Source organism: Dama dama, chromosome 11, assembly GCF_033118175.1.
Source record: "Dama dama isolate Ldn47 chromosome 11, ASM3311817v1, whole genome shotgun sequence".
NCBI classification, from domain to species: Eukaryota; Metazoa; Chordata; class Mammalia; order Artiodactyla; family Cervidae; genus Dama; species Dama dama.
In genome coordinates, this window is record NC_083691.1 from 56,140,047 (window position 1) to 56,417,370 (window position 277,324).

The following is a 277,324-nucleotide window of genomic DNA, read 5'->3' on the forward strand; positions in this document are numbered from 1 at the left end:
GGGAAGGGAAAAGGGTGAAACCAAGGAAGACTCTATGGGGCTCCTGGACACAGAAACATTCTTATGTTTCTTGTAGGCAAGTCTTCCCAAGTGGTGCAGTGGTAAAGAATCTGCCTGCCAATGCAGGAGTTGCCAGAGATGGGGGTTCGATCCCTGGGTTGGGAAGACCTCCTGGAGAAAGAAATGGCAACCTACTTCAGTATTCTTGCCTGAGAAATCCCACGGATAGAGGAGCCTGGTGAATTACAGTCCTTGGGCTTGCAAGAGAGTCGACTGTGCGACTAAACAACAATAAACGTAAGACTCCAGCCTCTGTGACATTCCCTGAGTTCCAAAGGGCAGATTGGAACAGTTGCTAATCAAGGGAGGAGCAGCCAAGAAACCACCTGAGACAGGATTAAAAGGACCAGAGAAGCTCATCCAGATAGGGGACCAATCACCTGAGATCCTGCACACACCCTAATCTTGTCAGCAACCCCACCCTTGAACTATTGCTATAAAACTCCTCACAAAATCCTCCTGGGTGGGCACAATACTTTTCGAGAACAGGAGCCTGCCATGTTCCACTCTAACTGGTGAAACAATAAAGCTATCCTTTCCTTGGTCAGTTCAGTCGCTTAGTTGTGTCCGACTCTTTGCAACCCCATGGACTGCAGCATGCCAGGCCTCCCTGTCCATCACCAACTCCCAGAATTCACCCGAACCCATGTCCATTGAGTCAGTGATGCCATCCAACCATCTCATTCTCTGTCGTCCCCTTCTCCTCCCACCTTCAATCTTTCCCAGCATCAGGGTCTTTTCAAATGAGTCATCTCTCTGCATCAGGTGGCCAAAGTACTGGAGTTTCAGCTTCAGCATCAGTCCTTCCAATGAATATTCAGGACTGATTTCCTTTAGGATGGACTGGTTGAATCTCCTTGCAGTCCAAGGGACTCTCAAGAGTCTTCTCCAACACCACAGTTCAAAAGCATTGATAATTTGGTGCTCAGCTTTCTTTGTAGTCCAACTCTCACATCCATACATGACTACTGGGAAAAAAAAAAAACTTTGACTAGATGGACCTTTGTTGGCAAAGTAATGTCTCTGCTTTTTAATATGCTGTCTAGGTTGGTCATAACTTTTCTTCCAAGGAGCAAGCATATTTTAATTTCATGGCTGAAGTCACCATCTGCAGTGATTTTGGAGCCCCCCAAAATAAAGTCTGTCACTGTTTCCACTGTTTCCCCATCTATTTGCCATGAAGTGATGGGACCAGATGCCATGATCTTAGTTTTCTGAATGTTCAGTTTTAAGCCAACTTCTTCACTCTCCTCTTTCACTTTCTTCAAGAAGCTCTTTAGTTCTTCTTCGCTTTGTGCCAAAAGGGTGGTGTCATATGCATATCTGAGGTTATTGATATTTCTCCCGGCAATCTTGATTCCAGCTTGTGCTTCCTCCAGCCCAGCATTTCTCATGATGTACTCTGCATATAAGTTAAATAAGCAGGGTGACAATATACAGGCTTGACATACTCCTTTCCCAATTTGGAACCAGTCTGTTGTTCCAAGTCGGGTTCTACTGCTGCTTCCTGACCTGCATGCAGATTTCTCAAGAGGCAGGTCAGGTGGTCTGGTGTTCCCACCTCTTTTAGAATTTTCCATAGTTTGTTGTGATCCACACAGTCAAAGGCTTTGGCATAGTCAATAAAGCAGAAATAGGTGTTTTCTGGAACTCTCTTGCTTATTTGATGATCCAACAGATGTTGGCAATTTGATCTCTGGTTCCTCTGCCTTTTCTAAATCCAGCTTGAACACCTGGAAGTTCACGGTTCACATACAGTTGAAGCCTGGCTTGGAGAATTTTGAATATTACTTTACTAGCGTGTGAGATGAGTGCAATTGTGCAGTAGTTTGAGCATTCTTTGGCATTGCCTTTCTTTGGGATTGGAATGAAAATGGACCTTTTCCAGTCCTGTTGCCGCTGCTGGGTTTTCCAAATATGCTGGCATATTGAATGCAGCACTTTCACAGCATCATCTTTTAGGATTTGAAATAAGCTCAACTGGACTTCCATCACCTCCACTAGCTTTGTTCATAGTGATGCTTCCCAAGGGCTGCTTGACTTCACATTCCAGGATATCTAGCTCTAGATACCATTATGATTATCTGGGTCATAAAGATCTTTTTTGTATAGTTCTGTGTATTCTTGCCACTTCTTCTTAATATCTTCTGCTTCTGTTAGGTCCATACCATTTCTGTCCTTTATTGCCCCCATCTTTGCATGAAATATTCCTTTGGTATCTCTGATTTTCTTGAAGAGATTGCTAGTCTTTCCCATTCTATTTTTTTCCTCTATGTCTTTGCATTGATCACTGAGGAAGGCTTTCTCATCTCTCCTTGCTATTCTTTGCACAGCTGCATGGTGCTAGAGTGACTGTGAGGAGATACCCCATGTCCAAGGGCAGAGAAGCCCTAGGCAGATGGTAGAACGGGTGAAATCATGTTTAGAATCAAACCCCATCCTGCCAGAGATATTCAAAGGGCTCAAACAAACCTTGTGCACACCAGGACACAAAGACCCCACAGAGACTGAGGCAGAGCTGTGTTTGAGTGGCTCCTGTGGAGATACGGGTCAGCAGTAGACTGCCACAGGGGCAGGGACTCTGGGTGCAGCAGACTCGGGTATGGCTGGGTGCAATAGACCTGGGTATGGCATAAGCTGTCTTGGAGGAGGTCGCCATTAACCCCGCCATAGAGCTATCAGAACTTACACAGGTCTGGGGAAATAGACTCTTGGTGGGTACAAACAGAAATTCGTGCGTACAAGGACCCAGGAGAAAGGAGCAGTAACCCCACAAGAGACTGACCCAGACTTGCCCGTGAGTGTCCAGGAGTCTCCAGCAGAGACGTGGGTTGGCGGTGGCCTGCTGCAGGGTTGAGGGCATGGAGTGTAGCAGTCCATGCATGGGAACTTCTGAAGGAGGTTGCCATTATCTTCATGACCTCCACCATACTTTGGCCCCAGATAAATAACAGGGAGGGAACACAGCCCCACTCATCAACAGAAAATTGGATTAAAGATTTATTGAGCATGGCCTCACCCATCAGAACAAGATCCAGTTTCCCCCTCAATCAGTCTCTCCCACCAGGAAGCTTCCATAAGCCTCTTATCCTTCTCCATCAGAGGGTAGACAGATTGAAAACCACAATCACAGAAAATTAACCAATCTGATCACATGGACCACAGCCTTGTCTAACTCAATGAAACCATGAGCAATGCTGTGTAAGGCCACCCAAGATGGACAGGTCATGGTGGAGAGTTCTGACAAAACGTGGTCCACTGGAGAAAGGAATGGCAAACCACTTCAGTATTCTTGCCTTGAGAACCCTATGAACAGTATGAAAAGGCAAAAAGACAGGACACTGAAATATGAACTCCCTGGGTTGGTAGGTGCCCAATATGCTACTGGAGATCAGTGGAGAAATAACTCCAGAAAGAATGATGAGACGGAGCCAAAGCAAAATCAACACCCAGTTGTGGATGTGACTGGTGATAGAGGTGAAGTCTGATGCTGTAAAGAGCAATATTACATAGGAACCTGGAATGTTAGATCCGTGAAGCAAGGCAAATTGGAAGTGGTCAAACAGGAGATGGCAAGAGTGAATGTCAACATTTTAGGAATCAGTGAGCTAAAATGGACTGGAATGGGTGAATTTAACTCAGATGACCATTATATCTACTACTGTGGGTAAGAATCCCTTAGAAGAAATAGAGTAGCCATCTTAGTCAACAAAAGAATCCTTTTCTACTTCATCCTAAACTCTGTCTCAGAGATTCAATTTGGCACCAGAACACAAAGAAGCTGAGCTTTCTGCATCAGGGGGAGGGGCCCCAGAGTGTCCAAGATGGATTTTGTAGGAAGGATGAAGTCTTAGAGTCAGAATTAAGGTGATTTAAGGAAAATAAATTTAGCAAACTAAGATTCGTACTCATTATATTTGCTTGATTCTGTAGCTCCCTCTTTCCTACTTCACCCCTCTTAAAAGTAGATTACCATCTGTAAAAGCTGTATTATATACATGTGTTTTCCCCATATACCCCTTCTCCTCACACATTCATAGCCTTCCCTACTCTCTACATCCCACACCAAAATGGTGTATTTGTTACAATCGATGAACCTATATTGACTCATCATTATCACCCAAAGTCTGTGGTTTACCTTTTTTTAAAAATATTTTTTAAAATTTATTTATTCATTAGGCTGTGCCAGGTCTTAGTTGCAGCAAGCAGGATCTTCATTGCAGAGTGTGGGATCTAGTTCTCCAACCAGGGATCGAAACAGGGTCCCCTGCATTGGCAGTGCAGAACCTTAGCCATTGCACCACCAGGAAAGTCCCTGTAGTTCACTCTTGATGAACATTCTATGGGTTTTGACAAGTGTGTAATGACATGTATCTACCATTGCAGTATCAATGGTAGTTTCACTGCCTTAAATCTTCTCTGTGCACTGCCTGTTCATCCTTCCCTTCCCCACCTCCCCATAATAATTAATCTTTTTACTACCTTTTCCAGAATGTTATATAGTTGGAATTTTACTATATGTAGCCCTTTCAGATTAACTTCTTTCACTTAGTAATATGCATGACTTTTCACAATTTGATAGCTCATTTCTTTTTAGTGCTAAATAAACATCTCGGTTTAAATGTACCAGTGTTTATTTATCCATTTGCCTACTGAAGATCATCTTGGTTGTTTTAAGTTTTGGCAACTATGAACGAAGATGTTATAAACCTCCATGTGCAGGTTTTCGCATGAACATAAACTTTAAATTCCTTTGAGTAAATACCAAGGAGGGGCTATTACTGGATCACATGGTTAGAGTATATTTAGTTTTTAAAACTAAACCAAAACTAAACTTTTGTAAACTAAACTAAAACTAAACTATAAACATTTGACAAACTGTCTTTCAAAGTGGCTGTACAATTCTGTATTCCCATCAGCAGTAAATGAGAGTTACTATTGCTCCACCTCCTTGCCAGCATTTGGTGTTTATCAGTGTTTTGGATTTTGGACATTCTAATAGGTGTGTCATGGTATCTCTCTGTTGTTTTAATTTGCAACTTCCTAATGACATATGATGTTGAACATCCTTTCATATGCTTACTTGCCATCTGTATGTTTTCTTTGGTGAGGTATCTGTTCAGGTTTTTTATCTATTTTTTTTATTGTTGAACATTGTGTTCTTTGCATATTTTGGATAATAGTCCTTTATCAGATGTGTCTTTTGCAAACATTTTCTGTGGCTCCACTTTTCATTCTCTTAACATTTTCTTTCATAGAGTAGAACTTGTTAATGAAATACAGTTTATATTTTCATTTAGTTCAAAATATTTAAAAACTTATATTAAGATTCTTTTTTGGACTTACTTGTTATTTAGAAGCATGTTGTTTAGTCTCCAAATATTTGGAGATTTTCCCAGATATTTTGTTGTTATTGATTTCTAGTTAAATTCCATTGTTATCTGAGCAGGTATTACATGATTTCTATACTTTTCACCTTGTTAAGGTGTGTTTTGTGATCCTGAATGTGATCTATCTTGGTGAATATAATACATTTTTTTATTATGTGAAAAGAATAGCATAATGAGTTATATTTTCATTACTCATCTTCAGCTGTTATCCACACATGACCAATCTTATTTCCTTACTGATTTCTCCTGGCCATTGTAAAGCAAATTTTATTTATTTATTTTTAAACATCTATTCATTTGTTTGGCTGCATCTGGTCTTAGTTGCAGCACACAGGATCTTCATCACATCATGTGGGATCTTTCATTGCGGTACACAAACTTTCTAGTCGTGGCCCATGAGCTCAGTAGTTGCAGCTCTGGGTCTCAGTCACTCTGAGGCATGTGGGATCTTAGTTTCCTACTAGGGATCAAACCTGCATCGCCTGTATTGCAAAGTGGATTCTTAACCTCTGGACTACCAGGGAAGTCCTTGTAAAGCAAATTTTAGACAATATTATTTTATCCATAAATACTTCAATATATATCACAGTGTAGTCATCACCGAAAATGTGATCCTTCTAAGCTCAACAAAATCAGCCTATGCCCACCGATACTCGTTGATTTTCATTGATATCCTACCCTTACCCACCCCACCCTGTGCCTTCTCTCTTGACCAAAGCTGGATCAATCTAATTTGACTCTTTGCATTGAGAAGACTCTGGAAGCTGATGACGTGTACTTGATCTTAGGTAGCTACTTTGGATGGGCAAAGCAATAATGTTGCAGTTGGCAGTTTGAATCCAGATTCCATCACTTTTATTAATTTTTTAAAATGTATTTATCTTTTGCCTATACCATGCAGCATGTGGGGTGTTATTCCTCCTTCCACAGATTGAGCCTTTGCCCCCTGCATTGAACCCTTGAAGTCTTAACCACTGAACTATCAGGAAAGCCCCAGGTATCACCACTTTTGAGCCACTTGAACTTGAGCAGGGCCTTTAACTTCTAGAGCCATGTCTTAGTTTTCCTCTCTGATTAAATAGAGATTATAAAACCACTTCACCAAATTGCTATGAAGCTTAACTAAGGCAATAGAAATGAAAACCATGCTAGTCATTATTATCCTGATTTATGCAGCAACAAAACCATGTTAAGGATGGAGGCTTTCAGTTAGCCTTTTTGTATAAGGTCCTCTTTTGCATAGGAAACCCTGTGATCCTAGAGAAGCCTAGAAACTCCATGAACCCACAAGTCCCCAGGCACCAATTATCAGAACAAGGCTGAGTTTGGGCCCGATAGAGATTGAATCTTGAACATGTGACACTAGGCAACCCAAACTCTCCCTCATGAACTGGATGTTATTTGATCCACTGAGACATAAAGTTGGAACAGCATTCAGTGTATAATGGAAATAGTAATCAGAAGACAGGGCTCCAGCAGGTCTAAAAGCTAAAGAAAATTGCATGAGCAGGTCAGCTGTACTCCCATGGTTCTTGCTCCCACTGTTCTACCATTTCTCTCTCAGCACATATCCACAGCCTCATGGGGAATTATTGCTAATTGATAGTGGAAGGAAAAGGGCAGGCTTAATTTACAGATGGATGTGTATGATATGGCCTCAAGTGAACAGATGCTGTTTACCTCTTCCTTCAGAAACAAGTCTGATAGACAGGAAAGGAGGGAAATCCTCCCAATAGACAGTGTTGGGTTTTTTTGTTATTGTTGTTGTTTTATTTTACGTATCTATTTATTTCTGGCTGTGTTGGATCTTTGTTGCTGCACCAGCTTCTCTCTAGCTGCAGTGAGCAGGGGCCACTCTCTTGTTGCGAGTACATGGGCTTCTCATTGCAGTGGCATCTCTTGTTGTGGAGCTTGGGCACTAGGGTGAGCAGGCTTCAGTATTTGTGGCATGTGGGCTCAGTAGTTGTGGCTCCTGGGCTCTAGAGGATAGGCTCAATTGTTGTGGTGCATGGACTAAGCTACTCGTTGGCATGTGGGCCCTTCCCGGATCAGGGATTGAACCTGGATCTCCTGCATTAGCAGGCAGATTATTTACCACTGAGCTACCAGTGAAGCCCTGAGAGTGTTATAAGTGTGCACCTGTCATCCTATTAATGGAGAGATGGCCCAGGGTATACGTATCAATTTACAGTCAATAGTTCATGGGTTGGAAGATAGTCATTGGCTTTTGAAGAACAAAACTAGAAGACTCGGGACAAGGAAGTCTGGGTCTCTGTCTCTCCCTCTCTGCCTTCACCTCTTTCCCCTTTACAACCCTGGTCTTCCCACCGCCCCCAACACTGTCTTCTTCTTTCTGCTCCTCACAGCGCAGCTTCCACAGACTCACCGAGCAAACCAGCCCCAATGCCACAGATACTACTCTACACCCATAAACAGGGTGCCCACCTCTTTCCACGAGGATGAGTCCCCAGAAGTTGGGTTAGCCTGAGACCTTACCTACATTCCTCTCGTGATTCTGGAAAATATGAGGTGTGTTTTCAGAAATGAGCTGTTATGTTCTGTTCCAACTCCAAGCAGTTCATAATCCACAAAGTATGATCCAAGAGCTTGGAACCAAGCTGTTTTGTTTTCATTTTTTTTTTTTTTTTTTACTGTGCCACAAAGCATGTGGGATCTTAATTCCCCAACTAGGGATCAAACTCATGCCCCCTGCATTAGAATTATGGAATCTTGGACTGCCAGGGAAGTCCGGACCCAGTCTTGGTTCTGAATTCCAATCTACCTATTAGCTGTGTGGCTTTGAGCTTCATGCCTCTGAGCCTCCATTTCACTGATCTGTGAAATGGGGATAATATCTACCTGACAGGATTCCATGAGCAGCAAATGAAAGGGAGCAGAAAGCAACACAAAACCCAGTCCTGGGAAAATAAGACTTTAAAAATACCAATTTTTACTCCATGAATATAATGCTAGATATATTCCCTAAAAAATTTTACTTTGGCAATTTGGCCTTTGACTGTTTCTGTATGTCCAGAAAATAACATTTATGTGTGTGTTTGTGTATGCCTGTGTACACATGCAAATATCCTCCAGTTCTGCTAAAAGGGAGAAGGTCAAAGTCAGTCTGCTGTGTATGTGAGTATGTTTGTGTGTATTTGCATGCTTATCTTGGAGATGCCAAGAAAATGAATCCATTAAACCTGACTCAGATCATTGTCTGTTAGTTTTTAAAGTGGGTCATCATTAAGACCTTACTCGCTGCTTGCTCTAGATTCCATGAAGCACAAATCAATACAAGATAATGCTTTCTGCCTACAAGGATTTACTAGTCAAGACTCTTCAAACTAGCTTCAAGATGCAGAAATATACTGGCTCAAGTAGAAAGACTACAGAAAGAGTAGAAGTCTATCTGCTTTCTGATTCAGCTGGATCCAGAGCTTTAACTCTGTCAGGACTTTCTTCTTGTGTTTGAATCTGTTTTCCCTTCTTCATTCTAACCTTTGCTCTTAGACTGGCTCCTCCATGTGGTAGGATATATGGCCATAGGGCAGCCTCAATCTTGCATCTTCAGAACATACAGCCAGAGAGAAAACAAGGCTCTTTCCCACAAGTTCTAATGAGAGAAGTCCTACAGAAAGGCTCTGATTGTCCAGGCTTAAGTTATGTATTCATTGCTGGCCCAGTCACTATGCCTTAGGAATCAATAATGGGTTTTTGTTGTTGTTGTTGTTTTGTTGTTTATTTTGGCCATACCGCACAGCATGTGGGATCTTAGTTCCCTGATCAGAGACAGAACCCTCTGGTATAAGCATGAAGTCCCAACCATTGGACCACCAGGGAAGTCCCAGGAATCGATGTTTTTTGGTTTATTTTTTAATTTTTAAAATCTTAATTAATTAATTTGTTTTTCTTTGGCTGTGTTGGATTTCGTTGTAGCACACAGGCATTCACACAGCACACAGGCATTTGCTCCATCATAGGACATCTTGCATTGTGGCGTATGGATCCTCTAGTTGTGGTGCTCTGGCTCAGTAGTTGCTGTGTACAGGCTTAGTTGCTCAGCAGCATGTGGGATCTTAGGTCCTTAACTAGGGGTCAAACCCTCGTCCCCTAAATTGCAAGACATTCTTAACCACTGAACTCACCAGGGAGATTCCAGGGATCACTAGCATTTGGCTTACACTACCCACTGTGATATTGTAATTTATAAGAAATATGTATTTCGTCATTCAGATACCAAAAATATATTTCTCATATATATTAGGTCTTTATCCACAGTTCCTGGTTCACAGCTTCCCCAAATCTTGGAATTTCCTAAGTGATAAAGCTGTCTCTTTTTTTTTAATAAGAGAGATGATTTTTAGAAGCAGCTATGGATGGGGGTTGAATGCAAGAGGAATCAGTCATGTGATTAGAGGGTAGAACTTTCAGTCCTTCCCTATTCTCAGACTTCAGGGAGGGAAGAGGGGCTGGAAGTTGAATCAATTCTCATTTGCCAACGATTTAATCAATCATAACTATGGAATGAAGCCTCCATAAAACCCCAAAGGATAACTTTTTGGCCCTTTTTGGAGAGCTTCCACATTGGAGAACAAGAACAGTTACAAGTGCCACCATGCCAGGTTTCAGGCTCCATGAGGAGAGAAGCTCCTTTGTTTGGGATGTCACTCTGAGTATCTCTTCATCTGGCAGTTGACTTGCGATCTTTGATATCCTTTTATTGGGGCTTCCCAAGTGGCGCTAATTGTAAAGAACCCACCTGTTAATGCAGGAGACATAAGAGACACAGGTTCCAAAGATCCCATGGAGGAAGGTATGGCAACCCACTCCAGTATTCTTGCCCAGAGAATCCCATGAACAGAGGAACCTGGCAGGCTGCAGTTCCATGGGGTTGCAAAGTGTTGCACATGAGTGAGCATGCAGAATAATCCTTGTATAATAACTTGGTAATCTAGTGAGTAAATGGGTTTTCCTGAGTTCTATGAGCCATTCTAGCAAATTAACTGAACCCCAAGAGGAGATCATGGGAACCTCTGATTTATAGCCAATCAGTGAGAAGTACAGGTAGCAACCTGGGCTTGTGATTGGTCTGAAGTGGAGGGTGGTCTTGTGGGACAGAGCCCTGTACCTGTGGAATCTGATTCTATCTCTAGGTAGATAGTGTCAGAACTGAGCTGAAATCTCTGACATCTTGCTGGTATCCAAGAATTACTTATTGGTATGGGGAAGTTCGTGTGTGCACACATGAACACATACACATGTGTGTATACACACACGCATACACACAGGCACACAAAGACACTCACAGACACAGACACACACACACTGGAATTGGGTCCAGGAATCCTTAGGATCTATCCTCACTGGTAGCTGGAAGTGCAATGTATCAAGAATGACAGACTTGTGTGTCTGGAGGGCAGGGGCAATTTCCCAGAAAGAAGTTACAGTTATGGGCAGATAATATAAATAATAATCTGTCACATAGATGCATGTTAAATGTTGTTATGGACGAAATACATGTCAGTGACATAATTAGTGAAAAAGTCAATATTCTTAAATTCTATTTTGATAGTGTCAGTAATTGTCTTCTACACAATTAGAACAAGGTGTTTGTCTTTTGATAATAGAAACTGACAATGTACTTAAAAGTTTTAGAAAGGGCTTCCCTGGTGGCTGGTGTTAAAGAATCTGCCAGCCAATGCAGGAGACACAGGTTCAATCCCTGGTCCAGGAAGATCCCGCATGCCATGGAGCAACTAAGCCTGTGTGCCACAACTACTGAAACCCACACACCCTAGGGCCCATGCTCCACAAGAGAAGCCACTGCAATGAGAAGTTTGTGAACTGCAGCTGGAGAGTAGCCCCTACTCTCTGCAACTTGAGAAAAGTCCGAGAAGCAATGAAGACCCAGCACAGCCAAAAATAAATATATAAAACTAATTTTAAAACACTTAAAATTTTTAGAAAAAAATTTATCCAGTTATTTTTAGCAAATTACCATAGCTTCACAATTCAATGCATGTCCGTGAGATAAACGTCTCTCATTTAATCTTTATAGTAACCTTTTATAAAGGGCTTTAGTATGTCATGATTTGGGGTAAACTGAATTATGTTACCTTTCCAGTCTACCCCGTAGTGCAAAGGGATTCTTTCTGTGACCCTAAATGCCTATCAATCCTGATATTAACATTTTCTGACATCAATATCATAATGTGAATCTACTAGATATAAGCAGATACAATAGTCTTTGAATTAATTAATGATGCTTTCAGAGAGAAGTTTGGGATCCTGGGATCTATTCCAACTTTTGTGATGTCTTGGTATAGAACCAGAAGTACCCAAGGCCACAGAGAATGTGAGGGGCTCAGACCTGGGTATGAACTTGATTCACTGACGTGGTGTATGATGGGAAAGGTGGGTTAAGAGTCAAGAATTGTGGAGGCAAGACCAATAGTCCTTGGCAAGTGCTTGGAAAAAGGGGACAAAGTAGAGTGAGGAGCCTGGAATGATACTGAAGTAGGGTGGAGGTACTGGTCCCAGAACTAGGAGACAGGGAGGCAAAGTCTGTTGAAGGAGAGTCCCATTTTATTTATTTATTTTGACTGAGCAGCTTGAAGAATTTAATCTTGGTGTACTGAGTAATGATCAAACCAGTGTCACCTGCAGCTGAAGCACAGAGTCCTAACCACAGGACCCCCAGGGAAATACCAAGAGTCCCACTTTAGACAGTGAGAATGAGCTGCCAGTATCTGGTAGTACCATGAGACTGAAACTCAAGAAAGAAGATGGATTTTGGCAGGCTTCCCTGGTGGCTCAGGTAGTAAAGAATCTGCCTGCAAGGCAGGAAACCCGAGTTTGATCCCTGGGTCGGGAAGATTCCTTGGGGAAGAAAAAGCAACTCACTCCAGTATTCTTGCCCGAGAAGTCCTGTGGACAGAGGAACCAGGCGGGCTACTGTCCATGGTGTCACAAAGAGTTAGACAGGATTGAATAACTAACACACACAGTGTGAAGGTAACAGCTGAAGTCTGACAGTACGTGAGTTTGTCAAGCGAGGAAATGTAGAGAGAAAAGACAAAAAGCAAAACTTCTGGGGAACACTGCATTCATGTGTGGAGCAAGGGATCTCAGCCAGAGAGGGAAGCGGAGGAGGCGGCATTAGAGAAGAAATGGAAGGAAGGAGTCAGGACACAGGTTTTAGAGAAGATCTGTGCCTAGGAGAGTGACCAGGGTGTCAACTTTTGAGTAGGGCCTAAGGAGGAGTTCCTGAGGGCACACAGAAAAATCTCTGTTAGGTTGGGGTGTCCCCACTTTGGAGAGATTCCCCAGAAGCAGACCCAGAGAGGAGAATTCCTGTGCAAGAGACTTCCCAAGAAAGAAGTCATCACAGAGCAGGACCAGCAGGACAGGGAAAGGAAGGGGAAGCAAGAGTGTAGTAGCTTCCACCATGTCTCAGGGAGGGGCATTGCAGCCTGATTCTGCCTTGGACGCTTTGGGGGTGATCCTGCAGTGGATTTGCTGGGGAGTCTGTTGTGCTCAGGTCAGAGATGGGCTGAGGACAGCAGGGGGCAGGCGACAGATGCCCAGGAACTTCTGGTCTCCCTAGTGTCCCAGGACCAGCCCACCCTCCTACCCCTAGGCACACATACTCAGGGAGGGTTGACTGCCATTTGTGATGATTCTAGGCTAGTTTGCAGGATGTCCCTCAATGTATTTGTCTGGCTGTTTTCTCATGATCACATTTAAGCTCAATTGTGGCATGTGGGATTTTCCTTATGGTACACTGACTCCCTTGTCTTGCTCATGGGCTCAGAAGTTCTGGCACACAGGTTTAGCTGCCCCGCTGCATGTGAGGTCTTAGTTCCCCGACCAGGGATTGAACCTGTGTCCCCTGTATTGTAAGGCAGACTCTCAACCACTGGACCACCAGGGAAGTCTCGGGTTCAATATTTTTAGGAGGAATGTTTCACAGATGATGTCATGTTGCTCTTAGGACAGCATATAAAGAGTTATGACAAAATCCTACAGACTTGGTGGATTACATTAATAATAGCATTAGTTATTAATATTTCTCATAGTTCTGGAGGCTGGGACATCAAAGGTCAAGCTGTGGACACACTTGGTGTCTGGTGAGAGCTCTCTTACTAGTTCATCAACGTCTGTCTTCTCCCTACAAACTCACATGGCAAAATGGAGCAGGGAGCTCTCCAGAGCCTCTTGTTGTTTAGTTGTTAGGTCATGTCTGACTGTTTTGTGACCCCATGGATTCCAGCCTGCCAGGCTCCTCTGTCCATGGGATTTCCCAGACAAAAATACTGGAGTGGGTTGCTATGCCCTTCTCCAGGGAATCTTCCCAACCCAGGGATCGAACTTGCATCTCCTGTATCTCCTGCATTGCAGGTGGATTCTTTACCATTGAGCCACCAAACAAGCCTGGAGCCTTTTCTTAAAAGTGCACTAATCCTATTCATGAGAAGCATGAAGTGAAAGTTGCTCAGTCGTGTTTGACTCTTTGTGACCTCATGGACTATGCAGTCCATGGAATTCTCCAGGCCAGAATACTGGAGTGGGTAGCCTTTCCCTTCCCCAGGGGATCTTCTCAACCCAGGGATTGAACCCAGGTCTCCCGCATTGCAGGTGGATTCTTTATCAGCTGAGTCACAAGGGAAGCCCAAGAATACTGGAGTGGGTAGCCTATTCCTTCTCCAGCAGATCTTCCCAACCCAGGAATTGAACCAGGGTCTCCAGCATTGCAGGCAGATTCTTTACCAATTGAGCTATCAGGGAAGCCCCTATTCATGAGGACTCCACCCAAATTACCCTAATTACCTCCCAAAGGCCCCACTTCCAAGCACCATCACATTGGGATTAGGCTTCAGTGGAGGGATGCACATTCAATTTATAGCACACATTATGGCAATGAGCCCCATTGTTAGTGCCATTAAGTTGAATCATTCAGGCAACTGTGGAAACATACTGTGCAACTTGCCTTAAGACCAGACACGAGGATGAGGGTCCATAGACTCAAGGCCTGGAGAGACTTTGCTAACAACCAGGTGGCTGATAGGCCTGTTTGAGATCCCCTAACTTAGAACAGCATTTCCCTTCTGAGGCTTTAAAGGCTGGGTTGGTTTTAGACTCCTTTTTCAGAGTCCTGCAGCCACTGTAACTGCAGCCCAGAGCCTGGGGTGGTGGGAATAGGAGGCAATGACAGCCCACTGTAGTTTGCTACTGAAAAAGCGTGGGACATACCTTGTGGTCCAGAGGTTAAGACTGCACTCCTACTGCAAGGGTCTTGGGTTTGATCCCTGGTCAGGGAACTAAGATCCCACATGCAGCTTGGCCAAAACAAACAAACAAAAGATGTTAGACTGGACAGGGGCAGCCAACATGGGTGAGAGGGGCTGAGCCTGGCTCTTCCTTCCCCACTTCTAAGGATCAGATTATCCTGGCACAGAATTTTCTGGACTCTGGAACAACTGCGATTTGGAATCACTATCTAAGAAAACTCTGCTGTGAGCTAGGTCCAGGCTCACAATGGGGTATGGAGGTAAATGCTGTGTGTCGAGTGCCAAGGCCACATCCCAGGCCCTCCGGCCAGGTGAGAACACAATCTCCATCCACCCCACCCCACCTGTCCCTGGAGTCCAAGGAGTTCCTTTGGAAGGCAGTAACAAACAGAGAAGAAAACATCATCTTGGGGAAGCATTCCTGACTGAGGAAGCAGTGCCATCTTGACTTGCTAGTGAGCGGAGACAGGGAGAGCAGGTGGGATATTTTGCTCTCTTCTGGGCTCCCCTGGTGGCTCAGAAGATAAAGAATCTGCCTGCCGTGTGGGAGACCCAGGTTCGATCCCTGGGTTAGGAAGATCCCCTGGTGAAGGAAATGGCAACCCACTCCAGCATTCTTGCCTGGAGAATCCCATGGACCAAGGAGCCTGGTAGGTTATAGTCCATGGGGTCACCAAGAGTCAGACATGACTAAGTGACTAACACTTTCATTTACTCCCCATCCAAGGGCATCGCACAACCAAAGATTTACTAATTGGGCCAATATGAAAAGAAAGATCTTGGAAAAAGGACTTCTGGAGCTCTGTGGATGCACTCTCTAGTGAAACTGGTAAAATTTTTTAAAAAATCATTTAAAGTCTCTAGAAATGGCCCCAAAGACATACAGCAAATGAACACATATTTTAAATTTTTTATTTCTTTATTTTTGACTGCACTGGGTCTTCATTGCTGCAAGCAGACTTTCTCTAGTTGCAGTGAGCAGAGGCTACTCTTTAGTTGCAGTGGATGGGCTTCTCATTGCAGTGGCTTCTCTAGGGTGTGTAGGCTTCACTATTTGCGGCTCTTGGGCTCTAGAGCACAGGCTCAGTAGTTGCGACACAAGAATTTAGTAACCCCAAGGCCTGTGGGATCTTCCAGGACCAGGGATAGAACCGATGTCCCCTGCATTGCATTGGCAGGCAGATTCTTAACCACTGGACCACTAGGGAAGTCCTTGAGCAAATATTTATTCATGAAAATATTAAAATTCAATATTTTTTAAAAATCAATATGAATAAGTCTAAGGTATTTGAACCCAGATGTGCTCCCTGCCTTCAGCTTTCCAACTTGGCAGGATGGAGACTCTACTCCAGACTGCTTCAGCCAAGAACTCAGGGCTCCCACCTCTTCCTCAGCTCCCAGTTGGAGAACTGTCTTCCTGAAAGGGGCAGTGTGTGGTCAGGCCACTAAAGTGTCTGTTCTCCTGCTCTCTGTACATTCCTGCTTGACCAGTGTTTACTTCACATATATCCTACTCACAGGACTGAACTTACACATACTTACCCCAGGCACCAGATAATGATTATTCTTATCAAAGTAGCGTTGAGGGGTGTGTTCCTCTGCTGGTTTCCCTGGTAACACATGAACCAACCTGATGGCCATTTCCCTGATAAATGGCAATCTCCACTTCCCCCTGGGAGCAAAGACTGCTGCCATGTCCTGCCTGCTGTCCACCGTACACAGTGGTGTGTCATTCCAGGACCTTGCTTCAGATGTGTAAACTCCTCCATCCATTTAACCATTGATGTCTCTGTCACTGATCTGAGCTCTTTAGGTTTGAAGCTGGCAAGGACAGGCCTTGCAGGCCTGCATGGTGCAGCACAACAGGCAGGACATCAGCATTCCTCATCTGGCCCCCACTTACCTGGCCAGGTAAGTGGCTGGCTGGTGGAGGCTGCCATTTTTCACCCAGCTGCCACTCATGAGGAGGACGCTCTACCTTGAGCATGGTGCCACTGAGAATACTGGGACCCCAGCTGCCCTTGTCCCAGCTCATAAGGCAGTGATTTCACACCAAGAGAAAGAAGACAAGATCTGAGACTACTGCCCCGATTTCCCACCCACCCTCACCCCACCCATCTACCACATGTCAGACTCCTAAATGGGAGTATCACCCAGAGAGAAGAGGGTCTCTTCTGTCTTTACTCCCAGATCCAGAACTGTGACTCAGAGATTTTTGCCTGAGAAGAGAAATAAGCCATAAAACAAATAGTTCCTAATCTCTTCTCAAGGAACCGATTTTATTAAGAACAGAGTACAGAGAACTTGAGGCCTAAGAGCACCATCAGAAATAATGGAGGTTGTGGTGAAAGGCAGTTAGGAAGATTAGTGGCCTCACTAGGCATATAGGTTAAATTGGAGGCCAGCTGGTTTTTCCAAAAGTCTGAGGGAGAGAAGCAGCTGAAAGGAGCTTCTTGTTGTTTTTTCACTAAGTCATGTCCTACTCTTTTCAACCCCATGGACTGCAGCACACCAGGCTTCCCTGTCCTTCGCCATCTCCCATAGTTTGCTCAAACTCATGTCCATTGAGTCTGTGATGCCATCCAACCAGCCTGAGATCAAATCTTAAAAACTGACTTTGCTAACTATCCCTTCTTAGAAGCCAATTTTATTGGTTTAGTCTAAGAAGCAGTTTATGCCCTCAGGACATTGTTGAAAACAATGGAGAAATCAGATGATAGTGGAGCTTAACTGCTGAGTGTGGTCAGGAAAAGAGATAGTCAAAAAGAGCCCTACCAAAACTACCTTCATCCCTGGGGGACTGCAAGAACACCCCAAGGCTGCATCCCCAAGGAATGGCATCAGAAGCTAAACAGTGGGGATGGGTGGGATGTTCTTGTTTAGTTGCTCAGACTCTTTGAGACCCCAGGGACTGTAACCCACCAGGCTCTTCTGTCCATAGGATTTCCTAGGCAAGAATCCTAGAGTGGGTTGCCATTTCCTTCTCTGTGATCAAACCTGAGTCTCCTGCATTGCAGAGAGATTCTTTACCACTGAGCCACCTGGGAAGCTCATGGGCAGGATGCTGCTAAGTCGCTTCAGTTGTGTCCAACTCTGTGCGACCCCATAGACGGCAGCCCACCAGGCTCCCCCGTCCCTGGGATTCTCCAGGCAAGAACACTGGAGTGGGTTGCCATTTCCTTCTCCAATGCATGAAACTGAAAAGTGAAAGTGATGTTGCTCAGTTGTGTCCGACTCTTCGTGACCCCATGGACCGCAGCCTACCAGGCTCCTCCGACCATGAGATTTTCCAGGCAAGAGTACTGGAGTGAGTTGCCATTGCCTTCTTGGATGGGCAGGATACACTACATCAAATAATCCAGCTAGTCACTAAACACAAAGTTGCAAATAAATAACAATCCTTAGAGTGGGGAGGTTGCTACAATATATATCTAAAATATCCAGTTTCTTAAAAACATTCTCAGGTATTGCAAATGACAAAGAATCTGCTTGCCAATGCAAGAGACACAAGTTTGATTTCTCTGTTGGGAAGATCTCCTGGAGGAGGAAATGGCAACCCACTTCAGGATTGTTGCCTGGAAAATTCAATGGACAGAGGAGCCTGACGGGCTACAGTCCATGGGGTCGCAAAGAGTTAGACATGACTGAGCTTGCAGCAAAACAACAACAACAACAAGAACAACAACAACAACAACAAAAGGAAAGTATGACTCATACTCTGGGAAAAAAAGCAGGCAAGAAAAACTACCTGTGAATGAATGTCACATTTTACAAAGATTTCAAAGTAGCTATTATAAATATGTTCAATGAACTAAAATAAAGTATGATTAAAGAAGTAAGGGAAAATGTTATTACAGTGTCACATCAAATTGACAGAATCCATAAAGAGATGTAAATTGTGAAAAGAAGCAAATGGAAATTCTGGAGTTTTAAAGTACAATAAACAAAATAAATGACAGCTTAGTTAGAGGGACTCAACAGAAGATTTGAACTAACAGAAGAAAGAATTAAAGAACTTAAAGCTGTATCAAGTAAAAAAAAAAAAACTATATCAATAGAGATAATGCAGTCAGAAGAACAGCAAGGAAAAAAAGGATGAGGAAAATGAACAGAGCCTTTGAGAAATATGGGACATTATTAAGTACCAATGTACATGTAATGGAAGTAACAGAAGTAGAGGAGAGAAAGGAATAGAAAACATATTTGAGGAAATAATGGCTAAAAAAACTCTCATATTTATTGAAAAACAATAATTTACACATCCAGGAAGCTAAATGAATCCCAAGTATGATAAACATAAAAGGCTGTACAAGCACATCATAATAAAAATGCTGAAAGCCAAAGACAAGGCAAAAATCTTGAAAGCAGCAAGAGAAAAATGATGCATCACCTAAAAGGGAACTAAATAAATAGCTTACTTCTCAGCAGAAACAACAGGGACTAGAAGGCAGGGGGGCATACAAAGATCACATATACAAAGATCAAAAAATAAGCTGTCAACTAAGGACCCTGTATCCAGCAAAGCCATCTTTTTATTCCCAGATAAACAAAACATTTAGAGAATTTGTCACTAGTAGACCTGCTTTACTAAATACTAAAGGAAGTTCTTCAGGCTGAAAGCAAGTGACCATAGAATTTGAATCCATAAGGTGGGCGTTAAGAGTGGGAGGAAAGAACACCAGTGAAGGTAAGTGATTTATAAAGATGATATAAATGCATGTAGTTTCTTCTTTTCAACTGATTTAAAAAACAATACATATATATATAAATAATATGAATATAATGTATTGTTTGGTCTATAGCATAGAAATACATTTGCCAGTAAAAGCACAAAGGAGGTAGGTGGGAGCAAAACCAGTTACTCAGATGGTAACTGGAATCCATAAGAACAAATAAAAAGAACCAGAAATGACAAGCAAAAGATTAATATAATGGAAAGTATTAATACATACTTGTTCTTTCTTCTCTGTATAAAACATCAAAGTATATAAAGTAAACATTATAATAGTGTATTATAACACTTATAGATGCAATATGTATAACAATACCACAAAAAGGGGGAAAAGGGAAGAGCTATATAGGAGTAATTATTCTACATCTGATTGGAATTAAGTTAATATAAATTTGAAGCTGTCTCTAATAAGTTAAGATGTATATGATAAGCCAAATTAGGAAACACCTAGAAAACTGTAGTGAAAAATCATTATAGTAATCAAAATGCCACATTAGTAAATATTTGCTTAATACAAAAGAAAGCAGGAAATGAGGGATAGAGGAACAGAAAACAGGAAAGTAAATGGTAAATGTAAATCCAACTATATCAGTAAAAATATTAAATGTGAATGGATGAAACAATCCATTGGAAAGACAGAGATTATCAGACTTGAATTAAAAAAGCCAAATAAGATCTTAACTATATGTTCTCTAGAAAAAAAAAGGGTTAAATTCAAAGATACAATAGATTGAAAGTAGAAGAATGAAAAAATAGCATGCAAGCAACAACCATAAGAAAGCTAGAGTAGCTACACTATTACTAGACAAATGGATTTTAAGTTAAAAAAAAAAAATGTTACTAGAGATTTAAAAAGTCACTTAATAATGCTGAAAGAGTTCATCAGGAAGACAAAACAGTTGTAAACATATAGGCACCAAAATATAAGAGGCAAAAACTGACCGAACTGAAGGGAGAAACGGACAATTAAACAATAGAGCTGGAGACTTCAATACTTCCTTACAATTATGCATAGAACAATTAAACAGAAAATCGAGAAGAAAAAGAAAACAGAAGACCTGAAGAACACTGAAAACCTAAGAGGCATTAATGTAACACTCCACCCAACAACACAAGAATATACATATTTCTCAAGAGCAGATGAAACATTCTCCAGCACAGACATTATACTAGGCCATAAAATAAATTAAAAATGATAGATATAATACAAACACAAATTATATTCTCCCACCACAGTGGAATGACATTAGAAATCAAAAACAGAAATTTGGGAAACTCATAAATATGTTGAAATTAAAGAACATATTCCTAAATAACCAATGGGTCAAAGAAGTCAAGAGGGAAATTAGATGATACTTTGAGAAGAATAAAAATGAAGTTGCAACATTTCAGGATTTATAAAATACAGCCAAAGTAGTACTTGGAGGAAAATTTATAGTTGTAAATATCTATATAAAGAAAGAAAAAATACCTCAAATCATAACCTCATCTTCCATCTTAACACACTGGAGAGACTTCCCTGGCAGTCTAATAGTTAGGATGTAGTGCTTTCAGTGCTGTGGGCCTGGGTTTGAACCCTGGTCAGGGAAAGATCCCACAAGCTGTGGAGTGCAGCAAAAAAAAAAAAAAAAGCACATTGGAAAAGGAAGATCAAACTAAACCTAAAGAAAGCAGAAGGAAGGCAATATTGAAGATCAGAGCAGAATTTAATGAAATAGAAAATAGACAAACAACATAGAAAATTAAGTTAAAAGTTGTTTCTCTGAAAGTTCAACAAAGTTGACAAATATTTAGTAAATCTTAGATTTACAGAGGGAAAAAAAGAGAAAAGACTTAAGTTGCTAGAAACAAAAGTTAAAGAGGGGACGTTGTTACTTACCATACAGAAATAAAAAGGATTATAAAAGAATATTATGAATAATTGAGGGTTTCCCTGGTGACTCCTGCCTGCAATGCAGGAGACCTAGATTCAATTCCTGAGTCAGAAAGATCCCCTGGAGAAGGAAATGGCAACCCACTCCAGTATTATTGCCTGGAGAATCCATGGACAGAGGAGCCTGGTGGGCTAGTCCATGGGGTCACAAAGAGTTGAACACGACTGAGTGACTATCATGAAAAATTGTATGCCAATAAAATAGATGACTTAGATAAAATGGACAAATTCCTAGAAAGATAAAAACTACCAAAACTGACTTAAGAAAACATCCTGAATAGGCCTATAACAAGTGAAGAGATTGAATTCATAATAAAAAAAACTGCACACAAAGAAAAGTCATCTCTGCTGATTCATCTCTGCTGAATTCTTTTTTTTTTTTTTTTAGTTGGAGGCTAATTACTTCACAACATTTCAGTGGGTTTTATCATACATTGATATGAATCAGCCATAGATTTACACGTATTCCCCATCCCGATCCCCCCTCCCACCTCCCTCTCCACCCGATTCCTCTGGGTCTTCCCAGTGCACCAGGCCCGAGCACTTGTCTCATGCATCCCACCTGTGCTGGTGATCTGTTTCACCATAGATATTATACATGCTGTTCTTTTGAAACATCCCACCCTCACCTTCTCCCACAGAGTTCAAAAGTCTGTTCTGTATTTCTGTGTCTCTTTTTCTGTTTTGCATATAGGGTTATCGTTACCATCTTTCTAGATTCCATATATATGTGTTAGTATGCTGTAATGTTCTTTATCTTTCTGGCTTACTTCACTCTGTATAATGGGCTCCAGTTTCATCCATCTCATTAGGACTGATTCAAATGAATTCTTTTTAACGGCTGAGTAATATTCCATGGTGTATATGTACCACAGCTTCCTTATCCATTCATCTGCTGATGGGCATCTAGGTTGCTTCCATGTCCTGGCTATTATAAACAGTGCTGCAATGAACATTGGGGTGCACGTGTCTCTTTCAGATCTGGTTTCCTCAGTGTGTATGCCCAGAAGTGGGATTGCTGGGTCATATGGCAGTTCTATTTCCAGTTTTTTAAGAAATCTCCACACTGTTTTCCATAGTGGCTGTACTAGTTTGCATTCCCACCAACAGTGTAAGAGGGTTCCCTTTTCTCCACACCCTCTCTGCTGAATTCTAACAAGCATTTTAAAAAGAAGTGGTACCAGTTTCTCACAAGCTCTTCTAATAAACAGAAGGCAAGATTACACTTCCCAAATCATTCTATGAAGCCAGTAATAACCAGACACCAAAACCAGACGAAGACATCACAAGAAAAAAAAAACAAAACTATAGACCAATATCTCTAATGAACATGGACACAACAGAATGTTACCAAACAGAACCATCAACACATAAAAATAATTATACACCATGACCATGTGGGATTTATTCCAGGAATGAAATTGATTAACATCTAAAATCAATTATGTAATATACCATATTAATAGAAAAAAACAAAAACCATGTGATTATCTCAATATACACAGAAAAAATTATTTGACAAAAATCCAACAGCCTTTAGTGGTAAAATACTAAATAAACTAGGAATGAAAGTGAAAGTGTTAGTCACTCAGTCATGTCCACTCTTTGCAACCCCAAGGACTGTAGCCCGCCAGGCTCCTCTATCCATGGAATTCTCCAGGCAAGAATACTGGAGTGGGTTGCCATTTCATTCTCCAGGGGATCTTCCCAACCCATGGATCAAACCCAGATCTTCTGCATCGCAGGGAGATTTTTTACCATCTGAGCCATTAGGGAAGAAGAAAGTCAATTTTATAAAGGGTATCTACCCAAAAAACCCACTGATAACATCGTACTTAATAGTGAAAGACCAAACACTTTCCCCCTATGACAAGGAGTAAGATAAGGATGCCCACTTTCACCATTTCTGGTGAACATTCTATTGAAGCTTCTAATCAGGGCAATTAGGCAAGAAAAAGAAATAAAAGTCATCCAGATTGTAAAGGAAGAAGCAAAGTCATCTCTATGTACAAATGACACATAGAAAATTGTATGTAGAAAAAATGTATGTAGAAAATTCTAAGGAATCCACTTAAGAAACTATTAGCACTAAAACAAACTAAGCATGGTTGCAGGACATAAGATCAATATTAAAAAATCAGTTATATTTCTATATTCTTACAATGAACAATTTAAAAATGAAATTAAGAAAATAATTCCACTTAAAAAAGAATAAACCAGGTGTAAGTTTAGCAAAAGAAGTGTAAAATTTTGGAGGAATGGATATCCTGTCTTTTTTTCAGTCTTGAAAAGATGCCTCTGTCTTTAGAAGGCATGGAATAGGTGAGCAGAGACTTGGCTCAGATGACTAACGACTGGACAGGATCCAAGCATACTTGTTTCTTAGACCAGAGTAAGGCTATCAAACCACTATATAACTTTGTGGATGTGGGAGCTTGGCCAGGACTCAAGTTAGATTCTTCTGCTAGGCTGGATATAGAATTTAAGGTGAGTTATAGAAAGTACAGAAGCTCTGGGACTTACCTGGTAGTCCAGGTAAAAGTAACAGATCCTGGCTTCCACTGCAGAGAGCTAAATTCAATCCCTAGCTGGAGAACAAAGATCCCACATACTCTGGGGCATGACACTTCCCCTCCCCCCAAGGCAAAGAAGCTTCAATTTCTTACAGACCTGAGATTCACACCTACTTGCTTGCAGAAAGCATTTTTTCCAGGAGCATAAGGACCAAGTGACTTCCCAGGTGGCTCAGTGGTAAAGAATCTGCCTACCAATGCAGGAGACATGGGTTTGATCCTGGGTCAGGAAGATCCCCTGGAATAAGAAATGGCAACCTACTCCAGTATTTTTCCCATGGACAGATGAGCCTGGCAGACTACAGTCTATTCGGTCACAAAAGAGTCAGATAGAACTTAGCGATTAAACAACAAAGACCAAGAACAGTGAACATCAGCACAAAACAATCCCAGGTGAAATCTCACCATTTGACTACATGTGTAGTTCTGGCATTTTTTCAGTGGCTGCATTCTGACAAGCTGCTCCCAAGCCCAGTGATGGTGTCTGATAAATCCATGCCCTCCACTGATGCACAGCAAACTCTCCATGGTCAAGAAGGCATTCATTTCAGGAGGGGTAATTTGTTTCCCTTATTGTTATTTTTTTAATCTTTTGAATAGTGCAGGCACATGTGAAATCTATTAAGAGAAGCCTGAGGGACAGCTGTAGCCAGAGCTGAAATCTTGCCAGCTTGTGATGAGAGTTTTTGTGGAAGCTTTCAACCTCCCAGCAACTTCTTGATAACTATTATGAAAACCATCAGGAAAATGTAGAAGTTAAGAAAAGAAGAAACAGATGAAACTATTAGGATAAAGTTATCTTTTTTTAAGGAGATAGAGAAATAAAATGAAAAGGAAAGGGAAAGAATTGTGATTTAAATTCATGAAATAAATTCAAAACAAAGGCAGAAATTTAATAATTGATCTGGTAAAAACAATGGTACAGTTAAGTACAAAATTATTTTTAAAGAAATTTAAAATAATGTAAAATATGAAAATAAATACCAATAAAAAAGTACCAAGTAATCTTTAAATAAATCCTAAAGCTAAAATATAGTGTTCAGGTACAAAGGAGAAATGAGCTTGAGAATAAAAATTTTAAAATAAATCAAAACAAGGAATTTAAAATGTAAAGAACTAAAAAAAAAAAGAAAAACAGATTGAAACAAGTAAAACCTGAAGATCAAAAACGTTGAAGATAATATAGTGACTGTTAAATTATAGTAGTGAAATTGAAAGTGTCAGTCACTCAGTCATGTCAGACTCCTTGCGAACCCATGGACTATAGCCCACGAGGCTCCTCTGTCCATGGAATTCTCCAGGTAAGAATACTGGAGTAGGTAGCCATTTGCTTCTCCAGGGGATCTTCCCAACCCAAGGATCAAACCCAGGTCTGCATTGCAGGCAGATTCTTTACTGTCTGAGCCACCAGAAAGTTTGAAGACAAAAGGAGAAGGGGGCGGCAGAGGATGAGATGGTTAGATAGCATTACTGACTCAATGAACATGAACTTGATCCAATTCTGGGAGATAGTGTGCAGGGAAGTCTGTCATGTAGCAGTCCATGTGGTCACAAGGAGCTGGACACGACTTAGTGACTGAACAACAACAAAATATTATGACAAAGTATAGCAGGGCAAAATAATAATAATAACAATAAAAGATTAAAGAGAGAAAAACAGCAACAAAAAGATTAAAAATCAAAGACAAAGTTATAGAAGTTATAATTTTTTTAATTGCATAAAAATAAAAGTTTTAAAAGGAAACATCTTAAAGCAACACAAATATGAAAAGATTAAAAAGATAAAATTAGAAAACTGCTAAAGACTTGAGAGGTGAAGAAATAAAATAATACCATTTAAAATATGTCAGTGTTGGAGAAGACTCTTGCAAGTCCCCTGGACTGCAAGGAGATCCAACCAGTCCATCCTAAAGGAGATCAGTACTGGGTATTCATTGGAAGGACTGATGCTGAAGCTGAAACTCCAATACTTTGGTCACCTGATTCGAAGAGTTGACACATTGGAAAAGACCCTGATGCTGGGAGGGATTGGGGCAGGAGGAGAAGGGGATGACAGAGGATGAGATGGCTGGATGGCATCACCAATTCGATGGACAGAAGTCTGAGCAAGCTCCGGGAGTTGATGATGGACAGGGAAGCCTGGCGTGCTGCAGTCCACAGGGTCGCAAAGAGTCAGACACAACTGAGGGACTAAACTGATGATGAAAATAAGTCAGAGCCGTATATACACTACTAATTTATAAAGTACCTAACTAGTAAGAACCTACTGTATTGCACAGGGAACTCTACTGAATACTCTATAATGAAATATATGGGGAAAGAACTTTAAAAAGTTCTTTTTAAACTTTACAAAGTGGTTATATGTATATTTATAACAGATTCACTTTGCTGTACATCTGAAACTAACCCAACAACTCTATTGGAGTAAATCAACTCTATGCCAATAAAATTTTTAAAATAAGTCAGAGCAACATAAATCAGGATTAAAAAGAACAATGTACAGAGTTAAAAATATTTCAGACTAATCTCTTAAAAAAGAAAGATACACTTATGAAAAATAATCAGAGGTGAGTATTTAAGAAGGGATTTAGGACTGAAGTGGGACTCCCTGGGGGCTCAGACAGTACAGAGTCTGCCTGTAATGAGGGAGACCCAGGTTCAACCCCTGGGTCAGTAAGATCCCCTGGAGAAGGGAATGGCTACCAATTCCAGTATTCTTGCCTGGAGAATTCCATGGATGGAGGAGCCTGGCAGGCTGCAGTCCATGGGGTCGCAAAGAGTCAGACATGACTGAGAAACTTCAGTTTCTTTCTTAGGCCTAAAAGCAGCCCGCAGAGAGGTATCTGAAGTGGGAGGGGCATAGAGCAAGAGATCAGGACCCCTGTGTTCTGGCTATGGTCCCCAGTGTGAGCCCCTTGCAGGGTGCTCTCCGGGAGAAAGCACACTGCGGTTGTAGGCAGCTGGCAGCCAAATCCGTCAAGCCAACTGTGCTGCCAGGAGGCCCCTCTCAGCCCCCTGCATGCTCTGTCACAGCTGCAGCAGTCAATAATGGTCCACAGCAGAGTCAGGCACCTTTTCACACTCAGGGTCACAAATTGTATAAGACAGATCAGGAATATCCCCTGGAATAGGAAATGGAAACCTGCTCCATTATTCTCGCCTGGGGAATTCCATGGATAGAAGAGCCTGGTGAACTACAGTCCATGGGATTGCAAAGAACTGGACACATTGAGCAACTGAGCATGCATTCACAAAGACACACCAAGACACACCAACTCACCCTTCTTAGCTACATGCTCTTAGGCAAGTTTTCTAATCTTTCAGAACCTCCAGTTGCCTGTAAGAAAAGTGATAATAATATACCTACCTTATAGGTCTATCTTGAAGATTCTATGAGATAAAGCTTACATATTATGTAATCAGCAATCAACAAAGGCTACCCTTTGTTAGGGGCTTCCCTGGTAGCTCAGATGGTAAAGCATCTGCCTACAATGCGGGAGACCCGGGTTCGATCCCTGGGTCAGGAAGATCCCCTGGAGAAGGAAATGGCAACCCACTCCAATATTCTTGTCTGGAAAATCCCATGGACTGAGGATCCTGGTAGGCTACAGTTCATGGGGTCACAATAACCCTTTGTTATTAACTCATTAGAAGAAAAAAGGTCATTTTCATCACAGTTATATGAGGGGGGGGAAGCATTTTTTAAATATTAGGATTTTCTTTTTTTTTAATTTATTTTAATTGGAGGCTAATTACTTTACAATATTGTGGTGGTTTTTTTGCCATACATTCACATGAATCAGCCTTGGGTGTACATATGTTCCCCATCATGACCCTCCCTCCTGTCTCCCTCCCCATCCCATCCCTCAGGGTTATCCCAGTGCACCATCCCTGAGCACCCTGTCTCATGCGTCGAACCTGGACTGGCAATCTATTTCACATATGATAATATACATGTTTCAATGCTATTCTCTCAAATCATCCCACCCTTGCCTTCTCCCAGAGTCCAATAGTCTGTTCTTTACATTTGTGTCTCTTTTGCTGTCTCACATATAGGGTTATCGTTACCATCTTTCTAAATTCCATATATATGCATTAATATACTGTATTGGTGTTTTTGTTTCTGACTTACTTCGCTCTGTGTAATAGGCTCCAGTTTCTTCCACCTCATTAGAACTGATTCAAATGCATTCTTTTTAATAGCTGAGTAATATTCCTTTGTGTATATGTACCACGGCTTTCTTATCCATTCATCTGCCGATGGACATCTAAGTTGTTTCCATGTCCTGGCTATTGTAAACAGTGCTGCGGTGAACATTGGGGTACATGTGTCTCTTTCAATTCTGGTTTCCTCAGTGTGTATGCCCAGCAGTGGGATTGCTGGGTCATATGGCTGTTCTATTTCCAGTTTTTTAAGGAATCACCACAATGTTCTCCATAGTGGCTGTACCAGTTTGCATTCCCACAAACAGTGTAAGAGGGTTCCTTTTTCTCTGCACCCTTTCCAGCGTTTATTGTTTGTAGACTTTTTGATAGCAACCATTCTGACCAGCATGAGATGGTACCTCACTGTGGTTTTGATTTGCATTTTTCTAATAATGAGTGATTTTGAGCATCTTTTCATGTGTTTGTTAGCCATCTTTATGCCTTCTGTGGGGAAATGTCTGTTTAGTTCTTTTACCCATTTTTTGATTGGGTTGCTTACTTTTCTGGGATTGAGCTGCAGAAGTTGCTTGTATATTTTTGAGGTTAATTCTTTGTCAGTTGCTTCATTTGCTATTATTTTCTCCCATCTGAAGGCTGTCTTTTCACGTTGCTTATAGTTGCCTTCATTGTGCAAAAGCTTTTAAGTTTATTTAGGTCCCATTTATTTATTTTTGTTTTTATTTCATTACTCTGGGAGGGGGGTAATAGAGGATCATGCTATGATTTACATCAGAGAGTGTAATGCCTATGTTTTCCTGTAGGTGTTTTATAGTTTCTAGTCTTACATTTGGACCTTTAATCTATTTTGAGTTTATTTTTGTGTATGGTGTTAGAAAGTGTTCTAGTTTCATTCTTTTACATGTGGTTGACCAGTTTCCCCAGCACCACTTGTTAAAGAGATTGTATTTTCTCCATTGTATATTCTTGCCTCCTTTGTCCAAGATAAGGTGTTCATAGGTGCGTGGATTTATCTCTGGGCTTTCTATTTTGTTCCATTGATCTATTTTTCTGTCTTTGTGCCAGTACCATACTGTCTTGATGACTGTGGCTTTGTAGTAGAGCCTGAAGTCAGGCAGGTTGATTCCTCCAGTTCCATTCTTCTTTCTCAAGATTGCTTTGGCTATTTGAGGTTTTTTTGTGTTTCCATACAAATTGTGAAATTATTTGTTTTAGTTCTCTGAAAAATACCATTGGTAGCTTGATAGGGATTGCATTGAATCTATAGATTGCTTTGGGTAGTATACTCATTTTCACTACCTTGATTCTTCCAAAACATGAACACGGTATATTTCTCCATCTATTTGTGTTATCTTTTATTTCTTTCATCAGTGTTTTATAGTTTTCTGTATATAGGTCTTTTGTTCCTTTAAGTAGATTTATTCCTAAGTGTTTTATTCTTTTCATTGCAATGGTGACTGGAATTGTTTCCTTAATTTCTCTTTCTGTTTTCTCATTTTTAGTGTATAGGAAAGTAAAGGATTCCTGTGTGTTAATTTTGTATACTGCAACTTTACTATATTCATTGATTAGCTCTAGTAATTTTCTGGTGGAGTCTTTAGGATTTTCTATGTAGAGGATCATGTCATCTGCAAACAGTGAGAGTTTTACTTCTTCTTTTCCAATCCAGATTCCTTTTATTTTTTTTCTTCTCTGGTTGTAGGATTTTCTTGAGGGAGAAAAAGTATAGGTTCAACCATGGACTTTTTGTTTGTTTATTTAAAACACAAATTTATTGTCTTACAGTTCTGAAGATCAGAAGTTCTCAAATCAAAGTGTCAGCAGAACTAAATTCTTTCTGGAGGCTACAGGGAAGTATCCATTTTCTTACCTTTTCCAGCTCTCCTGAATTCCTGGATTTATGGTCCCTTCCTCCTCCATTTTCAAAGTTATCAGAATATCTTCAAACCTCTTTCTGTCTCTCATTTCCATCATCATACCTCCTTCTCTGATCCTCCTTTTACATGAAGACTATTATGGATTATATCAAGCTTACTTGGATAATCCAGGATAATCTCCTCATCTCAAAATCCTTAATTTACTCATATCTACAAAGTCCCTTTGCCATATGTATGTGTGTGCTAAGTCACTTCAGTTGTTTCCATCTCTTTGCAAACCCATGGACTGTAGCCCACCAGGCTCCTCTATCCATGGGATTCTCCAGGCAAGAATACTGGAGTGGGTAGCTATGCCCTTCTCCAGGGGATCTTCCCAAGCCAGAGACTGAATTTGCATCTCTTATAAGAAGTCAAAATAACAATAGTTTGAAAAGAGTTTGTTTTTCACTTATGTAAGAGTCGTGGGGTTAGGAACCCAATTTCTTCTCTCTCTTTAACAGATTCCAAAATGGCTGCTCCACTCTCTACCATCACATCCACACTTAGAGTGACCAGCTTGTTCCAGTTTGCCTGAGGCTTCCCCAGTTTTAGCTCAGAATGCCCTGCAACTCAGGAATCTATACAAACTGGGGCCATTGGTCACCCTTTATTACTCCATCCAGCAGGAAGGGGAGGGGAGGCTTGGAGGTCGTACTTTCCCTTTAAAGGCACGGCCTGGAAGTCCACCTTACTGTTTCTGTTCATATCACATTCACCAGCACTTAGTCATATGGTCACATCTAGTTATAGAGCAGGCTCAGAAATGTAATCTTGACCTGGATGACTATGAGTCAGCTAAAACTTGGGTATTTTCCCCTAAAATAGACAGTAATGGATATGCAGAGATGACTAGCTATCTCTGCCCAAATACGTGGTAAAGAGTGATGTATTACATTATAGGGATACAATGTAAGTATGGTGCTTCTCTGGTAGCCCAGATGGTAAAGAATCAGTCATGTCCAACTCTTTGTGACCCTATGGACTGTAGCTCGCCAGACTCCTCTGTCATGGGGTTCTCCAGACAAGAATACTGGAGTGAGTTGCCATTTCTTTCTCGAGGGGATCTTCCCAACCCCCTGATTAAACCTGGGTTTTCTGCATTGCAGGTAGATTCTTTACTGTCTGAGCCAACAGGAAAGCCTATTTTTACCTTTTAAATTAGCCTTAGTATTACTAAAGGAAATCAGTCCTGAATATTCCTTGGAAGGACTGATACTGAAGCTGAAACTCCAATACTGTGGCCAGCTGATGTGAAGAACTGACTCGTTGGAAAAGATACCGATGCTGGGAAAGACTGAAGGCTGGAGGAGAAGGGGACAACAGAGGATGAGATGTTTGGATGGCATCACCAATTCAATGGATATGAATTTGAGTAAGATCTGGGAGTTGGTGATGGACAGGGAAGCCTGGTGTGCTACAGTTCATGGGGTTACAGAGTCGGACACAACTGAGTGACTGAGCTGAACCAGTATTACTATTTATTATTTGTTTATTATTGGCTATGTCAGGTCTCAGTTGTGACACACAGGCTCCACTCCAGAGCATGCAGGCCCAGTAGTTGTGATGCATGGGCTTAGTTGTTTCACAGCATGTGGGATCTTAGTTCCCAGACCAGGGGTCGAACTCTCATCTCCTGCATTGGAAGGCAGATTCTTTTTTTTTTTTTTTTTGTTATGCTGGGTCTCCATTGCTGCATGTGGGCTTTATCTAGTTGCACAAGCGGGGGCTTCTTTTCATTGCCATGAGCAGGCTTCTCATTTTGGTGACTTCTCTTGTCATGGAGCACGGGCTCTAGAGTGCAAGGGCTTCAGTAGTCATGGTGTGAGTGCTCAGTAATTGCTGTTTTCAGGCTTAGTTGCCCCTTGGCATGTGGGATCTTCCCAGAGCAGGAATAAAACCCATGTCCCCTGCATTGCAGATGGATTCTCAATCACTGGACCACCAGGGAAGTCCCTACCCTTAATATTATTAACTGTAGCTTTATCTAATCTTTGTCTCAAATGGAGACATTGATTTTGCAATTCTGTTTGGAATTCACCTTGAGTCTTATTTTGAAGCCTGGGACTCGGACTTCCACTTACCTACCAGACTCACTTTTCCTGTCTGCTTTCAGTAGGATTTCTTCTTCTTCTTTTTTTACACTATTGTGAAAAGTATTTTGTTTATGCCTGCAGTCATCCCCTTGACATAGTTATTAGCTAAGTAGGCACTCTCCCCTCCAATAAAGACAAACAAAACAAAACAAACCGTGTGAGCATGGTTTATCCTGGGCTTGTAGTGAGATATTTTAAAATAGATTTCAAGCTCCCAGTAAGTTACTGATCTTTGAAATTCTACCTGTCTTTGTAAAGAAGACATGTAGATCAGTAGCACAAGCACTAACTCTCTAACTTATCAATGGACGAATAGTATAAATAAATGATTTTTAGAAAAAAGAAATGTCCAGCCTTACTAATAATCAAATAAAAGTAGATTTGGGAAACCAGATTTAAATTTGGTTACTAGAATATTAGCAAAAACAGAACTTGTAAATCTCCAATTCTATCAAGGATGCAGGAAAGATGTAAGTTGTCCAGTTTTTTTGGAAGGTATTTTGACAATATGTATCAAGACTGTTTATAATGTTAGTAATATTTCCACAATTGGGCATTTCCATGTGCTAAACCCTTTTCCGGGCTTCCCAGTGGTAAAGAATGCCTGCTAAAGCAGGACACATAAGAGACGTGGGTTTGATCCCTGGTTCGGGAAGATCCCCTGGAGAAGGAAATGACAGCTTACTCCAGGACTCTTGCTTGGACAATACCATGGACAGAGGAACGTGGTGGGCTATAGTCCATGGGGTTGCAAAGAGTCAGACACGAATTAGCAACTGAGCACACAAGCCCCTTTCCTGCAGTTTTTGGCCAGAATTTCAAGTTTTGGCCAGAATTAACAAGATACACAATAGTTCTTCTCTTTCCAGTGTGTGAAAGAGGGTAACAATGGATAATTAACAAGTAAATAAACCAACAGGATAATTTCAGGTATTCTGAGTTTCAGAAGTAGAATAATTGTGTTAGTGGTGGATGAGGGTGGGGAGAGGGAAGGCAGTGCAGAGAGGGGCTTGCCAGGGAAGGCCTTTTAAAAGGAATAAATGCTGAGTTGAAACTTGCATGAATCTTAATCTTAATCTTCTCTGGGAGAAGAGAGTTCCAGATTTGAGTGCAAGTGGCATGGTCCTAGGTGGGGACCTGCCTAGTGAGTCTAGGAAGTGGCTGGAGCCTCATGCAGATGTGTCAGGAGATCAAAGGGGAGACCAAAGGGGGTCAGGGACACAGAAGGAGGATGTCCATGCCATGGTAAGGGTTTGGATTTTATTCTGGATGTGAAGGAAGTCATTAGATAAGTCTAAACAGGGGAGTGATGGGAATTAAGATCATTCTGTAACTCTGTATCTACTAAGTTAAAAGTATATCCATGATACAGTATTATAGACCTAACCCTGCACTGAAGCTTCTAGCATCTTGATGGAAAAGAGGCTTGAAATAAAAATGAGGTGGCATTATTGAAAAAGTTAATACCTGTTGCTTCCCTAAGCTGCTGTGGGCTGCAACTTTTGGGTTTGTATAAAGAGACAGTGTTATTATACATTTGGTGACTTGTCAATAACTGCAGCCAGACTGTCTAGGTTTGAGCCCCAGAAAAATCCCAGCAACCCTGCTTATCGTGACATGGCCTTAGGTGAGTTTATCAGTCGGGATAGGCTAAATGATGCTGTGGGAACAAATGATCCCCAAATTTCTCTTTACAGCTGCTAAGGTTTGTTTTTTATATGCCTCCCTTGGGCTACGTATTTATTGAGGAGTATGCTGTGTCTCTATTCCATGTTGTTTTCACTTCAGGACCCGTGTTGATGGAGCAGCGTCTATATGAAATATTGTCAGTCATTGTGGCTGAGGGGGAGGAAATGCGGAGAAGCATGATCTAATTCTATTTATTCATTTTTGGCTATGCTGGGTCATCATTACTATGAGGGATTTCTCTAGTTGTGGTGAGTGGGGGCTACTCTTCATTGTGAAGCCCGGGCTCTAGAGCACGGACTCAGTAGTTGTGGCACACGTGCTTAGTTGCTCTAAGACTTGTGGGATCTTTCCGGACCAGCGATCAAACCCATGTCTCATGCACTAGCAGACGGATTCTTAACCACTGAACCACCAGGGAAGTGTATGGTCTAGTTCTTAAAGCTTCAGCTTCAAAGTGATCCACTTCACTTTTGCCAGCAAATATCACTCCTGAGTTCAACAGTATGGGAGTGAGTGCTTTCGAAGAGGAAAGAGAAAGGGGAACATTCAGGGAGAATCAAAGAATTAAATATGTCCAAACATTATGCAGCACATAACAACAGAAAACACATGCTTCTTGAGGACCATGCTCAGAGGATACAGGACATGGATCAATCATTCTGTGGTGAGGATAAAGACACCACAATTGACACCATCAAGCTCAAATTTTCATGGAAATAGACTTTGTGGTGAACCACAGGAGTCAGTGCAGTCACTGAGGGAATGCCACTCAGGAAGTGTATCTGTGAGCGAGGCCACTGTGTGAACACGGAACGAGATCCTGACTCTTCCCTTCTCTCACCCCTCACATTCAATCAGTCAGCAGGGCCTTCAGAATACACCTATCATCTGACTGCCTCTTGCCACCTCCACTGCTAACCCATCTCCCACCTGGATCACAGCAACAGCCTCATACCTGGACCCCTAACTTCCATTCTTGATCCAAGGAGCATCCTGGGAAAACATATATCAGGTCATTTCTTAGTCTGAAAACCTTCCAGTGGCTTCCCATTTCATTAAGATGAAAATCCATGGTGCTTAAAGTAATCATCAGTTTTTATTTTTATTTTTTTTTTAATATTTGCTTATTTGACCATGCAGGTCTTAGTTGCAGCATGCAGGATCTTTAGTTGAGGCATTTGAGATCTTTTAATTGAGGCATGTAAACCCTTAGTTGCAGCAAGTGGGGTCTAGTTCCCTAACCAGGTATGGAACCTGGGCCCCCTGCATTGGGATCGTGGAGTCTTAGCCACGGGACCACCAGGGAAGTCCCAGAATATCCTCAATTTTTATATTTATTTTAAATGGCAATGTGGTCTAAATATTTTGAAAATACACCTCATGATTTGTTCCTCTACATCCTCAGGTCTCTGCCCAGAGGTCTCACTTAGGACCCTATCCTACTTTTTTTTTTTTTTCCTTCCTAGAACTTATTGTCTTCTCTTATTCTGTACACTAAACTAATATTCCTTCCATCTCCCCATTAGCACAAAAGCCCCAGAGGGGTAAGAATTTTTTTCTGTTTTATTTATTACTCTATCCTCAATGCCTAGAACAGGGTCTGGCACATAGCAGATGCTCAGTAAATGTTAAATGTTGAATGACTCCATTGTAGCTGATACCTAAAATATTGAGTGGAATATATATATATATATATATATATATATATATATATATACAATGGAATATTAATCAGCCATAAAAAAGAATGAAATAACGCTATTTTCAGCAACAGGAATGGACCTAGAGATTGTCACAAGTCAGACAGAGAATGATATTCAATATCATATAATATCATTTATATGTGGAATCTAAAACACAATGGTACAAATTAACCTATTTACAAAACAGAAATAGACTCACAGATCTGGAAATCAAGCTTACGGTTACTACAGGGGAAACTGGAGAGTGATGAATTAAGAGATTAGGATTAACGTATGACAAGTGAAAGTGAAAGTGTTAGTCACTGAGTTGTGTCTGACTCTTTGCAACCCCATGGACTGCAGTCCGCCAGGTTCCTCTGTCCATGGAATTCTCCAGGTAGCAATAGTGGAGTGGATATTCCCTTCTCCAGAGGATCTTCCTGATCTAGAGATCAAAGCCGGGTCTCCTGATTTGCAGGCATTCTTTACTGTCTGAGCCAACAGGAAAGCTCACTAATACATACATACTACTATATATAAAATAAACAACTAATAAAAACATATTATATAGTACAGGGAACTCTACTCAATACTCTGTAATGAGTTATATGGGAATAGGATCTTAAAAAGAGTGGATATACGTATATATGTAACTGATTCACTTTGCTATACAGGAGAAACTAATACAACATAGTAAATCAACTATGCCTGCCTGCCTGCTAAGTCGCTTCAGCTGTGTTCAACTCTTTGCGACCCTACAAACTGTAGCCTGCCAGGCTTCTCTGTCCATGGAATTTTCCAGGAAAGAATACTGGATTGGATTTCCATTTCCTTCTCCAGGTGGTCTTCCTGACCCAGTGATCAAACCTGTGTCTCTTGTGTCTCCTACTTGGCAGGTGAATTCTTTACCACTAGTGCTACCTGGGGAGCCCTGAATGGGACTCAGTAGTCATGGCACATGGGCTTATTGCCCCATTGCATGTTGGATCCTAGTTCCCAGACCAGGGACTGAACCCGTGTCTCCTGCATTGGCAGGCAGATTGCTAACCACTGGACCACCAGGTAAGGCCCCCTCCAAATCTTTTCAGGGCTTGATGGCTCATTTGTTTTTTAGCCCTGAATATTATTCCACCGTCTGGATAGAGCCATTTCTCCATTCACCTGCTGAAAGATATCTTGGTTGCTGTCAAGTTTTGGCAATTATGAATAAGTCTTGTGCAAACATCTATTTGCAGGTTTTTACGTAGACATAGTTTTCAACTCCTTTGGGAAATACCAAAGAGCATAACTGTTAGATCCCATGGCAAGAGTGTGTTTAGTTTTGTAAGAAATTGCCAAACTGTCTTCCAGAGTAACTGTACCATTTTGCATTCCCATCAACAGTAGTTCTGCGTTTTTGTATCAGCATTTGGTGGTGGTGTTGATTTCGATTTTGGTCATTCTGATTTGGTCATTCTGATAGGTGTGCAGTAGTATGAAATGTGATTTCAAGGATGCCACATGGCAAGTAAGTGGACCAGAGGGGATTTCACTTTTCTAGAGCCAGATCATAGCAACAATATCCTCAAACCAGTCTTATTATTGGTTCTATCTACCAAACAAGGTCTTTGTTGAGTCAAATAATCAAGCCAACAATATGCTTATGTTTTGGAGGTGATATGTTCATAATAATTTCTCCATTGGAAAATACAGTTAAGGTTTATTTTGAAATGAACCTGTTTATTCATTTTTCATGATACATTCTCAAATTTCCAAGGTTAGGTATTGGATTGGTGTGAAAGTAACTGCTGTTTTTGCATTGTTGAAATTTTCTGTTTGATATGGGAATACATTTTTAAATAAATGTGGTTACATTATATATCATTTTTATGCACATTTCTGGCTTTATTTTTTATTTTTATTTTTTTTGCTAATGACATTACTTCTTGCTTATTTTATATTTATTTTAGACTAGGGAAATGATGCTAGACAAAAATCAAATTCAAGCAATTTTCTCATTTGAGTTCAAAGTGAGTCCTAAAGCAGTGGAGAAAACTTTAAACATCCACAACACATTTGGCCCAGGAGCTGCCAATGAACACACAGTCAGTGATGGTTCAAGGAGTTTTGCAAAGGAGACAAGAGCCTTGACGATGAGGAGCATAGTGACCAGTCATTGGAAGGTGACAACGACCAGTTGAGAGCCATCATCGAAGCAAATCCTCTTACAACTACACAAGAAGTTGCTGAAGAACTCAACATCATTCTATGATTGTGCAGCATTTGAAGCAAATTGGAAAGGTGAAAAAGTTCATTAAGTGGGTGTCTCGTGAGCTGACTGAAAATCAAAAAAATCATTGTTTTGAAGTGTTGTCTTCTCTTATTCTGTGCAAAAACAATGAATCATTTCTTGATCAGATTGTGACATACAATGAAAAGTGAACTCTACAGGACAAATGGCAACGACCAGGTCAGTGGTTCAGCTGAGTAGACGCTCCAAAGCACTTCCCATAGCCAAACTTATACCAAAAATGGTCATGGTCATTGTTTGGTGATCTGCTGCTGGTCAGATCCACTACAGCTTTCTGAATCCCAGCGAAACCATTACATCTGAGAAGTATGCTCAACAAATCGATGAGATGCACTGAAAATTGCAATGACTGCAGCCACCATTGTTCAACAGAAAGGGCCCAATTCTTCTCCATAACAACATCTGACTGCATGTCACACAACCAACAAAAGTTGTTCAACAAAAGTTGAACAAGTTGAGTTACAAAGTTTTGCCTCATTTGCTGTGTTCTCAATAATTTTTTGCAGGCAAAACACTTCCACAACCAGCAGGATGCAGAAAATGCTTTCCAAGAGTTTGTTGAATCCCAAAGCATAGACTTTTATGCTATGGGAATAAACAAACATTTCTTGTGAAAATGTGTTGATTGTAATGGTTCCTATTGTAATTAATAAAGATATGCTTAAGCCTAGTTATAATTATTTAAAATTCAGACTGAAAGAACAATTACTTTTGTACCAACCTAATATTACTTCCCTGCAGCTCTTGTTAAACCAGGAACTTCAAGGATGAAACTCGTGTTTCTCCAAATATAGAATGGGTAAAGCCAGTTTTAATTTAGCAGAGCCTTGTAATAAGAAATAAAGGGGATACTTCTCTTATTGTAGGCAAAGGAGGCAGAATTCTGAAAGATTATCAGAGTCTAAAATTAGTGAAATTTTGTGAAAATTAGTGAAACAGTGAAAACCTCTCACTCCATCTCAATTTTTTTTAACCCCTGATCTTACTAGTTCAAACATGAGCCCCTGGATCTTTAAAAATGTATGACTTGTATATGTGTTTCATAGTCCACAATGCAAACCATGTCTTCTTTGATATATTAGAAGGAAAATTTTCCTCATTCTTCAAAGGACAGTGCTATTTTAAAATTGATTTTATATTGTAGTTGAATATGTATGCATAAAAGTTTGCATAACTGGGAACTTTCCTGGTGGTCCAGTGGCTAAGACTCCATGACCCCAATGCAGAGTGCCCAGGTTTGATCCCTGGTCAGGGAACTAGATCCCACATGCTGCAACTAAGACCCAGCACAACCAAATAAATAAATAAATAATTTTAAAAAATATGCATAACTAATCATCTCACCTTTCATAAAGATAAGATTGCATATATGTTATTTTTATCTTGTCCTCATGAATAACCGAGTGTGGTAGGTATTACTGGGGCATTTTTATCTGGGAGGAAACTGAGCTCCCCAGAGATTAGATATCATGCTCAATAATCCAATAAGTGATGGAGTCAGGGCACAAACCTGGGCTCATGAGTCAAAGCCCTTGCTCTTTCCACTGTACCAGTGCCTCTACTGTGTCTGTTTTTCTATAGTGCAATTAAGAACCTCCAGCAACACTGTTAATAACACCTGAAGAAATGGCCCTCACCTCCAGCTCTCTTTTTTTTTTTTGCCGCAGCACACAGCTTGCAGGACCTTAGTTCCTGAACCAGGGATTAAATTTGGGACCTTTGACAGTAAAAGTGCAGAATCTTAAAGCTAAAGGGACTCTGTTGGATATGTAACTGATGACAAAAATAGACACTCTAGAGGGTGAGACTCAGCACAGTTAATTGGTTGTAGATATTTTGTCAATAAAACTGTGTAGACTCTGAAACACCCCCCCAGACCCTACTAGTACAGCCTATGCCTAAGGCAGAGCCATTGAGTTGGACTTCTGTTTATTTCACAGGTCATCAGCATTTCATTGGTATGTTTTAGTGTTTCTGTTATTTTTGCTTTTTTAAATGAAGTATAGTTGATTTACATTGTTGTCTTAATTATACTGTAATTACAGCAGTGATTCAGTTATACACATATATAATTCTTTTTTAAAATATTCTTTCCATTATGGTTTATCATAAGATATTGAATATATTTCACTGTGCTATACAGTAGGACACTGTTTTTAATCCAGTCTATGTGTAAAAACTTACATCTGCTAACCCCACCCTGCCATTCCATCTTTCCCCAAACTCCTCCCCCCTTGGCAACCACAGTCTGTTCTCTATGTCTGTGATTCTCCTTCTGCATTATAGATAGGTTCATTTGGGTCATAGTTTGGATTCCACATATAAGTGATATCATATGGTATTTTTCTTTTTCTTTCTAACTTACTTCACTTAATCTGATAATCTCTAGTTGTATTCATGTTGCTGCAAATGACATTATTTCATTCTTTTCAAATTAAATCAATTGTCAGGAGAGAAAACTGTCAGTAGAATCAGACACAGAGCTGTCCCACATGTTGGCAAAATAAAAATTCATATTAAAAATAAGCGTGAGATATAAATAAAAGATTTAGTGAGAAAAGTGGACAACATTGTTAACTGATAGGGACTTTTTATGAAGAGAGGAAAACCATAATAAAGGGCCAAGTGGACATGCTAGGTATAAAAACAATAATATAAGAAATAAGGAATTTTTTAAAAGAGGAGGTTAGATACAGACATTAGTTAACTTCAGGACAAGTCATTAGGAATACCCAAACCAAAATACAAAGAAGAAAAGAGTGAAAACAAAATACCTGAGTGCATAAAACAATATTGAACAGTTTAATATATGTGTGAATGAATTCTCTCCTAAGGAGAGAGATGGAATAAAAACATTTAAGGAGATATTGGCTAAGAATTTTACTAAAATTAAAGATATTAACATGGATCTAAGAAGCTCAGTAAATCTACAGTAGTTTAAATACAAAGAAAACCACACCTAGGCGCATCAGAGTCAAAATGCTAAAAACCAAAGGTAAAGAGAATATTTTGACAGCAAAGACTATAAGATACATTACATACAAGGGAACAATGATAAGAAAAATATCATTCCTACTTCTTATCAGGAATAATAGAGACCAAAAGATAATGTATTTGGCATCTTTAAAGGTAAAAGGGGGAAATTTTTTTGTCAATCTAGAAGTCTGTATCTAGGAAAAATATCCTTTGAAATGACAGTAAAATTACGACCTTTTTTTTCTTTGCCACAAAACTTTCAGGATCTTAGTTCCCTGATCAGGGACCCCAGGCCCCAGCAGTGAGAATGCTGAGTCCTAACCACTGTACCACCAAGAAATTTCCTAAAATTATGGCTTTTTAAACAGACCTGAAAGTATTTATCTCCAGCGCATCTGTGCACTGTAAGATCTACTAAAATTAGTTCATCAGTGTGAAAGTGCTGAGCTCTACCTGAACTGCAAAAATTAATGGTTTAGGTAAATTTATAATAAATTTGTTGTTGTTCAGTGCCTAAGTCATGTCTGACTCTTTGCTACCCCATGGACTGCAACATGCCAGGCTTCCTGTCCTTCTCCATCTCCCAGAGTTTGCTCAAACTCTTATCGATTGAGTCAATGACGCCATACAACCATCTCATTCTCTGTCATCCCCTTGTCCTCCTGCTTTCAGTCTTTACCAGTATCAGGGTCTTTTCCAGCAAGTCAGTTTTTTGATAAATTTAATTAAACTTTTTCTACATAGAGAAAAATTAAGATCACTTATTTGAAAATAAAGATGAAGTATTACCTTCCAATTATCCTTCTTATAAATTCTTTCCAGAGTAAAATACTAAATATCATTTTGTACTTTACTTCTTATGTATGTGTTGTACCATACTAACACTCCCCAAATCATTGAGCTACTCTTAAAACTGAAAAAGAAAAGCAGTTTTATATCAAGTACATAATTTTTGTTGTTGTTGATCAAATCACACAATTGGAAACTTGTAATACAACTGGGTGGAATATATAACAGATCCTTGGCTTAGTATTATCAATAGAATTACACAGTGAACAATTATCAGATAATTCCTTTTATTGGTACTCTGGAGTGCTGCAGTCCATGAGGTTGCAGAGTCAGACATGAACTGGTGACTGAACAACATGCCATCTAAATGATTGAATACATTGTTAATCCATATTTTAAAAGTTCATTAGAAAAAAAAATAAAAGTTCATTAGGCTGGAAGAAAATTGTATGAAATAAAAACTGATTTTACAGGAATGAATGAACAATAGCAGAGTTAAAATATTAGAAAGTATAAAGGCAGGACAGATGAGACAAACAGAAGTCAAACACTAAAATAGTAGACTTAAACCCAAACATATTCATAATTATATTATTCATAATAACTAAGAACTGAAAATAGTTCAGATATTCAACAGAGCATGGACATACAAAATATGGCATATTTAGACAATGGAATATTACCTAGCAATCAAAGGAAAAAAGCATCTTACAGATGTAATCATATGGATGAATCTCAAAGACATGCTGAGTAAAGAAAGCTAGAAACAAAGGAATACATACATATTATGCTATTTAAATTAAATTCAAAAACAGACAAAATCAATTTCTAGTAATAGAAATTGGAACAAAGGCTACTCTGGGCAGGGGTATTGACTAGAATATAACACTTAGGAACATTCAAGAGTCATGAAATGTCCTCTATCAGAGTTTGGCAAACTTTCTGTAAGGGGATAAAGAGCAAATATTTTAGGTTTTGTGGGGTCATACAGTCTGCGTTGTAACATAAAATTAGTCATAGCTAAAACAAACAAATGGGTGTGGCTGTGTTCTAAATTTTTGCTAGGCAACTCATATCATTTAATTATGAAAAGCCAGGACTTATCATCATCAGGATATAAAATGAGTTAATCACTTGTTGGGGAGAGGAGTAAATATTAAGAATCCAAATATGTATAATCTTTTATTTGGAAAACTTCTCAGGAATGATTATTACCCTTTGTTTTCTTAGGGGGAAGACAGAAAGATTTGCAAAAATGAGCTGGTTGTTCAACTTTTATGGAAGGTGAATCTCTTTAGTCCCTACTTTATTTTAGAGACAAGGAAAAGACTCAGCCTTTTTTTTGGGTGGGGAGCTGCACCACATGGCTTGTGGGATCTTAGTTCCTCAAACAAGGATTCATCTTGGGCCACTGGCAGTGAAAGTGTAGAGTCCAGACCACTGGTGTGATAAATTGCTCAGTCATGTCTGACTCTTTGCAAGTCTATGGACTATAGCCCGCCAGGCTCCTCTATCCATGGGATTCGCCAGGCAAGAATGCTGGAGTGGGTTGCCATGTCCTGCTCCAGGGGATCTTCCTGGCCCAGGGATCGAACCTGCATCTCTTGTGTCTCCTGCATTGGCAGGTGAGTTCTTTACAACTACCACCACCAGGGAAGCCCCCGGACCTCCAAGGAATTCTCCAAACTTCTTAATTATGAATTATTCATCACCTCTTTCTTTCAGGGAATATTTGAGATCCAAGAATGTTATTCTTCAAACTAAACTCAAAATAATTGGAGAAAGTTGAAAATGGACAGGATTTTAAATTACACTAGATAACAATATTATAGTTTTGTGAGGAAAGATTATTTTTTATTGTATGTTAATGCATATATATGGAATCTAGAAAAATGGCACTGATGAACCCATTTGCAGGGCAGAAACAGAGATGCAGACATAGAGAACAAACTTGTGGATACAGTAGGGAAGGAGATCGTGGGATGAATTGAAAGAGTAGCAATTATACATTACCATGTGTAAAATATCTAGCTAGTGGGAAGCTGCTATATAGCACAGGGAGCTTAACTTTGTGCTCTGTGATGACCTAGAGGGTTGGGGTGGGGGTGGTGATGGAGAGAAACGCTCCAGAGGGAGGGAGCGTGTGTATATCTACAGCTGATTCACGTTGTTGTGCAGCAGAAACCAACACATTGTAAAGCAATTATACTCAAAATAAAAATTAAAGAAAAAACTATTTTTAGAAGATGCACACGTGTATTTAGTGGTGAATTTCAATGATGTTTACAAATTTGCATGGTTCAGAAAAAATATTATTATATCTACATATATGTGTGCTAAGTTGCTTCAGTCTTCTCCAACTCTTTGCTAGTCAATGGACCATAGCCTGCCAGGCTCCTCTGTCCATGGGATTTCCCAGGCAAGAACACTGGAGCAGGTTACTACACCTTCCTCTGGAGGATCTCCCTGATGCAGGGTTCGAAACCATCTCTGTTATGTTTCCTGCATTGGTAGGCAAGTTCTTTACCACTAGTGTCACCTGGGAAGCCCATCTATATACATATAAATGAAATTACATAAATAAAACAATCATGGCAAAATGTTAATTGTTGAACTTAGATGGTTATCATATAGATAATATTTAAAATCGTTCATAATAAAGCATTGGGAAGAAAAACAAACAAGAGATTGCATTTAAGAACTGTCTCATGTGAAATTTTCCATTTTTCCCTTTTCCATTCACTGTACAGATGGTAGATGTGGGGGTGGCAGAACAGAAAACAGCTGGAGAAATAGCAATATATTCGGTCATAAGTCAACTAACTAAAAGACAAGTTCAACAAAACTTTGAAACAATGTTACGTCATTTTCAGAGTCATTCAGCCAGATGCTGAGAAGTCAGAAACTGAAATATATGATTTTAAGAAAGAGATTCTTTCATGTGGGGGCTGGAGGGAGTATGAGCCTTTTGGGGAAGTTTAGGGATATTTAGGGATCACATTTTGAAGACATTAAGGCAATTACAGGAGAAAATAAATTATAAGGTCCTTCTGTTTAGAGGCTGTGTTCTAATTTTATTATAGACACTGAAATTTAAATTCTGTATGATTTTCTTGGTCATAAAATGTTTTTACACTTCTGGTTTTATTATTATTGTTTTGGGCTGCACTGTATGACTTGCAGGATCTTAGTTTCCTTAGCAGGGACCAACCCCAAGTCTCAACAGTGAAAGCACTGAGTCTTAACCGCTGGACTATCAGGAAAGTCTCTAGGCTGTAGAAAACTAGGCTGTTTACCAGATTTGACCTGTAGCCTGTAGTTGGCTGACCCTTGTTCTGTTAATACATCTTGATGGGGATGTGAGTTATACAGATGTTCTCATTTGTATAACTGAAGAAACTGGTCATTTAAGATCTGTCCATTTCTCTGGAAATAAACTATTCCTCAATAGAAAAACTTCTCAAAAAAAGAAAGAGACAAGGAACTCAGTACTGATGTTTTGCTTTATTAACAAAATATTAACAGAAATAACATAAGACATTTAAATTTTCACACAAAACACTATTGTGCTATTTAAACAAAGCAGATTCAGACAGAAAATTGTATCTTAATTGTTCTGCAGGTGAGGAATCAGGGTCCAAATAAACTCCAAATTTCTAGTTGCTAACTTTCTTTTATTTATTTAATTTTGGCTGCACTGGATCTTCATTGCCGGTCATGAACTTTTCTCTAGCTGTGGCAAGCAGGGGCTACTCTCCTGTTGCAGTGCATAGGCTTCTCATTGGGATGGCTTCTCTTGTTCTGGAACACAGGCTTTAGGTGCAAGAGCTCAGTAGTTGCAGCTCGAGGGCTCAGTAGTTGGGGTACAAAGGTCTAGTTGCTCCTTGGCATGTAGGATATTCCTGGACCAGGGACCAAACCCATGTCCCTTGCATTAGCAGGTAGATTCTCAAGCACTGTGCCACCAGGGAAGTCCCAATTGCTAAATTTCCTAAGAGATTTTGGAAACTTCTGATGTCCCTTGGGGTAAGTCAGTTCAGTGGCAGGATTTTTACTGTAATTATATGTTGGAATTTGGATGATAGTTTTTATGAACCAACAGAAATGATTTATGGCAATACATCCAGGCTAAAATATATTTGGTGGAAGTGTCAACATCCTGTTTCTCACTTTTCCATTTGCCTTGACTTCAGCTTATCCTTTGACTTCTCTGAATAGTTTCCCATATTGAAATTCCCTTCTGCCTTGTTTCTAGGATATACCTCTGTCCTGGTTCTCCTACTACTTCTAAGATCTTAGTCTTTTCAGTGTCTTTTGCTGATCCCTGAGTGAATGCTCTCATTACTTTCCTCAGGCTCTAATACCAAGTGGCAGGTTCTCCCCCAATGAGGACAGTCTCTTCACCTTGTTTGGACTCTAACTCACCACAACCAGGTGATCCCCATTCATGCATGTCCACCTCACCTCACTTGGGCTCTAGGTATCTCACTCTGGGTTAACCTTCTTGATGTCTACTATTGTCATCCCACTTGGGCTCTGACTCCCCCCACCAGGACTAACTTCTAATTAGCTCAAATTTCCATGCCGGGCAGCCTCTTCTTATGAAAACCTACCATACTCTGCACTCTAATATCTTTAGGACTGAAATATTCAGGAAGAGGAAGAGAAAGGGACAGAGGAAGGCAATGGGTGGAGAATCTTTAAATATTTTACTCTTTTTTTTTATATTGAGCTCTTTGATCCACCTGTAACTTATTTTTCTGACATTGATGTAGGGATCTGACTTTAAGGAGGCCCAGAGCAGAACTCACAGACCTGGCCTTGAACCCCACCTGTGCCCCAAACCAGTTGTGGCGCCTCCGGCAAGTTGTGGACCCTGTCTCCTTCCTGGAAAAAGGAGGGCGGTTTGATGCTGCTGTCCTGCCTACCTCCCAGGCTTGTTGTTGCTGTAGCTCACCAGGCTCCTCTGTCCATGGGGATTCTCCAGGCAAGAATACTGGAGTGAGTTGCTACGCCCTCCTCTTCCTAATAAATAACAAACCCCAAGCATATATTGAATAGTTTATTATTTACATTCATTTGAAATGCTGTGTTAATCATAAGCTCATTGTTTATATATCCATAGGTCTGTTTCTGTATTCTCTTAATTACTTACATACTGTATTTTGATTCTTTCACTGAAATTTAATTTGAAATTAGTTTAATATGAGACATGACATCTTTATCAAGTAATATAAGGAAATGGAATTTTTCAAATCTTCTTTTATGTATTCGTTTTATGGATATCTTTCCATTGGTAAAGTCCTACAGTTTTCTTCTTATAGGTTTTGTTCATTTCACATTATGTTTTTTTTCTGTAGTTTTTCCTGTATTCTATGGTTTTCATGATCATAAATGGTTTCTTTTTCTTCTGTTTTCTGTTCTAATTAATGCTTGTTCAGGAATAGGAATTCCTTTGATCTTTTTGTTGTTTCTGATCTTTTATTGTACCACCTTCTTGATTCTGGTATTAGTTCTAACAATTTGTCATGAATACTTTTGAGTGTCAATGTAGAAGATCACATTTATAGGATTTTAAATAGAGCTTTAAATTTCAAAAGTAACATGAATACTTTTGTCTTATAAAAGTGGGAAAATTACAATGCTAAATCATCTTTGACTGACACCCCCAATACTAGAGTGCACCTTGCAATATTAGTAGCCATCATTATGAATTTTAATATATATATTTCATAGAACATATATACTGTAATTTCTGTGTGTGCATTTTCAAATATTGCCAAATGCAACTTTCTTTTTCATTCAAAATACGCTTTGCTAATCTATTCTCATTGGTACATCTAAATATCAATATATTTCATTCCCTTTCAAATGCTCTACTCACTTTTCATTATATGTATCATATTTTATTTACTTATGATCCAATTGAAGAACATTTAGATTATTTCTAATTTTTCACAGCCACAAATAATATTGAAATGAACAACCTTGTTGATGTCTCCTAGTTCACATTTGTGGGTGTTTTTCTAGCATGGGTGTCTTTCCAGGGTAGGTGTCATAGTCCTAGGCTTGTAGGATGTTTAAAAATTTTTAATCATGAATAAACATTAAATATGTGTGTGCTCTTAATATTCCCAGTTTTCTAGGTAGTTTGGACTTCGTTGTGAGTGAGTATTCTTTTCAGTCTCTACTAAAGTAAACCTGATTTTTCTCTTTTCACCTATTGTGGTGAATTATAGAAAATTTCTAAACTTGAAATACCTCATATTCAAATAATAATCCTAACTAATCATGTGATTACTTTAAAAATAAGGTAATTAATTAGCAAAAATAAAAGTAAAAATAATTAGCAAGCTGGACTTGCTAATATTTTATTTAAGAATTTTTGTTCTTCGTGTACAAGTGTGGTTGAACTATATAGCTTTCCTTTCTTGTACTCAACTGATTCATATTTGATAATAGGGGTTCACAAGTTTTATAAAATTGGATAAAACACTGAATATCTTTCCATCTTTCCTAAGTTCTGGAACCATAATGTAACCTAGGAATTATATATTATTTGAATTTTATGTAATTCTTCCTAGCTATTGCTTTTCAAATTAATAGTTAATTATGTAATCTAAATCCTCTATACCTAATTTAAAAACCTGAGATCCCTATTTCTGGGATAGATCTATTTATATCTTCAGTACACTCTACTACAAATTATCAAAAAATTTTTCATGTTTAATCTTAGCAAAGGTTAGAATGTTCCCACAGTCACAAAAGTTCTAGTGTATGTTATGCTGTCTTTGTAGATTTCATCCTTCATTATTATAAAATCATTTTTGATGCCTTTGCTTTCAACTTTATTAACATTGCTCTATTGCTGTCCACTGATTACCATTAGATTAGAAACTCTTTAAGGGCCATTTTCTCATGTTTTGTGCTGCTGTTGAAGTTTGTTCAAGGTCAATTTATAGGTTGTTTTTAATCCAGTGAGTCTTTTTAAAGTCTGATTAAAATTAACCCACTTACATTTATTGTAAATACTGATATTTATACTTACTCCTTTAATTTTAAAAATCAATTTAGCATATTTCTGTCTAGTAGTTGTTTATTTTTCCCCTCCCTTGTTCCCATTCTGACTTATGTTGGACTGGATATGTTTTGTTCCATTTCCCCCCTCTTTAATGGTCTAAAAATTGTAAATCAATCAAACTAATTCTTGTGTTTATTCTTAAAATTTTTATTTAATGTCAAGCATTCAGAACATACATGTTTAAAATCAACACCCGGATTTAACTTGCATCTATAATTCCTTGAATATGTTTCTGAACTTTTTCTGATTCTCAGTTTTCACACTTATAAAATGTGAGCTTGAGTTCTCCACTTAATCTTATTTAAAGATTAAACATGATACCACATCAAGCTCCAGCCTTTATAACAGATCTTCAATTCCTTCATTGCATTTTTTTCTTCATTCAACCAAAAATCTTCAGGTGGAACAGACACAATCACCTTTCAACTCCTTTGTCCTTCAAAGTGACTTCCTCTTCATATCTCTTACATCATTATGACCTTGATCTTGTCTTTCATTTTCTTTGTAAGACTCAGAATATCTTCTCATTCTCCCTTTACATTAAAAAACATAAAGAAAATAGGCGATTCTTGCATTGTACCAATGGCCTCTTTTGCTTTAGATATAATTAATATCATTTCCCAGTGACTCCATGCCTTTCTTCATTTTTCCTTCAAAATGGCGGACTTCAGACGTTCCATGATCATCACCACGTGCGCCTGCGCCTCCCGCGGCCATTTCGCCCAGCAGCCCAAGCTCCAGCCTCTACTCCGCGAAGCGCCTGCGCACGAACCTCTCGAGCACTGTCGCTCCTCCCTCTAGCTGAGTACGCTTCAAACCGCACGTTCCAGTCCCTTCCCTCCCCCGCTGACTCTGCACCGCCCTCACCCCTTTCCTGTGAGATTCTTCCGCCAAGTGGAAAGCCTATCTTCGGTCGACAGCCTACGCACTTGACAAGCAATCCAATAGGCACTTACAGCCCTAGGGTTCGCCATCTAGTCTTATCTGTGCACCACCGTAATTTTCCTCTGGGTCCTAAAGTTGATAACCGATTTCGCGGGACTCTTTTGCATCCGTGAGGCAACAAATGGAAAGAATGGCCCTGGCGGAGGAATCCCTCGCTTACGCTCGGTGTACTTTAACCTAATGGGGGTCGTCCGGGAGTCGGAAGGGGGAGGGGAGAGGGAGGAGGCAGCCAAGGAATTGTTTTTTTCTCTCGCCCCGCCCTCGCTCGGACGGCCAATGGTGATGGGCTCTTTCCCTACTAGTCTCGCCCAGCTCCTCGGACTCAGCCAATGACCGGTGGAAGCGGCTCCGAGGGGGCGGACCCGGGAGGCTGTGCGTGTCTTGTGAGAGCTCTTGAACCAAGTCAGAGCTAGAGTCGGCTGGGCGGCTGGAAACGGCGACCGCCGCCGGTGACTCAGGGAGGCGGGAGGCGGGGTAAGAGCGCCGCGGCCTCGGCTGAAGGGAGCGGAGGAAGAAAGGTGAAGGCGCCAAGCCCCGCGGCCCCGCCATCCCCGGGCCGGGGCGCCGGCCGGGGCTTCTGCGGCCGGGAAGAAGGGTGTCGGGGCGGGGCGGCGGGGCAAGTGCGGAACCGCGGGCTCGCCCCTCCCGCGGGGCCGCCCGGGGCGGGGACCCGGCCGCCTGGGACAGGCTCTCTGCTTCGGGGCCTTTTCTTTTCCGGGGTGAGGGGCGAACACTTTCAAATCCACTTAAGCCGCAAATAATTCTCCTCACTCAGTCTGCGGTGAGGTTTAAGGTTTTGGAAAAGCGAAACTTGGGAGAGCGAGGGTCACGCGGCGCTTGGGGCCAGTGTTTGGGGTGGGGGAGAGATGGGGGGGCGGGGAAGGCGCGGGTGGAGAGATCGGGTGCTGAGTCTTAACGTCCTCGCACCCGCCGCCCCCGCCGCCGGGGGTCCGGTCCTCAGAGCGGGGTTAGAACCCTCCCTCCTCCCTGGCCTCCTCTCTCCCCCCACCCGCCCCCCACCGCCCTCTTTTCCCGGCCCCCTCCTGCTGGCCGCCTCAGTTGCATTTTGTTTTTGTGTTTTTGCAGGGAGGAGCCCTTCCTGCAGCGTGGAAACCATGGTGCTCACGCTCGGAGAAAGTTGGCCAGTACTGGTGGGGAAGCGATTCCTCAGTCTGTCTGCAGCCGACGGCGGCGACGGCGGCCACGACAGCTGGGACGTGGAGCGCGTCGCCGAGTGGCCCTGGCTCTCCGGGACCATTCGCGCCGTCTCCCACACCGACGTTACCAAGAAGGATCTGAAGGTATAACCGGCTCCCGGGGCTCGGCAGTCGGACGTTTCCTAGTTACCTTGGTAACGAGACAGCCAGCACACCCCATTCCCCCCCTCCCCTTTTCTGAAAAGGTGGCCAGAAAGTTGGCATCTGATCTGAAGGTGCAGAAAACTAGACCTTCAAAGACCAAGTCTTTGAAATGGTGTGTAGAGCGAGGTGTGTTTGGCCTGGAGTTGCCTGTTTTTAATAAGGGGCTTAGGGGTTGCTCAGACATGCTTAGTTGTTGCCCGCGCTGTGCCTCCTTGCTAAGTTGCTATGTCTTATCCGACTCTTTCAACCCCATGGGCTGTAGCCTGCCAGGCTCCTCTGTCCGTGGGGATTCTCCAGGCAGGAATATGGGAGTGGGCTGCCATTTCCTTCTCCAGTGCTTCCTCAGGATAGTACGGTTCCTTCTAGGAAGGGGGGAAGTGTTGTTAATGCTATCTTGGGCAGGTGGGTGACATTTGGAATGTTTGAGAATCGAGCGTTGAGAATAGTGGGTGCAAGTGCTTTTAGTTGGGTTTTTTGGTGCGTTCCTCCGAATTTCTTCCCCCCAACTTAAACTTTCGACTTGTGAGAAGAAAAGTGTGTGTAGAGGGAGGAGCGTAGTCCTCTTTTCAGCGTGTTAGGGTGGGTGTTTGCCCGTATATGGTGGGTCAGGGCAGGAGTGAGTTTCCTGGTTGTCTTTGAGGAGTCTGTAAGTGGGTGTGGGATGTGACCATATATGGAGGGCTGGGGTGGAGCTGCCCCTTATACGGTGTGCCGGAGGAATGACTTCAAACACTCCATTGGAGTGTTGGAAGGGAGAGAAATGGGAACAATTGCGGCAGGTGATTTTGAATCGGAATGACACGCAGAACCTTTTTTCAGTTAGATCTTTTCAGAAAGAGATGAATTCTGCTCTTACTCCGTAATAGAAGTATGGGTGTGAAAGGGTGTTGGAAACTAGCAGTGAGGAAGCCATTGTACCAATAAACTCTCCTTTGTGCAAAAAAATAACTGGAGAGGGGTCCCCAACAGAGACTCTGAAGTGGTGATAACTTGAAGGAAGCTTGTCAGAACAGAAGAGCTTTCCATCTTGGGTAATGGATTCATTTGATCATTATCTTGGCTTTTTCTTGCAAACTGCGCAGATAAGGGAAGCAAGCTTTCGCACTGGCAGTTGAATACATGTTGAATTCTGAGACACTGTTCAAGGAGAACACTTTCAAGGTGACAGTGCATGCCCCAACTAGTAATTAGTCTGCAAAAGGTTATAGGAAAGGCTATGTGGTCAAATATTTTCAAAGCTTCAGTAGTCTACTTTATCTTCATGTGGAAAAAGGAGTGACCATTGTGTACTTAACCATGTGCTAGGCATCATGCTGAACAGTTGATAGCTGTGTTCATATTTAATCCTTACAGAAGTTCTTTGAGGGTAGGTACTAATATTCCCCACTTTACAGACAAAAATACTGGACCTGGGGGAGATTGTCTTGTCTAAGGTCAAAATTGGAATCGTTCTCAGAAAGTTTTGACCCTTGAGCCCACTTTGTTAATCATCGTGCTCCCTAATCAAAGGCTGTGCCACTGAAGGACTCCTGTCATACAGGAGTGTGTATGACCATACACCACACTGTCATACAGTGTGAAATTGGTTTCACTCCTTGCAAACTGGGTTTTGAGGTTTACAGAAAGAATTAGTGTGGTGTAGGGATGGCCAGCCTGTTTGTTTTAGGCTAATAAACTTTCTCCATAAAAATGGGCTTTGGGAAGTAGATGTTAATTATAATTGTTACGGTTTATTTCACAACAAGTAAAATTTTCTCTATTGCCTTTGTTTTTATTTGATTTGAATGGAAACGAGATTAAGCTTCACAGTTTTTAGTTCTTTAGCAGCTGATGAGACACTAGGTGTTCCCTTCCCCATCAAAAATCAAGGACCTGTTGGGTTAGGAAGGCAGTCTAGGAGGTCCTTTGTGTGTCCTCTTCTCTGCATCTTCCTCACCCCCAGCCTTTGAAGTGGTGGTGATAGCTTCATTTTCAGAAAGAAATGGATTTTAAAAAGGAAGTCTTGTCCAGACTTGCATAGTTAGCCACTAAGGGACAGAGAGAGCACTTGAATCTAGGTTTGGTTGTTTGTCTTCCAGTGGGCTAAGGTGCCTAACCTGGAAGCAAGGGGGGTTTAATTCAAGAACAGTTTCAATTATAGTAGATTTTTTAGCTTTACCTACATTCTTCACAACTCAGCCCTCATGTAAGAAATCTACTCAACTTCTCTTTTCTTCATGCTTTATTGCTGCATTCCTTAATGGAGTAGCAGATAAAGTAACTGGCATAAGTGTAGGGACATGTATTACCAAAAGCAGGGTTGGAAACTTTGAAACCAATTGTGTTTGGCAAGATACAGGCAGAAACTGAGTAGGAATTTGAGGAATGAGTTGAGACAGGGGGCAATAATGAATAAGAAGGAATAAAATTCAAGTTGTGTGCACCTGTTTTAGCACTGGTAGAGATCCAAGTCTGTCTAGACTGATTTGCTTCCTTGGTTGAGGAGTTAATAAGGCCAGGGGTTGTTAACTTTGTTTCACTTAGAGGAAGACTTTGTAACAAAGCCACTTACTCAGTTACATTATGTTTAGTGGTTGATTACAAAGAAGTTAGGTGAAGACAGAATTAACAAATACCTCTTCCCAGATGGATCAAGCAGTAAAGAATCTGCTTGCAGTGCAGGAGACTCAAGAGACAGGAGTTTGATCCTTGGGTCAGGAAGATCCCCTGGAATAGAAAATGGCAACCCACCCAAGGATTCTTGCCTGGAGAACCCCATGGACAGAGGAGTTTGTGGGCTACAGTCCATGGGGTCACAAAGAGTTAGACATGACTGAACAACTGAAGCAGTAAATGGTTTTATTTTATTCTCACAAAAATTTTAGATAGTAAACCACACTTTTTAGTATTAGAAACTGAGGCTTAAACAAGTTAAATAACTTGCCCAGTTTTGTCTCCAAATCTTAAACACTAAGCTTTAATGTTCAGATAGAAGGAAATTAGCACAGCTCTTATTTTGCTGGCTTCAGTATCCTCAGAACTAAGAACATTGCTTGGCATGTAGTTTTTGCTAAAATATTTGAATAGATAAGTGAAGGAATCAAATAGTTATTGCTTATATATAGAAAAGCAGTTTAGAAATAATCTTACAATGGAACAGTGATATTCTCTTTATCTGGAATAACAACAGATCTTAATTAGGTGTGATTGGAACAACTTCTTTAACTTTATTTTTATCCCACTCTTCTTTGAGTGTGAGGCAGGTTGCTTTCTAACTGGCTTTGTTCATTATGCATGCTGAGAGTGTCCTCCTTCTCTGCCTTGTTTGTCTAGGTCTTTCCCTTCTTTGCTTTTGTTGTTCAGTCACTAAGATGTGTCAGACTCTTTGTGACCCCATGAACAGCATGCAGCATGCTGGGCTTCCCTATGCTTCACTATCTCCCTGAGTTTTCTCAAACTCAAGTCCATTAAGTTGGTTATGCCATCCAGCCAGCTCATCCCCTGTCCCTCCCTTGTCCTCTTACCCTCAATCTTTCCCAGCATCAGGATCTTTTCCAATGAGTTGTCTCTTCACATCAGGTGGCCCAAGTATTGGAGCTTCAGCATCAGTCCTTCTAATGAATATTCAGGATTGATTTCCTTTAAGATTGACTGGTTTGATCTTGCAGTCCAAGGGACTCTCAAGAATATTCTCCAACACCACAGTTCAAAAGATCAGTTCTTCATCGCTCAGTCTTCTTTATGCTCCAACGCTCACATCCATACACAACTATTGGAAAAGCCATAGTTTTGACTAGATGGACCTTGGTTGGCAAAGTAGTGTCTCTGTTTTTTAATACGCTGTCTAGATTTGTCATAGCTTTTCCCACTCATTAGGAGCTGAATGCTTTGACTACTGTCGTCTACCTGGTCTTTTCATCCTTGCATATAGTTAAAACTTGAATGTAGGTGGATTCTGTTGCCTGTCAAGCCATGTAAAATGAGAAACTTTTAGCACAGTGTAATAACTGTTTACCCCTATAATTGAATGCTTGACTCTAGGATTTTAGATAAAAGTCTGGGTGGAAGAAGACATAAATAGAAGCATAATGAGATAATTTCTGATTTGTGAAGTAGTGAAATAAGTGGCCTTCTGCATCATCGTGCTGGACATAGAGTAGATAATGTCATCAAAAACTTTGGGATTAAAAAACATGCCATTGTGTAAGTGCTTATTTTTAAACCTGGAAACATTTTACTTGGCCATTCTGATAATTTTCATAATCATATATACTCAGGTAAGATTAGTGTATACTAAGTGGGAGGTTTTGAGATTAGTTTGATTAGATGATATTAATTCATGTGTCTTAAAGAGATTTTCTTTTGGGGAAAACTAGCTTGAAATAATTAACTTGAAATATCCAACATCTGGTCAATGAATTTGATAGGCTAATAGGCACACATTTATTAGATGCCCTATTAAAAATCTGGAACTTTGGGAATTACAGGTAGTAATCATAATTAAATAGGCCTCTTTCTGGCCTTTGGAGTTATACAACATAAATAACATCTCCTTTCTGGACCAAGAGATTGTGAAGGGAAGAACACTTTTTACAACGAGAACTAGCTGCATCTGTCAGCTTGCAGGCACTTGGTCAAATCATGTTAGTTCCCCCTGAATTTGAATTCTTACTGGTACATTTTTATAGAAATTTCTGCAGAAGAGACTTTTTTGGGGACGGTGGCAGGGGGATGTCCTTATATATAGCACATTAGACCTCAGAGCACAAAAGAAAGATGTGTGGTTATGATAGATAGGAAACTTTTGAAAGCATGTTTAAGAAAGCTCACAACTTGTTGGTTTCATTATATGTATTTAAAAAGCCATCTTGTTAAAATATGAATTTTTGATTAATGTGATCTAATACTTCAAAGTCATAAACTTATTTTTAAAGAACTAAACTTAGTTTTCAAATCACCCTAAAACTGAGATATAAAGAGGAACCTTGTCTAAATTTTGGTTTAGGGTTGATTATAGGCTTTGTAGATAGTGATATGATAAGAATTGTGATAGTGCTTAAGTTTTGAGAAGCCACTTAAGATCTTAGATTACTTCTTTTTTTCTGAATTAATGTTAGATGATCATATTGAAGTCTTTCTCTCCCCCATTCCTAACTGAAGTGATACTCTGATAAATTAAGATTTGAATTTCCATGAAGGTCTTAAAGCTGCCTAGTCTGCTTGCCAGACACTTAATGTACATTGCCTTTAAAATCTACCTAACAGTTCTGTGAAGGGTAGGTGTTAGTACTTGCATTCGGAAGCCACCAGAACACTGAATTCAGAGAGCTTAGATTTTGGCAAGCATTCTTGACTTGGGTACAGTTAATTGGTTGCTTTTGTAATTCTACACATTTTATTTTATGCATGTAAAACCATTCTAAGAAAACTTCAGCAAGGCTGGCATTCAAACCCAGATCTCTGTGGTTCTGAAGTTTGTGGATGTACATTCCTGGTATACTACATTGATGGGAAAGCTCTGTTGTCCAGAGCTAGGTTGGGTTTGAAGTTGACATGATGTGGGGCTGAAGGACTGGGGAAGATAGCAGAAGACACGGATTCTGTGGCTAGAAACAGAAAGGAATATGCTCAGTCTCTGAACACCTCTGTCTTGAAGGACCATTGGTTGGTTATGGTGATGGATGGAATACATAGAACCAGTGGAAACATAGAACATGGGGCCTTGTCACATAATAGGTGCTTACACATTTGCACTTACTCTGTAATAACTGCAAGGATAAAAGTCTGTCATACAAAGAAGATACGCGCTTCTCAGGGGAAGTTGCCTGAGAAATTAGGCGTGTACATTTTGTGATTGGGAGAGGAGGATAGGACTGGTCTTAAATGATTTTAAAGATTGATATTATATAGCCATAAATCTGGAAAAGTTTGGGATTGAGGCTAGTGGTATATCCCTTGGGAACTTCCTGCCTTCCAAATGGATGAGAGAAACAGAAGGTAAGAGCCCAGTTCAGGGAGAAATTTATTCACTGAACAAGTATGGAGACCCATGAAATACAATGGTAAGTAAAAGCCAACACAGACTTTGACCTATCTGAGTTTTTAATGTCAGTCAATTAACCACAAATAAATAATTCAAAATGTGGGTAAATGCTGGGAAGGAAAAGGACAGTTTTGAGTACAGTTAGCAAGGGACTTCTCTTGGGGTAGAGAGGGGCTCTTTGGTAAGGGACAACATCTTTGAGGAAAGGATTTTTGAATTGGATTCTGATGAGTGAATGGAAATTAAGTAAACTTTTTTTCTTTTTCTAAAGGCTGAAAAGGAAGATAGAATTGTCTATGAAATTATGAAGTATTGATGGATTTACTAACTCTGAAGCCAAAAATGAGGGCTTTTAAATCAAATAAAAATGGTGATTTTTACACTGACTATCGAGGGAATATATCGTATCTCAGTTAAAACATAAAAAAATTTTAAAAGACTTAGAATAAATTAAAGGAAATCCTAAAGGCAATCGCCCAATGAGTATTTCTTGGAAGGACTCATGCTGAAGCTCCAGTACTTTGGCCACCTGATGCCAAGAGCCGACTCTTTGGAAAAGACTCTGATGCTGGGAAAGATTGAAGACAAAAGGAGAAGGGGGTGACAGAGGATGAGATGGTTAGTTAGCATCACTGGCTCAATGGATATAAATTTGAGCAAACTCCGAGAGATAGGGAAAGACAGGAGAGCCTGATGTGCTTTGGGGTTACAAAGAGTCAGACGTGACTTAGCAACTGAACAATAATAAAAAGGGTAACATATTCTTAATGGGTTAAAGAAGCTAAGGTGTTTTGGTACATTTATATGAATTTTAAGGTTTTGTGACTGATTACTACTGCATTACTGTCAGAGACCCACTTTTGGACTGAATTCTACCTTTATATCTTAAAATATCTGTACAGATTATAAGGGGGGTAATGTTGGAAACTTTTAGGTCGGGGTTATAACTAAGGCTAAAAGATATTTTACAAATCAGAAGCAGGAAATTTCATAGTTACTTGGAAAATAGTATTTTAAAAGTAGTTTAATTTTCATATAAGAAGTTACACAGGTAGTTTAGGAAAATTCTGGTGTCATTTATCAATTACTTCTGTATTTAGCAAAGTTGTCTTGGAGTTCGAACTCTGAGGTAAATTTCCCAGTTTATTCAACTCAAAGCATTGAAAGTGCCTCTTGCTGAATCCTGCTGCTATCAGAGGAATGGAAAAGTCAGTGGTGGATTGTGTTGTTGGGGGTCATCATCAGCTTACTGACAGTGTCAACACAGAATTGCAATGCCCTGTGACAAGTACATCTTAGGGTTTCAGATTTCTGTCTTTCAGTTCTGCAAGCTCTGATGTCTAGTTAACATATGTAAAATGTTAATTACATGTAAAAACCCCTTCTACATGGGGTTTCTTTTCTCTTAGGTTTTCCCAGAGATTACTTGAGAACAGATTGGCCCCCATATCCTTTGACTTCTCTTCCCAAAGTGGCCTGGGAGCCAAAGCTTGATAGTTAGACTAGTCTAACGAATCTGGTTATTCTTATTTTTTTAATACTTACTTTTGACTGTGCTGGGTCTTCATGTCTGTGCGCAGCTTTCTCTAGTTATGGAGAGTGGGGCTTGCTCTCTAGTTGCGGTGCACAGGTTTCTCCGTGTGCTGACTTCTCTTGTTGTGGAGCACATGCTCTAGGCATGTGGCCTCAGTAGTTGCAGCACGTGGGCTCAGTAGTTGTGGCTTGCAGGCTCCAGAGCATAGGTTTGGTAGTTGTGGCACACGGGCTTAGCTGCTCTGCGGCATGTGGAATCTTCCCAGACTGAGGTCGAATGCCTGTCACGTGCATCACCAGGCGGATTCTTAACCTCTGGAGGGTCTAATTTTATCTTAGGCATTTTTCATGTTCTTGTTAATCAAGTCTGCTTTCCTTCAATTCTGTTTGTCTAGGTGTGTGTGGAGTTTGATGGAGAATCTTGGAGGAAGAGAAGATGGATAGATGTCTACAGCCTCCTAAGGAGAGCCTTCTTAGTGGAACATAACTTGGTTTTGGCTGAACGAAAGTCTCCTGAAATTTCTGAGCGAATTGTTCAGTGGCCTGCAATAGTAAGTAAAACTCAGGCTTACTGAACCCCTGAGAAGTTCTTTAATCCATTATGAACGAAACAGGGAAAATCTATGTAATATCTGTAGTTGGCCTTCTGGAAAATAATAGTACAGATATATGACATTGCAGAAGATTCAGAAAAAGCTCCAGGATCTCCTGTCAGCCCTGCTAGGAGGCCTGCAATTCTGGACCCTTGACTTCTGTGTGTCTCAGTTTCCTCACTTGAAGAGTAGGGAGTGAGGGTAATTTGGGGAACTTCTAGGTCAAGGGTTAGAAACCAGCAGATATATACAAACATACAGATCTTTTTGATTTGCTCCTTACAGTGTTTTTAAAAAAATCTAAATTAACTGTCTACTTTAAAAAAAATGTAGAGAATGTTCTTAAAAATCTAGATTCCCATTTCTTATTAACAACAGTAAGATATGGCCACACTAAAGCCTGTTCCTTTGGCAACAGTAGGCTGAACCTGAATAGTAGGTGTTGCCTGACCCCTGTCAGGGTTTCCACTTCTGGTCTCATGATCTTTAAGGTTCCCCCAGCTCATATTTCTTTGACTCTAAAGACACCAGCAGTCAGTATATGATTGTGCCATTTCTGCACCGGAAGTCTGGTGCAGTTAAAGGCAAAGAGTGAGCCCTGTATCTGGAAAGGACAGTTAATGCTGTTTGATAGGTGAGCTGGGACAGATTTGGGTAGTTGAAAGGCCAAGAGGATGATTAAAAGGCTGACCAGCTTGTGAAGGGCCTGCATGCTGTGTGAGCCAAATTGAGATTTTGCCCATGGATGAAACGAGCCCCTGAAGGGTTTTGAGAGATGTAGGGTTTTGTTTAAAGTTGTATTTTGCTTTTTGTATTTTTTCCCCCATCTATTAATAATTTGCTAAAAATATGGCCCATTTCCCCAGAAAAATAAACTTAAAACAGTATTCTGCATAAATTTGGGGCAAGCCATACATCTGTAAACCCAGACCTATATGACTCTCAAATGTGTATCTGGTTTAAATGATTGATTCTGGATAAAAACTGTGTACTCTTGTTTTGGTTGCATAAATAGTTATTATTGAGATATTGGTAGTAAATAAACAAATGAATGGTTTAATCTCTGTGTGGAACATTGCCAGTCCCCATTTTCACAATAATACTGATAGCAGTTATGATGCCAAAACATTTTCTTTTGTTTCAGATGTACAAATCTCTGCTGGACAAAGCTGGTTTGGGATCCATAACATCTATTCGCTTTTTAGGAGATCAACAAAGAGTATTTCTTTCTAAAGACCTTTTAAAGCCTATACAGGTAAACCATTAGAACCAATATTAGACCCTAAAAACAGAAGTATAAACTCCTTTAATGTGAGAACTGACATATTGACGTTGATTGTTCCAGATCAGATATCTAGCAGAAAAAAGGACCCATCTTATGAGCAGATGTTAGACATTAATGCTCAATGTTAGCCATTGGGTTGGTACTGTTTATTGGGTTTGGAAGGACAAAGGTACTACTGTTGATGGCTTTTGTGTGTAATATGAAATAATTTTTAAAATAGATAATATAAGAAAATAATTTTTAGATTAACTGTTACTCATATATACATATATCTGTATGCATATATATCAGTCCTCATTATTTAAGAATTCTATATTTGAGAACTTGCTTACTTGATGAAATATATTTGTAACCCCCCAATCAGTATTTTGGTGCTTTTATGGTTATTCACAGACATGTGTAGAGTGGTGAAAATTTTGAGTTGTCTGACACCTGTTCCCAGCTGAGGTTTGAATAAGGTTCCATTCTGCCTTCTTGTTTCATCTCTTCTAATGTAAACAAGTGTCCTTTTCAAAGTCTATTTAGTACTGCATTGTTGGTTACTTCAATGTTTAAAATGGCCCCCTGGAATAGTGCTGAAGTGGTCTGTATTGTTCCTAAGTGAGTCTTAGAACATGTGTTAGCTAAGCTTCATTCAGCCATGAGGTATGGTAGCTGTGAGTTCAAGGTTAGTAATGCAGTAATACAGCTTCCCCGCTGGCTCAGAGGTAAAGATTCCATCTGCAGTGTAGGACCCTCAGGAGTCTTGGGTTTGATCTCTGAGTTAGGAAGATCCCCTGGAGGAGGGCATGGCAACCCATTCCAGTATTCTTGCCTGGAGAATGGGGGTCAGAGGAGCCTGATGGGCTGCAGACTATAGGGTCGCACAGAGTTGGACATGACTAAAGCGACTTTGCATGCAAATAAATGCAGTTATATATGTTAGAAACTTGTGGAGTTTTTTCCCAACAGAAACACATAAAACAAGGTTATGTATTGATTGGTTGATGTCACTTGTGACCACAGGCTTCAAGAAACCTAACCCCATCTTTCCACTAGGAATGGTTCAGTATTCACTAATTCAGTGTTTATGGTGACCTATCGCAAACAGTATGAATCAAGTGTGTGTGTGTTCCTGTTCTTTCCAGTTAGCTTGCAGAACTACCTTTTTCTTCACACCATTTAGGCTCTTGGGTATTGCTCATATGTTTGTTTTTTTTCTTTATTATAAAAATGTTGGGAGGGAGGGGAAGAACATGCACATTAACTCCACAGATCACTATCTTGGGAGTAATGTTGGTCTTACAATTAACATTTGTTTTTTTAGATGTCATTTGTGAAGGTCAGTTATCCTCTTCACTCTCTTTGGTTTTGTGACCTGCCTTGTTTCTGTGGCCTGTAGAACCATTAAACCAGTTTATGAGCTATAAGACAGTTTAGGACCAAGTGTCATTGCCATTGCTGGGTCTGTATTGGAAAACCCAAAGCACTGGCTTTTCTGTGCTCAAGTCTCACTTTTATTTCCATATCCTGGAAGTGAGTGAAAACAAGATTCATACTCTGAACCTTATTTTATAATGTTTAGGTGAATGGAATAGAGGAAGATGCTTTTACTTAGTTGTGGGCACAAGTTATCTTCATATATCAGGTAGATGGGGCTTCCCTGGTGCCTCAGAGGTAAGGAATCTACCTGCAGTGCAGGAGCCACAGGAGACACGGGTTTGATCCCTGGGTCAGGAAGATCCCCTAGAGGAGGGCATGGCAACCTACTCCAGTATTCTTGCCTGGAGAATTCCATGGATGAAGGAGCCTGGCAGGCTACAGTTCATGGGATCTCAAAGAGTCAGACGATGACTGAAGAGACTGGGTGCACGTGCATGCATGCTAGGAAGGTTATCTTGATATATTTCCTACATTGAAATGTGGAATCCTTGCTTTTAAGGACCAGGGAACGAACATACAGGAGGGGCTGTGGAAGACTACTACTGAGCAGAGAGTAGTTTTTACTTCTTAGCATTGTTTTCGGGACAGTTCTATTTTTCATCTTTAATGTGTCTCATCTTTTCAGTTAAAGTAGAGCTCAGTTTTGTTTCTTGAGATTGAAAAGATCAGTAAGTTTTTATTCTCAAGGAGGTGCACTCTGCTGTCAGTGTGAGTGTTATTAATATACTGATTGAGGGAGACTCTGCATGTGTTCTTGACTTTTACTGATGATAATTTCCAAAGTTAAGTGCTTCAGGGCATTCTCTTGTAGAGGCAGATGATAATGTAAGGCTTCTACTGTATGAGACTCTATGTTGGCTGATATGGTTACCACAGTAGGAGGCTTGTTCTAAATAATGAATAGAGAATCTGAAAATTATTTGGGGTATGCAGAAGTTGGAATTGAAACCTAATGTCTGTCTTTTGGACTGAATTCATCTCAGTTATAGGTGGATAAGAAAAATGACTTAAGTGTCCAGCTCAGTTACCTGGCACCTTTGATGAGCCCTTGAAACTCTTCTAGGCAGAATCCAATTATTCTACCTTATTTAAGAGCTGTTTAATGTTAATGGCTCTCCCCATTAATGCTCTTTTACCTTGTAGTAGGAATTGGTGAACACATTTAAATTTTTTGAAATTGCAGTAGCATGAGGGGGAAAAAAAACAAAAACATGGCTCATTCTGGTGATTAATATTGCACTCTTTTGAAGCCCCTAGTTTAATGTTACCTAAGAAATTTTTTCAGCATGGTCTATCTACAAGGCTATTCTTACCAATGGGAGAAATGGATGAACTATTTTTAGCCACTGTGTACCCATTTCACATGCAGAAGAGCATGAAGGCCTAGTATTGGAAGGGCTTCTGTACTATATGGTTTCTCGGGTCTGACAGGTTATTCCTATTGACAATCTGTATACATTTATCATAACTGAGTATACACACAAAGCCAGAACACTGGAATAATGCCAGAAATAGAGCTGCCAAGAATCGAATGTTTCAAAACTGGCTACTGAAGACCTAGGCTGTTCGTTCATTCAGCTTTTGTCCCTCCTCACCCCCACCTTTACCATTTGTAAAGAAGAATGCATTTGGAATTCTGGTTAGGGTAAATGAATCTATGTGAAATGATGTTTGTTAAAAACAGCAATTTCAATGAAATGATGCTACAGATCTAAGTATTTTCTTATGTGTGTCTTCCGCCCCTTGCATTTGGATCTGTGACTTCCCTAATCCCTAGAGCTCGGGATACAGAGTATTTTTGGCATGACTAGCTACTTTGCTTATTATAGGTCCCATAGCCTAAGTTTTGTCATGTTTAAAATTATGCTTTGAGCCACTCTTAATATCTGTCTCACTCTTAGCTTCGAGTAGCTTCACTTCTATCTGCCTTATATTTGTGATCATTTGATGGTTTCCTACTGTTTGACTTGTCTAGTTCATTGGAGTTGCAATGGTTTGCTGCCATCAAATGGCTAATTGACACTATATTAATCCCTGTGATTAAATGAATTGAAATAATCCACTGGAATTTAAACAACTGTTCTTATTTATTACCTTAAAATATAATGATTTTCAATTTTTCAGGATGTAAACAATCTCCGTCTTTCACTGATGGATAATCAGAGTGTCAGTAAAGAATTTCAAGCTTTGATTGTGAAACATTTAGATGAAAGCCATCTTTTACAAGGTATGTGGGTTGTCTGTTGGTGATAGCTCATGACTTGACCAGTGATTAGTTTGTAAGCTGTGTTTCAGCCCTTCTCACTCATTTGCTCATTAAAATGTCTCATTTTTTAGTAATTCTTTAGATGCATTTCCCATGCAGCTTGATGAGAGGAGGACTGTATTCTATAATGTATTCTAAAGCCTCTGAAATGTGGAAAGCCCAAGGATCATGTGAACAACATAAAAGTGAAGTAGATACTGAACAAGCTCAGCTATATTTTGACATGAAATTCGATATGTTTGGAAGTTCAGTCTTAGAAAATGAGTAAAACATTAATTTGGTGATCTTGATCTTGCCAGTTACTGTTATTGATTTTCTTGGTCAGTTTCATAATTGTGAATGTTTTAGGAAACTGAGAAGTTCTGACGAGGTTCCTGAATATGGATCCTCTAATTAAACTGCATAGCAGAGTAAGTTAGGTCTCAATGAGTTATCTGATACTACCTGGTCTGATACAGATGCTAGGATAAATATACTGCCAAGTCTAGATAAATCAATAGGAAATCAAAGCTTTAAAATGGAAAGTTTACATTTTCTCGTACCTTTGCTGAAATGTCTGTCTTAAGTTTATAGCGATATCTTTTAATGTTTCCTTTTTGTCTATTGCATGTTTTTTTAAAGACTTGGGAAAAAATTATGCTGGATAAATGGTGCTATTCAGAGATAATGCAAATTGCTCTAAGGATTTTTTTTTAAATTATTTTTTAAGGTGACAAAAATTTAGTTGGTTCGGAAGTAAAAATTTACAGCTTGGACCCATCAACTCAGTGGTTTTCTGCAACTATTGTAAATGGAAACCCAACGTCAAAAACTCTTCAAGTCAACTGTGAGGAGGTAAAGATGATGATAATTGCATGTAAGATAAGTTGACAGGGGAAGATAATTATAAAAAGGAATTACAGTATCTTATAAGAGCTAAATGGGGCTTCTCTGGTGGCTCAGACAGTAAAGAATCTCCTGCTTGCAGTGTAGGAGACCTGGGTTCGATCCCTGGATCGGGAAGATCCCCTGGAGAAGGGATTGGCAACCCACTCCAGTATTCTTGCCTGGAGAAATTCCATCGACAGAAGAGCCTGGTGGCCTACGGTCCATGGGGTCACAAAGAGTCAGACACGACTGAGTGACTAACACTTTTACCTTCACATACCTTTGTTATTTTATATTAAAATATCAGACAGAGTAGAAGAAAAATCAGTTATTTTTTAAAAGGAAATTATATGTAAGAAACCCCTATTGTTAACTAGTTTCTCTAGTGGCTCAGACGTTTAAGAACCTGCCTGCAATTCAGGAGACCCAAGTTTGATGATAATTGGGTCAGGAAGATCCTCTGGAGAAGGGATTGGCAACCCACTCCAGTATTCTTGCTTGGAGAATCCCATGGACAGAGGAGCCTGGTGGGCTATGGTCTGTGGGGTCGCAAAGAGTCAGGACATGACTGAGTGATAGAGGTAATTTCTGGTATATTCCTGAGCATTTTTAAAATTTCCTGGTATCTTTGTTTTGTTTGTTCTTAAGATTCCAGCACTGAAAATCGTGGATCCATCACTGATTCATGTTGAAGTTGTACATGATAACTTTGTGACATGTGGTAAGATACTGATTGATTAAAACTTTTGTTCTCCTTTCCCCTTCATCCTTCTCACCTTAATAGAAACAGGGAGGCTGACTTACCTGTTTTTAATTATTTCAGGTAATTCTACAAGAATGGGAGCTGTGAAACGCAAGTCTTCGGAAAATAATGGAAACCTGGTTTCCAAACAGGCAAAATCATGCTCTGAGGTAGCCTTGCTTTTTTTCTGTCACTTGTGTGAAGCTCTCTTTAATTCTTGCACTGCATGGCCAGTATGTTTAGTGGTAATAAGGCTGTTTTCTCTGCTCATCCGTGCTGTTGTGTCTGTGCTCTGCTAGTCCCAGATCTTGGCCATAATTTCTATGCTCAAGCAGATGGAGATAATATAAGTTTCTGGTTCACTATTTTTGATGTTGGTTGAAAATCCTCAGTAGATTTGACAATTCCACCACATGGAGGTATTTTTAAAGATAAATTGAGTTGTGTGTATCAAATCAAAAGAATGCCATCCATGAGAAGAGGGGAGGAACCTTAGAATTCTGAGTAGATTGGTGTTGAAATAGGACTCCCACCTGGACAATAGGTCTGGATTGGTCATTCATGATTGGGTGAACCAACATACTTGCTTTTTGAAGGAGGCAGTTGGTTTGCCATTACTAATTTCTGCCGAGAAAAGTACTGGCTTCTATGAGTGGCACTGTTGAGTTCAAGTACTGGATTTACTTCTATCCTCTTGAAGTAGTTAGGGTTTGGATCAAGAAACTTAAGGCTGTCAGCTTTTCCATCTCTTCCATGCTGTGGAGAAGCTGGTCTTCTTTAGCTCTTCAGGTACCTCATGTTCTCTCCAACCTCAGGATTTGCTGTTCCCCTTTCTCTTCTAATGCTGTCTTCATTCTAATTAACTCCCATGTATCTTTCTAATGTGATATTGCTTCCTTGGGGAAGCCTCACTTAACATCTCTACCATTGTTTTAACCCATATCCCAGAGTAGGTCAAATTCTCTGTTTTATTATGCTTTGTAATTACTAGTACATGTCTTTAGAACATCACAGTGTACACACTGGGGACAGTTTTAGTCAGAATTCCCAAAAGATTGGGCTAGACACACTAGCCTAATAAGGGGATGGAGGACTGGGATAAACTTCTCAAGGGAGTATAAATACCAGGGTCAAAATTTGAAATCTGGGTAAAAAAAACTTCAGGCTCTTTCTTTAAATGAGTTGAATCCTTAGGTCTTATTACAATACAGATAACTTTCTCACAACTTAGGTATCCAAATGTATTTAAGTTACATGGATATGTTACTGTGTTATAATTGTCAAAAATGCCTTTATGATGCTCTGCTCCAGGCTGGAGTTTCGAATTTTAAAATTGACCAAGTTGAGATTGTTGGCAGCATTTTGGAGGGAAATTTAGGTGTCTGGAGGAAGAGGGCAAGGAGAGATGGCATGAGAGTGGTCAGAGTCATTGAATGAATCTGAGATTCTGAATCAGGGCAGACTGGCCTACAACATCAACTAAAACCAAAGCAAGCACATACCACACAAATACTAAAGAAATCTGGGTAGCTAGGATGATCGACTTTCCTGAACTTTAAGCCTATGTACAGGCCACAGGAGCTTTCATACTTGAGCAGAAACTTTGTAAACCGAGGTATCTAGTACCTCTGTTTTTCTTCCATATGTGAAGGCTTGACCTCGGGTGGTCCAGGAAAGAATGGAGAGGTCATTTTGGAAATTAATATTACTCCCTTTTCATTTTGCCTTAATGTTTACCAGATTGAAGTAGTGTAGTAAGGATTGTAAATTGAGGATGTCAGGCAAGTGATTACTGCCCCTTAGAGGCAAGCTTATGGGATATTGTCAAGTGATCCAGGGTATTAGAAGCTAAAAGAGAAGCAGTAGAATAGTAATCTGTCAGGTTTTGGCATTGGATAAATTGTTAGCAGTCATGGATAGAGATAATAAAAGATGATTTGGAGAAGTTATTTGAGTGTTGTCTGTCATAGAGAAGGCATCAGTGTAAACGGTCAGTGAAATGAAAAGGAGAGCCACATGATGTTCTGTTGAGGTGGGGACCATGACTCAGGAAATGGCATCCTAATGGATCATGGAGGAATCAACCTGGGGTACAGGTAGGACTGGGGTCATTGGGGATGTCCTGTTGGGAAAGGTGCCAGTTCTTTAGAGTGTAAAGTTTATCAGTGAAGTGATAGGCAACTGAGCAAGTAAATTTATGACCTTGAAGGCAAAGGTAGTGCCTGTAAAATATAGTAACATACATATGTAAGTGATCCTCTCTTCCTGACTCACACTTTTTTCTTTTTTTTAATGGAGACAATCATGAAACTGTTGAACAAAGCACAAATTAATGAAAATATATATCATATTCATAGATTAGAAGCTGATCTATGGATCAATAAAATATTAGTCTTTTATGCTTTAATATTATTTATTGAAAATTCATCTTAAAAAAAAAACTTTTTATTTTGTATTGGGGTGTACCCAATTAACAATGTTGTAATAGTTTCAGGTGAACGGTAGAGGGACTCAGCCATACATATACATGTCTCCATTCTCCCCCAAACTCTCTTCCCATCCAGACTGCCACATTACATTGAGCAGAGTTCCATGTGCTATAGAGTAGGTCTTTGTTGGTTATCCATTTTAAATAGAGCAGTGTGTACAGGCAACCATAAATTCATTCTCTAAGTCTATGAGTGTCTGTTTTGTAAGTTCACTGGTATCATTCCTTTTTAGATTCCACGTATAAGGGGTGTCTATACAGTATTTTTCCTTCTTTCTCTGACTTATTTCACTCAGTATGACAATCTTTACTGACTCCCACTCTTGAAAGGCAGGGAGCATGTCTCTCTGCTGTCTGTCAGCATCCTATCCAGCTCAGTAGGTTTGTGTGAACTTATTACTGGGAACAGTAGAATCTATTTTCAAAAAGGCCTGAACTTTGGCCGGGAGATAAGTCCCTCAACCTATTTGAGCCTTAACTTTTACATCTAAAATGTGAAAATAAATTTGGTGTATAAAAGCATGTCTGTTTCAGCTCGTAAGACCTATCCTAGAAGATGGGTATTTTGAGACATTAGTCTGCCATCTTCTCAGTCAGCTGGCTTTCCAAATAAAGCCACACTCCTTGCCTCAACAAACAAAAAAAAAGACCTATCCTAGTTATCTTTTCATTCTAAAGGAAGTTGGAGATGGTGAATTTTTACTTAGGTATTGATGTTTTAGAAATTATTACTCTATTTGTAATTATGAAAAGTTATTCTCCTTTCTATTGCACTTATTTTCAAAATAAAGATTCTTACATTTTTTTAAAAAAGTTACTGTCATTGAAAAATATATAGGTAACCTAGAAAAGCATAGTAAAGAAAAGATCACTCATAATCATACTTTTCAGATACTCACTATTCACATTTTGGAATACCTATCCTCCTCCTGTTTTTGTTTGTTTTTCTTTTTCATGTATATTCATAGAGACTTCTTTTAAAAAAAAAAACTAAAAGCCATACTCTTGTGTAGCTTCCATGATTCTACAGTATATTGTGAATGTTTTTCCATATCAGTAAATATTCTTCTTTGTCATGGGTCATCCTTGTAATCAGACAAGTTTTTGGAAACACTGGCCTAGCCTAAATTTCAGGAGAGATGGAGGGGTAAAGAAAGATGTGGGGAGAGAAAGAGAGTTCATTTAAATGTGTGAGTGAAAGGTGAGTACAGTAACACACTTGGTGCATGTCTCACTGTGTTTCCACTTTGCAGATATGTTGGATGTGTGCAGAGTTGGTAGTCTTTGGGTGACAGGAGTTTAGGATTAGGTAGACGAGAGTCTTTATTGCCTTGATGAATACTTCTGGATAAGGTGAACCTGTTTGCCAGTAGCATCTGGCTCCTTGAAGGTCTTCTCTGCCTAGCAGACTATTCCTCAGAGTTAGGATGTTGCCTGGTTAATTGAGAAAGTCTGCTGAATAGTATGAGCCAGCAGTATCCTTTTTGGAATATCATTATACACTCAATTATATTATCTCCGTCTGCTGGCAGGGAGGAACTATTGCCATGACTGGTATAGAAGACCTTCAGGGAAAACTCTTCAGGTAAGAAGAAACTTTGACCCTTGTCAAGTCAGAGGCCAGTGCAGCGGTGTGCACATGGAGATGGGTTTGGAATCAGAGTCCTATGCCTATTAAGCTAAACCTTAGGAAAGTTATAGAGTGATGTACTTCAGTTTCTTAAAGGAAATGATCCAGGTTATGATCATTCTAACACATGGTGGCTGAACCGAGGAATTTTGCATGATGTATTTCTGCTTTGAGATAGCTAATCAATGTGCTAGGCACTGTGGTAAAGCACTGCCGTATACAGTATGCTTCATTACTCGCCTTTTTTCTCATTACTCTCCTTTATTGCTCCTCACTATGACTGAGGAAACCAAAGCTCAGAGAGCTTAAGTAATGTGCTAGCAAGTGTCAGGAGACTGGATTCCAACCAGGGTCTAACACCAAAACCCAGCATTCTTGGCCACTGTGCTGTTGTTGCCATTGCTCTCCAGAACTTTTGCCTGGTATGGTGAGGCACCATTGTAAAAACAAGAGTCCTCCTTCCTTCCATCTGGTTCTCCATCCCTATTTCCAGTTAATACTTACTGAGCATATGATATGTGCTAGACATTTTTGAGCATTACTGCTTGGCTCTTGAGTTAACTCAGAATACAGTTGTAGCTATTAATATTTTCAAAGAAGTGCTAAGAGCATTTATCCATTCATGCACTCCAGCAGTCTCATTTATTGAGCATTTGCTCTGTGCCTGGCTTTAAAAGATGTAACAGTGATGTAAGAGCAGGGTCTCTGCCCATAGAAGCTTATATTTCATTGTGAAGAGACTGACAGTAAAAAAAAAAAAGTAACTTAAGGTATTTGCACGGTGTGTTAGTACAGTGGAAGATAGAAACATGATAATATAAAGTATAAGGCAGTTATGCTTTGGGACACTCCTTTGGAAAGAGTGATCAGAGAGTCTGAGGTGACAGTTGAGCAGATTTGAGGCTGAAGGGATGGGACCAGCCACATGAAAATGTCCAGACCCAGAGGGGAATAGCAAGTACAAAGGTGCAGGCAAGAAAGAACTTAGAACATTTGGAGACCAGAAAGGAAGCCAGTTTAGTTGGAGCACCTTTAACAAATGCAGTGATATGAGGCGAGGGGGTTGGCGGAGACCAGACCATGTAGAATTCTAGTTGGCAGTGGAGTGACTGATTTATGTTTTATAAAGATTGCTCTGTGGTAGAATTTTAACTTCAGAGAAGAGGCAAAAGGTTCAGGCAAAAATGGAGGGAGGTCAGGCCAGTTAGTATACACGTGATAGTCTAGGGGAAAGATGGTGGTAGGGGTGGCCTGGAAAGAAGTTGATATATTCCACAAACATTTTGGAAATAGAGGTAGCATTTTCTGGTTGACTGATATGGGAAATGAGATGGAGGGTTTTTGGCTCGAGCAGTTCAGTGGATATCATAACAAAATAAAAATATCTTATTTCCTTAATTCATTTTAAAAATGAGGAAACTGAGGCCCAAAGAGGTAAAGTTTGGCTATCCGAGGGATGTCCTTAGACTAGTCAAAGCCTCCCCCCCAAAGATCCTTCTGGGAAACACTAAGCTAATATTTAACCAAAACTGAGCTCTCATAGTGTAATTCACGATCAGATAACTTAGCACCTTGACATAGCGGAAAGCTGTGCCAGAACTTTAATATTGATTAAGTAAATTCTTATTTTTCAGATGTCTTTATTTAGCATATACTAGACAGTATTTTCAAGGCCATCAAAGTAAATGTCTGCAAAGAAGATTCACATGTAGGCTACATGGTTTACATTCAGAATCGTGAGGTTTTAAAACCTGTGGTTTTAAAAACTCTTACTAAGAGAAGTTCTACATCATATTTTAGGAGTTAGTAACTAGAAGATGAAGACACTTGAAAGATTCTACAAGTTTAGATCTGGTGGTAAAGTGAATGTAAAGGTCATTGAAAGAGATAATGATTGAAAAGGACAAGTGACTTTAAATTTACACACATGCGAAAAGGATGGTGAAAATGGTCTGTGGATTTCACCTGGTTTAGCCATAGAATGTTCAGTTGTCTGGAGTTGAGTTTAATCGCTCCCTTCTCTTCCCATGGTGGGAAGATTTGTTTTTTTGGATAGTATAAACTGGGAAGAAGTTGGTCTGTTAGTCATATTTTTGTAAAGGTAAAAGTACACAAAAAGGGAAGGGGACAAGTGTCTTAACTTTGTCCCACAGGCCTGTCATGACTTGATATTTTTTGCAGCTTGGGATGACCTTTGTGACTTGATGAGCCACTTACAAGCAAGAACCATGTCCTCAACCTTTATTGCATTGTAAAGGCTTATGTTGGTACCCAGTAGGCTCCACTGCCTGCAAGAGCCCTATGTGGTCTGGTCTCCTGCCAGTCCTCGCAGTAAGTGCGTGGTGGGCACTCAGTAACGCTGAACTGAATGCATGTGAAGCTGCCACCATTTGAAGACAGTCGATAAAAAGCTCACTTCTGTGCATTGCACTAGTCAAGTAATTGCCACATGGCTGCATTTTCCTGGTATTCAGAGGTCTGTAAGAGATCAACTTGTGGTCTTTTCTAGGAAGACACAAGTTTTGTGAAAAGCTGGAGTGACTTGTTTGATAGTCCTCAGGTATAAGTCCTTAATTTGTGATTTATTCATTGTTCTTCTGTTCTTTTCTTTTTATTTGGTGGTGGTATTGTGCTTATTGACTACTAAACCAAGCAAATAAACTTGAACCTTGCAAACATTTTGTAATTCTGCCACTAGGGGCTTCCCTGTTAACATCTGCTTGCTTTGGTATCTTTTAGGCCTCTCCCAGTGTGTGTCCTGTACAGTCTGTTCCCACAACAGTTTTTAAGGAGATACTGCTTGGCTGTACTGCAGCTACTCCACCAAGTAAAGACCCAAGACAGCAGAGCACTCCCCAAGCTGCCAACTCTCCACCAAACCTCGGAGCAAAAATCCCTCAGGGGTGAGTCAGAAGTTAAAGATGTTTAATCTTGCAACCCACTGGAATGGGTTGCCATTTCCTCCTCCAGGGAGTCTTCTCAACCCAGGGATCAAACCTGCATCTCTTACGTCTCCTGCATTGGCGGGTAGATTCTTTTACCGCAAGTACCACCAGGGAAGCCCATACTGATGTTTAATCATAATACAGAAGGGTTATTTTAGCCATGGTTCTTTCTGTCTGAGCTGATATTGCTTGGGTGGCAAGATTGACCCTACATTCAGTGTTTATAGAGAGTGTTAGTGCAGTGAAAATTTGATGTAATGACCTGCCATTCAGTGTATCTCAGGTTGTCAGGGGAGGTTAGAGTTTCCAGTTGGTCATATGCCTTCAGAGGTGATAACGTGTAGTTGGCATACAGACCTACATACAACAGGTCACAGAAAAGAAAGGGGTGTGAGGAAAGAGGAGCTTTCTTGACTTTGTATAGAAAGAATGGTCCACTGAAATATTACAAACAGCTGGAGAATAGATGTCCACTTTCAAGGAAAGGGGAGCCATTTGGTTGTGTGTGGAAGACTGAGATCCATGGAGTGTGGGGTAGAGGGAGACAGGGTTCCAGTGAAGGACCTTCAGCCTGGATCTCAACTATAGCTGAGAGATGGAGCAGTAGAGAAAACAGTAAGACATAAAATCAAGGAAGCAGTAATTATTACTTACAGTTACTATTTACAGAAGATAGTGGAATAAGAAATGTAAAATCTAATCAGAAATTTAAAGTAGCCACAAGATTAATGGAGAGATGAGTTTTAAGGGAAGGATCTTTTTTAGAAGGGGTGATGACCTGTGTAAGCAGTTGTAAAGACCTAAGATAGGGCTCAGAAACTGGTGTAGAAAGGTGGGCTTAGAAGACCACTGTAGTAAATGGGACAGTGCATGAGCAGCACAGCAGTTCACGGGGAGGACAGCAGGCTGCAGGGGAGGGAGCTTAGAGGATGACCACAGAAGAGTCAGAGAGAGGGCAGGGTGGGGAGAGGTGGTTTATTCAGAGTAGAAAGAGGGGAACAGTAAGAAGTTTGGTGGTACCCAAGCAAAGATGTCTAATATGAGTGCTTCCCAAGTGGCTCAGTGGTAAAGAATCTGCCTGCCAATACAGGAGACTTGGATTTGATCTCTGGGTTGGGAAGAATCCCTGAAGAAGGGAATGGCAACCCACTCCAGTATTCCTGCCTGGAGAATCCCATGGACAGAGGAGCCTCGTGGGCTATAGTCCCATGGGGTCACAAAGAATCGGACACAACTGAGCAACTCAACAACAACATGAGTGCATCAGTGAGAACTTCTCCAGGATGAGATCCTTTGGTAGAGGCAGGAAAACTAGTGTAAGAGGGAAAAAGGACTTTGCATTCTGCTGAGGAAAGAACTTTTGGACAAATTTCAGAGAAACAAAAATTCTTTAAGGAAAAACCCCATTAGGGGTGGAGAGGGTATCAGATTGTTCTGTGAACAAGCACATCATCAGCTGGCTTTTCTGTTTGCTTTGGGTCCTGACCGCTGACCAGACAAGCATGCGATTGTCCAGTGCCTAGGCTGGTAACATGTTCATAGACGGAGTTTTATGCTTCTAGTGATTTTGGTTTCATGTGATATTCTGTTTTGAGGGAAAGCTAAGTTTCATTTTGCTATAAGAAATACATGAAATAGTTAACTATGAGAACACACATAGAATTTAGCGTTGTGTGTTTTTCTTAGTGTCTTAAGATATTTTTGCATAGCCATTGACTGATTACTTTTAACTCCAGCCCACAGAAACCTATCCTGAATTCTCTGATATAAGCAGTTTTATTTTCTCTTTCATACTGGTAACTTTAGGGAAGCAAGCAATTATTTTTGGAAGGTAGGGAAGAGATGAAAGAGGCCTACATGCTAGTTTTCCATATTAATCTTTTTCAGATGTCATAAACAGATTTTACCAGAACTTTCTTCCTGTCTAAATACAAAGCCTGAAATACTGAGAACAAAACCAGATGTTGCCTGCAAAGTAGAGCTGCTCTCTTCAAAGTCCTCTCAGATTGGAACTGGAGACTTAAAAACCCTGAGTGAACCAAAGGGAAACTGTTCCCAACTGAAGACCAGCACTGATGAGGAAAGCAGTGTGGAATCTCTTCCTCCATCAACTGACTCTCCTAAGGAGTGTGTACCAACAAAGGCGTCTTCTATGGCAGAATTGGAAATTACCAACACTCCTGAACTGCAGAAGCATTTCGAACATGCACCTTCCACATCTGATGTCCTTTCAAAGAAGCCGGAAGAGAAAGCAGCTGTCAGTAGTAACAGTCCTAATGGTTGCATAGAAAAAAGGGGAGAACCTTCAACTTTAGGCTGCCAGTCACAGAATATAAAGGCGTCTTCAGCAAAAGTAGATCCTGAAAGCTGCTGTACAAGAAGCAACAATAAATTCCAGAATGGTAAGTGTTTCTGCATATGTTTATTGGTAGAAGGTAAGAAATGGTTGTCAGTACATACATTATCTTCTTCTTACCTTATGAGAAAATAATAGGAAAATGACTGTAGAAAAAGTTCAAAGAAGAAAGTAAAACCCCTAAATCTTCTGAGAAATGATTACTGTTCATATTTTGGTGGAATTGGTTCTATGTATATGGAAACACAGATGAGCTGTGAGACACATGGGTTCATACCAACAGTTTTACCCAGTGCACTAGTTGTAGATGTCTGTCAGCATTTTAAAGGCTGCAAGGATGCCCTTATATGCATTTTACCATACGACTTAGGTGGGTTCCAGTTTTTGGTTGTAAGAAAGTTTTGAAATAAAATCTAAAGTGATCTGATTGCTTTATTGTCATCCTATAACTGATTTTTCTGTAACATCTGTGTTGGAGAGAAGGAAGTGATTAAAGTTTTATGCTCACACAGGTATGGTTCAGATTTGAAGTTTTTTAAAAAAGGGAGTTGCATCACTGCCTCTGGCAAAGAGATTTTTAGTTAAAGAATTTAGGGGACAGTGCTATCTTAGGATTCCCCTCTTTGCTTAAGGGAAGGTCCTGCTGCACCCGTAATTTTTGTTGGTTTGTCTTTAAGTTTTTTGGCCGCGCCACACAGCATGTGGGGTCTTAGTTCCCCAGCGGGGGATTGAAGCCGTGTCCCTTGCAGCGGAAGCAGAGTTCCAGCCACTGGGTTGCCAACGAGGTCCCTTTGCACGCACAGTTTAGAGTTCAGTGCTCTTCTTACAGAGAAAATGGTACATTGTGTTTCACAATACTTTTAAGTTTGAGGATGCATTTCAGTGATGGGAGTTGTTAGAAGCTCTCTTACTAGAATTAACAGAGCTAAATGGCTCCAGTATGTCAGAAGGTTCAGTTTAAAAATAGATTTGATAGATGTCAACTGGGTGTAAAAAAACTTGAAAAACACTTAATAAAAACGCTGTTCATTTGGATAAGTAACAAATGGATAATCCACACTAGCTCTTCCTGCAGGGCTCTGAAACTGGAGGGCAGGATGGGTGGATTTGACTCGGGGTCTTCCTGAAGTAGAGTTGGAGGAATTGGAAAAGAACTTTCTTTGCTGAGTAATTCTTCTAACCCAGCTTCTTCATTCTTGAGGTTTAAGTTGATATAGCTGGTAATTTGCATGAAATTAATTGCATAAGATTATACTGTTCCTCAGGAGTTATGTAACTCCCCAAGAAAGTGAATATTCATGATCATGTCCCTGTTCTATTTCTTTATTCTTTTTGAGTCACCAACCTTCACATTCCACTAGTTTTTAAGGCAAATTATTTTAATATTATGTGAAGAAGCAGTAAAAGTTCTAGACCAGTAAACACATTATAGATGCAGAAGTGAGTTTCAGAGTCCAACTTTGTCTTGCTTAATATGTTGTGCAACTCTGTTCCAACTAAAATGATTTTGAGGGAAATGAGAGGCCATGTCACATCCTGGTGTGTGCTATCTCCTGGGACCTCTGGCTGAGGAGTAAGGCAGTGTGATTAGAAGCCTACTGAGATCTCTGTACTGTTTCCACCGTTATTGCTTGTGGATATGGAAAGACTCCACTGGACACTGCTTCTCCACTGTGTGACCTTACTTAGGGGTTAGGAAACAAAAACAAGCTGGAGTTGAACAGCCACCCTTTTTTCTGTTTGGTAGATCCATGGCTTCTCAGAAATCAGTACTGCTTTTTTTTCCTTGGTTCGGTTCTAAGTTAAGAGAAGCATTGATGAGGGAGCAACCGCTGATCTCCTCAATACAGAGCTAGCTTTAAATAATTCAACTTGCTTATTTCTAGATATTTCCTCTTTTCAGCCCAGGCAAAACAGTTGTAAGATAATCTTTGGACTCGGCTTGGGAAAACCTGGTCCCGTTCAAAGGGTGATGTGTTTTCAGTATCAGGATGGAATTTTATAAATTATATAAAATTTATAATTATAAAATTCCATCCTGAACTGATTATTTTCTCTCCTTTCTTACTTTACCTTCTCTTTCACTGAATAAGAATGTTTAAGGAGTCGAGGCCTGGCGGCATCTATTTAGTAGCATTTTACGGTGTGCTCTAGTCCTGCTTTAAAAGAGAGATAACATCAGGACACATCAAAGGTGATTTATTAAAGATGCTTATTTTATTTAAAGCCTTCTTTGGTTTGAGGTCTTTCTTCTAGTTTCCTTCAAGACTGCTTACCAGAGTCTCCCACCCATCTCTTGACTGGTTCCCCCAAAGTTGTGTTTTTGTTTTTTGTTTAAGAATCTACTTTCCTCTTCTGGCCCCCTTGGACCTCAAGGTAAGGTCTTTTTTGCCGGTTTTATATGAAATACAGTTGTCTTTCAGCATCCAAGAGGGATCGGTTCCAGGACTCCTGCAGATACCAAAAATCTGCAAATACACAATGCTACGGTCAGCCTTCCCCATCTGACACTGGGGTTCTGCATTTGCAGATGCAACCAGCCACAGATTGTGTAGTGTTTTCTTTTAATTAAAAAAAAAAAAAAATTGGGTTGTAGATTGGACCCATGCTCTCTGCATTGAAAATGTGGATTTTAACCACTGGACCACCAGGGAAGTCCCTGTGTAGTATTTTCAAACCGTGGTTGGTTGAACCTACAGATGCAGAGGGCTCACTGCATGCCCGAGGGCTCTTGACTTAGAAATAGATTTCCCTTCTGTGTTATTTCTGCTAACAGAGTGATTGCTCTTTAAAATTAGGTTTCTACTTTTTTCTCCCTTTAGAAACTATGTTACCATTTCCATTGAAGTTCTCCTGCTCCTAAGTTAAAAGTTAAATGTGAGTTTACTTAGAATGGAAATTCTGTCTTTAGCCAAGGCTCTTAGTCTTGAATGGAAAGTATGTGTGAAGAAAATTTAAGATTGTTTGAGGGCCAAGGGTCAATGCTCTTGGAATCACTTAGAAAATAACTTACAGACTGAGGGGCCTATGTTATTTGGGTTTTGTTATATTTGGAATGGTTAGCTTTGCAGAATGCCTTAGAAAACACATCTTAAGCCAATCTTTTTTGAGTGTAAAAACTGACAGAATTGATTTCCACGTGGTCCTCTATTGAGATAAACCTATCCCTGTGTATTGTTAAGTTTGCAGTGAGTTTAAGTTAAGTGTCTGCTTTGGAAAAGTCTGCCTGCAATGTTTATCTGTTTGGAGGGTTTTTTTTGTTTTTTTTAAATTATTTACGTATTTTTTTTTTATTTTTGGCTGCCTTGGGTCTTAGTTGTCACACATGGGCTCCAGAGCGTGTGGGCTCTGTAGTTTGCAGTGCACCAGCATAGTTGCCCTGGGGCATGTGGGATTTTAGTTCCCCAACCTGGGATCAAACCTGCATCCCTTGCATTGGAAGGTGGATTCCTAACCACTGAACTACCAGAGAAATCCCCAAGATGTTTATCTTATCTAGGGTTGTGAATACAAGTATGCATTACCTTGGAATTGTGAGTCTGGGGTTTTACGTTGCCAAATGGATTCACCAAATGGGAAGCATTTTAAAGAGAGTAGAACTTCCAGTTGTTCTGATAGTTGTCTTCAGCCATTTTCAGAAACTACAGTTGAACCAGTAATTGAGAAGAGCAGTTCTTTTGGGAAATCTAACCTTTTGAGTAGAATTCAGTCAAAGATTGATGTGATTTTTAAAAAAATCTGAAATGCCATTTCCTTCATTTTTTTTTTTTACTAGCCCCATCTCGGAAGTCGGTCTTGACAGACCCAGCTAAACTCAAGAAGCTGCAGCAGAGTGGCGAGGCCTTTGTCCAGGACGACTCCTGCGTGAACATTGTGGCACAGCTGCCCAAGTGCCGTGAGTGCCGCCTGGACAGCCTGCGCAAGGACAAGGAGCCACAGAAAGACTCGCCTGTGTTTTGCCGCTTCTTTCACTTCAGGAGGTGAGGCCTGTGGGGGAAAACGGAGGTGCTCTGAGCCCTTTAATGTACTTTCTCCCTCCTCTTCTATCAATAGTAAGTCTAAAACTGGGAAAAGTTAGAGATGATACTTCTAATCTGTGGATTTAGGAGTCTAGATCTTGTTACATGGTATTTCCTACTCATACTCATTTTCAGTTGTTTTTTTTCTTTTTTTTTTAAGCAAGAAGCTTGAAAATACAAACTTCTGATTTTAGAAATAACAAATACAGAAAAATTCTGAAGGTTCTAAAAACCACCACGCAAATGACTACTGTTAACTTTTCAGTGCATCTTAGTGTTTATGTGGTCATAGAATATATTCAAGCATACCTACTTGTTGTATTGTATAAATACTGTTTTGAATCTTACTTTCCCCAATAGTACTTTCCCAGTATGTAATAGGAACCACTTGATCATGTTGACTTTTTTAAAAAATTATTTATTTTTATTTTTGGTTCTACTGGGTCTTCATTGCTGCATGCGGGCTTTCTCTAGTCACAGCGAGTGGGAGCTACTCTTTGTTGTGGTGCACAGGCTTCTCTTTGCCGTGGCCTCTCTTGTTGCAGAGCACAGGCTCCAAGGCATGAGACTCAGTGGTTGCAGCATGTGGGCTCAGCAGTTGTGACTCATGGGCTTTAGTTGTTCCGAGGCACCTGGAATCTTCCCACATCAGAGATCACACCTGCGTCCCTTGCAGGCAGGTTCTTATCTGCTGTGCCACCAGGGAAGTCTGATCATACTAACTTTTTTCAGCAAATACTTTTGAATAACTATGAAAGAACCCAGAGATGTTTGAAAATTCCCTTAACCTATCCCCTTGTTTGTATTCAGATTATTGTGTATTTTTTGCCACTAAATACAGAGATGATCATTTGTTGTCCGTATCTCTGATTATTTACTTTGGATGAGACACTGGAAGTGCCCTTACTGGGTCAGAAGGTGTGTGTTTTAAGGCTTTGATACATGAATTCTGCCAAATTGCCCTGGAGGAATGTTGCACCTGCCTCCATGCCCCCTGGCAGCTTTTGAGCATTCCCATCTCTATGCCAACAGGAAGGAGGTGTATCTTTTAAAAAAATTCTTTCTACTTTTATAGGCAAATCATTTTTGCATTGCTTTTTTAATTTTAAAGTCAAATTTAATTTTCTTCAAATTCTTCCATCCTGAGTGAAGAGAAAGGTAGCCTTCTGGTCTTTTTGATATATAAATGAGCAGTGTTGTTCTGGGTATAGATGATCTGTTAGATATGATACATTTTCTCAGAAATCTAGGTAGAATTTCAGGCTCAACTAACTCTAATCAGTGATGATCGATACTGTCATAAGTACCATCAGGTTTGTTTCCCATTATGTTCTGCAAATGAAATAGGAGAGGGTAGGGTCTCGGTGAAGTTCAGTTGCCATATCCTGTACACCGTCTCCTCCCCATTTGAAATGTCTTCCAAATTTATTTTTTAGAATTAGGACTAGCTCTCATGTGGACTGTCAATTAAAAACTATGGGCTCCTAGAAACTCGTTTGCATCTGTTAATGCAGCTCCCCATGTGCTTCCAGTTCTGGACAAATAATTTTCCTAAGGCACAACTTTGTGCATCTCACAGGCTCAAAAAATTTTGGCAACTGCCTAATGACTAACAAAGAAATTGCAGTCCCTGCATTTTTCTTGCCTTTATATGTAATAGTGTTTCCTTCACATGCCCTCTGTTACATAATATCTACCTTTTCTTGCAAGGCCAAGCTTAATTACTGTCTCTTAACATGAAGTCTTCTTAATATTAGTCCCACCAAACTTATAGTCAGCACTTCTTCCTCTGACTCGTATAAGACTCTGTGATTGCTGTGATACCTGTCATATCCTGCTTTTATGTCTCCAGCTAGATTGACATATATTGTTGTGTTTAAATAAATCCCAGACTACTACACAGCCTAGAAAAAAGCATGATAGATGTCAAAGATGTATTAGAAAGAGAATGTTGAGAAAATACTCAGCTTTCGGCTCCACCTTCCTAGGTACCAAGGCCCATCTTAACACTGCCTGTTATTCCAGAAACTTGCATGGTAATTTATAGCTAGAATTCCTAAGGATTCTGAATACCTCATGAATTCATGTGGTTATGGCTTTAGTGATATCTAGGGTTAGCCTTCCTCTGCTGAGCATTAATCTTTTAGAAGTAGTTATATTCAGATCTGATCAGGTTATTTATCACCTTCTGTTTGTTGTCAGTTTACTTCTGTGATGTCTTGTGATGGTCCTTGCTGTTAACTTCCACATCAGGCAGGTTCAGTAGCTGTCCCTGGAGGTGATAGGATTAGATAACTGGTTGGAGTGTAAAGCACACCTCCTCTCCCCTCCAGTCTTTCATGTCTTTTGGGGGAAAACCTGAACGTTTTAATCTTTATACTGTTGCTGCCACATAGCAAATTGGCTATAACTAGCCATGGAGATTTATAGAAAGCTGGGAAGGAAATGGGGTTGATTTTAAATATTTAAACAGTAACAACAAGGTGTAAATCAATATTTTATATATGTAACACGCTTTTTTTTTTTCCTTTCTTCCTTTCACTAGGTTACAGTTCAACAAACATGGTGTGTTGCGGGTAGAAGGCTTCTTAACACCAAACAAGTATGACAGTGAAGCAATTGGCTTGTGGTTGCCTTTAACCAGAAATGTTGTGGGGACTGATTTGGACACAGCAAAGTATATCCTGGCCAACATTGGAGACCACTTCTGTCAAATGGTGATTTCTGAAAAGGAAGCTATGTCAACTATTGAGCCACACAGTAAGAGCATCTCTTAGGGGGTAGGATTTTTGAGTCCAACTTGACTTTCATTCCTAAATGACACCTAAGTCCTAGTTGTGTGGGTTTCATTTTCACCTAGAAGTTTAGATGACTTTGGTATACTGAGGTTGCATTTTTTTCCTTGTGACAGGTTCTGCCTATTGATTTAATCAGAGTCAGTTACCTCTCTTTGGAGGTTGTTTAGGTTGTTTACTAAAGGAGCGGAACTCCTTTTTTGTTAAGAAAGCTAAAGGGAGATGGTGGTGGAATTTGCACAGCATTACCAACAGTATAGGCTCACCTAGAGGGGTGAGACAGTCTCAGACTTCTTCCATCATTGTATCTTTCACAAATGGTTGAAAGTAAAAAGTGAAGCCTTTTCATGTTTCTAGTAGGTATCTTTTCAGACTTTGTATAACCAAATATGTTTCAATATAAGCATCTGTACATACCAATGTTAAGAATTTTGATTGTAGGAACCAAAATTGGTTCCAGAAATTAACTGAAGCTAGTTTAAGCACCGAAATAATATATTAGATAAGTTTGATTATTCTTGTATCTCAAGAGTTCAGGGAGTGGAAACTGGGGCATTCCCAGGAATGAAAGTTCAGCGCTAGGTGGGGAGTGGCATTGTGAACTCCACGGCGGCTGAAGTCCTACTGAATTGAAAAACAGCTTTAGAATCACTCTGTTCTGTTGGTCAATAGAGACCCTGATAAGTCAAGAATCATATTAAAGTTTTTTTCCTGTGATCTTATATTTAGGACAAATGACTCTGGTGTTTCATTTTCAGTAAAGTTACGGAAGTTTTCTTCTTATATACTTTTAAGTTAAAGACTTAAAGAATTCTCAAGTAACTGATCTAGAGGTGGTATATGAGTGATTGGAATGTAAATACACTTCTTTGAAATATGTTAGTAGCTTCCTGAATCAGCAGGGCTGTTTTAAACTATGGATGTTTTTTTCTGTGCTTAAGGTGAGTTGTCTGAAAAATGTGGGTTTTTATTTTTTCATTCCCAAAAAAACACAGTTGTCTTTTTAAGAGCATAATTAAGAAACTCAGTCATTTAAGATGATTATGTTATTAGCCTTTCCTCCTTGATTGTCATATTCCTCTTCATTTCCTCTGTGACACTCTGGTCAGTTGGAGAGAGGAACTCGCTGTGAGTGATCCTAAAGGATGCTACCACAAGGTGTTCCTAGAGAAGGGGGTGAGACAGTGCCCTCTGCTCCTGAGGTTAGGAAGCAGGTCCCAGCCTTCATACATTTATTCTGTCTTTTCAATGACAGTCATTGAATAATAGATGGCTAAGAGGTCTAAGACTACTCTCTAAGAAAACAGTCTAATCCAGTGACCAAGGTGAAGTTCGTAAAATCTCGTCTATAAAATGCCTGAAGCTCTATGTATTATGCTCTCAGCTTTCACATTGTAATGAAATGGCAGAGGTCAGCAGTTGGATTAATTTGAAGCAAACTGAAGTTAGTCATGTGTTTTATGGTCAGTCTGAAGAAAGAAGTCACCACTGACTGGATTAGGAAAAGATGTATGTTCTCCTTAGAACACGAATGTGACAGTGTTGATCCTTTCTTGTTCAGGAGAGAGAGAGAATGATCTTCTGATCGAGACATTGGGCTTTTCTGTGACCCAGGAAAATGTCCTCCCTTTGCTCCTACTCCTTGAAGATTTCTGATGCTGTATTTGGCACTCTTCTGTCGCAGGGAAGGCCCCTCCCTCCAGTTCTCAGAGCTTGGCCTCTGTAAAAGAAGATGCTACTTTGTAGAAGTCTAGCTTATGCCTCCATCTGTTGAATATTTGGTTAGTGTGAGTCGGTCCTGGGGGCCTGCATCACTCCTGGCTTTAGCAAAATTGACTTTCTGTCTCTGGTCTGTGAAGGAGTCAACTTTGGACCGTTGTGCCTTTGCTAGTTAATGTGCTGCTCCCTCCAGGTTCCCTAAGCACCCGGAGGGTTTTTAATGGGCAGTCTGAGAGGTTTCGGGGCATCTGTGAATAACCAGACACTCTGTACTGAAGGTTGGATTTGTGGATTTGAGTGAAATGTTTTTTCTTAGGAGAAAGGGTGGTCCATGCTGCCTTTATAGTTTCAGAGGATCTCATGACCCAAAAGGTGAAGAACCACTGCTCTCTGATACCTGTGTCTAAACCTCAACTTGCATAACCAGTGCTGCTTTCTTCATTGACTTACTCAGCAGGGCTTCCTACGCACCAGCAGTGTGCAGAACTCCTTGGAGGGTGGGGTGGAGGTGGGGATCTGAGCAGGAATTCTGCTTGCATGAAGTTTAGTCTCCTTGTGGTTGTTCTGTTGCTGAGTCGTGTCTTACTCTTTGTAACCCCGTGGACTGCAGCACACCAGCTTTCCCTGTCCTTCACTATCTCCTGGAGTTTGCTCAGATTCATGTCCATTGAGTTGGTGATGCTATCTAACCATCTTGTCTTCTGCCATCCTCTTCTCATTTTGCCTTCACTCTTTCCCAGCCTCAGGGTCTTTTCCAATGAGTTGGCTCTTCGTATTAGGTGGCCACAGTAGTAGAGCTTCAGCTTCAGCATCAGTACTTCCAATGAATATTCAGAGTTAATTTCCTTTAGGATTGATTAGTTTGATCTCCTTGCTGTCCAAGGGATCTCAAGAGTCTTCTCCATCACCACAGTTCAAAAGCATCAGTTCTTCGGCGCTCAGCCTTCTTTATGTCGAACTGTCACATCCATGCATGACTACTGGAAAAAACCATAGCTTTGACTAGATGGGCCTTTTTTGGCAAAATGATGTCTCTTTTTTTAATACACTATCTAGGTTTGTCATAGCTTTTCTTCTAAGGAACGGTGTCTTTTAATTTCGTCACTCCTCAAGAGAAGCGAAACTGCTCTTGACTGTGTGCCATGTACAGAGGCCCGAGCCTGGAGTGCAGATACGAGCTGATGGGAATGCTGGAGGAGTCCAGGAGAGCTTCATGCCTGGGGTGGGGGCTTGGGATGGGCTCTGGAGGCTAAACAGTTACTGGGAGCTCCAGTGAGAGGGGGGAATGGCACCAACTCCCTCCCCCTTCATGTTTTATTTTGGGGGCCCTCTCCTCCCCAAGACTAAGTGTCTTATTGATTTTCGTAGGACAGGTTGCTTGGAAGCGAGCCGTCAAAGGTGTGCGGGAAATGTGTGACGTGTGTGACACCACTATCTTCAACCTGCACTGGGTGTGTCCCAGGTGTGGATTCGGGGTGTGTGTGGACTGCTATCGGATGAAGAGGAAAAACTGCCAGCAAGGTGAGAACTGACTTCATTCTTCTCTCAGCCCCTTCTACGCTTAAATTAAGCCTTTCACTGATGTGCAGGTGATGGATTGCTGAAACTTGTGGGGCCAGAGTCCATAAAGAGCAGTGACTACAAATCAGTTCTTTGCAGGTGCTGCCTATAAGACTTTCAATTGGCTGAGATGTGTGAAGAGTCAGATACATGAACCAGAGAACCTCATGCCTACACAGATCATTCCTGGAAAAGGTATTTCATGGGGTGCAATGATTTTCTTTTGCCTGTGTTTTGATTAGCTCATAGAGGCTGGTAGAGTGGTTTTACTTTGTCGAATATAATTACTTGCTGTCTTTATTTTAGTGTGTACCATAAATTGTCCAGAAATGTGTTAAATAATGCCCCCAAAGTTTTTGATTAAGGCTTCGTAAATAGTTCTTTAAAAGGAAAATAAATGGTGCATTTAGGGGAAAGCATACTTAGGATGAAAAGGAGGGAGTGTAAGCACCCTAAAATGCATGCTAAGTCACTTCAGTCCTATCTGACTCTTTGCAACCCCATGGACTGTAGCCTGTCAGGCTCCTGTGTCCATGGGATTCTCTAGGCAAGAATACTGGAGTGGGTTGCCATGCCCTCCTCCAGGGGATCTTCCCAACCCAGGGATCGAATCCGCGTATCTTCTGTCTCCTGCATTGGCACGTGGGTTCTTTAGCTCTAGCGCCACCTGGGAAGCCCACCCTAAAATAAGTGCTGCTAAAACAAGTTATCTTGTTAGAAATACCAGCTTCTGCTTTGTAATGTTGAGGTTGAAAGTACCTAATATTCTTGTTCAGATGTTTGCCTGTGCCCTTTTTTTAGCCCTCTATGATGTTGGAGACATTGTTCATTCTGTAAGAGCAAAATGGGGAATAAAAGCAAATTGTCCCTGTTCAAACAGGCAGTTCAAACTCTTTTCAAAACCAGCCTCAAAGGAAGACATAAAACAGGTATTACTGTTTATGCTGGATTCAACCATCCTTGTTAATTGTTGTCTGTCTGTTTTCAATAACCTGAGGATTTCTATAGTATATTAGAAAGGAACATGGGGAGAGCTGTCAGTGGAAAGAAATGGTTCAGTTTCATGTGGCACTTTATAGACCCATTCTCAAGTTTTACATTATTTTTGTGGACTTTATTTGTAGTCTCTTTTAAGTAGGATTTTAATTTTCATTCCTTGAAAAAGAAAAACCTTTTCTGTTACAGTCTACTTAATAAATTGCTTTCAAATTTGTATAGGTTTTTAAACTTACCATTGTTCTACACAGTTAAAATTTTTCAGATAAACTTAACATTTTTAAATTACTAAATATATTTTACCTGTAATAAATATATAAAGAGTTGAAGGAAATAATAACTGAAATGATCCTTTCTGTATCTCTCACTCAATGTAAAAAATGTGTACATTTCCTTGGTGCTCACAGGCCTCTTTATGGTGACATTTCCTTCACGTCTGTCATCACATCTACCCCCCTTACTCTTCCTCACCCCAGTAATCATTAGCCCACTTTATTTTTAGTAATCAGAAATTACTTTACATTTTCATGAAGCTGTGGTGTGGAAGGCAGCATTGGTAGAAGAGTTTTGATCTTTGGAGTCAGAACTGAATTTGAATTCTTTTTCTGCCACTTTCTAGTTGCATAACTCTGGCTCAGATGAACTGATGTATGTGTGCTTTAGCTTCCTCATCAGTAATAAAGGAATAATAATGCCAGTAAAATAAGTGGTGTACTCTGTCTGTGCAGTTTGTTTGTCGTTTTTGTTGTTATTCGTGTTCAGTTCATGTTTTGAGTTCTTGTTAGGGCTCTTCATCACTTTTTAAAGCTTCCTACACTACACTAAATCAAAAGAGCATGTCCTTTTTCTGCATTTTCCCACTTCCTTCTGAATTCACAGCTGTATTTCCTACCCTGCCTCATTTACTTGTTCAGTCACTGGTTTCTGAGTGCCTACTCATGACACTGGGTGATGGGAACAAACTGGGCATTTCAAAGAAACACAGTGGATGGAGTGATAGGAATATGAATGAATATGAGATGCTGCTACAATGGTGGAGGCGTATCTTGCTGTATTTACATCCTTCACGTCTTACACTTTCTCTAGTAATACTTACAAGTTAAAAAATTAAAATCTCTTCTACGCAGTTTGCTCTATTATTGCAAGGTTACTGCAGCTGTGATGATTTCCAGGGCTATTGGGTGGTTTTGTTGCAGATATTTCTCTCTTACTGGTGAGCAGTTAGGGGAGAAGATAAGAAGAAGATGCAGTTTTCCAGCCTGTGTCAAGTTCTCCTTTTATACTCAACACAGACTTCCTTAACTGGAGAAAAAGCGACTCTCGGTACCATGCTCCAGCAGAATCCCTCAGGGTTGGAGCCAGTGACTGTGGGTGGGGAGGCCGCTTCCAAACCGGCCAGCAGTGTGAAGCCCACCTGTCCAGCCAGCACGTCTCCTTTGAACTGGCTAGCAGACCTGACCAGTGGCAATGTCAACAAGGAGAACAAGGGTGAGTGTTTCCTGCCTTCCAGAACTTTGGCCTGTTCCGAGAGGGACTTGGCAACCTCAGTTACTGGGAGAACAGAGTGGTGAGAAGTAGTGTGGAGGGTTAGGGGTTCCCTGTAGTCACCTGAGACCTGACACAGTTGCAGGCCCAGAAAGAGCTTTCGCTGCTGATAGAAGTCATTGTTGAGCTTCTGTTTGGCAGGAGTAGGGTGGGCTGAGACTTGTTAGTTTCAATAGTAATTTTTGCCTTTCTATCTCTACCCTGTATATATTTCCTATTCTGTCTAAATGGGAACACTCTGTCTTCAACTTTATTTTTCTCATCCGTGCTGTTGTCTCAGGATGCTTGATTATAGTATAAAGAGCATGGGCTTGGAAATCAGGTATTTAGAATTTAGGTGATTCTGCTGTTTTACAAGAAAGAAAAATTGCAGATCCATTTCTTCCACGCAGAGATATTAAACATCTCAGTGAATAGAATTCAGCATAATAAATAAAGGACTTATATGGGGTGACCCAGCAGGGCTTGAGAAATGCAACTGCAGTTTTAACATTAAAAAAGTGGGAAAAAGTCATGTGAGGAGATATAGAAAAAGAGTAAAATTCAAAACCTGCTTATAATTAAAAACACTTAGGAACAGAAGGGAATATCCTTAATCTAATGAGTTTCTATGATAAAGTTGACAGCAAACATGTTAAATTATTACTGAATTTTTTATTCAGTTGAATAATTTTTAAACCATTCCCTCTGTGTTCAGGCATGAGACGAGGATTCCTGTCTTCAGTCTTTCATTAAACATGGTACTGGAAGTCCTGGCTATTGCAGTGAAGTGAACAAAAAGATGTTAGGATTGGAAAGAAAGAGATAAAACTGTTGATATTTGTGAATAATCTAATTATGCATGTGAAATTCTAAGAGAATCTGTATTTATAAATACTATCAAGGTTGATAGTTGCAATGTTATTTACAAAAATCAGTTGTATTTTACATACAGGAACAAATAAAAACTACAGTTTACCATAGTATCACTTTGGGTATTGAATGTTTTTATATATATATACTATATGTGTGTGTGTATATATATGTAATAGCAGTTGGAAATCCTTATCAAAATCAATAATATCATTAGTATTTATCCTCTTAAGTTTCCTGGTTCCATAGTAATTCTGTTAATAGAAGACTAGTAAGGGCTCTGCCTTTCAGAACACTTTTCCATCTAGATGTTTTTGGTTTCCTTTTTAGAAAAGCAACCAGCAATGCCAGTTTTAAAGAATGAAATCAAATGCCTTCCGCCGCTCCCCCCCTTGAGCAAGTCCAGCACAGTCCTCCACACCTTTAACAGCACAATTTTGACACCTGTAAGCAACAACAATTCGGGTTTCCTCCGAAATCTCTTGAATTCCTCTACAGGAAAGGTATGTATTTATCTTATTGTTTATACTCTTCACCACCCTGCCCCCTCCCCCCCCCCCCCCCCCCCCCAATAAAGATGAACAGAGTCAGAGTAGAAGAGAGTAGAGAAACTAAAGTAGAAAGTAGAAAGAAGGATGTGAGTCCATTGCTTTCTTCCTTCATGGGTACAGAGGCTGTATCATTGGCAGATAGGCTTCACAGCTTCTAATTCTTGGCTGATAGGCTTTTGAGTATACTGATGGGCTGGTTCTAATTCTTGGCTGATGGGTACACTTTTTTATGTACCACTTCTGAGAGTTGTGATGTCAGGTAGAGGAAGAAGACTTAACCTCTGTGAGAGTCCTGGCCTGGGTTCTTCCCTGAATGTGTAACATGTACTCATCCTACTGTTATAGGAATATAGGGTTTATTGATGGTAGGGAATGACATGTTTAAGACTTATGTTCTTTTTCAAATTCAGACAGAAAATGGACTCAAGAATACACCAAAAATCCTTGATGACATCTTTGCCTCTTTGGTACAAAATAAGACCTGCTCTGATTTATCAAAGAGGCCCCAAGGACTGACCATCAAGCCCAGCATTCTGGGCTTTGACACTCCCCACTACTGGCTGTGTGATAACCGTCTGCTTTGCCTGCAAGATCCCAACAACAAGAGCAACTGGAATGTGTTCAGGGAGTGCTGGAAACAAGGGCAGGTAAGGGGCCTCTTGCCCGGCCCCAGCACAGCCCCTTCCCAGTGCCTTTGGTAGACTTCTGACACCCTCACCCCACAGCCCCTCCCCTCCCCCCTTCCTGGATTTTAAGTGCTGTATACTTTCTCTCTTTTTTTGTGTACTATACTGTTTAGGGTGAATACAATCAGAATGTGGCTGAGTCTTACTTTTTACTACAAACTTTCCTGGGCTGTATTCTCTGATGAGGTTTTTGTTTTGATTGCTTCTAACCAATCATCTTTGGATCTTTTATTTTTTTATTTTATTGTTTTTGACTGTGATGGGTCTTCATTGCTGCACATAGGTTTTCTCTCATTGCAGAGGTGGGGGCTACTCTTTGATGTTGTGTGCAGGCTTCTCATTGCGGTGGCTTCTCTTGTTGCAGAGCACAGGCTTCAGTATTGTAGTGCTCAGGCTCAGTAGTCGTGGCACACAGGCTTTACTGCTCCACAGCATGTGGGATCTTCTCAGACCAGGGATTGAACCCATGTCCTCTGCATTGCATGGCGGATTCTTAAGCACTGGACCACAGGGAAGCCCTGTCTTTGGATTTTTGATGAGTGCTTTCTGGGCTCAGTGATTCTTATGTGGTAAACGTCAATTGGAGAATTGGGTGTATGACTGAGGCTGGTGAAGTTTGGGGGATTAGACAAAAATAGGATAAAAATCAGGCATCCCTCTTCCATGAATTATAACCTTGTACTGAAGACAATTTTAGGTGGCCCTGAGCCATATAGTGTCAGCCTGGAACTGGTGTGTAGTCTCCCAGGCCGGAGCTTGCTTTAAAGGGCAGTGATGTTCCATCTTAAGTTTTGGTTGATAGTTTAGGTGATGCTTGGCTTTGTGGACCTGCTTCTTCGCTTTCTTCTTTTGGTTTATGTTTTCTGGCTTTCTGTCTTCTCTTCCGGGCCAAACAGAATCCTCGCTAAAGGGATAGTTTGCTCTTGGACAAGGCCAGGACTTGGGAATTGCCAAATAGAAAAATGTATCTATTTAACAACAAAAAAAATTTTTTTTCAGTCCTGTTTACTAACAAGATTTTCTCATGACAGACTGGATACAGTCCACTGAAATGTTTTGTTTGGATTATGTAATGACTTGCTTGATTTTTTGTTTGTTTTAGGTAACTTTTATTGGAGTACAGTTGCTTTCCATTGTTGTGTTAGTTTTTACTGTACTAACACAGAGTGAATCAGCTATAATGCTCCTGTTTTAGTCTCTTAGTCATGTTCAGCTCTTTTCGACCCCATGGACTGTAGCCCGCCAGGCTCCTCTGTCCATAGGATTTGTCAGTCAAGGACACTGGAGTGGGTTGCTGTTTCCTTTTCCAGGGGATCTTCCCTACCCAGGGATCAAACCCAGATCTCCTGCATGGCAGACAGATCCTTTGCCGCTGAGTCATGGGGATAGCCATATAAATATATCCCCCATTTTTTTGATTTCCTTCCCATTTAGGTCATCACAGAGCACTGAAAAGGGTTCTTTGAGCTGTACAGTAGGTCTTGTTTGGTTTTTTTAGGATTACATAATGGTTTTTAAAAGTTGAACTTGTTGCTAATATTTTAGTCAGGCTATTTCACATGAAATTGAGGACTTCTGGCCTATCTTGGGTAACCAAAGACTGGGCGATCTCAGGGTCATGTTCCTGGCTGGTTAACAAGAGGCTGCAGGCCAGTGGCAACACCCCCCTCCAACAGGGCACTCTTGCTGCCTTTGTCTCTCCTGCATGTCCCTTGCCCTGAGCCGTGGCGTTGGTGTTCTGTGAATCATGGGATCTGAGTCAGAAGGTGTGATCCTTCCTTTTCAAAGCTTGCTAGTTAATTTGAGAGCAAGGGTTGTGTGTAGCAGGTAAGCGAAGACATGAAATGCTGTGGGAACACAGAGGACTATGATGTCATTTTGGGAGCTGAGCCTAAGGACCAGCCGCAGAGAAAAAGTCAGCAGCTGTTTGAGGAGGGGTGGCCTCAGGAGAGGGGACGGGGCTGGGGGAATTCAAACCGAAGTCTTCATTCTCCTCTCCTAGCCAGTGATGGTGTCAGGAGTGCACCATAAGCTGAACACTGAACTCTGGAAACCGGAGTCCTTCAGGAGGGAGTTTGGAAACCAAGAAGTTGACCTTGTTAACTGCAGAACCAATGAAATCATCACAGGAGCCACAGTAGGAGACTTCTGGGATGGCTTTGAAGATGTTCCGAGTATGTATTACAGACCCTTTAAGGGGCTGAGGGTGTGAAAAGGGCGGGGGTGGGTGGGCTCAGGAGCAGCAGGAGCCAACTGTCCTTCAGTGGGAGCAGCATTATTTTCTATGAGTCTGGAGTTTAAAATTCCTGTCTTACCTCCTCCTCCCTTTCTTTTTTACAGATTCTGTGCATTTGAACAGAGGCAGATTCTCTTGGTATTTCCTTTGAGAGTGAGATTTTAGTCACCTCTTCTTCAGGTGACGCCCTGTCTGTCCTGTGACAGACGTGTGCCCAGTGGCGAGGGGCGGGAAAAACAGAACCAGGGCTTGTGCCTCCAGGGTGATGGTTTTATGTAGCTTTGCTATTTAACAAGAAGATTGTCAGTATGTTTAACACGACAAGCTGAGCTGAAAGTGCCAAAGAATGAATCCTTTTCACACAGCTGAGCCTGGTTACTGCCTCCTCACTTGGGCAAGGGGGACAGTGGTGGTCAGGGGGCCGTGTTTCTGGTGCTGAGGCTGGCGCTTTATGTGACTGGCCAGTCAGTAACGTGTTTGTTTACAAGTGCTCTGTGAGCCCCAGCACGTGTCATCAGGCTCCCGCCCTCTTGAGAGGGTTTGGCCAGTTCATTCTGTAGACTCTCAATTCAAATTTGCTCTTTTTTGGTTCTCATTCTTTTAAGGCATACCTTTACCTTGTAATCTCTTGCTTCCTTTTCGCCTGTTACTCACATTTACAGGTTATGGCCCACACTTTGAACAGACTTTATTGCCAGGTATAGCTGACTTTTAAGTAGAGTGGGATGGGGGTTTCCACACATGAAGGTTAAGGTGGAGTTTCAGACATTAGATGTTTAGCTGGGAATCAAAGTCTATGAAATGAAAGAGGAGGCAGGTGCAGTGAAGAGTTAGTGAAGCCTTGGCACACCTGCCAGGGAGCTCTGGAGCAAGTGTTGCCCCTCATGGTCTCAGACTGGGCTAAAGTGAGGAAGATTTAGGGCCTGTATCCCCTCACCTCCCTCAGGCCCTGGGAAGGGCAAGACCTGGCAGGGCAGCTCTCTGCAGCTGAGGCTGACCACAAATCTGTGAGGGCAGCAGGTCCTTTGAATGGGGATCTTGTTGTCATTCAGTTGCTCAGTCATGTCCGACTTTTGTGACCCCATGGACTGCAGCATGCCAGGCCCCTCTGTCTTCTTTTGTCTTCCCTGAGTTTTCTCAAACTCATGTCCTTGAGTCAGTGATGCTGTCCAACCGTCTCATCCTCTGTTGCCCCCTTCTCCTCCTGCCCTCCGTCTTTCCCAGTATTAGGGTTTTTTCCAGTGAGTTGACTCTTCACATCAGGTGGCCAAAGTATTAGAGCTTCAGTATCAGTCTTTCCAGTGAATATTCAGGGTTGGTCTCCTTTAGGATTGACTGGTTTGATCTTGCAGTCCAAGGGACTCTCAAGAGTCTTCTCCCAACACCATAGTTCAAAAGCATCAATTCTTTGGTGCTCGACTTTCTTTATGGTCCAACTCTTACATTCCTGTATGACTACTTGAGAAACCATAGCTTTGCCTAGAGGGACCTTTGTCGGCAAAAGGGGATATAGAGCCACACATACCACAGTGTGCATTCCATTTAGGCCTGGGTTCAGATCCTGACTCTTGATATGTACTTGCTGTGTATGTGAACTTGCTAATTTCATTTTTCTAGGGCTCACACTTCCTCATGCCTGCAGATGGTTAAGGTGCCCCAAAGTCCATGGCAGCCTGCCTTTTCCATATTCTTCTGCCCAGACCCCAGCACACCACCCACACTGAAATGTCACTGATGTTCGGAGCAAACACTGTACCCTGTATTTTCCTGTGTTTGTTGTGCACTATTTAAGTTAGATTATGAGAAAGTACTTGGTTGACCATCAAACACTTGTATACAGACATTAGTCCTCAAGAATATAGGGTTTGAAGTCAAGCCTGGGTTCCAGTTTCAGTTCTTACTGCTTAATAATGGATGACCTCAGTCATCTTTCAGTCAATTGATCTCAGTCAATTTCCTCGTCCAAAAGTAGGAATATTATGTAGTGCCAGGAGTCACTGGGATACTGGATTGAGTTGTAAGAACTAAATGGTTTTAAAACACTTAGCAGACTAGAACACAGTAAGAGGTGTGAAATAATAGTTATCATTGCTGTTAATCATAATGAGTCATGGCTATAAATCATAATTTCAGCCTATCTTTTTCATTTAAAGGTTCTTGGTTACTTGACATGACCTGCAATGGTTAATTGTCTATTACAGGAAAATAGTCTGACTAAACCCTCTGTGTATCATCCAGAAGATGGGGTGGGGGCGGGGATGGAGGGTGGTTGAGTGGGCCCACTGTCTCCGGACAGAACATCAGGTTGCTTCAGTCTCTCTGAGCAAAAGAAGTCATTTCTAGTTTGTGCTGGCCTCAGAAAACGGGGGTTTCTAGACATCTGTGACCTTTGATTGTTAAAGTGCTGTGCTGTTTGTTATTTGGGAAGCTGCTTGCTTCTTCTGGAATGCTGTATAGGAGGAGACCGGATCTATCAAAACACTACCTATGTAACATGGACAAAAGGGAGCAGCTGAAATCTCAAAGAAGCAGTTTGAGACAGGGCTCTCAAAGAGAATTCAGAGAAGACAGGGCTCTAATACAAATTAGTCAGTGATCTTTATTTTACTTCCTTGCTGGGTGTAATGGGTTTCTTGACACTGAATAAATAAAATGGATGGTAATTTGCAGGATATGAATGTTAAAAGTTAATATTTGTATATCAAAAGAAGAGAGGTGAAAGGTAAAGGAGACATAAGAAAGCCTTCCTAAGTGATCACTGCAAAGAAATAGAGGAAAATAATAGAATGGGAAAGACTGGAGATCTCCAAGAAAATTAGCGATACCAAGAAAACATTTCGTGCAAAGATGGGCATAATAAAGGACAGAAAGGAGCAGAAGCAGAAGATACTAAGAAGAGGTGGCAAGGATACACAGAAGTACTCTACAAAAAAGATCTTAATGACCCAGAAAACCACGATGGAGTGATCACTCACCAAGAGCCAGACATCCTGGAGTGCGAAGTCAAGTAGGCCTTAGGAAGTATCACTATGAACAAAGCTAGTGGAGTTGATGAAATTCCAGCTGAGCCATTTCAAATCCTAAAAGATGATGCTGTGAAAGTGCTACACTCAATATGCCAGCAAATTTGGAAAACTCAGCAGTGGCCACAGGACTGGAAAAGGTCAGTTTTCATCCCAATCCCAAAGAAAGGCAATCCCAAAGAATGTTCAAACAACCGCACAATTGCACTCCTCTCATACACAAAGTAATGCTCAAAATTCTCCAAGCCAGTCTTCAACAGTACGTGAACCAAGAACTTCCAGATATTCAAGCCAGTTTTATAAAAGGCAGAGGAACCAGAGATCAAATTGCCAACATCTGTTGGATCATAGAAAAAGCAAGAAAATTACAGAAAAACATCTACTTCATTGACTACGCTAAAGCCTTTGTGTGGATCACAACAAACTGTGGAAAATTCTTAAAGAGATGGGAATACCAGACCATCTTATCTGCCTCGTGAGAAATCTGTATACAGGTCAAGACCAACAGTTAAAACCAGACATGGAACAACAGACTGGTTCCAAATTGGCAAAGAAGTACGTCAAGGCTGTATATTGTCATCCTGCTTATTTAACTTATATGCAGAGTACATCATGAGAAATGCTGGACTGGATGAAACACAAGCTGGAGTCAAGGTTGCTGGGAGAAATATCAATAACCTCAGATATGCAGATGACACCACCCTTATGGTAGAAAGCAAAGAGGAACTAAAGAACCTCTTGATGAAAGGGGAGGGGAAAAAAAAAGGGAAAAAAAAAAAAAAAAAGACCTCTTGGTGAAAGAGGAGAGTGAAAAACCTGGCTTAAATCTCAACATTCAAAAAACTAAGATCATGGCATCTGGTCCCATCACTTCATGGCAAATAGATGGGGAAACAATGGAAAGAGTGACAGACTTTATTTTCTTGGGATCCAAAATCACTGTAGATGGTGACTGTGGCCTTGAAATTATGACACTTGCTCCTTGGAAGAAAAGCTATGTCCAACCTAGACATCGTATTAAAAAGCAGAGATAATACTTCGCTGACAAAGGTTCATATAATCAAAGCTATGGTTTCTCCAGTAATCATGTATAGATGTGAAAACCGGACCATAAAGAAGGCTAAGTGCCTCGGAATTGATGGTTTTGAACTGTTCAGATGGCGTTGGAAAAGACTTTTGAGAGTCCCTTGGACTACAAGAGATCAAACCAGTCAATCTTAAAAGAAGTCAGTCCTGAATATTCATTAGAAAGACTGATGCTGAAACTCCAATATTTCGGCCACCTGATGCGAAAAGCCGACTCATTAGAAAAGACCCTGATGCTGGGAAAGATTGAAGGCAGGAGGACAAGGGGACAACAGAGGATGAGATGGTGAATGGCATCACCAACTCAATGGACATAAGTTTGAGCAAGCTCTGGGAGTTGGTGATGGACAGGGAAGCCTGACATGCTGCAGTCCATGATGTCGCAAAGAGTCAGACACGACTGAGCAACTGAACTGAACAAAATGTGTCAGGTTAAAGATTTTGCAGAGACAAATACACTTTATTTGTATTGTTAGGGCATAAAGTGCTAATTTGCCATTGATTTTGATCTATTTCCGAGTTATGAATAGTAACAATTCAGTAATTCTGGTTACCTTTCAGACCGCTTGAAAAATGAAAAAGAGCCAATGGTGTTGAAACTTAAGGACTGGCCACCAGGAGAAGATTTTAGAGATATGATGCCCTCCAGGTACGATTATGGGGAGGGGAAAGAGATAGTCCTTTTCTTGAGAGATGATGACCCTGGTGAGATGAAGAAGTTACTGACTTTTAAATCTGGCTCACTAATGAAAATCATATATGTTTCCCTGTGGTGCTCTGCCAGAGAAGAGGCTGACTCAGGCATGCATGCACTCATTTGTAGGCAGGAGTGAGATCAGGCATGTTAGGGTTGGGTAGAATATAGTGACATTGCTTAGACAAGAGAGCGGAATGGCTCGATCCGTTTTCCTGATTTGTGCTTGAACCTTGAATCCTCAGAACTTAGTGTTACTTCCTATCAGGAAGTTTTTGCTCAAATCTTTTGTCTGCAGTGTTCTAGATTATTTTGATATATCTGTGTGCTGTAGGAGAGAAAGAATACTTTGCTTATAAGCACTGCAATTCTAACCTTAAATGTTTTTTTCATTTATATTGAAGTACAGTTGAATTACAATGTTGTGTTATTCTACTATACAGAAAAGTGATTCAATTATATGTATGTATATATATACACCCATTCTTTTTCATAATCTTTTTCATTGTGGTTTATCATAGGATATTAAATATAGTTCCCTGTGCTATACAGAAGGACCTTGTTATTTATCTGTTCTATATTTACCAGTTTGTATCTGCTAATCCCAAACTCCCAATTCAACTCTCTCCCACCCACCTCTGCCTTGGCAACAACCAGTCTGTCTGTGTCTCTGATTCTGTTTCATAGATAGGTTCATTTGTGTCATATATAGATTCCACATATACGTGATTAGAAATGCAAGCTTATTTTGCAAATTCATTGTCTTCTTGTTCTAGATTTGATGATCTGATGGCCAACATTCCACTGCCTGAGTACACAAGGAGGGACGGCAAACTCAACTTGGCCTCACGGCTGCCAAACTACTTTGTTAGGCCAGATCTGGGTCCCAAGATGTATAATGCTTATGGTAAGAAAGAAATGGCCCAACTTGAAAAGATTATTAACAGAAGTAAAACACGTTAAAATATTTGTAACATTGGTTTTGGGGGAGGGAGAGAAGATGTCTGTAATCCTACCCCTTAACATAGCAGTGGTCTTCATTATTGCTTATTTCCTTTCATTCCTTGGCCACGTGTATGTATATTTCCCTTTCTTAATTGCAGTTGTAAGGCATATGCCATTTTTTAATAAAAATTTTCCCTTACACTTCATATTATATGGGAATATTTTTACATATTGCTCAGTGGTTTTTAGTGTGATCAGTTTTGATGGTTGCATTTGATGGTACGTCATTTAATGAATGTCAGTTTATTCATTGTTTTAATGTTGCTGGACATTTAGGTCAGTCTGCTGGAATTTCAGCTGTTTTAACATCAGCTGCACTTAAATACAGTGTTCTGTGCTGGTAGGTAGTATTCAGTTATTTAAGTTAGTATTAAACATACTCTTTGAATTTGTATTTCATTGTTATCCCTTCCTCACGTAATCTCAACTCCAGTGTCTCAGACTCAAGGGTGGCAGACCAGAGTCTTTGGCATCTTTGCCATGTTTTCCAGACACCGTTGGGGGAGTGGGAGTGAGGGCTTGGACCTCAGCCCCCAATTCTTTTCTTATGGTGGAGTCTGCCTGGGAACCACCCGGAGTGAGGTCAGGGAACAGTCCCAGAGAGGCCTTTATTTTGGGGAGTTCCCACAGTCCAGGTGCCCAAGATAGTTCTGCCAGGGTGGGCTGAGAGGTGGTCTGGGGAGAGGACACCGCTGGCAGTAGCCCATTTCCGCTTACTCTTCAGGTCTCAGTTTAGAGAGCTCTGCCTGTGTTGGGGGGCAGCAGCTTTTTCTGCAGCTGTGCTACCTTCCCCTGAGCCTTCCAAAGCAGCTGGATGGCTGGATTGCAGGGTGTGTTCTGTTTACAGTGAGAATTTACAACAAATTTACATGAATGGAAGCATTTTTCTACTAAAGCAAATGGTGTACAAATCATGTTACATCATGATTATCCAGGTCTAATAGAAATTAGAAAGCTGTATAAGGTAGAAGTGGTTACCTGAGATGTTTTTAATATAATGAGTCTATTTATTTGGTTTAAATAGCTTGATAGAGGTCTTTTCCTCCTAGATACCAATTGATAGATGGCATTGTCGCTCTATAATAGCTTTTCCTATCAAAATTGTTCCATTCAGAGTAACCAGTTAGGGGTGGAAAAATGTGTTCATTTTCAAACACCTTCAACCTTATGATAAACCTCATTAATGAGCAGTCATTTTTCAAAAGTTGGGTGACTGAGCAGTGACTTCTCCATGAGACAAAGTAGAGTGAAAGGCTCTTTGCAAAGATCATAAGTCAACCTCTCTCCAGCTCCACCACCACCAGCAGTTTTACAAATAGGAACCAGGACTTGAGGATGATAGAGGGGACATTGACCTAACTAGGAGACCCAAGGGGCGTCTAGTAACAGGTCTGGGACTAGGTCTTAAGTCTCCTAATTTCCAGGCTTGAACCAGTCTCTAGCCCCAGTGGTCTGTCACGTAGCAGCCCCTACTGTGTCTGCTTATGTTCTTTGCGTGAAAGTCCATGGTGTGTTTTGTTTCAGGATTTTCTATTTTATGGGAATCCTTTCCCTGGGACCATTGTTTTTGGTTCCTCTGTCTAAACCAGCAAGCAGCTTCGGATATCGCTCTGAGACGTGTTCACCTTTCCTCACTCCTCCAGCTCCATCTGCTTCCTTCTGCTCCCAGTGTTAGGCCACATCCTGACATTTGTGCTTATCATTTCCTTACATTTATAATTTTACCATAGATTTGTATTACTGCAGAATGTTCTTTCAGTATTTAACCTGCTTTTGAGCTTTATATGAATGGAATCAGACTTAGGGATATTCCTCCATGTCGTCATTAATTGTCATTAATTAAATGACAATTGTCATTAATAACTTCATTTAATTCAGTTGCCACCTATCACATTGCTTTTTTTTTTTTCTCAAATTATACTTGTTTACTTTTTACTATAGAAAATTAAATGCACTGAAAACCTGAATCTAGGACAGTGACTTCCCATGTACTCGTCTCCCAAGTTACAACCACTCTCAGATTTTCTTCCCATAGTTGTTTCCTTATTTCCTGTCTTCATACTTTTTCCTTTACTCTTTGAAAGAAAATCTCATACATCCTATGATTTTGTCCAATATTTAATGCTTTACTCACTCCTAGGGCTGGCATTTCAGCAAACTGGAAAGAAGGGAAACTAGCTGAGTGAGCCCCAGGGCCATGATCCCAGGTTGAAATGATAAGGTGTTGGCTGCTCCTAAACCACAGGCCCCTGTGAGCCAGAGAGAAATTCCTTGGCCTCCAAACAAGACAGGGCTTAAGTTGCAGGGCCTGGCAGGTTAGAAAACAGCCTTATCCCGAGCCATGCTTGGCTCTGTGCCCAGTCAAGAAGCAGTGTCCTCATGTCAGGATGGGGATCCAAGGTAACCGCCGGGCTTGACAAGCCTCAAGGTGAATGCTGAGCAAATGAGCCTTCTCCTGAGGGAAGAGATTAGTCTCCGTTATGAGCACCAGCATGGACCTCATGCTTTGGCTTGTGTGTGCGTGCTAAGTCGCTTCACTCACTTCTGACTCTATGTGACACCATGGACTGTAGCCCGCCAGGCTCCTCTGATCATGGGATTCTCCAGGCAAGAATACTGAAGTGACTTGCCATGTCCTCCTCCAGGGGATCTTCCCAACCCAGGGATCGAACCTATGACTCTTTATGTCTCCAGCATCGGCAGGCGGGTTCTTTCCCACTAGTGCCACCTGGGAATCCCCTGCTCTGGTTTAACCTTTTCCATAGTTGAGGGATCCAAGTGTGACTGAGTACATAGTCATTTGAGGTCCTAGCTTTCTGTGTTTGGGGCAGGGGTAGAGAGGTGTTCTGTTAGACTCCCCATCTTATGTCTTACCCCAGAGTCCTCGGCTGTGACAACCAAAGCTTGAAAGCTTGAGCTCGCCTGGTTGAGCAGACATCCTTTTGGCAAATCCCAGCCTCAGTAGTCCACTTTACCGTCCCGAGTCCTACTTTCTAGTGTTGACTTTCTTTTGCCAGCATATTGGCTCATTTTTAAAAAGCCCTTTTGTCCTTTTTTTTTTTTTAATTTCATCCATATTTTATTTAAATTTCATCCAGATTTTCAGGTATTTTGCCTATCACCAGAAACTAATATTAGGACTTGGTTTTTTATTCTTACAAAAGTAAATGTTTAATATTTATTCAAAGTTGAAAGGATAAAATAACTTAATATTGAATATTGTTCTATTACTCTTCCTTGCTTAGAAGGGTAGATTTTAAAGTTTGTGGCCAAGTATTCCAGGGAGTGGGAAAGACAATGGCAGCCTGTGCTGTTTCAGTAAATTTCAGGCTTTTCTGCCTGCAGGATTAATTACTCCAGAAGATCGGAAATATGGAACAACAAATCTTCACCTAGATGTATCTGATGCAGCTAATGTCATGGTCTATGTGGGAATTCCCAAAGGACAGTGTGACCAAGAAGAAGGTAGGGTCCTAAGCATAAAAAAAGTGGGGCTTACTCTCTGAGCTGGAACATACATAGTCTGACATTTGCCTTCTCTTGCTCCAGAAGTCCTTAAAACCATCCAAGATGGAGATTCTGATGAACTCACAATAAAGCGATTTATTGAAGGAAAAGAGAAGCCAGGAGCTCTCTGGCACATATATGCTGCTAAGGACACAGAGAAGATACGAGAATTTCTTAAAAAGGTGTGCTCCTTACCCTATGGCATGTGAAGAGAGAAGCATGCAGAACGGCAGTATTATTAATTACTACATGTCGAGACCTCACTGGGTCACTGACGAATAATCACAACCTCAAACTTTAAACCTGTGCATCTCAGATTGGGTAGGCTAAAGCTGGTTTCTAAGGATCATTGGTTTCTAGATGATTAGGCTCACATCTTTGAAAAGTGGGGAACTTGTTTTGTTTGTCATGTCTGTGTTTTATGTTCCAGTGAATTTGAAGGGTTGTGCTCTGCCTTTACCTTCATGGTAGTTCCTCTGATCATCACATAGTATCTGTTTTTACAGCCCTAAAAACCTAAGCCCTTCAGAAACCCATGTATCATTTCTTCACCCGTGATAGCTGTCTTCCAAGTTACTCAGGTCTCTGTTGTCTTTGTCCACCCTACTGGTGGCCATCAACTTACGAAGGGTCATGGGAGAGGTATACTGGGACTTTGACGATCCCAAGATTCCAGTAGTTAGGTTATTTGGCAAGGGTTCTGTGTGGAACCCTTTGTTCTAGACACAGATGGACATGTTCAGTTTTTAACCTGTTCGCCACTGAGGCTGCTAGTTTTAGCGTAGATATTTATGGCCAGTACTCTTCATTTGTTCATGAGGAATGGATATTCATGGTAGCCTGATGCCAAGTAAGATCCTTAACCAGTGTTTCCTTCAGTCAAGATGTCTTTTGCTAAGGATAACTTGGTTCTTCAGAGGACCTGCTGGTCACCATGTTGTTCCTTTGATAGGGTCACCCTGAGTCTGTGCTGCCCAATACTGGTCTAGAATAAACAGGTTTCATCTGTAGCCATCTTTGGGACTATTTCATAACTCAAATTGTTAAGTGAATTAGAGGTTTTTAAGAACTGCAGGGCAATAAATCTACTTATAAGGAGCTTGAGTCTATTTACATTCAAAAGTCTAGGCCAGAATATTGTCCAGACACAGTATTTACAAAAATAATGCAGACTGCCAGTCGTGGTTTATAGGAAATGACAAAGGAACCCACATTTTCTTTCAGTCTCCTCTTGGTTCGTTCAGTTATTGTCTTTGAGTACTATTTTCTTTTTCTGCCAGCCAGGGCTTATGTTGAAGAAGGCCTGACGTTTACTGACCATCCACATTGTTCAGGGGGCCAAATGCCCTCCTGGAGCCCTAGCACGTAACTCAGTTTCATAACCTTTGGAATGTATTCTAGGTGTCAGAGGAGCAAGGTCAAGAAAACCCCGCCGACCACGATCCCATTCATGATCAGAGCTGGTATTTAGACCGATCATTGAGGAAGCGTTTGCAACAAGAGTATGGAGTTCAAGGCTGGGCTATTGTGCAGTTTCTTGGAGATGTGGTATTTATCCCAGCAGGAGCGCCACATCAGGCAAGAACCATGACTGGACTCTTTATTCTCCATCCACTGCTGATGGGGCTTGTGTTACCGATGTGTCTTCTTGTTTTCCAGGTTCATAACTTATATAGCTGTATCAAGGTGGCTGAAGATTTTGTTTCTCCAGAACATGTTAAGCACTGCTTCTGGCTTACTCAGGAATTCCGCTATCTGTCACAGACTCATACAAACCACGAAGATAAATTACAGGTAAAAATAGCTGTGATCCCGGGCATTCTCTGACTCTGGCTTCATGGCCCTTTATCAGTGAATGTCCATCCATACCAAGCTGTAGAACAAGGAGCATATGATTGAAGCCCTCCACAGGGCCCAGTTCAAATTCCCTGGCCACGAGAAGATCGATCCACATCTCCAAAAAGTGGGCATTTACTAAGTTTAATGCGGATGAATTTGAAAACATGGTTGCAGAAAAGCAGCTCATCCCAGATCACTGTGGAGTCAAATACATCCTTAATCATGGGCCCCTGGACAAATGGCGGGCCCTGCACTCAGGAGAACCTTGGTGCTGTCCCCTCCTTATTCATGCCCACCAATAAATCCTCATTTCCTGTCAACAAAAAACATAGTCCATGAACTTGGCCATATCACACTAGGTAACAGTGAGTTGAAGAACTGGCTGGTTCTACTACCTACTTAGGCAAAGGAGGAATAAACCAGAAGGGAATCTCACTTTGGTTTAGAGGCTTGCAGTAGTGAATTATCTAAAACATGTGATTTCATTTAGAAAACTAGGGACGTATATAAACCCTGAAAAAGAGAGCTGTACCCTGGGACTTGCTTTTCTCTGCACTCAGTGAGGGCAGGGCCACATAGGATCAAAGCCTCTGGAAGGAGGAGAATGAGCTTTTCAGTTCTTCAAAGGAGGCATGGGTTTAAAATGTGTATAAAAGCCTCAAGGATCTTAGGGACCTTTCAAGTATTATTAATGTTTCATATTGAATTTTGAGTCTTAAGTTCCGAGAGCATGGTAATAAACTTGGTAGGGGGAAAGTTTATTCTCAGTTGACAGATTTTAAAGTTAATGGTAAACTGACCATATTTTCTCTCATTTCAATCAGGTGAAGAATGTTATCTACCATGCAGTAAAAGATGCGGTGGCTATGCTGAAAGCCAGTGAATCCAGTTTTGGCAAACCCTGAGGGTCCCAGAGGAGCCTTACCCCTGCACATTGGAAGTGAATTACTGGCAGCTGTTCAAACTCTTCAGGCAGGATTCCTGTGGACTTTGAGACTCATGTTACCTCATCTTCTTTTTTAAACTGTACCCACCTGGTAAGGGGGTACTCTGTCTAATGTATATTTCTAGTGTTTACAGACACTAAATGTGTATATGTAGTAACTATTTACAGAACATGCATCCTTTAAAACTGTGACTTCTCACCTAGTGCAGAGCTTCTACCCAACTGTAAAAACAGAACCCCTTCTCAGTTCTGGAACAACATCTGCAGTTACTCCCCAGCTGTGTGGTTGGACAGTTTAGTCAAATGGATTATAACTCTTAGGAACCACCACACAGTTGACTTGGGTTGTGTTTTGTTGTGTCTGTCTGAGTACCCTCTCCCCCAGCCCTTAGGGTTCAGAAGAACAGTGGAGGAAGCGACCACCAACAGTGCAGTTCTTATACTGTATTGCATTAGGAATGGCATTATATAGCAGAAGTCAACTACTGTACAATTCTTGGGGTTAACCATCTTTAGTTAAATGGAGTTTTAATTTAAATTGAAGCTTTGCTAATTTTAAGTGTTAAGCATTTTGCATTAAAGTATTCATATAATGTTTTGACTCAGTTTATTGGCATTATTCTCTGGTGGCAGAGTCAACACACATTTCATCAATGTTAATAAGTGTAAGAGTTTACGCCAGGAAGTCGTCTTAAAAGCCCAGAAATTCAATGCTATAGTGATTTCTGAGTGGGTATTACAGTGCTCACATGGAAACAAGTTCCTCCCCAGCCAACTGGAAACTCCTGTCACATTTTTGTAAAGAAACACTGCTGATTAATTAACTTTAGAAATGAGAATTAACCGAAAAACCAAATGGTGACTAGCTAAATGATTCTAAAAAGTTAAGAGGTCAAAATACTTTGTCTCTCTTCTGACCCTTTATAATTCAACAGTTTACAAAAGAAAGTGAAATTATTAGAAGTTTTAAAACTGTAGTATCAAAAATAATCATCTGTATGAAGAAAGGAAATTCATAAAGAAGCCAGTTTTCTCTACCTTGTTGATTCTCCTAGACAGCTCTAGCTATACTGAAATGAATTAAATTGAAATCAAATAACATAGACAAGGCCTGGAGCCTGGGTTTTTACCTATGAGCTCAGAGTGGTAAATCAAAGATGCATTCCTAATGCCAACCCACCTCAAGCCAAAATCTTTAATGGATGAACTTTCAAAAACAAAGTTTTCTGAAAAGAGTAAATGGAAACATCTATTAGTGGGAAACATCTTCCCTGGGAATGTCTTACGAGAAGCTCCTTTATACAGTTTTGGATCTAGAATTGGCACTGTTGATTAGAAATCTCCAATAGCCAAAAGAAGATGAAAAGTTTAATTTTCTACTGAAGAAATCACCATCAAGCCAGACCTCAAAGGAATCCCAGAGATAGTTCCAAGGACTTATTACTTATAATTAGATGCATTGTGCCCACAAATATAAAAATTGAAAGCTCCCATGAGCAAGAGTGAATGCAAACCTGCAAACTGCTATATTAAACCTGCAATGTTTGTAGATTCTGGAATGATCCAGTACTTTATATTCTGAAACGTTTAGTATGCATGAAGAAATGGGTGTATGGGATATGATAAAAGAATGAGATTGCCAGAAATGACCAGATTGGGAAAGAAGCTGAATAGAATTTACAGAAATGAGACACGATGATTAAAATTAGAAATTCAGCACATGAGTTAAGGAGCAGAAAAAAGTTCTTTTACAAACCAAAAGATTGGTAAAAAGATACATCTTTGAGTAACAAGGAACTATAGAGAAATGTTTACTTACAAGCCAGACAGAGGGAAGTACAGGTTTGACAGTAAGTCAGAGAATCAAGAGATTGGTGAGGGACGGGATAAGTCTAGACACCTAAAAATTATTTCCCTTGTTCATTACTGACATTTTCGGATAAAAACCAGGATTTCTTAGGAAAGAAAATTAACCCACATCATGATGCAAGAAAAAATGGTACACAAGGGAAATTGTAAAATCCCTGGATAACCTTAAGCAATTTTAACAGTATTTTTGTCCTCTAAAAGTTAAACAGAATTAACGTATGATCCAACAACTCTACTCCTAGGTTTAAACTCAAAAGAATCAAAAGCAAGGATTCAAGCAGATACTTATACACTCATGTTCACAGCAGCATAATTCATAAGAGCCAAAAGTGGAAACAACCCAACAGGTGAACAGATAAGCAACGTGGCATTTATATACGGTGGGATATTTCCTGCTGCAACATGGACAAGTCTTGAAAATATGCTCAGTGAAATATGGCAGACACATAGAACGAGATACTGTATGATTCCACTCATATGAGGAACAGTCTTATTCCTAGAATAGAGCAGGAAGTAGAGTGATGGGTACTGGGGCTGAGAGGAAGGGGAAGTGGCAGTTACTGTGTAATGGGCACAGTTTCTGTTTGGGATGATGAAAAAATCCTGGGGATGGATAGTGGTGATGGTTGTCCAACATTGTGAATGTCCTTACTACCACTGAATTGTACACTTAAAAATGATTAAAATCATCAATTTTGTGTTATGTATGTTTAAACCAAAATAAAAATTAACTCCCAAGTAGGAAAAACCTTTGGAGTCGAATGAGAAAATGACATTCTTATTTTCAGTTGATGAAAAAGGTAGAAGGAACAAGTGGGCCTTTTCTAAGTACAGCTTTCCCCCACTATTTGAAAGGAGAGGTTTCCTGTGAAACCTTTCACAAGCGTAGAAGCAAGTACCTTAGGACACATCTTGCTAACGGACACACAAAATAAGTCGACATCAAGCACAGGTGCTCACAGACACAGCTCGTAGCTATGGTGCCCTGATGCTGAGTGTAGTTTTCTGTAAAGGAGCATGGCAATGGCACTTAAACGGCTCCGCATGTATGCTGCCTCTGTACAGCTTGTTGCAAAACAAACGCTGAATGCTGTTTTCACATTTTGCCTTTTTTTTTTTTTTTTTTGTAAAAGCAAAAAATCCTCTTCAGATTTCTTTGCATTAGCAAAACCAGGTACTAACGTAGGTATTTCATAAATGTGAAGTAGTGTAAAGCAAACTTTCAAAAAGTGGGGGATAGGGACTTCCTGGTGGTCCAGTGGTTAAGACTCTGCACTCCCAAGGCAGGGGGCTTGGATTTGATCCCTGGTCAGGTACCTGGATCCCCCAGGCCACAATAAGAGTTTGCAAGCTGCAACTGAAGATCCTGCATGTTGCAATTAAAACCTGGCACGGCCAACTAAATATTAAAAAATAATAATATGTTCTATGATGACTGTGGAAATAACTACAAAATCCTCAAATGTTGAAAAATTAAGCAACATACTTCCAAGTAAATCAATGACCAAGAAGAAATCATAATGAAATTAGATAGTTGAAACAATAGTAAAAACACAACCTTCAAAAATGAATTCAGTTTACATCAGTGCTTAGATGGGAATTTACAGATTTAAATGTATTTATAGTAATATTTCTAAAATGTGTAGTAGAAGCATTTCATCAGTGAAAACATGCAGTTGATTTTAACTATAGATTCAATTTTTTCAACAGATCTAAAACTTCAGATTTTATATATTTTTTGTATGTTTTATGTTAGCTATGGCCTTGTATGACACTATATAATATATCCAGGTACATTCCCTCTACATTCACTTTTTTGAGAGCTTTAATTAGAAATGGATGTTGACAGCTACTTGTCAGCCATATGATCTCAAGGGTAAACAACCAATACTCTTCAGTGTACTGTGTTGCTGGCATTTTTTTTTAATGTATCGTGGTTTGTGTTTTTGCATCCTGTGATGTCTAAAATATGCCCATCTGCATCTGCTGCTTCTAGTGGGAAAAAGAAGAGGAAGGCAATTACTCTTTGAGATAAAATTCAGGATAATTGCCCAGCACAAAGGCGGCAAGCAAGTCAGTAATGGTCACTGCACATGAGTTAGGAATTTCCATTGATGATTTCAACCGTCTTAAAGGTTAAGAAGTGAATCAGTGATGCAGTGAATAGCATCAATTAAACACACTGTCATCACAAAAGAGCTGATCTAATGATGATACTTAAAAGTTGTCACGTGCTATACCACTTAGCCAACTGATGCCCTCAGCAAAGGCAAGAAGGCTTTTTGATTCACTCTTTATACCCAAGTGTTTATAGCAACCTGTGGTAGGTTTCAGAGCTTCAAAGGGCATCATGATTTTCACAGTGTGAAATTCAGCAGTGAGGCAGCAAGTCCTGATGCTAAAAGGTGCTGATGATTTGAAGGAAAAGCTATATAGGATAATTGTGGGTGAGAAATATTCGCCAGAGAGACTTCCCTAGTGGTCCAGTAGTTCGGAATCCACATTGCAATGCAGGGGACGCAGGTTCAATCCCTGGTTGGGGAACTTACCCCACATCCCACGGAGCAACTAAGTCCACATGCCACAACTAGAGAGTCCCTGTGCTGCAACGAAAGATCTGTATGATGTAATGAAAATCCCATGTGCTGCAACTAAGACCCCATGCAGCCAAATAAGTAAATGTTTTTTTTTTTTAAATTGCCATAAGAAAAAGTTAATATTGATGAAACAAGCTTATTCTAGAACTGTATGTCAGGACATATATATATTCAAGAGTCAATACAATGCCAGTATTCAAGGCATTCAGAGACCATTTAACACTGCTTTTGGGTGGAAATGTTACAGAGTTCAAATTAAAGTCTTTCCTAATGTACCACTTAAGGAACCCTGAAGCATTAAAAAAAATGTGAACAAGAATACACTTCCCATTATCACAGTAAGAAAACTTGCAGTACCATTGTTTGAAGACTTTAAAAAAAAAAAAAAACTATTTGTCACAGGCAAGAGAATATTGTAGGCAAAACAATATTCCATTCAGGCTGATCTTAGACAAACCTCCAGGGCATCCACAGCATATTTGTGACATGTATCCTGATGTAAATGTTGTGTATTTGCCTCTAAACATGGCCACACTCCAAATGTTAATCATCATTGCAACATGGGAAGAAGTCACACACCAATGGCATTTGGAAGAAAGTTTTGAATACATACATGAATGCATTCAAAGGCTTTTGACCAAGGTTCTGTTGCTAATACAGTAACAAGATAGAAGTGCTTGGGAAGCAGCAAGAATTGGACTTTGATAAAGAGGGTATTCATGAACTTCTCGGCATTGAGGCTGAAGAGCCTTCCAATGAAGAGCTGATTGAACCGGAGAAAGAAAGGAGTTGAGGTGAGGAAGAAGTAGTTCTATCCGAGACACCAAGAGTTCACAGCAAAGAAACTTAGCAGAGGTGTTTGCTACTGTCACCAGTGGTGTACAGATGTTAGAAATATTTGTTAATTATAAGAGACTGGCAAGACCTGGCAGGTAGGTACAGGAAGCTCTTGCTTGCCATAGAGAAGAAAAACTGCAAAGCTAGTTATCTTCCTGAAGATACTTCCTGTATTTACTAAACCAAGGGTCTGTGCCCCAGTTCGTCCTTCCAGCTATGCTCAAGCCTCATCAGAAGAGAAAGATTGATGACACTGTAGCTATAGCATCATCATCCAGCAATTAACTTTAATTTAGTGCTTTGAACATTCCTCAGAACAGTGTGCTTTCAGCTGTGAGCGCTAGCTGCATGAGTAGCCATGCACACTCTGGTTTTCACTTTCAGTACAGTCTTCAGTAAGTTACATAAGATAGCCGATGATTGTTCAGTTGCTCAGTTGTTTCCTACTCCTTGCAACCCCATGGACTGCAGCATGCCGGGCTTCCCTGTCCTTCACTCTCTCTCAGAGCTTGCTCAAACTCATGTCCATTGAGTCAATGATGCCATCCAACCATCTCATCCTCTGTTGTCCCTTCTCCTACTGCCCTCAATCTTTCCCAGCATCAGGGTCTTTCCAGTGAGTTGGCTGTCACATCAGGTGAACAAAGTATTGGAGCTTCAGCTTCAACATCACTCCTTCCAATGAATATTCAGGACTGATTTCCTTTAGGATTGACTGGTTTGCTCTCTTTGCTGTCCAGTGGACTCTCAAGAGTCTTCTCTAGCACCACAGTTCAAAAGCATCAACTCTTCAGTCTGAGCCTTCAATACTTATAAAATACTTATAAAATAGGCTTAGGTTAGATGATTTTGCTCAACTCTGGTTTAATGTGTTCTGAGCACATTCAAGGTAGGTAAGGCTAAACTATGATTTGCCAGATTTGTATCTAACAGTGCGTGTGTGTCATCTTCAGAGTTTTCTACATATAAGATCGTGTCATCTATGAATAGGGACATTTCACATCTTCCTTTTCAATCTGGGTGCCTTTAAATTCTTTTTCTTGCCTAACTGCCCTGGCTAGAACTTCTAGTTCCATGTTGAATAAAAATAGCAAAAGGAAGCATCCTTGTCTTTTTTGTGACCTCTTTTTCTTTTTCGGTTGTTTCTGTATCTTGATTATTATAATGCTGCAATGAACTTAGGTGTGCATGTATTTTTGCATTAGTGTTTCCCTTTTCTTCAGATAAATACCCAGAAATACAAATGCTGGATCAAGTAGTAGTTCTACTTTTAATTTTTTGATTTCCATTTTCACTTACTGGTGAGTTTTCTAGTTTCCCTCTGTTACTGATTTCTAGTTTCATCTTTTGTCAGAAAAGGTCTTTAGTATAATTTCAGTCTTTTAAAATTTCTTGAGATTTGTTTTGTGGCCTTCCATATGGTTTTTCCTGGAGAATATTCCATCTGAGAACAATGTGTATTCTGCTGTTTTGGGGTATAGTATTCTGTATATATCAAATTGGTACATAGTGTTTTCAATTCTTCTATTTCCTTATTGATTTTATGCTTGGCTGTTCTGTTCATTATTGAAATTTCTACTATTAAGAATTGTCTGTTGCTCTCATTTCTAGCAATCTTTGCTTCATATATCTTGGGGCTCTATTATTAGGTGCACATGTAATTGTTATATCCTCTTGACAGATTGACCCTTTTGTCAATATATAAGGTTCTCCTTTGTATCTTGTAATCTTTTTAAACTTAAAATCTATTTTATCTGATAAACATGAAAGTGAAAGTTGCTCAGTCATGTCCAACTCTGCAACTCCATGTACTATACAGTCTATGGAATTCTCCAGGCCAGAATACTGGAGTGGGTAGCCTTTCCTTTCTCCAGAGGATCTTCCCAACCCAGGGATTCAACCCAGGTCTCCCATATTGCAAGCAGATTCTTTACCAGCTGAGCCACAAGGGAAGCCCATTTGATAAACTTATAGACATCTACTTCTTTTTCAATTACTATTCCTATGCAATATCTTCTCCCATCTTTTTACTTTCAGTATTTTGTATCTTTGTACAGTACCTAAAATGAATCAGCATATAGATGGATTATGTTATTTGTTCTTCCAATCTCTGCCTTTTAATTGGGGTTTAGTCCATTTATATTACTAATAAGGAAGGACTTAGCTGTTTAGCTGTTTGGTTTTTGTATATATTTTTTGTTTAGTTTTTCCATTATTGCCTTTTTCCACATTTAGTTGAAAATTTGTACTATACCATTTGATTTCCATTTTCTTTCCTTTTCTGTTAATCTCAGTAGTTACCTTAGTGATTATAAGTAACATCTTAAAGTTACAATGACCAAGTTTGAATAATAGCAATTTTGTTTCAATAGTGTACAAAATCTCTACTCTTACACATCTTAGTCACTCCTTCTTTATATTGTTTTGTCACAGCTTATTAACTCTATACATCGTGTGTCCATTAGTATGGATTTATAGTTATATTTGTATGCATCTGCTTTTAACCTTTATTAAGAAAAAAGAGGAGTTACAAATGCAAAAGTACAACACTGGCTTTTATTTTACCAATATAGTTACCTTCACTGGTGTTATTTTTTTTTTCACATGGCTTTAAGTTACTATCTAGTGTCTTTTCACTACAGCTGGAGAGACTTTCTTTAGCATTTCATGTAGGGCAGTTCTCCTTTTTTGTTTTAAAGCAAGGCATATCTTATTTTCTCCTTCAAGTTTGCTGGTTATGATATTCTTCATTGACAATTTTTGCTTTCAGTGCCTTAAATATGTCACTCCAGTTTCTGGCTTCCATGGTATCCAGTGAGAAAGTAACTGTTAATCTTATTGAAGATCCCTAGTATGTGAGGAGATGCTTCTCTTCTGCTGCTTTCAATGTTCTGTCTCTGTTGTTCAACAACTGGACTATAATGTTTTAGTGTGGATCCCTTTGATTTTTATCTTACTTGGAATTTGTTCAGCTGTTTGCATGTGCAGATTAGTATCTTTCAGATATGGGAGGTTTTAGGTCATCATTTCTTCAAATATTCTTTTTGCTCCTCTCTCTCTTATCCTTCTGGTTCTCCCATAATGCACATGTTGGTGAGCTTGATGGTCTCCCACAAATCCCCTGGGCTGTGTGCACTTCATTTTTCTTTCTGCTTCTGAGACTAGATTATTTCAGTTGTTTTATATTCAAGTTTACTTATTTTTTCTTCTGCTTCCTCAAATATGCTGAACCCCTTTAATGTATTTTTTCATGTTATTGTGCTTTTCCAGCTCCAGAATTTCTATATGGTTCCTTTTTATAATTTCTCTATTGATATTCTCATTTTGTTCATATATTATTTTCCTGGTTTTCTTTACTGCTTGAGCATACCTGAGACAGTTGTTTTATAGTCTTTGTCTAGTAAGTGTGATGTCTGGGCTTCCTCAGGGATGGTTTCTGTAATTTTTTTTTTCCTTTGAATGAGCCATACTTCCCAATTTCTTTGTATGCATTGTGATTTTATTGTTCCAAACTGGACATTTAAATTATTCCTGAATAATTCTGAAAATCAGAATCTTTCACTTCCCCAGGATTTTCTGAGTTTTTGAACTGTGTTCAGCCAGTATTTTAACAGAGATCTCCGTGAATGCTAGAAACTTAAAAAACAAACAAGAATACCTGTTCCTGTCTTCTATGGGTTGGCTCTGTGCTTGGACACTCTTTACCACTTAGCCAGACCATTTATGATTCTAACTCAACCTTCACTTTCTGAATGCACCAAGCCTAGACCTACGGGTCTTTTCAGGTCTTTTCTGAGCATAATTACTATCCTGGCTTTCTAAATTGCCAGTATACCCAGTTGTTGTTGAATGCACTAATATAAAAAAACAACAACAAAAACAACAACAAAAATGTCTCCCTGACTTTTCCTCCCAGGTTTTGAGTATGTTTCAGCTGAAAAATTTTGCACCAGGTGGCCACATGTTAAAAAAAAGAAAATTCCATAACATGTTTTCAAGCAATAGTTGATGCTTTTCCACCCTGGATAAATTCCAAGATAGGCAAACCAGAGATCAGCACCTTGTTATTCCTTCAGGATGGCCCTTAGATTGGGGTAAACACGGTAACTTGTGAATAAGGTCCTCTCTCTTTCCCTGGAACTAGGGACCAGGGTCTCACATTTGAAAATGTGGGCTGCTGTCTTCAAGATGCTGCCAAGCTGTGACAGGGGTCTGGCAAGCGCAAATAAAAATGCCACAAAGCTTTCTGTTTTTTCTTTTTTCTTAATATTTTCTTGGTTGTTGTAAACCTTTGTTTTCCAGAGTTCTGAAACTTCTGGGACTTTTTCAATGTTTCTTTGGAAGGATGGAGGTTTGAAACTGTCTACTCCTCCATTTTGCTGACATAATTCTGTACATATATTACATAAATATAATTATTTGTAAATGAGAACTCCCCTGGCTTAAGAAAAGGTATTTCCCTACTGTGGTTTAGACTTGAATTTCTGAAATGGCTCACTGGCTAAGCAATTCTCATTCTGGCATCTCAAAAGAAAAGTGCTTGGTTAAATAAACTTGGTAAAAGCATATGAAAGGCTATGAAAAGTTAAAGAAGCCTGCTTTATGTTTATTTCAACCAAGCACTTCCCAAGTTTATTTTCACTTAAGAATCTTTCTCACTGGTAATACAGAATAGCTTTTGAAGGGCATTTGTCACCAGGGTAGGACAAGAAAAATGGTCCAGTTTTTTAAAGCTTTTGATTTTTCACAGTTGCTTCCATAAATACAGTTATGGGGCTGGATTTTGGGGAGAGGTGCAGAGGCAGACAAGACTAGTACTCTTTTGGAACAAATAAAGGTCATGACCCCTTCTCTCCAGGAGTTCTAAGACATACCTGTAAATGTATCAGACAAGAAAGAAGGCTGAGGCCATGTGGGCTGTACACGGGCAAGGGCCCAGGACGTCGTCTCCAGCAGACAGTGTGGGGGGATGGGGAGGGACAGAGAGAGCAGTTATGATCTGCCTCGAGTGCACTGCTGGGTGAGCACCACAAACTGGACCGTCATTTTTAAAGAGTAAGCTGTGTTTGAGAAGAAAACAAAACAAATGAGTTGGTGGTGTGGAATGCTATTCTGAGTACCCTTGAAATTTTTTGGGGAGGGGCACCAAGTGGAATCATCTGTGGTTAGGGTGGGGCGAGTGGGAGCTGGTGCTGAAACGAAGTCAAGGGTTTAGAGGAAAACTTGTATTGCAGATGTTGACACCACAGTTTCCCCTTCCAGATTGTGGACCTTTGAAGGGCCAGAAGAGTATCTGACTTACCTTGTTTCCAATGATACCCAACAGAGTACTGGGGGAAAATGGGATGTGTGGCCTAATAATGAGCCAACAGTGCTCTCTCCTTAGCCTGAAAATAGGAATGGAGTAAAACCCTCAAACAATTAAAACAAACCAACCCTATATTTAGATCATTTTATTTGAATGGCTGAAAGAGTGGTTGTCATTATTCTGTCCATCCATGCACCTGGATAAACTCTGATTATCCACAATAAGAACAAAAGTGCTCAGAGATTATGAGCATTCCTTAATTCCAAAATCACTCCGTGAATAAATCAGCCAGATAAATGCAGTCATAAAACTATCCTGCCAATGTGTTGGCTCCTCTCGACTTGACTTGTAGATTCAAAGCAATCCTAATCAAAATCCCAGCAAGTTATTTTGTGCATATTGACACATGAATTCTAAAGTTTGTTTAGAAAGGCAAGAGACCCAGAGCAGACAATACAACACTGAAGAACAAAGTTGGACGACTGATGCTACCTGACCTCAAGACTTACTTATAAAGCTACAGTAATCAAGACAGTGTGGTATTGGCAAAAGAACAGGCAAATATATCAGTGGAACAGAATAGAAAGCCCTGAAATAGGCCCCCATAAATGCAGTCAATGGATCTTTAATGAAGCAGTGAGGGTAGTACACCGCAGCAAAGATCATCTTTTCAATAAATGGTGCTGGAATAACTGGACATCCACATGCACAGAAATAAATCTAGACACAGACCTTATATGCTTTACAAAAATTAATCACAGATCACAATGCATGCATGCTCAGTCACTTAGTCATGTCCGATTCTTTGCAAACCCATGTACTATAGCCCGCCAGGCTCTTTTGTCCATGGGATTATCCCAGCAAGCATACTGCAGTGGGTTGCCATTTCCTCCTTAGGGAGATCTGCCCAACCTAGGGATCAAACCTGTGTCTCCTGCATTGGCAGGCAGATTCTTCATCACTGAGCCACCTGGGAACCGCAAATGTAAAATACAAAACTATAAGACTACTAATAAAGTAACACAGAAAATCTAAGTGACCTTGGGTATGGCAGTGACTTTTAAGATCCAACATCAAAAGGCACTATCATGAAATAACTGGTAAGATGGACTTCATTAATATTAAGAACTGCTCTGTGAGAAAAGCATGTACAGAATTAGAAAACAAGCCAAAGATTGGGAGAAAACATTTGCAAAAGATATTTCTGACAAAGGACTATTATCCATAGTGTACAAAGAACTCTTAAAACTCAGCAATAAGAAAATGAACAAACTAAAAATGGACAAAAGTTCTAAACAAACATCTCACCAAAGAATATATACATATGGCAAAAAAGTGTATAAAAAGATGTTCAACATCATGTATCTTCAGGAAAATGCAAATTAAACAAGATACTGTTTCACACTAGGACAGTCAAAATGCGAAACACAACATCAAATGCTGGTGAGGACGTGGAGCAATAGGGACTCTCATCATTGCTGGTGGGAATGCAAAACAATACCACCACTTTGGAACTGTCAGCTTTTTACAGAACCAGACATACTCTTACCATATGATCCAGCAATTGTGCTCCTTGTTATTCACCTAAATGAGCTGAAATGTATGTCTACACAAAGACCTGCACACAGACATGTATGACTTTATTCATAGCTGCTAAAACTTTGGAGCGACCAAAATGTCCTTCCACAGATGAATGTATAGTGTAGTGCCTGTGAGCAATGAAATATAATTCAGCACTAAAAAGGACCTATCAAGCATGAAAAAGACATGGAGGAAACTTACATGCATATTATTAAATGTAAGAAGGCAATCCTACACACTGTAGGATTCCAGGAATAAACATACTTCTGGGATATGATGTGTCAATACATAGAAGTGGGAGACTGCATGTGTTAGGGCAAGAGGTATTTATGGGAACTCTTTTCTGCTCAATTTTGCTCTGAACCTAAACATCTTTCAAAAGAAGTTTACTTAAAAACTGAACTGTGGAGAACAGTGTGGAGATTTCTTAAAAAACTGGAAATAGAACTGCCATATGACCCAGCAATCTCACTTCTGGGCATACACACCGAGGAAACCAGATCTAAAAGACACGTGCACCCCAATGTTCATCGCAGCACTGTTTATAATAGCCAGGACATGGAAGCAACCTAGATGCCCATCAGCAGATGAATGGATAAGGAAGCTGTGGTACATATACACCATGGAATATTACTCAGCCATTAAAAAGAATTCATTTGAATCCATTCTAATGAGATGGATGAAACTGGAGCCCATTATACAGAGTGAAGTAAGCCAGAAAGATAAAGACCAATACAGTATACTAACGCACATATATGGAATTTAGAAAGATGGTAACAATAATCCTATATGCAAAACAGAAAAAGAGACACAGATGTACAGAACAGACTTTTGGACTCTGTGAGAGAAGGCGAGGGTGGGATGTTTTGAGAGAACAGCATGGAAACATGTATATTATCAAGGGTGAAACAGATCACCAGCCCAGGTTGGATGCATGAGACAAGTGCTCGGGGCTGGTGCACTGGGAAGACCCAGAGGGATGGGGTGGGGAGGGAGGTGGGAGGGGGGTATCGGGATGGGGAATACATGTAAATCCATGGCTGATTCATGTCAATGTATGACAAAAACCACTGCAATATTGTAATTAGCCTCCAACTAATAAAAATAAATGGGAAAAAAAAAAAAAAAACACAAAAAACTGAACTGTATCCTGAAGGTGAAATCAAAAGTAAGAGGACAGTGCCCTGGATTGGAGAGTCCCATTTTGCAGGATGAGAGGAAAAGGTCCTTACTGCAGCACATCCAATACATCCACATTTCTCCACATAACCTACAGAAACCAACCAGGGGGACAGTGGCCAGGTTTTTTTCCTACCTGTGTAGGGCACATAAGACATGGAACAGAGGGATTTGGGTTGAACCCCAGTTCTGCCACTTTATGATTTAGAGCATGTCACTTCAGCAAGCTGAGGTGTTTTCCTAATTTGTGAAGACTGAATGATCACATATGTTGAACAGCTTTGTAAACTGTCAGGCCCACACAAATATAAGTCGCTACTGCTGAATGATTTAAAAACGTCACTTAGAAATGTGTGAATCGTTTAAACTGCATGACTGCACCATGCCCCTCTCATTGGTCAGCTCCTGGCTTTGAGAAAGCACTGATATGTATGCCCGTATCCCATACATCCAAGACAACCAGCTTAACACAGAAGAAGGCAATCAAAGGGTGAAAGAGGCCTAACCCCACCACTGTTCACAATCTGCAGTGGGAAGGAAAAAGCTGCAGACACACACACCTGCCTCAGGCCAATATAATATAGCCACCCAGCCCACAAGACAAGGGGTCAACAATTCCCAAGCATCCTTTTGCTTACACAAAGCTGGCAAACATGGGAAGAGCAGCTGGCACAGCACCTTGTGGAGGCTGAGGAGCAGCGTCCACTGCGAAGTGCCTTCCGCTGAGCTGCTGAGTCACACAGGCCCTGCTGTAACACCTCCTCTTTTCATGCCAACACAGGACATAATTTGGGACAGGAGACACCTTGCAAGTTCACTGCAGCTGACAATCTATGATAAGACCAAGTGTTAAAGCAGAAATTTATTAAAATCCATTTATATAGTGTTTTACAGACCAAAAAAAAAGAAAATACAGAGTCCTCAACATTCAGGCAATCAACTCTATTCTCTGAAGTGCCTTGTGAGAAGACAAGACTTCTTTGCCCTCATCCCCTAAAAAGGTAACTTCTATTCATACTCCTGAAAATGATGCATTTATTACACCACCTCTCAAGAACAATCTCACTGAATCCCAAAGCCTCTGAAGAGAGAGAAGAGAGATTAGCAGAGAACCTTCTCCAGAATGCAGTGTCTCACCCAGAGGTGTAGTGCAAGAGACACAGAAATGGCAGAGGCTTCAAGGAGTGTGCGCCCAGTGACGGGGCCAGAAGGAGAGCCTGCAGCCAGCTGGGGTGCCCTAGCTGCGAAGTGTGGCCAGACGGGACTGCATGGCCTCCAGGGCCTCTTCCTCCTCCTCCTCGTCTTCTGATGCAGCCATCGCTCCTATAGGTTCAGGCTCCGGGAGGGCATCCGTCACCTTACTAGGTGCTTTGCCTAAGGCCCCTGTAAAGAAACAGTACACAGGTCAACAAAACATCAGCTTAAGCAGTGCTCCCTCATTTTCTCTGTCCTTCATACCTGGTTCAATTTGACAAGAAACAGAAAAGGGGCAGCGAAACACCTGTTTTGGGGGGGTTACTGTGACAGATGTGCACAAACACCAACTTCTAACAAAGTCACAGCAGCTAAAGATTTTGATTTTAAGAATTTTGATTCTGAGGCTCTTGATCTAAATCCCTAAACACTAGTGAATACTTAATTTTCAAGATTCATGAAGATGTTAAATATTCTCTCTCAGTAAAACTAAACTGTTTCTAAATCATTACAAAACATTTTTTGGAGCCTTCTTTCCCCCAATAGTTGAAAACAAATAAAAATTAAATCTAGTCAGTTTTGTTATTAAACATAAAACTCAGAAAATCCAGAAGTGAAAATGCAGTTTAAAAGCTCATGAACCATCACTTAGAGATAACTATTATTTTTATTTATCCCCCTCCTAGACTTTTTTAATAGATGTATTTTTTTAAACAATAGTGTATTTCAGTAACAGTGCTTTCTTCACATATTATGAACATCTTTCCATGTCAATAAATACATCTGTGTAACAACTATGACATGTTCCATTACCATAGATGTAACACAATGGATTTAATCAGTATTCTATTACTAGGCATGTAGCTTATTTCAAACTTTTCAATATTATCAGTACTACAGACATCCTTGAGCTAAATCTTAAATTACTAGAATAAGTTCCCAGAAGCCAATCTGTGAGCTCAAGAGCTTTGCTACTGCCAAACAGCTTTCAAGAAAGCCTAAGCTCCTGACAGCAGAATATAGGACCAAAAAATTCTTTATCTTTGTATTTTATAAAATATGGTTATAGATATTATGCTTGTTTTTCAAGTAATAACTTGCATAATCTAAAGTAAGAAATATGGAGGCTTCCCAGGTGGCTTAGTGGTAAAAAATCTGACTGCCAATCAAGGAGAAGCAGGTCTAGGAGGACCCCACATGCTGAGGAGCAACTAAGCCTGTGTGCCACAACTACTGAGCCTGTGCTCTAAGCCCAGAAGCCACAACTACTAAAGCTTGTGTGCCCCAGAGCCCATGCTCCACAACAAGAGAAGCCACTGCAATGAGAAGCCCACGCACAACTAGAGTCCCCAAGCTTGCCACAACTAGAGAAAGCCTGTGGGCATCAACAAAGACCAAGCACAGTTAAATATAAAATAAATGAAAATTTAAAAAATAAAGTAAGAAATGTGGAAGGGAGTTAGAATCTGAAGAAAAAGCTACTAGCTAATCTTTCAAATGCAGGAAGGATGGCCACAAAAGGACAGGAGAAAGAGGAAGGATCTTGGGTCATACCTGCGGTGATTTCAAACAGAATTCTGTCAATTTCCATTTCTGCTGCTTCTTCCATTTCTTCTTGATCATCCATGCTTTCAAAAGTGTCCTCTAACATCTCTTCTATGATCCCAGCCTAAATATAGAATAAACCATGTCACTTCCCACAACTGTTAAATCCACTCCCAGCAGATGTCCCTGTGGGCCCAGCGCACCAACTGAGCTCTGGTGTCTATGAGTCCAGTCCACCCTTCCCAGGTCTAAGCCACAGGAAACACCACATGCTATCTGCCCTCTCTGGAGCAAGCAAAAAGCCAAAGGGAAACTGCTCTCCAAATTTAGTACTAAGGTTGGAGGAGGGCCTCTATCAGCAGAGTTTCACAGAGTAACTCAGACAATAGTGCAGCATGTGGGGAACAACCTGCTGAGACCAGAGGGTGCTGTCTCAGGAAGCATTTGCCCTGATGTAGCAAATCTACGAGTGCAGGAGTTGAGACACAGTATCAAAATAGGCTGGAGTCACAGCAGACACTATGATAACAAATACCAAGAGCAGGGTGGGGCTCCATGGAACCCAGAAAAGGCCTGTACTTCAGCAGGTCCAAGTGATAGCTGTTGGCCTGGCGTCAGTCTGATGGGTCTGGCAAGGATCAGTCAATTCACCAAAACCTGAGAGAACTGATAAGTCTGGACCCAACAAGGCAGTGCCCACACTCCCTACAGTGAGCCCCATGCCCAGCAGCCTGATGCCAGCCAATCAGCCTACTTCATTCTCAAGAGCACAGCCCCACTACAGATGCAAGAAAACTGCTAACACCGGCCAATGGTCGCCCTCGCTGAGTAATGTCATGTGAGCACAAGATTACGTGTGGCAGCTCCAGCCCTTGCTCCACCGCACTCAGGCAGGGCATGACCCTCACCAACCGTGCTAACGGCATCAGATTTAAAGCAAGCTCTCTCTCCTGCTGTCAGACCACTCAGGTGACTCTTAATGTATGAATCTAGCTAGTTCTATATTCTGCCCACGCTCAGACCCTTTTCCTCCCAACCAAAATGAACCAACAAATTCACATTCAAGGTTACAAGTGGAGCCCTCTGGCCTGGGAGAATGGATCTTACTGCTGGATCAATAATACATACTAACTCGCTTAAAAGAGCCCAGGGGAACCTGACTCTAAGAGCCTTCCACATCCTGGAGGAATAAGTGGCCATTCCTTTATTCACTCATCCAGCTAGCAACAATTCATTCACCAAATGTCTGCTTTGTGCCACAGATAGCCCTGGATCTGGGAACACATGGAATGAGTAAGAGTGTGTCTTTGCCCTTGATGTACTGGGACCCCAGGAGAGGCTTCTGTTTGCACCTGGAGAGGCATCCTTGTATGAATTCAGGAAATATTATCTACTACATACATGCCTTCCTCCAAAGCTATATTATTTTCAGTGCTCAGAAACTTCTGTGGAAGAGATTCCAGATTCTAAAATCAAGACTCCACCCTCAGATCTCAGTGGCTTATGGGTCAGTGATCAGACGTGAAGTCACTCCAAGAATGACCATGTCACCCAGCTCTAGATGGACAGATATCACAACGTGGGGTGAGACACCCACGTATCACTCTCAGAGGATACATCCCACTAAGCTGGTTCTGTCCTGATTACTGCTCAGGGATTCCTCCTTCCAAAGACCTGGGTTCTGGGCTTTTGATGCTGCCTTTCTTTTCTATCAACTTTCTTCTCCTGTTCCCCTCTCCTGGGACCCGGAGCCCTGTTTACAACTCAAGTTCATACATCAAATTCCCTAGGAGGAAGAGAGGCAGCTTCTCTGCACAGCCACATATGAGAATTCTCTGGCCACAAGTTCAGAGTTGTGAAGCAGCACTGATGGGGCCCTTCTAGCACCATGTCCCCTGACGTAGCTTAGGCCTTTGTGCTTCAACCCCAGACCGATCCTCTCCTACCAAGGTCACTCAGGTAAGTCACCTGGCAACTTGAAGACTCAGTTTCCTACTCCTGTGTAAAATAGGGAAAAAAATACCAACATCTCAAGGTGGCTGGGAGAATTCTCCGGGAGAGCGTGTGTGCTGCACCACAGGCCGCTGGGGGCTCAGTAACAGCACCCTCCTGAGCCTGTCCCCCATCCAAAGGCCACTGGTGCAGGGCCCTGCCAGGCCCTGGTCCTGGGGCAGCAGGTGTTTACTCCTTTCTATTTGGTTCTCAGTTCCTTTATCTGGGCTTCCCTGGTGGCTCAGATGGTAAAGAATCCACCTGCAATGCAGGAGACCTAGGTTTGATCCCTGGGTTGGGCAGATCCCCTGGAGAAAGGAATGGCAACCCACTCCAGTATTCTTGCCTGGAGAATCCCCATGGACAGAGGAGCCTGGCGGACTAAGTCCATGGGGTCACAAAGAGTCTAATGCAACTGAGAGACTTTCACTTTCTGGTCTGAGACAGGGGTCAGCCAGCTATAGGCCAAACCCAATCCATTGCTGACTTTTACAAATAATGTTTTATGAGAACACAGTCATGCTCATTTGTTTACATATTATCTACAGCTACTTTTAAACTATAAAGTAGAGTTGAGTAGTTACAACAGAGACCTATGGCCCAGGAAATAAAAAATACATTTACTATCCAGCCCTTTATAAAAAAACTTTGCCAACCCCTAGTCTTGAACCACCTGCCTTGCCTGCTTCACCAACACTCCTCTGGTACAAACAGAGGAACCTGGGTTTTCTTCTGTTTCCTTGTTCACCTCAGAACCCATAATCCTGAGTTCCCCAAACTCTATAGACAGTTGCTTCCTGGGTCATCCACCTCCCCTGGAAATCTAGATATACCACTGCTTCTTCTAAGGAAAAATGGCAATCTGACACAGCCTCTGCCATGCTCGGCTCAGACGATTTCGGTGTTAACGGCCTCTGTCCTCCAGAAGAATGGATAAAGACAATGTGGTATATAAATACAATGGAATATTATGCAGCCATTAAAAAGAATGAAATAAGGCCATTTACAGCAACATGGATGGACCTAGAGAGTGTCATATTGAGTGAAGTCAGTCAGAGAAGGAGAAATATCACATGACATCCCTTATACGTGGAATCTAAAAAATGACACAAATGAACTTACTTATAAAACAGAAAGAGACTAACACACTGAGAAAACGAACTCATGGGGGGAAGGTCATGTACACACTGCTATATTTAAAATGGATAACAAACAAAAACCTATTGTATAGCACATAGAACTCTGCTCAATGTTATGTGCTAGCATGGATGGGAGGAACTTTGGGTGTAGAATGGATACATGTATATGAATGGTTGAGTCCCTTCACTTCACCTGAAACTATCACAACACTGTTAATTGGCTATACACCAATACAAGTTATGTTTTGTTTTGTATTTTGTCCTGGTGTTAAAAAAAATAGTAAAAAAATAAATTAAAAAAAAAAACAACCCACAGCTTCTATCCTCAAAATCATTTGTGCCGGGCCACAATGACCTGTCTGCCCCTGTCCACACTGGCCCAGACTCTGCCGCTGGCTGACTCCAAGTGCTCTGGAAGAGGACACAGGGTCAGCCCCAGGTCACCTTCATCATCTCTTTGGACAGCTCCCGCATGGTGGCCTGGATTTCCGGGATCTTCACAAGGCTCTGCATGGCCTTCATCACTTCTGTGCTCTTCTGCAGGGAACCAGCCACTCGCAAAACCGCTGAAAGGCAAAGATAACACGATCGCTTGACACAACGTGGCACAGGATGGAATAAAGACAGGCAAATCACAAGCTGCTCTAATAAAAGTCAGCGGGGGTGGGCGGACTCCCAGAGCTATTTATGTACCTGTAGACTGCATGACTGTGCTGGCTGACCGAGACTGACTTTGCTAAACTGGGTGTTACTTTGGCTACAATAGGTACAAATTCTTCAGGCACACCAAGACTCACATCTGAAGGCCTGAGTCTGACCCTGAGGGAATGAAGCTAGCTAGGAACGACTGTGACATCAGGACAAGTCACACACAGAAGAATGTCTCTAGGCCTTGCCAGGGCCAGACTGGAAAAGAAGCTTTAGGCAATGCAAGTAACGCTTCCCATACACCAGTTGATGGATCGCAGCTGCTCTGGGAGGGACCTGCCACTGGTCAACAGGAAAATGAGAGAAAATGTCAGTGAAAGGTGGTTACAGTTAGAAAATATTCTCTATAGTCCAAGATCATACACATACTATATATTCTTCTTTTCAATATTTATTTATTTATTTGACTGTGTGGAGTCTTAGTTGAGGCACACAAGATCTTTCGTGCAGCATGCAGGCTTAGTTGCCTTGAGGCGTGTGGGATCTTAGTTCCCCAACCAGGAATCAAACCTACATCCTCTGCATTGGAAGGTGGATTCTTAACCCCTGGACCATCAGGGAAATCCCTATATTCTTTAAAAGAAATCATGGTAGTAAAAAATTATGATTTCTCCCCTCTAAAGTTTTTAACAGGTCAAAATAGAGTTTGTTCAGTTCAGTTGCTCAGTCATGTCTGACTCTTTGAGACCCCATGAACTGCAGCACACCAGGCCTCCCTGTCCATCACAAACTCCCGGAGTTTACCTAAACTCATATCCACTGAGTCAGTGATGCCATCCAACCATCTCATCCTCTGTCATCCCCTTCTCCTCCTGCCCTCAATCTTTCCCAGCATCAGGGTCTTTTCACATGAGTCAGCTCTTCACATCAGGCAGCCAAAGTATTGGGAGTTTCAGCTTCAACATTAGTCCTTCCAATGAACACCCAGGACTGATCTCCTTTAGGATGGACTGGCTGGATTTCCTTGCAGTCCAAGGGATACTCAAAAGTTTTCTCCAACACCACAGTTCAAAAGCATCAATTCTTCGGTGCTCAGCTTTCTTTATAGTCCAACTCTCACATCCATACATGACTACTGGAAAAACCATAGCCTTGACTAGATGGACCTTTGTTGGCCACCCTTCAAATCTGTTTTGAAATTTCATGGGACTAGATGTTCTGAGAAATGCCTCACGTTCATCTGTTCGCCAAAACAGGGCCCCCAGCTACACTGGGAACCACCACCCATCTACTTCTATCTGAATCCAGACTCAAGGAAGCTGTTGCAGCTAAGGAAAACAAGGTGCAAGTAAGTGGATGACCAGAGAAGTGCCCATCTGACACATGCAGCATTTTGTGATTTTTCAACAGGAATAAGAAGTTCACTAGTTGCAGAGAATACTTCACTTCCCTTGCACTCTTTAATTTCCTGTGAAAAGGGAAGAGGCAGTATCAAGTGTCTGTATGGCTAAAATAGGAATGAATTATGCTATTATAATGACATAAATAAGACAAATTCTAAAGTGTTGAAGTTACTACTGATTGTTGTAAAAAGGTAAATGATGGGAGGAAGAGAAGAAAGCAAATTCCACATATGCAGCAATGGAGACCTGCTGCTGCTGCCAAGTCGCTTCAGTCGTGTCCGACTCTGTGCGACCCCATAGACGGCAGCCCACCAGGCTCCCCCGTCCCTGGGATTCTCCAGGCAAGAACACTGGAGTGGGTTGCCATTTCCTTCTCCAATGCACGAAAGTGAAAAGTGAAAGTGAAGTCGCTCAGTTGTGTCTGACTCTTAGTGACCCCACGGACTGCAGCCTAAGAGGCTCCTCCATCCATGGGGTTTTCTGAGCAAGAGTACTGGAGTGGGTTTCCATTGCCTTCTCCAAAAGGAGACCTAGCACAGCCAAAAATTAAATAAGCAATTAATAAATATTTTTTAAAAAAGAAAATCTAAAAGGCTACATACAGTATCATTCCAAGTATATATGACATTCTCAAAAAAGGGAAAATTATGGAGACAATAAAAAAGATCAGTGACTGCCAGAGTTAAGGGTGGGAGGGATGAACAGGCAGAACACAGAAAATTTTCAGCTGTATACATTTCACAGTAAAATAAGAATCTCCAAAAATAAAAAGGTTAATATTCTACAGCAAGCATAAAGTTAGCATTATAAAAGCTAGCTGACATTTAAACTGAGAAAGGTCACAGGCACACAGAGGGGGTTCATGCTTACAGCTCTTTGTGCTTTCGATGATGGTTATTCTGACCGGTGTGAGGTGATACCTCACTGTAGTTCTGATGTGCATTTCTCTAATAATGAGCAGTGCTGAGCATCTTTTCATGTGTTTATCAGCTATCTGTATGTCTTCTTTGGAGAAATGTCTGTTTAGATCTTCTGCCCACTTTTTGATTTGGGTTGTTTGTCTTTCTGGTACTGAGCTGCATGAGCTGCTTGTATATTTTGGAGATTAATATTTTTCATTTGCTATTACTTTCTCCTATTCTGAGGGCTGTCTTTTCACCTTGTTTATAGTTTCCTTTGCTGTGCAAAAGTTTTTAAGTTTCATTAGGTCCTACCTGTTTATTTTTGTTTTTATTTCCATTACTCTAGGAGGTGGGTCATAGAGGATCTTGCTGTGATTTATGTCAAGAAGTGCACTGCCTATGTTTTCCTCTAAGAGCTTTATAGTTTCTGGCCTTACATTTAAGTCTTTAACCCATTTTGAGTTTATTTTTGTGTATGGTGTTAGGAGGTGTTCTAGTTTCATTCCTTTATGTGCAGCTGTCCGGTTTTCCCAGCACTAACTTACTAAAGCAGAGAAGGAAACGGCAACCCACTCCAATATTCTTGCCTGGAGAATCCCAGGGATGGGGGAGCCTGGTGGGCTGCCGTCTATAGGGTCGCACAGAGTCAGACACGACTGAAGCGACTTAGCAGCAACAGCAACTTACTAAAGAGGCTGTCTTTTCTCTGCTGTATATTCTTGCCTCAAAGACAAGCTGCCCATAAAGCTTCTAGTAATTTAATATAAAATTAGTATTTAATATAAAATAAGTCATAGGGATGTAATGTACAGCACAGGGAATTATAGCTAGTAATAATGCAATAACTTTGTAGGGTAACAGTTATTAGATTTACTGAGGTGATCAAGTTGTAAAGTATATAAATGTCAAGTCACTATTCTGCACAGCTGAAACTAGTATAATATTGTATGTCAATTACACTTCAATAAAAAAGAAAAAAAGCCAGTCCCAAGAGGTTACTTACATATGGGCTGATTTAATTTATATAACATTTTTGAAATAATAAAATTATAAAATTAACGTGGCAGCCAGGACGGGAGAGGAGTCTGGGGGAGAATGGATACATGCATATGTATGGCTGAGCCCCTTAGCTGTTCACCAGAAACTATCACATTCTTTGTTAACCTGCTATACTGCAATACAAAATAAGAAGTTAAAAAAAAAACAAACAGATTAATAATTGCCAGATATAAAGAGGGGGTGCACAAAGCTTTCGCACAACAAAGAAAACTATAAGCAAGGTGGAAAGACAGCCCTCAGAATGGGAGAAAATAATAGCAAATGAAGCAACAGACAAAGGATTAATCTCAAAAATATACAAGCAACTCCTGCAGCTCAATTCCAGAAAAATAAATGACCCAATCAAAAAATGGGCCAAAGATCTAAACAGACATTTCTCCAAAGAAGACATACAGATGGCTAACAAACACATGAAAAGATGCTCAACATCACTCATTATCAGAGAAATGCAAATCAAAACCACAATGAGGTACCATCACACACCAGTCAGGATGGCTGCTATCCAAAAGTCTACAAGCAATAAATGCTGGAGAGGGTGTGGAGAAAAGGGAACCCTCTTACACTGTTGGTGGGAATGCAAACTAGCACAGCCACTATGGAGAACAGTGTGGAGATTTCTTAAAAAATGGGAAATAGAACTGCCATATGACCCAGCAATCCCACTTCTGGGCATACACACCGAGGAAACCAGATCTGAAAGAGACACGTGCACCCCAATGTTCATCGCAGCACTGTTTATAATAGCCAGGATGTCGAGGCAACCCAGATGCCCATCAGCAGACAAATGGATAAGGAAGCTGTGGTACATATACACCATGGAATATTACTCAGCCATTAAAAAGAATTCATCTGAATCAGTTCTAATGAGATGGATGAAACTGGAGCCCATTATACAGAGTGAAGTAAGCCAGAAAGATAAAGACCAATACAGTATACTAACGCATATATATGGAATTTAGAAAGATGGTAACGATAACCCTATATGCAAAACAGAAAAAGAGACACAGATGTACAGAACAGACTTTTGGACTCTGTGGGAGAAGGTGAGGATGTGATGTTTTGAGAGAACAGCATGGAAACATGTATATTATCAAGGGTGAAACAGATCACCAGCCCAGGTTGGATGCATGAGACAAGTGCTTGGGGATGATGCACTGGAAAGACGCAGAGGTGTAGGGTGGGGAGGGAGGTGGGAGGGCGTATCGGGATAGGGAATACATGTAAATCCATGGCTGATTCACGTCAGTGTATGGCAAAAACCACTACAATATTGTAAAGTAATTAGCCTCCAACTAATAAAAATAAATGGAAAAAAAAAACAGATTAATGACTGCCAGATATAAAGAGGGGGTGGGCGTGGGAAGGAAGTGGGTGTGGTTACAGATGTGCAGTATGAGATAGCCCTGTAGAGATGGAAACTGGAAGAATTCTAAAACTTGACTGTATCAATGCCGACCTCCTGGTTGTAATACTTACTTTAACTCTGTAAAATGTTACCATTGGGGGAAAATGGGTAAAGGGTATACACAGAATCTCTCTGTATTATTTCTTACAACTCCATGTATGTGAATCTACAATTCTCTCAAAAAGCTTAATTTGAAAAAACCCTCAGAAAAGAGTATATAAAAGCAAAGCAACATTATGTTACCATGTCTGCTAGAGATACAAATGAAACACACACACATACACAAATACAAGTTCTGCTATAAATTATAACAATAACCAAATATGGAAACAAAGCAGGTAATATAGATTTAGCTTCATAATCATAGATACAAAGACCAATGGAAATATTCTCAGTCTGATCTCAATAATTAAAGTAACAAAATTACAAAGCTGTTTCCATTTATCACAGGTTCTTGTGGCAATTATAGCTAAATTTAAATAAATCAGAAAAAGTTAAATATTAAAGATGGCATCAATAGCAAAATGCAATTCCCTGAGAGCAAGGGCCCAGGGGAGCAACACACTCACAAAAGCCATCTTAAACATGGCAATTATAAGCAGAATGAACAGTCATAAGAAAATATGGAGTCTTACAATGACATTTCACAAAGTTAAGTTAAAGTCACAAAGTGTCCAACTCTTTCTGAACCCATGGACCATATAGTCCACGGAATTCTCCAGGCCAGAATACTGGAGTGGATAGCCTTTCCCTTCTCCAGGGGATCTTCCCAAACCAGGGATCAAACCCAGGTCTCCCACACTGCAGGATTCTTAGCAGCTGAGTCACCAGGGAAGCCCACTATAGGGATAGGTAGCGCGTAAGATTCCAGAGGGCTGACTACCTCCAGTCACTCTCACCCAGTGCCAACCATGGGCACTCACACTACACTTACAGCTGAGTAAAATGATTATTTCTATGAAGAATGACTAAAATTAAATATAAAACAAATGGAGACAATCAATTCACGAGGGAGATTTTTTCACATTTTAAAATTTTTCTGTCTATATTGTATTTTGTTTGTGCAAAGGAAAGATATTTCATATGAAAAAGATGAAGCTCTACAGAATTTGAATTTATAAAGTTTCGTCCCCATTAAACTCTTAACTCTCCATTCCCCTCTCCCTCCACCTCTTGGCAACCACCATTCCACTTCTCTCTGATTCTGACTATTCTACATACGTCACAGAAGTGGAATCATATAGCATCTGGCCTTTGGTGACAGGCATACTGCACTTAGCATAATGCCTTCAAGGTACCCCAAGTTGTAATGTATCAGAACTTCCTCCTTCTTTTTTATATTTTAAATATTTGGCTGCACCCTGCAGCATGTGAGATATTAGTTTCCTGAACAGGGATTCAACCACTGCCCCCTGCATTGGAAGGCAGAGTATTAACTACTGGACCACTAGTGAAAGTGAAAGTCGTTGTTGTGTCTGACTTTTTGTGACCCACCATGAGCTATGTCCATGGAATTCTCCAGGCTAGAATACTGCAGTGGATAGCCTTTCCCTTCTCCAGGGGGTCTTCTGAACCCAGGGAAGTCCCCAAAACCTCCTTCCTTTTTAAGGCTGAATAGTAGTCCACTGAACTATATATACTATGTTTTGTTTATCCATTCATCCTTCAGTGGACAACTGAAATGTCTTTACCTTTTACCTGTTATGAATAATGCTGCTATAAACATGGACGTAAAAATATCTGTTTGGAGTCTCTGCTTTCAATTCTTACTTATCCAGAAGTGGAATTTCTGGACCATATGATAATTTTGTTTCCGGCCCCACCTTCTTAGCTTCTCTTAACTTTCTATCCCAACCAAAACATACTTATCATCTGTCTTGTTCTGCAAGAAGCTGCTGTCAGAAAGTAACACTTGGAAAACATCTAATCATGACAATGTATTAATAGCTGACAGGGCTTAATACACCACCCCTCCCAGGGTCATCTGCATTTGAAAAGAGAAACATCTTAAGGAGAAGAAATGACTTCATCAAATGGTGGCTTTTCAAACAGTAACAGGCTCAGGGTGGGATGGGGACATGGGAACTTATGTCACAGTATTTCTAGTTTTCTCTTTTCTCACTCCCAAAATGTAGACGTCCCCCTCCCTCTCTGTTCTGGGTTCTAGTATCAGTTACCTTCTCTGTTGTATTTAATTTGCCAACAGACAACATCCAACTATAAACCCCCCTCAACAACCCTCCCTGGGGACTCCTCCAGCCAGGCACCGTGCTGAGGGGCTGGGGGAGCAGGGCGACCTGCAGGAGCCAGTCTGGACAGCCCCAAGGAGAGTCTTCTGTGTCTCTTAGGCCTGCTTCTCCCCTCTTCCAGGCTTCCAGAGTCTTTTAATGCCCTGTGGTCTTTCTGGGTTCAGGGTATGAAGCACTTTAGGCTTATTTCTACCTTCACCACGTTCACTTACTTGGCATCCAGAGCAGTTCTCCAATGTCCTCTCTCCCCCTCATCCCACCAGACTAACCCGGCTGGGCCCTGACCATCCCCTCTCAGGTGCCCCTGCCTCCTGCCTGTCTGCACCTGCAGCTGTGCTCACAGTACTCCATGAGGCTCTCTCCTGTCTAGGAGATGAAGTCACCACCCTCAGCAGAGCTCTCCAAACTCTGACTGCAGATTACCTTTCCAGCCTCACCTCCCACTACCCTGTCAAGCACTCGTGTCACACTGAATCAAGGGCTGTTTGCTAAGCACAGTCTGAACTACTTCACCTGCGCCTCCGGGCCCCCACTGCTCTACCGGGACGCCTCTCTGGTTCTCCCTCAGAGCTCTGCTTCTGCACCCCCCACTGCAGCTGATCTGCAAGGCCTCCACATTTGAATCTGAAAAGCCCTGCTCTCCTTACAGCTGTCCCAACTGTCTTCTTCACCATCCTGCTCATCTATTCCAGCCATCCTTCCCCCTTGCTCCCAGGTACCCCAACCTCCCAGAACTACTTCCTTCAGGGTTCAAATACATAGTTCTTTTGGCCCTAGGGTCTTCACACAAGTGACTGACACTCTGGTTGGAATAAGCACCCCCCCCTTAATTACTCATCCTTCAGATATCATCAGAGACTGAGACCCTTGAGTGCATTTCCCTTTTATAGTCTCCTAGTGCTCATTACAGTGTACATTTATAAATACCCATTTACTTATTAAGTTTATTATTTTATTAGGTATGCTTCTTTTTATTAAATTTATTTATTTTTGCTTTTTACTCCAAAACTAGAGGCCAATGACTGTGTCTGTACAGTTCACTATGTCTGGTGCCCTGAAATATATCTGGCATGTAATAGTGGCTAAAAGAAATGGATTTATTACATTAATTATCATTTTTCTCTTTGTAGCTTAAGCTACCTGCCTGAGAAGACTGCAGAAGCTTCTTATGAAACTCATACTTAATCCAACCTCTCCATTCTCTTCCCTCCCTCTCTCGTAAAAAGAGGAGAGAGATAAGGAAGAAAAGGGTGGTGGGGAGAAGGCGCTCTGAGAAACAATGCAAGGAACATTAAAAAAAATTCTAAAAGCTATTAAGGAGGTAGGGAATGAACTAGGAGTTAGGGTTAGTAGATACAAACTATGACATACAGAATGGATGGAAAACAAGGTCCTACTACCATATAGCACAGGGAGCAATATTCATTCAATGTCCTGGGTAAACCATAATAAAAAAGAATGTATATTAAAAAATACTATCAATAATAAATAACAAATTATATTCATGAAATAAGAATAAAATGATATTTTAAAAATAAAGATCAGAGAACTCTTTTCCAAAAATTAAAATTAAGACAGCTAAAATAAAGAATTCATGAAAAGAAACAAAAAATAGAGACAATTTAGAAAGTGTCAGAAGGCAGAACACAAAGACAAAATTGATGATGGTAACAAAAATTATATTTAGAACCCACACGTATAGCAGTTACCAAGGGCCAGGCACTGAATTAAGCCTCACAACTACCCTATGAGAAAGGTACTATTATTATTTCCAAAGTAATAATAATATTATTTCCAAATAATAATAATATTTCCAAAGAAAACAGGAAAGATTAAAAAAAAATTATAAAGGATCAGCCCAGGAAATCTAGCATTTGACTAAAATCTTTTCCTATCAGAAACAGAAAATACAGTGGAAATGAAATGATCACATTAACATGCCCGAGAATTGAAAGACCAAGGAACAGACCCACGTGAAAACATCTGCAGAAGAAACTACATGAAGTCTTGGGTTCTCAGGGGAAAACATAGGGAGAAGTCAGGGATATAGATGAAGTGAGGCTAGCCAAGATGCTTGGATGGGCATATTAATTTTGACATACCCATTAAGAATGAGTGGAGATGCCAGCTATACCCTGCAAGTCAGGCCTGAAGATAAAAATCTGGAAATCAATGGCATTTAAACGCATGAGGTTAGATGAGCTCACCTACAGGGAGAAAGGAAAGATGGAAAAGAGGAGAGGAGCTAGAAAAGAATATTTTAATGTAAGTATCAAATAGCAGATATTTTACTTTGCAGGTGTGGTAAAGCCACAAAGACTATATTTTTGAAACAACAAAATATGTTGTTATGGGTATATATTTAAAGAATAACAGGCTCTTGACTATGCTGTTTGTGTGTTATGTTCACTATTGGAAGTACATGCAACAGGAGAAGAGATTTTTTTCACATAGATAAGTGAATATTTGTGAGCTATAATTCCTTGAAAAGATATTTTGGGATCAGTACATAGGAAGAAAAGGTGAAGAGAAGAGTGTGATCAAGCCCACTAGTTCCCAGAGAGATGTTATAACATTTCTCAAAAATTAAAAAGTCTGACAATGACTGATGAAAATGTTCAGAAAAAAGAACCTTCATCCGCTGCTGGTGGGAATACAAATTAGCCTCTTTGGAGAGCAATTTTGCTGTTCTAGTAAAATTTAAACCCAGCTATTTTTAATGCAGCAATTCTACTTCTGAGGATATAACTGTCCTAAAGAAACACGTGCAAAAGTGAAAAGACATTCATAGTAGCACTGTTAGTAAAAATTGAAAGCTTAAGTGTTCATCAATAGGGAAAAGAAAAATAAAATGTGATACATTCACAGAATACAATACCACCTAGGAGTTAAAAATATATATTTATCATCTCAAAACATATTCATCATTAAGTTGGTATGGTAAATATCGTGCCAAAATATAGTCTTATATGGGTATATTTCAACCTCACAATGATAAATGGGAAACAATGCAGAACGAGACACAAAGTATAATACCATTTATACACATTTTAATAGTCATGATAATGGTTACTTCTGGGGAGGCTGAAAGAGAAGGGAATGGGATTGGAAAGATATATCAGACAAGCTTCAAGTTTAATAATACTGCTTTCTAAAATAAAAACTGAGGCAAAATGTCAAATTTTATTGATTCTGGGTGTTAGATACATGTGAAAGTTGATTGGTCTATCCGACCTTTGTGACCCCATGGATATACACTCCATGGAATTCTCCAGGCCAGAATACTGGAGTGGGTAGCTGTTCCCTTCTCCAGGGGATCTTCCTGACCCAGGAATCAAAGCAGGGTCTCCTGCATTGCAAGTGGATTGAGCTTGCAATGAACTACATTGCAGCTGAGCTACAAGGGAAGCTCTTGTTAGGTACATAAGCTATCCAATATATTATCTTCGCAACTGGGGAGAAGAGTCTGTGTATATAGTGCCTGATTCATAGGAAGAGAAAACGCAAAATAAGCTAAATGTTTTCTGATGTTGATCCAGTAAAGGAAACGCTGAAAAAATTTAGAATAATTTTATCATGGTCAACTGAGCACGTACCTTTTCAGCTGGCTGCAGAAAAAAACAGAAGTAAATACGAAGCTTTCACTGATGGCTGTAAAGGGTAAGTGTATTTAGTTTTCAAAATAACAGTAAAGTTACACTATTTCTCTCTGGTACTGAATACTTGGCTTGTCCAAAAGGCGTATATGTAGGTTATTTATCCAATATTTAAACAGCCTAAACACATCACTTTAGGACTGAAATAAGTTTTTAAAAGTTAAGAAGATACAGTATAAATAGTTTGTCTTATTTTTTTTAACTCTTTCTCAATTCATGGATTATTTTCTTCAGTATCTGGAGAAAGAAACTGATATATTCACTATTGCTGCTGCTGCTGCTGCGTCATTTCAGTCATGTCCGACTCTGTGTGACCCCACAGACGGCAGCCCACCAGGCTCCCCTGTCCCTGGGATTCTCCAGGCAAGAACACTGGAGTGGGTTGCAATTTCCTTCTCCAATGCATGAAAGTGAAAAGGGAAAGTAAAGCACAGTAAAAATAAAAACCCACATCCAAATGTTAAAATTGAACATAAAGAAATACTTTCAGAGCCAAATACAACCAAATAATGAATCAGGCATTCATCTGGCACCAGCCTCTAAACTGAAACATTCAAGTCTTCTAATTCTTGAATGTGATGTACTCATCAGAATAGTAACTGACAGAGTTGAAGATGCTGTTTGTTTTTTTTCTGGCCACGCCATATGGCTTGTGGGATCTTAGTTCTCTGACCAAGGCTTGAACTTGGGCCCTGGTAGTGAAAGCATGAGGTCCTAATCATTGGACCACCAGGGAATTCCCTGAAGATATTCTTTAATGGAAAAATTTCCCTGTAATTTCAGAGTCTGTACTCTGTCGAATTATCTGACAGTCATCTGCTGCTATTCTCAAAGAACTCTAGTTCTGGGTTTAGGATTTCTTCATTTAGCCAAAATTAAGTAAGAAAAGAAACCAACTAGATGTAAAATGTAACCTGTGCCTCAAGCTGTCAGTGACCTGGAGAAAGATGCCTGTGAAAGATGGCAAACCATATTATACTGGATCCTGAAAGCTAAGTAGATTAGTAGGTTTCTTCTTAAATATTATAATGATTAAAAAAAAAATTAAGTCCACATATACACCGAATACCTAATACACGGCTGGCAGGTTGCTAAGATGTAAGAAAGCCTCAGGCTGAGAGCCAGAGATGAGGCCGAGAAGGAGGGGAGTAACAGCCAAAGCCAAGCTTAGACTACTTAAAATCCTACTTGAGGCAGCTCTGGGTCCAGGACAGAGGAAGCTCTTTCTTCGTCCTCCCTCTAAGGCCTGGGCCCACTTCTTATTGCTAGGACTCAACCTTCAGATCACTTTTCAACACTGTTCACATGAGGAAATGTCTAAATTCTAAACGAAGTAGGTTGAGGTGTAGATGTTCCCATTACTTCAACAATACTGGCAAAAGAAAATCAATAACAGTAAAATAAAAATTAAAGTAATAAGTATTATTTTGCTTTTGTGTAACTCCCCAACTAAGACAATATAGAGAATAAATGCCAGAGCTCAGACGGTTCTTCCTATTCAAGGAAACTAGTGTTATGATAATGGCAAGAGCCTCAGTTAATGAGGTGGTTGTAAGAACCGCTGTCTTACCCAGCTGGTTCTTCATCCCCATGAGCACTGAGTTCATGTGTGCTTTGGATGCGTAGAGCTTGCTCACAGCCTTCCTTGACCTGATCATCTCCTTGGCCAGAACCACACAGACATCCCTCTGACCCTTCTTGGCAGCATCTTTCACAGATCGTTTCACTTTTTCTTCTTCTCTTTGGATATCTAAATTTAGGACAGAACACAAAACACCAAAACATTAAGGGTAAACCAGGAGATGGCATCACTGACTCAATGGACATGAGTTTGAGCAAACTCGGGGAGATACTGAAGGACAGGGAAGCCAGCATTCCATGGGGTCGCAAGGAGTTGGACATGATTTAGCGACTGAAGAACAAAAAGGAGATTTACTAGCACTGAAATCTGTTCTCATTGTGATCTAAATGTGTCTATTAAGTAAGAAACAGGAGGATATAAACCAAATAAAAATAATAAATCATTTCTAATATTATTTCCAATATCACATTAAAGTATTATAAGTGTAAACAGAAAAAAAATAAATCCTATTACACCAGACAAAATTTCAAAACTGCTTTTCCAAGCCCATTCTAACATCTGTTGGTACTGGTATTAAGGAACCTGCAACTTAAGGAAAGTCTGAACATGCTAAAAGTATTACAACACAGCGTGATGACTTACTGACATACATCATGAAATGATGATCATGGTAAGTTTAGTTAACATCCATCATCTCATACGAATATAAAACACAGAAAAACATTTCTTCCTTGTGATGAGAACTCAGGATTTACTCTCTTAACAGCTTTCATATATAATATACAGCAGTATTAATTATATTTATCCTGTCATACATGACATCCCTAGTGCTTATTTATCTTATACTGGAAGTGAGTACCTTTTGACTACCTTCATCCAATTCTCACTCCCTGCAAACTCAATCTCTGGTGACCACAAATCTTATCTCTTTCTATGAATTTGCTTGTTTGTGGTTTTTTGAACTATAAGTGACCTACAGCACTATGATAGGTCCTGGTGCACAGTGTACATTACAAAATGATCACCACAATAAGTCTAGTTACCATTCATCATCCTATAAAGATATATTATTATTACTGATTATATTTCTCACTCTGTATGTTTCATCCCTGTGATTCACTTATTTTGTAACTGGAAGTCTGTACCTCTTGATCTCCCTTATCTATTTCATTCATTTCCCTGCACCCCTCCCCTCTGACCACCCATTTGTCTCTGCTTCAGTAACTGTTTCTGTTTTGCTATGTTTGTTCATTTGTTTTGTTTTTTAGATTCCACATATATGTGAAATCATATGGTATTTTCTTTCTCTGTCTTATTTCACTTAGCATAATTCCCTTGAGGTCCATCATGCTGTCACAAACAACAAGATTTCATTCCTTTTTATGGCTGAGTAATATTCTAGCATATATATGTATACACATACAACATCTTTAGCTATTCATCTATCATGGGTACCGAGGTTGCTTCCATATCTTGGCTACTGTGAGTAATGCTGCAGTAAACATAGGGATGAATATATCATTCCAAATTAGTGTCTTTGTTTCCTGTGGGAAAATATCCAGACACATAACTGCTGGATTATATGGTAGTTCTAGCTTTTTGAAGAACCTCCATGCTGTTTTCCATAGTTGTTGCACCAATTTACATTTCCATCAATATTGCACAAGGGTTCCCCATTCTCCCCATCCTAATCCAACAATTTATTTGTTGTCTTTTTAATAATAGCCATTTTTCACAGGTGTGAGATAGTGTCTCACTCTGGTTTTGATTTGCATTTTCCTGATGATTAGTGATGCTGAGCATGTTTTCATTTGTTTGTTGGCCATCTGTATGTCTTCTTTGGAAAAATGCCTATTGAGGTTCTCTGCCCATTTTTAAAAAAACAGTTTTATTGCCTATTTGAGGTCTTTTATGTTTCCATATAAATTTGAGATTATTTGTTCAGTGAAAAATGCCACTGGAAGTCTAATAGGTACTGAAATGAATCTATAGATGACTTTGAGTAGTATGGTTATCTTAATAATTCTTCAAAGTCGTTCACATGGTATAACTGTTTGTGTCATTTTCAGTTTATTTCATCAACATCTTACAGTTTTCTGAATACAAGTTTTTTACCTCCTTTGTTTGATTTACTCCTAGGCACTTTATTCTTTTTGATGCAATTGTAAATTGAATTGTTTTCTTAACTTCTCTTTCTGATCTCTATATTAATTTTGTATCCTACAACTTTACTGAATCCATTTATTATTTCTAATAGTTATTTGGTAGTATCTTTAGGGTTTTCTATACATAGTATCATGTCATCTTCAAAGAGTAACAGTTCTTCTTCTTCCTTGCCAGTTTGGATCATTTTATATCTTTTTCTTGTCTGATTGTGTGGCTAGGACTTCCAAGGCTATGTTACATAAAGAGCACAAAAGTGGGCCACCCTGTCTTATTCCTGATCTCAGAGGTAATGCTTTCTTTCAGCTTTTCACTCTTGAATATGACGTTGGCTGTAGGTTTGTCATAGATAGCCTTTATTATGTTGAGTGATGTACCTTCTCTAATCCCTTTGTTGAGTTTTATATCATAAATGGATGTTGAATTACGTCAAAAGTTTTTTCTCTATTAAGATGACTGTATGATTTTTATTCTTCAGTTTATTAACATGGTATATCACAATATATATTTGCATAAAGTGAACCATCCTTGGGATAAAATGCCACTTGATCATGGAGTATAATCCTTTTCAATGTACTGCTGAATTTGGCTGCTAATATTTTTTTTTTTTTTTACATGCCCCCATGGGTACAATATTTTTAAAAATTTCTTGAGGAAGCACAAAAGCACATATTATACAAAATGAAAACAACCCAAAGTCCAAACCATTCCCAAAGGGTCAATACCCCAAAGTCAATTTCTGGTCAAATGACAACTCGCTGATGTCACAGGGTCACTCCTTGAGCCGAAGTCCTCTGCATGAAGTTGACCACTTCTGTAGAACAGCTATAACTCTATTAAATTCAAAACCCTATGGACTAAAGGTTAACCTTATACACCACTAATGGAAATACTATGTATACATAGAGAAACCAGGGCAAAACCATAATACAGAAGCTGTAAATGGCATTACCAATTTCCCCAAGGAGAAACATTTTTCCCTCTCAGTTCTAAAATCTAGTAACATGTTGGGGGGCGGCAGTCATTTGTGATCATGGAAGGGTCTTTTCTATTATTTTTGAATCCCTTTATTGAGGTATAAGCAATAACTGACATACAAAAAGATGTACACATTTAATGTATAGAATTGAATGAGTCTGGAGATAAGTATACATCCATAAAGCATCTCTATAATCTATACCATAAACACACCGATCCACTCTGAAGTTTCATTCCACCTTCATAATTTATTATTATTAGTATTTGGTAATGAAAACATAACAGTAAAGATCTACCCTCTTAGCCTTTTCAGGACACATCAGTTCCGGGGTCTGGAGGAGATGCACAGGTGCTTGGTTCCTGGCTTTAACTACATCTATATCCTGTAGCTCAGTACTCTGACAAACTACTAGAGGAAAATCTACAACAGGCCTTTGAGCACTCTGGAAGGTGCTTTGTCTGACTGATAGGGGAGGATGGGTAAACCAGTGAATCTCCTTAGGATTCACTGAAGTGGGTCCACTGCTGCTCTTTTCCAAAGGTGATAAGAAGTAATATAATAGGCTTGCACATGAATAAGGAGAAGCAAAGGAAGCTCAGAAAGCCAACCCAAATCGAAACTGTGAGGTGGCCTGGCTGGTGACATTCAGTAACCCATTTTGGGTGCATACTGAAGTCAGCATAGTGGACTGGAAGGGCAAATTCAAATCCAGAGGGATGAAGAGAATATTCAAATTGTACAGGAATGCACAGATTTGGCTCATTCTGTCCACTCTATTTGACAGAGCTGCACACTAAAATTCCATAAGTAAAACTCTGCCGGATCTGAGTCCTTGCCTCCTCCCAAGTATTCTAGCAGATCCTGTGCACCACAAGACACAGAAATCGGACCTCTGCCAATTGGAGACCAAATCTCTGCTCCTTCAGAGTACATGAGTAAGTGACGGGGAGAGATGAAGTTCAGCTCCGCTTGCCAACAGACTGCTGATGTCAGCAGAGCAACTTAAACCATCTCTAAACAAGGTTAGCAGTTTTAAACTTCATCCCCAGTGATCCTATTGATCACAGAGAAGTCGCCCTCAGGGCATATGTATGGGTAAAAAGCTCCTAGAGGATAAGCAGTCACTCATACTTTTTACTTGTCCTTCAGGTGCTGTTTCCACAAGTTCCTCTTGAGAAAGTTGTCTGCACAGGTCTGGCTATGGCCAGGAATTTAGAATCAGCAATTGGAGGGACGGTGAAGATACCCAGGGAACCTGGGATCTCACGGGGAGCACATTGTAAGGGACACTCAAATAAGGAAAATTAAATTGCTCATGCTGAAAAGGGACGAACGCCTCTATCCCACATTTCCTCAAAAACTGGAGTGTGGTCATTTCTTTGTCTGACTCTGGGAAATCACTTCATTCATGTCTGACTCTGTGTGACCCCACAGATGGCAGCCCACCAGGCTCCCCTGTCCCTGGGATTCTCCAGGCAATAGGCTGCCATTTCTGACTCTCTGCAATGTATGCAAATCTTTTCTGTAAGTTAAATAAGCCTCTTGGGAATTTGAAAAACCAAGAGTGTTCCTCAGGGACCTGGCGGCAAAAGAGTCATCAAGAGCCCATAAAGCTACAGGAAAAAGGCAGAAAATATCTCAAACGAAGCCAGCCAAGATGACTTTGATGGGCAGTGGGAACAAGAGTGTGCGGAAGGGGAAGAAGGCCTCATGGTTGTTCTTCAGTTTCACAATTGTCTTGACTAGGAAATAAGCCAGTTTTGATCATCGTCATGTCACCTCTTGGCATCATAGCAGGATTAAAGAGGCTGGTTTCCAAACAGAAGCCCCGTAATATCTCAGGAAATTGCTGGCCTCATCTGGCAGGTCTGGACAGCTAATTCCGGGTCCACTCTCTTCTCCTTACAGGCCCATTGGTTGGCCAGTACTAGATTTTGCCATCACAGGTCACTTCTGCAATCTCGGAAAGGGAGCCGCCATGTTAAATCCTAACGGAGGAAAACGGTCTACGGAAGCCCCCACAGCACAATCCAGCTGGCTGCTAATATTTTGTTGGGGATTTTTGCATCTATGTTCATCAGTGATACTGGCCTGTATTTTTCTATTTTGTGTGTGATATCTTTGTCTGGTTTTGACATCAGGGTGATGCTGGCCTCAAAGAATGAGTTTGGAAGTTTTCTTTCCTATTCAAATTTTTGGAGTAGTTTGAAAAGGACAGATCTAAACTCTTCTTTAAGTATTTGGTAGAATTCACCCATGAAACCATTTGGTCCTCAACTTTTGTTTCTTGAGAGTTGTTTTCTTGCTGATGTAATTTCATTACTGGTTAATAGGTCTATTCATTTTCTATTTCTTCTTGAGTCAATCTTGGAAGACTCCATTTCTAAGAATTCATCCATTTCTTCTAGTAATCTGTCCATAAGTAATCGTCTATAATTCTTTGTATTTCTCTAGTGTCAATTTTAAGTTCTACTTTTTCCTTTCTGATTTTATCTCCTAGGCCCTCTCTTTTTCTTGATGAGTCTAGCTATAAATTTTAAAATTTTGTTTATCTTCTCAAAGAACCACCTTTTACTTTCACTGATCCTTTCTACTGTTCTTTAAAATTTTCTATTTCATCTATTTTTGCTCTGATCTTCTTTATTCATTCCTCCTACTAACTTTGGGTTTGCATGTTGTTTATCCTAGTTCCTATAGGTGTAAGGTTAGGTTGTTTGAAATTTTTTTCTTGTTTCCTGTGGTAGGCTTATATTGCTATAAACTTCCCTCATAACTGCTTTTGCTGTATGCCATAGATTTTGGATTGCTGTGTTTCCATTTTCACTTGACTCCACATAATTATTTTTTCTTTTTTTTTTTGCTGCACTGCATGGCTTGTGGGATCTTACTTCCTCAACCAGGGATCAAACCTGGGCCCTAGGCGGGAAGAGAACAGAGTCCTAACCACTTGACTGCCAGGGAATTCCCTGACTAAGTATATTTTGGTTTCTTCTTTTTAAGTCTTCAGCAACCCACTGGTTTTTGAGTAGCATACTGTTTAGTCTCTATGAGTTTGTGTTTGCAGTTTTTTCCCCCTTGTAGTTGATTTCTCATAGTATTGCAGTCTCATAGAACTGTAGTCAGAAAAGATGGCTGATACTCTTTTGATCTTGTTTTGTGGCCTACCGTGTGATTTATCCTGGAGGATGTTCCATGTGTACCTGAAAAGAATAGGTATTCTGCTGCTTTTGGATGGAATGTTCTGTATATATCCAATAGGGTTTGAAATAAAGAAGTGTGAATTTCCAATTTTGTTCTTTTTCAATATTTTTTTGCTCTCTGGAATCTCTTGAGATCCCATATCAAGTTTAGGATAGATCTTTTTCCATTTCTTCAAAAAACATTACTGGGATTTTGATAAGGATTGCAATGACTCTACAGATCACACTGGGTGCTATGACATCTTAACAATATTAATGATTCTAATCCATGAATCTAGGATGTCCTTCCATGTATTTATGCCTTTAATTTCTTTCAGCAATATCTTATAGCTTTCATCATAAACCTTTCACCTGCTGCTGCTGCTGCTAAGTCACTTCAATCGTGTCTGACTCTGTGTGACCCCATAGATGTCAGCCCACCAGACTCCCTCATCCCTGGGATTCTTCAGGCAAGAACACTGGAGTGGGTTGCCATTTCCTGCTCCAATGCGTGAAAGTGAAAAGCGAAAGTGAAGTCGCTCAGTCGTGTCCGACTCTTAGCAACTCCATGGACGGCAGCCTACCAGGTTCCTCCATCCACGGGATTCTCCAGGCAAAAGTACTGGAGTGGGGTGCCATCTGGGTTAAGGTAATTCCTAAGTATTCTATTTTTGGTAGTATTATAAATGGCACTGTTTTCTTAACCTCCTTTTCCAGCTGTTAGCATACAGAATAACGCAACTGATTTTTCTATGTTTTGTATCTTGCTACTTTGCTGAATTACTTTGCTAGTTCTAATAGTTGGGTTGTGAAATCTTTAGGGTTTTATACATGTAAGATCACATTACCTGCAAACAGACAATTTAACTTCTTCATCCACAATTTGAAAATCTATCCTGGAGAATGTAACTTGTACACTTAAGAATGTGTATTCTGTTGTTGCATTGAGTATTCTATGTATGTCTGTTGGGTCTAGTTGATTGATGTGTTGTTCAAGTCATCTTTGATCCTTACTGATTTGTCTGGTTGTTATATCCACTTTTGGGCATGAGTTATATTAAAGTCTTCAACTACTGTTGTAGAATTTACTTTCCTTCATATATTTTAACCATGTGTCATTAGGTGCATAGATGTATGTAACTGTTACATCTTATTGTATTAAAATATAATGTCCTTCTTTGACTCTTGTAATCTTTTTTGATTTAAAGTTTATCTTATATTAGTACAGCAACCTCCATCCTTTAAGTTACTATTCCCGTGGCATATCTTTTTCCTTCCTTTTTTTTACTTTCAAAACCTATTTGTATCTTTGGATCTAAAGTGAGTCTCTTATATACAGTATACACTAGGGTCATTTTACCCCATTCTGCCAAGGTCTATTTTTGATTGGAGAATTTAATTCATTTACATTTAAAGTAATTACTATGGGAAGGAAATCTTTAAAAAGAAGAGACATATGTACACATTAACTTTGCTGTGCAGCAGAAACTAACCCAACACTGTAAAGCAACTACACACCAACAAAAATTAATCTTAAAAAAGCAATTACTGATGAGCAGGGGCTTAATTCTTCCATTTTGCCTTTTTTGTCTGTAGGTCTTACAGTTTTTTACCCTTCATTTCCTACATTATCTTCTTCTGTGCTTATGTGTCTTTTCTTATGGTCAAACTTTTCAAGTCCCTTTTCATTTGCTTTTGGGTATAATTTATAGCTACTTTCTTTGTGATTATCACAGTGAACGCACCTAATATACTAATGTTATAATGCTAATTTGAATTTATATGAGCTTAACTTTAATGTTATACAAAAACTTCACTCCTTTACAGTTTTGTCTGCACCCCCATTCAGTTACTAATGTCACAAAAGTACATCTTTCTGCACTATATGTTAAAAAATAAAGTCCAATATATTTTTAAATGCACAAGTCTCCTAAATCATATGAAAACAAAAAACGAAGTTACAAACCAAAGTTACAAAAATATTAGCTTTTATAATTGCCCATGTATTTGTCTTTAATGGAGATACTTATTTTTTTCATTATAGCTTCCAGTTACATTGTAACTATCTCTAGTAACAGGTTGTTACTATCTATCAACCTGAAGGACATGCTTTAGCATTTCTTGCCAGGCAGGTCTAGTGATAACAAACCCAATCAGCTTTCATTTAAGTAGGACTGTCACTCCTTTGTTTTGCTGGATATAGGATTCTTGATATACAGGTATCTTCTTCCAGCACTTAAATATATAAACTCACTTCCTTCTGGCATTCCTCTAAAATTAAGTACAGAATTAATTACCATTTAACCAATCCTTTCCTCTCCTAAATCCTCCTCACCACCCAGCAACCATAAGTCTGTTCTCTATCTCTGTGAGTCTGTTTCTGTTTCGTAGATATGTTCATTTGTATCATAGTTTACTTTCCACATATAACTAATATCATATGTACATAAACTGATGAATGCAAACCATTTAAAAATATACAGTTCATTGATATTAAGTATACTTACACTGTTGTACAGCCATCACCACTATCTCCTGAACTTTCCCTTCATCTCATGTTGAAACTCTGTTCCTGTTAACAGTGACTCTCCATTTTTCCTTCTTCACATTCCCTGGTAATCACCATTCTGCTTTCTGTCTCTATAATCAGACTCAGTGTAACTATCTGTCCTGTTGTGTCTGGCTTCTTTCATTTCATAATGTTTCCATGACTCATTTATGTGACAGCATGTATCAGAATTTCCTTCTTTTTAAAGACTGAATAAATATCCCATTGTATGTATATATTTCATTTTGTTTATGTATTCATCTATCAGTAGAAATTTGGGTTATTTATACCTTCTGCTGTTGAGAATTATGCTGTTATAAACATGAGTGTACAATTTATTTAATCTGACTTCCATAAAACCATTTCTTTATAAGGAGTAAGAAGTTTATTTAGGTTTTTTTTTTTAAATCACTTAAAACAACAAAAATGTATTCTTTAATTCTGGAGATCTGAAGTCTAAAATCAAAGTGTTGTTGGACTTCCCTGATGGTCCAGTGAATAAGAATACACCCGCCAGTGCAGGGGACATGAGTTTGATCCCTGGTCCAGGAAGATTTCACATGCCACAGAGCAACTAAAGCCTGCTCACAACTACTGAGCTCCTGCCCTAGGGCCCATGAGCCACAACTACTGAGTCAATGAGCCACAAATAATGAAGCCTGCACGATCTAGAGCCCACACTCTGCAACTACTGAGCCCGCATGCTACAATTACTGAAGTCCATGCGCCCAGAGCCAGTGCTGCACAAGAGAAACCACTGCAGAGACGCCTGCTCGCCACAACTAGAGAAAGCCCACGCACAGCAACAAAGACCCAGAGCAACCAAAAATAAATATATAATAAAATCAAGGTGTTGGAAGACCTTCATTTCTTCTGGAAGCTTCAAGAAAGAATCCATTTCCTTGCCTTTTCTAGTTTCTAGAGGTAAAATGCATTCCTTAGCTTATGTCTTCTTCCTTCATCTTCAAAGCAAACCACTCCACCATATGGTTCTGTGGTCACACCTCCTTTTTTCAACATACCGGCGCCCTTTTATAAGGACTCTTGTGATTACAAAGGGCCCACCCAGGTAACCCTGGATAATCTCCCTATCTCAAGATCTCTAATCAAATGTGCAAGTTCCCTTTTGTCATGTAAGGTAACATATTCACAGGTTCTGGGTATTAGGACAAGGACATCTTTGGGAGCCCATTATTCTATCATAGAATGTGAGCACCTGCTTTGTTTCCAACACGAACCTAGACTCTAGGAAATCAGAGATGAATGAACATGGCCCCTTCCCCTTGAACAGCTGAATTTCAGGCTTGAGGAAAGATTTACTTCTTTTAAAATGTAAACTTTCTTTGAGTTGATTATATCTTATTTTTCTTATAATAATTAGAAAGCAAATAATTAGACCTATAAATAATGTAAACGATGTTTTCTGTATTCAGCTTATTTTTATGAACTAATGCAAAATACAGCAACAGGATAAGAGACATAAAATAGTAATTTACCTCTTATTTGCCTGTCAACAACTCTCATTTCCTTTCTTATCTTCAATGACCATTCATTGACCTGGGGAAAATTTTAGAAAAGAAATTATAAGAGAACCAATACCTCTAATTCACCAAATTTTGAAAAATTTTCTATTAATTTTACATTTAATCCTGACACAATCTAGAAACAAAATAAGCTTATTTTGAAAGAAACTGCCTTAGGGCCAAATTCTATTTTTTTTTTTCTTTTAGTCTTTTTATTCAGAGTACATAGAAGTCTCAAACTATTCAAAGATTCCTATTCTGAAGGCAGTATGAAGCACTTTATACAAGATCTCTGAGAGAGTTCAACACCCTGCAGGTATATACAATTTTTCAAGAGGTGCATGGGGATAGAAAGGTTTTATGGGCAACAGATTTTTTTATTTCTATACATAATTATTTAAAAAACTGCTATACCTGTGTCATAAAAGTCCACCTTTTCCTTCTCCCCTTTAACAATTACCATTTCATTTTACAAAAGAAATATTTCTCCAGCCTACATGTCTTTTACTATGATAGATTTCCCCGAGAGGCAAAAACCTCTGAAGCACACAACATAAAGCCAGCTAGAAATACTGGTGTAGGTGTTGAGAAAGTAGTGAATGACTCTAATGACTGCCACATTCTTATGCATTTTCCCCTAGTCCTTCAGTTTCAAAAATGAAGGAAAATCATTTATCAGTTGATAAATCATTAAAACTAAATTTTACATTAAATCAATATGTGCTTTTTGGCATATGATCCAGAAGTTCAAAGAACTAAGTGATGCTGATATACAAAATCCTTTCCACTACCATCTACTTATTAATATTAACGATGTTTCCCAACATTTGAGTCTAATAAAACATAAAATAGGACTTTCTTCTAGTTGAGGCACCTCACGATGAGGATCTCTTGTCTACACCACTGTCATGCCATCCAAGGGCCCTTGGCTGTTGGCACAGATCTTCAGACATAAGAAGATGGTCACAGTCATGGCAACTGTCTCTGTAGGTGAATGGGTTACCCCAGAGTTGACCCACCTGCACAAAGCTACAACACAAGCTCCCAGCAACAGTTCTACTTCTCAGGAAGGAGCAATTAGTTGGCATGGACCTCAGTGTCCATGTGAAGGGTGGTGGTCACATAGCCCAGACTTTTGCAATCTACCAGTCTACCTTCAAAGCCCTGGTGATCTTACTATCAGAAATATGTAGACAGGTGTCCAAAAAAAAAAAAAAAAGATCAAAGACATCCTCAACCAAGGTGAGGACACTGAACACTGTTAGTAGCTGCAAATTCAAATGTCTGGAGACCCTGGTGCCCATGATTACTACCAGAAACTCTACCAATCATGAGGATCAGGGTTAACCTTTGTAATAAACAATGGTTGTAGGATTTAAGGTAAAAAATAATAATAAGATAAAACAGGAATGGAATTGATGCTGAACTCTTTAGCACTCATCCATAGATACATGAACTAAATGGCACTAAAAAATTCATACCCTTAGGATGAATTTCCAATAAATTTTATTTATAATGACTTTAAAACCACTATTTAACAAAGTCTATAAAATATTTATTATACAACAACTCTAACTCCCAGATGAAATATTAAAGAACTTAAAACTGCATAGTTATACAATTTAAAAAGTTAATCTTAGGTTTATATATACATTTTAAGTGAAATTCACATAATGCACACTTAGCCATTTTAAAATGTATAATTCAGTGGCATTTAGTGCTTTCACTATGTTCAAAAACCAACTCTCTCTAGTCTCAGAACTTTTTTAGTATGTCAGACGAACACACTATACCCTATAATCTTCCCCTATGACCACCCTCCTCCCCACTCTGTAGTGACTACTAATTTGCTATTCTATATCTTTTGATATGCTTATTTGGGATATTTAATATAAAATAAATCATAGAATATGTGGTCTTTCATGTCTGGCTTCTTTCATTTAGTATAGTGGTTTGGAAGTTCCTCCATGTTGTAGCATGTATCAATACTTCAGTCCTTTCTATGGCTGAAGAATATGGCATGGTATGTACATACAATACAACTTATTTAGCTATTCATCTACTGATGAACATTTGGGTTGGTTTCATTTTCTGGTTACTGTGAATGTGCTGCTATGAACAAACACAAGTATTTGATTGAGTACCTATTTTCAGTTCTTTTGGGTATATACATAGGAGTGGAATTGTTGGGTCATATGATAATTTTGGTCACCTGAGGCAAACAGCCAGCTCACTGGAAAAGTCCCTGATGCTGGGAAAGATTGAGGACAGAAGGAGAAGAGGGCATCAGAGGATGAGATGGTTGGATGGCATCACCCATGCAATGGACATGAACTTGGAGACGGTGAGGGACAGGGAGGCCTGGCGTGCTGCAGTCCATGGGGCCGCAAAAGAGTCGGACATGACTGGGTGACTGAACAAACTAATTAAAATGTTAATTCTATTTTATATTTTTGAGGAACTCCAAAACTCTTTTTCAAAGGGGCTTCACCATTTTACATTCCCACAAGCAATGTACAAAGGTTCCTACTTCTCCATGTCCTTGTCAACACTTGTTATCTTTCAACTGTTTAATTACAGCAAATCTGTTGAAACTATTGAAAGAGTATCTCATTGTGAATTTGATTTGCATTTCCTTAATAACCAATGAAGCTAAATATCTTTTCACATACTTGTTGGCCATTTCTATCAATATATCTCCCTTGGAGAAATGTCTGTTAATGTCTTCTATCCATTTTTAAGATCAGTTCCCTTTTTATTGTTAAGTGTATGAATTTTTTATATATTCTGATAGTAGATCCTTATTGGACATATAATTTGCAAATATTTTCTCCCATTCCGTAGGTTATCTTTTCACTTTCTTGTTAATGTCCTTTGGTGCACAAAGGCACTAATTCTGAGAAATTCCAATTTGTCTTTCTTCTGTTGCTTATGCTTCTGGTGTTATAGCAAAAGAATCCATTGTCAGATACGCAGTCATGAAGACTTACCCTTAAGTTTTTTCTAAGAGTTTTATAGCTTTAGGTCAAAGACTTTAATTTAGGTCTTTGATCCATTTTGAGTTAATCTCTGTGTATGGAGTGAGGTAAGAGCCCAGCTTCATTTCTTTACATGTGGATACCCACTTGTCACAGACCGTATATTGAAGAGACTATCTTTCACTGAATAATCCTGGCACTCTTATAGAAAATCAACTGGCCACAGGTGTATGGGTTTATTTCTGGAGTCTCAATCCTATTCCACTGATTGATCTATATATCTAACCTTATGCTAATTGCACACTATTTTAATTACAGTAACTTTATAGTAATTTCTGGAGTTATGAACTATGAGTCCTTCAAATTTGTTTTTCTTTTTCAGTATGGCTTTGGCTATTTGGAATCTGCTGTATTCCATATGAATTTGAAGCTCAACCTCTCCATTTCTGCAAGGAAGACATTTGGAATTGTGATAGACACTGCACTGAACCTGCAGATAACTTCTGGAAGTACTGCCACTTTAACAACATTAAGTCTTGCAATCCATAAACCTGGAATTTCTTCTTGCAACTTTTTTGCAATTTTCAGTGTATACATGTTTTGCTTCCTTGGTTAAATTTATTCCTCAGTATTTTATCCTTTTGGATACTACTGTAAATGAAAATTTACAAAATTCAAACTTTCCTTTTATAGATTTTTCATTGTGAGTGTAAAAAACACAACTGATTTTTAAAAATACCTTGGAACCTGCAATTCTGTTGAATTCACTTACAACTAATTTTCTGGTGCATTAGGAATCTTTAGAGTGCTCTATTTGTGGAATCATGTTATCAACAAATTAATAGGTTTACTTCTTATCAGTGTGGATGCCTTTTATTTCTTTCTCTTGCCCAACTGCACTGGCTAGGACTTCTAATGCAGTGTTTAGTAGTAGCAAAAGCTGGTATCTCTGTCTTGTTCCTGATCTTACAGGAAAAGTTTTCAATCTTTCACAATTTATAATGTATAACTAAGTATCATGTTGGCTGCAGATTTTTATAAATGGCCTTTATCATGTTAGGAAAGTTTCCTTATCATGTTAGGAAAGTTTCCTTCTATTCCTAGTTTGCTGAGTATTTTTATCATAAAAAGTATGTACATACTTTTGTTCTAAGTATAATAAATTATTTTAAGCATAAAAGTATTACTTTAGAAGAAATCTATGGGAGAAAGTGCAACGTAAAAAAAAAATAAAAAAAAAAAAAAGAAAGAAATTCCCCTTTCAAGGAGAAAAAATAAAAATGTCTGAAATAAAAATGTCTGATTATAAATCAACATTGACAGGTATCAAATCACTGTGATATATTTTTAAAAGAGTAATTATACACTTCCATTTAAACATATTTACAATATACCAAAACCTCTCTTGAGATAATTTGACAGATGGAACAGAGAGCAAATAAGTAAGGATATAGCTGACCTGATCAGAACTATCAACTTGATCTAGTCAACATTTACAGAATACTCTAACAACAGAATGCATACACTTCTCAAGCTTTCAGGGAAACACTTCTCAAGACAGACCTCTTTCTGGGCCATAATACACATACTCTAACAATTTAAAAAAACAGAAATCATACAAACTGTGTTCTGAGATCATGATGGAATGAAGCTAGAAATCAATACCAGAAAAATCCCCAAATATCTGGAGATTAAACAACACACATCTAAATAACATGGGTCAAAGCAAAAGTCTCAATAGAAATCTAAAATTATTTTGAATTAAATGAAAGTGAAAATAAATACAACTTATGAAAATGTGCAGGATGCAGCAAAAACATTAGGAAATTAATTTATGGCATTAAATGCATATATTAGAAAAGAAGAGCTCTAATCATCAATAATCTAAGATTCCACCTTAGGAAACTAAAGAAAGAATAGAAATTTAAGCATCAAGCAAGCAGAAGAAAAGAAATAAAAAAATTAAGAGAATCTCAGGGAAACTGAAGAGAGGAAAGTAACAGAAAATCAATGAAGCCAAAATCTGGCTCTTTAAAAAGATCAATAAAATAAATAAGCTTTTAGCCAAACTAACAAAGAAAAAAAAGAGAAGACAAGTTTACCAATATCAGAAGTACAAAAGGGGTCATCAACTATTGAGTCCATGGAGAATGAAAAGACAATGAAAGAATATTATGAACAATTCTATGCTCACAAGTTTGGTAAATTAGATGAAAGGGACCAACTACTTAAAAGCCTACTAAAATCCATGCGAGAAGTAGATTATCTAAATAAGACTATCATTATTAAAACAATTGAATCAGTAGTTAATAACTTGCTAACAAAGAAAGTAACAGGCCCAGACAGTTTCACTACTGAATTCTACCAGACTTATGGAAGAAATGATACCAATTCTCTACAAAATCTTCAAGAAAATATGAGGGAATACTTCTTAACTTATTCTACAAGGCTAGCATTATCCTAATATCAAAACAAGATAAAGACATTACAAGAAGGGAAAACTACAGACCAGTCTATCTCATGAATGCAAAAATTCTCAACAAAATGTTAGCAAATTGAATGCAAAATTATATAAAAAGAATTATAAACCATAACCAAGTGTGATTTATTCTAGGTATGCAAGACTGGTTCAACATTCAAAACTTGGTCACCATAATCCACTACACATCAATAGATTAGATAAGAAAAATCATATGCATTGACATGAAAAAACCATTTGACAATATCCTATATACACAATAAAAACTCTCCATGAATGATCTCTGTTTGTTTCCAAGGCAAACCATTCAATACCACAGCAATCCAAGTCTATGCCCTGACCAGTAATGCTGAAGAAGTTGAAGTTCAATGGTTCTATGAGGTCTTACAAGACCTTCTAGAACTAACACCCAAAAAAGAAGTCCTTTTCATTATAGGGGACTGGAATGCAAAAGTAAGAAGTCAAGAGCTACCTGGAGTAACAGGCAAATTTGGCCTTGGAGTACAGAATGAAGCAGGGCAAAGGCTAATAGAGTTTTGCCAAGAGAACACACTGGTCATAGCAAACACCCTCTTCCTACAACACAAGAGAAGACTCTACACATGGACATCACCAGATGGATGACTCTACATGGACATCACCAGATGATGGAAGACTCTACACATGGACATACCGAAATCAGATTGATTACATTCTTTGCAGCCAGAGATGGAGAAGTTCTATACAGTCAGCAAAAACAAGACCAGGAATTGACTGTGGCTCAGATCATGAACTCCTTATTGCCAAATTCAGACTTAAATTGAAGAAAGTAGGGAAATTCACTAGACCATTCCGATATGACCTAAATCAAATCCCTTATGATTATACAGTGGAAGTGAAAAGTAGATTCAAGGTGTTAGATCTGATAGAGTGCCTGAAGAATTATGGATGGATGTTCGTGACATTGTACAGGAGGCAAAACCATCCCCAAGAAAAAGAAATGCAAAAAGGCAAAATGGTTGTCTGAGGAGGCCTCACAGATAGCTGTGAATAGAAGAGAAGTGAGAGGCAAAGGAGAAAAGAAAAGATATACCCATTTGAATGCACAGTTCCAAAGAATAGCAAAGAGTGATAAGAAAACCTTCCTTAGTGATCAATGCAAAGAAACAGAATGAAAACAATAGACTGGGAAAGACCAGAGATCTCTTCAAGAAAATTAGAGATACCAAGAGACTATTTCATGTGAGGATGGGCACAATAAAGAACAGAAATGGTATGGACTTAACAGAAGCAGAAGATATTAAGAAGACGTGGCAAGAATACACAGAACTACACAAAAAAGATCTACATGACCCAAATAATCATGATGGTGTGATCATTCACCTAAAGCCAGACATCCTAGAATGCGAAGTCAATGGGCCTTAGGAAGAAATCACTACAAACAAAGCTAGTGGAGGTGATGGAATTCCAGTTGAGCTCTTTCAAATCCTAAAAGATGATGCTGTGAAAGTGCTGCACTCAATATGCCAGCAAATGTGGAAAACTCAGCAGCGGCCACAGGACTGGAAAAGGTCAGTTTTCATTCCAATCCCAAAGAAAGGCAGTGCCAAAGAATGCTCAAACTACTGCACAACTGTACTCATCTCACATGCTAGCAAAATAATGCTCAGAATTCTCCAAGCCAGGCTTCAATAGTACATGAACCGTGAACTTCCAGATGTTAAAGCTGGATTTAGAAAAGGCAGAGGAACCAGAGATCAAATTGTCAACATCCATTGGATCACTGAAAAAGCGAGAGAGTTCCAGAACAACATATATTTCTGCTTTATTGACTATGCCAAAGCCTTTGACTGTGTGGATCACAACAAACTGTGGAAAATTCTTAAAGAGATGGAATACCAGACCACCTTACCTACCTCCTGAGAAATCTGTATGCAGGTCAAGAAACAACAGTTAGAACTGGACATGGAACAATAGACTGGTTCCAAATCAGGAAAGGAGTACATCAAGGCTGTATATTGTCACCCTGCTTATTTAACACATATGCAGAGTACATCATGAGAAATGCTGGGCTGGATGAAGCACAGCTGGAATCAAGACTGCTGGGAGAAATATCAATAACCTCAGATCTGCAGATGACACCACCCTTATGGCACAAAGTGAAGAAGAACTAGAGCCTCTTGATGAAAGTGAGAGTGAAAAGTTGGCTTAAAAGTAAACATTCAGAAAACTAAGATCATGGCATCTGGTCCCACCACTTCATGGCAAATAGATGGGGAAATAAGGGAAACAGTGACAGACTCTATTTTGGGGGGCTCCAAAATCACTGCAGATGATGACTGCAGCCATGAAATTAAAAGACACTTGCTCCTTGAAAGAAAAGTTATGACCAACCTAGACAGCACCTTAAAAAGCAGAGACATTACTTTGCTGACAAAGGTCCATCTAGTCAAAGTTTTGGTTTTTCCAGTAATCATGTATGGATGTGAGAGTTGGACTATAAAGAAAGCTGAGCACCGAAGAATTGATGCTTTTGAACTGTGGTGTTGGAGAAGACTCTTAAGAATCCCTTGGACAGCAAGGAGATTCAACCAGTCCATCCTAAAGGAGATCAGTCCAGAATATTCATTGGAAGGACTGATGCTGAAGCTGAAACTCCATTACTTTGGCCACCTGATGCGAAGAACTGACTCATCTGAAAAGACCCTGATGATGGAAAAGATTGAAGGCCGGAGGAGAAGGGGATGACAGAGGATGAGATGGTTGGATGGCATCACCAACTCAATGGACATGAGTTTGAGTGAACTCCAGGAGTTGGTGATGGATAGGGAAGCCTGGCGTACTGCAGTCCATGGGGTCGCAAAGAGTCAGACACAACTGAGTGACTAAACTGAATTATAAACCTGAATAAAAGGAAAATCCCTCAAGTTAATTTTTAAAAAACTGCAGCTTCCTCCACCCCAAGCTATAGGTAACAATATAACCAAGGGCAAGAAATTAGAAGCCTTCCCCTCTAATATCAGGAACAAGGCAAGGATATAATTTCTGTCTACTCCTATTCAATGTGTAATGAAGTCCTAGCGAGTACAATAAGAAAAGGAAATAAAAGATATACAAATTTGGGATGAAACAAAGTGATATTTTCTGTTGATTCTTTGGGATGTATATCCAAAAAAATCACCAAGAACTCCAAGAACTAACAAGCAAATACAGAGGGGTCATAGGACATAAGGTTGATACACAAAAGTTAACTGCTTTCAAATACACCAGTAATAAGTGGTCAGAAATTTTATTTTATTTATTTATTTATTTTTTGATCAGAAAGTTTAAAAACATTTAGTAGAGCACCATAGAAAACAATAAAACACTTGGGTATAAATCTAACAATATGTATAGGATCTACCTGTAGAAACCTACAAAACATTAATGAAAGAAAAAAATAAATAAATAAATGGAGAGATAGTCCATGTTCATGTATCAGAAGACTAAACATTAAGATATCAGTTCTTTCCAACTTCATTTGTAGATTCAATGCAATCTCAATCAAATCACCAGTCTATTTTGTAGATATCAACAAACTGATTTAAAAGTTTATATGGAAAGGCAAATGCCCTGGAATAGCCAAGATAAAAGTGAAGAGAAACAAAGCTGGAAGATGCCCTATTACCCAATTTCAAGATTTAATATAAAGCTACAGTGTTCGAGCTTCCCTGATGGCTCAACAGCTAAAGAATCTACCTGCAATGCAGGAGACACAGGAGATGGAGGTTCAATCCCTGGGTTAGGAAGATCCCCTGGAGAAGGAAATGGGAACCGACTCCAGTATTCTTGCATGAAAAATCCCAAGGACCGAGGAACCTGGTGGGCTATACTACATTGGGCTGCAAAGAGTAAGACACGACTGAGCAACCTGGCACAGTATTCAAGACAGAGCAGTTGTCTAAAGAATAGACACACAGATCAATGGAACAGAATACAGAGTCTAGAATTAGACCCACACAAATATACTCAACTGATCATATAACAAATAGATTTTTTTTTTATTACAATGGACAGTAACTAGTTTTGGAATGCCCTAAATTCACATCTTCCCAATAATGCTGATTAAGCACAATCTCCATTTTATTAACACCCTAAAATGATAAATCCTACTTTGTTTATACTTGAAGTATATCTATAATTAGAAGCATTGAAGTATGAAGTGGAACAATTCAATAACTATGTAAAAGGTGGCAGCTAACTGAACAACAAGTTCACACAAGTACCAGAAAATCTTGCTTTCCCCAAATGTTAACAATAGTCAGAAAAGTAGTTAAAGAATATATTCTCTGAATTTGGTCTTCGAGTCTCAGCTTAATTGTTACTTTGGGAGGCCTTCTGTGACCCCTAGGGTAAGTTAAACCCATCTGCAGTATAACTAGACAGAACCCTAACAGTTCAGTTCAGTCACTCAGTCGTGTCCGACTCCATGGACTGCAGCACGCCAGGCTTCCCTGTCCATCACCAATGCCTGGAGTTTACGCAAACTCATGTCCATTGAGTCTCTTTTATAATTATTATGTTAATTATATTAAACTAATATAATTATATATAACTAATATAGTGATATTAATGTGCATACATATTATAGACTGTACATTCCAGAAGGTCAAAGACCTTTTCTTATTCACTAACTCCTTGCACAAAGTCTGACACAGAGGAAATGCTCAATAAATACCTGTTGAATTTAACTGGATAAAACATGTGTTGTCAAGAAGGGCCATAAAAATCTCAGTCATCAGAAACACCAAAAAACTACACAAACTTTATACATGTGTCTTTAAATGTCTGAGAAAAAGATTCATTAAATCCATCAAAATTTTTTCATTAACTTACAAAATGGAAAGGGATTTTGTGAAAGAAAAACTTCTGTAAGAGAAATGGGAATAATCAAGATCATCCAGCCACAACTCTGATCAGTAGTTATCAATCTGACTGCACAGCTTGCACTAGTTTAAATAGTAATGAGAGTATTTTCCCAGAACCTTCTTATTTTATGAACGGCAAAACTAAGGCCAAACATTGAAGATAATAATCTTTACTAACATCAAAAATTCAGTTCTACAACAACAAGCATCTTAGAATACATACAAGCCACAAAATGTTCATTATATTATGCTATTCAGTTTGCAAAGTAATGTCATACTCTTACCTCACTTAAGCACCCCAATTTTTATTTTACCAGGGAGTAAAGCTGAGTAAGTTGCCCGAGGGAACTAATATTTACTGTTCTAGTATCTACTCCAGTCTAGTATCTGCTCCAGTATTTTGGTCAGTTCAGTTCAGTTGTTCAGTCGTGTCCGACTCTTTGCGACCCGGTGGACTACAGCACGCCAGGTCTCCCTGTGCATCACCAATTCCCAGAGTTTACCCAAACTCAAGTCCATTGAGTCGGTGATGCCATCCAACCATCTCATCCTCTGTCGTTCCCTAATCCTCCTGCCTTCAGTCTTTCCCAGCATCAGGGTCTTTCACCTGATGTGAACAGCCGAGTCACTGGGAAAGTCCCTGATGCTGGGAAAGACTGAGGGCAGAAGAAGAGGGCATCAGAGGATGAGATGGCTGGATGGCATCACCGATGCAATGGACATGAACTCGGGCAAACTTCGGGAGATGGTGAGGGACAGGGAGGTCTGTGTAGTCCTTGGGGTTGCAAAGAGTGGGACACAACTCAGCAACTGAACAACAACACTGTTCTAGTATCTATGATTATTGAATACAATCAACAACAACACACACAGTATGTGCCAGCAACCTCCTGATGCATAACAATGGTTTAAAATATGCCTGCTAGGGCTGAAGAGGATTCCCTGGTGGCACAAACTGTAAAGAATCTGCCTGCAATGCAGGAGACCTGGGAAGGGAAGACCTCCTGGAGAGGGGAAAAACAACCCACTCCAGTATTGTTGCCTGGAAAATCCCATGGACAAAGGAGTCTGGCTGGCTACAGTCCATGGGGTTACAAAGAGTCAGACACGACTGAGCAACTTTAACACACACACACACACACACACACACACACACACACACACACACACACACGGCTGAACAGGTGAGATCACCTATTAAATGAAAGATTTTGGGTTTTTTTCCTCCTTATGTATAAGTATGTACTGGGTGCTGTAATGCTTCTCAAACTTTAATATGCACACTTATCACAGGTGATCTTGTCAGAATTCAAATTATGGTTCAACAGGTGAGGCTTGAGATTTCTAACAAAGTGCCAGGTGATGCTGTTGGTCTGCACTTTGAAAGTAAGGTAGAAAAACGGTCTCCAATCTTTCTGGCACCAGAGACTGTTTTTGTGGGAGACAAATTTTCCACTGAAGGAGGATGGGGATGGTTTCAGAACAACTGAAGCGCAATATAAGTATTGTGCATTTAATTTCTATTATTATTACATCAGCTCCACCTCAGATCAAGCATTAAATTCCAGAGGTTGGGGACCCTTGATGTAAAATGTACAAAGAATTTACTCTGGGAGTTCCTGGTGGTGCAGTGATTAGGGTTGCGTATTTCACTGCCACGGACTTGGTTTGATCCCTGGTCAGGGAACTGAGATCCCGCAAGCTGCACGGGGCGGCCAAAAACAAACATATTTACCAAAACTAGCACTACTAGCTGGGAGAAGGAAATGGCAATCCACTCCACTGTTCTTGCCTAGAGAATCCCGTGGACAGAGGAGCCTGGTGGGCTGCCGTCCATGGGGTCGCACAGAGTCGGACACGACTGAAGCGACTTAGCATGCATCCATGCATTGGAGAAGGAATGGCAACCCACTCCAGTATTCTTGCCTGGAAAATCCCAAGGACAGAGGAGCCTGGTGGGCTGCCGTCTACGGGGTCGCACAGAGTCGTACACGACTGAAGCGACTTAGCAGCGGCAGCATTACTAGCTAATCAAACTTAACGTCCTTCGGTCTTCTATGACTCTGAAGTGATACTATTGTCATTCCTACTCAACACACAAGACTAAGGCACACACAAATGAACTTTCCCTAGATCACAAAGCCGATTATGTGCGGAACCAGGATACGAACTTAGGCTCCGGACTCGGCAGCGCACTCTTAACCGCTCCACTGTATCGGGAGATGACGGAAGTTGACAGGGAGATTCAGAATTCTACACCAGATGTAGTTACTAGCAGGGGTCCCTGCTATCACTGTGCGTCTGGTTGTCAATGCTGAAGGGCAGAGGAAAGAGACCCTGAGTCTCCCTCTCAATAAGGCGCGGCTGTGGGGAAGGGACGACAGGTGCCTGAACCTTCCCGACTTCGGGATGGGCTCCTGATGAAGATGCTAGGGACCCTGCCGGTCCGCCCGCCGTCCGCAGGCGGCCTGGAGGGGGCGGGGCCTGCGCCAAAGAAAGGTTCCGCGCGGGACGTACCAACGCGCGCCGGGGCAGGGGTTCCAGAGGCCGCGCCGGCGCTGCTGCCTCCGCGCCCCTAGCCGAGACCGCGGAACCCCTTCACCCGGCCCTCGGCCCCCTTGTGGAAATGGGACTCCGGGGTTCTCTTTCCCCACAGCCGCTTCCTTAAAGACTTCCTCCGGCCCCTCGATTGAGTGGGAGGCCCCGGAAATGGGGGCCGAGCGGCACCTGGCCAACCGCGGGGGAAGAGCGTCCAGTCGTTTACCAACTCCACCGCACCCCCACGCAAACGCAGCCACTCCGGTGCCGCCGCCGCTGCCCTTACCAGCTCTTTGGGCGGCTTCTCCTGGGTTTTTCCAAACAGCCCCATGGCGAACTGAACTCGTCTCGCCCCTGCCGGCTTTCCGTTCCCCGCGCCGAGGCAGGTCACGGGCAGCCGCCTGGGCGGGGCCGCTGAGAGGCGAGGAGTCTGGGCGCCAGGAGCAGGGAGCGGCCGCGGGGAGCCTGGTGCGCATGCGCCGAACTCTTGCGCAGACTCGGGGCGGAGGTTTTGTCAGAAAGGTTGACGCAATCGCGCACTTTCGGGGAGGGGACTTGTGGATCCAGGTGAGGAGCTAGGTGTGTTTTTCTGAGGCGTGGAGGCGATTCCTCCGAACGATGCGAACTTTCTGACTGCACCCGGTGATTACAGCTGCGCCTGCTCACCTAAATTTGTATGTTGTTGCCCCGGAAGTCTGTTGTTTTTCAGTCGCTCAGTCGTGTCTGACTCTGCGAGCCCAGGGACTGCAGCACGCCAGGCTTCCCTGTCCTTCATCATCTCCCGGTCTTTGCTCAAACTCATGTCTATTGAGTGGAGTGATGCCGTCCAACCATCTCATCCACTGTCATCTGTTTCTCCTGCCCGCAGTCTTTCCCAGCATCAGGGTCTTTTCCAAAGAGTCGGGCCTTTACATCAGATGGCGAAAGGATTGGAGCTTCACCTTCAGTCCTTCCGGTGAATATTCAGGGTTGATTTCCTTTAGGATTGACTGGTTTCATCTCCTTATGTGAGGCGAGCAGAAGTAACGCCATGGCAGGCAGCTTAGATTAGGAGTATGCCTTCCTACTTCTGGGTGGTAAGATTATCAGGCCACCTGGATACAACCAATCAGCTTAACACTGACCGCTGTTTGCCAATTAGGAACAGGGCGGAAACCCCCTGGAAAGTCCTGCGCGCGTGAAAGTTTTGAGTGTGTTTGACCAATGAAATTGCTTTGCAAACTTGTAACCAATCCACTTAAACCAACTACCAACGGCGTGTGCTCACCCTATAAATTTGTGTAACCGCTTGGGCTCGGGGCTCTCTGACCCCACACCACTGCGTTGGATGTGGCAGGAGCCCTGACTCAAGTCAGCAATAAACTTCCCTTTTTGCGAGTTGCATTGTCTTGGAGGCCTTCTCTCTTCCCGCTCGGGGATTCGGACATCGGGCATAACATTTGGGGGCTCATCCGGGATCCCTTGACAGGGGGAAGAGAACACTTCCAGGACAGAGGGGAAGGATAGATAATAGCACTGGTGCTCAGGCAGGACAGGAAAGTCTAGTGTAAATCCCAGGCCCTGCTGTGAAGCAGGAAGGTATCTGGCATAGGAGAAAGCTTTCTATAGAGGGTTGGGAACGGACTGGACGCTCCAGCTGGCGCAAGACCGAGGCCAGCCAGCGCGCTGGAAGGCAGCCGGCTCTGCGGGAAGGAGAGTTCCTCTCCTGATCCCGAGTCTGGTGAGCAGTGGACGCCATTCGGTAAGGTGAACCTAGTACCGGGAGGCAAGAAAACTCAGGGGGCCCGAAAACCCAGTGCTGTGTTGTCGGCTGATGTTTGTCCATGTGTTTGTCTTCGGCTCTCCATGTTTGTGTGTGTGCCGGCATTGTCTCTGGTGTCGTTCTCTTCTGGTGCATCGTTCTCTTCTCTCTCTTCTGACTTATTCTCCTTCTCCCCTTCTTCTCTGATCTGCCCTCAACTCCTACTACCATTTTTCGGATGTCAGGGCCAGGGCCCATAACTTGTCTTTGCTGGTCAAGAAAAGTAAATTAATAACCTTTTGCTCTGCAGAGTGGCCCGCCTTCCAGGTTGGATGGCCTCCGGAAGGCACCTTTCAACCGTCCATCATACAGGCTGTGAAGGAGAAGATTATGGCTCTGGATCCCTGGGGCCATCCGGATCAGGTCCCCTATGTCATGGTTTGGCAGGATCTAGTGGAAGATCCGCCTAAGTGGTTAAAACCTTTCGTTCACAAACCTCCTAGCTCTTCTAATTCACAGGTCCTGGTGATGAAAACCTCCCCGGAGAAAACCAAAAAGAAAGAGGACCCAAAACTAGTCTTTCAGGAATCATCTTATCCAAACCTGATAGATCTAGAAACGGAGATGAGGCCTCCGCCATATGTGCCCCCCTTGCAATTCCCTCCGAGGAGAGAAGCTCCCACGGGTGAACCGAGAGGACTAGGAGGGCCAACGGGAACCGACCATGAGGGGGGACCAGCATTGGGGACCCGGGGGAGAACTAGGGGAGATAGGGGTGGGCAAGACCCTGGGGACCCAGAGTTACCTTCATCCACTGTTCAGGCGCTCCCCGTCCGAGTGGGACCACCTAACCTGGACGGAGAGCGAACCTATCAGTACTGGCCCTTTTCCACGAGTGACCTGTACAATTGGAAGACCCAAAACCCTCCTTTCTCAGAGAAACCCCAAGGCCTCATTGACCTCTTAGATTCCATTTTGTTCACTCACAACCCCACCTGGGACGACTGTCAGCAGCTGTTGCAGGTGCTCTTCACCACAGAAGAACGGGAGCGAATTCTGGCAGAGGCGCGGAAACGGGTCCCAGGGGCCAACGGGAGGCCAACCGCCCAGCCTCATCTCGTGGACAAGGGGTTTCCTCTGTTGCGGACCACCTGGGATTTTGAGCGAGTGGAAGGTAGGGAGCGTCTTCGAGAGTACCACCAGACTCTGATGGCAGGCCTGCGGACTGCAGCAAGAAAGCCGACAAATTTGGCAAAGGTAAATTTAGTAAGGCAAGAGCCCACTGAGAGCCCGGCAGCCTTCCTAGAGAGGCTGATGGAAGCTTTCAGGCAATATACACCTATGGACCCCCAGGCTGAGGAGTCACAGCGTTTGTGAATCAGGCAGCCCCAGCTATTAGGAAGAAATTACAAAAGATAGAGGGATTGGGAGAACAGACAATACAGGATCTACTGAAAGCAGCTGAAAAGGTATTTAATAATAGGGAGACCCCAGAAGAAAGGGAAGAACAAATTTGACGGGAGGAAAGGGAATTAGCTGAGAAGATGAGGAAGGAAGATAGAGAACATAGAGCGAGGGAAAACCAGAAGAACCAGAGGGAGCTAGCCCAGATTCTTTTTGCGGGGATAAAGGCCGGAACAGAATTGAGGGAACCTCGAGACCCCCGGACGAGAGAAAAAGAGAAACCAAAAAGGCAGGCCCTAAAGAAAGATCAGTGCGCCTACTGCAAAGAACAGGGGCACTGGAAAAACGAGTGCCCTAAGAGGGACCCGAGGAGAGGAATGACCCAGAGAGAGAGAATTTCCCCTAGAACTCGAGTTCTATATGTGGGGGAAGACAGTGACTAGGGGAGTCAAGACTCGGCACCCCTCCCCGAGTCCTGGGTAACTATACATGTGGAGGGGAAACCCGTTGGCTTCATGGTAGATACTGGTGCCCAACACTCTGTTTTAAATCAAAAACTGGGACCAATGTCTAAGAAAACCAGCTTGGTGCAAGGAGCCACGGGGACAAAAAGATATTGTTGGACCACAGAACGAAAAGTAGATCTGGGGATCCACCAGGTGTCCCATTCGTTTTTGGTGATGCCAGAATGCCCAGCCCCTCTACTTGGAAGAGACTTGTTGACTAAAGTTAATGCTCAGATTCATTTTGACCCTGGGAGAATGACAGTCACGGATGGACTTGGACAGCCGATACATGTCTTATCCCTAGCCTTAAGAGATGAATACAGACTTTTTGCACCTAAGCCCTCAGAGACCATAGCACCAGATGTACAACCATGGGTCCATAAATACCGTTGGCCTGGGCTGAAACGGCAGGGATGGGACTGGCCAAACAGAGAATCCGGTCGTCATCAAGCTAAAGGCCGGGGCAACTCCTGTGAGAGTGAGACAGTACCCCTTGAGCCAGGAAGCTCTGCAGGGGATCACTCCCCACATTATCAACGAGGATACCACCCTCCAGAAGGATGACAAAGATGGATGGTACTGAGATCAAAACAACAACCTGATATTGCCTGCCACCCTGGGTCATCACCTGTGTGAACACCTGCACACAACTACACATTTGGGAGAAAGAAAGACCCTAACACTTCTCCAGACGGCCTGCCTGAGTTTCCCTCGACAAAATGCAACTGTTGAGCAGAATGGAAGGCGAGTCCTCACCCATCAAATCCTTTGAAGCTGAAACTCGTCCGCCGGGAGGCCTCCTAATTCTCCTGTTGATGGCTGCCCTTATCGACCCAGGAGCGACTAGTCACAACCCCCATCAACCTGCCAAGATCACCTGGAAACTCAGCGACGGGCAGACCCATGAGCTGCTCAACGAAACCTCAGGAGTCCACCCTCCGAACACCTGGTGGCCAGACCTTTACTTTGATCTGAGGGGAGTCTTCCCTGGGGAAGGACCCCGGGGGAAATACCCACAATTCGGGCCATGGGGGGCCATAGGGACCGGGAGAAAACTCGGCCAAGAGGGGTTCTTCGCGTGCCTGGGCAACATAAGAAATAACTGGAAAACCTGTGGTGGCATGGAAAGCTATTATTGCAGGAGCTGGAGTTGTGTAACCTCTTGTGATGGGCCCTGGGAATGGGACGTAGGAAACAGAGATTTGGTAGCCCCGAGTGTGGCGCAATCCCCAGGGCCAAGTACCTCAGATACGGGTGCAATTTAACCAAGCTTCACTATCTCTGCAAGGCCAAGGGCTTTCCTCCCTACGAGCTGCTGTAAATGAAGATATAACTCACATAAAAGAATCAATCAGTCACTTAGAGAAGTCTTTGACTTCCTTGTCTGAGGTGGTCTTGCAGAATAAGAGAGGATTAGACTTGATTTTTCTCCAACAGGGTGGGGTCTGTGCGGCTCTGGGAGAAGAATGTTGTTTCCATGCAGACCATACAGGAGTGGTAAGAGAATCTATGGCAAAAGTGAGAGAGGGACTGGCGCAACGAAAGAGAGAATGGGAAGCCCAGCAGAGATGGTTTGAATCTTAGTTTCAACGCTCCCCCTGGCTGACTCCTTAATTTCCACCCTCCTGGGTCCACTTATAGTGCTATTATTGATATCATTTATTAAAAAACGCCTCAACACCATTCAGATTATGGTGTTGAGACGACAATATCAGCCAGTGGCCCAAGAGGGAAAAGAGGGAGATTCCTCTACTTGAACAACAGACAGGGGGGAATGTGAGGTGAGCAGAAGTAACGCTATGGCAGGCAGCTTAGATTAGGAGTAGGCCTTCCTACTTCTGGGTGGTAAGATTATCAGGCCACCTGGATACAACCAATCAGCTTAACACTGACCGCTGTTTGCCAATTAGGAACAGGGCGGAAACCCCCTGGAAAGTCCTGCACGCGCGAAAGTTTTGAGTGTGTTTGACCAATGAAATTGCTTTGCAAACTTGTAACCAATCCACTTAAACCACCAACGGCGTGTGCTCACCCTATAAATTTGTGTAACAGCTTGGGCTTGGGGCTCTCTGACCCCGCACCACTGCGTTGGATGCGTCAGGAACCCTGATTCGAGTCAGCAATAAACTTCCCTTTTTGCGAGTTGCATTGTCTTGGCCTTCTCTCTTCCCGCTCGGGGATTTGGACATCGGGCATAACACTTACTGTCCAGAAGTCTGTATCTCCGCCCAAACAAGATACTTTAATAACCACTTTCCTAAGATCGTAAGTGCCTCACATGCAGTGAGCCAGAAATGACCTCTTCCTCCCGCCAGAGCTGTTCCTCCCCTCTGTTGTGTCCACCATGGCCTAGTCACTAAAACCGGGGCATCATTCTTTCTCCCCTCTCCTTCCAAGTCCTAGCAGTTGTAACTTTTAAATTTTTTAAGGAACTCCAGCCCTCCCCAGTGTGGTCCTGCAGTCTGCATAGACCATGGGGGTGCTAAGTCACTTCATTAATGACCCTTTGCGACCCTATGGACCATAGCCTGCCAGGCTCCTCTGTCTGTGGGATTCTCCAGGCAAGAATACTGGAGTTGGTTGCCATGCCCTCCTCCAGGGGATCTTCCTGACTAAGGGATCAAATTCGGGTCTCTTATGTCTCCTGTGTTGGCAGGCAGATTCTTTAACACTAGCACTACCTGGGAAGCCCACATAGACCATAACCTTAATCAAATTCTCAAAGGACTCTGTGACTAGAAAGAAGTAGTTGCATTTTAGCTGGGCAATCTCTGAATCTACACTGGTGAGCTGCTGGTTGTTCTCATTACCTTGTCTCATGATGGTGAAGAATCCACTTACTTAGGACCTCAACCCTATACTCCCATCTCTGGTGGGACTGTAAAATGGTACAACCATTCTGAAAATATTATGGCAGGTTCTTTAACTGATAAACATGTATCTACTTCATGCCATTCCAGTGCTAGTTATTTACCCAAGAGGAGGAAAAGCACATGTGATTACAAAGACTTGTACTGGCATCCTTATTTGTATTTGCTGAGAAATGGAAATAATCTAAAGGTCCATCAACAAGTAAATGGATAAACCAGTTGTGGTAGATAATAAAAACAGAACAAACTTGATACCTGTGTCAACATGGATGAATCTCAAAATAGTTATGCTGAGTGAAAGAAGCCAGGAAATAAAGTACATTCTGTATGATTTCATTTCTACAACATTCTAGAAAATGCAAACTCTAGTGATAGTAGATCAGTGGTTGCTAGGGGACGGGTTGTTTTTGAAAGAGGCAAGAAGGAGATATTGCAAAGGGACATAAAGAATATTTGGGGAGATGATGGACATTATCTTGCTTGTGGCAATGGTATCACAGATATATGCTGTGTCAAAAATTGGACACTTCAACATGGAAGCAGCCTAAATGTCCATTAACAGATGAATGGATAAAGAAGATGTTGTAGATATGGATAATGCAATGGAGTATTACTGAGCCATAAAAAATAATGAAATAATGCCATTTGTAGCAACATGGATGGACCTAGAGATTATTATACTAAGTGAAGTAAGTCAGACAGAGGAGGCCAAATATCATACAATATCACTTATGTGCTGAATCTAAAAATCAATCAAATGAACTTGTTTGTAAAATAGACTCACAGACATAGAAAACAAACTTATGGTTCCCAAAATGGAAAGGAGGAGGGGCAAGAGATACACACTGCTATATATAAAACAACAAGGACCTACTGTATAGCACATGGGACTATATTCAATATATTTTAATAACCAAAAATGGAAAAGAATCTGAAAAAGATATATAACTGAATCACTTTCTGTACACCTGAAACTCACACACTGTGAATCAACTATACTTCAATAAAAATAGACACTTTAATTTGTACACTTTACATCAGCATACTTCAATAATGTTCTAAAAAATAGCAGTACATGTTCATTGTAAAATTTCCACACTCATTTTCTCAGGGAAAAAGTTCTCAAATTATTTATAGTTATTTAAATAATTGGTGTGAATTCTTTGTGGCTTTTACTTTAGAGAATATATTTTTAATATAGTTTTACTTATTTGGGATCGTATTCTACATATTGTTTTGCAATCTTCTTTTTAAAAAATTTTGCATAGATTTTCATTGATGTTAATATCTAGAGCTAAGGGATTCCAAAGCAGGAATGTACCATTATTTATTTAACCATTTCCCTATCATATAACACAATGTGGTTTCCAATTTTCCCCTTTAACAATAGACACAGTTTAAAGTACAAGTTTTAAAGTACTAACTATATACTCTGTATAGGTTGCACAGTTTGAACTACCAACAGTGTACGAGAGCTCTTTTCCCTAAATGCTTGCTGACAATATTATGAATATTATTAATCACTTACATGTTTGCCAATTCAAGGGTATATTGTTTTAAATTTTCATTTCTCTGATTACTAGTCTAGATGAGCATCTTTTTGTGTATTTCTTTGCTATTTGAATCTTTTTTGTGAATTTCCTCTTTGTATCCTTTGCCCATTTTCCTTTGAATTGTCTCCCTTTTTTTTGTTGTTGTTGGTTTTTTTTTGTTTTTTTTTTTTAGTATGATGGAGCTCTCTGAAGATAGGAGATCTGTGGAAATGTTTTGAAGTCTCCTTCACCATACCCCTCTTCTGTTTCTTTTTGGAGCATGAACTACAAAGCAGCAATTTTTCAGGCGGGGGGACACTGGACTTCGAGTTAGTCAATGATATTTATCAAATACCTACTATATATTAAGCAAATACCTACTATATATTAAGCACTCTATAGGCTCTAAGAAAACAACAATGAATGAAAAGAACCTCATACAATCTGATGAGAAGGACAAGTACTAAACAATGTTGATAAATAAAATCAAGTGAATTACCACAAATGTGTAAAATTCTGACTATAGGAAGCACATGATGAATAGTGACTCTTCTCTGAGCCTATTTTGCTTTATTGTGCCTCACAGATACTGCTTTTTTTTTTTTTTCCAACAAGTTAGTTTGTGGCAACCTTGCATCACCAAGTCTGTTGACACCATTTTTCCAATGACATTTGCTCACGTTATGTTTCTGTGTCACATTTTGGTAATTCTAGAAACATTTCAAACTTCTTCGCTATTACTATATTTGTTATTGTGATCTGTGATCAGTGACCTTTGATGTTGCTATTGCAAAAGTAATACAACTTATTGAAGCCTCAGATGATGGTTAGCCTTTTTTTAGCAATAAAGTATTTTTTATATGTACATTTTTTAGACATAATACCATTGCACACTTAATGGACTACAGTGTAGTGTAAACATAACTTTTATATGCACTGGGAAACCAAAAAATTCACGTGACAAGCTTTCTTGCATTATTCGCTTTATCAAGGTGGTCTGGAATCAACTCAGTAACTCCAAGGTATGCCTGTATAAGCTGAGCCCTGAAGGATGAGCAAGCAGAGAGATGAAGAGTTTCCAGTGCAAAAGAAACAGCATGTGCCTAGAGCCTTCCCAGTTACTGGATGGGGGTTTGGGGTCACAAGCATTTCATTTACTAAATGCACTTGTCTAAAGTTAGTCATCCCAATGCAAGGGGCCTGGGTTTGATCCCTGCTCAGGAAACTAGATCCTATATGCCGCATCTAGGAGTTCATGTGCTGCAACTAAAGACTCCATGTGCCACAACCAAGACCCAACAGAGTCAAACAAATAAAAGTAAATAAAAACAAAGTTGGTCATCAAGGCCAGAGAGGTCAGAGTGTGCAGGATGTTTGATTTGGTGTGTGGCATCCTATGGAAATTCGCCACCCACAGCTACTGACAGAGCCTTAAAAATTCATCAATGCGGTTGCTCCTCAGTGACTGGAAGGGCACTGTGCACCCTCCACACATTTTCCAGGCTCCCCTCTTACAGCAATATATACTCTCTATTTGTCTCCTGAGACTGCCGTGGCACTGGATAACCCTATTAGCTCAGATGGTAAAGAATCTGCCTGCAATGCAGAAAACCTGGGTTCGATCCCTAGGTCAGGAAGATTTCCTGGAGAAGGGAATGGCTACCCCCTCAAGTATTCTTGCTGGAGAATTCTATGGACAGACCGTGGAGTTGCAAAGAGTCGGACATGACTGAATGACTAACACTTCAAACAACGCTGTGGCTGTAATTTATCCTTCCTACACGGGCCTCAGGAAGCTTGCACCGGATCCTCCCACCTGCTGAGACTCACATCTGAGGGGGTGGGAAGAACTAAGTGAGCAGGCATTCTGGCTCTTTGCTCCTGCCAAGCACCACAAGTGTTTAACTGGATTGCACTCCCTTCCATATGTTCACACAGACATTTATTCACACACATTTTTAAGGTTTTATATGCACTCTCCTCCTGATCCCTGAAAAATATTATGAACAGATGCACATCCTTGTTCTGAAATATGTCTCAATGCCCAGTGCTTTAAAATTTCCCTAAATTTGAAATGACAAATAGAAAGTACTGTTTTTCCTCCTTCCCCCAGTTTGTCCTTGCTTATTTCAGTAAGATTTCCTACCTTAGAGAGCTTTCTGGCTTACAACTGTTCCTCATACACCAGGTAGACAGTTTAATGAAATGCTTTGGGCAAGAAAGTCACAATCCAATTCCTAGGAGGAATGCTGACCTCATAAAAACAAGATATACCTTGTTTTATACAACAGATGGACTCTGAAAATTTTAGCTATAAACTGACCTTTGGGAAATTGAATTCCCTCCCATACATTATATAATAATTTTGGAGTGGATTTCTTAATTTCTGACTAACCTCCAGTGTGAGGGACTCCTGATCATAGTTTATGACTTGATATAAGGCAAAGAGAAACGAATCATCTCCTGCCCGTTTCCAACCTTCCTCCACCAACCTTACAATGACTCTAGTATTAAGACATCTATTTTAGGGCTTCCCTCAAGCTCAGACAGTAAATAATCTGCCCGCAATACAGGAGACCTGGGTTCGATCCCTGGGTTCAGAAGATCCCCTGAAGTAGGAAATAGCAACCCATTCTAGTATCTGCCTGGAGAATCCCATGGACAGAAGAGCCTGGCGGGCTACAGTCCATGAGGTCACATAGAGTTGGGCACAACAACTTTCATTAGATTCTACAAGGCTACTTTAACAAAGTATGACAAATCAGGTGGTTTAAAACAACAGAAATTTATTCTTTCACAGTTCTGGAGCCAGAAATCCAAAAGCAAGGTGTTAGTAGGGCCATTCAATAGTGCCATGCTCCATCTGAGACTCTGGGGAGGATCATTCCTTGCCCTTTTCCAGGTTCTGGTGATGGCCATCAATCACTGGCTTTCCTTGGCTTGCCACTGCATCACTCCAATCTCTGCCTCCGTTGCTATGTAGTGTTTGTATTAGTAAGCTTGGGGTGCCAAAACAAAATACCAAAGACTGGGTGGCTCAAACAACAGAAATTTATTTTCTAGTAGTTCTGGAGGCTGAAAGTCTCAAGATAAGTGCCAGCCTGGGGAGAGCTCTCTTCCTGGCTTGACCTTCTCATTAGGACCTCACATGGTAGAGACATAGCCTTCTCTTATAAGAGTACTAATAACTATAGCCTTCTCTTATAAGAGTACTAATCTGTCATGAGGTCCCCACCTCAAGGCCTCATCTAAACCTAATCATCTCCCAAAGGACCCATCTCCAAATACCATCACACAGGGGGTTAGGGCTCCAATGTATAATGGATTTGGGGAGGACACAATCCAGTCCACAGGGATTTTCTCCTCTCTGTAAGCACACCAGTCCTACTGTATGAAGGGTTCACCCTAATCCATCATGACCTCATCTTAACTATATCTGCAATGACCCTATTTCTAAATAAGGTCACATTCTGAGGTACTGGGGGTTTAGAACATCAACATATCTTTTGAAGGGGCACAATTCAACCTCCAACAATCCTCATGTATACACATGGGTCCTACACTTTAAAGAAGAAAGAAGGTGATAGAGGGTGGAGGCAAACCAGTTAGCTGAATTCTTTAAACAACAACAATAAACTTCTATCCTCTGTCATGCCCCAAAGTAGGGGTAGTTCCCACTTGGGAGGGGTAAGTACATATCTGATGACTGGCTCTGGCTTGAAGCAAGTACCACCCCTGGGAAATCACAGTAATCACTGCAGCCACCCTGTATTGCCCTCTAGAGCACCATTTCTACCACCAAAGGTCCTCTCATGGGAGACTACATGCCTTTTCTTATTTCTCCACAGCATAGCAGGGACAAAGCCTGAACTTAAAAAAAAAAAAAAAATCGAATGACAGGAAAATGTACTTATACTCTGTAATAACCTGTATGGGAAAAGAATCTTAAAAAGAGTGGATATATGTATACTTTGGCCACCTGATGCAAAGAACTGACTCATTGGAAAAGACCCTGATGCTGGGAAAGATTGAGGACAGGATGAGAAGGGGACGACAGAGGATGAGATGGTTGGATGGCATCACCGACTCTACAGACATGAATTTGAGCAAGTCCCAGGAGTTGCTGATGAACAGGGAAGCCTGGCTTACTGCAGTCCATGGGGTCGCAAAGAGTTGGACAAGACTGAATGACTGAACTGATATGTACATGTATAACTGACTCACTTTTATAGCAGGAAACAGCATTGTAAATCAACTATATTTCAATAAAAAACTAAAAACAAAGCAGATCAAAAATATAACTGGACAAGTTCTATTTTAAACCATAAGAAAAGTCAAACTGAATTTTTAAGCAATACTTTACTAAAGTCTCCAAGAAACAGTATCAGAACTGAGAAGTGTGAGCATGTAGCTCACACATTCAACGTTTTGGGGACTGGAAATTCTGAAAAACTCACTGCAAACCACATAGTTTTAATAACATACAGCCGCACTATTTTATGTGCATGGTTGGTCTCTCAGAAAAGTAAAGGAAATCAGTAATATCTGCCAATAACAGAAACCAAGAACCCTGTTTGTGTACTACAAAAGGAATATGACACAGACAATAAAATGTTGAAATAAGTGTATGTCCTGGTGTATTTGTACATATGTGTATATACGTGTAAACCTACAGAATCACTATATAGATCAATATTTAAAACGTTTCCAAATCTTAGAAGGCTCCATCATCCCTGTTTCTAGTCAACATCCCCAAAAGAGAACCATTAGTCTGATTTCTATCTCTATAGATTTAGTTTCAGCTCTTCTTGAACTTTATGTAAATGGAATCAAATAGTATGCTTGATTTTAATGATTGGTTAGAGGAACAGAAGGCAAGGCCTTTGGCAGGATAAAATAGTGAAGCAAAATTGAGGACCCCCCCCCCCCGAAGCTAGAAGCCATGATGACCTCATCCTCAGTGAAAGAATAGGCTAGGAAAAAAGTCTATTTGCTTGCAAAGGCAGCCAAGAAGGAAATGTTTTAGGCCATAACTCTGAAGGAAAAATAAAAATAGAAGACTTACTTAAGAAAGCATCATTATAAATATGCCTTTATATGGATTTAAAGCCATACTATATTCTCACAGTGTTGGAAATCCCAAGCCTAGATATTAATTTAAACTGTTCTTTAGTGGACAGCATCATTAGTACCTGTCAGAACATTCTGAGCTCATTTTGAAGGAACATACCCCAAATTCAGGCACTGCAGTATCCCTACAGATTGTATGCTTAGTCACTCAGTCATGTCCAACTCTTTGTGATCCCATGGACTGTTGCCCACCATGCTCCTCTGTCCCTGTAATTTTCCAGGCAAGAATACTGGAGTGGGTTGCCATTTCCTATTCCAAGGGATCTTCCTGACCCAGGGATCGAACCTGTGTCTCATACATATTAAGATAAACAAAATTTTCCAAATGCAAATATGTGAGGCCAAGAGTAAATTTAAAAGAAATCATAATTATAGTCTAAAGCACATCAGATATTATAATTCTCAAATGTAAAATAAAAACACTAAAAATGTTCAAAGAAATGAAAGAGGGACTTAAAGAAACAAGAGACCATAAAAATGAAAAAGAACCAAAGAATTTCTAGACATAAGAAAATATAACAACAGAAATAAAAACCTTAGTCACTGAATAAACCTCAGTGAATGAATTAAACAGCAGATTACACATGGGCTACCACTCAACCATAAAAAGAATAAAATTTTGCCATTTGTAAAAACATGGATGGACTTAAAAGGTATTATGCTAAGTGAAATAAGCCAGACAGAGAAAGACAAATATTGTATGATTTCACTTATATGTGGAATCTAAAACACAAACAAATTAGTGAATATAACAAAAAAGAAGCCAGACTCACAGATATAGAGAACAAACTAGTGGTTATTAGGGTGGAGAGGGAGGGGAAAGGGGCATTAAAAGAGCAGGGATTAAGAAATACAGACTGTTATATATAATAAGGTACAAAGGTATATTGCACAACACAAGGAATATAGCTAATGTTTTATAGTAATATTAATGTAGTATAAAATTGTGAATCACTGTATTGTACACCTGTAACTTGTATGATATTGTGTATCAACTATACTTCAACTTTTTAAAACAGGCAAAAAAAAAATCGAATCACCATGTTGTACACCCTGAATTATCATAGTGTTGTAGATCAATTATACTTCAAAAACAAGCAAAGAAACTCATAGAAAAAGAAATCATATTTGTGGTTATCAGAGGCAGGATATGGAGGAAGGAAGAACTGTATGCAGGTACTCAAAAGGTACCAACTTCCAGGCAAAAATAATAGTAGGGATGTAATATACAACATGATAAATATAACTGACACTGCTACATGTTATATATGAAAGTTGAGAGTACATGTTAAGAATTCTTATCACAAGAGAAGACATTTTTCTTTATTTCTTTAATTTTGTATCTATGCAATGAGGGATGTTCACTAAATTTATTGTGTTAATCATTTAATGATGTATAAATGTCAGATCATTATGCTGTACACCTTAAACTTACATAGTGTTGTACATCACTTATATCTCAACTAAAGTGGGAAAAAAAGAATGATTAATATTAAAAACACTGACAGTATCAAGTGCAGGAAAACAATATGCAGCAATCAAGAATTTTTCTAATTTTTGGCTGCTCAGCACAGCATGTGGGATCTTAGTCTGCTAACCAGGGATCAAACCCATGCCCCCGCAGTGGAAGTGTGGTGTCTTAACCACTGGATCGCCAGGGAAGTCCCAAAATGAGAATTCATATATACTGCTGACTAGAGTGTACATTGGTACAACTAGTTTGGAAAATTCTTTAGCAGTATCAACTAAAGCTAAAGATATAAAAACTTTATGTTAGAGCAACTCCATCCCTTGTTATATACTCAACATACATGTTTATGTCCATCAAATGACTGTATAGCAATATTCAAAGCAGATTTATTCATAATAGCAAAAACTGGGAACAGATATCCATCAGCAAATAAATATGTAAATTGCGGTATATTTATACAGTAGCATACTAATCAGCAATACAAAAAATGAACTACAGACACATGCAGCATCATGGCTGAATCTTGGTGTGACAATTGTGTTCTGCTGAGATCAGCTCTCTGTATTACAATCAGGAAATTGTTCTGTGCAGTGAGCTAGGTAATTGTGGAGCTTACCTCTAGTTGCCCTTCTCTTAGGGATCTTCAGTCTTGTGCTGCCTATTGTCCACTGCCTGAAAGCAATTGCTCATATAGTTTGGTCTGGTTTTACAGTTACACCAAGACCAGTCAATTACCAATTCCTCCATCATGGCTAGAAGTCCTGTGTCATTATTAAGAAATAATATGTGTTGCACTTAGGAAAACTCAATGAAGGGACAGAGAGAGGAAAATAATATGTAATTGCAAGAGCCTTTACTCATATTGGAAACGAAGACACAGAATATTTAGGTGGAAGGAAGATTAGTAAATTTTTGATATGATATGACTGAGATGCTGTAATTGATATGACATGACTGAGATACTGTAATAGTTAAAGGCTAGTCTGCTATAACAGAGAGACCTGAAAATGCAATGATCTAAATATTAAGTGTACTTGTTTGTGGAATGGTCTAGTAATCTCCATAGTCAGGGAGCTCTGCTCTGTGTGGTCATGCAGGGACCCAGGCTGGTGAGGTAGCTCTGTGCACTGGTCACACCTGACTTTCAAGCCATCGCCATATCTGGCAAGCTGATGTAGGGGAGAAAGTTAATTATACTACACACACCCAATATTTTAAGTCAAGATCCAGAAGTGGCATGCATCACTTTTCCTTACATTGCATTGATAGGAATTACTCACGTTGGTCACACCTACCTACAATGGGAGCTGAGAAATACTGATAGCTGGATATCTGTTCAGCTAGAATTCTAGTATAATGGAGAATGGGAGAACAGATTGGTGACAGGCTGTGAAGAGGTCAACAGTCAACAAATGTGCCATGGATGCTTGTGGGTTCCCCAAGTGAACTGCTCATAAGATAGCTCTGTATGGAGATCTGGTATTGAATAGTGTTCTGGACTAGAGACATAAACTCAGAAGCCAGCAGTATATAAGTGGGAGTCAAGGACATGAGTACTGCTGCAATCACCCAAATGAATTGAGAACTGGAACAGAGCCCTGGGAGAATAACTCTGAAGGAGGTAGGGAGGAAGGAGGTCCCAGGAAGGAAATTACAAAGGATCAGAGAAGTGGAAGGAAAACCAGGTAGAGGAGGACCAGAGAAGGCTAAGCAAAAGGAATTTCAAAAAGGGAGTGATCAACAGAGTCACTGTATGCACAGAACTCAGGTAATATAAGTACAGAAATGCATTCACTGGGTTTTATTATTAGTTCAACTTCAATAAATATATGAAGGATAAACAAATGAACACTGAAGGAGGTAATAAAAGGCTAAAGCATTAATAATGAAAATAAAGGACAGGTTAAGGCAGTAGAAAATATGACTTTTAGTAGGCATATAACTGAAAAATGATTGGCTGTAAGTTGATGATGATTGAATTTGGGTACATGGGATTTTATTATATTAATCTCTTTACTTTTGTGTATAGCTAAAACTTTCTAAGGGAAAAAATGTTTTAAAAAAATCCATCCTGCCCCCTAAATAGACAGCTACAGACAGGGAGAAAATATGTAATATGTATATTTGACAGAGGACTTACATACAGAATATATAAAGAACTATAATTCAGTAAGACAGTAACTCAATAGAAAAATGGGGAAAAGATTTGAAGAAGGACTTCACAAAAGAGGTAATTCAAATGACCAATAAACATGTGACAAGGTGTCAAATGTCAGCTGTCATTGGAGAAATGCAAACAAAACCCACAAATTATAAGCATAATTATAAGAATGAAAAAAATTATAACATCAAATTTTAACAAGAGTGTGGAACAACTGTAAGTCTCATACACTGCTGGGGAGGGTGTAAATTGGTAGAACCACTTTAGAAAACTGTCAGTGTTTATCAAAACTTAACTGAAGCATACTCAATAACCCAGAAATTTCACCCTCAACAGAAATGTGACCCAAGTCACATAAAATGATGTTCATAGCAGCACTATTTGTACTTGTAAAAGATGAAATAAGCTAAATGTCCACCATAATAGAATGGATAAATTGTTGCATGTTCATTAATACTGTGCAGTAATGATGATGAAAAAAATGTCTGCTCCATACAATAGAGATGAACCTCATGAGCATATAAATGAGAGATCTAACCCTAACCACACAAAATACCACACACTATATGGTTCTATTTACATAACATTCAAAAAGAAGCAAAACTAATCTATGGTTTTGGAAGTTATCACAGAGATTAATTTTGGGGAGGATGGTGGAAGTAATGACTAAGAAGGAAGCAGGGGAGGTTTCTGGGATGTGGCAATTGCTCAGTTTCTTAATCTGGGTGATGGGTTACATGAGTGTGTTGAGTTTGTAATAAATTAATAACCTTCACATTTAATATTTACATACTCTAATGGAGATATATTCGGGCTTACCCAGGTGTCTCAGTGTTAAAAGAATCTGTCTGCCAATGCAAGAGACACGGGTTCGATCCCTGGGTAGGGAAGATCTCCCGAAGAAGGAAATGGCAATGCACTCCAGTATTCTTACCTAGGAAATCCATGGATAGAGGAGCCTGGGGGGCTACAGTTCATGGGGTTGCAAAGAGTCGGACACAACTGAGCATGCATGCATGCATGGAGATACATTGCCCTTCAGTAAAAACTTTAACTAAAGGGGAAAAAAAAAGAACATATTTTCCCTGTTAAAGTCGCTCAGTCATGTCTGACTCTGCGACCCCATGGACTACACAGTCCATGTAATTCTCCAGGCAATACTGGAGTGGGTAGCCTTTCCTTCTGAAAATGATTAAAGAAAGTACTGTTCATTTGTTCCATCCTTTTCTTGTCCTGTATGAGTGTGATCAGTTGCTCAGTCATGTCCGACTCTTTGTGACCCCATGGACTATAGCCCACCAGGCTCCTCTGTCTATGAAATTTTCCAAGCAAGAATACTGGAGTGCGTTGCCAGTTCCTACTCCAGGGGTTCTTCCTGACCCAGACATTGAACCTGCATCTCTTGCATCTCCTGCATTTGCAGGCAAATTCCTTACCACTGAGCCAACTGGGAAGCCCCACCTCTCCTGTCCTACTCCTCTTTTTTTTTTAAAGCTGATTAATACATGTTCAGTTCAGTTCAGTTCAGTTCAGTCGCTCAGTCATGTCCGACTCTTTGTGGCCCCGTGAATCGCAGCACGCCAGGCCTCCCTGTCCATCACCAACTCCCGGAGTTTACTCAAACTCATGTCCATCAAGTCAGTGATGCCATCCAGCCATCTCATCCTCTGTTGTCCCCTTCTCCTCCTGCCCCCAATCTCTCCCAGCATCAGGGTCTTTTCCAATGAGTCAACTCTTTTCATGAGGTGACCAAAGTATTGGAGTTTCAGCTTCAGTATCAGTCCTTCCAATGAACACCCAGGACTGATCTCCTTTAGGAGGGACTGGTTGGATCTCCTTGCAGTCCAATGGACTCTCAAGAGTCTTCTCCAACACCACAGTTCAAAAGCATCAATTCTTTGGCGCTCAGCTTTCTTCACAGCCTAACTCTCACATCTATACATGACCACTGGAAAAACCATTACATTGACTAGATGGACCTCTGTTGGCAAAGTAATGTCTCTGCTTTTTAATATGCTGTCTAGGTTGGTCATAAATTTCCTGCCAAGGAGTAAGCGTCTTTTAATTTCATGACTGCAATCATCATCTGCAGTAACTTTGGAGCCCAAAAAAATCAAGTCTGACACTGTTTCCACTGTTTCCCCATCTATTTGGCATGAAGTGATGGGACCAGATGCCATGATCTTAGTTTTCTGAATGTTGAGCTTTAAGCCAACTTTTTCACTCTCCTCTTTCACTTTCATCAAGAGGCTTTTTAGTTCCTCTTCACTTTCTGCCATAAGGGTGGTGTCATCTGCCTATCTGATGTTATTGATATTTCTCCCGGCAATCTTGATTCCAGCTTGTGCTTCCTCCAGCCCAGTGTTTCTCATGATGTACTCTGCACATAAGTTAAATAAGTAGGGTGACAATATACATGTTACAAGGCATCAAAAACCTTTTCCATTTCTCACCTGTGGTTCACCCTATAAGATTATTTCAGGAAACACTAGTACTACACTCAGGCTATGGTATAATTCTCAGATAAATAAGCAGCTTACAATTAACACCACATTCTCCTGCACTAAAAATTCTAAGGTGTTTGAACAAACTTAAGGTCTCTGATTACCAGATTCTAAATAAAACACATATGTTGTTCCACAATGGGTTAGATACATTCCTCCTTAAAGGAATGCAACTGAATGAATTATTATAGCCTTATTTAAGCCCTTGGAAAATTTGAAATTGTAAAAGATCCCTTCTCTGATTTCTGTATAGCCCAGTCTGGTGCCTATTATACCATAAACTGTCTTCTGCTGTGGTGATATTACCTCTCATCCTTTCCACAGCCCTGAAAATACAGCAGGGTCTGTAAGTCTGTCCTCCATCACTCCATACAGTAGAAATTATGTTTGGCGGAAGCAGGAGAAAAATGCTCTCATGTCTCCTGATTGCTGTTTTGGAGATACTGGGGGATGATGGAATGAGTTTGGTGCTAAATTCTTGAGGATGGTCTTTAATAGTTCACAGGTTTCTCTCTGAATAAAAATTCTGGTTAAATAGATGCCATTTTGACAAATAAATGTGAGTAGCATAACATATTTCAGAGCAAGTTGGTTATATCAGAACTAGTTCTTGTCAACAGATGAACTCCTGACTCATCTTCCTTCCCAAAGATGGTGACATGGGAAGCGTCCAGCCACCTGTCCAGATCTGGGGCTCCAGCACCTGCTGTCGCTCTACTGCCAGTTAACTGCATGTTCTTCTGTGGATCCTGGCAGGAGAACTGTTTGAAGATTCTTGCAAATGTAGCAAATCTTTTGTTAAATGATGAGTGTGTCAGTTCATTTATAACAGAGACATCAACAATCTAAGTCAAGGCATAAGATTGGACAAAGGGGCCTTCTCATTTGTTTCTGCCACTCAGATTCTATTATTTTCAACAATAAAACTGTAAGAATGCTCTTTTTTTCCTCATAAAACACCCCACCAAGTGCTATTTAAGCAAAACATTATATATTAAGATTGGTTACAGTCCACCATGCTCAATACTAATAAATAATTTGAATAATACTTTTTAAAAAGCCCAAGATATTCCTGTGCTTGGCATTTTAAGGGATGCTTCCTATCCGAGCCTCTGGTAACAAAGCTGGGAGTCAGCTCAAGGCATTTTGTTCCAGAAACCTATTGTTTTAGCCACTTGGCTCAGGAAATTAGTAAAACTAAATGGGGAGCATTTAAACAATATAACAAAAGTGGCCCTGAAAATATCAAGAGTTCTAACTTCCCTTTTGCGGTGTCTGAAATGCTACTACTCTTGTCTTTGTGAAAGGACCTCCTCAAACTCCAGATTGTTACCCAGGCGGAAACATGTTACCAAATCCTTTATTAACAAATAGATGATGTTCTCCAAGTCAATTCCCAAATGAAGAAAAGTTTGTAGAATTTTACTAAGAGTAACAACACTGACTAAACATACTAGACAGATGGTGAGAAGTTTGGTAAAGGGCAAAATTAGAGAAGATTTATAAAATTCAAGCGAATATTCTTTATTGAATATCTACTCTGGGTCTAACATGTTAAGGATATAACAGTAGATTATAGCATTACTTCTGCCTTCAGGGAGAGTATCATTTTTAAAGAAAGAAAAGATTTACACAAGAAATAATTAGAGAAGATAAGAAAAAACTCTTGAGGACACAATTGTGCATCCCACTATTACAGTTAACCAGAGTTCGGTAATTATAAAGCCTACATACTTGGAATTGTTAATTAAATTCACTAGGTCGCTCTAAGAATTCAAACTTAAAAAGAAAAGCAAAAATCAGTTAAAGTTCAGAGTCTGTCAATCTTGAATATCTCCTTCAATTCTCTACCTCCAGGAAAACCTGACAGAGGCATTGTTTGCTATGCTTCACAATTAAAGGATGAGTCAAGCTTCCGTAGACTAGGTTTCCTTGGTGGCTCAGAGGTAAAGAATCCACCTGCTAATGCAGGAGACACAGGAGACCTGGGTTCGATCCCTGGGTTGGGAAGATCCCCTGGAGAAGGAAATGGCAATCCACCCCAGTATTCTTGCTGGGAAATCCCATAGACAGAGGAGCCTGGTGGGCTACAGTCGACAGGATAGCAGAGTAGGACATCACTGAAGTGACTTAGCACGTACATATGCAACCTTCCCTGAAGACCTGAACCTCTATCGACTATTTACAACTTGACCTTACTGTAATACTTTTATAGCATGTCTAGCATTCAAAGGTATTACCTCCATTTTATGCCAAGCATGTTGATATACTTAATGAATGTAATAAATAGAGCACAGTTCCTACCTTAAAGGAGTTCACCTGAAAAAGACATGTGCATAGTTTTAATACAATGCAACTAACTAGGACAGGCATATACCAGCTATCTCTGGTATAAGAAGGACAGGACTTCCCTGGTGGTCCAGTGGTTAAGACTTTGCACTCCCAATGCAGGAGGTGCGAGTTCAATCCCTGGTCGGGGAACAAACATCCCACATGCCAAATGGTGAGGCCTTAAAAAAAAAAAAAAGGGCACATATGAGGAAAGGGCAAGGAGAAATGGGGTTGCTCCATTATTTGAAACGGTTTAAGTGTGGTCACTTGAGTAGCGTGACTGCCACCAGAGCTTTCACTGTAAAGATATCTGTGTCTCCTCATAATCCTGGAAGGGAAAGAAAAGATGGGTAGGACATGTAGCATTTCTGGAGAAAGTGGGATCTAGCCAGATAAAGCCTAGAAGAGGGGTGAGAACATGAGGCAGAGGGGACAGACGAGCACCAAGCTGAGAACAAGTAGAACATGACCCTCAAGAGGCGGGCGGTACAATCACGATGTGTGCAAGTTAGGCCAGGGCCTTGTAAGCCAGTGGTAAGGAGACTGGTTTATCTTCTAGGCTAATACTACTCAGTATATTGCAAAGATTACAACTTGTTGGAGGTTTAGGTGATAGCATTTTTTAAGCAATAAAGTACTTTTTAAAACAAGGTATGTACATTGTTTCTTAGACGTGCTATTGCATATTTAATAGACTTCAATAGTGTAAACGTAACTTTTTTAAAAACATAACTTTTATATGCACTGGGAAACCAAGTAATTCCTATGACTGGCTTTATTGCCACACTTGCTTTACTGCAGTGAACTGGTACCAAACTTGCAATATTTCCAAGGTATGCCTGTAGTCTCCAAAAGTGTGGTGTGCCCTGGGATGCTGGAGGAGAAATTTCAATTATCTTTTAAACTATCTATGGTAGTGGTGGTGATTTAGTTGCCAAGTCGTATCTGACTTGTGACCCCATGGACTGTAGCCCACCAGGTTCCCTTATCCATGAGGTTTTCCAGGCAAGAATACTGGAGTGGGTTGCCATTTCCTTTTCCATAAAATACATTTCATAACAGACAATATTATATGTAAGAATTGAAATCAGGACCATAAAAGGAAGACTAGGGGATATGGAGAGAGAAGGAAGAGCTGCTTTGAGACTCACTAACTACTTAAGAGCACTTAGAAGGAGCTGTTCAGCAGACAGCTATACATGAAACTGAAGATCTGGGGAGGGGTCTGTGCCTGAACATGGTGATTTGGGACATCTGCTGAAAACACCAGAGAGAAAAGAACAGTGAACCAATGGCAGAACTCTAGGAAACATTTACAGTAACATTATTTTCTTTTCCAAAAGGAAAATAAGAGCACAAGGAGCAGTGCTTATACTCTTATTTAAAAATTTTAAAAAGCTTCCGAATACAAAGTTAGTAACCGCTATTCCTTACTATTCCCATTCCTGTATGAAAATGAGGCTCAGTGCACCATGAAGGAAAAAAATATTTCTGCTAGCAACTCAGCAGCAATTCAGAAAGAGAAAATTTAATTTTCTTACCATTTTGAGGGACAGAAGGTAAAGGATATTAAAAAGTCCCCCATGAAATTTGGATGCTTTGAAGAAATGACGTATTACAGGGTTGGGTCAGGGAAAATACAAAGTGAGTCTGGAATATCTTGTGTCAAAAAGCAATGAAGTGTTTCAAGATCGAAAGGGATGTCAACAGGACATAAGACCGAGCTTAGAGGGGCTCCCGCTTACCAAATTTGGAATGATTTGCACATCAAAAAGAATAATGAATTTTAACATGCTGAATATAAAAAGAATCTTGATCTACAGTGACATTTCAAAGTATGAGATGAAAAAATGGAAAGCTCCTCTATACACACAAAAAAATGCCACTATTAAATGCAGAATGAAGGACAGAATTTAAAAATCTTCATGTCACAACTCCTATTTAGTAACAGATTCAGGCTAACAATCATCAACAGATGTTAAAGCCATTAGGTTAAAGGTTGCTGAAGAACAGGATACTCACATGGCCTCACAGATTCCTTCTTAATTATCAAGTGGAAAATACCTTACATTGCAAAGATAAAGCAGATATTACCTGAGCAAATTCGGCATCATCAACAATGGGATGAACTGACATCATGCACTCCTGATGTTATACAAATGAGAAACAGAAACCACCTAGGCAAAGTTCTTTCATCTAAATCTAATTATGAAGAAACACTCAAGACAAATCCAGAAATGTGGAACACTCCATAAGACAACTAGCCTATACTCTGCAAAAATGTCAGAAAAGACTTAAAAAGTGGGGGAGAGGGGTGCGGGGGGGGGGGGGGGGGTTGCAGGGGGTAGGGCAGGGTGAGTGCTCTAGAGAAATGAATGAAAGAAAAGAGACTAAACCCAATGCATAAACCCTGTCTGAATTCCCAATGAAAACAAAACAGAAACATATAAAGATACAGAATATTTTGGGAGCAACGGGGGAGTATGAATTGTGTATTAGATATTATTAAATCAACATTACATTTCCTGGGTGTGATGATGGTGTGGTGGATGTGTAAAAAATGTCTTTGTTCTTAGGAGACACATGATGGATGATACATTTAACGGTATGGAAGCATCATGATAACTGAAACTTATTCTCAAAGGAATCAGGAAAAAAAAGAGAAAAGAAAAAAAAGATTATAGACAGAGAGAGAGGAGATAAAGAAAATGTAACAAGATGTAAACACCTGGTGAATGAAACAAATGAATGTTCACTGTACTATGTTTCCAACTTCTCTATAGTTAAAAAATTTTTTCAAAATAAAAAGTCAGGAAAAAAAAAAAGGAAAAATATATCAACTAATCTATGTGTGGCTAGTATGCTATAGCTAATTTTGTTTACTTGAATATACTCGTAAATGATTTAATACTTTTAAAAACACCACCATGAAATTTCTTCCCATCAAAGCTAACCAAGGAGGACTAATACAACCTCTGGTCAGTGTCAGCAACATAATCTGTCTCCCCCACCACCCCACCTCCGCCACATGAATCAAGAATCGTATCTGACTCAACTGTGAAATTAGCAAACAAGCAAAACACTTAGAGCACTCAGCCACCTTATTAAAAACAATCTAACATTAGAAAAACTGTAATCTTCTGATTTTAAAATAATTTATTTCATAGGTCTGTTTTAATTTCATGTCTCAGAGCATACATTATTTAACCAAGAGGTGCTGGACAGAAATTGTAAAAAGGAAGGAAACATGTAGGATAAGAAACTGCCTCAATTCCATTAGAATTTGATCCTACCTTGTAAAGTCTTGAGAGGATAAATTTCTATCATACTTCCTTTGTGCTTACAAAAGAACATTAACTTCTGAATTTCCAATGTTGTAAATAAAAATTTTTACAATTAAGTATGCATTCAAATTGACATACAAGGCAACCAAATAATTGTCATCAACATTAGCATAATGTGTATTTCCTGTCACTGCACTAACATTAAACTAAACGTCAAACCACAAAAACATTGTGACTAACATTAAAAAGGCAGGCTGTAAGATACGCAAAGCTTATAAAGGACAAATTGCACATGGTTAAGATGGGAAGTCATTTGACAAGGGCTGGTGTTGTGCATATGGCTGCTTTTTTTTATAAGAAGGCCACCGGCAGACAGGGCAACAGTGTCGGCCCCCAGCTAACCACATCACAATGCAATTCTGATGGAACACATGACCACAAGGCAACCCCATTAGCAAACATCCATTTTCAAAATTCTCTAGGCATACAACACATTCAGTACAGTGCAGCATATCAGCAGGCCAAGTTAACCAATCAGGTTCCATATCTTCATTAGTGCTATATGATCCATAGGACCGCCCCTTCCTTTCATAAGGGCTGGTCTGACAATATTTATTGGCACAGGAACAAGCCTCAGCATCACAGTGACTTGCTCTTCCTGGAGAACTGTGAATGATGCTCAGTTTATCTTCAAACACTTCCTTCTCACTGCTCAAAGTGTCTGTGCTCTCACTGTCTGAGTCATTCTCAATATCTTGAGAACCCTCCGACATTTCCTCTTCAGACTGGACTCCAAGACATTTAAATCGCCATATCGGCAAGTTTTTAATATAATCGGTCGGTATCAGGGGGTGAAGCCAAAGATCGGGGAAAGCTAATCGCTCCAAGAACAAGTCAGGGTCTTCGTCCCAATCAGATTCTACAGGAAAGTTCTGGAAAGAAGCAATCGGGTGGAAGAGGTAGCTGGTGTACCAGTCCCATAGACTTGATAACCATTCTAAGTTATTGGCATTGACTTCATCACTGTTGATGTTGCGCCGTCTCTTCTTCTCAAAGTAATCTATTAGTAAACCATGTCCAAGGTACGTACTAAGAAACAAGGCTGGGTGTGAGGAATAAAACATCCAGTCTGCCCTTACCCATGAAGCCAATGTGGTGGTATTGGAATATCTCAACAATTTTAAGCTATATTCATAAAAGCTATCTAAGTAAGGGAGCTGTAAAAAGCCCAACACAGGTAGCCAGGAGATAATTAATAGAGAATTATAGGTCCCTAAAGTGCTTATGAGAACCACAAATCGCTTGATGGTAGCTCCTTGTGTGATAAATAAGTCCATCCAAGCCATAAGGTTAACGAGAACCAAGCTCAAAACGAACAAATCATTTACTTCAGGTTGTAAGGAGCGCAAAAATGAATCCATGGCCTGAAGAGATATATACTCGCCTGTGTGGTTTCCGTATCTGTAAATTCCTTCGGGAGTTCTAAGTATGTATGATGGCATGTTATAGACACCGATATCTGTCATATAACTCTTGTTGTCCCACTTTTCCACATTTACAAAAATAAACTCAACTCTTCCAGTAAACTTTATGCTTAGTGCAGAGAAGAAAGCTGGTGGTTGGTCCAGGTTTGCAAATAGGTATATTTTTATCCAATATTGATCACTTTTATTCCATTCTTCTTTCAAGCGTTCAGCATTATAAATGGTTTTGATCCGAGAAGCTGCATGAGCAGTTATCCACTTAAAAATGTGCTCTACTTCTATCTTGCGCCCACTGTACTCTTTAAGCATGACTTTCCCTTTGGAAGTACTGGTTTGTGGAACAGACATAATGAGTGTGGATCGAACCCAGCCTCTTCTCCTGCAGTATCTGTAAGAGAGGGAACTGTAAGTAAACAGCAAGGCTGCTAGATGAACTAGCTTGCTTATCTTCCCTGTTGTACAGTTTGTCTTTCCCTGATAATTTCCATGACCCTTAAAAGATACCCTCTTCCCCAAAAACAAATAACCTGTAAACAACCAAAAGTAGTACCAATATCTGGCAGCTGTAAAAGAGGAAAAGCAAAGCTTTTTATCATTTTTTTGTTTTTACCTCTATGTTTCTCCCTTTCTCTCTCCTTTTTTTTTTTAAACAAAAACCTTAGAGCTTAAAAAGCCTTAGAGTCAAGGGAACTGACACATACTTCCAGCATCTATTATGAACCTACTAATGCATTATTGGAGAAGACTCTTGAGGGTCCCTTGGACAAGGAGATCAAACCAGTCAATCCTAAAGGAAATTAACCCTGAATATTCATTGGAAGGACTGATGCTGAAGCTGAAGCCCCAAAACTTTGGCCACCTAATGTGAGGAGCCGACTCATTGGAAAAGACCCTAATGCTGGGAAAGATTGAGGGGAGAAGGGAAAGGGGGCAACAGAGGATGAGATGGCTGGATGGCATCACCAAATCAATGGACATGAGTTTGAGCAAACTTCAGGACAGAGAGAAGGACAGGGAAGCCTGGAGTGCTGCAGTCCATGGAGTCGCAAAGAGTTGGATATGACTTAGAGACTAACCAACAACAATGCATTATGTGTTGGTAAGATCCAAAAGATAATAGGAATGATTCCTGTTCACAAAGAATTTAAAATCCTTTTAAGGAGATGAAAGAATAAAACTGTATATATCCTACCACTAAATAATGTAAATGAAGTTCAAAAAAAGGGACTCTCACTGGAAGTTTGAATTGGTGAAGATTTTGTGAAAGGTTTGGGAACTGACCGAGGTCTTGAAGAATGGTTAGATTCAGGTGGGCAAAGAAGAGAGAAGGAAATGGATTATCTTGTATGCTGAGTCCCTGACTTGAATGCAAGTTCCTGAGGGTAGGAGCCATGCTGCACACATTTATTAACCCAAGCACCCACCACAATGCCTGATGCACACAAACACCACCACAGAGAAATCTGCACAAAAGCTCAACAAGTAAAGAGCAAATCCTATGTTTTATATACGCGCTCATCTTTTAATGGGGACCATGAAGAGGAGTATTTAACATAGAGGAAACAAAGATAGTAAGTTTTCAGATTAAGAAGAGACTCAGGAAAAAAGGATATTATTGGAAAACTGGTGAAATTGGAATAAAGTCTGTAATGTAGTTAATGCTATTGTACCAGTGTTAATTTTTTTAGATCATTATACCACAGTTATGTAAATGCTAACTAAACTTGGTGAAAGATATATATGGCAACTCTATACTATCTTTATCACTCTTCTGTAAATATAAAATTACTTAAAAAAAAGAGAGAGATTCAGTCCAAGGATGACTCCCATTTTACAACAGAGTAAATATAGAAGAATTTAAAATTAAATCATTTGTTTAGCTTTATCCAATGGGGTCATGACTCCAATCCTCTTGGAAATGGACATGGTCTTGCTACAATATTTGCGACAAACCTCTCCTTCTAAAAAAAAAACAAAAAAAAAACAAACTACAAGATGAATGAAAGGAGATTCCAGAAAATGAAAACAGCTGCTGTAATTACAGTGGAGAGATAATCAGTGAAACAGTTTCCTTCTTTTTTCAAAAAAGTCTTTCCTAAAAACCTACCATGTGGAGTTTTATGACATATGAATTTACCTCAGTAAAGTTGGAAAAAACAAAATCTACTAGGTGGATACATTTTGTTCACTACAGATTTGTAAATGGATGGTAGAAAGCATTTACTTTTTTATTGTGCTATTCAGAATACTAATGTGAAAATCATAAATATTATGCTTTACTTAGTAAGCATAGATTACATTTAATTAAATTACATAGGCATATTACACATTTATATGATTAGATTAAGAGAAAGAAGTCTTGATATACATGGCACATGGTTTTATGAAGACAATATCAATTTTACCTCAGGATTTCATGATACAATTTAAGATAAGTGAAGACAACATGTTATGTCACAAAGACAAGATTAGTAATGACTCTGGGAAACTATCTGGGTAACTCAGGATTAGAGACCACAACTCAGCTTGTTTAGTAGATTTACTTCCTTAACATAGATACCATTAATATCAATACAGCTTTAATTGAAATGGTTTGAAAATTATATACTCCTACAGAATAAAATACCTTCTACTCTGTCTTTGTTCAATGCAAAATAATAATTCACTGACATGAATGCTAGTTTTTCCTCCACCCCCACCCCCACCAAAACCACAAGCGAACTCTATATAGATAGTTGTCTTATTTATATCTTAATTATCTAACTTGTTTTACGTTTTTAATTGTATGGGATACTTGTGATGACACATTTCTACTCTTGGTCATTATTTTCATATTTCTATAACCACCTTAGAGAATATTCGGCTTTTCTGATTTGTGTCATAAATTAAATTACAGTGTTTCTGATAGAAAATTTTACCCTATAAAACAGGCAAAGTCTTAGTTAATATATTTCTTCATGGAAGAAAACAAATGCCCTATGTACTTTCTTTTCAGTTCAGAGATAAGTGACATTGATAGTTTTAAGGTTTATCACTGTAGAAGAATTTAAGAGTACCCAGGACAATAAGATTTCGTTTGTCATCATGTATCTTTCACATTAAATCATGTTTTCTAGACTTGAAATCCAACACACAAAGTATATCATATCAATCTTAAAACCCAATTGCTAAACAGAAAATAAGACTAATGCTCATATTATTTTTTAATAACATTATATTGCCATATATCCATATAAAAACTTCTTACTGCTAATTCAAAAACATTTTTTAAAGTGACAACACACAAATATATCACAAAAATACCCTCCCATTCTTAAAACTTTTTGAGATCTCTTAGACCATTTGAAGACTTAAAAGGATTAAAGAAAAAAAAACCCATGGCTACTGAGTTTCGGTATTTAGTGCGCCATCCTGGTATGGCACATTATATTTTAAAAAGGAACGTTGGGAAAAAAAAAAAAGAACCTTTGGTATTATTTATAAACTGTTGTTTCTTCAGACAAGGTCACTGTCTTCCCTGGCCTTCCGGTCCCGCTCACCAGACTCCTCCATCCTTTCCCTTCCCTGCTTATTCCATGGGTCCCCACCCATGGTTCTTTCACCATAAGCCCTCCTGGCCTGTTTATCACTCAACTCCTGTAATTCCAGGGTCCTCCATGCATTCTCTACTATCCCGGTCCAACTTCTCTGACCTCTTAAAGATACATGTCCCACTTCACTTTCTACTTTCTCCAAAGATGGGGGAATAAAAGAGTAGAGAATAGACCTGACAGGGAAAAGCTCCCTGAGACAGATCACTAGGTTGGGGAATGAGAGGAATTGAGGCCAGGTAAGAAGGCTGTGTGGGAAAGAAATGAAAACTGCCGGCACGGACAGAGTCAGATGCTGCATAGAGTGGTGGTTCTGAATGTTCTTAAGGGGAGCCAATCAGGTCAGGAAAGTACTACGCTACAGGAGGCCCAGCATGTCAGAGGAGGCTGTGCCTGAGGCCGCCCCAGAGAATGAACTACAGTCAAAGAAAGCAACACAGGCAGCAGGGGATAGAGTTTTGCTGATTTTAAAAATCTGAGATCAGGATGATGAAACTATTCAACATATTAAAATGCTTGCTGAATAACACCATTCCCTGCCCAGTTACACCTTGCACTGACATTCTGAACACTTTTCTATTATCTCCCTATTTTGTTCTTCTGTATCTCTATAATCTTCAAAAAAAATAAAAAGAAACAAATGACCTGACTAAGCACACCATCTATGGCAAGAACAGACTTTCCAAATAAAAGGAAATGAACATAACAATATTGAAACAGATACAAATAACTCCGCATCAAGATCTTTATCTTTGTGATGAGACTAGAGAAGATGATGTAAAAATGTCTCTTTAATAACAAAAAATGATAGCTGCAGTCAGCAAAAAAGAAAAAGTTGCTCAAAAAGGGTCTCTTCCATCATAAATGGGCTTCCTTGTTGGCTCAGCGGTAAAGAATCTGCCTGCAATGCAGGAGCCACAAGACCAAGGGTTCGGTCAGGAAGATCCCCTGGAGGAGGGCATGGCTACCCACTCCAGCACTCTTGCCTGGAGAATCCTATGGACAGATAGTCATATCTGACTCTTTGCAACCCTATAGACTATAGCCCTCCATCATAAAGAAGAGGTAGGATTATCTGAGGATCAAGATGAAGAATTCAGAGGAAACTTAAAGGTAGCTTGTATGTTTCTCTTTATCATTCCTTAGCTATAAAATCAAACAGGGCTTTTCAAAAGAAAAGCTAGAAAAATTTGTACTAAATTAGGACTCAATTATGACACTTATGTGGAGAAGGAAATGGCAACCCACTCCAATATTCTTGCCTAGAGAATCCCATGGACAGAGGAGCCTGGTAGGCTACAGTCCATGGGGTCGCTAAGAGTTGGATATGACTGAGCAACTTCACTTTCACTTTTCACTTTCATGCGTTGGAGAAGGAAATGGCAACCCACTCCAGTATTCTTGCCTGGAGAATCCCAGGGACGGGGGAGCCTGGTGGGCTGCCATCTGTGAGGTCGCACAGAGTCGGACATGACTGAAGCGACTTAGCAGCAGCAGCATGATACTTCTGACTCATTTTCCTTCACAAGATTATATTAAAAATCAATATACTATTTCCTTCAGGTTTTCATGCTTAATAGATTATTTTCACTTTATACTCTTCTTGGTTTCATTTTGAGTTCTCTACTAATGTGACCTAAGAATTTATATTAGACTGAAATGTGTTTAAACTTTATATTTTTGTATATTTGTTTTTACTTGATATTTTCTAATGTATTTAAAAGTTATAGTATTTAAATGTATTATTTAGTTTATTGATTTTTTAAAAAAATAAATTCTGAATATTTTTCAATAAATTAGCAATGTTAAGTACTGACTTTTGGCATTATCTCAAAAAAAATATCAATATATTAGAACTATCATTCATTCTGGTATTGCAATCACCAGTGGGGTTGGGGGGAGATCTTTCACCTATACTCTATTTGGGAATGATGGAATAAGACCAAGTGCAATTGTCTTTAGTAAACAAAAGATAAAAATAAGAATGATTTCCTTTTCATAAGAACATGAACACTTAGGCTATCATGGACATTTAAACCAAAGGCATCACAACACAATCAAGATTCTGTGGTAAAGGTGAGAAGGGGAGCTTTGTGGGTAAATGAGGAGATTACATGTGAGTGAGGAGACACAACAACGTCCCTTCTTATCCTCAAATTTTAAGGGGTCCTCCTCCCACAGGTCTCAGCCTATGTTACAAGTGAGCAAAACAAGGACCATGAGGAAAATCAAAGCAAACATGAGCCTGAAGGAGAAGGGCGGGAGAATCGAGGTGAAGCAGTAGTGGAGGCAGGTTTTCTTCAGCCAATGGGTCTCTCACTGTGACCACGTAAAAGGGACATAGGTAACAGGCGTGTCTACCTACATTAGAAACTACCTAACATGGGGGTTTCTATGTACATATGCTACGCCCTGTCCTCAGCACTAAACAGAACATGCTGTACATACTAATCCTTCATTAAATATTTATTGACTGGATAATTAAATAAAATTAATTCAAGTTATAACTTGGAGGCACTAGAAATTCAAATAAAATGCATTTTGAAGAACAATGGGATAGTAAAACAATATAATGTGACAGACTAAATACTGGAGATGATGACAAAAAGAAAAACAAAAACGCCTGCAAAGATTCTTGTCTGAGAAAATGGAAAAAAGAAACAGTAAAGGACAGAAAAGGCAGAAAGGACACATGATTTACTAAAGAAAAAGATGAATATGAATTTGAACACTAGGTTTAGGGAACATATTCCATCTGCATTACTCGTAGGGCACATGGAAACGAGTGTCAAAATGCAAACTAGAAGTTCAAATTAAGGAAGATTTAGATTAGCACAAAGGTGTCACCTAAAGCCATAAATGTACTGAAGTCTCTTTGGGAAATAAAATTGAAACAAAAAAGACCAAAAACATACTCTGAAGAGTCACCCTGTTAGAAACAGCACAGGAGAATCAGATAAAAAGAGATCTGAAAGAAAGTAAATAACTGCCAGTTATCAAAAACTATTAATCAAGCATCCGCGTAACTAACACTGTGCTAAGCATGCTAATTAATTTTCAGTTTAAACAGGCTTCTAATACCACTGTCTTTATTAAAAACTTCTGGTCAGAACTCAAATTCTAAGAATTGCCATCAACTTACCTGGGGTCACTGGAGCAATTAAACGTGCCTGTACGTATTCCAAATCTCGACACTTTTTTCACCATTTTCTCCCAGTGGATTTTACCCACCAAAGGACTTCTGTCATTTGCGATGACCTATTCCCAAGAAAGAAAACAGAAACTTTAATTACCTAAAATGGCGTCAAACCAACCATTTATATCTATTTACTTTTTCTGAAAAACAAATTCTATCCCTAAGTCTTGTTAAGTGGATGATCATATTATCACTGCACTTCTTGTAAGAAAAAGCAACAGTTCTACTGGAAAAGATCTAAAACACTGTGGGAATTCTCATACTCTGTGGCAGTTACACATAAGGGGATCAAAATCAAATTAAAAAGAGAGCCATATTCTCCTCCATGTAGCCTATACTCTAGAATTAACTTGTGAAGAAAATGGACCTTGGAGTCATTTCTCTGCTCTGAAATGAAAAATTTAAATAACCCAAATAGAGCTTACTAAAAATGACCACGTGTGGGTTCAACGAGTTCAAATTTCACTTTTTTTCTAAAGTATAATTATGGAGCCAAGAGTCAAACACATGTTTTCTATTAAACTATGTTTGACTGAATGCAGATGACACCACCCTTATGGCAGAAAGTGAAGAACTAGAGAGTCTCTTGATGACAGTGAAAGAGGAGAGTGAAAAAGTTGGCTTAAAGCTCAACATTCAGAAAACTAAGATCATGGCATCCAGGCCCATCACTTCATGGCAAATAGGTGGGGAAACAGTGGAAACAGTGGCTGACTTAATTTTTCTGGGCTCCAAAATCACTGCAGATGATGACTGCAGCCATGAAATTAAAAGACGCTTGCTCCCTAGAAGAAAAGTTATGATCAACCTAGACAGCATATTAAAAAGCAGAGACATTACTTTGTCAACAAAGGTCCGTCTAGTTACTAGGCTATGGTTTTCCCAGTGGTCATGTATGGATGTGAGAGTTGGACTATAAAGAAGGCTGAGTGCTGAAGAATTGATGCTTTTGAGCTGTGGTGGTGGTGAAGACTCTTGAGAGTCCCTTGGACTGCAAGGAGATCCAACCAGTCCATCCTAAAGGAGAACAGTCCTGGGTGTTCATTGGAAGGACTGATGTTGAAGCTGAAACTCTAGTACTTTGGCCACCTGATTCGAAGAGCTGACTCATTTGAAAAGACCCTGATGCTGGGAAAGATTGAGGGCAGGCGGAGAAGGGGAAGACTGAGGATGAGATGGTTGGATGGCATTACCGACTCAATGGACATGGGTTTGGGTGGACTCTGGGAGTTGTTGATGGACAGGGAGGCCTGGCATGCTGCGGTTCACGGGGTCGCAAAGAGTTGGACATGACTGAGCGACTGAACTGAACTGACTGAATCAATACTACTACTTCTACGGCATTTTTCTTAACAATCACAAAAGATTCTAACATATAAAAAAATTACCATTAATAAATTCTACATTCTTGAACTTCTAACTTCAAATCTGCAAATAGCTTTCAAAGACAATTAGGATTGGAAGAAGAAAAAGATGTTTTTAAAAAAGAAAACTATAGGTTAACCTTCAAAATATGTAAGGACTTCTTTCTCAGCCTAATTGTTAACACCTTTTCCCTTTATTCTCTATCTTCCTACTTTAAGGGAATTTCAATAGAGATATCAGAAAGACAAACAAAAATTATATATTAAAAACAAAAATTAAAACCAGAAATAACTGAGAACTTAAAGGAAAGCCAAAAATGTCCTATGTCTTCATGAATCCATATATTTGATGTATTTTAAGCCCAGAGGCCAAGTTACTTTTCATGAATGTTACAGTACTGATACTATTTAATTCAACTTTATAGGACAATACTCTGGGGGCCACTAAACTATCTGGAAGGAAGGGCCATTTCCATGTTCACAAAGCCTCCAGCAAGTGAAATCCCAGGGGAGTGAGTGTGTGCAATGAGTGTCTGGGTGAGGCAAGAGATGGTGCAAACACCTCATGTCTGGGCTCTCTGCTGGGAAGTCTAACAAATTTCAAGGGCACCAGGAGGAGAGAACCTGCATGATGGTGAAGAGTGACTTAAAGTTCACTTTAGGACTTCTCTGGTGGCTAAGTGGTTAAGAATCTGCCTGCCAATGCAAGGGACAGGGGTTTGATCCCTGGTCTGGGAAGATTTCACATACTAAGGAACAACTAAACCCAGTGCACTACAACTGAAGCCCTAGAGCCCATGCTTCACAAGAGAAGCCTGCATACCACAAAACTGGCCTAGCCCCTGCTCCCTGCAACTAGAGAAAGCCCACTCAGAGAAACAAAGACCCAGTGCAGCCAAAAATAAATAAATAATAAAAAAGTTTATGTTACGTGCCAACAGATTACTGTCCAATAACCCTTGCCATACATCACTGATACTATCATTCTCATACCTACAGAGACACACATAGGTATGTAACATTTTGTAATGTAACTTTGATGCTTAATAAATACATTCACAAATACCCAACTTAAGGAATGGAACTAATGGCTCTGACAGTACTTTTAAATGAAAATAAAAGGCCTCATGGAGGGAGACATGTATTATCAAAATGCTCAGATGGTTGAGGTAGTCAGGAGGGCAATTTGAGGACATGGTCTTAGTAGGTAAAAGTGCTTTCTAAGGAGGTTCACACAGGAACATTACCCAATAAGTTCCTAGCCTCCACAGTTTTCTATTGTCTAAAAGTACTTTATAAATTTTATCTGAAGAATAAGGGAGATCCAAGAAGACAGGTTTTTCTCCTCTCTTCTCTTCACTTCTTTTCCTACCACTGAAGAGTCAATACGGTAGCTCTTTTATCCATTAAGTAATCAAAGGAATCTTGACTTCTTTTTCAGATTACTCAGGTTTAAAAAAAATCTCTGTAAAATCATATTGCCATAGTCCCTGTTGTTGTTTTTAGTAACTCCCCTTTCACTCTTATCTCCTGAGATTATTTGCAAGGCTGCAAATAACCCAAACACTTCAGGTCTGTATTTACAATGACACTGTATCAAGGGGTTTATCAATTTAGGTCGCTATAACTGATAATAACCATCCCTGGTTATAGCACAGGCAACAGAAGTGTGTGAAGAGAAATGGGAACATCCCTGAAGCAGGAACATGGCAGTGTTAAACCCCTGGGCCTTATTTATGCAAGCTATTCTAACATCTGCTTTTAAGAGTTTAATAATTCCTGACTAACAGAACCACATAAAAATGAAAAATCCCTTAGGCATTGCAAAAAAAAAAGAAAATTTTATTTGACTCTACAGGTATAGTCAAAGTTATGGTTTTTCCAGTAGTCATATATGGATGTGATAGTTGGACCATAAAGAAAGCTGAGTGCCAAAGAATTGATGCTTTCGAACTGTGGTACCAGAGAAGACTCTTGAGAGTCCCTTGGACTGCAAGATCAAACCAGTCAATCCTAAAGGGCATCAGTTCTAAATATTCACTGGAGGGACTGATGCTGAAGCTGAAGCTCCAATACTCTGGTCACCCAATGCGAAGAGCCGACTCATTAGAAAAGACCCTGATCTGGGAAAGATTGAGGACAGGAAGAGAAGAGAGCAACACATGATGAGATAGTTGGATGGTATCACCAACTCAATGGACATGAGTTTGGATAGATTCCAGGAGTTGGTGATGGACAGGCTGGCCTGGCATGCTGCAGTTCATGGGGTCGCAAAGAGTCGGACATGACTGAGCGACTGAACTCATTATTTTACTTCAGATTACATAGGTTATCTAAAGGCTCCAAGTCTCTGACTTCTGTTAAAATGAAAATCCCTTCCCCAGCAACATGTCACCTGGGATGTTTTCGGACAAACATTAGCATAACTAGTACCTGGTTATGCTATTGCACATCAATGTTCTTGGGTCCAGTTACACATAAAGACTTCCAATTTAGTGTATTTAAAAATATACTTTTTTCCAGGAGAAAAACTACTAAATTTTTCCTAGTACTAATTTTCCTGGATTCCACTTCATTGTCTAAGAGTTCTTTAGGATTTCTCAAGATGGCAGCACCATTACAGACCACCTAACTTATTAGCTGGGAAACATAATCTACGCTAACATTTTTTATTAGCCCACACATTTTAGTAAACCAAACAGTAAGCTCTTTTATGGCACAGACTGTAGGTTACTCATCTTTTTTGCCCTCATCACAAGGTTCAGCTGGCACACATATTTCAATAAATATTTGTTAGATGGTTGGATGAATGGATGAAACCAGTGGCTGGCTGGTAAACGTTTAACTATGAGCTCTCTAGAAGAAAATGCAAGTCCTGATTTCTATCATTTATGGATTTCCTCCCACACAGCTGATTTCAAGTTACTAAAGTGATATTTCTAAATGTGGAATTGGGAAGAGATGTTAACAATCGTCCTTCATTATGCTGGGTTCAGCACACACTGGAAGAAACTGAGTTGGACAGTGTGAAACACTAAATTCCCATATTTTCTGATGACAAACTTGTACAGTTCAGTTAAGCTTCCAAAAAGAAACTGGGTCTCAGGTTATTGCTGGGTTCCTTCCACATGTATTACATTTGTATAAGAAAAAACCTACACATTTTTGCCTATTTTTCAGAGGTGGGTTTTATTACTAATCAGAACATTTGTTATATCCCTTTTAATACTGTCAATCCTCATACAACATGGAGGCTAAATTAAACAACTCTATATAAAAGGAGTGTAGAACTATGGTATTTTCTGCATCTCTTAATATTGCATTATAACAAGGAGTTTTCTACTTTAAAAAAAATCATAGACAATCTAAATATATATATGCAAATTGTACAAGATCATTAGGTGAAGATGATTAACTGATAAAACCAAAACTCAATAGCATTTAATTCTTTGGTAGCCTCACTAGCTTTCTTTATGAGTAAACACAAATAAAAGCTTTTCACTAATACAAAATAAAGGAAGACTTACCAAGTATTTCACCTTTACATTGTGTTACGAGAGCAATAAATAAGTTAATTTCCTTGAACAAAACTACTATCTAGGAGTAAAAAAATAAAGTTTTAAAACAGCTAATAACTCTTTTCAGCCAATCAGGAACTATATTAACATAATAACTTCAATAAATATTGACCTAAAGCTTTACTTTAAAGCATATGCTTTTCATCGCTACCTCAACAACAGTGATGTTAAATTCCTTATGATGTGACAGAGCCAGTAGAGAACAGATAGCACAGTCCGACTTTGAACTTCTTTGAACAAAAGTCAAAATACAGAAACAGAAATGTTAACAACAGGATAAATCCATAAAACCCATAATGTATGCTAACTTCTTCATTTCAGAAGCCTATGTACTATTCCATCTGCCTCTCTGAGCAAGAATATTTTGAAAGAAAAGAAACTTCTATTTGTGATGTTAAAAAGATTGGTTGGCAGCAGCATCAAAGAATCTACACAAATGGAAATAAATAACTAATGAAAGATACAAGGTTAGGTTAGGAACAGAGCAGGGAAAGTTAGAAAGAGCTGACAGAAAAAAGATGACTTGGTTCTTTCACAGATTACATAGTGTATTATTGGTAAATATGTCCTATATGTACTGCTGCCTTAGAAACTAAAATTAGTTCTTTCCACCTCATATTACAGAGAATATAGGAGAACCATGGAAAAGTTTCACATGAAAAGAAGTATAGGGACTTCCTGATGGTCCAGTGGCTAAGACTCTGTGCTCCCAATGCAGGGGGCCAAGGTTTGATCCCACATGCAGCAACTAAGAGTTTGCATGCCACAACTAAAGATCCTGCATGCTGGAAAATAAATAAATATTTTTTAAAAAGAAGTATGCTAATATTTTAATGTAAGGCTAATTCATGAGTGCTAATACATCTTAAAATAAATAACAGAAAGATATGAAGACCATCAACATGTATGATTCGGAAAATAAACTCAACAGAAATCATAGTGTGTACTTAGTCACTCAGCTGTGTTCGACTCTTTGCGACTCCATCGACTATAGCCCACCAGGCTCCTCTGTCCACAAGATTTTCCAGGCAAGAATACTGGAGTGGGCTGCTATTTCCTTCCTCATAATGGATATAGAATGAGCTAATTAAATTACAGAAACTAATTTTTCCTTTTGTAGTATCATTCCACATGCAGTGTCACTGAAAAAAGTAATCAATCAATCTAGATTACGAATCCATTCCAGAAAAAGAATTAATTAAGTAATGGAATAGCTAAGTCATACACCCATTTATGTTGGGCTTCCCTGGTGGCTCAGCAGTAAAGAATCTACTTGTAATGCAGGAGATGCGACTTTGATGCCTAGGTCAGGAAGATCCCCTGGAGAAGGAAATGGCAACCCACTCCAGTATTCTATCCACTATTATATCACAGCGGAGATAGTGAAGGACAGGAATTCATGGGATCACAAAGAGTTGGACATGGCTTAGCAACTGTATTCTGTTGTCTGAACAACAACAACCAGTATTCTTGCCTGGGAAATCCCATAGACAAAGGAGCCTGGAGGACTAAATACAGTCCATGGGGGTCACAGAGTTAGACATAAAGTGGCAACTAAACAACAACAATATCCATTTATTAAAGTCACTTTTCCCTCTAAATCAGTATACCGAGAGATCACTTCAATAACATAATATATGAAGTATAAAGTACTAATTACCAATTATATGCTACCTAATTACATTTTTCTTCAATAAACACAGAAGGAGAGTATAATTCATCTGAATAAGAAAATGATATTAGAAACCTGGGAGGAAAAATAAAAAGAATTTTGATATGCTTAAATATTTCTTACACAAGCTACCTAAAATAAATGCTATATGAAGAACACTAAATTGGTTGGGTTCTATACACCCTCACAGATTAAAACAGCAACAGCAGCAATGACAGAGCAAACTGAAATGAGTCTATTTCTTTCAAAACAAACAAAAGATTGATAATTCAAATAGTTAAAAACTGAAACCCTGAATGCTGCCCTTCACAAAAGATCAAAGAGATATAACCTGAACTGAAAGAAGGACAAGCAATTGAGAGAGTATTTCTCTTCTGTTTTGAGTAGGTGTTTTCAATTAAAAACAACAACAACAAAACTTTCTTGTAAGAGCCAAAGTGTCTGTGCCGATTAGCTTAGCTGGTGAGTTCAGTGCTGAGGACACAGTAACTGAGGTTTCAATCTCAGTCTTCTCAGTTGTCCTGCCAGAGACTGTTCTTTCAACCCAGGCAGCCATTTGACAGATGCAAGCCACTGGCCCAGAGGAACACAAGCCAGACAGTGGTGATCAGTGCAAATCTTGAAGGTCACTGGAAAAACTGTGTCCTACTGCACCATTAACTATTAACACTTATGAAGTTTAAAAAAACATTCTCAGGGAAAAATAACTTGGTGATAAGAATTTATAACATTAACATTCACTACCATTCATTACTTGTTCTTCACTTCATTCAAACGTCACATTAGAGAATTCTTTGTCACTCTCTTGTCTCCTTACTCTGCTTATTTGTCTTAGCACTTACCATTAACTGATGTTATATTAAATATTTATTTAGTTAGTACCTCCCTCTCCCAACTGGAATGTGAGTTGCCTCAGAGAGCAAGGAGCTAGGCTAGTGTATGTTCTTGTGTATCTCTGGCCTTGTGCACAATTAACTGATGAATAAACTGGATGAATTTTGTAATGTATTAAGGGAGTTTAATCCATGTTTATCTTTAATACGTTATCAAAAAATAATAGATCATTTAGAAGCTAAGACTATATTGTGAATTAGTGAAGCAGAATGTGTTTGTTGTCTATAGACAACACTCTATACACCAAAAGAATTTCCAGACTTTTGCCGTAGGTTTTCCAGTTTTGGAAGGTGTTCAGCCTCTTTATCACTCATCTCTATGGGGCTGTTCAAAGACAAACATGGACAAGCATAACACATAGGGCAGTGGGACTGGCTGTTCAGTTCAATCTCAGTAATAAAACTGAAATTACCAAAACCAAACCCACAAGTCTTCCTCAATCAGACTATCAGAACTAAATATCTGGGAAAAGAAACAATAAATTAAGGCTTTAAAGATGCTACAGTTTATTTTTTCAATACCAATAATATAACAAAGAAATAGACTAGAATTTGGTGGATAATGTATAGATAGTACCCATACACTCCTCCCAGTTTTTCTGCTTGCGGAATTTTAAAAATGTCAAATTATTAATAGATTATCTGGAGGATAAATGGTCAAATACTATAGGAAGATTGCAAGTAAAGGAAAGGTCATGTGATATCCAATGCAATCTCCTAAAGAATTGCCAAACGTCAACAGTTTGGGGACTACTATAAGGGACTACTATTCTATCTTCTTTAGGTGCAAATGTATTTATTTGAGGCCATGTGCAACAGAAAATCTGTCCACAATCATATTGCAAATCAGTGACAGGACCAGATTCGCAGCTAAGGTCTCTCAACTCCCAGTTTTTTCTACCTTATTTTGCAGTCATTGTTCTCAAAAAAGAAATATAAAGCAGCAGCTATTTTGTTTCCTATGCCCTGAACCAAACTTTGCAAACCCCAATGTTAAATGGCAAGAACACTGGACAAGAAATCAGGGGACCCGGGATTTGATCCTGGTTCAATAAATATAATTTTAGCTGAATTAATGTTGCTAATTTATTTAAGATGTTACTTTAAGTGAAGTTACTTTTTAAAAATTTAAATAACTTTAGACTTTCTCTCAGCAGCGTTTATGAAATTACATGTTCAATATAATACTGATTTTTCTACTTTACATAAAATACACAAATAATATGTGTCCACTCATTTACTATGAGTGATACATAAACCACAGTTTCAGAAGCATTAAAGATGATTCTTTTTAAGGCCCTTCATAGCTCTAAAATTCTACTTGCTAACTAAATCTCACAGTTTTGACAGCATAAGAGCCAGGGTCTAAAATTATAATCTCATCAATTTCATGAGCAAAGTAGTAAGCCCCCTACCATTTCCCACAACACTGCTTCTTCTATAGGCACACAGTTGGCTATTTCCCTAACAAAAGAACTCCTTTACTTTTACTTTAGGGTCTTTTCTTTACAAACAAAAATGATTTGGATCACTGAATAAAAACTGGGAGAAAAAGCACAAATCACTAAATAAAAGGAATACATGTGTTTCTTAATGAAGCTCTGACAACAAAAATGGATTTGCTTCTCCTGATTCTAAACAGTCCAACTTTCTTTCCCCACCACTTCCCTTCCCCCACTCTTTAATTAATGTTCGTTTTCCTTGTTCTGCAAAACCTCTTCAAGTGGACACTGAAGCCTCCCCATGAGAACTGATTACGTCTAAGAAAGATGACACAAGTACACAGAAGGGTCACCAGCTGGTGACTACTATTTTGGTAATAATTATTTCACTTCTATCACTGTTTCTAATACCTGAACCAGCCAGATGCCATCTTTTGTGTCTTCTACAAGCTCATAGAAGTGCATTTCACCACTGAAATTGGTACTAGAAACAGATTCAGATGCTTCTTCTTCTTTCAGTGCAGAATAAAGCTCACCTTCCATCAGGTCACCTGAAGAAAAGGAAAAAACATTAATAAGATTTCAAAAATCTCATGTTTCAATAATTAATTCTATTTTATATGATGTCATTGTACTTTCACTGCATTCTACAGAAGAGTAGAACACGAATACATCTGTTTAATATTCACACATTCATTAATTATGTAAGAACCTTCTACGTGTCAGGCAAAAATGAACAAAACAGACTTGGGGTTATCACATAATTCATTAGGAAATTACTGAATTTATATCAGCCCCCAAAGCCATCACAGTATTATTTAGTTTGTGTCCAGGTATCAAATTTTTAAATAGAATAATTTATATACTTCTGACTTACAAGAATTAGAAATGGGTTTACAAAATTGACCGTTGCATAAAATAGCAACAAGGCTTATGTGACTTAAAGGTCAGATACAAAAGATTATCTGTAAGTACAAATTTCATATTCATACACATTTACAGTGTAAATTTATAGTTTGTATCATCAAATAATAAGAAAAACACTACCATCAAATTAATTTTTGTCAACTGTTCACAAGGCAAAAACAAGCGCCATATCATGATAGCAGCAAAACCATTCACAGCAAATACTTAAATTATAAAGTTAAACTGCTTTATAAATTGTGGGATGTGCTATAAAACATGGGATCTGAGCCATACTTTTGTGGGCTGTGTGTATTCTTTAAATATTATGTGCACTCTTTGCATGCTCAAAGTTACAAGCATTTTCAGGCCCAAAGGAAGGCAATGCTAAATAAAATCAAAATTAAAAGAAAAAAAAAGTGTTCTCAAATCACTTTATCATGAAAAATGATTTGGCTTGGGCAGTTAAGGCACTTTTTATTTCTAAACCTAGAGAGTTTATTTATTAGAGATCTTTTACCTTACTCTATTCCCTGTATACTATATCCCAGCTATGGGATAAATAAAAATAATCAAAAACCAGTCAGTAAACAAGAGGCACAATTTTATGCAAATAACACACAACTTTATGTTTTCTTTAAAGAAAAAATGTATCACTTTTACAGAAAATGTTTACTCTTCTGTCCCAGAAATGATCCTATCCATATCCAACAAACACATGGGTGCTAAAGTCCTCTGAAGTTAGTATTCTTGTCTACCACACTGCATGGCTGTAAGATACTAAATAAGGAAAAAAACTGTCTTAGACACACAGCTGACAGATATACCTGAAACAACAAAAAAGTTAACTATCAGTTTCAACTGCTTCCTACAGCAAGCCAAAAATGCCTTTCTCAAATTACAGTAACCCCCACCCCCCTTCCAGGAAGTGTGTCTAAACAAAGATATATTTTGTCCAGGGGTGAAAAAAATTAAGCATATTTCTCACTCAAATCCTACCCCAAAACTAACAGTTATTGCAATTGCATGCGTTAACATGTTAAAAGTCTCTTGGCTTAGTTCTATTTCTCAACCCATTTAAGTTGATACAGCAGTGCCTGTGGTACAAAAGGGAAAAAACAGTTTTCATCCAAGATACAATTTTAAAAAATCATTACAGAAATAGAAATAAACTATTTCAAAACAAACAAGGTAGGCATTCCACAAAAAATTCACCTTATTTTCACCAAATTTAAGGTATGAAAAGCTAATACTGCGCCATGTACACTTTCTCCAAATTTAAACTCATTATTTCAAATTTAAATCTTAAAAAAAATGTTTTTCCATTTAATTTGGCATCCGACATTCACTAAACTTACTGTGATAACCATTTCATGACATATGTAAATCATCATGCTACACACCTTAAACTTGTACAGTGCTGCACGTCAATTATATCTCAATAAAATTGGAAGAAAAAATAAAATAAAATTGAAATCCTAGGCCTAAATGCTTCTTTGATATTAAATATTTCAGGAATGTTTTTCCCTCCGGGTAGCTTGCTATTACTACGGGGACAAATGCTTCGATCCATAGACAACGTTTTGGGGGTTCTTCTTTTCTTATAGCCTTATGAATTTCAACTGACAAATCATGCTTTCCAGTTTGTGACTGGTTGACATTCCCGAATTTTGAGAAAACCACTCCGTAAACAACGCTAAGAAGCTGCACTTGAAACTGTTATTTTAAAATAATCTTAGGAAGACACGCCAACACCCCTACAAATAATTCCAGGCCCCTTCTGAAAACTGGGGTTTACTCCTTTTTTTTTTTAATAGAAAAACTGGACAAAGAAAATCCAGGCGGCTCTGGAAGCAACCTACTTAACCCTTCGAGGTATCGACTCATCCTGGGAGACCACCCCTCTCCCCTAAGAGTAGAGAGGACCCTCGGGGAGCAGATACTTGCCTGACTTTTCCACCAGTTCCCGGACATCCTTCTTCTCGGGCAACCCCGAATACCCCAGCCCCCGACACTCCAGGATGGTCTTCAGCTTCTTGAAGCTCAGCGCCACCGGATCCACCAGCTGGGTGGCAAAGATGCCAGTTTCATACCACACAATGGCCTCAAAAAACCTGGCCAGGACGAAAAGAACCAGAAAATAGAGGAGCAAGAAAAAAAGCTTCAGCCACATCTTCCCCTGCGTCCCCTCTCTTTTCAGAGAGCTCAGAATACGGAGAGGAGAAGGGTAGACTCGGGGAATGCGTGGGCGAGGGCACCAGCTCGCCGTGGGGTCCCGGCTGCCGTCACCGCGGGGCCATCCCCGGGGGAGGCAGATGGACCGGGATTGGGGGGGGGGGGGGGTGGTATGTGTGGGGGTGAGGAACAGATGACCAGGGGCAGAGACGCAGGGACTCGCGCGGGGCCTTCCTGTCAAGAGGCGAGAAAAATAAACGGGGAAAAAAACTAAAAAAACTCCATCAATTAAACCCCGATGGAAGGGCGGCGCGGGAAGAGCCCGCGGGGAAAAACAAGAAGAGGGCCGTTTCCCCGGGCGGGGGGGCACTGATCGAGGTGGCGGGGTCGGCCTTCCAGCACCGTGATCTTAGGGAAGGGGGAGGCAAAAAAAAAAACAAAAACCATTCAGGTCCACAAAGGAAGCGGGGGTCGGGCTGCAGACCGGGGCCGGACGACGGCGGGCCCAGGAGGCGGTTGGGGCCGGCCGGGCCGAGGCCAGGCTCCAGCGGCCGCGGTCAGGAGGGCGCGGCGCTCGGCCGGGCCAGGCCCGGGGCCCAGCGCGGGAAGGAGCGGCCGCTGCAGCGCCGCGCCCGGCGCCCAGGCCCCAGGCCCCGCCGGCCGCCCAGGCTCCGCGAGAAGCACGGCGGACACGGCGACGGCGGCGGCTCCAGGTTCGCTCAGGCCGGCAGTCTGCGCCTTTCAGGCGGGCGGGGACCGCGACGCAGCCCGGCCCGGGAGGGGGCGTCGCAGTCTCTGCAGAAGGAAATGGGGGCGCGCGAGACGACGGTCCGGGAGGGGGAAATAAGCAGAAATAGGCCCCAGACGGCTCCCCGGGACGGCTATCGGGAGGCGTCCCGGTCACGAAAGTCCCGCCCGGCTCGGATGGGCGGCGTGGGTCTCGGCCGCCGTCCCCGACGCCCCCGGCCACCTCACGAGGCCGCGACCGTCGCCTCCAGAGTAGAGGATCAGCTGCGGCCGCGGCCGGAGCCGAGACATAACAACTGACGTCGGCTGCGGGGCGGGGAAGGGCGGGGCCAAGGGGAGGGCGGGGCGAGGGCGGGGCCAAGAGGGGAGCGCCCGAGGGCGGCGTTGAGGGACGGGTGCGGGGAAGGAACTAGGCGACTCAGCCTAGGGGCGAGCAAGCAGAGCCCACCGCAGACGCGGTGCGTCCTCCAGAGCGCTCCCGAAGTTGCCTCTCCAGTGTCTTTTGCTCTCTCCTTTCTTTTGCCTTGCACATGTTTTAGTGATTGATCTTGTCTGAAGGTTGGACTTAGGACTGTGTCGCTTTGTGTATTTTTCGGTAAAAATGGGGCAGTTAATTCAAACTAGTCAACCCTGAATATTCATTGGAAGTCCTGATGCTGAAGCTCCAAATACTTTGACTATTTGATGCGAAGAACCTACTCATTACAAAAGACCCTGGTGCTGGGAAATTTGAGGGCAGAAGGGGACGATGCAGAACGAGATGGTTGGATGTCCACAGTGATTCAATGGACTTGACTTTGAGCAAGCTCCCTGAGATAGTGAAGGACAGGGAAGCCTGGCGTGCTGCAGTCCAGGGGGTCGCAAAGAGTCAGACACGCAAAGAGCGACAGAACAATTATCCTCTTAAAATAGGTAAAAATCAAAAGGTACGCTTTTGCCGAGTCCTGGTTAACTGGGGAAATCTTGGCACAGTTGGTTTGAGGTGGTAGATGGTGAAACCTGGAAAACAATGATTTGCCATCTTTAGGTGAGGATGTAGTAGCTTGTGCTTTTATGTGTTGGAAGAAGTTTGGCCAAAAGGAGAACCAGAATTAGGCCCACCAGTCCCTGTCCATTTCAAGGCCCTCCTCACTCCTTGCCTTTTCAGTCTCAAGAGTGATAAAAAGCCAAGTATTGAAGCACTGAGTTCCCAGGACAAGGGGTTGTTGCCTGTGGATATGTACCAGTGCAGTTTCCTTGCTGTTTTCTTTCCTTACCCTCCCTGAGTAAGGCACCGCTAGCAAGAGGAACTTGTATGAAATGAGTAGTGTGGTTGAGCACACAGCAGGAGGTTCTGTATTTAACCCCAATAGAACCTACTCTTCATGTCAATCTCTCTTCCAGTCTTGAGGGAGAAGGGGATTGCATACATAAAATCAGTAAGGCTGGCTTCTACCAGCCCCCTTATGAGGAAAAAAAAAACACCCAGAAATTACAAGAGAAATGTTAGCTACTGTGCAAAGCGATTGAATGTCTTGAACTAGGGGTGAAAGTTGTAGGGAGAATGAGGGTTTGATCCGCAGTCTTGGAGCCAATTAGGAATGGAAGGCAAAGAATAGTCTGTGAGAATGTAGCCTCGGAGTACCCTTTTAAAATAAAGGAAGCAAGGGCATCTCAATGTCCAGCCGACCGGAAAAGGATTTAGTAGGGACTGACACAGGGCAGGGAGAAAGAATCGGAGGCGTGTAGAAATGTATGATCAACTCTTGGCCTCTGCTTCTGTGTCTTAACTAGCCTCAGTGTGCCTTTGTTTCTGGGGCTGGCAGATCAATGTGGGAGACTGTATTAGACGTTCTAAAATGTTTGGTTCTGAAATTTCAGAATCCTTGGGCATGTCACAGTGATGTTGTTACTGGATAATAATGCTGTCCAAACCCTGACATATAAAATGAGGTTCTTCACCTCAAATTGTACTCACTGGTAAGGAAAGACTGACCGAAAACTCAAATACAATTATAAAAGAGGGGCGTGTATGTGCTAAGTAGCTTCAGTCCTGTCTGACTCTTTGCAACCCTATGGACTGTAACCTGCCAGGTTCCTCTGTCCATGGGCTTCTCCAGGCAAAAATACCGGAGTGGGTTGCCATTTCCTGCTCCAGGGAATCTTCTTGACCAGGGATTGAACCCGTATCTCTTATGTCTCCTGTATTGGCAGGTGGATTCTTAGAGGGGCAAGTGGGGAAAATTGAGGTGAGGACTGGAAAGGAGTTATTAAAGAACACTTTTGACATTTTGTGTTAACTGCATCCCTTCTCAACAGCTGTGGCCTTGTTCCCTCAAGGTTTAGTTCAGTTCAGTTCAGTAGCTCAGTCGTGTCCGACTCTTTGCAACCCCAAGGATTGCAGCACGCCAGTCTTCCCTGTCCCTCACCAACTCCCAGAGCTTACTCATACTCACGTCCATCCAGTCAGTGATGCCATCCAACCATCTCATCCTCTGTCATCCCCTTCTCCTGCCTTCAATCTTTGCCATCATCAGGGTCTTTTCCAAAGAGTCAGTTCTTCAAATCAGGTGGCCAAAGTATTGGAGTTTCAGCTTCAGCATCAGTCCTTCCAATGAGCATTCAGGACTGATTTCTTTAGGATGAACTGGTTGGATTTCCTTGCAGTTCAAGGGACTCTTAAGAGTCTTCTCTTAAGCATGTATATTATCTATGGTGAAACAGGTCACCAGCCCAGGTGGGATGCATGAGACAAGTGCTCGAGCCTGGTGCACTGGGAAGACCCAGAGGAATCGGGTGGAGAGGGAGGTGGGAGGGGGGATCGGGATGGGGAATACGTGTAAATCTATTGCTGATTCATGTCAATGTATGACAAAACACACTGAAAAAATAAATAAATAAATAAATAAATTTTTTTTAAAAATTAAAAAAAAAAAAGAGTCTTCTCCAACACCATAGTTCAAAAGCATCAATTCTTCGGTGCTCAACTTTCTTTATAGTCCAACTCTCACATCCATACATGACTACTGGAAAAACCGTAGCTTTGACTAGATGGACCTTTGTTGGCAAAGTAATGTCTCTGCTTTTTAATATGCTGTCTATGTTGGTTATAACTTTTCTTCCAAGGAGCAAGTGTCTTTTAATTTCATGGCCACAGTCACCACCTGCTGTGATTTTGGAGCCCCCAAAAATAAAGTCTGTCACTGTTTCCACTGTTTCCCCATCTATTTGCCGTGGAGTGATGGGACCGGATGCCATGATCTTAGTTTTCTGAATGTTGAGGTTTAAGCCAATTTTTCACTCTCCTCTTTCACTTCCATCAAGAGGCTCTTTAGTTCTTCACTTTCAAAAAATGTATTTCTTTATGTGGTCACACAGGGTCTTAGTTGCAGCATGTGGGGTCTTCACAGTGGCAAGTGGAATCTTCAGTTGCAACAGGCAAACACTTAGTTGTGGCATGTGGGATCCCAGGAGGACGATTTCAGTGTCCACTCTGCCCAACTGGCCAGATTTAGTAGAATTTCTGTTCAAAGACCAAAATGACAAAAGGATGTTTGGATTATTTATTGTTTTTCCTAATCTGGTTTTTCTAACAGCTAGCCTGCTAGTCTGGGTTCTTGATTTTACATCTCAGATTCTGTTCATTCATGGGATAGCTGAAGTGCCTTGTCATTTGGTATTGTGGCAAAAGCATGGGAACCAGAATTAGAGGGCTTGGTCCAGGATAGACTAATATCTACTACTGTGTCACCTTGTTAAGAAGTCACAAGATGTCTCTAAACCTCCTTTTTGTCACCCATAAAATAGGATAGGCTGCTTACCCCATGAAGCCATTTGCTGTAAGGATTAAATAAGGTAGTGGATGTAAAATTGCTTTGAAACAGACATACTGCTTGTATTTAATTTAAAAGAAAGAATTTATTTTAGAGAAAGGGAAAGTCAGTGTCTCTGGTTGAGCTGGATGAAATGAGATTATTTAATTTAGGGTCCAAAGAGCCTCTTTGAATTTTATTTTTATCAAAGTGTTAGTTGCTCTTTGTGTCCAACTCTGCAAACTCAGGGACTGTAGCCCACCAGGTTCCTCTGTCCATAGAATTCTCCAAGTTAGAATACTGGAGTGGGTTGCCATTTCCTTCTTCAGGGGATCTTCCCCACCCAGGGATTGAACCTGGGTCTCCTGAATTGCAGGCAGATTCTTTACCATCTGAGCTACCAAAGCTCTTAAAAAAAAAAAAAAAAAAAATCAAAGTATTATCCATGTCAAAGAACACTTCAAGACTTCAAAATTGGGACAATTTTGAGAGTGAAAGGGGCAATGGTAACAAAATTATGCCAAACTATCAAGGACAAACTGGGACTACCCCAGGCAAATCCAGATACTCTGCTTATCCCTTCTCACTCTGATTCCCATTCCTCAGAAGTAACAGCCTTCAATTCTATTAAGCATTTTTCTCATGTTTAACTTTCTATTTCCAAATAATAGGCTTCTGTTGCTCTTCTTGATTTTTCCATTTTTATACATTATCTATTGATTTCTTACCATGGAAGATGAAGAATGATCTCTTTTATACCCTCCATTCACACACCATTTCCTGCCCCTCATTCCCAATGTGATTATATTATATATTCATTTTTATATTAATGCATCCATATAAATCTTCTTCATGACTGAACCACTTCATTTATATTTCCCTTCTGGTGCAATTGTTCATTTTCCCTGGAGTTAATAATTAACTCAAATTTTGGTTTGTTCTATTTTCTAAGGCTCTGTCCACTTATTCATTCCCAAACTCTCTGTCTGAACTATCAAACCACTCAAATGGCTAATTTATCAATTCCATGTGTTATTTGAAATAAACCTTCTGTCCTTGGTCTTCCTGCTCTTGGTCAACTGGTTACCCTCTAGACCAATTACATAGCTGTCATCCCAGGATTACCCTTCACTTCTCTTCTATGGTGGACTCTGTTTTTTTTTTGATCTCGTGATTACACTTTGTTTTTTCACTTCCTTGTTTGCTTGGAACACAACAGCTACAGTGATTTAGTAAGAAAGTGAACTTTGGAGACTTTACACACCTAAAAATTCCTTTATTCTATTCTTATTCTTTTTTTCCAAAACAAAGACTTGGAAGACAAAAATCTTAATACCCTTCACCAATTCATCGATTGCTAACATTTTTGCTGTAGCTGCTTTATCATGTCTTTTCTCTATCTTGAGTAAAAACATATTGTTTTCTTAGGGCTTTCCAGGTGACTCAGTGGTAAAGAATCCACCTGCCAGTGCTGGAGATGCAGGAGAAGTGGGTTCGATCCCTGGGTTGGGCAGATTCCCTACAGGAGGAAATGGCAACCCACTCCAGTATTCTTGCCTGGGAAATACCGTGGACAGAGGAGCCTGGCGGGCTATAGTCTAGAGGGTCGCAAAGAGTCAGACACAACTTAGCACGCACACACACTATTTTTTTTCTTAAACCATTTAATAGCTTCAGTTACTCTTCCTATTTGAATGTATAGCCAAGTATAGACTTCTAAATTGGAAACCATTTCCCCTCAGAATTTTGAAGGTGTTGATCCATTATCTTTTGGCTTCTGTTGCGATTTGACTGTTTTCCCTGTAATTTCTTTGACTACCTAATTACTGTTTTTCTCCGTAAGAAAATCAGACTTTCCTGGGTGCCTTCTCCAGAAACATGTCCTGCTGTGATTGTGAGAACTGCCCATCCAGTCCTTTGGCTGTAGAAATGGCCTTGTTGACCACAGCGTTGGTATCATGCTGTGCTTTCCAGTGCACTAGGCCATTATCTGGGTTCATCTGGTGGCTCAGTAGTAAAGAATCCACCTGCCAATGAAGGAGACACGGGTTCGATCCTAAGTCGGGAAGATTCTCTGGAGAAGGAAATGGCAATCCACTTCAGTAGTCTTGCCTGGGAAATCTCATGGACAGAGAGGAGCCTGGCAGGCTACAAAGTGGAGCCTGGGGTCGCAGAGTCAGACACGACTTAGTGACAGAACACACACACACAGTCCATTATCTGCAGGAATAGGCAGTGAGGCATTGGAAGAGCTATTTGGAACATAAGCTGGAATCTTCAAAAGGAGGAATCTCTTTTTTGGGAGAGACATAGCTGCAAAATGTGGCTTTCAACAGAGCTGAGAGGTAGGCACCCTGTGAGGCAGCTCTCTTTGCACGTTGCTGTCCATTTAATACACAGCCCTTCTCCCCTGGCCAGCCAGCTGGCCAGGAGTCACCGGTCCTCTCATCTTCCAACACCAGGAAAAGCAAGCAGGAGGACCCTGTACAAACACTTTGAAGACAAAGGTAAATAAGGGAAGTAAGCAAACAATAAGTGACCTTTCTTCCTGGAGTAAACTATTCCCTCCCCTGATCACCTGAATCTACAGTGACACACAGACTCACCATGAGACAGCTGGCGTTGCTACAGAGTTTTCCCACCCAGGACAAAATGAAAATGCAAGCCCCTTGTTCAAAAAAGCAGGAAAAAAGTGCCATTGGAGTGCTATTATATAAAGCTTTTCCTTGCTTTCCGTTCTCTGGACCTGTTAATGTGTTTTTAAATTTGTGATTGAATGTATATAACTCTCTCTTGGGCAGAGGATGTGAGTGTATGCTAACTTGCTTCAGTTGTGTCTGAATCTTTGTCGGACCCCATAGACTGCCCACCAGAGGAGCCCGCCAGGGCTCTGTCCACAGGATTTCCCAGGCAAGAATACTGGAGTGGATTGCTATGCCCTCCTCTAGGAGATCTTCCCAACTCAGGGATTGAACCCCGCATCTCCTGCATTGCAGGCATATTCATTACCACTGAACCACCTCAGAAGCAGAATATGGAAATGCCCCAGTGGGGAAGGGCAGTCGTAGAGAGCATGAGGCTGGGGAGGGGGGCCTGGATACCAGGTGGTGGCGGGCCGGCTGCCAGGAAATGGGGAGCTGACAGCAGACAAACCTCGTGTGAGCAAAAGGCTCCAAGGCCTTGGCACATGCTCCAGTGTTCATCAGATCTCACTTATAAAACACAGATCCAAAGAAAAACTTATTTAGAATTTCAAGACAGCAACAATTAAACTCCAAGCATCCACAAAGTCCCTCTGAACCCGGGGTCTCGAGCCTTTGCTTTGTCACATACCCATGAAGCCAGTGTGTGGGATAGACTTATTAAAATCAGTGAAGGTCCAGAAAATCCTTTATTTTTTATCACATTTGTGGTATGTCATAAGCTGCTGTAGATGGTCTTATTTTTTTACATAACCCTTTCTGGATGCTGTCTGCAAGGCTTAGCTCCTACCTTTTTCAGTCATTCTCTGCCGTATTACAGCCCCTCTCAAAGCCTTATCTGTAAAACAGAAATAAAACAATGATCTTGTAAGATTGTTGTGAGGATGTAATGAAGCTGATGAGGCACTAAGCTTAGTTATTGGCTCATGTTTTTTACAAATGGGCATTAACATACATATGTGTATTTACCCACATACATGATACACATACAGCATTGCATGACACACAGGGATGGTACCAGAGTACATGAAAAGTGTGAAAAAGTGTTAGTCACTCAGCTTTGTCCAACTCTTTGTGACCCCAAAGACTATAGCTCGCCAGGCTCCACGGTCCATGGAATTCTCCAGGTAAGAATACTGGAGAAGGTATCCATTCCCTTCTCCAGGGGATCTTCCTGATCCAAGGATCAAACCCGGTCTCCTGCATTGCAAACAGATTTTTGACCATCTGAGCCACCAGGGATACATAGAAGGTACTTAATAAATCTGGTTTTTTGGGCAAAGAATATAGATACTAGGAAATTTTTTAAATGTCAGTGTGTGGGACATTCCTGGTGGTCCAGTGGCTGAGACTCCTAGCTCCCAATGCAGGAGACCTGGGTTTGATCCCTGGTCAGGGAACGAGATCTCCCTTGCCACAAGGATGATCAAAGATCCCATGTGCAGCAGCAAAGACTCAACACAGCCAAGTAAATAAAAAAATAAATATCAAAATAAATGAAAAAAAAAAACCATAAAATGTCAGTGTGGCGAATGAATGCTCTAGGTGCAATGCAAGGCAAATATGACTTGATTATTTAAAGAAGAAAGTATAAAAGTGCTTTTAAAAAATTCAAACCTGCTTTGATAGGATAATTTCAAAACTAATCATAGCTGAATTAAGGACATAAAGAAAATGAATGAAGTTCTGAAAACCTTGATAAATTTGATTTCAGAATGAATATAGGAAAAATTTAAAAAGTTGGTGCTGGTGAGTATGAAGAGAAAGATAAGAAAGAACCTTAGAATAGCAGTATTGTTTTCAGTTAAAAGTGAGTATTTTGTTATAAAAGTATGCATTTTTATTGTAGAAAACATAGGAAATAAGTATTATCAAAAAGAAAATCTGAAATATGCACAATCCCATTATTCTCACACAATGAACAAATCTGTATCAACTGATAATCCTACTGTAAGCACATGTTTGACTTCCTTGATTAGCATTTTCATTTTTAAAAATACTTGCCAATTTTACATCTGAAATGACATCTCATTGCTGTTTTGGTTTAAATTATGTATTTGAATAATAAATTACTTCTTTCCTCACCTTGTACATTTATTGTTCATGTATATTTTTACTTTTTGAATTGCCTGTGTCCTTAGACCATTTTTAATTAAGATGTTTTTGTTTTAAACAATTAGAAATATTTAAAAATGCATTTTAAAAATACAAAAAAAAAATAAATAAAAAATAAAAATGCATTTTAAAAATACAGAAAATGATACAGCAGACACAGCACATCTCTGTGTTTTTCAGAAAGATGTCCTGCTGGGCTTGAGGTCAGGGCTGTATTAATATGATCTGCCATATTGCTAAAAAAAAAAAAAAAGATAAAATGTTTACCTTTTATACATACTGATATGCAAATGTTTTTTGGCTTTGCTGCATGGCATGTGGGATCTTAGTTCCCCAACCAGGGATGGAACTTGTGCCGCCTGCACTGGAAATTCAGAGTCTCAACCACTGGTGCCTGTATGCTAAGTTGCTTCAGTTGTGTCCCACTCTGTGACCCCATGGACTATAGCCCACCAGGCTCCTCCATCCTTGGGATTCTCCAGACAAGAATGCTGGAGTGGTTTGCCATGCCCCACTCCAGGGGATCTTTCCAACTCAGGGATCGAACTGGTGTCTCTTATGTCTCCAGCATTGGCAGGAAGATTTTTTATCACTAGCACCATCTGGGAAACCCTCAACCAGGTGAATCACTGGACCACAAGGAAGTCTCGAAAATGTGTTTTGTCACATTAAGAAGCTAAACTTTTCCTGTGATACAGAGTTTTTGCTTTAATATTTTGACCAATTCATCAAAGTAACTGAAAAGAACAGAACAAAAGGAAATTAAATTAAACAATTTTTTTAGTTGGATATAAGAAACAGTTTCTTGAGGATAAAGAAAATAAATGCAGGAGAAGGAAATTATCATTATGGAATCTCTGACCCTCCATCTCTCCTCTATGATTTAAATTAAATTTAACTGGCTAGGAAACAGAAGCTAGACCCAATGGTTGTTCATATTTTCCTAGATTCTATGAAGAACTAATTTCAAAATTAGTAGGAAAAGTTCTGGGTCACACGGCTAATTTGACTTAATATGTGTGTTCTTCACCACTGTAAGCAGAAGAGCTGTATCTTTGCAAGATTTCTGAATAAGAGCTGCTCACTCTACTGATCCCTGAGTCCGAAATTCAGTACTTGGATGCAATCTCAAAAACAACAGAATGATCTCTTTTCGTTTCCAAGGCAAACCATTCAATATCATGATAATCCAAGTTTGTGCCCGACCAGTAATGCTGAAGAAGCTGAAGTTGAACAGTTGTATGAAGACCTATAAGACCTTTCAGAACGAATACCCAAAAAAGATGTCCTTTTCATCATAGAGGACTAGAATGCAAAAGTAGGAAGTCAGGAAACACCGAGAGTAACAGGCAAAATCGGCCTTGGAGTACAGAATGAAGCAGGGCAAAGGCTAATAGAGTTTTGACAGGAGAAGGCACTGGTCATAGCAAACACCTTCTTCCAACAGCACAAGGGAAGACTCTACACATGGACATCATCAGATGGTCAATACTGAAATCAGATTGATTATATTTTTTGCAGTCAAAGATGGAGAAGCTCTATATAGTAAGCAAAAACAAGACTGGGAGCTGACTGTGGCTTAGACCATGAACTCCTTATTGCCAAATTCAGACTTAAATTGAAGAAAGTAGGGAAAACCACCAGACCATTCTGGTATGACCTAAATCAAATTATACTTCCACAATTATACAGTGGAAGTGAGAAATAGATTTAAGGGACTAGATCTGATAGACAGAGTGCCTGATGAACTATGGACAGAGGTTTGTAACATTGTACAGGAGACAAAGATCAAGACCATCCCCAAGAAAAAGAAATGCAAAAAAGCAAAATGGCTGTCCAAGAAAGCCTTACAAATAGCTGTGAAAAGAAGAGAAGCCAAAAGAAAAGGAGAAAAGGAAAGATATACCCATTTGAATGCAGAGTTCCAAATAATAGCAAGGAGAGATAAGAAAGCCTTCCTCAGTGATCAGTGCAAAGAAATAGAGGAAAACAATAGAATGGGAGAGACTAGCAATCTCTTCAAGAAAATTAGAAAGCCCAAGGGAATATTTCATGCAAAGATGAGCACAATAAAGGACAGAAATGGTATGGACTTAACAGAAGCAGAAGATATTAAGAAGAAGTTGCAAGAATATGCAGAACTGTACAGAAAAGATCTTCATGACCCAGATAATCACGATGGTGTAATCACTCACCTAGAGCCAGACATCCTGGAATGTGAAGTCAAGTAGGCCTTAGGAGGCATCACTATGAACAAAGCTAGTAGAGGTGATGGAATTCCAGTTGAGCTCTTTCAAATCCTATAAGATGATGCTATGAAAGTGCTGCACTCAATATGCCAGCAAATTTGGAAAACTCAACAGTGGCCATGGAATGGAAAAAGTCAGTTTTCTTTCCAATCCCAAAGAAAGGCAATGCCAAAGAATGCTCAAACTACCGCACAGTTGCACTCATCTCACACACTAGTAAAGTAATGCTCAAAATTCTCCAAGCCAGGCTTCCACAATACGTGAACTGTGAACTTCCAGATGTTCAAGCTGGTTTTCGAAAAGGCAGAGGAACCAGAGATCAACTGGCCAACATCTGCTGGATCATCAAAAAAGCAAGAGAGTTCCAGAAAAACATCTATTTCTGCTTTATTGACTATGCCAAAGCCTTTGACTGTGTGGATCACAATAAACTGTGGAAAATTCTGAAAGAGATGGGAATTCCAGACCACCTGACCTGCCTCTTGAGAAACCTGTATGCAGGTCAGGAAGCAACAGTTAGAACTGGACATGGAACAACATGCATACATGCATGCATGCATGCTAAGTCGCTTCAGTCATGTCCGACTCTGTGTGACCCCATGGACAGCAGCCCACCAGGCTCCTCTGTCCATGGAATTCTCTAGGCAAGAGTATTGGAGTGGGTTGCCATTTCCTTCTCCACATGGAACAACAGACTGGTTCCAATTAGGAAAAGGAGTACGTCAAGCCTGTATATTGTCACCCTGCTTATTTAACTTATATGCAGAGTACATCATGAGAAACACTGAGCTGAATGAAGCATAAGTTGGAATCAAGATTGCCAGGGGAAATATCAATAACCACATATATGCAGATGACACCACCCTTATGGCACAAATTGAAGAAGAACTAAAGAGCCTCTTGATGAAAGTGAAAGAGGAGAGTGAAAAAGTTGGCTTAAAGCTCAACATTCAGAAAACTAAGATCATAGCATCCAGTCCCATCACTTCATGGCAAATAGATGGGAAAACAGTGGAAACAGTGACAGACTTTATTTTGGGGGGCTCCAAAATCACTGCAGATGGTGACTGCAGCCATGAAATTAAAAGACACTTACTCCTTGGAAGGAAAGTTATGACCAACCTAGACAGCGTATTAAAAAGCAGAGATATAACTTTGTCAACAAAGGTCCATCTAGTCAAGGCTATGGTTTTTCCAGTGGTCATGTATGGATGTGAGAGCTGGTCTGTAAGAAAGCTGAGTGCCGAAGAATTGATGCTTTTGATCTGTGGTGTTGGAGAAGACTCTTGAGAGTCCATTGGACTGCAAGGAGATCCACCCAGTCCATCCTAAAGGAGATCAGTCTTGGGTGTTTATTGGAAGGACTGATGTTGAAGCTGAAACTCCAATACTTTGGCCACCTGATTTGAAGAGCTGACTCATTGGAAAAGACCCTGATGCTGGGAAAGATTGAGGGCAGGAGGAGCAGGGGACAACAGAGGATAAGATGGTTGGATGGCATCACCGACTCAATGGACATGGGTTTGGGTGGACTCCAGGAGTTGATGATGGACAGGGCGGCCTGGTGTGCTGTGGTTCATGCGGACTCAAAGAGTCGGACACGAATGAGTGACTGAACTGAACTGAACTGAGTTATGAATCTAAGTTCTTTTTTTTTCATATGTATATACGATTGTTCCAGCACAGTTTATTGAAAAGACTATCCTTTCTTTACCAAGTTGTGCCTTTGTCAAAAACCAGTTGTCCAGATATATGTATGAGCTTGTTTCTGAACTTCCTATTTTATTCCACTGATCTATTTTTCTATCTTTATGTTAATACCACACTGTCTTCATTAGTGTGGCTTTATAATAATCCTTGAAATCAGGCAGTGTTATACCTTGAAATTTGTATGCTTTTTTTCAGAATGGTTGGGCTATTCTAGATTCCTTGCATTTCCTTAAAAATATTAGAATCAACTTGTCTATCTCTACAAAAAATCCCTGTTGGCAGTTTGATTTTAATTGCATTGAGTCTATAGATTAATTTGAGGACACTTGGACATCTTTATGACATTGAGTCTTCAGGCCCATGAAGGTCTTGTCTTTCCATTTACTTAGGTCTCCTTTAATTTCTTTCAGCAGTACTTTGTAGTTTTAGTGTACACGTCTTTCACTTCTTTTGTTAAGTTTATCAGTATTTTTTCTGTTATTGTTCATGGTAATGTTTTATATTCAAATTTCTGATTATTTGTTGCTACTATAGGAAAATATAATTGATTTTTGGGCATTGATCTTGTAGCCTATAACCTTACTGGTCTTAATTAGAAAATATGATGGAATCTTTTCTTAAAGCTATTAGAACTAATAATTGAGACCAGTAAGGTTATAGGTTACAAGATCAATGCACAAAAATCCATTATATTTTCCTGTAGTAGCAACAAATTATCAGAAATTTAATTAAAGTGCACTTGTATACATACTGTTAAGAATATTTTGATATTTAAATTCCAGAAGAGATAAAATAAGTTTATTGTTTTTCATGTTCTATTTCTAGCTGTTTTGCAGAACTAAAATGTATGTTATTTTGATTTTTGACAAAAACTTGTTCTTTACCCATTAAAAGTGGAATATTGAGCTTGTAAAAAAAAAAGTTTGAATTTTCCTTTTCAATCTGGATGTCTTTTATCTATTTATTTATGTTTTCTTGCCTGAATGCACTGGCTAGAACCACTGCAAGTTCTGAATTAAAGTGATTAAGAGCAGACATTCTTACCTGTTTCCTGAGCTTATGAGGAAAGTATTTAGGTTTTCACCATTAAGTATAATGGTAGCTGTAGTATTCTTTAGATGACCTTTATGAGGTTGAGGAAGCTCCTTTCTAATTTTAGCTTACTAAGAGTATTTCTTAGAAATAGATGTTGAGGGACTTTCCTGGTGGTCTAGTGATTAACAGTCTACTTTGCAATGCAGGTGAGGAGTGTTCAACACTTGGTCAGGGAACTGAGATCCCACCTGCTGTGGAGCAAGTAAACTGGCAAGCTGCAACAACTGAGCCTGCGTGCTACGACTAGGAGTGCATGCACCTCGAAGAAAGATCCCATGTGCCACGACTAAGACCTGAATCAGCCAAATAAGTAAATAAAAATAACAAATAGTTTGAAAAAAGAAATGGATGCTGAGTTTTGTCTTCATAAGTATATGATTTTTATTTTTCATTTGTGTGTTGAAGTATATTGATTGACTTTTAAATGTTAAACAGACCTTCTAAGTCACGGTTCCAAGATAAGCTTCATTTGATCATATGATATTTTATACTTTTAGTATATTATTGAATTCAATTTGCTAACACTTTGTATAAAGTTTTTGTTCTATAGTATTCTTTTCTTGTAATGCCTTTTTGTCTTGCTTCATTTAAAAGGTAATCCTGGCTTCCTAGAATGAGCTGAGAGCTATTCTCTTTGATATTTTTGGAAGAGTTTGTGTAGAATTGGTAATATTTCTTCTTTAAATGTGTGCTGGAATTCACCCATGAAGTCATCTCAGCCCAGAGTTTCTTTGGAGGCAAGTTTTGAATTACACTGCTTTCCTAAATAGATATAGGGCTATTAAGATTATTTATTGCTTCTTGAGTGAGCTTTGGCAATTTTTGTTTTTAAAGGAAATTGTCTATTTCATCTAGTTGTCATATTTGTTAGCATAAATTTGTTCTTAATAATTCCTAACTGTCCCTTTAATATGTGTAGAATCTGAAGAGCTAGCACCTCTCTCATTCTTAATATTTGTCATTTATGTATTCTATTTTTCCCAATAATTCTGGTAAGAATTTTATCAACTTATCGATAGTCTCAAAGAGGCAGCTTTTGATTTCATTGATTTTTCTATTGTTTTTCTGTTTTCTATTTTATCAGTTTATACTTTGATCTTATTTATTTTCTTCTGCTTCTTCTAGGCTTAATTTTATTTTATTTTTCTAGTGACTTAAGAGTATTGATTTGAAGTCTTTCTTTTATGCTAATCTAGCTGTCTGGTTCTATAAATTTCTCCCTCAAAATTGCCTTTGGAGTATCCTACAAATTCTAATTTGTTTTATTTTTATTAGTTCAAAATAAATTTTAATTACTCTTTATATTCTTCTTTCATTCATGTCTTCTTTAGAAGTGTGTTTTTTAGTTTCCAAATATTTGGAGATTTTGTAAAGAGTATTCTGTTATTAATATCTAACTTAATTCTATTGTGGTCAAAGAACATACTAAGTATAGCTTGTGAATTGTGGTAGGACAATTACAGCTTAGTATCAACCAAAGGGAAATTATTATCTCTCAGGGAACCCTCAGAGTCAACCAAAGGTGCTGTAATCATCTAGTTCCCAGTTTATTTCAAGTTTACAAATATTTGTTGAATACTGATTATATATGCTTAATCTGCAAAATTGTTGACATTGTTGTTCAGTCGTTCAGTCATGTCTGACTCTGTGACCCCATGGACTGCAGTATGCCGGGCTTCCCTGTCCTTCACTATCTCCCAGAGTTTGCTCAAACTCATGTCCACAGAGTCGGTGATGTCATCCAACCATCTCATCCTCTCGCCCCCTTCTCCTCCTGCCTTTAATCTTTCCCAGCATCAGGGAAAGACCATCTTCCAATGGGTCAGCAGTTCATATCCAGTGGCCAAATGAAAGTGGAGTGCCTAATCTCAAGGAACTTGCAATCTAGATATGAATTATTGATACCAGGAAATACATGGTGAAATCAAAAAGTGGATAAACAAGAAACAAGAGGGGTTCAAGGAAGGGAAGAATTGAGAAAGCCTTCACATTAGAGGTGGGACTTAAGAAGAGTCTGGAAAAAAATGTTCAAGTTTGACAGGTGGAGATGGTGGGACGGTCCTTCAGGTAGAAGAAATAGGATAAACTCAGCAACAGGAAAACACAGTACATGCTTGGGAAACTTCCCCTTGACTGAAGTTTAGGGGAGTGGTGGGCGATAAGGGGAATATTCTATAGGATTCTGAGGTCTTTATGCTTATCGAATAGGCATTTGGGTGCCATCAAGATTTTATGAGCCGCAAAGTTACTTTTCTTCACCCACGACATTTGCTCCGTAAAGTCTTAGTGGGACTCCATTCACCGTAGAGCTCTGGAAAATGTCAAGGGGTTGGATTACATCACTCACCTTTCAGTGGATCCCTGTTGCACTTAGAGTAAAATAAAAACTTCCTGGATTTTCCTGGTGGCTCAGTGGTAAAGAATCTGCCTGCCAATGTAGGAGACACTGGTTTGGTCCCTCTTGGTCTGGAAAGATCCCACATGACGTGGAGCAACTAAGCCTGTGCGCCAAAACTATTGAGCCTGTGCTTTGGAGCCCAGGAGCCACAACTGAGCCTATGTGCCACAGCTTCTGAAGTTAGGGTGCCCTAGAGCCCACACACTGCAACAAGAGAAGCCACTGCAGCGAGAAGCCTGTGATGAAGAGTAGCCCCCACTCACCGCAACTAGAGAGAAGCCTCTGCAGCAACAAAGACCCCCCAGCACAGCCAAAAATAAATAAAGAAAGAAAATTATTTTTTAAAAAATAAAAGTTTTTCAGCCCTTGCAGGGTCTGCCTTCAGACTCCCTCATCTCCTACCATGGTTTTTCAACTTTATTCAGTACATTCTACCTCCATCAACTTCCTTTCACTTCTTGAACCATAACTAGGGTTTCTCCCAATCAGGACCTTTGTATTTTCTTTCTTCTGTCCTGAACACTTTCCCAGCTCTTTGCATGGTATGGCAGGCAGCCTCTAAGGTGATTCCAATTGTCCCTGTCTCCTGATGTTCACAACTTTGTATTATCCCCTCCCCTAGAATATGGTTCAGATTTAGTGACTTGCTTTTAGCAAGCAGAATGGAATACAGGTGATGGGTTATAAAAGGGAGGTGGTTCTCATGTGGGGTACACTCTCTCTGGTTCTCTGGCTCATTCTGAGGAAGTCAGCTGCCTACTGTGTGATAAGTGCCAAGTCACTTCAGTTGTGTCTGACTCTTTGTGACCCCATAGACTGTAGCCCACCAGGCTTCTCTGTCCATGGGATTCTCCAAGGTCAAGAATACTGGAGTGGGTTGCTATGCCCTCCTCCAGGGGATCTTGCCAACTTAGGGATTGAACCTGCATCTTTTATGTCTCCTGAATTAGCAGGCGGGTTCTTTACCATAAGCGCCACCTGGGAAACCCCATGGAAAGACCCTCATGGTGAGGAACTGATGTCTCAGGCCAACAGGCAGCAAAGAGATCTTCCAACAGCCATGTGGGTGACGTTGTAAGCTGATCCTCCCCCAGTAAACCTTGAATTGACTGCAGGCCCAGATAACACCTGGATTTTAACCTTTGGGAGACCCTGAGTCAGATACCCAGCCAAGCCATGCCTGGATCACTGACCCACAGAAAACCATGAGGTAAGAAATGTTTATTATTTTAAGTTGCTGAGTTTTGAGGTAATTTGTATGCAGCCACAGAAAACTAATACATATAGCTGGCTTAGTCTCATTCATCACAGCTTAGCTCACGTATCACCTCCTCAGAGAAGCCTTTTATAACTAGCCTGGCTAAAATAACTTTCTTCCTGCTCTTCTCTTCCCAAAGTCACTTTCTAATATAGTGACCTATTTTCTTTCTCCCATAGAGCTTATTTATAATTTTTACTTATTATTATTATTATTGACTGTGTCACATGGCTTGAGGGATCTTAGTCATAGAGTTTGTCATCATCTTTAATTAATTCATTTACTTGTGTGTTTTCTGATATCTCACAGCTAGAATGCACACCCCTTAAGGGCAGGACTATTGCCTGACTTGTTCACTGCTCCATCTCCAACACCTAGAATGATGCCTGAATCAGACCCTTGTTGAATAAATGTAAGAGAGTAAAGATTCTGCATTATTTGTTCCAGAAACTTCCTGGAGTTTAGCAGAGCCAAGTCCTATGAACCAAGCATAATCGAGCACAATCTGTGCATTTGTAAGAATTTTGACAGCCAACAAAGCCTTGGGATGTTTTCAGTTTTTAGAACAAGATCTGCTTTTATTTTATGATCAGAAAAATAACTTACCAGAGCCACAAAACTAGTAAGCCATGGAGCTGTGATTCAAACCAAGATCTAGCCAAGTTCAAAGCCAATGCTCCTGCCAAAAATTAAAACGATTTAAAACAAACCACAGCCTTGTCTAGCTCAATGAAACTATGAGCCACGCTGTGTAAAGCCACCTAAGACAGACGGGTCACAGCAGAGAGTTCTGACAAAATGTGGTCCATTGGAGAAGGGAATGGCAAACCACTTCAGTATTCTTGCCTTGAGAACCCCATGAACAGTATGAAAAGGCAAAAAGAGAGGACACTGAAAGATGAACTCCCCAGGTCGGTAGGTGCCCAATATGCTACTGGAGAAGAGTGGAGAAACAACTCCAGAAAGAACGAAGAGACAGAGCCAAAGCAAAAACAATGCCCAGTTGTGGATGTGACTGGTGATGGAAGTCAAGTCCGATGCCGTAAAGAGCAATATTGCATAGGAACCTGGAATGTTAGGTCCATGAATCAAGGCAAATTGGAAGTGGTCAAACAGGAGATGGCAAGAGTGAGTATTGACATTTTAGGAATCAGTGAACTAAAATGGATTGGAATGGGTGAATTTAACTCAGATGACCATTATATCTACTACTGTGGGCAAGAATCCCATAGAAGAAATGGAGTAGCCATCATAGTCAACAAAAGAGTCCAAAATGCAGTACTTGGATGCAATCTCAAAAATGACAGAATGATCTCTGTTCATTTCCAAGGCAAGCCATTCAATATCACGGTAATCCAAGTCTATCAACTGACCAGTAATGCTGAAGAAGCTGAAGTCTAATGGTTCTATGAAGACCTGCAAAACCTTCTAGAACTAACACCCCAAAAAAGATATCCTCTTCATTATAGGGGACTGGAATACAAAAGCAGAAAGTCAAGAAATACCTGGAGTAACAGGCAAATTTGGCCTTGGAGTACAAAATGAAGCAAGGCAAAGGCTAACAGAGTTCTGCCAAGAGAACACACTGGCCATAGCAAACACCTTCTTCCAACAACACAAGATAAGACTCTACACATGGACATCATCAGATGGTCAATACCAAAATCAGATTGATTATATTTTTTCAGCCAAAGATAGAGAAGCTCTATACAGTAAGCAAAAACAAGACTGGGAGCTGACTATGGCTCAGGTCATGAACACTTTATTGCCAAATTCAGACTAAATTGAAGAAAGTAGGGAAAACCATTAGACCATTCAGTGGTCTATGACCTAAATCAAACCCTTAGGATTATACAGTAGAAGTGACAAATAGTTTCAAGGGATTAGATCTGATAGACAGAGTGCTCGAAGAACTATGGACAGAGGTGTGACATTGTACAGGAGGCAGTGATCAAGATCATCCTCAAGAAAAAGAGATGCAGAAAGGCAAAATGATTGTCTGAGGAGGCCTTACAAATAACTGTGAAAAGAAGAGAAGCCAAAAGAAAAGGAGAAAAGGAAAGATATACCTATTTGAATGCAGAGTTCCAAAGAATAGCAAGGAGAGATAAGAAAGCCTTCCTCAGTGATCAACACAAAGAAATAGAGGAAAACAATAGAATGGGAAAGACTAGAGATCTCTTCAAGAAAATTAGAGAGACCAAGGGAACATTTCATGCAAAGATGAGCACAATAAAGGATAGAAATGGTACGGACTTAACAGAAGCAGAAGATATTAAGAAAAGGAGGCAAGAATACACAGAAGAACTGTACAAAAAAGTCTTCATGACCCAGATAACCACGATGGTGTGACCACTCACCTAGAGCAGGACAACCTGGAATGTGAAGTCAAGTGGGCCTTAGGAGTCATCACTATGAGCAAGGCTAGTGGAGGTGATGGAATTCCAGTTGAGTTATTTCAAATCCTAATAGATGATGCTGTAAAAATACTGCATTCAATATGCCAGCAAATCTGGAAAACTCAGCAGTGGCCACAGGACTGGAAAAAGTCAGTTTTCATTCCAATCTCAAAGAAAGGCAATGCCAAAAGAATGTTCAAACTACCACACAGTTGCATTCATCTCACATGCTAGCAAAGTAATGCTCAAAATTCTCCAAGCCAGGCTTCAAAAGTATGTGAACCATGAACTTCCAGATGTTCAAGCTGGATTTAGAAAAGGCAGAGGAACCAGAAATTAAATTGCCAAAATCCATTGGATCATCAAAAAAGCGAGAGAATTCCAGAAAAACATCTACTTATGCTTTATTGAATATACCAAAGTCTTTGACTGTGTGGATCACAACAAACTGTGGATAATTCTGAAAGAGATGGGAATACCAGACCACCTGACCTGCCTCCTGAGAAATCTGTATGCAGGTCAAGAAACAACAGTTAGAACTGGACATGGAACAACAGACAGATTCCAAATTGGGAAAAGAGTACATCAAGGCTGTATATTGTCACCTTGTTTATTTAACTTATATGCAGAGTACATCATGAGAAATGCTGGGCTGGATGAAGCACAAGCTAGAATCAAGATTGCTGGGAGAAATATCAGTAACCTCTGATACACAAATGACATGACCATTATGGCAGAAAGCGAAGAAGAACTAAAGAACTTCTTGAAGAAAGTGAAAGAGGAGAGTGAAAAATTGGCTTAAAGCTCAACATTCAGAAAACTAAGATCATGACATCCGGTCCCATCACTTCACGGCAAATAGATGGGGAAACAGTGGAAACAGTGACAGACTTTATTTGGGAGGGCTCCAAAATCACTGCAGATGGTGACTGAAGCCGTGAAATTAAAAGATGCTTACTCCTTGGAACAAAAGTTATGACCAACCTAGACAGCATATTAAAAAGCAGAGACATTACTTTGCCAACAAAGGTCCATCTCGTCAAAGCTATGGTTTTTCCAGTAGTCATGCATGGATGTGAGAGTTGGACTATAAAGAAAGCTGAGCGTTGAAGAATTGATGCTTTTGAACTGTAGTGTTGGAGAAGACTCTTGAGAGTCCCTTGGACTGCAAGGAGATCCAACCAGTCCATCCTAAAGGAAATCAGTCCTGAATATTCATAGGAAGGACTGATGCTGAAGCTGAAACTCCAATACTTTGGCCACCTGATTTGAAGAACTGACCCATTGGAAAAGACCCTGATACTGGGAAAGATTGAAGGCAGGAGGAGAAGGAGATGACAGAGGATGAGATGGTTGGATGGCAATACTGACTCAGTGGGCATGAGTTTGAGTTGGTGATGGACAGGGAGGCCTGGCGAGCTGCAGTTCATGGGGTCACAAAGAGTTGGACATGACTGAGCAACTGAACTGACTGATAGTTGCTGAAAACAAAATAGATGACAAGAAACAATTGTCAAGGGGAAGCAAGTAGAATATTTTACAGAAAAACATGTGACCGTTCAGGAACAGTTGAAGTGAAAGACAACATGGGGCCCTGGGCTTATTTAGAACACTGCTGAATATGAAAAGGACAAAATGTGGAGCATGTAACCATGAAAGGTGTATGGGGAAAAGTTATTTGTCACAGTAAAATGATTACCTCGGTGCTTGTTGTCCACTCTCCTACCCCAGGTGGGTATCTGATCCTTTCCTAGGGAACTTTGAGTCCTGCAGGAGATTTGTGCAAGCCTGACAAATTTTGCTGCTCTGACAACTCAAGGTGTGATGCCTTGCAGGGACTAGAAGTTATAGTACACTATATATATATGACCTCCCAGGTGGTGCTAGTGGTTAAGAACCTGCCTGCCAATGCAGGAGACATAAGAGACTTGGGTTTGATCCCTGGGTCAGGAAGATCCCCTGGAGGAGGTCATGGTAACCCACTCCAGTATTCTTGCCTGGAGAATACCATGGACAGAGGAGCCTGGTGGGCTATAGTCCATGGGGTCTCAGAGAGTCGAACACAACTGAAGTGATTTAGCACGCACACACGCACGTGGCTAACATGTAAAGAATCCCTGGTGGCTCAGATGGTGAAGAATCCTCCTGCAACTCAGGAGCCTGAGTTCAATCCCTGAGTCAGGAAGATCCCCTGGAGAAAAGTTGTAGTACATTATAAGATGATTAAATCCACACTGGGCTTCCCTAGTGGCTCAGTTGGTAAACAATCTGCCTGCAATGTGGGAGACCTGGGTTTGATCCCTTGTTTGGGAAGATCCCTTAGAGAAGGGAAATGCTACCCACTCCAGTATTCTAGCCTGGAGAATCCCATGGACTGTACAGTCCAAGGGATTGCAAAGAGTCGAACATTACTGAGCAACTTTCACTTAACTTTACTTCAAAGCCACACCACTGCCTCCCTCCTCTCCTACCCCCTCCTGCCCTCAATCTCCCCAGCAATAGCAAGAGTGAAACCTATCAAGGATGCCACGTTCTTGGCAAGAGTGCTCAGAAGGGCTTTGCATTCATGTTGCAGCTCTGCCATGTTCCACCGAACACTAGTGGTGCGACTTTGAGCAAAATAGTCCTTGTTCATTTCAAAAACTCTCGACCTCACCTCTTATTTTGGTCATTGATGAGATGACCAGTTCCATGCCAGTCTATACGGTGTAGCCTGATAGCAACTAAGCCATACTTAGCTTTTCTGTCCTGAAGCTTTTCTGACATGCCTTGCAGTATGGCTACAGGACTCATCTCAGCTCTCGGCTTTTGTACTTGGAAGTACAAAACTTCATGTGCTATGGGGCAAACACCGACCAATGGAATGGGGGTTGGAGGTAGCTGATGTACAAATTTGCCTTCTGTCCTCTCAGATGGAAAATTCTCAGACAATCCCGTGGGATCAAACAACCAGTCTTTCATAATGCTCGTCCATAACACACATTCTTGTGTTGGTTTCATTTCCTTCCCTTTTCACTCCCTTCATCCCTCACTCCTGCCCCTGGGGTCATTTTCTCAATTAAGCTACTCACCCAAAAGCTTTCGTTTTAGGCTTTGCTTTAGGGAAACCATAGATGATTTAATCTCTCTGTTCCTCAGTTCATCATTTGTAAAACAGGTAATTTGTTGTTGTTCAGTCGATCAGTCGTGTCTGACTCTTTGCAACCCCATGGACTGCAGCACACCAAGCTTCCCTGTCCTTCACTGTCTCCGGGAGTTTACTCAAACTCATGTCCATTGAGTCGATGGTGCCATCCAACCATCTCATTTTCTGTTGCCCCTTTCTCCTGCCTTCAATCTTTCCCAGCAAATAGGGAATATTTGTGTCAATTTCACAAGGTTTGTATAAATATAAATTAATAATCCATGCTGCTGCTGCTAAGTCACATCAGTCGTGTCCAACTCTGGGCGACCCCATAAATGGCAGCCCACCAGGCTCCCCAGTCCCTGAGATTCTCCAGGCAAGAACACTGGAGTCGGTTGCCATTTCCTTCTCCAATATAATATTTCCTTCTCCAGTAATCCATGAGAAGCAGATAAGGGACTGCTTTCTACACAAGTGTACTGTAAGTTCCAGCTATCACAGTTGTTGAATAGAAGGGAGTGTCTGTGTATATATAGAGAACCCAACTTGTCCCTAGCTCTGAGAAGAATTGATCACATCTTTACTTTCTTCCATAAACTTTCAACTAGATGCTTATATGTTAGTCTACTAAAAGGAAACAAAAGAGAGAAGGATCTAGAGGTGCTCTGTGTAGAAAACTGGCACTGATGAAGTAAAAAAAAAAATGTTGGGGAATTTTCCCTCAAAAGTTAATAACCTGAGGATTATCAATATCCAACAGAATTTATTTAAAGTCGCATATGCGTGTGACTCTGAGATGTCTTCTGTGGGAGGGAAATTCTCAAGTGGGATATATGGTTAGTATTTGTGTGTGTGTGTGTGTGTGTGTGTGTGCGTGTGTGCATGTGCGCACACTTAATCACTCAGCCGTGTCCGACTCCTTGCAACCCCATAGGCTATAGCCCACCAGGCTCCCCTGTCCATGGCATTTCCCAGGCAAGAATACTGAAGTGGGTTGCCATTTCCTACTCCAAGGGATCTTCCCGACCCAGGGATTGAATCTTCATCTCCTGCATTGGCAGGTGGGTTCTTTACCACTTGAGCCACCAGTATTTACAGTTGTTTTAATGTATAGGTTTGCAAGTCAGCCCTGTGTGAGTGAATGTGCCCACTCCCTACTATGCCTGCTGTTTGAATAGCTGTCAAAGGTGGTCAGCAGTATTCTGAACTATAGAACCATGGAGAACTGTTCCCAAAGACTTCCCCATGAGGGAACAAAATTCTGAATATCAGAGTCAGCCTTAGCTTTTCTTTCTTTTTTTTAAAAATTTGAAGACCACTGTTTCATTTATTTATTTGGCTCTTGGGGTCTTACTTGCAGCACATGGGATCTTTGTTGCATCAAATGGGATCTTTTGTTGTGGAGAACAGACTCTCTAGTTGCGGCTCACAGGCTTAGTTGCTCAATGGCATGTGGGATCTTAGTTCCCCAACTAAGGAGTGAACCCAAGTCCCCTGCATTGCAAGGTGGATCCTTAACCACTGGACCATTAGGAAAGTACTTGCACTGACTTTTCACTCCCTTTCATAGGCCACACCAGATGAAATCTCCATATTCCATAAACTGTCTTCCCTGGAATGTCTTCCATAGCCAACCTCCTCTTTCCATTCGCCTTTACTTCCCCTTACACTTCAGAATTTCTTCAAACCAGTTCCTTGGAACATCTTTCCTCTGTTCTCTATCCATCTAGTTCAGAACCATTCTTAAATCTGCGGCTGTTTTTCTCTCCAGGAAGCTACCTTATATCCCTGTCTTCCTACTTCTCCTGTCTCTGGCATGTCGACTAATGGTATCACTCACTAGGAGAAAATCTCTTTGGAAGCTGCTCTCTGGCCTGAAATACACTGTTTTTTCTCTCCTGAGGCTGGCTCTAGCCCAGTGTTGTCCACTAAGCCACACGCAGCTGCCTCAATCCATGCTGACAATCCCCTTCTCCCAGCCCCAACCCTAGGCTAAGTCCATAGTTATGGACCACTCATACATGCTTAAACATTTAGTAATACATTTTTGTGTATATGAACTATTCTTTTTCTCAGTTTGCTTGGTAGAGAGAACTTCAAAGTTGTGACGGGGGAGGAGGAGCAGCCCAGGCAGAAGCCAGTGATCTCCCTGCATTGAGGAGATAGAGCTCAAAGCATTGAAGACCAAAGAGTTTAAATTTGTAGGACAGAGTATCAGGGAGGAGAGAACTTCACAGAGACACTACTCTGAAAATTTTTAGAGTGTGCCCTTTGAGTACTGATCAGCACATGTATGCAAGGAAAGTATGCAAATTCAGGTAAAGAATAACCCATAAAGATTAGCAGTAACAGTGACTGGCATTCACACAAGCTAAGAAGAGTGCGTTTTTCCACCAACCATACTGAAAAGTTTCATGACATGCAGGTCACTGGGCCGAGTACAAAGAAGCATGTTGCCTCAAAGGGGAATAGCTAACTCCAAACAGTGCTGCTACGGTCTTACCTGACAAATCAGGAAAGCAAGACCCAAAGGTATTAGATTGCTTCCATGTAACTTAATTGCATCCAAGAACAAATCTCAGGAGTATTTGTAGGCAGACTTCCCCTGGTGGTTTAGGGATTAAGAATCCACCTGCCAATGCAAGAGACACAGGTTTGATCCCTGGTCCAGGAAGATTCCATATATCATGGAGCAACTAACCCATGGGCCACAATGACTGAGTCTAAAGCCTGTGCTCTGCAACAAGAGAAGCCACTGCAATGAGAAGCCTATGCACGTCAACAAAGTGCAGCCAAAAATAAATAAAAATTAAAAAAGAATATTCTTTGGTATCAAAAATATCCATCTGGGGAAAGGGGTTGGAGAGGAGAGTTGAATAAGCAGAGCACAGAGGATTTGCAGGGCAATGAAAATACTCTGTATGATATTACAGTGATTGATATAATGCTATTTTACTTTTGTTCAAACCCATAGAATGTACAATATCAAGAGTGAACTCTAAGGTAAACTATGAACTTTGGGTTACTATGATGTATCAGTGGAGGTTCATTCTTGGTAAATTTGCCACTTTGGTGAGTGATGTTGAAAATGGGAGAAGCTATGCATGTATGGGGTCGGGGGAGTATGTGAAAAGTCTCTGTATCTCTCAGTTTTGTTGTAAATCTAAAACTTCCCTTAAAAAATTGTCTTAAAAAAAAAAACCCATCTCCCAACAAGCTGAAATTTACAATGCCTGGCACTCAGCCAAAGATTACCAGACATGCAAAGAACCAGGAAAACATATTCCATAAGGCGGAGAAAAAAACCAATCAGTCAAAAATGAACCAGAACTGACAGAGCTGTTAGAATAAGGCAGTCAACTAAATTAAAACAGCTATTCTAACTGTATTCCATATGTTCAAAAAGTTAAGTAGAGACATGAAGATGGAAAATCTTCCAAATTGACTTTATAGAGATGAAAGCTACAATGTTTAGGATAAAAAACACATTGGATATGATTAATTGCAGATTAGACAGTACTTTAAAAAGGATTAGTGAAAATCCAGTACTAGAAACCATCCAATGAAATACACAGGAAAAAGTGAATTTTAAAAAAGCAAAAGGGAAGTGCACCAATAACTTCAAGCCTAATACACGTGCAGTTAGAAACCCCAGATGAGGTAGAAAAGGAACTAAATAAGGAGTTCAAAAATATTACAAGAAATAATGGCCAAAAGTTTTTCAAATTGTATAACCATAAACTGACAGGTCCAACATCCTTAATGAACCTCCAAAACAAAAGCTATGAATAAAACTATATCAAAACACATTATAATCAAATTGTTCAAAGACAATAGTAAAGAGAAAAATCTTAGAAGCAGCCAGAGGAAAAAACTACCTTACAGAGGGGCACATATAAGGAAAACATTCATGGTCTTGTTGAAAATAATGTGAGATGACAGTGGAAAAATATCATTAAAGAAATGTAAAAACCAACAACAATCCTGTCAGCCCAGAATTTTTTAAATTAATTTTTGTTGGTGTAGAGTTGCTTTATAATGTTGTGTTAGTTTCTGTTGTACAGTAAAGTGAATCAGCTATACATATACGTATATACACTCTTTTTTGGATTTCCTTCACATTTAGGTCACCACAGACCATTGAGGAGAGTTCTGTATGCTATACACTGGGTTCTCATTAGTTACATATTAGTGTATATACGTTCATCCCAATCTCCCAATTCATCCTACCTCGCTTTTCCCCCATTGGAGTCCATATGTTCGTTCTCTATGTCCATGTCTCTATATCTGCTTTGCAAATACATCCCATTTATATCATTTTTCTAGATTCCACATATAAGCCATACTATACGACATTTGTTTTTCTCTTTCTGATTTACTTCAAATCTTATGGCAGTCTCTAGGTTCATCCACATCTCTGCAAATGGCACAATTATGTTCCTTTTCATGGATGAGTAATAGCCCACTGAACCTAGAATTTTTTACTCAGTAAAAATATATTTCAAAAATTAGGGACACAGAGACAGAAAGTAGGTTAATGGCTGTCAGGGTCTGAGGAGGAAGGGAAAATGAGGAGTGACTATTAATGGATATGGACTTGTGGGAGCTGATGAAATTTTCTGGAGTTAGATAAGGGAAACAGTTGCACAATTTTGTGAATATACTAAAAGCCACTGAATTATACACTTTAAATAGTGAATTTTATGGTATTGAAATTACATCTCAATTTTTAAAAAAAACTAAAAAAAAAAAAAGAAAAATCATACACTTTTTTTTAGACATATAAGAGATGAAAGAATTTATCATGAGCCAAAATACACTTCAAAAAATGTTAAAGAAAATCTTATGAGCAGAAGGAAAATGATACCAGATGGAGATACAGATCTACACAAAGGAATAAAGAGCACTGTAAATGGTAACTATGTGATAAGTATGTGACTTTTTCTTATCTAAATCTCTTTAAAAGATGACTGCTTTTTAAACTGAAAATGATGATGAAATAATAATAAAAATCATTATGGAGTTTATAACATTTGTAAGTAAAATAAATATAAAACAACAATAGCATAAAGAGAGGCAGGTGACATCACAACCTATAAAAACTCTCTAACACCTTCACACATTGCTGATGAGAATGTAAGATGGAGTGTCCACTTCCGAAAAACCATTTGGCTTTTTTTTTTTAAGTTAAACATGTACCAGCCCTACTGCCAGCCATTCCACTCTTAGCTATTTTCCCAAGAGAAAAGAAAGTATATCTGTATGTTTAGTCGCTCAGTTGTGTCTGACTCTTTGTGACCCCATGGACTGTAGCTGGCCAGGTTCTTCTGTCTATGGAGATTCTCCAGGCAAAGATACTTTAGCGGGTTGCCATGCCCTCCTCCAGGGGATTTTCCTAACCCAGGGATTGAACTCAGGTCTCCAACGTTGTAGGAGGATGCTTTACCATCTGAGCCACCAGGGAAGCCAAAAGAAAGTATATATCCATGCAAAGACCTGTACATTAATGTGTATAGCAGCTTTATTTGTGATAGTCACATGTTCACTCATCTAAGACTCACAACCTTACAGTATCCTATGAGGTAGTTTCTCTCATTAACCCCATTTTCCAAAGTGTTGTTAGGAATGGGGGAGGGAAATGTTGGGCTGACCACTTAAAATTGTCTACCACATAGGCTTATAATAGCGCTTGACTCCAATTGTATATACACACACACATATATATAATTGTATTTCATATACTTTATATATTATCTCATTTTATATTTAAATTTATATTATAATTATACTATTTAATATATCTTATTTTATATATTATAATAATTGCACCTGCCTCAAAGTGAGTTGTTGCTGCTGCTAAGTCATTTCAGTAGTGTCCAGCTTTTTGCAAACCCATGGACTACATACAGCCTGCCAGGCTCCTCTGTCCATGGGATTCTCCAGGCAAGATTGCTGGAGTGGGTTGCCATGCCCTCCCTCCAGGAGATCTTCCTATTCCAGGATCGAGCCCATGGCTCTTAGGTCTCTGGCATTGGCAGGCAAGTTCTTTACCACTAGCACCACCTGGGAAGCCCCAAAGTGGGCTTGGGAAGTTCAAATTTAATGATACATATAATGTACATATGTGGTGACTAACATGTTGTATGTACTCAATAATGTGCTTGGTGACAATGATGATTTTACAGTAGGGCAATGATAGTCCCAAAATCACGTAGACAGAGGGTATAACTGAGAGAATTTTGGATGCACAGGATGTTTCGTCATGTACCTTTGTTGTTCAGTCACTCAGTCGTGTCTGACTCTTTGCGACCCCGTGGACTGCAGCATGCCAGTCTTCCTTGTCCTCCACCATCTCCTGGAATTTGCTCAAACTCATGTCTGTTGAGTCAGTGATGCTATTCAACCATTTCATCCTCTGTCATCCCCTTCTCCTCTTGCCTTCAATCTTTCCCGGCATCAGGGTCTTTTCTAATGAGCCAACTCTTCGCATCAGATGGCCCACGTATTGGAGCTTCAGTTTCAGTGTATATTCAGGGTTGACTTCCTTTAGGATTGAAAGACTTGATCTCCTTGCTATCCAAGTGATTCTCAAGAGTCTTCTCCAACACCACAGTTCAAAATCATCAGTTCTTCGGTGCTCGACCTTCTTTATGGTCTTTATTTAACTTAGAGAAGTTAACTACAGGGCACTCTTCTTTTTTTTTGCTAAGAAAACAGCCCTAAATTTTAATAAAATATTACTGAATTCTGGAAACAGTGAGTGAGGTTTGCAGACTTCATTCCTTTAGCAAATAGACAAATTGGTTGAAACTAGGGCCAAATTATCTGCCTCAGAGCCTCCAGTTGTGAAGCCTGTAATACCTGATAGTACTATAGTTGTCTGAGCAGAGATATCAGGGTATAGAATTAGAAAACCTGTTTTTTAAAGACAAATCTCCTTTCCCAGAAGGGCAAATTCACCCAGTGGAATACCGACTTTAGCTGGCCTGGGAGAAGCAGGTGACAGCTTATTAGACTGGGCAAGGACATTAAGTTTTCACATAATTCTTTTTTTATTTTTATTTTTGGCTGCACTGCACAGCGTGTGGGATCTTCCCCCATGCTCAGTCACTAAATCGTGTTCGACTCTGCGGTCCCATGGACTGGAGTCCACCAGGCACCTCTGTCCTGGGATTTTCCAGGCAAGAATACTGGAGTGGGTTGCCATTTCCTCCTCTAGGGGATCGTCTCCACCCAGGGATCGAACCCCCATCTCCCCAGGCTCCTGCATTGGCGGGCAGATTCTTTACCACTGAACCACTAGGAAGCCCTTCCTGAGTTCCCCCACCAGGGGTCAAACCCTCAGTAACCTGCAGTGAAAGTGGGGTCTTAAGCAGTGGACTGCCAGGGAAGTCCCAGTTCTTCACATAATTCTTACAGCAATCAAAACAATGTTTATTGTTGACATCTGATTGCATGAGTAATTCGTGAGGTTCAGAGAAAAATAGGAAAACATGATCAAGCAAGAAGAGACTATCATAATTCCCTCTATTGAGGCCTTAGCGGAAATCCTTCAGAACCTTTTCTATGTATTTTCAAAGAAACAAAAAATGGGCTAATAGCACAATATACACTTTTTAATAAATTGCTTTCTTCACTTGCCAATATATTCTGAAATTTTTTCATTTCAAATTGATGCATTTCTGCAACATCATTAAACTTTGGTATGGATATAAGATATAGTTTCTTTAGGATAACTTCTTTTTTGTTTTGTTTTGTTTTGTTTTTAATTTCTTTCTTTTTTTTAAAATTTTATTAGTTGGAGGCTAATTACTTCACAACATTTCAGTGGGTTTTGTCATACATTGACATGAATCAGCCATGGAGTTACATGTATTCCCCATCCCGATCCCCGCTCCCACCTCCCTCTCCACCCGATTCCTCTGGGTCTTCCCAGTGCACCAGGCCCGAGCACTTGTCTCATGCATCCCACCTGGGCTGGTGATCTGTTTCACTATAGATAATATACATGCTGTTCTTTTGAAACATCCCACCTTAGGATAACTTCTATAGAAGAGGAATTTCTTTGTCAAAGGACATGAACATTTAAAAGATGCTTTCATGTGTTTTCCAGTTGGCTCTTCTGAGTAGTTGTACTAATTTATTTTTTACATAAATTTTTATTGGAGCATAATTGATTTATAATGTTTTCTTGGTTTCAGGTGTATAGCAAAGTGGATCAGTCATACATATAAATATATCCACTCTTTTTTAGATTCTTTTCCCATATGGGTCATTACAGAGTACTGAGCAGAATTCCCTGTGCTACACAAGTAGTTTTTATTAGTTATCTGTTTTATATATATGTGTGTATATGTAAATCCCAATCTCCCAACTTATCCCCCCTTTCCCCAGTTGTGCCAATTTACTACGTCCACTAGGATGAGACAGTTGGATGGCATCACCAACTCAATGGACATGAGTTTGGTGCAGTCCATGGGGTCACAAAGAGTTGAATACCACTGAGCGACTGAACTGAACTTAATATTGTTGATGGTAAGTGTTGGAATAAAAGAATACAGGTCACTAAAGGCTATGCTTCTCAGTAAGGAAAGAATCCTATAGCAATCTAAAGAGGGGAAGGAAAATCTACTTAAATTTAAATCTATCAGATTATCCATGTGAAATGCCATTTTAAAGTAAAAACCAAGACACAATTTTTGACATACTAAACAGCTAATTACAGTACAGTTATAAAGTTCTTATTTTATGTCCCAGGAACATAATCTTAAATTGCAACTAGTAAGATTTGGGAAACCTTCAGGGAGAGGTGTTTGCAATGAGTGTTGAAGATTGCTTGACAGAGTGATGGAGATGGTATAGAAAAATAGCCCAAGCTAAGGACAGTAGCATAAATAAAATACTGGAGAGATCTGTGAATGCAGTGTGCTACCTTTTGTTTAAGAAAAAGAAACAGAGTACATATTATTTACTTGTATAAAAGCTTAAAGGTTCTGTATACTCATAAGGGCTTCCCAGGTGGCCCAGTGATAAAGAATCTGCCTACCTGTGCAGGAAAGGCCAGTTCAGTCCTTGGGTCAGGAAGATCCCTTGGAGGAGAAATTGGCAACCCACTCCAGTATTCTTGCTGGAAAAATCCCATGGACAGAGGATCCTGGAGGGTGATAGTCCATGGGTTGCAAAGAGTCGAACACAGTTTGAGTGACTGAGCACACACCTACGCATGCATACTCCTAAGAACCTAATATCAGGGGTTGGCTATTGGGAGTCAGGAATGTGATCTGGGTGGATGGGGGACAGGGCTGGAGGGAGGACTTGTCAGTAGAAGTAGAGTTTAGTTCTATTTGAATGACAGAATTTAGTGAACTGTAGGTCTAGGGTGGTGTTAGATCAAGCAAAATCTTGAATGTAGCCACTACAGAACTTTAAACATAAAACTGACCTAGGCTTCCCTGGTGGCTCAGTGATAAGAAATCCGCCTGCTAATGCAGTAGACATGGGTTCAATCCCTGGTCCTGGAACCCTGTCATAGGGCAACTAAGCCCGTGAGCCACAGCTACTGAGCCTGTGCTCTAGAGCCCAGGAGCCACAACTACAGAGCCCACACCCCTCAACTACTGAAGCCCACGCATTCTAGAGCCCGTGGTCTGCAAGAAGAGAAGCAACCACTCTAGAAGCTCAGGCACCACAACAAGAAGCTCAGGCACCACAACTAGAGAGTAATTCACACAACAAAGACCCGCACAGCCAAAAATAAATATTTTTTAAAAAAAGACTGACCTATGTCATGGAAAGGGTAAGTATTTGCTCTGTATCACCTGAAATGCAAGCAATGTTACACACTTTTATGCTCCAAAATCAAATCAAATTTGCTTCATTTGTCAGAGTTTGAAAAAAAAAAAAAAAACCACCAAACCAGTTTTGTTGCAGACAAAGGTGTGTTGGGAGGGTTTCGCCCCACCCTCCCAATTCCATTAGGATCATGTTAGAGGTCTGGGAGCTTACAGATAACCTAAAAAGAAATCAGCTTCCCTAGTAGCTCAGTTGGTAAAGAATCTGCCTGCAGTGCAAGAGACACGGGTTCAATCCCTGGGCTGGGAAGATCCCCTGGAGAAAGAAATGGCAACCCACTCCAGTATTCTTGCCTGGAAAATCCCGTGGACAGAGGAGCCTGGTGGGCTGCAATCCATGGGGTTACAAGAGTTGGACGTGACTTAGCGACTTAACCACCACCACCAAAGAGAAATCACTCAACCTGTGGCCAGACTTTTCTGTTTATTCCTATCCTGGAGCAGGACCAGTTACATAATTTGCAGGGCTCAGTGCCAAATGAAAATGCAGAGTCCTTTGTTCAAAAATTGTTGAGAATTTCAAGATGGTGACAGCAGAGCATTAGACCCCAGTGTGGGGCCCTTCTGCGTGTGAGTGCACAGATCTGTCTCAGACCCATGAAGCTGGCTCTGTCTGAGCGCAGGCAACCTCACATGGACTACACTACTTTGCAAAACTAAGTTCCAGGAGTCTCTACTAGGGTAAGATGTGAGGCCAACAGGATTACAGTGGTGCCCAAGGGGTCTAGATCTTAGAATGCTTCCCAAACCTTAGTGTGCATGCAAATCACAAGGTATTGCTAGGATGCAGATTCTAACTCTGGAGTAGGTCTGGAGTAGCACTTGAAATTCTGCATTTTTGCAGACTCCCACCTGCTGCTGTTTCTGCAGGTCTGTAGACGACATTTTGATCCACAAAGCGTTACCCCATAACCCTGTGCTGTGCGCTTGGTTGCTCAGTCATGTCTGACTCGGCCCTGTGGATGGTAGCCCACCAGGCTCCTCTGTCAATGGGATTTTTCAAGCAAGAATACTGGAGTGAGTTGCTATTTGCTTCTTCAGAAGATCTTCCTGACCCAGAGGTTGAACCTATGTCTCCTGTGTCTACTGCACTGCAGGTGGACTCTTTACCCACTGAGCCATAGAGGAGACTCCATAACCTTAGATGCATGCAACCAACCCTCAGACTCGCCTCCTGACTCTCCAAGAATTCATACCTGGTGTCCAATCTTTTATTTCACAAAGCCTCGGCTGCTAAGGGCAGGGAAGGAGGTAAATATCCCCATTCAGTCTATAATCTAGAAGACAAGTAGTACTTGAATTTCCTCATCAGGGTACCTGGACTGGTCTATTTTATAAAAATAAAGGAGATGTCAGCATGAGGTGTGGGAGAAAAAAACATGAAGAAATGAGAGGCAGTTATAATTGCACAAGAGTTTGATAGGGCCCTGAGGAATAGAATGGAAGCAGTCAGGAGAAGCTTTTCAAAGGTCAACCCAGCTGGCTGAGGAAGCCAGCTAGGAGGAGAGAGAGAGGGAGAAAATGGAGGTAAGTCCAGAGTTTTGAGCCTGGATATGCCTACAATGATAAGGATGCCATTAACCCAGGAGGGCAGAAAGGGCAGCAGCTCTGAGAAGACACAAGTTCAGTTCGGTTAATACTAAGTTTTAGGGGCTGTACATCCTTATATCTGGGCTTTCCAAGTGGCTCAGCAGTAAAGAATCCACCTACCAATGCAGGAGATGTGGGTTCGATCCCTGGGTCAGGAAGATCTCCTGGAGGAGGAAATGGCAAACCACTCCAGTATTCTTGCCTGGGAAATCCCATGGACAGAGAGGAGCCTGGAGGGCTACAGTCCACAGGGTCGCAAAAGAGTTGGACACAACTTAGCAGCTAAACAACAATATCCTTATACTAGGAGAAATCCTAGGCATCTAAGTAAGTAAAAATCAGAGCAAAATGGTGAAAGAAATACGTTAATGGGTATCAAGTGAGTATGGATGTAAAACGCAAAGTTTTTCGAAATAAGAATGTGAGGACACATGTTCACTGAGTGGAAGCAATCCAAAATAATGGGTGGAGGACCTGTTTTGCTAGTGTAGGGCAGTGCTACTAAGAAGTTCTAGGTGAAATCGAAACCTTTGCTCTTGAACAGTTGTGCAGCATAAACTGTCATAAACTGTGGTATTATCTTTATAAAAATAGACTAGTCCAAGTACCCTGATGAGGAAATCTTTCAAAAAATCTTTGAAGCTTCCTGGAAAGCCTATTCTGTCCCTGCCATATCTGCTGTCATTAAATATATTAATAGAATCTAGAATGCTGGAGTTGCTTGTCTGCTGTCTTTTATGAGCACTGCTTGTGCACAAAATGGTCTTCTGTGTTCTCATTTAATGTGGTCAAACGAATATATTTTGGTATGTAAATTTCTTAGTTATTTATTTTAATGGCTAACAACTTTTCAGGAAAAAAATCATATATATAAAACAGCTTGCTACAGCTTTTTGGAGGTTTCTTCTATCCGTATCAATGTACAAACACATGATTAATATGTTTCGTGTGGGACTGGCTGTGAATCATTGGTGTGGAAGTTGTTTAATGACCACAAACTCCATCCTCCCTGTTTATAACACTCTTTGCAGTGCGACCTAGATGTTCTTCCATAAAGATATGGAATCTATTTCCTCCTGTCTTGAATCTCTTCCAGCCTTGTGACTAACTTTGAGCAACAAGAGAATGCAGTTTCTTCTTTCTTTTTTAATGAAATGAGGCAAGGTTATTATTATTATTTAAAATTTTGGCTTGCAGGTTCTTCATTGTGGCCTGAGGGCTTAGTTGCCCCAGGGCACATGGGATCTTAGTTCCCAGACCAGGGATCAAATACACAGCTCCTGCATTGGAAGGAAGATTCTTTTTTGGGGAGAAGGCAGATTCTTAGCCACTGGACCACCAGGGAAGTCCTAAGAGATTTGTGGTTTCTGCTCTTGCCATGTTTCTACCAACCTATAGAGAAGCTTGACCAAGCCTCCTTGCAGCCTACCCTCTACCCAACTCCGAAATCCAGCCATGTGGATGAAACTGAGACTGTCAGGCCCCAGCTGAGCTGCCAGATGACTGCAGTCACAAGTGTGATCCCAGGCCAGGCCAGCTAAAATCCCATGCAGCTTAACCCAGCCCAAGTGTGTGAGCAAATAAAAATGGTTGCTTTAAACCACTAAATTTTAGGGATTTCCCTGATGGTCTGGTGGTTAGGACTCTCTGTGGCCAGTGTTGAGGTCGTGGGTTCAATCCTTGGCTGGGGAACTTAAAATTCTGCAAGTCACAGGTTGTGCCCAAAAACCCACTAAATTCTAGGTAATTTAAATGGAATATAGATAACTGATATAACTTGGTACATTATATTTGCATTTTAATTTTGGAATTATCATTATTGGGGGTATAATTTTGTATGTATTTGAACAAGTTGTAAGATATTTTATATGCTTATACACAATTCTATGGTATTCCTTTACCACTGTTTACTTAACCTTTTCCCAATAATTAGACATTTGGTGTGTATACAGCTTTCCATTTTTATGGATAATACTGTTCCAAGAATCTTTTTGCATCTGGTCTCTAATTTTTTTTGCTTGTTATTTCCTTAGGTTTTTTTTTTTTTAAACTAAAGTGGAATTAGTGGGTAAAATGATGTAAAGTATTAATTCTCACTACATATTGACCGACTGTTATATATTTTTTATTTTTATTTTTTTGACTGACTGCTTTTTAAAAGATGGTTATCAATTTACTGTGCAGCCAGCAATATATTCATCTCCCCATACCCAGTTAGCAAAGTTTCTAAAAATTTAGCAATTTTGATTGCTTAAAATTTTTTTTGGCCTCACCTCTCATTTTGTGGCATCTTAGTTCCCAGGGACTGAACCCTGGGCCACGGCAGTGAAAGCCCTGAGTCCTAACTACTGAACAACCAGGGACTTCTCAGCAATTTAAAAATTAAGATGTAACATATATGCAACTAAACATGCAAACCTTGATTAATATTTACAGATATAGAGAGATAGACAGAGTTCATGTAATCACCCCTGTAGGGTAAGGGAGTTAGAAAAGGCGAGGTTCAGAAAAAGAATGAGGCCGGCACTTTACGGGAACAGATCACATTTAATGAGGCGAGAAGGGGCAGCAGTCAGATTAGTGAGCTGCTGCACTGACCCAAGTGAAGAGTAAGTATACATAGGCATGTATATAGAAAGCTACTGTCTTAAGGGGGCCTGTTCTTTTCCAAGGTTGTTCGGAGTAGTTAACTCTTAAATGGCTGGGGCAAGGAATTTTGGAGATCAGCCAGAGGCTGGACCGGCTGGAAGGCTGGGTGTAATCAACCTAAAGTCCTTTTTTTTTTTTTTTTCCTGTGAGAGAGTTCTTTGTTTTGCATAGAATGGTGGGGAGGACCAAGAGGGGAGTTTTAACTCCAGGCTATTTTGAGCCCTGTAACTTTCCTTCAACCCCCAGATGAAGATTTGGCACATTTCCAGCTCCCCATGTATCTCTTGTGCTCCTTTCCAGTCAAACCACCCCCAGAAGTAATCACTACTTTGATTTTCATCACCATAGATTTATCTAATCTTGAACTTCATATAAATAGAATCATGCGGATTGTACTCTCCTATGTCTGCCTTCTTTGGCTCATTATTATATCTGTGAAATTCATTCTTGTTCTTGTACTGTATGGCAGTGGTTCATTCTTGTCCATTGGTAATATTATCCTGGTTGTCACAAACAAATGGTATCTAACTAAACTTAAAAGCTTTTGAACAGCAAAGCAAACCATAGACACAATGAAAAAACAACCTACAAACTGGGGGAAATATTTGCAGCAAGGGATTAATTTAAATATATATATATATATACAAAGCAGCACATACAACTTAATGTCAAAACAGAACAAACAAAACAACCCAGGGCAGAAGACCTAAATAGACATTTCTCCAAGGATGACATACAGATAGCCAACAGTCACATGAAAAGAAAATTAATATTGCTAATTATTAGAGAAATGCAAATCAAAACAATTCTCACACTGGTCAGAACTGTTGTTGTTCAGTCACTAAGTTGTGCCTCTTTTGGACCCCATGGACTGCAGCACACCTGGCTTCCTAGTCCTTGACTATCTCCCGGAGTTTGCTCAAACTCACCACCATTAAGTTGGTGATGCCATCCACCCATCTCATCCTCTGTCACTCTCTTCTTCTCTTGCCCTTAATCTTTCCCAGAGTCAGGATCTGTTTCAATGAGTTAGCTCTTCACATCAGAATGGCCTCATCAAAATGTTTATAGGACTTCCGTGGTGGCACAGTGGATAAGAATCTGCCTGTCAATGCAGGAGACCCAGGTTTGATTCCTGATCTGGAAGGACTGCACACGAAGGAGCAACTAAGTCACGACTATTGAGCACTTGCTCTACAGCCTGTGTTCCGCAACAAGAGAAGCCACCACAATGTGAAGCCTGCACGCCACAAGGAAGAGTAGGCCCTGCTTGCTGCAACTAGAGGAAGCCCAGAGCAGTCAAAAATAAATAATGTGTGTGTATGTGTGTATATATATATATATATATGTATATATATATTTCTTTTTTTTTTTAAAGAGAGATTTGCTTTAAAAAAAAAAAGTCTACAAAGAATTTTCTTGGTGGTCCAGGAAGATTCCGCATGCTGCAGGGCAACTAAGCCAGCATGCCCCAACTACTGAGCCCATGCTCTAGAGCCCATGTGCTGCAACTGCTGAAGCCCACAGGCCCTACAGCCCGTACTCCACAACAAGAGAAGCCACTAGAACAAGAAGTTTGTGAACCACAACTGGAGAGTAGTCCCTGCTCACCCCAACAAAGACCCAGTGCAGCCAAAAAGTAGTCTACAAATAATAAATGCTAATGAGGGTGTGGAGGAAAAGGAACGCTCCTACCCTGTTGGTAGGATGTAAATTGGTGCAGCAGCTATGGAGGACAGTATCGAGGGCCCTTAAAAAACTGAAAATAGAGTTACCATATGATCTTGCAATTCCACTTCTGTACACATAGCCAGAAAAAACTCTAATTTGAAAAGATACATGCACCCTAGTGTTCATTGCACCACTATTTACAATAGCCAAGCATGAAAGCAACATAAATGTTCATTGACAGATGAACTAATAAAGAAGATATGATACATATATACAATGGAATACTACTCAGCCATGAAAAAGAATCAAATAATGCCATTTGCAGCAGCATGGATGGACCTAGAATTTATAATAAGTGAAGTAAGTCAGATACAGAAAGACAAATATCATATGATTTTATTCATATGTGGAATCTAAAAAAGTGATACAAATGAACTTATTTATGAAACAGAAATAGACTCACAGACATAGAGAACAAGCTTATGGATACCAAAGGGGGTACTGAATTTGGGATTAACATATGCACACTGCTGCTGCTGCTGCTGCTAAGTCACTTCAGTTGTGTCCAACTCTATGCGACCTCACAGACAGGAGCCCACCGGGCTCCCCCATCCCTGGGATTCTCCAGGCAAGAACACTGGAGTGGGTTGCCATTTCCTTCTCCAATGCATGAAAGTGAAAAGTGAAAATGAAGTCGCTCAGTCGTGTCCGACTCTTAGCAACCCCGTGGACTGCAGCCTACCAGGCTTCTCTGTCTATGGGATTTTCCAGGCAAGAGTACTGGAGTGGGTTGCCATTACCTTCTCTCATATACACACTACTATGTATAAAATAAATAAACAACAAGAACCAACTGTACAGCACAGGGAACTATACTCAATATCTTGTAATAACCTATAATGGAAAAGATTTATATATATTTATATACACATGCATATATACATATATGTATATCTGAATTACTTTGCTGTACACTTGAAAACTAACACAACATTATAAATTAACTATACTTCAATAAAGATAAGAAAGAAAAAATCATAATTGGTAAAAATGCTCAGAAATACATTATTTAGTAGCCTTTATTTATTGTCCAGAAAAGGAAAAATCACCCAACAGTATAATCAGTCAACATATTTGTGACATGTAACATTACGCCAACAAAGTTTTGTGTGATAAACTGAACAACAATTGCTTGTCTAGCCAGGCTGATGAGTCAGTAGATTTTACCAATAAATGTCTTAGCACAACATTTGTAAGATTTATAAATAATGATGAAAATTAGAGCTTTTTTTTTTTCACTGCTGCTGCAAAGAGCTCCCTAAACAAGTCAAGGCCAACATACTTATAATGTTTTGTCTTTGTACCTGAAGAACTGTGTGAACATTTGTAATGACCGGGCCCATCAACAGTTGTCTCCAGGAAAGGCTTTGCCTCTAATGAGCAAAGAAAATTCTGACTTTGTTCACAACATACAGTTTTTCTCCATAGAGAGGTTCTGATGTCAAAGCCTGTTAAAGAAGAAATTTTAAAAGTCTAGACGATATAACAAAAACCACCAACTTTATTAAAAAGAGAATAATTCACTCGAGAATATTTTTTAAACTGTGTGAACATCTGGATAAAGAGCACCTAAATCTGCTACCAACAGGAATTTAGTGGCTTAGCAGAGAAAGAATTCTCAGCAGGAGTTTAGTTTAAAAGATGAATCATAAAATCCCAGAGAAAACATTTTGACTTTGAGAGATAGGTTCTTGGATTGAAAAGAAATGAAAATTTGACAAATTATGTTCCAAAGGGAAATATTGACGTGTTTCCACTGTTGATTAGGTTTGAAGGTGAGGAAGGGTCTCTGCAAGCCTCACATCTTATTGAAAACCACTTGGCAAAACCACAGAATCTCAGTGAATCACAGTCCCTGTGTTGGGGCTTCCCTGATGGCTCAGCCAGCAAAGAATCCACCTGCAATGAAGAAGACACAGGAGAAGCCGGTTCAATCCCTGGGTTGGGAAGATCCCCTGGAGAAGGAAATGGCAACTCACTCCAGTATTCTTGCCTAAAAATTCCCATGAACAAAGGAACCTGATGGGCTATAGTCCATGGGGTCAAAGAGACTCAGACATGAATGAATATGAGTATGCAGCACAGACAGTCCTTGTATGCACAAGGTGTGACTTGAGCAACTCACACTCCTTGAATCTTTTGCTCAGCCTGAGAACTGTACCCTTAAGGGAAGAGAAGGAGGACTTCCCTGGTCTCCCTTCTCTTCTCTTAAACCACTTAATCCCTTAACCAGTGTTAAGAATCTGCCCTCCATGGCAGGGATTTCCACCCCTGGTAGAGGAACTAAGGTCCCATATGCAACTAAGCCTGTGCTTGGCAACTACTGAGCCCGTTCATGGAAAGATCCCGAATGCTGCAACTAAGACCTGATGCAGTCAAGTAAAACAATATAAATAAATAATAAAGTCCACTTTAATAGATTTAAAAAAAAGAAGAGAAGGACTTCTTGAACTACAGTCTGTATACTTAAATGAGGTTTACAAGTTCTGGATTCCTTTGAAAAAATAAGACCCCACTATTCATGGGAAGGGGGCTTTCCTGATAGCTCAGTTGATAAAGAATCTGCCTGCAATTCAGGAGAGACGGGTTTGATTCCTGGGTTGGGAAGATCCCCTGGAGAAGAGAAAGGCTACCCACTCCATGGCCTGGAGAATTCCATGGACTGTAAAGTCCATAAGGTCGCAAAGAGCCAGACACAACTGAATGACTTTCACTTTTCATTCATGGGAAAACAATGATCATTTTGCTGAAGTGTTTAACTTCTGTTAAATGTGTAGATAAGCTTTGCATATTTAACCAGTGTCAGAAATTGTCTCATTTCAGTTGAAAATGAAATCTCTGTGTTGGACCAGCAAAAAAAAAAAAAAAAAAAAAAGGCACATTTCAATTAAAAGGTAAATTTCATTCTTTAGTTTTAGTTTCATAAAGAATAGTTTTAATGCTTTTATATAGTCTGATAAAAGAGATCATGCAATTAGTATATATGTTGTAATTTTGCAGTTGCTAGGCCTGTATGGAAGCTTAATCATGTCACTCAGTAAGGAAATTCTTTCATATAGTGCTGAATCAAGCTGTCTTCAGTCATAATTTTTTTTTTTTTTTTTTTTTGTCTGTGCTACATGGCTTGTGGGATCTTAGTTCCCCGACCAGGGATTGAAACCAGGCCCTTGGTAGTAAAATCACAGAGTCCTAACCATTGGAGCACCAGGGAATTCCCTCTTAGGTCATATTTTTATTCATATTGCTTGGTTTATAATTTTTGTAACTTTTCAGCATTGTCAATCAATTCCATGTTGTAAATAATATTAATTAAAGTTAATATATGATCTTTACATAAATTAAATCTACTCCCCCCCTTTAAAAAATTAAGTTTCATTTTGTATTAAGCTAGTTCTTGCCTGGAGAATCCCAGGGATGGGGGAGCCTGGTGGGCTGCTGTCTATGGGGTCGCACAGAGTCGGACACAACTGAAGTGACTTAGCAGCAGCAGTTATTTGACAAAAATATATTATATTTGCCTCATGAGTTTTAAATATTTATGACAAGGCAATAAGGAGATAATTTCAGGAAAAGTAAGCTAATTTTAGCTATTTGATTCTTTTTCAAAGTCATGGTTAAAAGAAACTTTAAGTGAGGAAAACAAACTCTTGCACATATATGTATGACATACTAACCTTATTAGAATATCATTTAGTAGGAATTTCTGATAAGAATTTCAGAATAGTTGGTTAAGATAAAAAATCAAATAGGTATTATGAGTTAACATCTTTGGTCAGTAGGAAGAACCACACAAAATAGTAGGCTAATAAGTTAGTTAAAATAAACGGATCCTCAAAAAAGTATTTATTCTCTACTCAAAAAAATCATTGGAAGTTATTACTGGATTGTTGTATCTACAATTTACTGATCATGCTGAAACTGTGTAACTCATACTGGGACTTGAACCTAGTTGGCCAGGATTGAACCTGGCCAAAATCCAATTTGGGACTCAAAGGCTGTCAAAATCCATGATCTTCCAACTGAGATCACACACTTGGTTTCAGGACTTAAAGAAGCTCAGATTCCTGATGTTTTGTCATGGAAAAATTGAGTGAGAGACAAAGTGATAGGTAAGAAGTGGATTTATTTAGAGATCCAAACAGAGTGTGGGTAATTTCAGAAGGAGAGAGTGGCCTTGAAATATGGTGTGGTTAGCTTTTATGGGCTGGGTAACTTCATAGGCTAATGACAAGGCTTCCCTGGTGGCTCAGATGGTAAAGACCCCACCTGCAATTCAGGAGACCTGGGTTCTATCCCTAGGTTGGGAAGATCCCCTGGAGGAGGGCATGGCAACCCACTCCAGTATTCTTGTCTGGAGAATCCCCATGGAGCCCCCCTGGCAGGCTACAGTCCATGGGGTTGCAGAGTCGGACACAACTGAGCGACTAAGCACACACACAGTGACTGGGAGGGTTATTCAAACTATTTTGGGGAAGGGATGGAGATTTCCAGGGGTTGGGCCACCACTCACTTTTTGGTCTTTGATGGTCAGCCTTGGAACTGTCATGGCACCTGTGGATACGTCATTTAGCTGATATGTTACAATGAGCAAATACTGAGGCTCAGAGTTTAATGGAAGTTGACTCATCCACCATCTTGGACCCATTTGGTTCTAATCAGTTTATGTTATGTCCATGGGCTATGCCATTCTTTTAATGTTTGTGCCCTGCCTGCTTCCTTCCTGTTTCAATGCTAATGTTCTATGTGTGCCTGCTCAGTGACTCAGTCATGTCCAACTCTTTGGGACTCTACGGACTATAGCCTGCCAGGTTCCTCTGTCCATGGAATTTTCCAGACAAGAATACTGGAGTGGGTTGCCATTTCCTACTCCAGGGGATCTTCCCAACCTTGAGATCAAACCCACTTCTCCTGCATCTCCAGCACTGGCAGGTGAATTCTTTACCACTGAGCCACCTGGGAGCTATAGGGGGAAAAAAAAAAATTACATAGGCATTTTCTGAGACCTGAAAATTATTTTAAGAGTTACTCCAGAGGGAAAAGGTTGAGAAAGATTATGCTAGTGAAACTCTGCATGGTATCTGAAAATTGCTCTGTGCCTTTCCTTCTCAATACAAAATATTATATAGGGCCTATCACTGAAAATTCTTTTAAAAAGAAAAGATGAATCATGTTCATGGCATCCTGTAGTAAATATATTGTGATATGTCACAACATACAGAAAGTAAAATAAAAGGTATATCACAGGGTCTGTTGACAAAGTCGTTAAAGAGAAAACCAGGGCCCAAAGTGGTGTCACTTTTACTAAAACCCAGGATACCAAACCTAGATTTAATACCTGACCCAATTTTAGTTTCAGCTCTCCCCAGGAATGTCATCTTAATGGGCCAGTCTGGGGTTTTCTGATCAACACCAGTGAGATATTCTGGTGGGCCCTCTAGCTACCCACATCCCACCCCCAGAGGAAGAATGAATAATAAAAGCTGTTTTGTTCCTTTCTCCACAAAAGAAGATGGCTTGGCCTAAAATAGTCCTTTGTTTTCTTTTGCTAATCCCTTCTTGTCCCATTCTTCTGGTTATAAAAACCTCCCATTCTGTACAACTCCAGAGAGAGTCTTTCTCTCCATTAGACGGGGTGTTGCTGATGAATCATTGAACAAAGCCAACTAGATCTTCAGATTTACTCAGTGGAGTTTGTTTTAGGCTCGCCTGTTGGCTCAGTTGTAAAGAATCCGCCTGCCAATGCAGGAGACATGGGTTTGATCCCTGGGTTGGGAAGATCCCCTGGAGAAGGGAATGGCAACCCACTCCAGTATTCTTGCCTGGAGAATCCCATGGACAGAGGAGCCTGGAGGGCTGCAGTTCGTTGGGTGGCAAAAAAGTTTTACATGACTGAGTGACTGAACAACAACAACAACAAAGACTAAAAAAATTAATTTGTTAAGGATAGATAATTTTAATTTATATATTGTGTAATACTGGAGTGGGTTGTCATTTCCTCCTCCAGGCAATCTTCCAAACCCATGTCTCCTGCATTGGCAGGTTGATTCTTCACCACCTTGCCACCTGGGAAGCCCATATGTGTAAATTATATATTAAATTAAACCATATATAATTTTAATAATTTATTTCTGTATCTTAACAGATCATTTTAATAACTTCTTTCTGTATTCTGGCTCAGACAGTAAAGTGTCTGCCTGCAGTACAGGAGACCTGGGTTCAATCCCTGGGTTGGGAAGATCCCCTGGAGAAGGAAATGGCAACCCACTCCAGTACTCTTTCGTGGAAAATCCCATGGACAGAGGAGCCTGGTAGGCTACAGTCCATGGGGTCACAAAGAGTCAGACATGACTGAGCGACTTCACTTTCACTTTCTGTATTCTAGCAGATCAAGGGCATACACACTCTAGAAGCTACTGTCTTAATCACAGAATTCTTAGTCACACCCATATATCTAATGTCAGTTGATTTTCTTTTTCTTTTTCTTTTTTTTTTTGAGGTTTTTATTTTATTTTATTATTTATTTATTTATTCCCAATTATTTTTATTAGTTGGAGGCTAATTACTTTACAGTATTGTAGTGGTTTTTGCCATACATTGACATGAATCAGCCATGGATTTACATGTGTTCTCCATCCTGAACCCCCCTCCACCTCCCTCCCCATCCCATCCCTCTGGGTCATCCCAGTGCACCAGCCCCAAGCACTTGCCTCATGCATCCAACCTAGACTGGCGATCTGTTTCACAGTTGATAATATACATATTTCGATGCTGTTCTCTCAGATCATCCCACCCTCGCCTTCTCCCATAGAGTCCAAAAGTCTGTTCTATACATCTGTGTCTCTTTTTCTGTCTTGCATATAGGGTTATCGTTACCATCTTTCTAAATTCCATATATATGCGTTAGTATACTGTACTGATGTTTTTCTTTCTGGCTTACTTCACTCTATAATGGGCTGCAGTTTCATTCACCTCACTAGAACTGATACAAATGAATTCTTTTTAATGGCTGAGTAATATTCCATTGTGTATATGCACCACAGCTTTCTTATCCATTCGTCTGCTGATGGGCATCTAGGTTGCTTCCATGTCCTGGCTATTATAAACAGTGCTGTGACGAACTTTGGGGTACACGTGTCTCTTTCAGATCTAGTTTCCTTGGTGTGTATGCACAGGAGTGGGATTGCTGGGTCATATGGCAGTTCTATGTCCAGTTTTTTAAGGCATCTCCACACTGTTCTCCATAGTGGCTGTACTAGTTTGCATTCCCACCAACAGTGTAAGAGGGTTCCCTTTTCTCCACACCCTCTCCAGCATTTATTGCTTATAGACTTTTGGATAGCAGCCATTCTGACTGGTGTGTAATGGTATCTCATTGTGGTTTTGATTTGCATTTCTCTGATAATGAGTGATGTTGAGCATCTTTTCATGTGTTGTTAGCCATCTGTATGTCTTCTTTGGAGATATGTCATAATGTCAGTTGATTTTCAACAAAGGTGCCAAGATCATTCAATAGTGAAAGAATAGTCTTGTCAATAAATGATACTGGAAAACTGGATGGCCACAAGCAAAAGAGGGAAATTGAACCCATAACTCACACAATATACAAAAATTAATTCAAAATGCTTTAAAGATCTATATATAAGAGATAAACCTATAAAATTCTTAGAGGAAAACAGGGGTAAATTTTGATGACTTCAATTTGGCAGTGGATTCTTAGATATGACTCCAAAATCACAAGCAACAAAAGAAAAAAGCACACAAGTCAGACCTCATCAAAATTAAAAAAACATTTTGTACTTCAAAGGGCATTATAAAGAGAGCAAAAAAAAATCCACAGAATTGGAGAAAAATATTGGTAAATTGTATCAAAATTGAGCAGGACCCTGCAGGGCCCTCCTGGGTACAAGTCCCTCTGTTTCCCCTGTTTCTTGTTTGTAGAAAGAGGCTTTAGTTTCCAGGTCCTTCATTAAGTTCCAAAGTGCAGATTCAACAGTTACTAATTAAGAAAGTGAAGGAATGCAGATAGAAAGAAAAAGCAGACAGGCACAGAAAATAATGCTAGCTTAAACAATTGTTTATTGTTCAGTCACTAAGTTATGTCTAACTCTTTGCGACCCCATGGACTATAGCAAGCCAGGTTCCTCTATCCTCCACTATCTACCAGAGTTTGCTCAAATTCATGTCCATCAAGTCAGTGATGCTATCTAACCACCATCATCCTTTATTGCCCCCTTCTCCTCCTGCCTTCAATTTTTCCCAGCATCAAGGTCTTTTCTAGTGAGTCGGCTCTTCGCATCAGGTGGCCAAAGTATTGGAGTTTCAGTTTCAGCATCAGTCCTTCCAATGAGTATCAGGGTTGACTTTCTTTAGGATTGACGGATTGATCTCCTTGTCATCCAAGGGACTCTCAAGAGTCTTCTCCAACAACCACACTTTGAAAGCATTGATTCTTCGGTGTTCAGCCTTCTTTATGGTCCAGTTCTCACATCCATACATGACTACTGGAAAAACCACAGCTTTGACTCTACAGACCTTTGTCAGCAAAGTGATGGCTCTGCTTTTTAATACATTGTCTAAGTTTGTCATAGCTTTTCTTCCAAGGAGCAAGCATCTTTTAATTTCATGACTGCAGTCACCATCCACAGTGATTTTGGAGCCCAAGAAAACAAGGTCTGTCACTGTTTCCCCATCTATTTGCCATGAAGTGATGGGACCGGATGCCATGATCTTAGTTTTCTGAATGTTGAGTTTTAAGCCAGCTTTTTCACTCTCTTCTTTCACCTTCATCAAGAGGCTCTTCAGTTCCTCTTTGCTTTCTGCCATTGGGGTGGTGTCATCTGCATATCTGAGGTTGTTGATATTTCTCTGTGCAATCTTGATTCCAGCTGAGTTTCATCCAGCCTGGCATTTTGCATAATGTACTCTGCATATAAATTAAATAAGCAGAGTGAAAATATATAGCCTTGATGTACTCCTTTCCCAATTTTGAACCAATCTGTTGTTCCATGTCTGGTTCTAACTGTTGCTTCTCATCCTGGTTTCTCGGGAGTCAGGTAAAGTGGTCTGGTGTTCCCATCATTTAAAAAATTTTCCACAGTTTGTTGTGATCCACACAAGCAAAGGCTTTGGTGTAGTCAATGAAGCAGAAACAGATGTTTTTTCTGGAATTCCCTTGCTTTTTCTGTGATTCAGTGGATATTGGCAATTTGATCTCTAGTTGTACAAGCTGGATTTAGAAAAGGCAGAGGAACCAGAGATCAAATCACTGCATAAGTGTGTTGAAATTACTCAAGATTTGGGAATTAACCATCTGAAAGGATTAGAGGAACTCACACAGGGCCAGGAACTAGGCCTGTTCCCATTAGCCAAATTGGATAACCTCCTAATTTATGGCACACTGGGTAGAGTTCTTAAAAGGATCTCACCTCAGTAGTAAAAAAAAAATTAGCCTTTGACTAATTAACCTTTGGCCCTGGTCTCACCCAACAATTGTAAATTAAAAGGATCAAAGTGTTTCCAATTATCTTAACTGCATTCCAAAACAAAGTTCAGGGATATACACAAGGATAAAAATAGCCACCTCCCAACAAGGCAAAACTCATAATGTCTGGCATCCAATCAAGAATTACTACACATATAAAGAATCAGGAAAATATGACCAATGATGATGAGGATTGAATCAATAAATCAAAACCAAACCAGAATTTACAGTTGTTAGATTAGCAGTCAATGACATTAAAGAATTATTATAACTGTGTTCCATATGTTCAAAAACTTAAGTGGAAACATAAAATAAATTTTTAAAAAACACCTAATTGAATTTGTAGAGATGAATACTATAGCATCTGTACTGGATGTCATTAATGGCAGCTTATAAATTAAAATAAAAAGATTAGTGAACATCAAAGCATAGCAATAGAACCTATCCAAACTGAAGCATAGATTTAATAAACAATTTAAGAAAAAAAGGAACAGAAAATCAGTGATCTTTAGGGCATCTTCTAGTAGCCTAGTATAAAAGTAACTTGAGTCCTCAACAGATAGGATTGGGGATCTACAAAATACTTGAAGAAGCATTGGTCAAACTTTTTTTTTTCACATTGATGAAGACTATAAATTCAAAGGTTCACGTAGCTTGACAAATCCCAAGCACAAGAAATATAACAATAACTGCACCAAGGTACATTATTATCATTTTACCAAAAAAAAAAAAAGGTGATTAAAAACAACCAGAGAAAAGATACACGTTATGTAGAAAGAAACACCAGGTTTCTCTTTGGAAACAATACAAGTTAGCTGGCAGAGAGCAGCATGTTTAAATACCAAAAGAGGAGCTTCCATCGTGGCCAGTGGTAAAGAATCTGCCTGCTAATGCTGAAGACACAGGTTCCATCCCTGATCCGGGAAGATCCCACATGCTGCAGAGCGGCTGAGTCGTTGTACCACACTAGTGAGCGTCAACTGCTGAGCCTGAGTGCCCGAGAGCCCAAGAAGCCCAAGCACCACAATGAAGAGAAGCCCCTGCTCACTGCAACTAGAGAAAAGTCATGCAACCAAAAGTAAATAAATAAAAAGAGAGAGCTTTCCTGTACCATGACCTTCTAATCTCAATTTATAGCTGAGGAAAAGAGTCACAGAGAAGTAAATGTCTCACCTAATGCGAAGGGCCAACTCATTGGAAAAGACCCTGACACTGTGAACAATTGAGGGCAGGAGGACAGGGTGACAGAGGATGAGATGGTTGGATGGTATCACTGGCTCAATGGACATGAGTTTAAGCAAACTCTGGGAGATAGCAAAGGACAGGGAAGCCTGTCCTTCTAACTTTTTAAAACTGTCTTCTGGAATGTGATTCTGGGAAAGGAATTCTAGGACAGTGGTCCACTCTGTGTCGCCTGGTGACACAGTTACTCTGCAGCCTGGCGTGCTGCAGTCCATGGGGACACAAAGAGTTGGACATGATTGAGCAACTGAACAACAACAAAGGCCAAACGAGTGGGAGAACTGGGCTGGAACCCCAAACTTTTGACTCATGTTCTATGCCCTTTGTACTTCTTCATCTTCTTCCACTTTCAACTATGGACTCTCGATTTCTTTTAAAAGGCTCTCTGCTTAATCTCTTCTATGATTTGACACTGATACTTTCATTAGTTTTCCCCCTCCCTTTATTATTTGCTATGTTGCTGCATTTCTCTGGGAGGAGCAAACCCAGGTGGTCTGAAGAAATTTTAATAGCCTTTCCTCCCATCCTGAACATGACTTATTAAAACAACCTCTTTTGATAAGACCACCCTATCCTAATTTATGGTTCTCAGGTCTTGTTTTGCTTTTGTTTTCTTCCTGTGGATTGAGTTGCTTCAGTATTATTGTTTGTGGTTCTTATGATCTTTTTTCATTTTTTTTCTTTTCTTTGGGCCCTTGAGGATAAAAAACCTTTCCCCCATCCCTATTTTGCTTTGTAAATTCATGTCTTGTTTAAGTTCATTTTGCTTGTTTTCCATATTCCTACTGTTACATTGCTGGATTCTTTTCAAAACATTCATATTCATTCCATTTTCTTTATAGAACCCTCCTGCTTATAAATTACAAACTCTCATGTGAAGTAAATCTTGAGTAGAAATTGCAATGGTGATTCTGGTCTGACTCCGGTTAGTGAACCATCTCACTGAGTTTTAATTGTCTCCCTAAAAAGATGAAAGTTTTTTGCCAGGCACAGGAAGCAAAACTGATATGACATCAAATAAAATACGAAACATGAAAATAATTTTTTTAACTTAAAAAAATACTGGACAAATAAGATATCATCATTAGGATTATCCATTAACTAGGATTATTGATGACTTAACTAATGTTGAACTTCAAACCATAAGGGATAGCTACATGTATATTATAGATAAATCAAATGCTGCTTTGTTGGCGACACAGAGTGGATCACTGTCCTGGAATTCCTTTCCCAGAATCACATTCCAGAAGATAGTTTTAAAAAGTTAGAAACAATTGAAATGATAACAAAACACATGATACATTCTGATTAATGTAATGTTCATGTAAAATAAAACATGCTCACTCTCTTGTAATATATAAAATTATGTATATAATATATACATATCTATTTTGTTGTTGCTGTTTAGTTGTTAAGTGGTGTCTAGCTCTTTTGGGATCCCACAGACCTTAGCCTGTCAGGCCCCTCTCTCCATGAGATTTCCCAGGCAAGAATGTTGGTCTGGGTTGCCATTTCCTTCTCCAGGGGATCTTCATGACCCAGGGATCCAACCCAAGGCTCCTGCAATTCAGGCAAATTCTTTACTGGCTGGTACTTCAGGATCCTTGGGTTGGATCTCTGGGTCAGGATGATCCCCTGGAGAAGGAAATGGCAACCCACTCCAGTAGGTTATAGTCCATGGGGGTGGCAGAGTCCAATTCTTTGCCACCCCCATGGACTGCAGCATACCAGGCTTCCCTGTCCTTCACTATCTCCTGGAGTTTGCTCAAACTCATGTCCACTGAGTCAGTGATGCTGTCTAACTGTTTCATCCTCTGCCACTGTCTTTTCCTCTTGCCCTCAGTCTTTCCCAGCATCAGGGTCTTTTCCAATGAGTCAGCTCTTTGCATCAGAGAGCCAAAGTACCAGAGCTTCAGCTTCACCATCAGTCCTTCCAATGAATATTCAGGGTTGATTTCCTTTAGGATTGACTGGTTTAATATCCTTGCTGTCCAAGCGACTCTCAAGAGTCTTCTCCAGCACCACAATTCAAAGAAAACATCAATTCTTTGGCACTCAGCCTTCTTTATGGTTCAACTTTCATATCCTACATGACTGCTGGAAAAACTACATATATGTATCTGTGTATATATATGTGTGTGTGTATATATATGTGTATATATATATATGTATGTATGTATATATATATATATATATGACTTATTTTTAAGACCCTAAGCCAGAATCATCCAGTTAAGCCACTCCTGGATTATTTAACCACAGAAATTAAGTGGAACAATTAATGTTTGTTGTTTTAAGCTCTTAAGTTTTGGGATAATTTGTTATATAGCAGTAGATAACTAATACAGCAACTCTATCATGACATTTCCTCCTAACTCCTTCTGGGTTCAGGTGTCTGGGTAACAGGAGAAGACCAGCCCAGGAAGTTGTTCCAGAGTTTTAATTCTTGGGAGTTGTTGGATCAAGACTTTATCACTTCTTCTCTAACAGTGTGTTGAGTGTGAAAGTGTTAGTTGTTTAGTCGTGTCTGACTCTTTGTGGCCCCATGGACCATAGCCCACCAGGCTCGTCTGTAGATGGAATTCTCCAGGCAAGAATAATAGAGTGGGTTGCCATGCCCTTCTCCAGAGACTTTTCCCAATCCAGGGATCAAACCTGGGTCTCCCACATTGAAGGCAGATTCTTTACTGTCAGAGCCACCAGGAAGCCTCCTAAGGAAGGCAGATGCCAGGTGTAATACTAATGCCTTGACTTGGAGCTGTGGCTTGGCTGGTAAAGAATCTGCCTGAAATGTGGGTGACATGGGTTCGATCCCTGGGTTGGAAAGATCCCCTGGAGAAGGGAATGGCAACTCACTCCAGTATTCTTGCCTGGAGAGAATTCCAGGGACAGAGGAGCCTGATAGGCTACAGTCCATGGCGTTGCAAAGAGCCAGACATGACTGAGTGATTAAGCACAGCACAGCACTATACTATTTAAACATTGTGCTAAGTTGGGAGAAGTGAAGGAAAGAGAAAATTTAAAAGAAATCTGTAATTTAGTTTTGGAGTATGATGAAATCAGCTATTTTTCTGTTTCCCAAAGGGATACTGTCACTTTAAATGTAGTATGATGCAAACCACTGAAATCACACACACACACACACACACAAGCTCAAGTGCTATAACTTGCCAAGGAAAAAAGTTGTTAAACTGGTAACTTAGGTCAGTAAATAAAAATTGCCAAACAGACTCCCTGCCTGAGATGGCCATGGGAAAGGGTAAAATTAAGATGAAGTTTTCTAACTGGCTGAATATTACCTTCTGTTTGGTGGGAAATATATAAGAAGTTATGGCTGCTGACTATAAAAGTGTCCTATGTATATTATACAGAGAAATGACCTGAGAGCAAAGTAAGAGAGAGGTTGAAAAATTCTGGAAGAAGTTTTCCAAGAAAGATGAATAAAACCTGTCACCATTACAGTTTTCTTCAGAAGTTTGTAGATGTTTTACTTCTGAGCCCAGGAGTAGTCACATAGAACCCTTGCCAGAAAAAAGTAGTAAACTTGACAAGCTGCTCACAAAAGGACTTAGTTTAAGTAAAAATCCAGGGAAATTTGAAAATTTCAGAGTTTCACAAATAAGAAACCACAAGGCAAGGAATCCTCATGCATCATGGAATACAGATATACAAATGTGTGCACAGGGACATATACTGTATATAATATTTTTAGTAAGATATGCTATAGAAATATCAACTTTAGGTGACTTGAATTTGAAGTTGCTTTAGTTTATTTCTGCATTGTGAGAATGTGTGTCTAATTTTAATATTTCAGGTAGAAACCTACCATTTAATTCAGGAAAGACACCTTCTTCTGCTCCTGCCGCCTTCAACTTCAAGAATATGCAGCACAGTTTATCACCACCTGGTACACTGCACAGCATCTGCAGAACAAACTCCCACTTTACAACCTGTTCATGTGCACCGGTCTTTGAAAATTGAGAACAAATATCATGACAAGATGGCTTTATGATGGACACATAGAAAATGTTAGATGATAACTTAAAAAAGAATATTTGTTTATGAACCAAAGTAAACAGTGACAAATTTTTATCTGCAAGAGTAATCCACAGGTGACCTACTGTGGAGCACAGGGAACTCTACTTGATGCTCTGTGGTGACCTAAATGGGAAGGAAATCTTAAGAAGACGGGATGTATGTAGTGACAGATTTTCCTTTCTTGGGCTCCAAAATCACTGTAGATGGTGACTGCAGCCATGAAATTAAAAGATGCTTGCTCCTTGGAAGGAAAAGTATGATAAACGTAGACGGTGTAATAAAAAGCAGAAACATCATTTTGTCAACAAAGGTCTGTACAGTCAAAGCTATGGTTTTTCCAGTAGTCATGTATGGATGTGAGAGTTGGACCATAAAGAAAGCTGAGCACCAAACTGATGCTTTTGAACTGTTGGTGCTGGAGAAGACTCTTGAGATTTCCTTGGACACAAAGGAGATCAAACCAGTCAATCCTAAAGGAAATCAACCCTGAATATTCATTGGAAGAGCTGATGCTGAAGCTGAAACTCCAGTCCTTTGGTCACCTGATGCAAAGAGCTGACCTATTGGAAAAGACCCTGATGCTGGGAAAGATTGAAGGCACAAGAGGAGAGGGCAGCAGAGGATGAGATGGTTAGATAACATCACTGACTCGATGGACATGAGTTTGAGTAAACTCTGGGAGAGAGTGAAGAACAGAGACTGGCATTCTGCAGTCCCTAGAGTCACAAAGAGGTGGACGTGACCTAGCAACTGAACAATAACAAGTAGCTGATTCACTTTGCTGTACATCTGAAACTAACACAACATTGTAAAGCAACTTTACTCCAGTGAAAGGTAATTACAAAAAAAAAAAAAAGAGTAATCCATAGGAGACAGAGATTCAAGAGGGTCCCCATGGTGTGGGGAGGCTTCAAGGAAAAATCGTCATATAAGCTATTCTTGGAAGGGTAGGCTCAGACTTCAGGGGATTGAAAAGGGCATTAGATTAGCAGAGAGGTGTGGGAGGAAGCAAGGACAACGTGAGTAGAGAAAGTGAGGAGACCCATTTAGATCAGAACTGAAGGTTCATTCTGGGAAGGCATTTCAAGAATAAAAGCATCAGTAGTGAGCAGGACAGGAAGGTTATCAGATTTAGTAAGTGGGCATTGCTCAGAAATCCCTAGAAGTGCTATTTCAGGAGACTGGCAGTCACAGACAGAACTAGTTATTATTTATAATATATCATTTGATTTTTTATAAATTATCTTCTTCATTGCTTCTCAGGGGAAAAAAAAAAAAAAAAACTACTATCCTGAAGATCTCTATAGGTTTTTATTCCTGTGTTTGGGAAGGAGTAAATATGGACAGGGGCTTCCCAGGTGGCACTACTGGTAAAGAATCTGCCTGCTAAAAAAAAAAAAAAAAGAATCTGCCTGCTAATGCAGGAGACTCAAGAGACTGTGGTTTGATCCCTGGGTTGGGAAACTCCCTTGGAGTAGGAAATGGCAACCCACTCTAGTATTCTTACCTAGGAAATTCTGTGGGCAAAGGAGCCTGGCAGGCCCCAGTCTATGGAGCTGAAAATCATCAGACACAGCTGAGCGACTAAGCACACACAATACAAATAAGAACAGGGTACCAGGATCTTTTTTTTTTCCTTTTTTAGTTTTCATTATTGTTATTTAACAGAAGGGAAATTTTAAACTGAAGTGACTGTAGAATTTAATTTAAGAAACCATATTCCTTTTCATCTAATTAGAATTTTAAAATGGTTTCTTGTAGCAAAGCTAAACTATCTGACCTCCCTTTGTAACATTCATTGAGAATTCTGATTTTATAAAGTACAAGACGTGAATAAACGAAATTGAGTACCAGGATCTTTAGTTCTGATAGATGAAGTAGCCAAAAATCTCCCTTTATATTGATCATTTAAATCTAAAAACTAAAATTTGTCTTAAAATCCCAACATTTTAAAATAGGAAAAAGATTTTCTGGCTCATTGGACTGGGAACAAGAGAAATAGATTTTAATTATTGTGCCATCAATACACACTCCTTGAGGAGACCTGTCAGCTTTAATGTCACTTTCTCTGGTTTTTCTCATGGCACTGAACTCAGGTCTTCATAAGGAGACATCCCCTTCTGTCTCCCCTTTCTCCAAGTGCCCTGTTCCAACTGCTATTACAGATCCAACCAGAGGCTCCATGGCAAAGCAGATGGTTTTTGCTTATGCCCTGGGAAAATACGTCTCAAGGACAGAGAGCAAGGTATGTCAGATACCTACTTTGTGTTTGTTTCATATCACAGGTGAATGAATGCACTTATAGCTAGAGACTGGAGAAATGCCAATCTCCAGAGATGACTGAATGAGAAGAGTTCTATTTGTTTTTATAATTTTATTTATTTATTTATTTTTGGCTGTGCTGAAACTTCTCTTGTGGCTTCTCTTGTTTCAGAGCATGGGCTCTAGGGCATGAAGGTCTCAGTAGTTGAGGCACACGGGCTCAGTAGTTTCAGCTCCCCGCTCTGGAGCACAGGCTCAATAGTTGTGGTGCACGGGGTCAGTTGCTCTGAGGCATGTAGGATCTTCCCGGATCAGGGATCAAAGCTGTGTCCCCTGCATTGGCAGGCAGATTTGTACCACTGAGCCTCCTGGGAAGCCCAAGAAGAGTTCTATTTGAATGCAATGCTGTGTTTTATTTGGTTGTACCTTCTTGGACAACCATAATCAGGAGTTGTTTTGGAAAAGAGAGTTTAAATTATCCACATTTCTTGACATCATGAATCCAACTATAAATAGACAAGATAAAAATTATGTGGATGAGCTTATTGAAATTTAAGATGTAAAATTAAGTTTTACCTCTTGATCTCTTGGAATAGCGTCACACTCAAACCAAACATGAGAAAAAAATTAAAATGATGGATGTTTAAAATTTGTGTAATTACTAAATTCTCCAAAGTGTTTCAGGGCACTCACAGTAAAGACTCAGAAAAATCTTGTTCTTTATTACATTTTTATTTATAGAATTTTGTTCTAGCTTAAGTTTTAGTGACAAAAGATTCTATACTTTTTCTTCACAACACAGAAGAAAGTGACCATTTTCCTTTTGTTTGAATATGTAAGAAAATGTGGCAGTAGTTACAGTCCCTACCTATAATGAAATGAGACTTAGGGAAATAACGGGTACAATTTGTACCTGGGAAGAATGTGATCACTGGGCAGACAGCATCTAAAATGGGCTCCAGGGAGCCCTGACTCCTTTGATTCTTGCTTTTGTGCAATTCCTTCACCTTGAGTGCGGGCTGGACCTAGTGTTGTGCGTCTAACAAATAGAAGGCAGGAAAGGTGAAGAATGTCACTTCTGAGATTAGGTTAGAAAATTAGGGTGAATTCTCTTGCTCAGCCTGTCTCGCTGGTTCATTCAATGTGAGCTGCCCAGTGGAAAGGAACTGAAAGTGGAACTGAGACCCGGGTCCAACAATCCATGAAGAATTTAATTCTGCCAACAACCACAAGATCCTCCCCTAGCGGGGCCTTCTGCCAGCCGAGCCAACACCTTGACTTCAGCCTGGTAAGAAACATTGAACCAGAGGAGCTACCTAAGTGTTTCCAGATTCCTAACTCACAAAACCATAAAATCATGTTTGTTGTTTTAATCGTTGAGTTTTGGAGTAATTTGAATATAGCAGTAGATAACTTACACTACCCTCAAGTAGTTTATGAGCCAATTAAACATATAAACATATAAATAAAGAAAATAGGGACTTCATCAGTGGTCCAGTAGTTAAGATTCCACCTTCCAATGCAGGAGGCTCAAACTCAATCCCTGGTAGGGAACTAAGGCTCCACATGTCATATGGTGTGGCCAAAAATTTTAAAAAAGAAAATAGTTAACATATAGTGCTTATTACTTGCCAGATGCTTTTTAAAGCATTTTGCATATATTGTTTAATTTCATTCTTACAACAACTCTATGAGGTAAATATTATTAATATCACCATTTTATGAAAGAGGAAATTGAGGCAACAAGAAGTTATATAACTTGGTCATGGTCACACAGCTAGTGGAACTGAGATTCAAACTCAGTTTGGTGCCAGAGTTCAAGTTCTTGATCACTGTATTGCATTGCTTCTCTTCCACTTTATGTGCCCCAATAGAGGTATGCTGGCTCTACAGGAGTAGCATGTCATCGTCATCAACATGTACTCAATCGCTTCCGATCCTTTGCAGTCCCATGGACTGTAGTCCCCCACGCTCCTCTGTCATTTCCCTGGCAAGAATACTGGAGTAGGTTGCCATTTCCTTCTGCAGGGGATCTTCCCAACCCAGGAATGGAACCCAGGTCTCCTGCATGGTTTGCTTTGCAGGTGGATTCTTTACCACTTGAGCCATCAGCATAGGAAATAATTATATCTGTAAGATCAAGAAAGGGGTCAGAAGGATTCAGACACCTGGGCAGTGTTTGAAAGATGGAAGCAAGGCATTCCAGGCAGATGGAATAGCATATGCTGAGGTACAGGGGCACAAGACTTGCCCCCAGGACACATTCCTTTCAGATGTTTCAAATCAGTATATGCACTTCCTTATATCCTGACCTTTATTTCTACTGGTAAACATTACTCTTGGAGTTTTAACAAATTGTTACGCTTTTCCAAAAAGAGTAATGCCTGTTTCTCAACCAAAGGTAAAGGCAGGAGCTCAGAATAAGTCAAGTTTGTTTCAACAAAAAGGATGATTTAGGGGATTAGTAACCAAGTCATTGGTCTTTGGCAGCAACAGAAACTCACTGTTTACATACTTCCCACATGCTGTCCACTAGGGAGTATGATGCTCTCCCTGCCCTTGGGACAACAAGGAAAATCAGTCATAAGTTTGAGAACTTCAATCAGAGTTTCTATATTTAAATGTAACTTTAAATAACCTTGCATCAAGCCCAAATAACCTATTGATAATTTGAGAGGCAAAATGGAGAAGACAGGAGAAGGGGGATTAAACATAATTTAGAATTAATCACTAAGACTTCGGTGGTGGCTCAGTGGATTAGAATTTGCCTGCCGATGCAAGGGACACAGGTTTGATCCCTGGTTCGGGAAGATTCCACATGCTGCAGAGCAACTAAGTCTGTGCACCACAACCACTGAAGCCCACCTGCCTAGAACCTGTGGTTCGCAACAAGAGAAGCCACTGCAATAAGTCCACATACTGCAACTAGAGAGTAGCCCCTGCTCACTACAACTAGAGAAAGCCCAGACAAAGCAATGAAGATCCAGTAGAGTAAAAAAAAAAAAAAAAATTTTTTTTAAATGTTGATGAGGGTATGGAGAAAGGGAAACAGTACTTAAAAAAAATTAATCATTAGAAAAAGGAAACAGGTAAACCTAAAACCAAGGAAAAGAGGCTCTAGATACAATAATTAGAGACATAAATAGTAGTTGCCTTTTCTGCTTTATTACCGTGTGTGCATGTGTGCTCAGTAGCTCAGCGTTGTCCAGCTCTTTGCAACTCTTTGGTCTGTAGCCTGCCAGGCTCCTCTGTCCATGGAATTTCTCAAGCAAGAATACTGGACATTATTATTCTCAAAAGGCTGGTTAAAATTTTTTTTGAGATAATTATGGATTCCTGTGCAGTTTTAAGGAATAATGTAGAGAGATCCTACATAGTGCAATATCACAACCAGGATACTAACACTGGTTCAGTTCAGTTCAGTTGCTCAATTGTGTCCAACTCTTTGCAACCCCATGAATCGCAGCACACCGGGCCTCTCTGTCCATCACCAACTCCTGGAATTTACTCAGACTCATGTCCATCGAGTCAGTAATGCCATCCAGCCATCTCATCCTCTGTCATCCCCTTCTCCTCCTGCCCCCGATCCCTCCCAGCATCAGGGTCTTTTCCAGTGAGTCAACTCTTCACATCAGGTGGCCAAAGTATTGGAGTTTCAGCTTCAGCATCAGTCCTTCCAATGAATATTCAGGACTGATTTCCTTTAGGATGGACTGGTTGGATCTCCTTGCAGTCCAAGGGACCCTCAAGAGTCTTCTCCAACACCACAGTTCAAAAGCATCAATTCTTCAGTGCTCAGCTTTCTTCACAGTCCAACTCTCACATTCACACATGACCACTGGAAAAACCATAGCCTTGACCGGACAGACCATTGTTGGCAAAGTAATGTCTCTGCTTTTTAATATGCTATCTAGGTTGTTCATAACTTTCCTTCCAAGGAGTACGCGTCTTTTAATTTCATGGCTGCAATCACCTGGTACAATGCATCAAATCTACCTAGTTTTACATGCATGTGTATATGTGAATGTGTACATGTGTATGATGAATCCTACTTCTATGCTAATTTATCACATAAGTAGAGTTGTGTGGCTACCAGAAGCAAGGTCTAGAACAGTTTTATCACAGAGGTCCCTCAAGTTCCTCTTTCATAGCCACAGGCACTCCTGTCCCTCCCAGTATCTCCAGTCCCTGCCATCTCCAATCTGTTCTCAATCTCTATAATTTTGTCATTCAAGAATGATATATACAAATACCTTTTAAGACAAACTGAGTTTGAGCAAACTCAGGGAGATAGTAAAGGACAGGGAAGCCTGGCGTGCTGCAGTTCATGGGGTCACAAAGAGTCGGGCATGACTTATCGACTGAACAACAAACAACTTTTGAGACTGGCTCTTTTTTCACTCAGTGTAATTCACTAAGATGTATCCATGATGTCATGTGTCTCAACAGTTCAGTCCTCTTAACTGCAGAGTAATATTTCATGGTGTGGATGAATAAACAAACACAGTTTGTTTAATCCGTCAGTTGTTGAAGGGCATTTGGGTTGTTTCCTGTTTGGGGCTATCACAAAAGTAAAGCTTTTATGAACATTTGCATACAGGTTATTTTTTGTGTGGATCTGGAATAAATGCCCCAAGGTACAACTGCTGGGTTACATGATAAGCAAGTTCAGTTTATAAGAAACTGCCATAGACTGGTCCAGAATGACTGCACCTTTTTTCCCATCTTCAGTGTGTGGGTGATCCAGTTTGTCTTCATCCTCGCCCACATCTGGCATATTGCTACATTTTGTTTTAGCCATCCTGATAGGTATAAGGTGATACCTCACTGTGGTTTAAATTTGTATTTTGCTAATTGCTAGTTTTTCCTTTTTCTTGTTTTTTAAAAAAATTTATTTTATATAGGATTAACAATGTCATGTGAGTTTCAGGAGTACAGCAGAGTAAAATGCTCAATACTCTGTGACAACATACATAGGAAAAGAATTTGAAAAAGAATAGATACATGTATATGTATAATTGCTAATTATTTTTGAACAGCTTTTTATTTGTTTATTTGCCATCTGTGAATTCTTTTCAGTACTATGTATATCCATGTTTACTTTATATTAAAGTAATAATATTACTTAATATTAAAGTAAATAATATTTACTTTATTTATTTGGCTGTGTTGGGTCTTCTTTGTGGCTTGGGCATGAGAGATCTTAGTTGCAGCATTCAGGATCCAGTTCCCTGACCAGGAATTGAACCCAGCCTCCCTGCATTGGGAGCAAGGAGTTCTAGCCACTTGGACCACTGGCCTCCCTATGCCTTTTTTCTGATTGGACTGGTTTTTAAAGTGAGTTCTGAGAGTTCTTTATGTATTCCAGAAACAAGTCCTTTGTCAGATACATGGTTTGCAATTATATTCTCAGCCTATAGTTGATCTTTTTATTCTCTTCATAAGATCTTTCACAGAGCAAAAGTTTTTAATTTTGAGGAGGTTCAGTGAAAAATTTTTTCATTTTATGGATTATACTTTTGGTGTCAAATAAACATTCTTTGCTTATCCCTGTGTCCCAAAGATTTTTTGCCAAGTTTTTCTTTTTTTTTTTAAGTTTTAGATGACCTGTTTAACACTTAAGTCCAAGATCCATTTTGAGGCAATTTTTGTAAAAAATATTTGACTTAGATTGATATTCACTTGTGTTTGGCCTATGAATGCCCAATAACTCCAGCTGTATTTGCTGAAAAGGCTATTCTTCCTCTTTTGAATTTTTTCTAAACCGTTGCTAAAAATCACGGGCATATTTGTGAGTCTATTCCTTTTCTCTAATTCTATTTCACTGAACTGTCAGTCTATCCCTATGCCAGTATCATGCAGTCTTGGTTACTGTAGCTATATATTTAGACTTAACATTGGAATAGAATGACTTATCCTAGTTCAGCCTTTGTTTTCAAAATTATTTTAACTATTCTAGGTGCAGCACTTTTACATGTAAATTTTGTAGCAAGCTAGTCTATGTTATAAAATACCTTGCTGAGATTTTAATCAGAAGCACACTAAATCTATAGTAATCAATTTGGAAAGAATTAATATCTTTACTGAGTAATCATATATTACACAGACAGTGTGTTTATCATCATACAAACACAGTAAAAATACATACAAATATATCATACAAACACAGTATGTTTATCCATTTGTTTGGGTAGCTATAGGGCTATTCAAATGATTTATTTAGGAAATTCCCTTGCTGTTCAGTTGTTAGGACTCTGCGCTTTCACTGCTGAGCATGGGTTCAGTCCCTAATCGGGGAACCAAGATTCCAAACGCCAGGCAGGCAAAAAAAGAAAAAGAGAGAGAGAGAAACGTAAAACAAAATGATCTATTTCATACTGTGCAAGTTGTGGTAGTCTGTGTTTTTGAGGTTTGTTTCATCTAAGTTGTTAAATTTATGTGTATAGAGAGTAGAGTTCGTAGCATTTCCTTATTATGTTTTTTGAGAGGGCCGCACACCATGGCATTTGGAATCTTAGCTTCCTGACCAGGGATTGAACCCACCCCACCTGCAGCGGAAGCTCAGAGTCTTAACTTTCGGACCACCAGGGAAGTCCTCTTATTATCTTTTTAATGTCTGCAGATTCTTTAGTGATATGCAATTTCATTCCTGATACTGTAATTAGTGTCTTCTTTTATTTCTTGTCAATCTTTTTGGAGGTTTGTTACTCTTCCTTTATGATTTTCTCCATTGTTTTCCTATTTTCGATTTTATTCATATCTGCTTTTGTATTATTTTCTTCTTCCTGCTTGCTTTCAGTTTACCTTGCACTTCTTTTCCTGGTTTCTTGAGGTGAGACCTTTTTTTAACCCTGTATTATTTAGAAGTGTGTTGTTTGGTTTACGAGTCCTTGGAGATTTTCCTGTTATCTTACTGTTATTCATTTTTAGTTTAATTCCTCTGTGTTTGGATAGCATTTTAGGTATTATTTCAATTCTTTTAAATTTATTGAGAATTATTTTATGGCCCAGGATATGATCTATCTTGATAAATATTTTGTGGACATTTCACAAGAATGCATATTTTGCTATTATTGGGCTGGATATCTATAAATGTTGATCAGATTCTGCTAGTTGTCAGTGCTGTTAAGTTCTTTCATATCTTTGCTTACTTTCTATCTAGTTGTTTTACTAACTATTGAAAGAAAGTTGCTGAAGTCTCCAGCTAGTAATGTGAATTTGTCTATTTCTTCCAGTTCTATCAGTTTTTGTTTCACATAATTTGTAACTCTGTTGTCTGGTGCACAGGTATTTTTTTTTCCATTTATTTTTATTAGTTGGAGGCTAATTACTTTACAATATTGTAGTGGTTTTTGCCATACATTGACATGAATCAGCCATGGATTTACATGTGTTCCCCATCCCGATCCCCCCTCCCACCTCCCTCTCCACCCGATCCCTCTGGGTCTTCCCAGTGCACCAGGCCCGAGCACTTGTCTCATGCATTTAACCTGGGCTGGTGATCTGTTTCACCCTTGATAATATACATGTTTCGATGCTGCTCTCTCTAAACATCCCACCCTCGCCTTCTCCCACAGAGTCCAAAAGTCTGTTCTGTTCATCTGTGTCTCTCTTTCTGTTTTGCATATAGGGTTATCGTTACCATCTTTCTAAATTCCACATATATGCGTTAGTATACTGTATTGGTCTTTATCTTTCTGGCTTACTTCACTCTGTATAATGGGCTCCAGTTTCGTCCATCTCATTAGGACTGATTCAAATGAATTCTTTTTAATGGCTGAGTAATATTCCATGGTATATATGTACCACAGCTTCCTTATCCATTCATCTGCTGATGGACATCTAGGTTGCTTCCATGTCCTGGCTATTATAAACAGTGCCACGATGAACATTGGGGTGGTGCACAGGTATTTTGAACTGCTGTGTCTTCTTGGTGGAATGACCTTGTTATTATGATATAATGCCCATCTCTACCTCCAGTAGTTTTCTTTGCCCTGAAGTCATCTTTATATGATATTAATATAGTTACTCCTACTTTCTTTCAATTAATATTTGTATGATATGCATTTTAAAATACTTTTATATTCAGCCTATCTATATGACTATATTTGAAATGAGCTTATTGTAGACATCATATAAGTTAGGTTCTGGTTTTTAATTCACTTTGCCAATCTTGTCTTTTAATTGGTGTATTTAGACCATTTATATTTAATGTAACTAATGATATGTCAGAGCTTAAGTTTGCCATTTTATGTTTTGCTTTCTGTGTCTTTGTTTTCTATTTCTCTAGTTTCTTTTTTCCAGCCATACTGTGGATTACTTAAACACTTTTGAAGAATTTCATTTTGACTTATCTACAGTGTTTTCCCCCAGCTTTATTGAAATATAACTGACATATATAACATTGTGCAATTTAAGAGGTACAACATACTGATTTGATACATTTATATACTGCAAAATTATTACCACTGCTATGTTCTTAAAATTAATTTTTAAAATTATGTGTTTAAGATTTTGGCAAAATGTACATAACATAAAGTTTAACATATTTAATCATTTTAAGTATGCAATTCAATACATTCATCATGTTGTATAGCCATCATCTCTATCCACTTGAGAACTTTTTCATCATTTCAAACAGAAACTCTGTACCCCTTAAACAATAATGCCTCCTTTTCCTCTTATCAATAGTATTTTTAATTTTACTCTTTGTATATATTTTTTAGTCATCACTCTAGGTATTACATTATACATACCTATTAAATTATTGTTTGTTGTTTAGTTGCTAACATGTGTTCAACTCTTTTTGTGACCCCGTGGATGGCAGTCCACTAGGCTCCTCTGTCCACGGGATTTTCCAGGCAAGAATACTAGATTGAGTTGCCATTTCCTTCTCCATATCGCAGTTTACTTGCGTCATTTTATCAATTCAACTTAAGCATAGAAACCTTACCTCCCTTTATGTCTTTGTCCTCCCTGTTAATATGATTGTCTTAAATATTTACTCTACCTACATTTAGAACCACATCAAACAGTGTTATAATTTTTACTTTCAGTGCCAATTTAGAAATTTAGAAAACTCAAGAGAAGGGAAGTCTATTGCACATACCAACATTTTTGCTTATTATGTTCTTTCTTCCTTATGTTCCAATTTTTTTGTTGTTGTTTGGAAAATATTATTTTTGGTATGTCTGTGGGTGATTTTCAATGGACATAGAATTCTGGGTTGACAATCCTGTCCTTTAAGTACTTGAAAAATGTGCTACTTCCTTCTGACCTTCATGGTTCAGATGAGAAATCTGCTGTAATCTGTATTGGTTTTCCTCTCTACAAAATGGTGTCATTTCTTTTTGGCTATTTTCAAGATATTTTCTTTATTTTTCAGAAGTTTATCATATGTCTTGAAGTGGAATTCTGTGGGTTTATCATACATAAAAGATATGTACATAAAAGATATCATACATATCTTTGGTATTTGTTCAACATCTTGAAATTATAGGTTTATATCTTTGCCAAATTAGGGAAGTTTTCAGCTATTATTTCTTTGAATACATTTTCAGTCTTACTCTCACTCTCCTTTCCTTCTGTGATTACAATGATATGATTGTTACTTAAAAAATAATATCCCACAGTCCCTGAGACTCTGTTCATTTTTATTTCAGACTATTTTCTCTCTGTCGTTCAGATTCAGTAAGTTCTATTGGTCTGTTCCTCAAGTTCACTGATCCTATCCTCTGTTATCTTCACTCTATTTTTGAGCCCAAATAGCAAGTTTTAAACTTTACTTACATATTTTTAAGTTCTAGAATTTGTTTCATTCTTTTAATAATCTCTATATCTTTGCTGAATTGTCTTTGTTCCAAGAAACTTTGTCAGTGATTGCTGAAGTATTTTTATGACAGCTTTAATGTAATTATCATGGGCTTACCCAGGTGGCGCTAGTGATAGAGAACTTGCCTGCCAATGCAGGAGATGTAAGAAATGCAGGTTTGATACCTGGGTTGGGAAGATCCTTTGGCGAAGGTAATGGCAAGCCACTCGGTATTCTTGACTGGAGACTCCTACGGACAGAGGAACCTGGCAGGACAGGATCGCAAAGAGTCGGACATGACTGAAGCAACTTAGCACTAATGTAATTATAAGATAATTCCAATATTTGATTCATTTTGTTGACATCTATTGATTGTCTTTTCTCAATCATACTGTGATTTTCCTAGTTGTTGGATGAATAATTAAAAAAAAATCACTTCGTGGACATTCTGGATAGTATATTAACAAAGCTCTGGATCACATTTAATCTTCTTCTCTTTCCTTTAGAGCAGGCAGTCCCCTGTTGAGATTTAACACATGGGCTGCTGGGTATGTATGTTTAGCTTCCAAGCCCTGCCAACACACTTTGGCAAAAGAGGAGCCCTGACTCATACTGCCTTGTTGCAAAGAGGTGGGGTGGAAGTTCAGCACTCCCCTTGCTCCCAGTGGAAGGGTGGGGGGTAACAACTCCCACTGTCTTGTTGCCTCTTAACCAGGGATATAAACCCAGCTCTCTGCTCAGTGTGTTGGTACCACCCGCTGGGGGAACTGGAGCACCACCTGCTTTTGCCCGTCAGGAGACGGAAGGTCAGCTCCCTACTCTGCCTTGCCAAAACCATTCGGCAGAGGAACTGGAGCACTGCCTCCGTGTCCATGGATTAAGCGGGGCTGAGCGGAAAATTATGTCTCTGCTCAGCTCTGCTGATACCATGCTAGGGGGAAAGGATGCAGTTTTTTGTGTTTGGCTGGAGTAGGATAGATATTGCCAACAAAGTTTTCAGTGTTAGGCCATCCCTTTTCCCAAGCTTGGGTTAGGGAAAATAGGCTTTCTTGAAGCCTTTATTGTGTGTGCCTGTTTGTGGTGCTGAGTGGGAGTCTTTGCAGTGCCCCATCTGAGATATGGGGCTTCCCTGATGGCTCAGCGGTAAAGAACTCGCCTGCCAATGCAGGAGATGCAGGTTTCAGTCCTGGGCGGGGAAGATCCTGTGGAGAAGGGAGTGGCAACCCACTCCAGTATTCTTGCATGGAAAATCCCATGGACAGAGAAGCCTGACAGGCTATAGTCCATGGGGTTGCAAAAGAGTCAGACATGACTTAGCAACTAAACAACAATGACAACAACTGAGATATGGGAGAAAACCTGTGAGTTTACCACCAGGTCATTTTTCAAGTCCTAAGGTCCCTATACTGCCCAATTTCTTTCTGCCTTTCAAAATATTCCTATGTTTGTTTTCTGTGCTACGTCCAGGTTTTTTGTTTTTAGAAACAACCTGGAGGAATGGGATTACTTCGTGTTTGTGGAACTGGAAGCCTCAAAAGGCCATGTTTTAAGCACTTGCCTAGTTTACTATCTGGAGTTTCCCCCAGGTTGTCAAAAGTCATGAATCTTGTACGTCCACAATTTACAACCTAGACTCTGCCCTGAATAGATGCGGGAGGAAAAGGCAACCCACACCAGTATTCTTGCCTGGAAAATTCCACGGAGAGAGGAGCCTGGTGGGCTACATACAGTCCATGGAGTGGCAAAGAGTCGGACATGATTGAGCATGCACGCATGCACACAAGATACATAAACAGATGACTCAAATAGATACATAAGAGGAAAAAACAGCACCCTGGATTTTTATAGGGCTTCATGGTTTACAGAGAACTTTCTATGAATCTATACATATATATTCTTATACATTTACTAATTACATGTATACATTTACCATATAAAACATGTTTAAATTACTTTAGAAATAAATATATATAACTCAGTGATGTTGCAAGGTGGGTGGAGTAGAAATTGTTATTTAAAAAAAATAAGACTGTTGGGTTAAGATTGTTGCCAAAGGTGTAAAAGCTGACAAGTAGAAGTGTTACAATTTCTGTGAATTTTAGCCCTAGACTCCTATTACCTAACCACATTACTTAGAGTAAATGATCCTGTGTGTTATTAGGAACCACATGCTTAACAAGTAGTTATGGAGCATAATTTTGCTTTTCGGAGATAGAGTACTAATGGGTTTTGGAGTCAGACAGATTTAAATTCAAATTCCAACTCCACTGTGTATTAGCTGTCTGATCTTGCAGAAATCCCTCTCTGCTTCAGTTTATTCCTCTGTAAAATAGAAATAAAATAATACTTACTTCCAAAGTTGCTTCTGATAATCACATATTTAAAGCAAAGTGCCTGGCATACTGTAAGCACTCGATCAATGGTAGGTATTATTATTACTGGAATAAATAAACAAAGCCAAAGTGGGGGAAAAACACCCATTACACTTTTTCAATGAGGATGTAGTGATTCAGAATCAAAATTTTCAAAAGCAGGGAGGGGCAATTCCCTGGACCCCAGCTTACACTTTAGGGCACACGGGTTTGATATCTGGTCTAGGAATGAAGACCCCACAAGCCACAGGGTGTGCCCCCCACCCCAGAAAAACAGCAGGGAGGGTGTATCTATCTATTCCTGCTTGGTTGTATAGTGCCTCACATGTTGTCTAATAAACACTGGCGTCTCTGTAACTTTAGAACTGGAAGGGACTTAAAGGTCATCTATTTCAAGCTTCTTATTTTATAAATAAGGAAACTGAGGCTGGGCGGGGTTGAGTGAATTACTTCCGAATTACAGTGCTATCACCCTTCCTGCTATACCTGTAAACCACACAAAAGAGTGAGCAGGAAACAAAGGATAGAAAGGCACTCGGATTCCAGAAAGAAAATGATCAGATCAATAAAACCCGTGGGACCAAGTCCAAAAGGTATAAAACCCCCCCTACAGGGCATAATATATGAGGGCACTGTCTGCATATCATCCTCACAGAGATCTTTAAGGGGGTGTCTGAACTAGAAGGTGGACTTCCCTGGTGGTTCAGTGGTAAAGAATCTACCTGCTAATAATGTAGGAGACACAGGTTCGATTCCTGGGTTGGGCAGATCCCCAGGAGAAGGAAATGGCAACTCACTCCAGTATTCTTGCCTGGGAAATCCCATGGACAGAGGAGCCTGGCAGGCTACAGTCCATGGGGTCACAAAGGAGTCAGACACTACTCTGAGACTAAACAACAAAACCAGAAGGCAGCCAATGAGCAGTGCCCTGGCCTCCAGAAGGGGCGAAGGCCACACTGGGGAGGGCTGTGCTGTTGAGAGAGGCTGTCTTAAACAATCATTGGTGGTGCTGAAAGAAGATGGTAGTGGATACAAAAGAAAAGGCATTATTGTCAACACTGCCTACCAGTAAGTCATAATGGCAGGCAGGTATAATCCAGCCAGCCAACAAACAGGCATGTAAGTGGCAATATGCCCCAAACCACACAGGAGATATAAAAGAACTGAAAAACATTCTGATCAATAATTTTTTCTGGTAGTTATGCTTTCACCCATTTCTTAATTTAGTCTTAGCAGCAATTTCCAGAAATGTCTCATGTGGAGATTTCTTTTTTTTTATGGCTTGAGAATGATGAAAATTGATTTTTAAATAAATGATGAAAAGGAGTGTTATTTCAAAATTTGATATTTCATAATAACACATTTTGTCAATTTAATCTTACTTTTTTGTATTGGCTGTCAGCTAGAACAGTCAGGAAATTAGCAAGGTCTCTTTCACAAGTTTTTTTTTTTTACAATTATAAACATAGTCTTTCTTACTCATAACTGAAAGTGCATTTTGCATAAAAAGCATATTTTAAAAGTTTTCTTTATAGATTCTCAAATTTGAAAGATGAAATTTTTACTTTTTCTATCTTGTGTCTGTCTACTTTCAAGCATCTAAGAGTAAGTCAAGATGAAAAAAAAAGTATGAGATAAACTGAATGCTAAGCTATAGTTATGTATAACAGCTAATAAACATTTCTAAAAGATGTCACAAGCAGTTCTGAAAACTTTTTGTTATAGAAATATATGTGCTTAGTCACTCAGTCGTGTCTGACTCTTTGTGACAATCTAGTTAGAAAACAAGGTACATTTTGGAAAAGTTAACTAAAAATATGGGGGCAGTATGCACTTAAGCATTAAATGGCTTAACAGAGAAGTCCTCCAGCAGTTCAGGGAGTGGTTGGTAACCCTTAGGGTCACAGTCTAGATCAGAACTGTTCAACTGAACTTTCTACAGTAAAGAAAATGTTCTGTGCTGATTAACACAGTAGCCATTAGCATCTGTAGTTACGGTGCAGCTGAAATGTGGCTGGTACAACTGAGAAAATGAATTTTAAAAGTTTAATTTAAATAGCTACATAGGGGGACTTCCCTGGTGATCCAGTGGCTAAGACTCTGCATTCCCAATTCAGGGGGCCCGGGTTCAACCCCTGGTCAGGGCCCTAGATTCTGCATGCTGCAACGAAGACTGAAGATCTGGCATGCCACAACTAAGACCTGGTACAGCCAAATACATAAATAAAGATTTAAAAATATAGCTACACATGGCTGATGATGACCATATTGAGGAGTGGCAGTCCGAGACCTAGAAGATATCAATAGTGAAAGATGTTAATAGTAATAGGATTTGTCTTATTACTTGAAGAAAGGGAAGGATTTGAGTAGCTGAGAATAAAGAAAAGCATTCTAGGAGAAGAAAAAGCATGGTGAAGCTGTGCTTAATTCACCCTGAAAGTGTGAAAGTGCCCAGTGTTTGGATGGGGGATTGTGATGTTTTGCTATGCTGGGCAGACCACACAGCTAAGAATCAGGATTTGAAACTACAGGTAATGGGAAGTCTTGATTATTTCTCATTAGTGGATAATAATAGCTCTTACCATATACCCGGCATTATATTGAGTGCCTTACATGGATTGTCTGATTTAATTCTTATAATAACTTTTTCAGGAGATTGAAGATTATTATTACTATTTTTTTGAAGATTCATTTGATGGCACTGTAGAGGTAAGAGAAGCAATTATAATCTTGGAAGGATGACAAAAGTGCTTATGAAGGGACTTCCCTGGTGGTCCAGTGGTTAAGAATCTGCCTGCCAATTCAAGGGACATGGGTTCGATCCCTGGTCCATGAACTAACATCCCACCTGCCATGGGGCTACTAAGCTCATGAGCCACAGCTACTGAAGTCCACACACCCTAGAGTCTGAGTTCCACAAGAGACACCACCTCAGTGAGAAGCCCATGTGCCACAACTATAAAGTCTGCTTGTAGCAACAAAGACCCAGCACAGCAAAATAAATAAATAAATAAATAAATAAATAAAGTATTAATGAAGGTGAAGCTCAGATGGTTAAGAATCTGCCTGCAATGCAGGAGACCTGGGTTCAATCCTTGGGTTGGGAAGATCTCCTGGAGAAGGGAATGGCTACCCACTCAGGTTTTCCTGAGCTTCCCTGGTGGCTCAGACAGTAAAGAATCTGCCTGCAATGCAGACTTGTGTTCAATTCCTGGGTTGGGAAGATCCCCTGGAGGGGGACCCACTCTAGTATTCTTGTCTGAAGAGTCTCCATGGACAGAGGAGCCTCGTGGGCTACAGTCCATGGAGTCGCAGAGTCAGACATGACTGAGCAACCAAGCACAACGAAGGTGAAGGAAGTAGAAACTGAAAAGCCTCATTTTAGACATTAGGAAGTTAGACTCAATACAGAGCATGCAGAGAAAATGTGGAGGGTGAATGGAAAAGGGAGTGAGACAATCTGTATCCCTAGGGAAACTGATGAGGACACCTGGAAAGCACCAATAATTCTGGGGTGACTGAAGGCAAGTTACTTAGTGAAGGGATCTTGAGAAGTGCCGGGAGTCAGCTCACGAGATCCCACCCATGACAAGGTCATGAGGAGAAAACCTGACAGGCAGGGCGGATCAGGTTTTCAGGGATTCCGAAAAGCTGCCCCCAACGCTCACCTTAAAGATGATATCTGTCTTTCTGATGTTTGCTTCAATAGACTACTCCCTAATTTCTGTGACACAGGCAGAAGGCCTTCCCTGATCTCTCCCCAAATAAGAATAAATTTATAACTTTAATCAATAAGTTTCCCAGGTGGTGGTATTTTATGAGATTATCTAGGGTGAAAGAAGTGTTTTAATTTAAACTCCTTTGCTGGTATTTTAGTTTGTTTAGCAA

The 277,324-nt window shown here is 40.1% G+C and overlaps 2 protein-coding genes across 9 annotated transcripts; one reads left to right on the forward strand and one right to left on the reverse strand.

Annotated features, from left to right (window-relative positions):
• The first annotated feature begins 49,972 nt into the window (after nucleotides 1-49,972).
• On the forward strand, nucleotides 49,973-104,773 carry KDM3A (lysine demethylase 3A). 6 transcript variants are annotated; one of them, XM_061155287.1, is made up of 26 exons: nucleotides 49,973-50,121; nucleotides 50,690-50,904; nucleotides 58,915-59,070; nucleotides 60,257-60,367; nucleotides 63,944-64,046; nucleotides 64,795-64,919; nucleotides 65,601-65,673; nucleotides 65,776-65,864; nucleotides 72,552-72,715; nucleotides 74,645-75,159; nucleotides 78,889-79,093; nucleotides 81,678-81,892; nucleotides 85,015-85,167; nucleotides 85,306-85,401; nucleotides 86,008-86,135; nucleotides 87,495-87,690; nucleotides 88,930-89,102; nucleotides 89,561-89,797; nucleotides 91,839-92,010; nucleotides 96,743-96,830; nucleotides 97,652-97,782; nucleotides 101,226-101,345; nucleotides 101,430-101,569; nucleotides 102,789-102,965; nucleotides 103,047-103,181; nucleotides 104,051-104,773. In XM_061155287.1, exons 2-26 carry the CDS (start codon nucleotides 50,719-50,721, stop codon nucleotides 104,129-104,131), a joined length of 3,969 nt encoding a protein of 1,322 aa, XP_061011270.1. In that variant the 5' UTR covers nucleotides 49,973-50,121; nucleotides 50,690-50,718; the 3' UTR covers nucleotides 104,132-104,773. The 6 variants fall into 6 exon arrangements, with proteins under 6 accessions (XP_061011270.1, XP_061011274.1, XP_061011275.1 ...); XM_061155291.1 differs by having other exon boundaries at nucleotides 101,433-101,569; XM_061155292.1 differs by having other exon boundaries at nucleotides 81,678-81,849; nucleotides 85,020-85,167.
• A 13,617-nt stretch (nucleotides 104,774-118,390) lies between these two features.
• On the reverse strand, nucleotides 118,391-205,343 carry LOC133064816 (charged multivesicular body protein 3). Of its 3 annotated transcripts, XM_061155295.1 has the most exons (7): nucleotides 204,594-205,290; nucleotides 202,155-202,294; nucleotides 146,683-146,743; nucleotides 136,306-136,485; nucleotides 123,858-123,979; nucleotides 120,292-120,406; nucleotides 118,391-118,926 (listed from the first exon to the last, which is right to left on the reverse strand). In XM_061155295.1, the coding sequence occupies exons 1-7, from the start codon at nucleotides 204,817-204,819 to the stop codon at nucleotides 118,781-118,783; spliced, it is 990 nt and encodes a 329-aa protein (XP_061011278.1). In that variant the 5' UTR covers nucleotides 204,820-205,290; the 3' UTR covers nucleotides 118,391-118,780. The 3 variants fall into 3 exon arrangements, with proteins under 3 accessions (XP_061011278.1, XP_061011277.1, XP_061011276.1); XM_061155294.1 differs by lacking the exons at nucleotides 202,155-202,294; nucleotides 204,594-205,290 and adding an exon at nucleotides 159,877-160,090; XM_061155293.1 differs by lacking the exons at nucleotides 118,391-118,926; nucleotides 120,292-120,406; nucleotides 123,858-123,979; nucleotides 136,306-136,485; nucleotides 146,683-146,743 and adding exons at nucleotides 184,379-186,396; nucleotides 192,741-192,856 and having other exon boundaries at nucleotides 204,594-205,343.
• Nucleotides 205,344-277,324: the final 71,981 nt, after the last annotated feature.

Excerpts from the sequence above, each read along its gene's own strand:
- LOC133064816 (XM_061155293.1), bottom strand. The coding sequence starts at position 204,819 with ATGTGGCTGAAGCTTTTTTTCTTGCTCCTCTATTTTCTGGTTCTTTTC. Across the intron at positions 202,295-204,593 it reads GGAACTGGTGGAAAAGTCAG|GTGACCTGATGGAAGGTGAG; the intron begins GCAAGTATCTGC and ends CCTTTTCTTCAG. Across the intron at positions 186,397-192,740 it reads AATTGCTCCAGTGACCCCAG|ATACTGCAGGAGAAGAGGCT; the intron begins GTAAGTTGATGG and ends CCTCTCTTACAG.
- KDM3A (XM_061155287.1), top strand. The coding sequence starts at position 50,719 with ATGGTGCTCACGCTCGGAGAAAGTTGGCCAGTACTGGTGGGGAAGCGA. Across the intron at positions 64,920-65,600 it reads TTCAAGTCAACTGTGAGGAG|ATTCCAGCACTGAAAATCGT; the intron begins GTAAAGATGATG and ends TTTGTTCTTAAG. Across the intron at positions 89,103-89,560 it reads TGAATTCCTCTACAGGAAAG|ACAGAAAATGGACTCAAGAA; the intron begins GTATGTATTTAT and ends TTTCAAATTCAG.